Source organism: Oncorhynchus nerka, linkage group LG7 (genome assembly GCF_034236695.1).
Source record: "Oncorhynchus nerka isolate Pitt River linkage group LG7, Oner_Uvic_2.0, whole genome shotgun sequence".
In the NCBI taxonomy this organism is placed as follows: domain Eukaryota; kingdom Metazoa; phylum Chordata; class Actinopteri; order Salmoniformes; family Salmonidae; genus Oncorhynchus; species Oncorhynchus nerka.
The window spans coordinates 33,481,093-33,698,077 of record NC_088402.1 but is presented as its reverse complement, the minus strand read 5'-3'; the positions used below and the strand labels follow the sequence as shown (position 1 = coordinate 33,698,077).

Here is a 216,985-nt window from a genome sequence, read left to right as displayed (position 1 = left end):
CAGGAGACAGGGGTGAAGGAGGAGAGGAGAGCTGAGTCGGCAGGCTCTCCTCTTCCTGGGCTGGTCTAAACCCGGTGCCATATCAAATCAAGTGTAGACCTTACCATGAGATGCTTACTTACAAGCCCTTAATTAACCAACAGTGCAGTTCAAGAAGAGTTTAAAAAATAAACTAAAGTAAAAAAGAATAAAAAGTAACACAATAACAACAATAACGAGGCTATATACAGGAGATACCGGTACCAAGTCAGTGTGCGGGGGTACAGGTTAGAGGTAATTTGTACATGTAGGTAGGTGTGAAGTGACTATGCATAGATGATAAAAAGCGAGTAGCAGCAGTGTACAAAACAAATGGAGGGAGGTCAATGTAATAGTCCAGTGGCCATTTGATTCATTGTTCAGCAGTCTTGTGGCTTGGGGGTAGAAGCTGTTAAGGAGCCTCTTGGTCCTAGACTTGGCGCTCTAGGTACCGCTTGCCATGCGGTAGCAGAGAAAACACTCTATAAGTTGGGTGACTGGAGTCTCTGACAATTTTTTATGGGCTTTCCTCTGACACCGCCTAGTATATAGGTCCTGGATTGCAGGAAGCTTGGCCCCAGTGATGTACAGAGGGCTGTATGTACTACCCTCTGTAGGGCATTACGGTCAGATGCCTAGCAGCTGCCATACCAGGTGGTGATGCAGCCAGTCAGGATGCTCTCGATGGTGCAGCTGTAGAACTTTTTGAGGATCTGGGGACCCGTGCCAAATATTTTCTGTCTCCTGAGGGGGAAAGGTTTAGTCGTGCCCTCTTCACGACTGTCTAGTGTGTTTGGACAATGATAAATCGTTGGTGATGTGGACACCAAGGAACTTGAAACTCTCGACCCGCTCCACTACAGCCCCATTGATGTTAATGGGGGCCTGTTCGGCCCGCTTTTTCCTGTAGTCCATGATCAGCTCCTTTGTCTTGCTCACATTGAGGGAGAGGTTGTTGTCCTGGCACCACGCTGCCAGTTCTCTGACCTCCTCCTCATCGTTGTCGGTGATCAGGCCTACCACTGTTATGTAATCAGCAAACTTAATGATGTTGTTGGAGTTTGGCCACGCAGTCGTGGGTGAACATGGAGTACAGGATGGGATCAGCGTGGCAGATGTGTTGTTACCTACCCTCACCACCTGGGGGCTGCCCGTCAGGAAGTCCAGGATCCAGTTGCAGAGGGAGGTGTTTAGTCCCAGGGTCCTTAGCTTAGTGATGAGCTTTGTGGGCACTATATTGTTGAACGTGGAGCTGTAGTCAATGAACAACATTCTCTCATAGGTGTTCCTTTTGTCCAGGTGGGAAAGGGCAGTGTGGAGTGCGAGTGAGATTGTGTCATCTGTGGATCTGTTGGAGCGGTATGCGAATTGGAGTGGGTCTAGGGTATCAAGGAGGATGCTGTTGATGTGAGCCATGACCAGCCTTTCAAAGCACTTCATGGCTACTGACGTGAGTGCTACGTGGTGGTAATCATTTAGGCAGGTTACCATTGCTTTCTTGGGCACAGGTACTATGGTGGTCTGCTTGAAACATGTAGGTATTTCAGACTCAATCAGGGAGAGGTTGAAAATGTCAGTGAAGACACTTGCCAGTTGGTCCGCGCATGCTTTGAGTACAGGTCCTGGTAATCTATCTGGCCCACAGCCTTGTGAATGTTGACCTGTTTAAACGTCTTGCACACATTGGCTACCGAGAGCAGTACCACACAGTCATCCAGAACAGCTGGTGCTCTCGTGCATGCTTCACTGTTGCTTGCCTCGAAGCGAGCACAGAAGGCATTTAGCTCGTCTGGTAGGCTCGTGTCACTGGGCAGCTCGCGTCTGGGTTTCCCTTTGTAGTCCGTAATAGTTTTCAAAACCTGCCACATCCGACGAGCTTCAGGGCTGGTGTAGTAGCATTCAATATTAATCCTGTATTGACGCTTTGCTTATTTGATGGTTCGTCTGAGGGCATAGCAGGATTTTTATAGGCATCCGGATTAGTTTCTCACAACTTGAAAGTGGCAGCTCTAGCCTTTAGCTCCATGGCTTCTGGTTGGGATATGTACGTAACGTCGTCGATGCACTTATTGATGAAGCCGATGACTGAGGCAGTATACTCCTCAATGCCATTGGATGAATCCCGGGACATATTCCTGTCTGTGCTAACAAAACAGTCTTGTAGCGTAGCATCTGCATCATCTGACCACTGACCACATATGGACATATGGACTGTTACTCCAGTGGACCCAGCGGACTGCTCTCATAGTCCTCCTCCATGCAGATATACTGCAGATGGTTTGAATATATTGATATACCTTTATATCTCGTTGAATGCTTTATGACAAAATTCAAGTCGGATAACACCTAAATTCCTAGCAAAGTTGGGTAACATTTTCAATGAGGTCCTGAAGTGTTAATTCAGGAATAAAAAGAGATTATGTTGTGTTGGAGAGCCCTGTCCCCTGCGGCCCCCTGCCACCAGCTCAGCTCAGCTTTGATGGAGTGTGTGTGTGTGTGTGTGTGTGTGTGTGTGTGTGTGTGTGTGTGTGTGTGTGTGTGTGTGTGTAGGCATGAGTGCATGCATGTGTGCAAGTGTGTGATGGAGTGTGTTTGGGCCTGTATAATGAAAGAAAATCAGCCAGCAGCCTTTTTAAATGAAGGCAGCACTGCACTGAGAGTGAAAGAGAGGAGAGAGAGAGCGAGAGTGAAAGAGAGAGAGAGAGGGCGAGAGAGAGAGAGAGAAAAGGGGATAAGAGAAAGAGAGGGAAGAGTTGGGAGAAAAGCGGCAGAAGAAATGGGGGCATGTTCTCTAGAGGCCTCTGCTCAGTGCCCTTACTTGGTGGGAGTGAGGAGGGATGAGAGGCGGGTGAGGAGGGGTGAGGGGATTTTCAGCTTGTCTCCCCAGGCCTGTTGTGTTCAGCAGGGTTTTCCGTAAAACACATTAAGAGAAGCCAGATCAGTCCCCAGTCAGAGAAAAAAAAACACACTGCACCCTTCTGCCCCCACCAGCCTCCTCCTTTCACCCACTTCTACCCCTAGCCCCCCCCCCCCCTCCTTTACACACACACCCAAAAAACCCTGCCAACGGTGAGGGGAGGGGTAACAAAAAAAGCACGAGAGAAGGAGAAGAAGGAAAACCCACGCTTTACTAAGTCCTGCATTCAGACTCTGTGGTTCTTTCTCTTTTCTCTAGTTTGGAATGAAAGCAGCATTACTTCTCTGAACAGGACCACTCTCTGACCTTGACATCAACAGCACACACACACACACAGGGGTCTGAGAGGACAGAGGGCAGTGAAAGGTTCACTGGCCCTGGGCTGCTGATCACAGATTGATGTTGTTTTGGTTTAATCAGAGAGTCAGAGAGCTCCAGTCTGCAGATAAACACTGACTGCTAGGGTCCTGCTGCAACATACACACAGCACCTCTGTCTGTCTGTCTGTCTCTCTCTCTCTCTCTCTCTCTCTGCCTCTTCCTCCCTGCCTCTCTCTCTCTTTCTCCCTGCCTCTCTCTCTTTCTCCCTGCATCTCCCTGCCTCTCTCTCTCTGCCTCTTTCTCCCTGCCTCTCTCTCTCTGCCTCTTTCTCTTTCTCCCTGCCTCTCCCGCTCTCTCTTTCTCTCTGCCTCTCTCTTTCTCCCTGCCTCTCTCTATCTCCCTGCCTCTCTCTCTCTGCCTCTTTCTCTTTCTCCCTGCCTCTCTCTCTGCCTCTCTCTATCTCCCTGCCTCTCTCTCTGCCTCTTTCTCCCTGCCTCTCTCTCTGCCTCTCTCTCTCTGCCTCTCTCTTTCTCCCTGCCTCTCTCTCTCTCTTTCTCCCTGCCTCTCTCTCTATCTCCCTGCCTCTCTCTCTCTGCCTCTTTCTCCCTGCCTCTCTCTCTGCCTCTCTCTCTCTCTGCCTCTCTCTTTCTCCCTGCCTCTCTCTCTCTCTTTCTCCCTGCCTCTCTCTCTGCCTCTCTCTATCTCCCTGCCTCTCTCTCTCTGCCTCTCTCTCTTTCTCCCTGCCTCTCTCTCTCTCTCTCTCTCTCTCTTTCTCCCTGCCTCTCTCTCTCTGCCTCTTTCTCCCTGCCTCTCTCTCTGCCTCTTTCTCTCTGCCTCTTTCTCGCTCTCTCCATATTTCTCTCTCTCAATTCAATTCAATTTGCTTTATTGGCATAATGTAACAATGTACATATTGCAAAAGCTTACTTTGGAGATTTACAATATTAACATAATTAAAATAATAATAATCACTATTGTCAACGGGACAAAAGTAACAACAAAAATATATGTTTCAAAATAACCATACATTGAACAATAACAATAAGCATAGAGGACATGTGCAGGTCTGTCAGACACTGTCCCTCATTTTATGGCAGCAGCAGGGTAGTGCGCTGCCAACCCACAGCTCTATGTGTCATCCCCCAACAGGACGGGTAGTCTACTCTCATCAGAGAGGACTTTGAAACCTTTAATAAGGGTTTCAAATTTGGGGAAATGACACTCTCTAATTGTTTTATATTTTTGACATTTTGCCAGGAAATGCTGCTCTGTCTCGGGTTCTGCTGTGGTGCAGTGGTTGCACAGCCTTTCCTCTACAGGGAGACATGTTTTCCTGTGTCTAACCTTCTCAATGGCAAGGCTGTGCTCACCGAGCCTGTACTTTGTCAAGGTTTTTCTAAGGTTTTGATCAGTAACCATGGTCAAAGAGTTAGCCACGGTGTACTGCCGATGTAGGGCCAGATAGCACTGCATTTTGCTTTGTGTTTGTGCCTGTGTTTCCCAATAAGTAATGCAGTTTTGTTTTAACTGTGCTGCAATTTGGTTTATTCTGATTGATTGGATGTTCTGGTCGTGAGGCTTCAGTGTGTTAGTAGAACAGGTTTGTGAACTCAGCCCCAGGACAAGCTCAATGAGGGGACTTTTTTCTTTGCTCAGCTCTTGGCATTGCAGCTAACCTAGTGGCTAGAGCATTAGGTCAGTAACCGAAAGGTTGCTGGATCGAATTCCTGAGCCGACAAGGTAAACATCTGTCGTCCTGCCCCTGAGCAAGGCAGTTAACCCACTGTTCCCTGGGCGCCGAAGACATGGATGTTGATTAAGGCAGCCCCCCGCACCTCTCTGATTCAGAAGGGTTGGGTTAAATGTGGAAGACACATTTCAGTTTCACATTTCAGAATATGTCCCGGGATTCATCCAATGGCATTGAGGAATGCATTCAGTTGTACAACTGACTAGGTATCCCCCTTTCCCGTAATGATATGAGAGGTCACTGTATTTTAGATGTTTCCAAAACTTAATTGCTCTTTTTTGAGTTGTTATTATTAGTGGATATTGGCCTAATTCTGTCCTGCATATATTGTTTGTAGTTTTCCTCTGGACATGTAGGACAATCTTACAGAACTCTGCATGTAGGGTTTCAAATGGGTGTTTGTCCCATTGGGTGAAATCTTGTTTTGCAAGTGGACCCCACACCTCGCTGCCATAAAGTGCAATTGGTTCAATGACACATTCAATCAATTTTTGCCAAATTTGAATAGGTATTTCAATTTGAATTGTTTTTTTTAATGGCATAGAATGCCCTGCATGCTTTCTCTCTCAGTTCATTCACTGTCTCATTAAGGTGTCCAGTTGAGCTTATTTTGAAACCTAAGTAATTGTAGTGTGTGCTGTACTCAGTATATTTTGTACCAATTGAGGACTTTGGTCTAATTCCCTGAGATCTGGATCTTCTCTGCCAAGGCCCAGGTCTGGCAGTACTGCTCTAGCAGTTCCAGGCTCTGCTGTAGGCCATGTGCTGTGGGTGACAGCAGGCACAGATCATCTGCAAAGAGTAGGCATTTAACCTCTGAATTATGGAGACGAACACCAGGGGCTGAGGATTCTTCTGGACTTGTGGCCAATTCATTGATGAAAATATTCAAGAGTGCAGGGCTCAGATTGCAACCCTGGTGAAGGGTTATGTTATTTTCTTGCCAATTTTGATGCCGCACGTATTGCCAGTAAACATTGATTTAATTATGTCATGGGTTTAACCCCTTACACCACTTTCAATAACTTTGTAGAACAGTTCTGTATGCCAAATAGAATCAAATGCTTTTTGGAAGTCGATAAAGCAAGCGTACATTTTGGTATTATTTTGGTGGACATGTTTATTTATCAGGGTGTAAATATGGTCGGCTGTGCGATGTTTTGGTATAAATCCAATTTGTTTTTTTACTCAAGACATTGTGCTTACTAAGGAAGTTTAGAACTCTTACATGTATAATACTACAGAAAACCTTCCCCAGGTTACTGTTCACACAAATGCCTCTGTAATTGTTAGGGTCAAATTTGTCACCGTTCTTAAAGATTAGGCTTATGTCCTTTGTTCCAGATGTCATAACCTACACTCGGGATCAAATTAAACAGATTTAAAATAGCCAATTGACATTTTGTACTAGTGAGTTTGAGCATCTCATTTAGGATGCCATCAGGTCCACATGCTTTTTTAAATTTGAGAGCCTGTAGTTTCTTATAGAGCTCCTGGTCAGTAATGGATTTTGATGGTCCTTTATAGTTTTTTCTGATCCATTCAACTTCTCATGAATTTGGCCTTGTTCTGTGTTTGCATCAATTTGAATGGTGTTGTAGATTGTTTTAAAATGGGCTGTCCATATGTCACCATTTTGTATCGCTAATTCCAATTTTGCCAGAAGTTGTTTATGGACTCCTTAATTAGTGTCAGCTGCTTGCTGTTGCCCTGTGCTATTTTTGGTTCGGAGTGTATGTTTATAGAGTTTTAAAGTCTCACAGTAATTAAGGCGTAAGTCACCATTATTTGGGTCTCTGTGCTTTTGGTTTGATAGTGTTCTACATTTTGTCCTTATCATTTTACAATCTGCGTCAAACCAGTGGATGTGGGTGTGGTGGTGGTGGATGTGGTGTCCAGAAGAGTGTTTGGATTTGTTGGTTCCAGGTTGCTTTCTGGTATTCTTCTGTGCTGTTTTGGGCCCATCTGTATGAATTTATGATGTTCTACAGCTTACTGGGCTGTGAATGTGTGTTTTTTGCATGTCTGTTATTTTGAGGAACAAGGTAATTTGGTTGTGATCAGACAAGGGTGTTAGTGGCTTGACGGTGAATGATCTGAGAGAGAAAGGGTTAATGTCTGCAATGTCTCCCTCCCTCTATCTCTCTCTCTCTCTGCCTCTCTCTCTCTCTCTTTGCCTCTTTCTCCCCCCTCTCTCTCCATATATCTCTCTTTCCCTGCCCCTGCCCCTCTCGCTCTCTATCTCTCTCACACACACAAATGTAAACACAGAATGACACAGTGTAACAGTTCCTGGCTGGTTCTCCAGCTAACTTTTCATGCTATAATCAGATATCGGTCTAACCCAAACACTCCAACCCTCTGTGACTCTACCTCTTGGTGCAGTAAGCCTGCTGTGAGGCAGCAGGCATATCTACCCCTAACCATCGTATCTTCCACCTCTAACCAAACTGCTGTCAGTCCCTGTCCAGATGACTGAGCTCTTTGATTGCTTTTCATACACTTTCAGCAAGTCTCTCCACTTAGGGGAGCAGTCTGGTATAGGTCTGGTGTGTGTGTAAAGACGGAGGACATATTTTTTTTTTGCAGTACACTGAGTAGATCAGGGGATCTGTGTCTAGCCCTGGAGATGTTTGTTGTCATGTTTACCATTGTGCTCAGCACTGTTTGCTCTGTGTGCCCACACCACCCTGTAGAGGGCTACTCAGACATCTTCCTCTCATATGTCCCGGCTGTGATGCGCTCAGCAGGATGTGTTTGCTCTGCACTCTGTGTCGGCTCCTCTCGGGCTGCGCTCGCCGCTTTGAATGAGGGAGTCCGTTGAACAAATGAGGCTGTAGCAATAATGACGATGATTATTATGGGACGCAGAGAGAGAGAGGACAAGATAGATAACCGAGTCGAAGCAAGGAGAGAGCGGGTTCCCGGGGTTATAGAGCTGTATAGGGAGAGGCAGGATCCTCCAGTCTGGTAGTAATTTACATGAGAGCAGGTAGACAGACAATTAACCTCACTTCCTGATGATGTCACTTCCTGACAATGTCAGAACCTGCCCTCCGGAGTCCTGAGAAGGAAGAGTAGGAAATGATCAACTTAAAAAAACACACAGGCGAGGATGGACTTCCTCTGTGTTTTTATGTTACAATTTTTCTCCTAACTCTGCTGTGGTTTCAGAGAGGAGAGACAAAGCGACAGACAGACAAACAGACCGACAGATGGTTGACAGAGCTGGCCAGAAACACGGACTCTGTAACTTCAGAGGGTTCCCATCCAGCGGCGCACAGACGATGTCTCACGTCACCATGAGTCTCACGCCACCATGCCTGCTCCCATTTCATCTCCGTCCCGACCAGGACCCGGAAACCACAACACAGCGGTATAAAAGTCGACAGTGAAGCACTAGAAATGTGTTCTCAATCACTGCCGCCTCTGGAGGAGGCCGTAAGAGTATAGCTTTGCTAACATTGAGCAGCTCCACTCTGTCGCTCCCTCTATGAGATCATCCTCATGACTTCCACACAGAGACAGTACGGCAGAAAGCCTTAAATCAGAGAAACAGAGATTCAGAGGGTAGTGGGCGGAGTGTTAGAGGGGTTGATTTGGGAGGTCCCCCCCTCGTTCTCAGCGGAGTCATCTAAATACATACTAACCATTTCCGGATGTTCCTTTGTGATTCAACATAGCTGGATTAGATCTCTTCAGATCAATTTAATCTTCTGGGATCCCGTTTCACCCAGAGGACCAACTGACTCTGACATGTGGGCCAGAAATGGAGAAAATAAAAGTGGCTTTAAGACTCAGGCTGTTGCCTGCCTTCAGGGGCGACGCCTTTGTGTAACCCTGAAACCATTTAGAGGGAAGAAGAAAAACAATGATCCTCTACGAAAAGGGAAAGAGTTACTGTACTGCTGCTTTCAGGGAACTTGGATGCGTTCTTTCCTGCAGTCGGACTGAGCTGGAGCTCCAGTAGCAGTTAATGGTGTGTTTAGTCTTTGGCCAGAACGTTGTTGTTCTCTTTGCCGCTGGAAACAGACAGCTGGATAATGTGGATGATGTGCAACACGTTTGCTGTGTAAAAATGGTCCGTGTTTGTTCTCTATCAGAGCGTCTGCAGAGCAAATAAATTGTGTTTTTTTAAAATAACGCAATCATGTAATAATGCAGGCTGGTCGTGTTAATCTGTTATTGTAAACACCTCAGGGCAATGCTTCGTCTCTCTCTCTCTCCCTCTCTCCATTCATCCCTCACTCCCCCTCTCTCAACATCATTGTTTCTCTGCCTCACTCTGCCTCTCTCCATTCATCCCTCCCTCCCCCTCTCTCAACATCACTTTGTTTCTCTGCCTCACTCTGCCTCTCTCCATTCAGCCCTCCTTCCCCCTCTCTCAACATCACTTTGTTTCTCTGCCTCACTCTGCCTCTCTCCATTCATCCCTCCCTCCCCCTCTCTCAACATCACTTTGTTTCTCTGCCTCACTCTGCCTCTCTCCATTCATCCCTCCCTCCCCCTCTCTCAACATCACTTTGTTTCTCTGCCTCAATCCCATGAATGTAAACATTGTTCGGGCTACTGATTTCTAATGTCAGGGGGAGAGAAGAGAGTTGTTACGCTAATATTGTCCTGTCAGACAGTAGAACGCTCTCAGCAGCTGCTACAGTCACAGTAACCTTCTCAGAACAGAGAGAATAGTATCTTTGAGTGATGACCGTTTGGCCCGGCAGAGACACGCGCCTCCAGACAATCTAAATTAGTCTGACCTCTATTTATGTTTCTTGGCTGGAAAATAGGCTTTTATGAAACAGATGTTAAGTTTTGTTAAACTTTAAACTGAAGTGAACTCTCCGCGTTGGTGTTATTGGAGCCTTATCAGGACTGAGCAAGCGCGCTTCAGGATTAATCAATTAAAAATGGCTGGAGTAATCTGAATAAACTCGGTCTGTTTTCATGCCTCATTATCTGTGGTTATAGGGACCTCTGTTGGCCTTGTGATATATTGTGGTGCTGTATCTTTCAGAAAATATTTTTAGTTTTGAAAACAAGTAGTTTTAGTCCGTTCACCTTATAGTTTTATTTATACATCAGTGAAAACGTGTGGCGCCGTGAGTTTAGCAGGCCAGGTTGGTTGAATCCCTGTCCTGCAACAACAGACTTCCATACAAACATATGAAGTAGGGTACATTTTTGCTCATAAAATGCAATACTGAAATAAAAAAAACGAGTGGACTTAACGGTATGGGTAGTTTTGTAGATCAAACCCCTAGTTGCACCGACAGTGACCACTGCTGCTATTGCCACGAGAGCAGGGGATGTAACGGAGCAAATTGCTGCTTTTCTGGAATCACTAGCGACTGCAACAGACACAAATCATCTGGAGAGAAAAAATGATACTTGATTTAACTTTCCAACATTGTTTCGTTTGAACACTTTCCCTTCATAACCCATCAGTAAACTATCAGACTTCATACAACGGGTGGTTTGGAGTTCCCATTGTTAGAGCCTCTACGACCCATGATATATAAGACAATATACACATTGCCGTGTTCATATAAAGTGACCATGTGGCTATGACCACATCACAGCCATGATATAAATGTCATAACACATGGCCTCTCGTGTATTATTGCTTCAATATTCAGGCAGGCAGACAGACAGAAGGCAGCTAAGTAAAGATTGATGAATAGATAGAACTGACATCAGGCAAAGGCATATGATTCTATTGTCATTGTAAAATAATAATTTCACAGGCAAGAGTAGTCTAATGCAACAGAGATTATGGAACAAATTACACACCCGTCCATTTTTTGTTCAGTTAAGTTTGGTTTTGTGTCTAGATAAGTGTTCTAGGTCAGTGTTTTCCAACCCTGGTCCTCCAGTACCCCCAACAGAACATATTTTTATTGTAAACCTGGACAAACACACCTGATTTAACTTGTCAACTAATCATCAGGACCTCAATGCGTTGAATGAGGTGTGGTTGTCCAGGGTTACAACAGAAATGTGTGCTGTTAGGGGTCCTGGAGGACCAGGGTTGGGAAACATGGTTCTAAGTGACAGCTCTGACAGTGCTCCCTCCTAACAATTGTGTCTAGATCCGTTTGAATTGCTAAACATTTGTCTCAGGTGTGACGCATGAACCTGGCGTTGAACAAAGGTCACAGTGGTGCTACGTGACTTGGGCCCACAGCTGGACTGCTGGGGTTGCTGCGGGGAACAGAAGATTGCAGGTTTGAGGGTAGAAAGGAAGGAAGACACAATCTTCCCTGTTACACACACTTCTAGGAACCTATTCCCGCAAATGTATCTTTATACTATAAATATAATATTGTATTGATACTCTCTGACTTTGACTGTCTGTCCTTGGTGTGATCTGTTTTTTACCATTTAGTAAGGACTCTGTATTTTATTATGTTACCCCTGCTTGCAAACCAAAAATGTTTTGTTTGATTGATTAACGTGATTAGTGTAATGGAATGAAATTGCTACATGATGTCAGCGACGTGATTGTAAACACCTCGGGGCAATGCCACATCTCTAGCTCTCCATCTCTCCCTCAGACTCCCTCTCTCGCTCATAAGATCTGTTTCTCTGCCTCAATCCTTGTTCGGGCTACTGATTTCTAATGTCAGGGGGAGAGAAGAGAGTTGTTACTCTAATCTTGTCCTGTCAGACAGTAGAACGCTCTCAGCAGCTGCTAGTCACAGTAACATTCTCAGAACAGAGAGAATAGTATCTTTGAGTGATGACCGTTTGGCCCGGCAGAGACACGCGCCTCCAGACAATCTAAATTAGTCTGACCTGTTTCTGGAAAACAAGATTTTATAAAACAGATATTTAGTTTTTCTCTTCTTTAACCCTAAGTGAACTCTCCATGGTGGTGTTATTAGAACTTAAATCAGGACTGTTGCTTTGTGTTTAATCAATTAAAGGTTGCTGGACTAAACTGTAACTGGGTATTTCCTTGGCCTGTTGGGTTGAGACCAGCCTTCATCCTTCATCATCTGTGGTTATAGTGACCTCTGCTGGCCATGTGATATACTCTGGTTACAGTGGGGCAAAAAAGTATTTAGTCAGCCACCAATTGTGCATGTTCTCCCACTTAAAAAGATGAGAGAGGCCTGTAATTTTCATCATAGGTACACTTCAACTATGACAGACAAAATTAGAAAAATAAATCCAGAAAATCACATTGTAGGATTTTTTATGAATTTATTTTCAAATTATGGTGGAAAATAAGTATTTGGTCACCTACAAACAAGCAAGATTTCTGGTTCTCACAGACCTGTAACTTCTTCTTTAAGAGGCTTCTCTGTCCTCCACTCGTTACCTGTATTAATGGCACCTGTTTGAACTTGTTATGAGTATAAAAGACACCTGTCCACAACCTCAAACAGTCACACTCCAAACTCCACTATGGCCAAGACCAAAGAGCCGTCGAAGGACACCAGAAACAAAATTGTAGACCTGCACCAGGCTGGGAAGACTGAATCTGCAATAGGTAAGCAGCTTGGTTTGAAGAAATCAACTGTGGAAGCAATTATTAGGAAATGGAAGACATACAAGACCACTGATAATCTCCCTCGATCTGGGGCTCCACGCAAGATCTCACCCCGTGGGGTCAAAATGATCACAAGAACGGTGAGCAAAAACCCCAGAACCACATGGGGGGACCCAGTGAATGACCTGCAGAGAGCTGGGACCAAAGTAGCAAAGCCTACCATCAGTAACACACTACGCCGCCAGGGACTCAAATCCTGCAGTGCCAGACGTGTCCCCCTGCTTAAGCCAGTACATGTCCAGGCCCATCTGAAGTTTGCTAGAGAGCATTTGGATGATCCAGAAGAAGATTGGGAGAATGTCATATGGTCAGATTAAACCAAAATAAAACTTTTTGGTAAAAACTCAACTCGTCGTGTTTGGAGGACAAAGAATGCTGAGTTGCATCCAAAGAACACCATACCTACTGTGAAGCATGGTGGTGGAAACATCATGCTTTGGGGCTGTTTTCTGCAAAGGGACCAGGACGACTGATCCGTGTAAAGGAAAGAATGAATGGGGCCATGTATCGTGAGATTTTGAGTGAAAACCTCCTTCCATCAGCAAGGGCATTGAAGATGAAACGTGGCTGGGTCTTTCAGCATGACAATGATCCCAAACACACCGCCCGGGCAACGAAGGAGTGGCTTCGTAAGAAGCATTTCAAGGTCCTGGAGTGGCATAGCCAGTCTCCAGATCTCAGACTCAGAACATCTTTGGAGGGAGTTGAAAGTCCGTGTTGCCCAGCAACAGCCCCAAAACATAACTGCTCTAGAGGAGATCTGCATGGAGGAATGGGCCAAAATACCAGCAACAGTGTGTGAAAACCTTGTGAAGACTTAAAGAAAACGTTTGACCTCTGTCATTGCCAACAAAGGGTATATAACAAAGTATTGAGATAAACTTTTGTTATTGACCAAATACTTATTTTCCACCATAATTTGCAAATAAATTCATTAAAAATCCTACAATGTGATTTTCTGGATTTTTTCCCCATTTTGTCTGTCATCGCTGAAGGGTACCTATGATGAAAATTACAGGCCTCTCTCATCTTTTTAAGTGGGAGAACCTGCACAATTGGTGGCTGACTAAATACTTTTTTGCCCCACTGTATGTCAAATCAAACGTTTGTTTCGATTGCAGAAATGCATTGTATTTTTAAAAAGGTGCAACAACAATAACCACAAAACATGAAGTACAGCAAAACGCCTAGTTTTAGTCAAATGTCTTTATTTACTTTTGAATGCATCAGGGCAAAAGTGGAGCCTAGAGTTTTGCATGGACTCAAAGGAGAGCTGGAAATGTAATTTCACTTGATCTGGCTTCATCCCTATCAAATCAGTGGTTAGGCTGGTTAAATGCAGGTTAGGCTGGTTAAAATCCCCTTTCTGAAACAACAGAGTTGGATTTATTCATCAGCAATCAATACACATATACAGTGAGCTCCAAAAGTTTTGGGACAGGGAACATTTTTGTTGTTTTGGCTCTGTACTCCAGCACTTTGGATTTGAAATGATACAATGACTGTGAGGTTAAAGTGCAGACTGTCAGCTTTAATTTGAGGGTATTTTAATCCATGTACAAAAAGTCCATGTACCCGATACGGATGAAAATACCCTCAAATGAAGGCTAGCAGTCTGCACTTTAACCTCATAGTGTTGGTGTTTCATACTGGAGAGGGAATGCAAAACAACGACGCTGGACAGAGTGGAATCAGGTGTATCAAAAAGGCTGTTTATTGGTCAAAGATATCTTGTCCTGCCGTTTATCGTGCACGGACCTAAGGAATGTGACTCTTGTGAGGAGTCAGAATAGTTAGGCTGCTCAGCCAGAGTTTACAGCAGAATGTATACACAGAATAATGTAGGTGGAGTCTTGTCGTGTTGATCTTCTGACTGGTCCTGAAGAGTTGGAGGCGGGCCTTGCTCTAGCCAGAGCGGGCCCCCTTGGTGCACAGCAAAGTCCATTGCTCTTGGCACCCGACCAGTAGGGGGGGTAGAGTGTGTGTGTGCAGTGCTTTCATGAAATGTGTGTGTGTCAAGGAAACGTGGATATTGGTAATGTCTGCTTTAGGCTCAGGTGTTTCCTGTCTTTGCAGGAGTGCATGCAGGGTTCAATGCCAGCGAGATAGCTTGGCATTTCTAAGCTCGTTAGTGTTGCAGGATGCTCTTTGTAGTTTTACAGGGGAGTAATATTTGTGTGATGGCAGCTGTGTGTCCTTCGGATAATCATGTTATTGCACACAGGCTCTAGACTTGGCTGAAGACACTGGGCCCAGAGTTATCTGAGTTATCTGAGCTAGTAACGCTTTATATTAGATTATTTATATAACAAATCCCCCTCTTCACGTCTTATTAGACGTGAACAATAGAAATAAAATATGAAGCAACCAAACAATTTGGTAGGAACCAAATTTTGAGTCCCCCTCTAGTATGCAGCGAAGCTAGGCAAATAAGCAAGGACATACATAAAGTGATGCTTCTAACCTTGTCTGGTGTGCGTGGTGGGTCTGTAGGTGTAGTGCTATGTTTGGTGCGTGTGAGATTGAAGGGAGTGGTGCTAGGAATGTATCAGGGATAGGGGTTTGATGCCCCATTACCTGAGTCAGGAATATCTTCATTTGGAATCAAATTTAGGCTGTTCAAATCAGCTCTGACCTCTGTCAGTGTTCTGGAAGGAGTTGGGACTGGGGTGCAATGTGTAAGGTGGTGCCAAGGTGCGCCTGATTTACCTTTGACCTGGACTGAGTGTGAAGTAACCTCCTTCACTTCGTACGGTCCAGTCCACCTGGGTTCCAGCCACTTTCTCTTGTGAACTTTTAACCCTCACCCAGTCACCCAACCTTTACCTTCAGTGGTTGCGTGTCCCCCGGCAGACTCCCCCTCCTGGACCTTGTGAACCTGGGTAGAGAGTGCTGCAGAGAGAACCGTCAGTTTTTTCACATAATTAGACATTACAATTTGTTGTACATCAAGGGCGGGCATATGACCTCCCTCCCTTGGTGGACCAGGCATGACTCTACCAGTCATTATCTCATGAGGAGAGAGATGGGTGCCTGCTCCTGGTGAGGCTCTCCTGGCCATCAACACCAGAGGCAGGACTTCAACCCATGTCAACTTCGTACCTGCACATACTTTAGCTATCTTAGCTTTCAGTTTTTGGTTTAACGTTCCACCAGATTTTGGGACCGGGAGTAGTACACAGAACCAAATCTGTGTGTTATGCCAAATCTTTCTTCCACCTGTCTCAGGTGTTTGTTAAATGTGAGCCATTTGTCAAATTTGATTTGTCTTGGGATGCCATCCCTGGGTATTAGTTTGGTTTGTAGCCACTTAACGACTGATCTAGCATCCTCCTTCGCTGTTGGTATTGCTTCTACCCATTTGGAGAACCTATCTATCATAACTAGGAGATAGCGTTTATCTTTAGAATACATTATCGGGGCCCATGTCGGTGTAGTCTATACTAATATCCTGAAAACATGCATTATGTAATGGGTATGAGCCCATTGGTGTTTGATATGGTTTCTTTAGGTTGTGGCTGCAACATATATTGCATTCGTTACAAAATAAATCATCGTCATAAAATAAGTCAGTCATATTTTTTATGTAAGGTTGCCACCAGATGTGCGAGACCTTTTGGAGGGTCTTTAGTTTGCCTTCGTGTGTGTGGCTATGTGCTTCACATAAAAGTTCTGGGTCCATCAGTGTGGACTGCTCCATGGGCATAGGCTGAGTCTGTATAGATATTCACAGTCTTTCCTTTTCCTCTGATGAGGGCCTGCGTCAATCCGATGATTTCAGCTAATTGGGCAGGTGCTGGTTGAGGGATGATGGCTGATTGAAGGGTGTCATCACGAGGTGAGCTGTTTTTTTTTTTCAATAGCTTTTGCTACTGCAGCAACGTATCTGGAGCATGTTGTCTGTCCTACCTCAATATGGTCAAGTTTGGAAGAGTAGTACATCAAGACCCTTCTCTCCCCCTCTTGTTTCTGGAATAGGATGGATGAGGTGAATCCTTCCTTTTCAGAAACATCCAAATGGAACTTGTTCTTGTAGTCAGGTGCAGTCAGAGCTGCTGCCGCTGATAGATCTGTTTTCAGGAGTGCTATGGCTGTTGATGCTTCAGCCGTCCAGGCCAGGGGTGCATGGAGGTTCCTTGATTGTAGGATGACCGGTGCTGCCACCCCCTCTGGGCCTCACACAATGGTACAACACCTGATAGGTGGGGTCAGGTGCATCATGTCTTCGTCCCAGTCTGCAGTTTAGGGGCAGTCATCAGTTTCTGTTGCATTGAGTGTGCAATGGATCTCAGCTTGGGGAGTCTTGTATGGGTGCAGAGTGTAGATTTGAGCTGTCCGTTGGTTGAACTTAAACTGGATGTGAGGGGTGGTAGGCCCTGTGGGTAGGCATTTTAGCCAGTATACTTCTTGGGTGTCAGACAGCGTGGGCGTCGGCTGGAGTGGCATCATCATAATTCTTGCTGGGCGATCAGGTGTTGAAAAGGGAGGGTTGGTGGATACTTTCACTCCACTTTCAGTAGTATATGAGGGAACTTGATAGTAGAATAGGTGCATCCTGTGTCTACCAGGAACTGATGGGGGACACCCTCAACTTCACACATCATTGTTGGTTCAGTGTGCTGTTGAAAGTGTTGTCTCTCTTCTCCTTCCGTGGGTGGTGGGCATTTTTATGGCCAGGGCATGGTGTTCCCTGCCATACTTTGGAACTGTGGTTGGTTGTAATCTGGCTGCTGCTGAGGTCCTGGGTGGTTGTAGTGAAAAGGGGGTGGTCCTCCTCTTCCTCTCCATTGCAGTTGGTGCGGGGAGAGTGGTTTCGTGCAATATCTTGCATAGTGACCGGGAATTCCGCAGTTATAACACTGGTAGTTTCCCTTTCTGGGTTGTCCAGTGTAGGGACCTCGTTGAGCCCATTGTGGCTGTTGTTGTTGCATGATATACTGCTGTGGGGGAGGGTATTGGGGTGGTTGGGCCCCCATAGTGGCAGTGAGTGGGGCTGGCTGCTGTTGGATCATCTGAGAGACAGTCTGTGCCACTATCTGAGTGATATCTGGCTGTTCCCCTTGGTCTTGAGTTTCTTCTGCAATCATTTGTTTTTTAGGTTTCTCACCTTTCTGTGCCTCTTTTAGTTGAAGCTTCAAGAGTTGAATTTGGAGGGACTGGACCTGGCTCTCAGCTCCCCCTCTTTCCTTGTTGTGTTGGGATACATGGTGGTGCACATGCGTATTGAATTGGGTCAGAGGAAGTGCAATCAACCCCACTGTTCCTCTGAGTTTGGTTTTAACATCTCCAGGACACCCGTTGACCACCATTTCCTTCCACATGCTGAGTGTGGTATCAGTGTGATCGAATGGTTCTTCGTGGACCGATCTCCATGTGGTCTTAGCCCTGTCCAGGTATGCTGCAGGTTGCTCACCTGGGTTGATTGTAAAGGAGGATAAGGTGGCATGATTTCTTTCTGTAGGGTATGCTCTCCGTAGAACTTCCCATAATCTAGTACGGAAGTTGTCTATGGGGAGTGTTGGGGCCCGCCATTCAACGCCAGCTGCTGTCATGAGGGCCTCCATGGTTCCGTGATCAGTGGCTCTTGCTAGTAGTGCTTTCATGTCCCCTAGGCAGAGTTGCAGGCCTGATGTAAGAGTCTGCAGTTGGAGTAGCCATGCGGAGGCCCCTCCATGTAGGCTGGGCATCTGTTCCATCATTGTGGTCAGGTCAGTCATTTTCCAGGGTTGGTACTCTACGTAGCGTGGATCAGCTGCTGTCAATAGAGGATACATGCTGGCTCCACCCCGTTCCAGGTCCCAGTCTTCTCTGGTGGTCACTCCTTGAGATCTTAGTCCAGCCACCCTGGCAGACTTCCGGGTTGCGGTCGTCCCCCTGGGTGTTGGTTACGTCAGTCACCTTTCCCTTCATCATGCCTTCGATGTGGTACTCACCCATCCCTCTGCATTCATTATTCCTCAGGCCCTTGGCTTGGGCTATTGATTCACTTAATTCTCTCCTTAAGTGTTGTAATACACAGTCTATTTCTAAACTGGTGGGTGTCTTTCTGTTGCTTTCCTCATCATCTTCCGTTGCCTGGCTCACGTGGCTGATATAGGACCCTTCTTCAACTTGGAGGCTACGCGGGGAACACTTTAGATGGAAATAGTTGGGGTTTAACCGTTGTGCCTCCAGGGGGAAACGCCCATCTGCAGCTCTATTTCCTGGGCTTGTGAGGGAGCCCACAGCACCTCCGAGATCTATCAGGAGGGGCGCGGCGGAGTTACCAGGGAAAGCTCCTTCCTTGCATTGGTGCTCTCGCTTCTGGGGGGTGTGACCTGTATGTGGAGTGCTGGTGGTGGGGAGTGGCTCACACTCTATCTGTCCTCCTGTTATTCCGAAGCTCATAGCCCCATTCAGCTGGCCCGCCTGTACGCTTAGCACTGGGGCCTGTATTGTGGGCTGGGTCCCGGTGAGGAAAGGGTTACCTTTGAACGGGTTGTGAGAATGCCCACGTTGGTTATGCCCCATTGAGTATGGTGGAGGTTGGGCCACCTCTAATGGTATTTCTGGGTATAGTGAGGGAGGAGCAGACGCCGTGCTGGCGTTGGCCACTTGGGGTACTGTGGGTAAACTCTCGAGTGGAGTTTTTTCTCTGCTAAGGCCACACACAACATGTCCAGTTTGTTTTTGGCAGCACTCTTCTACTTTCTTCTATTGCCCACGTCCCTATTTTTAACTCCGCTTCGGCTCGCTCTCTCTCTTTAGTGCCTTGGTTCTTGAACAAATGAGTCTTGTTCCCCTCTGTCTCACTTGCTTTTGCTCCCTTTACGGCTTCTTCCAGCCCTCTTTGCATAGATTGGAGTTCCTCTTCTACTGGAGGTCCCCCTCTAAGGTAACCCGTCTGTATCCATTTCAGTCTTACCCCCTCCCACACTGTTTTCATTTTTTTATACTGGTCTTTCCCTCCCGCTCTATTAGTCATGCGCTGTTCTAAGTATTCATTGAACTTAAGTTTGGGTGTATTTGAGCCAGACATGTTATCACAAAATAATTACGTGAACTGCTAAGGTAATTATTAACGCGGTTAGGCAAGATATAACTGAGGCAGTGATTATCTGAAAAAGATCTTATATGGCTTCCTAATTCCTGTTCTAGCTCATCTGGTAATGTCTGAAATGTGTCCTTTAGGTTTCAATCATTCCTGTACTATGTCCTGTGTAATATGTGTTTATTTATATCTTTGTATACTTAGCCTGTATTGTGGTGTTAGCTCAGACTCCTCGCATGCGCCCCGCCCCCACCCTCGCACACAAAAGATTTATCAGTGTGTGGTGACAGCTACGTGTGTTTCTCCGGTAGTAATTTGAAAATGTTCAGCGATTTAGTTAAGTATTTTCTAGAAATGATTCGGCGATTTCCTTTTGGAACAATATATCAGTGAATATATGCGGTTCTATAACAATCGTCAGAGTAATTCTAGCTCGTTAGGAAATAGAAAAATAGAAGAATTTTAAAAAAAAAATTTAGCGAATCATTTAAATACTTTCTGTAAATAATTCAGTAACTTCCTTTATGAACTTATATCAGTAAATTTGAGCGATTCTATAGCAATTGTCAGAATAATTCTATCTCTTTAGGAAATATGGATAGAATAGAAAAACCCCAAAATCAGTGTGTAGCTTTTAGCATCTGTCAAACAAAGTCTGTACTAAGCTCGGCGGCTTATTTAAATACTTTCTAGAAACAATTAGTAAATTCCAGCGATTCTATAGCAATTGTCAGAATAATTTTAAACTTTAGGCAATATCAACAGGAATGAAAAAAGCGAAAATCAGTGTTTTAGCCCGGCGGCTGTCAATCAAAGTTGCACGGCCATTCGACTACTAAGGTAGCTTTGTCTATCAGCACGTGTGCATAATAGCCCAGTTACGTATCCCAACCTAGCGGTTTACTCCGCGACAAACGTTTCTCTCAATTTAATTTCCCCGGTCTCAAAATCATGGAACGTCAACTCTGGTTAATATGTTTTCTCAATACTACTGTCATTCATACGAAATTCACATAGAATTTCCAACATTCATAATCGTGTCCTTTACATGTTAAAACACAGCCTCTGCTTTCACTCACCTCTATACACAACCCAATATATATATAATTAGGACAGTTTTCTATGCAGATTTCAGAACAAACAGGGTCCCGAAGGAATTTAACATATTGGTCAATCACAATTCACTCATTCCTATTAAAATAACTCAGTATAGGCCAATTAATAAAAATAAAAAAATAACTTTTTTTTTTTTTTTTTGTCTTTATACAAAACAAGATATCCTTAATCAATGCCTTGGGTTCTTATGTAAAAAATAATTTGGCAACGATTCATACTCACGCTCAGTACTTTCTGATCAAAATTTGGTTTAGACTATAATACAATATGCAGATTTCGATTTAACAGGCTCTTGCTCACCTTTCAAGTAGAGCACTCCGATCAGATTTCCTGAGGCAAGACGAATGGCTGATTGTCTCTTGGACAGGTCACACTTCCGTCTGATTTTGAGCCGTCATCAGTTTCGTCCTCTCACACCAATTATCATAGATCGAATCCAGGAATAACCATCCTCTGCTACCATTTTGTTGGTGTTTCATACTGGAGAGGGAATGCAAAACAACGACGCTGGACAGAGTGGAATCAGGTGTATCAAAAAGGCTGTTTATTGGTCAAAGATATCTTGTCCTGCCGTTTATCGTGCACGGACCTAAGGAATGTGACTCTTGTGAGGAGTCAGAATAGTTAGGCTGCTCAGCTCAGGTGCTCTTGGCACCCGACCAGTAGGGGGGGTAGAGTGTGTGTGTGCAGTGCTTTCATGAAATGTGTGTGTGTCAAGGAAACGTGGATATTGGTAATGTCTGCTTTAGGCTCAGGTGTTTCCTGTCTTTGCAGGAGTGCATGCAGGGTTCAATGCCAGCGAGATAGCTTGGCACTTCTAAGCTCGTTAGTGTTGCAGGATGCTCTTTGTAGTTTTACAGAGGAGTAATATTTGCGTGATGGCAGCTGTGTGTCCTTCGGATAATCATGTTATTGCACACAGGCTCTAGACTTGGCTGAAGACACTGGGCCCAGAGTTATCTGAGGGCATCCGGTTTAACCAGAGCTTTGGTCTGCTAGTAACGCTTTATATTAGATTATTTATATAACAATAGTCATCATATCATTTCAAATCCAAAGTTCTGGAGTACAGAGCCAAAACAACAACAGACACGGTCACTGTCCAAATACATTTGGAGCTCACTGTAAGTACTGTCTATTTCCCCTCCTAACATGTTCAGTTATCCACTGCCTCCGGTGCATTGACAAAAGTATCTTGCAGGACATCCTGAAATAATGTCATTTAAATGTTGTCCAGTAGGCTGCATCGTGTACTGTATACGCTAACTAGTTCCATGCTTAATACGCTAACTAGTTCCATGCTTAATACGTAACTTGCATCAGTATGCTTCAGTTCTGCTGGCGCCAAACCGAACTCGGCTAGCGAACCGAACGAGTGTGTTCGCATACTCCCTTAAAATAATTGTACATTTAACTAAGATTTTTGGTGCAGCATTTCTCAAGTGATAGAAACTGCATGAGGACAAGTCATCTTCACTCGTTCGTCTTCTATGACATAATGGCCGTCCACAAACAAACGTTAAAGGGTCATGCCGCCACCTACTGTGCTGGAGTGTATGATCAATCACGGTTTACAACATGTCTAAATCCTCCTACCTAACTCAGTACTCCTGAGAAAATTAAAAAAGAGCCCTACTAACTTCTAATAGACCCTCCCCCACCGCTAAAATCCCTTCCAAACCCGTCCAACCTCAATGACCCTACACTTCAATCTTTCCCTCTCTTCAACATACAACACACACTCCATTGTTTCATCGACCTTACACTCCAGACAAACCATTCACATGCTGCCAACCAGATGGAATGACGAGTTCAATGTACAATGTCCTAAGCGCAATCGGGTAAACACCACCTCTTCCTTCCTAAGCTGACATTTGAATCTTGGTCCACTGACCTTTCTTTGGAGGGCATATAAATGTCGGTCCTTGGGCTCAGAGTCCCATCTCTTCTGCCACATATCTATCAAAATGGATTTCATTTCTACATAATAACATTAATACCTCCAATAGGAAGTCACTCCTATCAGATTTACCAGATGATAAACTATTCAATGCAGACAGAGAATCTGAGCCCACTATAATTCTAACAGGTTGTACATCCTCCACCCACTGGAGGGCAACTACTATCACCAACAGTTCAACAGAGTATACTGACAGTTCATCTGTTAGTCTTTTACATATCTTCACATCAAATTCAGGAACGTAAACGCCTGTTCCTGTGCGCCCACTATCTGGGTGCTTGGATCCATCTGTGAAAAGTGGTAAAAAATGAATAAAAACTTAAACCAATGTAATTGTCAACCAGTTTCCCTATACCAAACTTCTGACCGATCTTTCCTTTTTTCATACCAAGGTTAGATCAACATCCGGATCTAGGAGTAACCATGGAGGAACATTCCCTATCATCACAGAAGGGCCAACCTCCAACTCCCTCAAACCCCTCTCATCAGCAAGCTTTCCAACTGTCCAGCCAAAACCACTGCCTTGTTTACTAGTATATTCAACCAGTCCTCTAGAACAGTAGCAGTGAGATGCTCAACCTCACAGCCTTTCAACCCAATAAGCTAATGACAATTGTTTACACCATATAGGCATCTCACCTGCCTCCACTAGTAAGGCACATAAAGATGTTGATTTAAATGCACCAATACATATCCTTAAAGCTATATACTGGATGCTGTCCAGCCTCTGAAGCCAAGCCTTTACCTCTGTTCCATAAACTATACACCCGTAATCAATTGTTGTCCTGATCAGAGCTCTATAAATATCCATCAACGATGGTCTGTCAGCCCCCCATTCACATCCAGAGACCGAGCGCATAAGATTCACCACCTTCTTACACTTTGTTTCAACATTGATGACATGATCTTTCCATGCACAGTACCAGTCAGATGTTAATACACACCTACTCATTTAAGAGTTTTTCTTTATTTTTGCTATTTTCTACAGGGTAGAATAATAGTGAAGACATCAAAACTATGAAATAACACATATGGAATCATGTAGTGACCAAAAAAAAGTGTTAAACAAATCTTAAAATATTTTTGATTATTCAAAGTAGCCACCCTTTGCCTTGATGACAGCTTTGCGCTCTCTTTTAATTCTCTCAACCAGTTTAATGCTTTTCCGACAGTCTTGAAGGAGTTCACACATATTCTGAGCACTTGTTGGCTGCTTTTCCTTCACTCTGCGGTCCAACTCATCCCAAACCATCTCAAATGAGTTGAGGTCATGTGATTGTGGAGGCCAGGTCATCTGATGCAGCACTCCATCACTCTCCTTGGTCAAATCGCCCTTACACAGCTTGGAGGTGTGTTTTGAGTCATTGTCCTGTTGAAAAACAAATGACAGTCCCACTAAGGAAAAACCAGATGAAATGGTGTATCACTGCAGAATGCTGTGGTAGCCATGCTGGGTAAGTGTGCCTTGAATTCTAAATAAATCATAGACAGTGTCACCAGCAAAGCACCCCTACACCACCTCCTCCATGCTTCAAGGTGGGAACCACACATGCAGAGATAATCCGTTCACCTACTCTGCGTCTCACGAAGACACAGTGGTTGGAACCAAAAATCTCAAATTTGGACTCATCAGAACAAAGTACAGATTTCCACTGGTCTAATGTCCATTGCTCGTGTTTCTTGGCCCAAGCAAGTGTCTTCTTATTATTATTGGTGTCCTTTAGTAGTGGTTTCTTTTCAGCAAGTCGACCTGATTCACACAGTCTCCTCTGAACAGTTGATGTTGAGATGTATATGTTACTTGAACTCTGTGAGGTGCAATCTGAGGTGCAGTTAACTGGCTGGTAACTCTAATGAACTTATCCTCTGCAGCTGAGGTAACTCTGGGTCTTAAATTCCTGTGGCGGTCCTCATGAGAGTCAGTTTCATCATAGCGATTGATGGTTTTTGCAACTGCACTTGAAGAAACTTTCAAAGTTCTTGAAATGTTCCGTATTGACTGACCTTCATGTTTTAAAGTAATGATGGACTGTTGTTTCTCTTTGCTTATTTGCCATAATATGGACTTGGTCATTTACCAAATAGAAGATAGCCCTATATACCACCTCTACCTTGTCACAACATTGGTTCAACATTGGTTCAAATGCATTAAGGAAAGAAAATCCACAAATGAACTTTTAACATCAGTTAATTTAAATGCATTTCCAGGTGAATACCTCATGAAGCTGGTTAAGAGAATGCCAAAAGTGTGCAAAGCTCAAATCAAATCCAATTTTATTTGTCACATACACATGGTTAGCAGATGTTAATGCGAGTATAGCGAAATGCTTGTGCTTCTAGTTCCGACAATGCAGTAATAACCAACAAGTAATCTAACTAACAATTCCAAAACTACTGTCTTATACACAGTGTAAGGGGATAAAGAATATGTACATAAAGATATATGAATGAGTGATGGTACAGAGCAGCATAGGCAAGATACAGTAGATTGTATCGAGTACAGTATATACATATGAGATGAGTATGTAAACAAAGTGGCATAGTTAAAGTGGCTAGTGATACATATATTACATAAGGATGCAGTAGATGATATAGAGTACAGTATATACGTATACATATGAGATGACTAATGTAGGGTATGTAAACATTATATTAGGTAGCATTGTTTAAAGTGGCTAGTGATATATTTTACATCATTTCCCATCAATTCCCATTATTAAAGTGGCTGGAGTTGAGTCAGTGTGTTGGCAGCAGCCACTCAATGTTAGTGGTGGCTGTTTAACAGTCTGATGGCCTTGAGATAGAAGCTGTTTTTCAGTCTCTCGGTCCCAGCTTTGATGCACCTGTACTGACCTCGCCTTCTGGATGATAGCGGGGTGAACAGGCAGTGGCTCGGGTGGTTGTTGTCCTTGATGATCTTTATGGCCTTCCTGTAACATCGGGTGGTGTAGGTGTCCTGGAGGGCAGGTAGTTTGCCCCCGGTGATGCGTTGTGCAGACCTCACTACCCTCTGGAGAGCCTTACGGTTGTGGGCGGAGCGGTTGCCGTACCAGGCGGTGATACAGCCCGCCAGGATGCTCTCGATTGTGCATCTGTAGAAGTTTGTGAGTGCTTTTGGTGACAAGCCGAATTTCTTCAGCCTCCTGAGGTTGAAGAGGCGCTGCTGCGCCTTCTTCACGATGCTGTCTGTGTGAGTGGACCAATTCAGTTTGTCTGTGATGTATATGCCGAGGAACTTAAAACTTACTACCCTCTCCACTACTGTTCCATCGATGTGGATAGGGGGGTGTTCCCTCTGCTGTTTCCTGAAGTCCACAATCATCTCCTTAGTTTTGTTGACGTTGAGTGTGAGGTTATTTTCCTGACACCACACTCCGAGGGCCCTCACCTCCTCCCTGTAGGCCGTCTCGTCGTTGTTGGTAATCAAGCCTACCACTGTTGTGTCGTCCGCAAACTTGATGATTGAGTTGGAGGCGTGCGTGGCCACGCAGTCGTGGGTGAACAGGGAGTACAGGAGAGGGCTCAGAACGCACCCTTGTGGGGCCCCCGTGTTGAGGATTAGCGGGGAGGAGATGTTGTTGCCTACCCTCACCACCTGGGGGCGGCCCGTCAGGTAGTTCAGGATCCAATTGCAGAGGGAGGTGTTTAGTCCCAGGGTCCTTAGCTTAGTGATGAGCTTCGTGGGCACTATGGTGTTGAACGCTGAGCTGTATTCAATGAATAGCATTCTCACGTAGGTGTGCCTTTTCTCCAGGTGGGAAAGGGCCGTGTGGAGTGCAATAGAGATTGCATCATCTGTGGATCTGTTAGGGCAGTAGGCAAATTGGAGTGGGTCTAGGGTTTCTGAGATGATTGTGTTGATTACATAGCATAACTGATCATGACCCGGGGCTATATATCCACAGCCTTTTAAGACTGAACACATCTCATGTATGGTAAAAACAGCATCCAACGAAGAGTCAGCAATATCCCTTTTCTTATGCACATTAACATGAGCATTTACAATCTCACACCTGCGTTGCTTATATACTTCATCCAAAGTAGCGCCACCATGTACCCTAACAAATGTCTTCCCTCCCAACAAGTCAGCTTTTTCTTGATCAGTTACGGACATTTTATTGACAATCCAAAACTTGAATTCGAGTGGACTTGCTTATTCCAATCATCTTCTTCAACATAGACCGTACATCGCCCAGCTCAGTAGCGCTGCCTATTGTAGAGCAGAAGTGTCTCCATGCGTTTCTCTTGACAGACTTAATGACCCTGCGTACTGACGCTCTTTTCCCTTGGAAATCAACTAGATCCTCCGGAGTCATATTCCTACACTCTGTGAGCCCGATTTCTTTCTCCAATAGTGCACTTTTCATTCCCATTAAGGAACCACTTTCCTCTTGTCACTCACTAGTACATAGAAATTCACAGCACTCAAAATCAGAGAGGTCACAAGAGGCAGCACGTACATCAACCTGGCCTCTCGAAAAGACAACTCTCCAACGGACTTTAAGCAATGATCCCCAAACAGTTCCCAGTCTGCTTTATGACAGACCCCTCTGCTGAACGGTACCCTATCTGGAATAGTGACATCATATCTTCCACAATAGTACCATTGGCATCTGTATGTGTGCTTCCCCATAAACGGTAATGTGTATGATTAAAGTTGCCCTACCATACCTCTCTAGAGCCCATTTCTCCTGATATTTCATCAAACGTCGCGACAGGTAGTTGACGACAAGGGTTGTACAGATGCTGTAACTTAATGTTACTACCCGCGCCGTATATATCTACCATCACACATTCATATTAAGATGGGACAGGTTTTTGACGATGTACACCAGATCTTCCCTTATGAACGTAGCACCACCACCCTGTCCAATTGATCTGACAGATCTGATTGAGCAATAACCAGGAATAATCAAATCAAGATGTGGTCTAAGCCATGTTACTTAAAACACATATCACATATCAGGTTTGATCTCTAAATCAATGACATATTTCTTAAACTCCTGGCCGTTAGCAATAAGGCTTCTGGCATTCCACTGAAGGATAACAAGAACCATAAGTCGAATTGTCATCATACTGATACATTCCATCATTAGTATTATTAGGAGTCAACATATCAACAATCATGGCGACAGTCACATCTGTTACTCTTAAAAACTCTGTTGCTGCTTCCACAATGATCATCAACTTGGCAGTTTGCACAAACGCAGTCAGGTTGATAACCTTTCCAATGAAGGCCAAAAAGTCAATCTGATGAACTATTAAGGTGTCCTTTGAAATTACATTTGTGTGAGCATGATTTCTGAGCAGGTCTCGTATCCATGTCTGGACCCTATTATCTCCATCGCTCTGCCTAATAGTTCCACCAATCTGCCTTGCAGCCTCTGCATAAGAGACATTATGAGTGATTTTATATCTTTGGGCCTCTCTAGCTTCTTTCTGCACCTGGCATCCACCAAATGCTTCACTGTGTCTCCCCCACCCACCACAATTACAACCGCTAACCTTGACATTGTGGGACAAACTCTCAAACAGTGAAAGCCAGGAAGCCCATCTGTACTTTCTTAGGTAAAACCTTCTCAAACATTAATAGTTGGCTACTTACGGCCTTATACTTCTATGCCCCTCTTTCATCATCCCCACCCATACCATCAGTACTATCATCCATGTCGGCCACAGTCCAGCTGTTGCTATACCGCCAACTATAGATTCTATTTCGCTTCTCCCTATAGCATGGGTGTCAAACTCTGGCCCGTGGGCCAAATTTGGCCCGCGGGGTAATTATATTTGGCCCGCGAGACAATACCAAATTACTACTAGAGCTGGCCCGCCGGTATTATACAGCGCATTCACCACTAATACTACGAATCCCATAATGCTCTGCTGTTTTCGCGCGCCAATCAGGACAGGACCCAGAAACGCTCTCTCCTCTGTGACAGTAGTCATAGCAACATAGACGCTACAACTGTCAATGAGCTAACCCTTCCCAAAAATGGCGAAAAGAAAGGCAGAAAACAGGAGCTTTCTGGACAAGTGGGAGGCAGAATATCTGTTTACATATGTAAAAGACAAACCTGTTTGTCTTGTTTGTGGAGTCAACGTGGCTGTAAGTAAGGAGTACAACATTAGACGACACTATGAAACGAAACACCATGACAAATACAAGGACCTGGACATGACTCAAAGGAGCCAGAAAGTAGAGGAGATGAAAAGAAGTTTGGTTTCACAACAGAATATGTTTAAAAAAGCCACCAAAGCGAGGCTGCTGTAAAGGCTAGTTATATAGTGGCAGCAGAGATCGCAAAATCAGCCCGGCCCTTTAATGAGGGAGAGTTCATGAAAAAGTGCATGATGAAGGTTTGTGACCTCGTATGCCCAGAGAAAAAACAAGCATTTTCAAACGTGAGCCTGAGCAGGAACACAGTAGCTGATCGCACATGTGATCTTGCCACCAATCTGTATGACCAGCTGATGGAAAAGGGAAAAGATTTTGTTGCGTTCTCCCTCGCTGTGGATGAGAGCTGCGACGCATCTGATACTGCTCAGCTGTCAGTCTTCATCCGTGGAGTGGACTCAAATCTGTGTGTTACGGAGGAGCTATTAGGATTCAAATCAATGCATGGCACAACCACAGGAAAGGAAATCTTTGAGGAGGTTTCCAAATGTGTAACTGAAATAAAGCTGCCGTGGGATAAACTCGTTGGATTAACGACAGATGGTGCGCCAGCGATGTGCGGTAAAAAGAGTGGACTGGTGGGCATGGTTCGGGAGAAGATGCGGGAAGAGAACTGTGCAGGTGAGCTAACTGTTTACCACTGCATCATACATCAGGAAGCACTGTGTGCCAAAGCCCTAAAGATGGAACATGTTATGACCACAGTAACACAGGTAGTTAACTTTATAAGAGCCAAAGGTCTAAATCACCGCCAGTTTAAATCTTTTCTGGAGGAGTGTGGTTCGAATACGCAGACGTGCCGTATCACACAGAGGTGAGATGGCTAAGCAGAGGAAAAGTACTGAACAGATGTTTCGAGCTGCGTGAGGAAATATGTCAATTCCTGGAAACCAAAGGGAAGGATACAGCAGAGCTCCGGGAGCAAAAGTTCCTGTGTGAGCTGGCCTTTCTCTGTGACATCTCGAGCCATGTCGATGCGCTGAACCTGCAGCTTCAGGGGCGGGGGCGCATCATCACAGACATGTACGCTGCAGTGAGGGCCTTCAAAACTAAACTGTGCCTGTGGGAGAATCAGATGCTGCAAGGAAACCCTTGCCATTTTCCCTGCTGCCAATCCATAAAAGCGCAGATCTCTACCGCCGTGTTCCCATGCGCACAGTTTGCTGAAAAACTCAGTGTTCTCGCCTCGATGCCCAGAAATGCAAGTTTGAACTGCTTAGTAATCCCTTCGCAGTTGATGTGGAAAATGCACCAACCAACATCCAAATGGAGCTGATTGAACTCCAGTGCAACGACACGCTGAAGTCAAAGTATGATGCTGTGGGCGCCGCACAGTTTCCACGGTTCATCCCTGACACAATGCCTCAGCTCTGCACCCAAGCTGCTCAGATGCTCTCCATGTTCGGCAGCACTTATCTATGCGAGCAACTTTTCTCCTCGATGAAGATGACCAAAACAACTCACAGGAGACGTCTGACTGATGAACATCTTCGCTCGATACTGAGGATTTCTTCAGCTCAGAGCTTGAGCCCAGACATTGATGAACTAGCATCCAAGAAGAGATGCCAGGTATCTGGCTTGGGCACATCAGATTAGACCAGTGTGCAATAATTAAGGTTTTCTTTATGCACTTTTTCTTGCTACAAGGCATGGGCTTGAATGGTTGATTGATTTATTATCATTTTATTTGTAAAATTATTAGCCAGTGGAAAACGTTTATTTTGGTATTTAAATCAGAAGGCTGCAAATAGAAAAGAGGCATACAATTTTTATTTAAATTTTATTTATTTAATAAATGAATGCCATTGATGTGTTTTTTCATTTGAAATTCGATTTTGCATGTCTCCACTATTAAATTATATATTGTATGGTAATAAGCGATGCTTGTTCCATATTCAATGTTAAAGCAAAACTTGTTTGGGTCCATATTAAAAGGTTAATTTGTTCAATGTTGGCCCGTGACTTTGTTCAGGTTTTACATTTTGGCCCACTGGGTATTTGAGTTTGACACCCCTGCCCTATAGCTTCCTTCTCGTGCTCGTCGTCGCTTGTGCTACACGTTTGAAACGAAACTTTTCCCCCCGAAACGTCTTCTGTCGTTGAAACACAACAGGTACTTGGGTGGAAGAATTCCTACTGTCGACCAATCGCCGAATAGGGGGCGTAGACTTCGGCAACTGACTTCGGTTCCCTTGGGAAAAATGTTTGTGTGCCAGGTCAGCCGAAAAAAACCTTACCGAAGTCCAAACCCCCAAAACACGTCATAAAATGTCTTCATGTACGTACTGTCCCGAACTGTTTCACCTGGGAAGCATACGTCGAGGGCTAGGGGCAGGTGTGCTGACGTAATATAGCCCAACAGCCTGGTGTCATAGACTACACGTAATATAACAAACGTAAATCCGGCACACTTACTTTAGCTTAATACAGTATGTTATGTAGTGTATTGTTACATAAGACAAATGGTCATTTAAGGCAATAACACAAACATCTAGCAATCCAAAGGTTGCGATTTTAGCAACTTTTCCACTACTTCCTACTTTGCAACTACTTGGCATGTAACCTACCCTAACCCTTCCCTAACCTTAACCCTTTTAGCTAACCCTTCCCCTAACCCTAACCTTGAGCATTTTAGCTAACCCTTCCCTAACCTTAACCCTTTAACCTAACTCCTAAACTTAACCCATAACCCTAACCCCTAGCCAGCTAGTTAACGTTAGTCACCTAGCTAGAATTCATAACATATTATTAACTTTTTTTTTGCAATATCAGAACATATAGTACGCTTACCAAATTCCTAACATATAATATGAATTGTAATTCATAACATATGATACAAAATGGATGAATCAAAATCAAATCAAATTGATTTATATACCCCTTCTTACATCAGCTGATATATCAAAGTGCTGTACAGAAACCCCGACTAAAACCCCAAACAGCAAGCAATGCAGGTGTAGAAGCACGGTAGCTAGGAAAAACTCCCTAGAAAGGAAAAAAACTAGGAAGAAATCTAGAGAGGAACCAGGCTATGTGGGGTGGCCAGTCCTCTTCTGGCTGTGCCGGGTGGAGATTATAACAGAACATGGCCAAGATGTTCAAATGTTCATAAATGACCAGCATGGTCAAATAATAGTAATCACAGTGAACAGGTCAGGGTTCCATAGCCGCAGGCAGAACAGTTTAAACTGGAGCAGCAGCACAGCCAGGTGGACTAGGGACAACAAGAAGTCATCATGCCAGGTAGTCCTGAGGCATAGTCCTAGGGCTCAGGTCCTCCGAAAGAGAGAAAGAGAGAATTAGAGAGAGCATACATAAATTCACACAGGACACCGGATAAGACAGGAGAAATACTCTAGATATAACAGACTCTCCCTAGCACCCCGACACATAAAATACTGCAGCATAAATCATGGAGGCTGAGACAGGAGGGTCAGGAGACACTGTGGCCCCATCCAATGATGCCCCCGGACAGGGCCAAACAGGCCCACCCACTTTGCCAAGGCACAGCCCCCACACCACTAGAGGGATATCTTCAACCACCAACTTACCATCCTGAGACAAGGCCGAGTATAGCCACTGAAGACCCAATGAATACATTGACAAATTGATACATACCATACGAAACGTAACATATCATACTAAATAGAGCGTCTCTGATTTACATACATAATAATACGAAATGCTCTGAGACTAGGTTGCAGCCAGTCCAATTTCACCGAGAGCAGACTTTGTGACATATTGTACTACCGTAAAAACAATACTTTAGAGTCCAGTGGTGAGAGCAACTTTGTTGCCTTTTCTGGTGAGAAAGAATACTTGATTGAACTTTTCAACATTGATTTAGTTGAGCACTCTACCTTGGTAAACAGATACACAGACAGACAAGCAATTACTCAGATTGTTTGTTTGATTGATAAATAGATAAACTGGAGAGGAGAGTTCAGTAAGAAGAGAACATAAAGCAGAAGCAGAAGTAGAAGTGAAGGGAAATAGAATACAGACCAAGAGATAAAGAGACAAACACTACCAGTTTAGATGATTACAGGTCTGGTCCTCCATTTTGAATTTCTTTGTATTTCTTTAGAAGTAACAAGAAAAGTGCTGGTCCTGACCGACAAGGTTATACCATAACAGTGTCACTTTAAAATAATACGTTCATATTCAAAGTAGACTAATGCAGCGGAAATGATGCAACTAAATACTCAAGTTTCCATCATTAGTTTAGTTAAGTCTTATCTAGATACCTGCTCCTAATAGTGTAGTGTCTGTTTCACTTTCCTTTAGATACAGTTATAAAGGTGTGGCACGTAGTTGAACAGACAGCGTTATTAATAATCATTGGACTCTACCGACTGCATGGGGTTGCTGCGGGGACCAGAAGATTGCTAGTTGGAGCCTAGTCAAACACGGACAGAATCTACTCTGTTACAAAACACTTACAAGAAAAGTCATCAAATATTCCTGCAAATTAATCTTTATACTAAACTGAGCAAAAAAAGAAACGTCCCTTTCTCAGGACACTGTCTTTCAAAGATCATCCGTAAAAATCACAATAACTTCACAGATCTTCATTGTAAAGGGTTTAATCACTGTTTCCCATGCTTGTTCAATGAACCATAACAATTAATGAACATGCATCTGTGGAATGGTCGTTAAGACACTAACAGCTTACAGAAGGTAGGCATTTAAGGTCACAGTTATGAAAACTTAGGACACTAAAGAGGCCTTTCTAATGACTCAGGGTCCCTGCTCATCTGCGTGAACGTGCCTTAGGAATGCTGCAAGGAGGCATGCGGACTGCAGATGTGGCCAGGTCAATAAATTGCAATGTCTGTACTGTGAGACACCTAAGACAGCTCTACAGGGAGACAAGACAGACAGCTGATCATCCTCGCAGTGGCAGACCACGTGTAACAACACCTGCACAGGATCGGTACATCCGAACATCACACCTGCGGCACAGGTGCAAGATGGCAACAACAACTACCCGAGTTACACCAGGAACACACAATCCCTCCATCAGTGCTCAGACTGTCCACAATAGGCTGAGAGAGGGTGGACTGAGGGCTTGTAGGCCTGTTGTAAGGCAGGTCCTCACCAGACATCACAGGCAACAGCGTCACCTATGGGCACAAACCCACTGTCGCTGGACCAGACAGGACTGGCAAAAAGTGCTCTTCACTAACGAGTCGCGGCTTTTCTCACCGGGGGTGATGGTCGGATTTGCATATATCGTCAAAGGAATGAGCGTTACACCGAGGCCTGTACTCTGGAGCGGGATTGATTTGGAGGTGGAGGGTCCGTCATGGTCTGGGGCGGTGTGTCACACCATCATCGGACTGAGCTTGTTGTCATTGCAGGCAATCTCAACGCTGTGCGTTACAGGGAAGACATCCTCCTCCCTCATGTGGTACCCTTCCTGCAGGCTCATCCTGACATGACCCTCCAGCATGACAATGCCACCAGCCATACTGCTCGTTCTGTGTGTGATTTCCTGCAAGACAGGAATGTCAGTGTTCTGCCATGACCAGCGAAGAGCCCGGATCTCAATCCCATTGAGCACGTCTGAGACCTGTTTGATCGGAGGGTGAGGGCTAGTGCCATTCCCCCCAGAAATGTCCAGAAACTTGCAGGTGCCTTGGTGGAAGAGTGGGGTAACATCTCATATCAAGAACTGGCTAATCTGGTGCAGTCCACGAGGAGGAGATGCACTGCAGTACTTAATGCAGCTGGTGGCCACACCAGATACTGACTGTTACTTTTGATTTTGACCCCTCCTTTGTTCAGGGACACATTATTCAATTTCTGTTAGTCACATGTCTGTGGAACTTGTTCAGTTTATGTCTCAGTTGTTGAATCTTGTTATGTTCATACAAATATTTACACATGTTAGGTTTGCTGAAAATAAATGCAGTTGACAGTGAGAGGACGTTTCTTTTTTTGCTGAGTTTATATAGAATATCATACTGATACCGTCTGTAGTGTATAGGTTATTTGATCAATGTCTATGTGCGTCCTCATGCCAACAGTGCCAACGTTAAAAAAAACTCTATGGGCACATGTGCAATGACATCCACAGGCCACTGGAGGGCAGTCTAAGCTGGGTACACGTAGTTCTTGATTACATCGTCGAGTAGTAATGTAAATTGGTTCAATACGAGACAGATATGAACTACATTACATAATATCTGATTTATTTATTTCTGATCAGTCCATAACACTGCATTTATTTTTAAAAAACTGTTATGATCTCAAATAATAAAATAGTATAGATTCTACATAACATAGCAATATAAAAGTTATGGATATTTTTCAGATGTAACTTCAGGCCTAACTTTCACATTCTGTTGAGGCCTCAATCAAATAAGTGATATTCACTTTTGGTCTAGAGTAGGCCTAGAGTAGGTCTAGAGTAGGCCTAGAGTAGGTCTATAGTAGGCCTAGAGTAGACAAATATTGTGTTTAGAGTAATGTTAACAGTGTGAGGGTAGGAGGTAGTGTCATACGCAGAGAGTCAACAGACACCCAGCAGGTCAAAAGATGCTCCCGTTGCCTCGCAGCTTGGACCAGAGGGCTGGGCTGCAGCTGTTTTGTTCTGCAGGCGTCTCCATGCCGCTAGAATGCAGACAGTAAACCTGCAGACACAGCTACACACACACGCACACACACACACACACACATACACACAGCTACACACACACACACACAGCCACACACACACATACACACACACACACACACACACACCAGTGTGGCGCAGTGGTCTAGGGCACAGCATCTCAGTGCTAGAGATGTCACTACAGACCCTGATTCGATTCCAGGCTGTATCACAACCGCCTGTGTTTGGGAGTCCCATAGGGTGGCGCACAATTGTCCCAGTGTCGTTAGGGTTTGACCGGGGTAGGCCATCATTTGAAATAAGAATTCGTTTTTAACGGACTTGCCTAGTTAAATAAATAAAATAAAATGAACCCACAAACCCCATGACCATATTGCTTCTCAATCCTCATGGCCCTGAACAACTTGGTGTCTTTCTTGGCTTATTGTATGGATCTCTACTAACTTTACATCTATAAATAATTTCTAGCGAGGAAACAGAACAAAGGGATGTAAACCAGCTTGTATTATTCAGTGAGTGAATGCTGCATGATTTATAAACTAGGTTATTGTCAGAGATTTCTCTCAGTCAGATTGACTCGTTACAAAATACTAGGCCTGACGCAAAAGTGCCTGTACACAGCCCTTAGTCATGGTATATTGTCCATATACCACAAACCCACAATGCGCCTTATTGCTATTATAAACTGATTACCAACATAAATGGAACAGTAAAACTAGCATTTTTACATCATAGCCCTGGTATATTTAAGCTATAAGGCCTGGGGGGTATATGGCCATTGTATGAAGGCTGAGAGGTGTTCTTAGGGATGATGCAACTCGTCCCTGAATGCTGATTGGCTGAAAGCCATGGAATATCAGTCCATGTACCATGGGTATGACAAACCATTACTTTTTACTGTTCTTACTGTTCTAATTACGTTGGTAACCAGTTTATATTAGCAATATGGTACCTCAAGGGTTTGCGGTATATGGCCAATATTCCACTGCTAATGGCGCACTCCACATTGCATCCTGCTAAGAACATATTGGCCATTTACCACAAACACCTGAGGTGCCTTATTGCTATTATAAAGTGGTTTCTAACGTTTGCCACACCTCCTCAGGCATTATTGCATAATAATAATGAGATGTTTTTTTTTCCCTCATTGACAGTATTTTTATGGATTTCTATACACTGTGATGGCCTCGCGTCCCTGGCGTCTCGGAGGGTTGGTGTTTTGGGAGGGTTGAACGCTGAAAACATTCACGGAGGAGCTCGATGATGTCATCTGAAACTCACTCCCCCAAGTCAAAGGCGCCGATTTGTTCTCTTCTTTCTTATTTTCACCCTAGAGTTTCTCCAATGCGTCGCGGACCACAGCACAAAAGGTAGTCAAATAACGAGGTAGTCAAGTAACTCAAGTAAACTGTAGATAAGCTTTGCTGTCTAAACGACGCGGGACTAAGGGGGTTTGGCGACTGGACATAGAACCAAACAGCCCCTTTTCTGTGGGCGAGCGGGTCAACTTGTATTCGAACCCCAAAAATGAATCGGAGTTTCATTAAATCCCAAGCTTCCCTGCAATACTTGGACTGCATCGCGGTTGAAGTGAAAAGCAAGGTAAGCAGACTACCCTATCGATGGCACCCATTTAGGCATTACATTTTTTTTTTTTTTGGCTAAATCAGCCTAAACTACTTCACATACTCTGGAATGGGGTTTGTGGCAAACGGGACTCGGGGGTGGTGGAGACTGCAGACCATACAACTACTGGTCTAGATTTGACCTGGAACATGCTATGGGAAAACTTGCACTCTCAACAATTAAGCCAGTTGTCTAAATGAAGTATTGGTTGTAAACTGTTTTCACAAGGCAACTTCTAGGGAAAACCCGCTGAAGACTAATCATGTCAATCCTTATGCCATGGCAGCATGTTTTTTCACTACTGTCACGATTTTCTAGAAAAACTGGTTTTGCAATGAGGAAAGTCATTTTTAAACGTGTTAATTATTAGAACGAAAGACTCCTGTTAATTTGCAAGACAGTAAGTAGAGTCAAGACATGGATACTTTCTGAAACGACACTTTTTTGTTGTTGTTGCTGCTACTAAGTAACCTAGTTGACACTGACAGCGTGTGGATTTCAATAGCACCACGGCAATACACAGACCGACCTTCCAATATATATCATAGCTGTGCTTTCTCAAACAAATAACATTCCAATACAAGTCCTAACATCAATTAATTCAGTTATTTTAACAAATCTGTTCTCATTGTTGCAAAACAACAATCTAGTTGATTTGGGCCAGAAACAAGTGTATGTGAAGAATACACAAAGGTAGTGTAATGGGCTTTAATAGTCTTGTATTAGTGGACCGACTATAGCCATCTGCAGCTCCAGCCCCATACTACTTCCTGCAGCAATGTCAGAAATCCCAGACATTGAGTGTTTTAGTTATTAGGACAAGCATCTCTTGACCTGCTGGGGATCTGACTCTGTGTGAAGCTACCTCTTCCCCTCACACTGTAAACATCACTCTAAGTCTAGAGTCTGTGCCAGCTGCCTGCCTACCTACCTGCCTACCAACCAACCAACAGACAGACTGGTGATAAGATGAAAAGGTGCTGTTGAAAGTATAATAGATAAGTTCAGATACCTGATCTCTAAACTACTGGCCCATGTCTTGCCTTTCCTCCATCCTGACATGTCAAGATATTCTACTGATAGTGTGTTCTTTTACTGCTATGGTATGTTGCTCCGGTTCCTCCATCATTCCTCTCTGTCCTCCTCTCGTAGAAAGCAAGGTTTAAGATGGAACTGGAGTCTAGTGCATTTGCAGGTGTCTTTCACAGCCTGTCCACTTAGGCAGGTTGTCTAATTTTTGTTGTGTGGTATTGGAATGTGTGGCTGGCTGTGTTTTGATGAAGGCTCAAGGCTCTCGTTGGTGAAGTGCATCATGGCACCATGCCCACTGCAGAGCCAAGCCCCTCCATTGTCTCAGAGGGCTGAGTGAGTATTCAGCCTAATTCAGAGTTCGTATTCAGCCTCACTCTAATTCATACCAGGGCTGGAATGCTGCTGACCCACTGTCTCTCTGTCTGTGGTGAAAGGAGGCCCTGTTTCAGGAGCCCTGGGAGAGAGTTAGCCCCCCCCCCCCTTCTGGGCTCTCTCTCCTGGGAACCCCTTCAGGATCAAGCAGTTTAAAGTTTTGTTTTTGAGTGTTGTGTGTTTAAAACACAACCTCGGACAGGTTGAGGGGGAAACTTTAGGAGAAATGTGTCACCGAGAGCCATAGTGGGATGGGCTAGGTTGGGCAGGACTAAACGTGTCATCACAGAACTGTCTGTCGTAGTGATAGTGAGTCAACCAGTGTCCTCTAGTGACGCAACATCCATACTCACCGTCACCACTCTATTCAGGCCTGTTGGAGTGTTACATCAGCCAGGCACCATCTCTCACCACTATCGCTATCTGATGGAGTGAGTCGGTATCAGTCTCCTGGTGATGTCACAAAAGGTTTTACTTCCTGCTTCTCACTGACCCAGGATGAGAACCTGTTCTCAGGGGAATTGTTCTGTTTCTGATAAACCCGGACTAGAACAGACTAGAACAACAGGGCTTCTCAAAGGCGGGCTGGTTTGTCTCTGCAGCAGGTGTTATCTGCCGAGGTGTGAGATGATACTGTTAGCATGTCTTTTCTCAACCGACAGTATCTACCTCACCCTCTTCCCTCCCTCCCTCCCTCACCCATCATGGTTCATCTCTCAACCACTGGTGTTTTCATCTCCATGCAAAACTGTCCATAGGTCAGCCGAGCAGTTTAGACTGACTGTCACAGGGGAGAAACGTGATAAGACCGAAGCCGTTGGCGAGCTTAGTCTAGCCTCCATGCCAGTCAGTGTGTTGGGCTGAGCAGTGCAGTCTGTACCTGTCTGGACCCGTTGACATTCTCCTGTGTGTGTGTGTGTGTGTGTGTGTGTGTGTGGTGGTGGGGGGGGGGGGTTCTTTGTCAGTGTGTTGTATTACTTTCAGGTTTTGATTCAAATTTAGCTCATGGCCTTGTCTAGACTTGTCTAGGCTGATACCCTTTAGGGCCTGTTCTGCTTTAATACACAGGCTGTTCCAACAGCTCAGTCACCTGGATGACACAGTAACCTACAAAAAGAGCATTGACCACCTACTTTTCAACGACTAACACATTCTAACACTTCTAGATTTCTGATTGACATTTTTCATAACCGTGGAGTCATGTGAGGTTTTTGTTCCCCACAAGACCTCATTAGCCCAGAAGCTGAGAGAGAACAGTCACAAACTCATCACTTATTGCTTAATGGAAGGATCCATTTCTGATTTATTGTAGTGTGTTTGCTCATATGCAACTTTGCCTGTGTGTGTGTGTTTATCTGTGTTTGGCCTCGGTATGAGTTGGATGGCACACCTGGCATTGCACTGCCTCACCAACATGCTCCGATGATGTTTCACATAGTAATGGCAGCCTTCATGACAGGCCCAGTCTAACAAAGGTCTCCCAGCAGTCTAACCCAGGCCTCTCTCTAGGACAAACTGCCATTCAGACCTTCGTCTCTGAGCAAATAATTGCCGGGCCACAGCAGAGTGCAGCACATCGCGCCACCGTTCACAAATGACTGAGGTTGTAATGGGACAGTGCTATGTTGTAACGTGACAGTGCTATTGTCAGAGACAAAGCCTAGCTTGTGTTATACAGGCCCAGTGCCCACGCATACAGTGCTAGAGTTTCTACTGGCCGTGTCAGTCACATGACCACAGCTGTGACCCCTAGGTCAACCCAGCTGCTCTTCGTGGTGGTCCAGTCACACACACACAATGACAGGCCAGTGTAGACAATCATGCCTCTAGGCATCCTGTCTGAGCAAATATTGTGTGTGTGTGTGTGTGCAGTCAGTTTGTCCATATAATATTGCCCAGACAGAAGACGGTGTAAACGTCAGAACAAAATTGAACTGTGTTTGCGTCTTCTCATCCAGATAGGCCGGTTTACTTCTGACTCATTCACCTGCATTGTTCCTTTGTCGAAGTCTGTTCCCTGCTCCCCTATATAGTGCAAGTGCACTACATTTGACCTGGGACCTTGGTCAACAGTAGTGGACTATATAGGGGAAAGGGTGCATTTGGGACAAGCCTAAACCTCCACTTCCCTCTGTTGCTTCAGTGGGATAAATCAAAGACCTCACAGTCACATTGTAACAATCTGGCTCTGGTTTTTCCCCGTGTCATCACTTGTGTTACAATGTGTAGACAGTTTGATATTGGTTAGACTGTCTGTGAAGGTCAGAATCATCATGTTGTTTAGACGTCCTGAATGAATATTGTGTCTGTCTGACAAAACAGAATTGGCAGTCTGCCAGTTCAATTCTGAACGTCATAACCTTGGTGGTAGTAGATTGTTCTCCAACGTTGTAAATCACTCCTCTTCATACCCGCAGTATGTTAAGTGTGCCCCCGGAAGTCTATTCCACCCAGGTTTATTTCTGTCTTACTGTAAGTTTATAGGCCAGATCGATGCGATTGAGCCCACCTTATATTTGAGTCTCAAACGGGGTTCAGTGCTGTGCTCTGTCACCCATAGCAACTCTTGCTAAGTCATCCCTGTGTGTTGTCCCTGTGTGTTGTCCCTGCAGTATGGAGCAGAGTTCCGGCGGTTCTCCGTGGACCGTTTCAAACCGGGGAAGTTCGAGGACTTCTATAAGCTCGTCATGCACGTTCACCGCATCTCCAACATGGAGGTCATGATTGGCTACGCTGACATCCACGGAGACCTGCTGCCAATCAACAACGACGACAACTTCTGCAAGGCGGTGTCTACGGCCCACCCACTGCTCCGGGTCTTCATACAGAGACAAGGTGAGGAGCAGCTCCACTAGACCTGTATGGTGTTGCACTTTTCTCGATCAGCAACAATCCTTTTTCTTTTACGTCGTCAGTGGTTATGTAATGAATTGGGTCTGTTTTCTCACCACCAGCTTTCGGAATCCTTTTGTTTGCCTCACACTGGAGGGGTGGCTGTCCTGTACTGCTGGCCCTCTGTGTGTGTGTGTGGGGTGGTTTAGTCCTGTTTGTGTGTGTGGGGGGTTCAGTCCTGTGCGTGGGGAGGGGTGGTTCAGTCCTGTGTGTGTGGGGTGGTTCAGTCCTGTGTGCGTTGGGGGAGGAGGGGGTTCAGTCCTGTGTGCGTTGGGGGGGGTTCAGTCCTGTGTGTGTGGGGGGTTCAGTCCTGTGTGTGTGGGGGGGGTTCAGTCCTGTGTGTGTGTGTGTGTGGGGTGGTTCAGTCCTGTGTGTTATTGTAAAGGGAAATTCTTGCAGGCGAATGCAGCCAATAGAAAGAAGTCGATGGGAGCCAGTGTGCTGACATACCAGACATTACTGAGAACAAAAGCCCCGCTTGAATGAGAGGTTTCTCACTGTGTAGGGCTGAGCGGAGCCAAATGCAACACTCCTAAACACTGAATGGGAGCCCACCCCCCCCCATATACACAAGGCATGTGGAGGCCGCTTCCCCCTGTATACCAGGCATGGGGAGCCCACTGCAGCGGGCCCCAGCATACAAGTGACTCCATCATTCATGTTTCATGTGAAATCCTCAGTGGAATGTTCACGTCATTGGCTGTGTCGTGTTTCCTGGTGTGCTGTCTCACGACATACTGCTACGGTCCGTGTTATGACAATACTCCCACTGATTGTAATACAAGAGGCTGAACAAAGCGGGGTGTTATCATAGCACATTGCCGACACAAAGGATTTGTCTGTTGAAATGATGCCTCTCCAGTAGTCTATCATTTTATACAGAATGAAGAAACCACAGGAAGGTTATACCCAGCCTCTCCTAATAAAGAATGAAGGTCTAATCAGGTGGTTTGAAGAGTTAAGAAAAGATGGTAAAGTATTTATGTGCGGCAGGGAAAGGTGAACTTATTGCATTAGAACTCATGGTGTAAGCATGAGTACTATTTAGGGGATTTTTGCTCTGTAGTTTCTTCGGGGATGAGTTCACATTCAGGAGCTATGTATTGAGGCCATTGTTCTACTAACTTCTAGTCATACTGAGGTGTATTCCTGCCTGTGTATCTGTGAGTAAATGGTCCCTGGGTCGTACCAGCAGTGCAACAGGGGCACCGTGTTAACCAGCACCACAGGTTTCCCGTCAGTCACGCTGTCCAAGCGTCTCCGGACCACCCGGAGAACAATCCAGGCCTTTGTCAGAGACGGTCAGTAGTTGGAACAGGCCTCTCACCGAGACATGACTCCGTCACTCTGATCCTATTCTAATGCAGTATGGGTCATCTGGACCCGCACACTGACTGAACAAACATTTAACTTGACCGTAACCTCTGAGACGACGATGCTGCTCACAACAGCAACAGTCTTAAACATTCTTCTTCACTCGGTTTTGCGTGACCTCACACTTGGAGAAAGCTGGGAAGGAAATGATTTATGCAAAACACCCCTCCTGAGTGAAACTCTGGAATCGGTTTATAAGACTGAACAGAGCAGGTTAATGTCCCTGACAATGGAGTTCCACAGCCCAGAACCCTTCACTGCCTGTCAGTTTATAGAGACTTCTCTCTCACCACATGAAATCTGACCCAGCCAATCAGAGTAGACAAAGTTAGACAAGGCCCCAAGGGCCAGGTTAGGGGGGGATAACTAGATCGCCTCCATGGTCCACTGCCATGAGAAGGACCCATTGATGTGCTACAGGTGCACATCACCCCTCCTGGGATCCCCGAAGACCCTCAGATCTCTGGGTAGTGACTAGTCCAGGGGGGAACTGAACCTGGAAGAGCCCCGCAGAGGTTCCACTTCCTCTTGGTTTACATTAGATTAACTTTTACCCCTTTTTCTCCCCAATTTCGTGGTATTTAATTGGTAGTTAGTCTTGTCCTATCGCTGAAACTCCCGTGCGGACTCGGAAGAGGCGAAGGTCGAGAGCAATGCGTCCTCCGAAACACAAGCCGCACTGCTTCTTGACACACTGCTCGCTTAACCCGGAAACCAATGTGTCGGATGAAACGGTGCAACTTGCGACCGGCCCGCCGCTAGAGTGCGATGGGACAAGGACATCCCGGTCGGCAAAACCCTCACCTTACCCGGACGACGCTGGACCAATTGTGCGCCACCTCATGGGTTTTTCAGTCCCAGCCAGCTGTGAGACAGCCTGGGATCAAACACGGGTCTGTAGTGATGCCTCCAGCACTGCGATGCAGAGCCTTAGACCGCTGCACCACTCGGGAGGCCCCTCCTGGTTTAATTCAAACTCTCCCCCAACTACCTTTCCCGACCCCCCCTGTGTGAGTGTGGGGACCTTGCTGCTTTTACAAGGGTGTCTCTCTCTCTGACCGGTAACAAGGCCTGTTGTTGGTGTAGAGGGATCAGTCGGTGCAGCTGGCTTTCACCCGTCCTGCCTGTGCTGTCTATTGTTCAGTGAGTTATGAGGCTGTAGGATGATCAACTCAGACTGAGGGGGAGAGGTTTCAGGATCTTTCTGCACCTGCTGTTATACAATATTTTCCTGTAAAATGGGGAGATCCAGGAAGTTGGAATAATTCCCTAATGTCATTTCCTAGCTCATGTTGTTACTGGAGCCACGTCTGTTTTGCAAACTAATGATCAATAAACTGCCGAGATGCTGAAGCTGTGGCCTCGACTGGTCACGGAAGAACAACAGTATTAGGACTGTCCTGTAGACGTATAGAGCAGAGACCGTGGGGAACTCTGGAACAGTCTATTCTAGTGTATGACTGTTACAGTTCGGGAGCTGGGAAAGATACAAGCGGAGTATAGGGACAGAGGAAAAAAGAGTTTGTGCAAAGGAGTAGTGGAAAGCAGGCCTGTATTCAGGCTCCCTGCCTGAGACAATGTGTAGCTGTCCAGTCATGGGGCCCTGCTGGTCACTCACATTAGCTGTGGGTCAAAGAGCTGTAGTGGGCGAGCTTTGTGTGGCCTCCATGGCACTGCAGTGGTGGAGCTTTAGTTTGGGTCTGAAATGTCACCCTTTTCACTATATAGTGCACTGCTTTTGAAGAGGGTCATATAGTCACAGGCTTTAGTCTTTGGACCAGCTCTGGCCTGACAACTTCTAATGTAAACCAAGCTGATGGTAATGGCTGCATAGGGTTAAGGTTCAACTTGTGAATTGTAACTTTTCATTGAAATTGATTCTAATTGCATTATAAATACAGAATGAAATAGCTGGCACACATGGTTTTTGTCAGGGGTAGGCAATAGAATCAGCCGCAGGCCGATTTTATTTTATTTTTTAAAATTTATTTTATTTTATTTAAAAAAAAATATATATATATATATATATATATATATATATATATATATATATATATTTTTTCAGAGGGAGTTGTCTGGGGGCCAGAACATAATTAGAATAATTTGTACACTGCGAATTGACCAGATCTAAGGCCAAAATCAAATGTTACTTGAAAATAACAATTTCATACAGTTTCTTCAGAAAATATTCACACTCCTTGACCTTTTCCACATTTTGTTGTTGGAAAGTGGGATTAAAATGGATTTAATTGTCACTTTTTGTCAATGATCTACACAAAATACTCTTAATGTCCAAGTGGAAGAGACATTAAAACAGAACACTATCTTCATTAGATAAGTATTCAACCTCCTCAGTCAATACATGTTAGATTATTTTTTGACAGTGATTACAGCTGTGAGTCTTTCTGGGTAAATCTAAGAACGTTTCACACCTGCATTGTGCAACATTTGCCCATTTTATTATTTTCAAAATTCGTCAAGTGTTGTCAATTTGGTTGATCGTTGCTAGATAACCATTTTCAGGTTTTGCCATAGATTTTCAAGCAGATTCTCAAACGGATTTGTAACTCGGCCACTCAAATATTCACTGTCTTCTTGGTAAGCTCCAGTGTAGATTTAGCCTTGTGTTTTAGGTTGTTGTCCTGCTGAAAATTGAATTAATCTCCCGGTGTCTGGTGGAAAGCAGACTGAACCAGGTTTTCCTCTAGGATTTTGCCTGTGCTTAGCTCCATTCTGTTTTATCCTGGAAAAACTCCCCAGTCATTAACGATTACAAGCATACCCATAACATGATGCAGTCACCACAGTTGATGAAAATATGGAGAGTGGTACTCAGTAATGTGTTGTATTGAATTTGACCCAAACATAACATGATGTATGCAGAACAAAACCTTAATTGCTTTGCCATATTTTTTTGCAGCATTACTTTTGATGCCTTGTTGCAAACAGAATGCATGTTTTGTAGTATTTATATTCAGTACAGGCTTCCTTTTCAATGTCATTTAGTATTGTGAAGTAACTACAATGTTGTTGATCCATCCTCTTATCACAGCCATTAAACTATGTAACTGTTTTAAAGTCAGGAAGGACGCCTGTATCTTTGTAGTGACTGGGTGTATTGATACACCATCCAATGTGTAATTAATAACTTCACCTTCCTCAAAGGGATATTCAATGTCTGTTTTTACCCATCTACCAATAGATGCCCTTCTTTCTTTGCGAGCCATTGGAAAAGCTCCCTAGTCTTAGTGGTTGAATCTCTGTTTGAAGTTCACTACTCAACTGAAGGACCTTACACTTATCTGTGAAGTACAAAATTCATGTTAAATCACTATTGTTGCACACACTGTCCATGCAACTAATGTGGCTTGTTATGGCAATGTTTATTTCAGCTTGCCATAACAAAGGGTTTAGTACAGTTATATTCAAAGATATTTCAGATTTTCATGTTCTATTCATTTGTAAAATTTTGGATAAACATATTCCTCTTTGACATTATGGGTTATTTTGTGTGTGTGTGTGTAGGCCAGTGACGCAACCTCAATCCATTTTTATATTCAAACAAAATGATGAAAAAGACCAGGGATATGAATACTTTCTGAAGGCACTTTACCTTGATTACATATAGACACGATCACGTCTAGTTTTTTTAATTTATGTGAATACTTGAACAGATCTCCTGAATTTAAACTGTTGATATTTTTGGGGGATCAAAATAAAGATCACCTGTGGGCCGTTTTTGGCACATGGCCCACCTGTTGCCAACCACTGGTATACATGCAAAGCATAGATGGGTTTTTATTGTTTTGTGTTGGGACAATTCCACGGTGACGGAATTACGCATGGACTCAGTTCTTTCACTTAAATGTATGCCAAACAAAAACCCTTGATTTCAAGGTTTAACAAACCATACAACTCTATGCACAAGGACTACTTGTTACAATTTCCACAAACATTTCTAAAAACACATTTTAATGGAAGAACTGTGCAGATAACTTTGGTCACAGAATTACGGTAAAGTCTCCCTCAGGTTTTTGTTTGGCATAGTCTCGGCCCAAGTCCCATACCTTTTTTTAAGACTATTTTTTTCTGGTAGATGTTTTCTAAGAGCCCTTATGCATCTGATCCAGGAATCAAAGCCTTTACTAATGCAACATTTTTTAAAGATGGAAAATGCTTGAAAAATGTATTTGTGCCTTAATTTCCCCAAACGATAGACTTTGCTCCTATGAACTTCTCATGTTGGTCCTTTCAGATGGAAATGCCCATAGGCAGAAATTAGGAACGTATTTCACTTAAGATGTTACTGGGGTGCCACACAGTCAACATAAGTTTACCTTAGGGGTCTCGTTAACCTCAATTTTCAGGTACAGCCAAATTTTCTGGTTGAAAGCACTGCTTGTTTGTTTTACCTGAACCCCCCCCACCCCCCCAGTGCACATACTTAATTAAAACAGTCATATAGAGTTAAAAAATGTCATGTTGAATGTGCTCCATCAGAATCCTTCCTTCAACTACACTAATGTAGCAGACTTCCTGCCTTTAACCAAGCAAAATACATTACTTATTATTTTTTCACGTATTGGGAGGAAATTTTGTTTTTGAAGACAATGCCAGCGCCGAACACCGACTAATCTTTAAACAGACGACGACAGCCCCTCTTTCGCAAAACCCCCAGTTGAAATAAATACTGGGAAGTTGGGAACGAGGAGGTGGGTGATTTAGGCCAAGGTCGTCGCAGTGTGGCCCGTTTTTAACATGGTGTTGTGTACATAACCTTCTGTACACTCACCTGTGACCACTAGAGACAGGTAACGGCGTTAGCCAAAACAGTGGCTCTGTTACTTCGTACAAACCCACAGGACTGGCTGTCGGAAGGAAACAGCTTTGTCCAAGTTTGTCTCTTAGTTTATCACTTAATTTGGCAAGGACCATAGTGAACAAATTGGTATTATTGTTTTTACTCCTTTGACTTGGAATCGAGTTTTCACAACAGACGTTCAGGGGAAGTGTAATTGTAATTGTAGACTCTATTTGAAGTATACATCTGTTGAGGAATAAAACTTGGCATGGTTTGAATAGAGGGATGTCATTCACACTAACAGAACCCTGCCGTGGGGCACTGTCTGGACTGGACTGATTATATAGTAAACCGGCTGCTTTGTTATATTTCTGTCGTTACTAAACAAAGTGGGGTGGTGCTTTTACTAAGCATTGAAACAAACAACCCTCTCCAGTAAGTAGAAGTTAATTCCCCAGAGAGGATGTGACTCCAGACCAGAGTATTGAAGAGAGCCAGTCAGTCAATTCTGAAGTCCCTACAGAAAGCTGAGCCCAGACTGCGGACTGTATAGAGACGTAGAGAAGGCCCAGGCTGACTCGATTAGATCTCATCTGAAAGACTGAGTCGAAGTCATAACGAGCTAGAACTTTCATCAGTATTGCCATTTTTAGATTGGAGTTGTATCCAAAGTTAATCTTCTGTGAAATGTTTTTAGATCCATAACGTTTGCCCTCTCATCATGCTGATGGGTTGTTGGAGGAGAGACCATTTAGCATGTCTGTTAACAAGTGTCTCTTTTGGCAACATGCACCTCCTTTCCCCCAGGTGTAGCCCCCCCCCCCCTCCAGGTATGTGACTAATGGTCATTGGCTGCAACTTACAAAACATCCCAACCAACTCCTTAAGACTTGCCTGTAGCTTCTCTGCACTATTAGTCGGTCATTGCATCCCTCCTGTGTATACTGGGTGTTTGTTTGTCTACCACAGCAGCATGAGGTACTGAGCCACGGGGTACTGTCTAAACCTCTGGTCCACCCAGACCCCTCATTACCACAGGGCTTCTGAGAACTCCCCCCTGGAACAGGAACACGTTGTGTTACCACTCATTGCACTGCAGACTCTTCCTGAAGAGAGGCCCACATGACAGATGTTTCACATCTCCACCAGTGTTGTGTAAAAAGCTGTGTCCCCTGAGCATTTTAAACCGGGGTGTAGAGTCATTTTATCCCTTTATCCCCTCCAGTCAGAACAGTGACAGCAGAGCAGGCTTAGGGATGTCACTCTCGTGCTGCGATCGGATTAGATGTCTGATTTTAGTTTAATGTAATATTTATTCATGTGAGAATTTGGCCTTTCTCCTCCTGGCCTTATGTAAGTATACAACCTTGCTTGGTCAGAGGAGAGGACTGCAGCATCCCTTGTATTATCGGCCATGGGAATGCATTAACTGTGCAGTTGACTTGTCTTATTGTCCATCTCTTGCTCAGATTTCAGGGATAAATGCCTGGTTCTGTTTGGGATAGTGGTTATGAAACGGGACATGTATTTGCTGGTCCACATGTTGCTCTGGACAAACAGACAGGCTCTTGAAATGGGAGGAAGAGAACCAGCTGTCAGTAACCCCTCTGCCCCTCTACTTCCACCCAGTCCAACGGAAGGTTGCAAGTTCAAACCCCCGAGCTGACAAGGTACAAATTTATCGTTCTTCCCCTGAACAGGCAGTTAACCCACTGTTCCTAGGCCGTCATTGAAAATAGGAATTTGTTATTAACTGACTTGCCTAGTTAAAGGTAAAATAAAAATATATATAACATCTGAAAGAGGGAGAACCGAAAGGGAGAGAAAGGCGTCTGCAGGTTTAGGCTAGTCCAGTCTGCTGTGGTTCTGTTATTCAGACATCAGACAGCCCTGTCTGGGTCATTGGTAATCCCAGTCATATCAAGTGGGGAGACAGTGCTGTGCTGCTCAGGCGATGCTGGACCATTACCTCCCAGAGAGGGGGGACACTGGCGGGCTGTTCATAGAAATAGCTTCTGCCTTCCTGTAGGTTGTTATAGCAGTTGTTTTGAAGGGCCTGGCTGGCTGGCTGGTCTGTGTTTGGCTTCCCTCTGCAGTTTATTTGGTTATCCTGCCTGCTTCCCGTAGTAGGCTGTCCTGTGTGTGTTCCTGGACCATGCGAAGTGTATCTACACTACGGTGGTATGCTGGCCTGACCAGAGCAGTTAAAAGTGGTGTGTGTGTGTGGTCGTTTCCTCCCTTGGTCCTCAGAGAGTGCAGTAGTTGGAGTGTGATGGAGCTGTGGCTGCCTGCTAGGAGCAGCATGAAAGGTTAGCACCATGCCTGATTGGGGCTGGCCCTCTGTCTGCCTCAGGCTGCCTGTTCTCTTGAAGCAGGACTATTATGAACAGTTTTTAGATGGGCCCTAAATGAAGCCACTTGTTTGGGTGTCAGTAATGCCACACCACCCCCTCCTCCACCCACGCTCTTCCCATTAACAGGGCCAGATACAGTAGTTTAGTTTACCCAAGCAAGCTTTTCCCATGACTTCCCCTGTTTGTGTCTTGGTGTTTGGTGCTTTTAATTTCGTGGTTGTTTGTGGAGTCAGTATACGGTCATGGCAATAACACAGCAGCTTGTGGTTTTAGGTGCTTCACAGGAGCAGAGGATGGTTGGGAGGAGAGCAGAGGATGGTTGGGAGGAGGAGAGTAATCTGCACTCTTTCCTTTTATTAATCTCCCCCTCCTTGGATCCCTCCTTCCTGGTCTCCTCTGTCTGCTCTAGAGATCACACACACCTCTTTCCATCCTCTCTCTAAACTAGTGGAGGAGTCGTCTGTTCCCTTTAATTAAACTCTAAACGTCAGTTTTTTTTCCTCCCTCGCCTTGCTTCATTTTGCTTTACGACCTGCTTTGAAAAGGCCTGGGCTGAGTCGGCCCCCACAACCTAAGTTTCCAGACACACTGCCATGATTCCTGTGTGAGTTTCTCTCCGACATGATCTGAGGCTGTGTCTGTACCACTGCATGTTAGCTTACATGACCTGTTGTGATTCTGATAGCTGTAGTTCTCCAGAGACTTAACAACCAGCTCCTCACAAAAACAACTTGCAAGTACATCTGTTTGCCCAGCCCATTCCTGCAGCAGCCTGAACCTTCAGTGTGTTTTTAGACCAGGTAAAGGAGGAGAGGTTTAGCCTAGTGCAAGGCTATCGTTATTTATAGTCCCAGCCAGGCTGTGTTTTAGTGAATTTTGGACCCAACCCAGTCACATGGTTTTGGAGAGAACTATCCCTGTGCTGGGCGGGACCCTGGAAGAGGTTAATTGTGGGTGCTGGTCGGGGAGGGAAGCATTTAGCCTACTTTATGTCCGCAGGCTGTTTGAGGAGAGGTTAGGGTTGGGAGCAGGCAATGCAAACCAGAAACCATCTCTCTCCAGTTCCTCTAAATACTGATCTAATGTAGGACAAGGCCAGACATGTGGGGTGTGTGTGTGTCACAGCGGTGAACACCAGTGCATGTTTGTGTTGGGAATTATGATGCCCTTTGAGAAGGAAATAGGTGACCTTGTTTTAAAGCCTCGCTGCTTGCTGCATTCACTGTAAATTGGGCGGGACATGCCTCGTCTCCTGTCGAGTGCTGAAACGGCATCCTTTATTCTACACTGAACAAAAATATAAATGCAACATTTTACTGAGTTACAGTTCATATAAGGAAATCAGTCAATTGAAATAAATAAATTAGGCCCTAATCTGGATTTCACATGACTGGGACTACAGATATGCAGTCAGAGACCTTTAAAAAAAAAAAAATTGGTGTGGATCAGAAAACCAGTCAGTATCTGGTGTGATCCCCATTTGCCTCATGCGCAGCGCAAGACATCTCCTTTAGAGTTGATCAGGCTGTTGCTTGTGGCCTGTGGAATGTTGTCCCACTCCTCTTCAATGGCTGTGTGAAGTTGCTGGATATTGGCGTGAACTGGAACATGTTGTCGTACACATCCATCCAGAGTAGAGGTCGACCGATTAATCGGAATGGCCGATTAATTAGGGACGATTTTTATTTATTTTCATAACAATCGGAAATCGGTATTTTTGGACACCGATTTGGCCGATTTTGTATTTTTTTTTTTTTACACCTTTTATTTAACTAGGCAAGTCAGTTAAGAACACATTCTTATTTCCAATGACGGCCTAGGAACGGTGGGTTAACTGCCTTGTTCAGGGGCAGAACGACAGATCTTTACCTTGTCAGCTCGGGGATTCAATCTTGCAACCTTACGGTTAACTAGTTCAACGCTCTAACCACCTGATTACATTGCACTCCACAAGGAGACTGCCTGTTACGTAAATGCAGTAAGAAGCCAGGGTAAGTTGCTAGCTAGCATTAAACTTATCTTATAAAAAACAATCAATCATAATCACTAGTTAACTACACATGGTTGATGATATTACTAGTTTATCTAGCGTGTCCTGCGTTGTGGATTCGTGAAAAAGGACTGTTGTTGCTCCAACATGTACCTAACCATAAACATCAATGCCTTTCTTAAAATCAGTACACAGAAGTATATATTTTTAAACCTGCATATTTAGCTAAAAGAAATCCAGGTTAGCAGGCAATATTAACCAAGTGAAATTGTGTCACTTGCGTTCATTGCACGCAGAGTCAGGATATATGCAGCAGTTTGGGCCGCCTGGCTCGTTGCGAACTAATTTGCCAGACATATGTAATTATGACATAACATTGAAGGTTGTGCAATGTAACAGGAATATTTAGACTTATGGATGCCACCCGTTAGATAAAATACGGAACAGTTCTGTATTTCACTGAAAGAATAAACTTTTTGTTTTTGAGATGATAGTTTCCGGATCCGACCATATTAATGACCTAAGGCTCGTATTTCTGTGTATTATTATGTTATAATTAAGTCTATGATTTGATAGAGCAGTCTGACTGAGTGATGATAGGCACCAGCAGGCTCGTAAGCATTCATTCAAACAGCACTTTTGTGCGTTTTGCCAGCAACTCTTCGCTGTTTATAACTTCAAGCCTATCAACTCCCGAGATTAAGTTGGTGTAACCTATGTGAAATGGCTAGCTAGTTAGCGGGGTGCGCTCTGAGACTTGGAGTAGTTGTTCCCTGTGGCTTTTGTGGAGCGATGGGTAAACGATGCTTCGAGGGTGGCTGTTGTTGATGTGTTCCTGGTTCGAGCCCAGGTAGGAGCAAGGAGAGGGACGGAAGCTATACTGTTACACTGGCAATACTAAAGTGCCTATAAGAACATCCAATAGTCAAAGGTATATGAAATACAAATCATATAGAGAGAAATAGTCCTATAAGTCCTATAATATTTACAACCTAAAACTTCTTACCTGGGAATATTGAAGACTCATGTTAAAAGGAACCACCAGCTTTCTCATGTTCTGAGCAAGGAACTTAAACGTTAGCTTTTTTACATGGCACATATTGCACTTTTACTTTCTTCTCCAACACTTTGTTTTTGCATTATTTAAACCAAATTGAACATGTTTCATTATCTATTTGGGGCTAAATAGATTTTATTGATGTATTAAGTGAAAATAAGTGTTCATTCACTATTGTTGTAATTGTCATTATTACAAATAAATTTAAAAAATTGTCCGATTTAATTGGTATCGGCTTTTTTTGGTCCTCCAATAATCGGTATCGGCGTTGAAAAATTATAACCGCTCGACCTCCAATCCAGAGCATCCCAAACATGCTCAAAGGGTGAGTATGTAGGTCGTAGAAGAACATTTTCAGCTTCCAGGAATTGTGTACAGATCCTTGCTACATGGGGCCGTGCATTATCATGCTGAAACATGAGGTGATGGCTGCGGGTATATGGCACAACAATGGACCTCAGGATCTTGTCACAGTATCTGTGCATTCAAATTGCCATCGATAAAATGCAGGTGTGTTCGTTGTCTGTAGCCTATGTCTACCCATACCATAACCCCACTGCCACCATGGGGCACTCTGTTCACAAGGTTGACATCAGCAAAATGCTCGCCCACATTAGGGCATATATTTAGTCTGCAGTTGTTAGGCCGGTGGGACGTACTGACAAATTCTCTAAAAAGATGGCGGCAGCTTATGGTAGAGAAATGAACAGTCAATTCTCAGGTAACAGCTCTGGTGGACATTCCTGCAGTCAGAATGCCAATTGCATGAGCCCTCAACTTGAGACATGTGGCATTGTGTTGTGGGACAACTGCACATTTTAGTGGCCTTTTTATTGTCCCCAGCATGAAGTGTGTGCACCTGTGTAATGAGCATGCTCTTTAATCAGCTTCTTGATATGTCACATCTGCCAGGTATATGGATTGTCTTGGCAAAGGAGAATTGCTCACTAACAGGGACGTAAACAAATTTGTGCACAACATTTGAGAGAAATAAGCTTTGTGTGTATGGAACATTTTCTAGAGTCTTATTTCAGCTCATGAAACATGGGATCAACCAACACATGTTGTGTTTATATTTTTTGGTCTATTTTTGCTCCGTGTAGTTCACTCACATAAAAATAATTGTTTATTTATTTGAGAGTTTTACTCTCATACATTGTGGTAAGGTTAACTTTTAGCAGTTTCTTGTCTTTCACATAATACAATTGTTTGTATCTCTAAACAATTCTGGAATACCATAAACATTCAAAACTCTGCGCCCTGTAGAATCCTGTAGCGTTGTGGTGATTGATGATCAGAGAATATAGTTTCTGTAGCAGTCCTAATCAGCCCCATCTCTCCCTCTCAGTGTGGCACATGTTGCCGCGTTGCCTATCTGGGCCCTTTTAATAGTCCCGGCCGCTTGTGAGCACAAGGGGTTGAGCCGCGAGGAAAGAGCAGTGAGAGAGTGAATGGAGCGGTGCAGGGAACGATGTGTTCTGAACATCTCCACTGCCGCCTCTGCCAGACTTTTATTTCTGGACTCCATAATTACTGAGGAGGGCCTCTCATCCTCAGCTACTCACCACCTTTACACACTGGTCTATCTGGGAAGCCATGTTACAAACAGGTCCAAAGCAGAAATGTCTTTGTCCACGTAGTCCTAACTGTAAACACCCCCGATGAAGTACGGACCGTGACGCAAGTATTTAGAAGAACCGTAATTGCTCTAGGAACGTTTTTGTTTTGTTTTTTGTACTTGGTTCTCTCCTATTTCGGGATATCCACATGTATTGGTTGCAGTATTGCCCACTACCTAGCATGTAGGGATCCACAAATCCTGTCGCCTGAAGGCCATCGGATCTTAATCCACGAGATCAGCCACCCTGCAGAAATGTTGGCGGCAGTCATTATCTAGTCCATGACCTTTTGACCTCTGTCATAAGTTCATCATCATTGAAGCAAAAAAACTCTCTCTGCATGGTCCCAAATTCACTTTGCCTGATAAAGCCCTGCCAGCTGGTGTGTGTGTGTGTGTGTGTCTGTCTCTGTCTGTCGGTCTTGTGGAAGCCAACCAAGAGACAGGCTCTCTGCTCTGGCCAAACTCTCGCTACTCCTCCCCCTCTCAGTGAACTAACACAATTAGCCCCGATGCAGCGGTTCGGTGGGCACACAAGGGCATCACTCAATGTCTGTGTTTTTATACTTGCACAACGTTGACATGTTTTTCCTAGAAAGGCTCAGTTGTGACTCGTGTTCTGCAGGGTGTTTCACTATTGTTTAAGTACTCTGTCAATCCCCCTGTGAAAGAACAGCACTGAATATGACATTATTTTGTGGCTTTTATGTTTAGGGTGGGAATGTTCATCTGCTTTATTCACATCACCATGGCGACAGCATGTTAAATTCTGATTCTCTGATCTCCAAATGGTGCTTTGTGTGGATAAAATATGAACAGGCTAAAACGCAACACTCTTGTGACTAGTAGGACTTCCAGTCCACAGTTGGTGTTTGGGGGTGGTGGTTGGGGTGTGCTGAATCTGCTGAAGGGGATTAGAGGAACAATTCATCTGAGTTGAGAATGTGTTCAGAGAAGAGGCAGATATAGGTCATCATGTAAAACAGTGAGACCGCCTGCCGTGCCCCACCTCTTAAATCTAACATCCACTACCCCACTAGGACCAGGGAAGCGCTTGGTCAATGTTAACTGACAGTTGAGTGTTTGATTGGCTGCAGAGGATCAGGAGAGCTGTCAATCACAAAATTATATTGGCTGAGCTGGGATATGCAGGCAGGCTACAGACCTGAGCATGAACTTATTATTATATATTTTTTTTAAACTATGATGCCCCACCTCATTGCAGAAATGTTTTTTTTTGAGGAAAGCAATTTCAATAGGTTAAGCCTAATCCCGTTTCTTGTTTACCTAATATAAGCATCCCCCATGCCTCTCTGTGGTCCTTTGCTCATAGAGGGTATGTGGTCTGATTGTAGTTCTCTCTTATTGGCTTTGTAACTGCAGTGCAATAACTGACAGCAGACAGACACAGGGAGGGAGAAAGAGATGATGGAGGAGACAGGCCCCTCAACAAACATGTGGGCTGTCGGCCAATCAGGCCAGCTCAGCAGTTCAACAGTTCAGGGCGGTGGGATGGGAGGAGGAGCAAAGGAGTTCCAACTCTTCTCAGATGACTAGTGGAGACTAGACTATAAATAGTTTAGTTTTGTAGACTATAGATACTGACAGCTAGAGTGGAAGCACTTCAGTTCACCAGACACAAGTTTGGCTCAGCGGTCAATCTATAGTATAATACTGCAATTTATTGAAAACGGTTTGTGTTCCTACCTTATCACTGTTGTAAGCAGTCCTGACTTTAAAGTATTTGTGCATTTATCTCAGGGGGCCCATTGTAATGAAATAGTTTTATTTCACTTTGATTTTTTGCTTTGTTTGAGAAATTGAGTTGTGGGCAGGGTATGAGCTACTCGTTATGTGTCACCGTCTGAAAACGGAGTCCGTGGAGAACCTGACACGCATGTCAGCAACACACAGGAAGCAGTTTGTTTGTGTGGATGGTTCAGGTGTAGCAGCAGAGCTTCAGACCAGGCCTTTTATTGTTTCAGGTGTAGTTCCAGCCCGGGCCTGTCCCAGCCTGCCTAACAGTTACCCAACAACACCCAAGGACAGAGGTTCTACTTGGGGAGGAGAGGGGCTGACACTGCCCCGTGTGGACAGAACCAGCCTCTCGCTGGCTCTTACACAATGTGAAAACGGAATTTCACAATGTGAAATAATATTATGGCTAAGGCACATTATAAAATATGTGCCCTGCACATTGATGTAACATGTGCCCTGCACATTGATGTAACATGTGCAGGATATTATCAAATTATCTCACATTGTTATGTAGATCTGATTTATGTACAGTAAGCAAAAATTCACATTATTCTTGCCAACCACAAAATAAGATATGTCTCTCTCTGAGAGGGAACCACAGTGAAGACAGTTTTTACTGTGGTTGAGTGAAACCCTCCAAAACATTAGCTTACTGTGAGACTCTCTCGGCCTCTCTCTCTGTTTTGTCTTTCTCTAATGGTGGATGAAACCATGACGCTTTGTCCCCATTAGTCTGCAGCTACCTGTCCTAATCCCTTCTTTCCCATTCCACCTCCCCAACCATCATTTAATGATGTGTAGCTTGCTCACTTCTCCCTGTGCCTGACAGGAAAACCTCAAGGCTGCAATCCCAACTCCACTTGGCCACTGGTGTAATTCTCACTAGTACGGGAGTTTGTTTGCCGGTGTGAGTCGTGTGTAGAACCCCCAAGTAGAACCCCTACAACTCATCCAGAACGCCGCAGCCCGTCTGGTGTTCAACCTTCCCAAGTTCTCTCACGTCACCCCGCTCCTCCGCTCTCTCCACTGGCTTCCAGTTGAAGCTCGCATCCGCTACAAGACCATGGTGCTTGCCTACGGAGCTGTGAGGGGAACGGCACCTCAGTACCTCCAGGCTCTGATCAGGCCCTACACCCAAACAAGGGCACTGCGTTCATCCACCTCTGGCCTGCTCGCCTCCCTACCACTGAGGAAGTACAGTTCCCGCTCAGCCCAGTCAAAACTGTTCGCTGCTCTGGCCCCCCCAATGGTGGAACAAACTCCCTCACGACGCCAGGACAGCGGAGTCAATCACCACCTTCCGGAGACACCTGAAACCCCACCTCTTTAAGGAATACCTAGGATAGGATAAAGTAATCCTTCTCACCCCCCCTTAAAAGACCTAGATGCACTATTGTAAAGTGGCTGTTCCACTGGATGTCATAAGGTGAAAGCACCAATTTGTAAGTCGCTCTGGATAAGAGCGTCTGCTAAATGACTTAAATGTAATGTTAAATGTGTGTGTGTGTAAGTTGTGAGGGCTGGTGTGTGAATGTCAACCTGGACTGTTGTGATTGGACAGGCTGGGTATTAGGGGTAACTGGGCTCCTGGGACAAGACCTGAGAAATTAGAAACATTTTCCCCAATGTCGCACTAATGAAATTCCACACAAATAAACATGTGTAGCAGCAGACTTGCAAAAAATAAAATGGCACATTTATCCAAACAGGTTGTAGCATAGAAGCCACAACGTAGCATATTTGCCATAAATTCAAAGCACAATGGACACTGCCGTAGGGCACACGTATGCAGTTAATAAACCCTACAGGAAACCCCTACAGTATAGCCTATAAAATAACACGTGACTCTTCAAACGCTCACAAATTTGATAGCCATATGCACAATTCACTACATGGGCATCTGTTAGACCATGAAGTCTGTTAACAATTCAGAGGCATGATAGAATTGTCCATCTTCTCCTATCTTAGAGCCTAGGCTATTTTCATATCCAGTCCCAATCCCACTGACACCCAAAATCCTGACTCCTGTCTCGCATGAAAGTTCCTACCTTTTATTCTGTACTCCATAGGTAGCATTATCAAAGCACGTCTCTCGTTTATGCTGGTCAAAATACCACTACAAACATTTCCCCTGCTTCTCTGCACTGTCTCGTATTTGCTGCCCATATGGGCATTTCAGTAGAGAATGTGTGATCAACAAACTTTGTGTGTGTATATATTATTCATGCATACATACATACAGTATGTATGGAAGTTTACATACACTTAGGTTGGAGTCATTAAAACTTGTTTTTCAACCACTCCACACATTTCTTGTTAACAAACTAGAGTTTTGGCAAGTCGGTTAGGACATCTACTTTGTGCATGACATAAGTAATTTTTCCAATAATTGTTTACAGACAGATTATTTCACTTATAATTCACTGTATCACAATTCCAGTGGGTCAGAAGTTTACATACACTAAGTTGACTTGTGCCTTCAAACAGCTTGGAAAATTCCCGAAAATGATGTCATGGCTTTAGAAGCTTCTGATAGGCTAATTGACATCATTTAAGTCAATTGGAGGTGTACCTGTGGATGTATTCCAAGGATTACATTCAAACTCAGTGCCTCTTTGCTTGACGTCATGAAATCAGCCAAGACCTCAGGAAAAAAAATGGTAGACCTCCACAAGTCTGGTTCATCATTGGGAGCAATTTCCAAATGTCTGAAGGTACCACATTCATTTGTACAAACAATAGTACGCAAGTATAAACACCACGGGACGACGCGCCACGCGCCCGATATGGATATACATCTTGTCACCGTTAAGACGCCTTGAGATTTGTACTAATTCCACTCATCTCCCCGTTATTCATGAGCTGATCTGCTATCTGTATAATCATCAACTTATAGGAGATATTCTGTCATTCATTAACGGAGGTTATCTAGCAAGCTTTAACAACTTTGGTCACTTGAATTTTGTTTGGCTGCTATTACAAAGTGTGTGATTTTAAAAATAAATACAAATAAAGAATTGTGGAGAACTCTGGCATAGTGACCATATCTTGGTTTTTAAATGCTTTAAATGAGCACTTCTGATTTTTGTGGTATTTCCTGGGACTCTCGGGATAAATATGAATTATTCGCGGTATAGAGCGCCATGTGATCTGGTAGTCAGACTCCCCGGATCCTCTCTAATGAGGAGAAGTGAGGTCAGGAGATGTGGGATGGGGATAAAGAGATATGGAGTGTCTGTCGGTGAAGGTACAGTCCTTTATCCTTCTCTCAGGGCCTGTTCGTTGTCACCCAGAACCTGGGGAGATTAGAGCGAGGGTTAGGAGGAGGAGGTTATGTTTAGGAGGTCTGGCTCTGCTCACTGACAGGCAGGCTGGTGAGGGGGTGGAGAGATACCCGGCTAGACCAGGCCAGGGAGAGGCTGTATCTAGTGTCCAGGCAGGGATGGGTACACCCTCATTCACCACGACACAGTTTATCAGCAAACCCCCCCTCTGCTGCCAATGTAGATGTCTTGTCTATATTGGTCTCACTGGGACAGTGGTGGATAGTCTTCTCTCTAGAGTTCAGAAACTCTTGGGCTTTAATCAAATGTCACCCTCACCACCACCACCCCCCAGCACTAATAAAGCCTTCTGATATTTCACCATTACTGGAACATCCAATGATGCACTTGGTTTACAGCCTGAGACTGTCTGACTCCTATAGCTCTGACTCCTCCAGGCTTTGTGAGTGTAATGTATTAGGCCAGGGGTTCCCAAACATTTTCACTCAGGGACCCCCTGTCCAGCGCACGTCATGTCTATTTCTATGTGCACAAGAACTGCTCATGAGACAAACTGTTCACACCCCTCTTGGTGGTGGAGAGAATTTCAGGTTTAAAGCATATTTCCTGCAATTCTACACATTTTGTCATATCTAAATCGAATCAAATTTGATTGGTCTCACACACACTACCGGTCAAAAGTTTTAGAACACCTACTCATTCAAGGATTTTGACTATTTTCTACATTGTAGAATAATAGTTAAGACATCTAAACTATGAAATAGCACACATGGAATTATGGAGTAACCAAAAAGTGTTAAACAAAACAACATATACTTGAGATTCTTCAAATACCCACAATTTGTCTTTATGACAACTTTGCACAATCTTGGCAAAAATAAAGAAAAACCCTTGAATGAGTAGGTGCTCTAAAACTTTTGACCCGGGAGTGTACATATGTTTAGCAAATATTATTGAGAGTGTAGCGAAATGCTTGTGCTTCTAGTTCCGACCGTGCAGCAATATCTAACAAGTAATATCTAACAATTTCACACCTAATACACACACATCTAAGTAAAGGAATTGAATAAGAATATAAAAATATATGGATGAGCAATTTCAGAGCGGTATAGGCTAAGATGCAATGTATGAAATACGATTTGTATTTCATATACCTTTTGACTATTGGTTCTTATAGGCACTTTAGTATTGCCAGTGTAACAGTATAGCTTCCGTCCCTCTCCTCGCCCCTACCGGGGCTCGAATCAGGAACACATCGACAACAGCCACCCTCGAAGCAGCGTTACCCATGCAGAGCAAGGGGAACAACTACTCCAAGTCTCAGAGTGAGTGACGTTTAAAACGCTATTAGCGCGCACCCCGCTAGCCATTTCACATCGGTTACACCAGCCTAATCTCAGGAGTTGATAGGCTTGAAGTCATAAACCGCTCAATGCTTGAAGCATTGAGAAGAGCTGCTGTCAAAACGCACAAAAGTGCTGTTTGAATGAATGCTTACAAGCCTGCTGGTGCCTACCATCACTGTCAGACTGCTCTATCAAATCATAGACTTAATTATAACATAATAATACACAGAAATACGAGCCTTAGGTCATTAATATGGTCGAATCCGGAAACTATCATCTCAAAAACAAAATGTTTATTCTTTCAGTGAAATACGGAACCGTTCCGTATTTTATCTAACGGGTGGCATCCATAAGTCTAAATATTCCTGTTACAATGCACAACCATCAATGTTATGTCATAATTGCATAAAATTCTGTCATATTCGTTCGCAAAGAGCCAGGCGGCCCAAACTGTTGCATATATCCTGACTCTGCGTACAATGAACGCAAGAGAAGTGACACAATTTCACCTGGTTAATATTGCCTGCTAAACTGGATTTCTTTTAGCTGAATATGAAGGTTTAAAAATATATACTTCTGTGTACTGATTTTAAGAAAGGCATTGATGTTTATGGTTAGGTACATGTTGGAGCAACGACAGTCCTTTTTTGCAAATGCGCACCGCATCGATTATATGCAACGCAGGACACGCTAGATAAGCTAGTAATATCATCAACCATGTGTAGTTAACTAGTCATTATGATTGATTGTTTTTTATAAGATAAGTTTAAGTTTAATGCTAGCTAGCAACTTACATTGACTTCTTACATTCGTGTCACAGGCAGGCTCCTCGTGAAGGCAGGTGGTTAGAGCGCTGGACTAGTTAACCGTAAGGTTGCAAGATTGAATCCCCGAGCTGACAAGGTGAAAATCTGTCGTTCTGCCCCTGAACAAGGCAGTTAACCCACCGTTCCTAGGCTGTCATTACAAATAAGAATGTGTTCTTAACTGACTTGCCTAGTTAAATAAAGGTGTAAAAAAAAAATGCTGTCCAAAAATACCGATTTCCGATTGTTATGAAAACTTGAAATCGGCCCTAATTAATTGGTCGACCTCTAGTCTCCACACATCAGATAGTGCCCGTGACATTTTCCTGTAAAGATTTGGGGGACGAAATGGACTCCTTTTGTAAGATAAATGTTTTAAAATGAAACATGTATGGAAACAGGTGCAAGCTAAGCAAAGACTAACCAGCAGAAATTAACAAGTTAGAAATGATTTAAACACACTTGGCTATAGGCTACTATTTACTAGTTAACAAAAAATTCTGTATATCATATATATTCACCCCATCCAGTATTGTAATCTAAACTTACCAGAAAGTATGTAGTCCTTGGCTCAGACAGTGTAGTAGTGTGGGCTCAATAGCATCTCATTAGTGTGCAAGATCTTGAGAATCAGCTGTACATGTGATGGAAGAATGCGCTGTGCATGCAGAGGGTTGCAATTCCATTGAATTGGGGATAGTTTAACCAAAATATGCCACAAGAATTGCCTTATGTGTATCCCCCAAAAAAGGTTCACTGTTAAAAGCTGATGAATTTAAGCAAAATTCCCGGGCTTAACTTCCCATGGAAAATTTCCCGGAAAAAATCCAGTAATTTCCCGGAAAGTTCCCGACCCTTTGCAACCCTAATGACGAGATAAACTGATGATGCACTACCCAATTTCGAAATTTCACCTTGTGCATTCTACTAATACAACATTCAAGAGTAAGTTGAAAGCTGGACTGAACCACTTGTATTCAGCTACTCCTCCTGTAAATTAATTCTAATGTATCTGCTAAGGACTCCTACTGTACATTTTCTCTCCAAATGAACAGTGTACCAGATCCAGTCTTTCAACCTGGAGCTGGTTAGACGTTCATTGAAAAACGAAAGAGTCTGAAGCTCTTTCACCTCTGTCTTCTGTCATTGTGCTATGTCTGTGTCCTCCTACTCTGTAGTGCAGTCTAGTCTCTTCCTAAAGCTAAAAGCTGTATTGTCGCAGGCGGTATCAGGCTAAAAACGGCAGCAGTCTCCTGCTGTTGTGGTTGAAATAACATCTGTCCCTAATCCACCATGTCTCCCATAACTCCTACTTTCTAGTGGACTACAATGGCAATGGGCTCTAAATAAGGCTGCTTTTTTTTCAGACTATTTGGGCCACGCTTTTTGGACGCTATTAGAAATCACTTTTCTCCCATTTTGGAAAGTAGGGGGTCGGTTGAGTGAGCCATTTGACATGAAGTGGCCTTCAGATAAATTCCCTCCCTGGAGAGGTTCAGACTGAGGGATGTCTATTAGGAGAGATGTATTCCTGTGTTTTCTCTGTGTCCCCCTCTCTCTCTCTCTCTCTCTCCTTCCAGTCTCTCACTCCCTATCCCTCTTTCCTATTTCTCTTTCTCTCTCTCTCCATCCTCTTCCTCTTATTTGTTAAGACAGGTGGCCTGTGGCCCTGACTCCCCAGCATACCGCTGTGATTTACGCCACCCTGCTCCGATACGCTGCCACAATCCGCGCTGTCGCACAATCCCCTCTGTTTCTACAAATCTGCTGTGTCTGGCTGCTGCTGTAAATGTGAGGTGGACAAAACAGGAAAGCTCTGGCCTCTATTCACAGAGCGCCTCAGATCTAGGATCAGTCCCCCCCCCCCCCTTATTCATTATGATCTAAAAGGCAAATTGAGAACCTTTATAAATATGGGGCCCTGAACCTCCAATTTACTGCTGAAAGACTTTCCTTCCGTACTTTTGGGACATATGGATGTCGGTGTTCTGAGGGTGACCATTTATCAGAGCGGTTGGAAGATGGCTGAATTACAAACCGTAGTAGTATGTAGTACTCAGTCTACTCATCTCTTTCTTGTGATGTGTCTGAAGAGGAGGAGGAGAGAAGGCTAATCCTCTGTCGTAGTGTTCCTGTTCTCCACCCCGATCTCTTCAGCAGCAGCCCCCTAACTGGTCCCAGATGTCTGGTGGTAACAGGCAGGGGGGAGGAGGGCCGTGCTGCTGAGTGTGCACTCTCAGGGAGCTAGAGCTCCTCCTCTCTTCCTTGCCCCGTCTCACTTTTATGAGAGTATTTGAATATAGTCACATCTCCAGAGGCTTTCCTCTGTCTTCCCCTGCCTCTAGCTCTGCTCCCTGTTATAGAGGAGCAGTGGTTGTAAGGGCTCAGACTAATAGTTCTCTGGCACTTTTTTTGTGTGAGGAGACGGGATATTTGTGTGTGTTTATTGGGGTTGGGGGGTGGGGGTGAAACTTAAAGGGTTTCTTTCCCCCACCAGCCATTGACTATGTATGTTCTTAGGCCCCTAAACATTCCTCCCTGACCCTGCTACCCTGGCAATGACAACTGTTTTTAAAAATAAATAAAAACAACTTAAATGCTCCTTTTATTCAAGGTGATTCCCTTGTTCCATGTTGGTGTTAGAGGAATCAGGCATGTCCTCTGCTGCAACCCAGACCTTCCTGATGCGGTACGGACAGATGTGATCACACAGGTTTTAAAACCTCTAACTGGCCCTCTCCCTGCAGGTGATGCACAACCTCTGGTGGCTGGTGTTGAGCTTTCTGGAGATGTGGATGGGGGATTTCTCCAGTAATCTCTGACCAGGGCCAGGCTAACCACAGCAGCCAGGGACATAACGGGAAAGGCAGCTGTGTGCCGTGCCCTCTATACCCTCTATACATGCTCTGTGGTGTTTCTGGTCTGTACTGGCAGTAAGTGCAGTTAGTCACTGCGTAGTCACTTTGTTCCTGTGGTGTTGGAAGAAAGACCCCTTGTATTGTCTCTCTGGCAGATCGATAGCCTAGCTGTGTTTTGCGTGAGCAGTCTTTGCAGTAGCGGGAGTACAGACGGAGTAGTGGTTACCCATGCTGTTTTTAGAGGAGGCTCTTGATGTTTGGGGTCATGTGTTCCTTAGTGAGCTGGTTGTTCAGGCCTAGCAGGGGTCTGTAGCAAGGTCCTATCTAAATACTAACATTTCTTCCAGGGATCACACCCAGTTGCCAACCCTAACCCAAGCCTGGCCTGGAGGAAGAATGTTCTCACCCTCTCTCTGTGAACTCTAACCTCTGATCTCCCACACCAGCCTGACGGTCTGTTCTGTTCTTGTGTGGCTGCTGCTGGCTGACCAACATGGTTCTGACAAGTCTCTGTTAAGTATTTAACTCAAACTGAAGGAACATTCAGGGTCTGGATCCCGTAGGCTACACATGGTGAACAGAGGAGATCCTAGAGGACTACAGTATACCTGGGGAACAGAGATCCTAGAGGACTACAGTATACCTGGGGAACAGAGATCCTAGAGGACTACAGTATACCTGGGGAGTAGAGATCCTAGAGGACTACAGTATACCTGGGGAGTAGAGATCCTAGAGGACTACAGTATACCTGGTGAACAGAGGACATCCTAGAGGACTACAGTATACCTGGTGAACAGAGGACATCCTAGAGGACTACAGTATACCTGGGGAACAGAGGACATCCTAGAGGACTACAGTATACCTGGTGAACAGAGGAGATCCTAGAGGACTACAGTATACCTGGTGAACAGAGGAGATCCTAGAGGACTACAGTATACCTGGTGAACAGAGGAGATCCTAGAGGACTACAGTATACCTGGGGAACAGAGGAGATCCTAGAGGACTACAGTATACCTGGGGAACAGAGGAGATCCTAGAGAACTACAGTATACCTGGGGAACAGAGGACATACTAGAGAACTACAGTATACCTGGTGAACAGAGGAGATCCTAGAGGACTACAGTATACCTGGTGAACAGAGGAGATCCTAGAGGACTACAGTATACCTGGGGAACAGAGGTGCTGAATCCCAAAAATCTCTGCATCATAACTTTTGCATAATGTAGGTGTGACATGCCACATGTTGTTGTCTATCACAAATACCAACTAACCCCCAGCTCAGATCATTAGTCTTACGTCAGACTAATTACTAAACAGATTACGCAACAGAACTAGTCAACATGTGATTTATGTTGCAGCAAAGGTGTTTCTTATTAATGTTCTGTAAAGCTAGTGTTTGGTGTTTATTAATGCTCTGTAAAGCTAGTGTTTGGTGTTAATGCTCTGTAAAGCTAGTGTTTGGTGTTTATTAATGCTCTGTAAAGCTAGTGTTTGGTGTTAATGCTCTGTAAAGCTAGTGTTTGGTGTTTGTTAATGCTCTGTAAAGCTAGTGTTTGGTGTTTGTTAATGCTCTGTAAAGCTAGTGTTTGGTGTTAATGCTCTGTAAAGCTAGTGTTTGGTGTTTGTTAATGCTCTGTAAAGCTAGTGTTTGGTCTTAATGCTCTGTAAAGCTAGTGTTTGGTGTTAATGCTCTGTAAAGCTAGTGTTTGGTGTTTGTTAATGCTCTGTAAAGCTAGTGTTTGGTGTTAATGCTCTGTAAAGCTAGTGTTTGGTGTTAATGCTCTGTAAAGCTAGTGTTTGGTGTTAATGCTCTGTAAAGCTAGTGTTTGGTGTTTGTTAATGCTCTGTAAAGCTAGTGTTTGGTCTTAATGCTCTGTAAAGCTAGTGTTTGGTCTTAATGCTCTGTAAAGCTAGTGTTTGGTGTTAATGTTCTGTAAAGCTAGTGTTTGGTGTTTGTTAATGCTCTGTAAAGCTAGTGTTTGGTGTTTGTTAATGCTCTGTAAAGCTAGTGTTTGGTGTTAATGCTCTGTAAAGCTAGTGTTTGGTGTTTATTAATGCTCTGTAAAGCTAGTGTTTGGTGTTTATTAATGCTCTGTAAAGCTAGTGTTTGGTGTTAATGCTCTGTAAAGCTAGTGTTTGGTGTTTATTAATGCTCTGTAAAGCCAGGCTAATGATTGGTTTGTCAGAGGTGTAGAATGTTCCCATTTATAAACCAGTCGTTGTGTCATCTGTACTAGTCTGTACCAGTCTTTGTTATCACATGTCAACAACACTGCATCACACAATAAGCACTGTTCCTAGATTCGAACTGAAAAAAAAACTGGCTTAAAAATAGTGGCTCAAATGGAGACTGTTTTCTACTTTGTGTTTTTCATTGTGCTCTGTGCTGCCCAGTAGGCTACATTCACCTTTCTGGTGAAAACATACATTCAGTACTAAACTTACTACAAGATGTTTGAGATCAAAGCACATGGGGAGGCCTAAGGACTGATCATAAAACTCTTTAGATTCCTGCTTTTATTGGACTTAGTAAAAACCCAGTAGGACTTGAAAGGAGGCTCTTTTTCACAGGTCCAGTTAACAAGAGGAGAGAAATCTAGGGAATAGGGTGCCATTTTGGATTCAGCCCACCCTATAGAGAGGATGGAGGATTAGGACTAGCTGACAGACAGTCAAGGCTAGAGTAGCTACAGACACTGAGTTAAGTTAAACCTGTCCAGAGATATCTCCATATCCATCAGGCACCACATTCCTGACTGGTGAAACTCAACAGAGCCAGCCTGCAGTCTGACCGGACCGTGGGTGGAGGGCCTTCTCGGCCCTCTTACACACGGAGGAATGTAGGCACTTTACTTTTCACCCCTAACCCCTGACCTGTACTGGGATGGGAGAGCCACGTCAGGTGACTGGCCAGCATCGCATGGCTTCATTGAGGCTGTTCTTTTTTTTTTGTACCTTAGCACTTCATTCACTGTGACTCCATCTGAAATGGCACCCTATTCCCTACATAGTTCACTACTTTTGAGCAGTGCCTATGGGGATGCCAATTCAGATGCCTCCCAGTTTGTTTTCAGACTAGTTCTCATGAGGAAGATGTTCACGTTTATTGGGTTCGTGTCATTGTTTTCAGTTCCATGCCCAACTATTCAGCTGTGTTCTCTTCACTCAGCATTAGTACCATTATTACATGTTTTGTGGTGCATCAGTCAACATCGAGCTGAAGTTAATTGACTCTAGAAGCATTCAGACTTTTTCTAAATTCCTTTGATCCCGACGCTCTAGAAGCCACATCATCATGCTCTGATCATTCGATTTCATCCAACAGGGCTGCAGCTCTCACATTACTGGGCTAATTCTCCTTCCATCTTACCCTCCCAAGTATTTGGGTTTGAATGAATTGTCTTTCCATTCTAGTCAGCAGTCTGTTCATCCGCCCTGGAACTTGGTGAGACGCCACCCTTTTCTTCTCTCGCTCTCTCGTGTGTTTCTTAGAATGTTCATAAACTCTTTCTTGACCCTCAACGTTCTGTTAGTTCGGAAAGGACATTGGGAGTCGGTTAGTTCTGATGTCTGGTAACGACCGGCGAGCCTTTGATCAATGAGTTCACGTTTGCTTTCCCATCATGCCTCAGTGCAGCGGGATTATTCTTGTCAGGAGTTGTTACGGCAGCCTGCGTGACTGGGCACGTTGGGCAGATGAAACACAGACTGAGACCACAAGCCCAGCATCCTCTGCCTGTCTCTCTCCATGCCAGTCAGACAGTACTGGGCCTAGTCAAGGGGAAAGAATTCTGTTTTGATCCACTCTTGGCACAACAGGCAGTCCCTGGTCTGGTCAGGTGTTGTCTGGTCCAAACTGGCCTCTACCACGGCATGCAGTCCTGGGATGGAAACTCCAGCCGGCTGGTTGTGGGGCCAGCCAACCAGGAGGCAAGCTGACAGAATAACGTCCTCCGATAAATCCTGGTTCTAGTGCCAGGACTCGGATCCCAATAGATCTGCTGCCAACTTCTCTTGTTATTAGGAATTAGGTCTCTCTTTTTAGGAATATTGGATCCTGGGGCGGTCTGGGTCAAGGGGTTTCCTTACCGGGGGAATGTAGTTCCATCAGAGCGTGTCGCATGAGGTATGCCTGGGACACAGGCCTGCCCAGGGGCGAGGTGTGCCAATAATTTTGGGACGGAAGGGACATGTTGGTAGACCAGTCCACCATGGTAATGAGATGGCTCAGTACAGCCTCAATGTGTTTCCCATTAGCAGACTTGCACTTGTGGCATACATTCCTCCCCATAATAAAATCCTGTCTGGCTTCAATCTAAATGATCAAGCTCCCTGCTACCTCCATCCACAACTAAGAATAACTTCTGCCCCATACTTTGATATTCAGAAGCTTTGGGAAGCATTCATAAATACAACCGTTGAAAGCAGCAGTGAAACAGGAACCGGTGTCTACAGGTATTTGTCAGTCTCTCTCTGACTGGTTGTGCAGGGCTGGGGCTGGCAGTGTGGGTTCTATGTGAAAATCAACATTAGAGCTGGCCAGACTGGCTTCTGTGGTTCCGTACCTTCGATAGCTGTGGCCATCTGTATCTGTAGCAAGCAGTGCAGCAGTTTGCTTTCAGAACAGCCTTATTAAAAACGGTGTGTTGTGTCCTGTCATTAGATTCCTTCATTAGTGGGGAAAGTCATTAGTCAACAGTCTGCATGGGAGTTATGGTTCAGTACAGTAGTGCATAAAACACTCCCACTGCGGTGCTGCTACACATTCCCACTGAAACTATTAGCACAGAGAGAATTGGCCCCAAAAATACTTTAGCAAAGGAAGTGGCACACTTTTCCAGCAGATGGAACACATCCATACCATGTGACTATATGGTTATCCCACATCCATATGCTATATTGTTACACGCACACGCTCTCACACACCCATACACCGAGTTCCCAGGCAGGTGTCCACCCCAGTAGGAACTATGACTCGTGGCCCATTGTGCCATGGAAGTGGCAAGTGTGTGTGTCGTCCCATTCCCCCTAGTAGGACCTCTTGTTCCTGTAGCACGGTGCTTCACACTGTACAGGCAAACTTCATCCCTGGCTGTGGCTCAACACACAACAGACATGGATGAGTTTATTATGCCTGAGCAGTCCTCTCACTATCATACTGTATCCATCTCTCTCTCTCTTTGTCTCTTCCTGTCTTTGTGAATGCATGGTCTGAGAAAAGTGGTGACCTATTTCGGCTTGGGCGGTATCCAGATTTTCATACAGTTTTTCTGCCATACTGGGATTTCTGGTATTACCGTTTAGCCCACAAGGGGCGCTAAAATGCAACAGCAAAAAACATTGGCCCTATATTACCAGAATGCTAACAAAATGTAGTTTTGTAATAGCGAAATCACAATTCGCTATATGCTAACGAGCGAAAACGAACAAACTAAATGGAAATCCAGCTCGTTAAGTTATTGAAGTATAGCTTATAGCTAACCAAATGTAATTTTCGGTGGGTGTGGACATTTTAAAAGCTAAAGTGAATGAGAGATTGTGCAAATGAACAAAGTTGTGACGCATGCTTTTCTGAAGGAAGGAGCAGAGGGGAGAACGGAGGAAAGGGGAAAAAATGCTAGTAGGAAGTACAAGGAAAATATGGCAGCTGTACAGAACTCATCCAGAGCTCTTTGACTGCTCCAACATGTCAGAAGGTCATTTATAAGATGTATCATACCAAACCTTAAGTAGTGAATTGCTTACAAGTGTAAATTCATCACCTCGTGCGCTGCGCAACAGCGCACACTTTCTCCCGTTGTGCTATTTACAAACAAACACGTGACTGGCGCAACTGTTCTTGAACTACTGTAAGCTTCCTAATGTAAGACAATGTGACGGGTGAAATGATCTCTGAATGTATTGCACAAGTTGACTGCAGGTATTAACTTAAAAAAGCCTCGTGAATATTCACATGTATTGAAAAACTTCAAATAGTTTTGACGGTATTGAAAAACCAAATAGCCCGGTATACAGCCTTGACATATTGGGTTGGTTTAAATATATGTTTATTTAAAAAATCATTTTGCATTATCACACTTGCTTGCAGACTGTGTTGTGTACAACTGAAGATCAGAATGATTTGGTATTCCAGCTGTAATCACATCCTGGTGTTTGGTTTGTTTACAATTGTTCCTCCTATGGCTCTGTGTTCCACCCCACTGACTACAGAGCCACACCAGACCAGCACCAATCAGGCTTTCTCTATTGCGCAGAGTGCAACAGGTTCAGCTACAAGTTCAGCCCAGTTAAATCTTTGTTCTGGAGTGGAAGGAAAGGATCTCACCGTAAACAAACTGAAGGGTTTTAATGAGAAACTTCCCATTGTACTCAACTCCTTGTGTGGGTGTTTCTTTAGAGTGGGACTGGTAAACTTGTTTTACCCAGGGGTAGAGTTAGAGGAGTTTGAACTAAGGCCTGTTTATGTGTATGGTAATGAGAGCTGCATAAATGTCTTGCTGCAAATAAAATCTTATGTATGATGTGTTCTTTCAAAGGCAACATCTGCTCACCATTTGAGGCTCATATGCTTCCAGTTAAATGTAGTGTTCCTGAGAGCTAAGCAGTTCTGTTCAGTGTTTCGGACAAGGTTCTGAGCAGTTTTCTCCTGTTTTCCAGGGGAGGTCTTAATGGGTTCTATATTTTCTGTGTTTTTAGAGGAGATTCTAAGCAGTTCTGTTTCTCCTGTTCTGTGTTTCAGTTTTTAGCAGTTCTGTTCTGTGTTTCAGAAAAGGTTCTAACCAGTTCTATTTCTCATGTTATGTGTTTCAGAGGAGGTCGACTACAGCAGCTACGGGACCCACTCTCTGACCCGGAAGAAGAAGGCTGTGGTGGCGCTGAGGAACGACGTCAACAGGAAGCGACCTCACATCCGCATCGGAATGCCGCAGGACTTCCGGCCAGTCTCCTCCATCATCGATGTGGACATCTTGCCGGAGTCCCACCGCCGCGTTCGTCTCTACCGTCACGGCTCCGACAAACCCCTGGGGTTCTACATCCGGGACGGGACCAGCGTACGGGTGACGCCCCATGGCCTGGAGAAGGTTCCTGGGATCTTCATCTCCCGCATGGTGCCTGGCGGCCTGGCTGAGAGCACAGGCCTGCTAGCTGTTAACGACGAGGTCCTGGAGGTCAACGGCATCGAGGTTACTGGGAAGACACTGGACCAGGTGACTGACATGATGATCGCCAACAGCCACAACCTCATTGTCACAGTGAAGCCAGTGAACCAGCGGAACAACGTGGTGCGAGCCAGCCGGATCTCCGGCAGCTCCGGTCAGTCATCAGACAGCAGCGGTTCCACTGGCTACCCCAGCCTGTCCACCACAGCCATGGTGACCGGTGCCCACGGCTACGCCGACGAGCTGGAGAGCGACGAGGAGTCAGACATCGTCATCGAGAGCAGCCTGAAGCGGCCGTCGCGGCGCTCCAACACATCAGTGGTGTCTGTGGCATCAACATCACGCTCCCACACCCAAGCCCCTCCCCCGGCACCCGTGGAACACCCCAGCCCCCTACCCAACCTCTCTCTGTGGTTTCCACCGCCTCCTTCCACTCCCAGCCCAGCCTCAATGGCCTCTCCCACATGCTGCACAGGGACCTGAACCTCCAGCACCCCCAGTACCAGCCCCACACCCTCCAGCACCACCATTCCCAGCACCACAACAGCAACCCAGCCCTCCGGGAGAGCAACGGCAGCCTGCACAAAATCCTCAGCACCATGAGGACGGACCCTCGACACAGCCTGGCCCTGCCCCGGGGAGGGGTGGAAGAGGACGGCACCGTCATCACCCTATAATACACACACCTTCACTTTTATAACGCAGACACACACACTTGGATGTGAGCTGGAGCATCCCCTGTCCAGTATATCCACCATGAGAATGAACGTTGTTCCTCAAACCTTCTACTAATTTTGTTACAGTTTTTCTAAGACAAATAATCCAGGAAACAAGGAGAGTTTATTCTATATTGTTTGTTTGAACGTTTTCTATGTCTTGTAAATGTCATGATGGGATTCACCTGCTATTCTTTAGTGACCACTTTTAATCTGAACCGCCATCATTTTGGGACCAACCCTGAGCTTTTGTTTTTAAGAACAATTATATGTCTGTAAAATGCTGCCTGTCTACTGATTCTCTATCTGTATTTTAACTGGAGATTCTCATCAATCATCTGTATCTATTCCAATAAATTATTCTAAGCTTTAATGAGAAGTGTTGGATCATCACATGTACTAAAACTCTTACTTCCATTACCAGCAGTCATTTATACCTGGTACGTTTTAAACCGCTATCAATGAATACTTCCTACACTGAATATGGGCCTAGTCTATATCCTGTTTCCTCTTCTCCACCAGTTCTGTTTGTGAAGCTCCTAAAATGGACTCCAGGAATGCAACGTGCTCTTTGGAAATAATACTCTTAGTTACAGCAGGCAGGGTGATGTGAACCCTGTTACAACAGGGAGGGGGATGTGAACCCTGTTACACCATGCAGGACTGCTGGAGTGTGAAGATAACACCTGAATTTGCGTCTGCTTAACCTCACTCATTCACTTTCCTACACTATTGGGCACACACATTCAGATCCATATTAGGATCCTGTGGTAGTTTCGTTTACAAGCACAATCTATCCATCCATCCATGATATGGTAAACTTTGAAGTATATGGATTATGTGGGACACTAAACCATCCCATCTGTGGTTTGATATTTGTATGGGATTCTTCTCACCATTATTCACATTGTAGTTCAAAGCTTTTAAGCTGTCAAGGTTTGCACATCTTTTGTTGTTAAACAGTCTTGTTGTTTCAACTCTTTAAATCTCCATGTTAGTACTCCCAGGTTTAACATAGGATTATAACCCTATTTTGGTTCACAAACATGTCATTTTTGTTGCTCTTTCCTTTTCCTCTCACCAAAGGCTGCTCCGGTTACCTTGACAATGTGGTGTTCTGACCATATTGAGGTTATTCCCTGCATTTCTTCACTGTGGACAGTCCGTTTAACCCTGTTGAGTAGTGCTATAATGTATTGGTCACTGCCTCCTCCTGGTAGTACCATCGACTCAGTGTGGGCCCACATATTCACACCTAAGAAATATTACAGGTTTTATATTTATTACAGAAACGTCTAGATTTTTTTCTGGAATAATGTCTATTGTTTTTTTACTATCTTTTTAATGTACATAAGGATTTTATAATAGATTTTTACAAGGGAAAACAATGACCTATGAACAAGTGATTCCATTAGATATAATGGTACGAGGATAATTATGATTGGGAATATTTCTGCATATCATGTAAACTGGACTGTTTTTATTCTATGTTATGATGATGTACCGATATTTCAATACATTCTCCACACATACATTGGAGAAAAGGTTTGTAAAACACTTGGTGCCTTTTTAAAAATTCATTTTAGCCCAGATACGTACTGAGCACTCAAATGTAAACAATAGTTGAATGGATATTAGGGCTTGATCTGTAATTGCTCAATCAATATTTAGTAGGCCTAGTTGCTCTTTCAATGTAGTAAACTGTAAGTGTAACTTCAACTAATTCCCACAATTGAAATTCAAACCCTTTATGCAATTCATTTGAAATGTATTGTGAATATTGTGTTCATATTATTTTCTTACTGTTTTTACATTTTTTGGGGAGAGAATTTTTGGAAATAAAGGTTTTAACTGCACTTGCTTTCCTGTTATTCATATTGTAGAACATTGTTGCAGTTGACTGATATAGAAAGAAAATGAATGTTTCCTGTGTGATTAAATGTTTCTAATGGAGATTTTGAGTTATCAGACTGAGTTCAGCGTTCAATTTGAGGGAGAAACGGCCCTGATTTTAAAATTGCGCCTTTTCGCGTAGTTCTACTTGACCCTTGTAAGCCGCCATCCACAGTTTCAACTACGTGATTTAATCATCTGACTATCATAACACTAGCAGAAAGCGACATCAGGAAACTGGGCAGAGATGGAGCCTAGGATGGAAAATAGGGTAGGTTTTCTCTCCCCGCTGGAGGAGTCCAGTGCCGAGGTGAGCCGGGACAGTGGCTTCGTGTCGCAGAGTGCGAGCAGTTTATCCATGTTGAGCGAGGCCCTAAGCAGTGGCACCGTGTCGCAAAGCCCCAGCTTCGGCGCAGCAGTCTCGCAGAGTGCGAGCTTCAACTCCGCGGAGCCCGACCCAGACCACGACCAGGAGGATGAGATCCTGAGACACACTGCTCACAGTTACTCCTCTTACATCAGAGCTACTGCTGGAGATGAGGTTAGAATTGATCAACCTTTCCGATCGCGGTGAAATACAGCATCCTATCTATGCTGAGGTGCAATATAGCAACATGCTAGCTATAACTGGATACGCGTGAACCAAGTTAAATGTCACTTGACTGTGGTTATAACCATGTCCTTTCCATACCCCAGATCCTGTGTTTGGAGAAAAGTCTGGAGGAAATGCTGACTAGGGTGGATGAATTTGTAGGAATGCTTGACATGGTACGTGTTAAGAGATGTGCAGTATTTCTGTTAAATGTATTTGAAATATGCATTTCAATTCATTCTGTGCATTTTGTCATTTGTATTACACTGGGCTGAACTACATGCCAATGGATTTTTTAAGAAGATACTTTCGAGAGCTGTAATTTGTATTTTCAAAATACAATAATACTTTTCTAGGTATCCATTTTTTTTGATATAGCGGTTCACAATTGTGTGGCTCCTTCTCACCCTGCATTGGTGTCTGACGGCACTATGGTGTGATAAGAGCATCTGCTAAATTAACGAAATATAATTGTAGATATAAAAATGTACAATTGCAAAGCATGCTGATTATTATTCTAATGAGCCAATAGTATCCAGTGTGCTTTGCAGTTCATTTTGGTATGTTCATTTTCATATTTACCTTTATAATTTAGCAGGCACTCTTATCCAGAGTGACTTAGTCAGTGCGTTCAACTAAGGGAGATAAATAACATCATATCACAGTTATAGTAAGTAAAAAGTTACAGGCATTTCGCTACACTTGCAATAACATCTAACCATATGTATGTGACCAATTAAAATGTATTGAATGTTTCTGTAACCTTTACTGGGAATGTTGTTGCTGTTCAGGCCAGCTACTTGCAAATGTATGTCTGTATTTTAAAATACAAAATATATGCATTTGAATTAAATGCATTTCAAATTACAAGTATTTTGTAGTTTATTTTGACACGTTGATCTTTATGGTATTTCGTAATTGTATTTGGTCATTTTTGCCTAACTCTCTATGTGCTGTTCATGTCCTCGTCTGTGAAAGTGGGTGAGAAATTAATAACTTTTCTTCCTCTGGTTATAGATCCGCAACGACACATCACAGATTGTCAACGAGAACTTACCTCAAATGCATAGAAAATCAGAAGAGATGAGACAAATATACAGAAAGATTGACAAGTTGGATGTAAGTGTGATTTAATTCATGTAATTGATAATGACCAGGATGTTTTCATTGACATGACATGAGCTGTGTGCCAAATGGCACCCTATGTACTATGTTTGGGACACTGATATGGTAGTACTGTATCTGACCCTATTCCCTGGTGTTGTGTCTAGGCATTTGTGAAGATTGTAGGTGCCAACGTGAATGTCATGGAGGAACAGGTCACTCAGGCAGAGAGGGAACAAGGAACCCTGCCGGGCGCCTTCAGAAAGATGTTCCGCACCATGAATGTCCCAGGCTTTCTAAATGTGAGGATTTAATCAACCAACCAATCAATCTGCATCTCAGTCAACAATTAAGGCATTTTCTATTTGAAGTGTGAAATCTGTATTCCTATACTTAATCACCATCTCCCCTGAACACAGGAGGCTGCTGAGGGGAGGGCGGCTCATAATAATGTCTGAAACTGAGTGAATGGAATGGCATCAAACACATGGAAACCAAGTATTTGATACCATTCCACTATTCCGTTCCAGCCATTATTACGAACCCGTTCTCCCAAATTAAGGTGCTACCAACCTCCTTTGCCCCTGAACCAGTATCTGTGCGTTAGAGACCTCTCTAACGCCCAGAAAGCTCAGATTCAAACTCTCATTTACCAGCTCTGCAAGTGTTATGTCAAAATACATTTGTTGATCAGCAAAAATTGAGTTTCGCTGAGCAACTACTATTTTAATTTGCTCCATACGGCAGGTATGTACATCCAAGAAAAGGTCTAAATAAAAATGTACAAGCAACTGAAAAAATGCCTATTCGGGCACATCCAACCACTCATTACTGCCACACACAGGTTGGAAATATACAACAGCTCAACCGGCTGTAACTTGAGTAAATTAAGATTTTCTTCAAAAAGCAGGACGCACAGGATGTACTTCAGACACCCGACAAGGCCAAAATCCCTGTCATTGGCAAGAGAAGGAGACGCAGGTACAGAGGACACAGAGCGGGGTGCCTTGTAAGGATCCGCCGACTGCCTTTACCGTCAGTATTACTTTCCAACGTACAATCATTGGACAATAAATTAGACGAGGTACGATCACGAATATCCTACCAACTAATTTTTCACCGAATCGTGGCTGAATGGATATTCAGCTTGCGGGATATACGCTGCACCAGCTAGATAGAACAGCACACTAAGACGAGGGGGGGAAGTCTGTGCATATTTGTAAACACCAGCTGGTGAACGATATCTAAGGAAGTCTCTAGATTTTGCTCGCCTGAAGAAGAGTATCTCATGATAAGCTGTAGACCACACTATTTGCCAAGAGAGTTTTCATCTATATTTGTCGTGGCTGTTTATTTACCACCACAGACGGATACTGGCACTAAGACTGCACTCAGTCAGCTATATAAGGAAATAAGCAAACCACTCACCCAGAGGCGGTGCGTCTAGTGGCCGGGGACTTTAATGCAGGGAAACATAAATCAGCTTTACCTAATTTCTATCAGCATGTTAAATGCGCAACCAGAAGGGAAACGAATCTAGATCACCTGTACTCCATACACAGAGACGCATACAAAGCTCTCCCTCACCCTCCATTCGGCAAATCTGACCACAATTATATCCTCCTGATTCCTGCTTACAAGCACAAAATAAAACAGGAAGCACCAGTGACTCGGTCTATAAAAAAAAGTGGTCAGATGAAGCAGATGCTAAACTACAGGACTGTTTTGCTAGCACAGACTGGATTATGTGCCGGGATTCTGCCGATGGCATTGAGGAGTACACCACATCAGTCACTGGCTTTATCAATAAGAGCATCAAGGACGTCGTCCCCACAGTGACTGTACATACATACCCCAACCAGAAACCATGGATTGCAGGCAACATTCGCACTGAGCTAAAGGGTAGAGCCTCCGCTTTCAGGGTGCGGGACTCTAACCCGGAAGCTTATAAGAAATCCTGCTATGCCCTCCGACAAACCATCAAACAGGCAAAGCGCCAATACAGGACTAAGATTGAATCGTACTACACCGGCTCCGACACTCGTCTTGTGTGGCAGGGCCTGCAAACTATTCCATACTACAAAGTGAAGCACAGCCGCGAGCTGCCCAGTGACACGAGCTTACCAGACGAGCTAAATCACTTCTATGCTCACTTCGAGGCAAGCAACACTGAGGCATGCATGAGAGCATTAGCTGTTCCGGACAACTGTGTGATCACGCTCTCCGTAGCCGATGTTAGTGAAAACCTTTACACAGGTCAACATTCACAAGGCCGGGGGGCCAGACGGATTACCAGGGCGTGTGCTCCGTGCATGTGCTGACCAACTGGCAGGTGTCTTCACTGATATTTTCAACATGTTCCTGATTGAGTCTGTACTACCAACATGTTTCAAGCAGACCACCATATTCCCTGTGCCCAAATATACTAAGGTAATCTGCCTTCACGTCCGTAGTCATGAAGTGCTTTGAAAGGCTGGTAATGGCTCACATTAACACCATTATCCCAGAAACCCTAGACCCACTCCAATTTGCATACCACCCAAACAGATCCACAGATGATGCAATCTCTATTGCACTCCACACTGCCCTTTCCCATCTGAACAAAAGAAACACCTACGTGAGAATGCTATTCATTGACTACAGCTCAGCGTTCAACACCATAGTGCCCTTAAAGCTCATCACTAAGCTAAGGATTCTGGGACTAAACACCTCCCTCTGCAACTGGATCCTGGACTTCCTGACGGGCCACACCCAGGTGGTGAGGGTAGGTAGCAACACATCAGCCACGCTGATCCTCAACACTGGAGCCCTTCAGGGGTGCGTGCTCAGTCCCCTCCTGTACTCCCTGTTCACCCACGACTGCGTGGCCAGGCACGACTCCAACACCGTCATTAAATCAATTGACACAACAGATGACACAACCGTGGTAGGCCTGATCACCGACAACGACGAGACAACCTATATGGAAGCTTTTTTTACAGTCATGTCTGGTCCACCTACGGTGGGTTTGTGCCCATAGGTGTCGTTGTTGCCGGTGATGTCTGGGCAAGACCTGCCTGACAACAGGCCTACAAGCCCTCAGTCCAGCCTCTCTCAGACAGTCTGAGCACTGATGGAGGGATTGTGTGTTCCTGGTGTAACTCGGGTAGTTGTTGTTGCCATCCTGTACCTGTCCCGCAAGTGTGATGTTCGGATGTACCGATCCTGTGCAGGTGTTGTTACGTGTGGTCTGCCACTGTGAGGACGATCAGCTGTCTGTCTTGTCTCCCTGTAGAGCTGTCTTAGGCGTCTCACAGTACAGACATTGCAATTTATTGCCCTGGCCACATCTGCAGTCCTCGTGCCTCCTTGCAGCATGCCTAAGGCACGTTCACAAAGATGAGCAGGGACCCTGGGCATCTTTCTTTTGGTGTTTTTCAGAGTCAGCTGAAAGGCCTCTTTAGTGTCCTTAATTTTCATAACTGTGACCTTAATTGCCTACTGTCTGTAAGCTGTCAGTGTCTTAACGTCCATTCCACAGGTGCATGTTCATTAATTGTTTATGGTTCATTGAACAAGCATGGGAAACAGTGTTTAAACACTTTTCAATGAAGATCTGTGAAGTTATTTGGATTTTTACAGATTATCTTTGAAAGACAGGGTCCTGAAAAAGTGACGTTTTCTTTTTTTGCTGAGCACATTGGCTACCCCGGACTATCTGCATTGTGTCCCTCCACCCGCCAATTTCTCTTTTACACTGTTGCTACTCTGTTTTTCATATATGCATAGTCACTTTAACTATACCTATATGAGCGTATTGCCTCTATTAGCCCGACTAACCGGTGCCTGTATATAGCCTCGCTACTGTATATAGCCCCACTACTGTACATAGCCTAGCTACTGTTAATTTGTCTTTTTACGTTTTTTATTTCTTTACTTATCTATTGTTCACCTAATACTTTGGTTAGGCACTATTGGTTAGGGCCTCTATTGGTTAGGGCCTGTAAGTAAGCATTTCACTAAGGTCTACACCTGTTGTTATCGTCGCACGTGACAAATCTAATTTGATTTGAAGGTGCCGAAGAGGCATTTTTTTCCGATTGCTTGTCATTTAAAAAAAAATACCGACCGTAACTTTAGTACATGGAATTGGTTGCTCAGCTAATCTCCATATATGGTGATCAACGAACGTATTTTGACATTATAATGCTTGCAGAGCTTGTGAATGTGAGTTTGTAATGCCCAGAAGGCTCTGGTTCAGAGGTCTCTAACACACAGATACTGGTTCATATCTCCCTATTATCATCTGCTATTCATGATTTATTTTATAACTTTTTTTGTATTAAATGGTAGGTCTCCTGGCCTATACATTGCTCTCAGTGGATATACATTTTTAACCATATTATTTATCTCTGCAGAAACCAGCCAGCCCCAGAAGGCATCAGCAGCATGATCAGGAGCTTCCCCCAGTGTTCAAAACAGATGATTATTTCACCCAACACCCGGGACACTGAAAGTTTGTCTAAAATTACACCCTATTCCTTTATAGTATTGACCAGGTCCCACAGGGCTCTTGTCAACAAGGGTGCCATTTAGAAGGTAACTTGAAACAGGCCTGCAGCTCCCACACATCACACATGCAATGGTCAGCCTAACTCCTTCTCTAGGCCAGGGGACTTCAGTCTTCATGGCTGTCTGAACTGGACCAGAGCCATAGATTGAGATGGATATGGCTCTGGACCTGACTATCGGGACAATAATTCTAATGTGCTCTGGACTGGAGGATCTGAGGTGCAACAATTTCAACTAGCAATATAGTGTTGGCTCTGTCTCTTTCTCTCTCACAAGTGGCTGTGAAGATGCTGAAGAAATCAGACTCTTATTGGACACGTGAAATAGGAAAATTATGTTATTGATCTAAATACTTATTTTTTAAGACAGTTTTTCAAGTTCCTCCAAGTGTTTCCCCTTTTCTGATCTTGTGGTCACATGTTGAATTGAATTGCTGTCAGAAAAATTATATTAATCATCACACTTGTACTCTCACCAACAGTATGATTTGGAGTATATGATGTTCAAGCTTGGCTAAACATTAACATGATATGGTAGTTTTAGTGACATTCTGTCTGTAGACATCTTTTAGAATGCTATTGTTTCCTGTTTGTATGGCCTAATGCTGGAGTGGAATTGGCTATTTGTAATTCTCCACACTGCACCAAGCAACATTTATTTGTTTAACATACTCTTTTGTGATAATTGTATATTATTTTTTACTTTTGTCACTAATGATCATCATACCAAATAATTACAAATAAAGTGGTTTCTTTCTTCTTGATTGACTTTCAGTAAACCCTCATCTGGAAAGATGTCATTGAGTGTCACTACAGATATCAAAATATATAAGAGGTAATAGTTATACTAGATGCTAGATGTAACATAAAGCACAATTCTGTCACTTTACCTTTCTTGGCTCCAAAAATCTTTGAAAAATAACTTCAAATTATTGTTTTTCAAAAGTATACATTGTCATATCCATTAACTCACAATTGTCCACATTTACTGACATAATATTGAACACAACTAATTGAATATTGATATACATTTTATTATCAATGGGCTGAAAATAATTGACTACCAAGGTTGGTTGCACTGAAGTAAAACGCCCTTTCGGGGGGCATTCACGCTCTTAGGTACCCGTCAATCGAACCAAGGCGCAAACACTATTGGTCGTTTAGTCCAGTATATGACAACACAACCTGAATTCCGGAAGAAGCGGGAAAGGCGTGCATCCACACTGGATTGCTAGCTAGTTGCATATTAAGGTAAGTTTCATATGAAGTTTTAAACAACCATTAAGGAATAATCGCGTTTACCTTATAAAGGGAAATGATTCATTGCAAAGCAAAGTGAAAGTTTATCTGTCATTTTCTGAGTGGAATGATGTACTGACTTTAAATGAGTTTAGCGAGCTAGCTATTTAGCTACGTTAACTTGCCAGCTAAGTAGCTAGCGTTTCCATTTTAGTAATTTAGCAGACGCTTTTATCCAGAGATACGTATATGTGCCATTAGGGTTAAGTGCCTTGCTCAAGGGGCACTTCGACAGATTATTCACCCAGTCGGCTCGGGGATTTGAACCAGCAACCTTTTGGTTCCTGGTCCAATGCGCTTTTCATATATATTTTCAAGATATAGGAAGCCATTATCGTGCTGATGTTCTCTTGATAAGTGCCTAACTTCCATTGATTGATTCTAATTCCAATAATTCAGAGTGATTCTGAAACACGTGGGGTGTGCTCATCACCAGGTATATCAGGGATAAAAATAAATAAATAAAGGATGTGCTGCTGGCTACCTCCTATTCATGGCGCGTTTTCCTCTCCAGATTCCAACCTGCACTTTGAACCATGGCAAGCAAACCGGTGTGGGAGCAGATAGGTGCAGGCTTTGTGCAACATTATTACCAACAGTTTGATTCTGATAGAACCAAACTTGCTGACCTCTATGTGAGTATTTTAATTTCAACACATTTAGAGATGTTCAATGGTTTTTCATGGACCAACTTTGTCATCAGGAAACCTTTGGGTGAATCTCAAGTCTCTATTCTTTGGCTCCTCCCCTTGGACTCTTCTCCAAAGAGCTCTTAAACTCTAGAAGGCATTCAGCTTTCTCCCTACAGTTTTCAGCCATTAGCTTCGCCCACGACTGGCTCATGTGAACTACTATCCGACGCCGTTTTAACGTCTAGAAATGTCAATCATCGCCTGTGATACATTTTTTGAAACATATGAACATAGGGCCCTTATCTTTAATCAAGAGAGCATCCTTCAAATAAAAAAGATACACTTACTGTAGCATTTTTTTTTCTCGCAGATCCATACAACTACAGTTCTGCTACACTTACACACAGGTGTTTGTGGCATGCTAGGTAGCACAGGTGGTCACCTCTTGTCATCTGTCTATTTTCTGTAAACAAGCACAGTAACATGGAGATAACCCTATCAAGGTGTACATTTTAGTTTTTTGAAAATGATACGGTACTTATGCTTGCAAAACTGTACTGCAAGCGATGCGTTTTAATGTTCAGATTAATCGTCTGGACTCTTAACAAAATTCCCCCGTATAGAAGACTACTTCGTCCAATGACTCTTGTGTAATGTAATGGAACTGAGAGATGATCAAGGTCTATCCTTCAAACGGCTTTGATAAAGTGGCATGGATGAAGAGGACACAAGGACTCAAGAAAATACTTTTGAGGTGGACGCCTGGGGTGTATTCATTAGTCAGATTCCGTTGTAAAAGTTTTCCAATAGTAACCATTTCTTCCAAACAGAAAATGTTTTGCAACGAAAACAAGAGTTTCTATTGGACAAATTTAGGTAGGTTCAGTTCCTAGAGTAAATGCTAAATGGTTTCTGTTGCAAAACTAATGGATACACACCTGCTCATGTTGTTCAGTGTGTAACTGATGAGTTCAGTGAGAGCTCACTGTCTTAATAAATGACTGTGCGTGTTTCCAGACTGATGCCTCATGTTTAACATGGGAAGGAGTTGGTTTCCAGGGGCACAAAGCCATTATGGAGAAGATCACTGTAAGTGACATCTTCATTTAAGCTTCACTTCATCAAACTAATTATAATGCATAACTTAATTATTTCACATGGTACAGACATATAGACCTTATTGTCTCCCTTACTGCAGAGTTTACCGTTCCAGTCGATCCAGCACAGCATCACCGCACAGGACCACCAGCCCACACCAGACAGCTGTGTGATGAGCATGGTGATGGGACAGCTCAAGGTGGGTTGTTTCAAAAGTAGTGGACGCACGTCCAGTGACTTGCTGGCGTAACATAGTTCATACCAGAATCTCACCCACAGCTTGAGATGGCCCCAGTGATTTTTGCATCATTTTCCGTGACACAACTGGGGTATACGTTTTAGAGTTGGCGGTCACGTGTGTTAACTGTTTTTGCGAGGCAGAGGACCGTAGTTCAAACGAAGTCGTTGGCAAGTTGAGGGAAGTAATGAAGCTGCTAAGCTAGCACAGTGATACCGGTTCCACTGGGTATTTCTATCTGCACGCTGGGGCTGAAACGGTGCACGTTGAATTGTGGGAGCTTTTCATGGAAGGAGCTGCTCCTGTTTTAATTTCAATAGCACCTGAAGACGCTTGAGTTTAAAGGGATACTTTGTGATTTTGGCAATGAGGCTATTTACTTCCGTAGAGTCAGATGAATTCGTGGATACCACTTTTGTCTGTGTGCACTATGAAGTTGCTAACTAGCGTTAGTAAAATGACTGGAAGTCTGGTATCTGCTAGCAGAAAGATAAAAATGGTATCCACAAGTTAATCTGACTCTGGGGAAATAAAGGGCCTCATTGCTATATTCCCGAAATATCCCTTTTAACTATAATAAACTTGAAAGTAATCAAATCGATGGGGCCTATTATGGCTAATTTCTACTGTATGTAATGTAGTTGAGTGAACTATTTATAGAGGATGATGATCATCTGTTCTCTTTTCTTTAAAAGGCTGACACGGACCAGGTGATGGGATTTCAACAAACTTTCCTGCTGAAGAACGTGGACAACAAATGGATCTGCACCAACGACATGTTCAGATTGGCACTACATAACTTTGGAGCGTAGGAGGAAATGGAAGGATCACGTACATTCCACAGAGAGAGTTAGCTTTTTATATTACATTTCAACTTTACATGTATGTGTTTTGTTAGAGAATGCTTGTCAGATTCTTTTGTCTTCAATAAACTCATGTTAACCAATTTTAAGACTGTTCTGGGCAGTTCACTGCAAACTGTTACAGCGGTGGTGAATGATGCACAGGAACACATCAGAATAAATTCATTCCCAAATACGTTTGGTACAATTTGCCTTATTGTTATTCAAACTATCCTTATTCGTTCCCAATATTGGCCAACATTTCATCCATACATGCCTTGTTATTAGGACCATAATGTTGATGTTTCTAAAGGGAATGGATGATCCTCTTAGTGATGCTTTTGGCATAATGCTACCATTCTGTGAACAATAAATTGCATATCTGAAATGGCACCTTATTCCCTGTATACTTTGTGTATAGTGTACATTTGACCAGAGCTAATGCATCCAAAATGGCACCCTATTCCCTATAAAAGAGTGCCATTTCAGGCGCAGGCTAAACTAGGGACTTGCTCAATTGCATACTCCTTGTGTCCTCGTCTCCTCAAAACCCATTGGATGAGAAAGCCAGAGGTCCTTCTGACCTCTAATGGGAAGAAGGGGAAAGCGGACGTGAGGCTTGTGCAATTGAGATTTTCCCATAGGGAAGTCTCCAGCCAGGTACAGACTCAAAAATGGCTGCTTTCTCATAGCGGTTTAATGCTGATCCAGGAGGCACATGTTCAAATGAAGGCCAGCCTGCTTCATCCTTGCTGTTTTCAGTTTACTTTTTGTATTATGAAGAGCCCTTGACCCTTACACACTAGTATAGTAAGGTATGTCATTCATCATGTAAACTCCTATATTTACCAGGCTGTGTTTCTGTTATCCTGCAACACAAAATGTCTGCTTATGAAATGGCAGCCTATATACCTCTATATAGTGCATGACTTTTGACTAGGGCTAGTGCCCTATAATAGGGAATAGGGTGTCACATGCAGACAAGCAAATGACAGCAGGCCCTCTAGCTTGAGAGCAAGTCTAAAAACCCAGATGACCTATTGACCCTGATAGAAAATGCAACCCAAACACCAAATCCTCTCACAGAAAGATGTGCAAAGCTTTGTGATCGCATTCTGCTACAGTACTTAGTTTCTCTTCTGAAACAATGTACACTGTATTCTCGCTATCTTCACTGGCACCTCGTTCACATAAGGTGCATATCGAGTAATTTCACGCTCAAGGCCATTGTTCTGTGTGTTGCTCTTGAAAATATATTTCCATCATGAGGAATATAATATTGAGTAAAGAATACTGACCGTTTTTATTTGAGAGGATAACAAGCCTGTAACAGTTTTAGGATAGGTCTGCATTATTACTGTTGGCCTCCAGGGGGCGATCACAGTTTGGCGACAATTCGTCAGAAATTATTTATTTTCACCTGAAGGTGGTGATTTGAAGAGACAATGTCTGTGTCCGAATACTCATACTAGCGTACTAAATAGTACGTGAAAAAAACTTTTTATAGCATGTGAAAATAGTACTCCGAATGCGTTATCTAATGCGTGATTGCGTTGACTACCACCATTCATATTTTGGTACAGTGACAATTTATCTGATTATCAGCTGTTGTCAAATGTCATTCATTAAAGACGAGTGAATTGTAAATAGATCAAACGCCGAAATGAGTATGCAATTTAAGTATGTAGTACGCTAGTATGGGTATTCGGACACGGCTACTGTCAAGATGCAACTGTTGACAATGCAAACCTGACTATAGGAGTGAAAGTTGAGGAAAGTTCAGCTTTAATAAGAAATGTATCGGCAATGGGCTTTCAAGAGATGGTCACTAGCCAGCCACTAGTAGACCATGGCGTTAGGGCACCAATCAATACATTGACAACCATATATGATAACCCAATTAACAATGTGTAAATCTGTGTTCATGTCTCGTTCCTGAAAATAGTTTATAGTTTTACAGAATGGAGTTGATTGAATAGCTTTAGCTGGCGAGCCAAATTTCGCTGTGGCTACACCTTTGGCCACAATTAGTAGATGTATTTGTTTTTGCGTAACATATAAAATATAAAAATAATAAGAAATATTGTTATTCTTGATTTGTACCTTTCAAATTCCATTGCAATTTCATTTTAGACATTTCTAACACACTAATGTATTGTAATAAAAGGTAGCATGTACTTAAATTCTTATGTTTTTTCCATCAAATAATGGACTGGAAGGGTAGTCTACCATTGGCTGATGAACAGTGGCATGATATGAGGTCACCATAAAATCTTTTTGGCCCTCCCCTTTGCCTCAATTTCCTGACAGCCTATTGGTTGTTTTGAATTGTACCATGTGACTAGCTAGCTTTTTCCAGAGCCTTTATTCTGTCTGCAGCCACACCCACACCTCTTTTGTGCTCTTATGTAAGGTTTATTCGCCCAATTAACTCATCAATTAAAGATTGAAATGGAAGGAAATCACTACGAAACTTCAATTATGTTTGGAAAGTTCCCCAATTTAGTCCACAGCTAACTTCAATCTCATTGGTCATCCTCCATATATGCTAATTAGGACCCAAACGTCATGTCCTGAACACAAGCGCCATTTTTTACTTCAGGAGGAGGGTGAAACAGCACAATACATCAATTATTTCACTTTAATGTGAATAATTATTTCCTGAATTAACTTTGGCGGTTGCATCTTGTCCGGGGAGGTGAGTGGCAGAGTATCGTCCAGGTGGATTGATTGCACACTTCCGTGACACCGAGACTGAAGCGCTGGCGGATTGGTGAAACTATCCATACACGGTAAAAAAAAAAAAAAAAAGACGCGACAGCCATCCTTTTATAACCGGAGAAGCAAAAGCAAAGGTAATTGTATGTAGCCCGGTCAGTCAACATCTTCAACAGTTCATCACAAATCTACACCTATTGTAGCCATTGTCGACATTTGCGCAGATCCACTTTCATAAATCAGCCAACCAGACATGTTTGTATGCAGTTCAACCAATGATTGATCATTGAGTTCAACACAGCTAGCTAGCTAGCATTTTAGCTTATATTTTTCATTCCCGCCAATGCATACAATTAGATGGTTTTAGCTATATTTTTGCTCTCGGGTCCACCGGCCGCTTTTGGTGACCCTTCGTGGCATAGGCGTCCCATTCGAATGACTGCCCTTTCAACTTCGATTGTAATTTCTGTGCCTACCATGGGGCATTGTGACCACGGGTGAGGGGGGGGATTCAGGATTTGTTTCCGGAGAGGGAATCTGTGAAACGGCTGCCACATCCAAGGAAGGCACGCAAATGTTCAACTCCTGTGTCGGGGATCTACTTAGCTAGCCAGCTAACGTTAGCTAGCTCGTGACGAAAAAGAACAATACAGGACTCTTTCGAGTGCCTGTAATTTGAACGAGTACACTCCGGGCTGGCAACTTTTTAAGAAAGTTTAGAGTGAGATTTGCTATGCGAATTTCATTTTTCCCTGGCACAACCCCTAGACATTAAAACAGTAAAATGTCCCGAAAGTTAATTTCCTGCCATTCTACGTATTTTGACATGGCTTGGGGTTATGACCAGGGTGGAAAATAAAACAATATAAACCACAGGTCCGGTTTATTAAGGATACTTTGAACATGAAATTAACTCAATTTGTCGACTTTAACATTTCACCCTTCCAAATCTCAAAGTATGCCTATTTTTGTGAAACCTTATTTAGGTGGATTGACACTTTATTCAGACAGTAAATAAATAAGATGGTGGAAAAACAGTATAAAGGATGGAAAGTATGTGACACATGCAAGATAGTGTTACCACTACACCAAGGCTCTGCGCAGGAAATACTAACACTTTAGTGGTTGATAGCAGTAGGTCACCAAATCATAGATTGCAGTCTCCTTGTCCATAGACTGCTTTTAAGGTAAATACAAACATTTTGTAATTTGGGTGAACTCTTTAAAATAAGGCTTGAAAAAAATCCTGCTTGTTCACCACCCCTGATCTATGTTTCACAAGTGCTGGGTGTTTTGAAAATGTTCTTGTTATAACAATTTCCCAATCACCCACAATTGACTGAATATCAATATTCAGGTGGTTTATGTCTACTAGTTGAAGATCCTTGCTATAATCTTACTCTACTGAGATGAAATATGATGCGTTAGATGGTAGGGGGAATCACAACTCAATCTGCCTAGCATGTGCACAATACAATATACAAATAAATGTTTAGGCTTGGAGTGTTTAATATCCAATGCTTATTTGTATGGTTTATGCAAAACTGTCCATGGAATGGCTGCAAAAATACATAGCCTCATAATTCATTTTCAAAGACACGTAGGCATATCGGATTTCAAATATGTGATTACACTGGCAAAATTGGAAAGAAGTGGAATAATAAAAATACGTTTGGGGAATCAGTGTTCTTGCACACAAATTACCCTATATTTTAGCCCATTGTTAAGAATGAGAATTGTTCCACTGATCAGGCTAAATAAAGTCGATAAAATCTCCTGAATACAAGATGCCATAAATCTACCCCTACACCCTAACCAAAAAATATATAAATATTCATTGTCCCCGCTCCAGAATCAAACTTAGACTTTTGGGGTCACAATCTTGACAATTATTTTCATAGTTTCAAATCATGTCGCCCTACCAAACTAGGTCTGTCTGCTGCCTTTTCGTTGTCACAGCCTAATGCAAATCGCCAAATGAGGAGATTTAATGCAAGTGTGGATTAAATTGATTCACATACATGTCAAAAGGCTGCATTCTGCAATGGGGACGGGAGTAACAGCAACCTAGTTTGGGCAAAATTGTACATAAAACTGCTACTGTGCTGCTCTTTTAACAGTTTTATAAACGCAGTGGAGTACATTCTCTATTCAGCTCCACTCTAATCTTGAGGGACGCTAAAAAAAGTTTACACCTGCATCCAATCCCGTTGATCCCTTACATTAGTGATTCCCAAACTGTGTTGTGCCTCCTAGGGAGGGGGGCAGGTTTATAAATACCTTTAAAAAAACACACTTAAGGAGCTCAGTCTGGTTTTAAACTTACTCTTGAAAGTTGTAATGATAGAATGCACAAGGTGCAATTTCGAAAGTGGGTAGTGCACCATCAGTTCCTCTTGTCATGTTAGTCATTGTATACCTTAGAGCTATTTATAACTTGTCAGAAATGTCCAGATCAACTAGCCTATGTCAGCTGGGTTTTATTTGCCCATAGATGTTGTAATATGTCACTCAAATCACATGAATATACATTAGATGTGGCAAAATGTATACAATTGCAAGAAAATTAGCTTTAAAACTGCAAAATGTTCTTTGCACCACATGACAAAATGTGTAGAATTGCAGGTAATAAGCTTTAAACCTGGGGTGTGAACAGTTCTTGTGCCCATAGAAATAGATGTGTGTGCGTGCAGGGGTGGCGTGGAATGTTCCAAAGCTTGGAGGGGGGACCCAGGAATCCCTGCCTTACATAACTAGACCAATCATATGTTTCAATGTGAAAGCGGTTCACAGTGCTGTTGCAAGACAGGTCAGTGATAGAGGTTCTGCTCGTGATAAGTTGCAGGCGCAGATGGTCTGATTTTCAAAAACGATTTGGAGCACAGTTTAAAAGTTAACACACTTACTATACAATGGACTAATTCTACAAATAACAGCAGTACTTTTCAATGCGTGAGATATAAGATCTGGTGTGAGGGTCAAATGCGTGAGTTGGCAGCTCCTGTACACTAATTTTTTACTTTTGTTTTGGCCGTATGGTAACTACCCAAATGTTCTTGTTATCTTGCTGTGTGGCACATGGTGCTAGATTTGGAAATAGTAGCAGTATTGGGTGAGGGTAACATGACAATGGCATTTCTATATCTTGTCACTAAATCACATTTTAGTGGTCGCACGCATATATATTGCGGATATAGAAAAATGTTTGTGTTCCTAGCTCCAAAAGTAATATCTAACAATACACACATCTAAAAGTAAAATACTTAGGTTATTGGTTTACATTTATGGCCTATGAGCCATAAACACATAAATCCATAGGCTACATTCATGGATGTCAAAGCATGATCTTTAACCAGAGATCACTATATATACTGTAAAACTATTTTGTGGAATGTGCTTTGTGGCTGCCGGAAGGGACAAGTGAAATTGTCCTGTAAAAAATGAAGACCACGTTCATTTGCTTTGACTCTAGTGCTCCATTTCTACATGTGCATTTGCGGGGCACAGCAAAAAAGAAACCAAACCAAGCATCACACAGTTCTTCTCCTTAAATTCCCTTTTCCCTCTGTGTATCACTCACTCAATTGCGTTCCGACTGCCTCCTCTACACACGCTAACGGGGCACACAAACTCCTGTTAGGCCTACAGAAATAAATGCCTATAAAAACGTCTAAATGATGGGATACACAAGCCACATTCTTGGCAAAATGACAATTTTGTCACATTTCAAAATGGACTGGTTGATTAAAGTAGGAAATGTGTTCCAACAGAGAGCTGCAGTTTTGGAATAAAAATATTCCAGTCTATTTTACATTTACATTTACATTTAAGTCATTTAGCAGACGCTCTTATCCAGAGCGACTTACAAATTGGTGCATTCACCTTATGACATCCAGTGGAGCAGCCACTTTACAATAGTGCATCTAAATCTTTTAGGGGGGGGTGAGAAGGATTACTTTATCCTATCCTAGGTATTCCTTAAAGAGGTGGGGTTTCAGGTTTCTCCGGAAGGTGGTGATTGACTCCGCTGTCCTGGCGTCGTGAGGGAGTTTGTTCCACCATTGGGGGGGCCAGAGCAGCGAACAGTTTTGACTGGGCTGAGCGGGAACTGTACTTCCTCAGTGGTAGGGAGGCGAGCAGGCCAGAGGTGGATGAACGCAGTGCCCTTGTTTGGGTGTAGGGCCTGATCAGAGCCTGGAGGTACTGAGGTGCCGTTCCCCTCACAGCTCCGTAGGCAAGCACCATGGTCTTGTAGCGGATGCGAGCTTCAACTGGAAGCTACTTTGTGGACTGCTAGTGCCCCCGCCCTTAAACATAGACCGGTTCCACACTGAAAATACACAAAAACATTAGTTTGATAAAGACGGAGCGTATTTTCATCCGAATAAATCCTAGGCCTCACCAAACAGATGTTGTGGCTGTAATTATTTTGTAATCCTGAAAAATTGCCAAATAGAGTCACGTTTGAAACATTCACTCTAAATAACAGTTCCATATGCAAAATGCGCTTTACTTCGCAGTAACTATTTTTTTTTCATTTGGAAAAATATTCTGTTTTATTATATGACGTGTTTTTACTAGGAAATGGGTGTCTTGAATGCCCTTAAGGGCTCGGGAAATAAGACCGTCATGTCGGCTAAATTAACAAAGCAAGGCTATACCATTGCACAGCGATAGGCTTCTACAAGCAAGTGCAGTTACTGCCTTTATTTCTAGAGATTGTATTCCACCATATAATATAACACATTTATTGAAACTGTAATAAACTGATCTTAAATGGCACAAATTAGACTGAATATACACTACATGACCAAATGTATGTGGACACCTGCTCATCGAACATCTCATTCCAAAATCATGGGCATTAATATGAAATTGGTACCCCCACTTGCTGCTATAACAGCCTCCACTCTTCTGGGGAAGGCTTTCCGCTAGATGTTGGAACATTGCTGTGGGACTTGCTCCATTCAGCTACGAGCATTACTGAGGTCAGGCACTGATGTTGGGCGATTCGGCCTTGTTCGCCATCAGCGTTCTAATTAATCCCAAAGGTGTTCAATGGGGTTGAGGTCAGGGCTCTTGTGCAGGCCAGTCAAGTTCTTCCACACTGATCTCGACAAACCAGTTCTGTATGGACCTCGCTTTGTGCATGGGGGCATTGTTATGCTGAAACAGGAAAGGGCCTTCCACAAAGTTGGAAGCACAGGATCGCCTATAATGTCATAGCGTTAAAATTGGAACTAAGGGGCCTATCCCAAACCATGAAAAACAGCCCCACACCATTATTTCTCCACCAAACTTTACAGTTGGCACTCTGCATTGGGGCAGGTAGCGTTCTCCTGGCATCCACCAAACCCAGATTCGTCCGTCGGACTGCCAGATGGTGAAGCATGATTCATCACTCCAGAGGTCAATGACGGTGAGCTTTACACTGCTCCAGGCGACACTTGGCATTGCACATGGTGAGATTAGGCATCTGTGCAGCTGCTTGGCCATGGAAACCCATTACATGAAGCTCCTGACAAACCGTTATTGTGCTGACATTGCTTACGGAGGCAGTTTGGAACTCTGTAGTGAGTGTTGCGACCGTTCTGTGAGCTTGTGTGGCCTACCACTTTGCGGCTGGGCCGTTGTTTCTCCTAGATGTTTCCACTTCACAATAACAGCACTTACAGATGACCAAGGGCAGCTCTAGCATGGCAGACATTTGACTAACTGACTTGTTGGAAAGATGGCATCCTATGACTGTGCCGCGTTGAAAGTCACTGAGCTCTTTAGTAAAGCCATTCCACTGCCAATGTTTGTCTATGGAGATTGCATGGCTGCTTGATTTTATACACGAGTCCGCAACGGGTGTGGCTGAAATGGACGAATCCACCAATTTGAAGGGGTATCCACATACACTTTATATACACACAAGTATCTCGTGCAAACTCTTGTATATTTTAAGTTTACATTTCACTCCTTGACAAGAGTCACTAGAGACTCAAAGCCATGAGAGTAGAACACATTTCAAACTTTGCTTGTTAGGGGTAGCTAGTTGCAGAACAATGGAAGGGTTTAGTCGACAGTGCATTTGGGAAGTATTCAGACTAGAGGTTGACCGATTATGATTTTAACGCCAATACCGATTATTGGAGGACCAAAAAGGCAGATGCCGATTAATCAGACAATTTTTATTTTTTTTGTAATAATGACAATTACAACAATACTGAATGAACACTTATTTTAACTTAATATAATGCATCAATAAAAATCAATTCAGCCTCAAATAAATAATGAAACATGTTCAATTTGGTTTAAAAAATGCTGGAGAAGTAAAAGTGCAATATGTGCCATGTAAAAAAGCTAACGTTTAAGTTCCTTGCTCAGAACATGAGAACATATTGGTGGTTCCTTTTTAACATGAGACTTCAATATTCCAAGATAAGAGGTTTTAGGTTGTAGTTAATCGTTTTTATAGGACTATTTCTCTCTATACCATTTGTATTTCATAATACTTTGACTATTGGATGTTCTTTTAGGCACTATAGTATTGCCAGTGTAACAGTATAGCTTCTGTCCCTCTCCTTGCCCCTACCTGGGCTCGAACCAGGAACACATCGACAACAGCCACACTCGAAGCAGCGTTACCCATCGCTCCACAAAAGCCGCGGCCCTTGCAGGGCAAGGGGAACAACTACTCCAAGTCTCAGAGCGAGTGACGTTTGAAACGCTATTTTTATTTTATTTTTATTTTATTTTATTTCACCTTTATTTAACCAGGTAGAACACAGTAGAAAAAAAAATGGGCAGTCTATATACAATGTGTGCAAAAGGCATGAGGAGGTAGGCGAATAATACAATTTTGCAGATTAACACTGGGGTGATAAATGATCAGATGGTCATGTACAGGTAGAGATATTGGTGTGCAAAAGAGCAGAAAAGTAAATAAATAAATAAAATAAAAAAAACAGTATAAAAACAGTATGGGGATGAGGTAGGTGAAAATGGGTGGGCTATTTACCAATAGACTATGTACAGCTGCAGCGATCGGTTAGCTGCTCGGATAGCTGATGTTTGAAGTTGGTGAGGGAGATAAAAGTCTCCAACTTCAGCGATTTTTGCAGTTCATTCCAGTCACAGCGCACATTAGCGCACACCCAGCTAACTAGCTAGCCATTTCACATCGGTTACACCAGCCATTAGGCTGATAGGCTTGAAGTCATAAACGGCGCTGTGCTTGCGAAGAGCTGCTGGCAAAACGCACGAAAGTGCTGTTTGAATGAATGCTTACGAGCCTGCTGCTGCCTACCATCGCTCAGACTGCTCTATCAAATCATAGACTTAATTATAACATAACACAGAAATCAAGCCGTTGGTCATTAATATGGTGGAATCCGGAAACTATCATTTCGAAAACAAAACGTTTTATTTCAGTGAAATACAGAACCGTTAGCTAAATATTCTTGTTACATTGCACAACCTTCAAAGTTATGTCATAATTACATAAAATTCTGTCATATTAGTTCGCAAAGAGCCAGGCGGCCCAAACTGTTGCATATTCCCTGACTCTGCGTGCAATGAACTTAAGAGAAGTGACACAATTTCACCTGGTTAATATTGCCTGCTAACCTGAATTTCTTTTAGCTAAATATGCAGGTTTAAAAATATATACTTCTGTGTATTGATTTTAAGAAAGGCATTGGTGTTTGTGGTTAGGTACAGTCGTCCAACGATTGTGCTTTTTTCGCAAATGCGCTTTTGTTAAATCATCCCCCAACGTTGCATCGATTATGTGCAAGCAGGACACGCTAGATAAACTAGTAATATCATCAACCATGTGTAGTTATAACTAGTGGTTATGATTGATTGTTTTTTATAAGATAAGTTTAATGCTAGCTAGCAACTTACCTTGGCTTCTACTGCATTCGCGTAACAGGCAGGCTCCTCGTGGAGTGCAATGAGAGGCAGGTGGTTAGAGCGTTGGACTAGTTTGGATTGGATCCCCCCGAGCCGACAAGGTAAAGATCTGTCGTTCTGCCCCTGAACAAGGCAGTTAACCCACCGTTCCTAGGCCGTCATTGAAAATAAGAATGTGTTCTTAACTGACTTGCCTAGTTAAATAAAGGTCTAAAAAAATATGCGCCCAAAAATACAGATTTCCGATTGTTATGAAAACTTAATCGGCCCTAATCAATCGCCCATTCCGATTAATCGGTCGACCTCAAATTTAGACCCCTTTCTCCACATTTTGTTACATTACAGCCTTATTCTAAAAAAAAAATCTACACACTACCCCATAATGACAAAGCAAAAACAGATTTGAATACATATGTATTCAGACCCTTTTCTATGAGACTTGAGCTCAGGTGCATCCTGTTTTCATTGATCATTCTTCAGATCTTTCTACAATTTGATTGGAGTGAATATTTCCATTGATTGGACCTTATTTGGAAAAGCACACACCTGGTTATGTAAGGTCCCACAGTTGACAGTGCTGGCATACTTTTTACTCAGTACTTTGTTGAATGTTTATCAAGGATCTCTCTGTACTTTGCTCTGTTCATATTTGCCTCGATCCTGACTAGTCTCCCAGTCCCTGCTGCTGAAGAACATCCCCACTACATGATTCTTCCACCACCATGCTTCATCATAGGGATGGTGCCAGGTTTCCACCAGATGTGACGCTTGGCATTCAGGCCAAAGAGTTCAATCTTGGTTTCATCAGACCAGAGAATCTTGTTTTTCATGGTCAGAGTAATTTAAGTGGGTTTTCGCAAACTCCAAGTGGGCTTTCATGTGCCGTTTACTGGGGAGTGGCTTCCGTCTGGCCACTCTACCATAAAGGCCTGATTGGTGGAGTGCTGCAGAGATGGTTGTCCTTCTGGGAGGTTCTCCCATCTGCACAGAGGAACTCTTGTGCTCTGCCAGAATGATCATCGGGTTCTTGGTCACCTCCCTGACAAGGCCCATCTCCCCCAATTGCTCTGCTTGGCTGGGCGGCCAGCTCTAGGAAGAGTCTTGGTGGTTCCAAACTTCTTCCATTTAAGAATAATGGAGGCCAACTGTGTTCTTGGGAAACTTCAATGCTGCAGACATTTTTTTGGTACCCTTCCCCAGATCTGTGCCTCAACACAGACCTGTCTCAGAGCTCTACAGACTATTCCTTCATCCTCTTGGCCTGGTTTTTGCCTGACTTGCACTGTCAACTGTGGGACCTTATATTGACAGGTGTGTGCCTTTCCAAATCATATCCAATGAATTGAATTTACCCCAGGTGGACTCCAATCAAGTTGTAGAAACATCTTATGATGATCAATGGAAACAGGATGCACCTGAGGTCAATTTCAAGTCTCGTAGCAAAGGGTATGAATACTTGTATAAATTAGGAGTGGCAGGTCGCCTAGTGGTTAGAGCGTTGGGCCAGTAACCGAAAGGTTGCTGGATTGAATCACCGCGCTGACTAGGTAAAAACCTGTCGTTCGGCCCCTGAGCTAGTTATAACCCACTGTTCCCTGGGCGCCAAAGACATGGGATGTCGATTATGGCAGCCCTCCACACCTCTGATTTAGAGTGGTTGGGTTAAATGAGGAAGACTCATTCAGTTGTTCAACTGACAGTTGTACCCCCCCAAACAAATGCAAAATGTCCGACCAGTTTTTGCTTTGTCATTATTATGTCAAGTGTGTCGATGGCTTAAGAATGGTTTATATTTAGTCCATTTTAGAATAACGTAACAAAATGTGGGAAAGGTCAAGGGGTCTCAATACTTTCTGAAGGCACTATATTTATTAGGTCAAATTAGGATTTGTTATATGTAATGGATATGATAAATTGGTCATCGTTACTCTTGACATAGACATATGTGCACATAGGCCTATTTCTTTGTTTTTAAATTTTTTGAGTACTAGGAAAAATAATCATGCAAGTACTCAGTCAAATCCCATCCCTAGTTTGGATGTGTATAATATTACCTGGCCTAACATGGCTCTCTCTTTCAGGAAGCTGAGGAACAATGTATCAGGTCCCGGTTGGAAACTTGGAGAACATCCGAAAAACAAGGAGAAGAGTGAAACACATTTTGAGTGATTTTGGACTGGAGGATTGCAAAAACCTTCTGGAAGTATGTTTTTGTTGTGCAATTTTTATGTTTTAAAATGATCTGTTTTATAGGTATCAGAGCATTGTAGGAACTTTTGTTTGGGGGCTAGATGAGCCCTAATTATTGCCATCTTACCTGTTGTTTATAGGCATGGATAGTACTTTTCCCATAACTCTGTACCAAATGGCACCCTATTCCCGATGGTCAAGGGTAGTGCACTGTAAAGGGAATAAGGTGCCATTTGGTACACAGGATAGTGAATGTTCAGAGATCATTGATCAGTGTTTTCTTCCCATGATACTTAGCTGTTTGTTGTCCTTAACGGTATGTTGTTGTCTGTCACCAACTTCCAGGAGCTGCAAAAGAAGGAGAAGAACTCTGATGAAGAGTCTGATTCTGATGAGGCATTCCAGGAGACTGAGTGGGTGGATCTCAGTGAGCCCTTCCAAGGGAAGAGGAAGAAAAAGGTAAAATGGCACCTGGAAAGACGCACTAGTCTGATAGGGATGTCAACAAACCAACAGTGTTTGAAATAAAGTGATTGCTTAAATGTGCCAATATTTCTGGGCTCTGTGGAAATGCATAGCCACTGATGAATATGCATCAGTTAATTCAATTCACACATAATCAGCATCTGAAATGGCTATGTAGGGACACTGTACAAAAGAATATAACATGCATTCCTTAGTGAAGTGACAGATCAATTTAAAATGGTCTTATTTTGCTAATCACGCTTGTTATCGATGTGTCTCCTTCCCCCAGTGGCCGTACCGCACGCGGCTGTTGTGCTGCTCCCTCTGTAAGTACTCCACCCGGAACTGGTACTCCTACACGAGTCATCTACAGCGGAGCCATGAGTATGAGAGGAAACTGTGTGTCCTGGCTCCCTGCCAGATCTGCTCCTTCGTCGCCCACCCCCGACTCCTCAAGAAGCACCTTCTCCTCTTTCATGGCTCTCCAAATGTGGACCAAGATGCAGCATCTCTGCATTCAACTACCAAGAAAGGAGACAGGTTTAAGTGTCGTAAGTGCCGATATGTGGACTCAAACCTGTTCTCAATGAAGAAGCACGTCCTGCTGAACCACCTGGAGAAACTGTGGCACCACTTCTCAGGACGGATACCAGACACTAAGTTCCCCCATACAGCCTCTAGGCAGTTCTGTAAGGTGTGTAAGATGGCTATTGAAAGCACGGAGCACATGCTGCACCACATCCTGGCCTCTCCCACTCACCAGTGGGCCTGCGCTCAGATCAGGACCTGGATCTTGGAGAACACTCAGTACACCAAGCCCACAAATTACCAAACACTGGCCCCTAAAAAACAGATGCCACAGGTGTCCAGTCCTGAGCAGCTGGCAGGGCCCAACCAGAGCTTCCTCCCCCCTCAGGCCCTGGTTCAGCTGGCTGGTGCTGAGGCAAAGGGCCTCGTCCAGCCTGGTGCTACTGTCAAGCTGCAGAGTGCTCTGCCACAGGGGGCCATCTCAGCCACCATGCCCATCGGCCAGACCATGGTCAGACTGCCCTCTGGCGCCTCACTACCTGGTGCTCCTCACAACCAGGTGCCTTTCACCATAGGGGTCCAAGGTCAGCAGCAGCAGCCCCAGCAGGTCTTCCTGCCCCCGAGGGTGCAGATCAGCATTCCAGGGATGTCCCAGGCCCTCATGGTGACTCAGCGCCTCCCCTTGAACCAGGGGACCCCCCAGGGTACAATGCTCCAGAGCAACCCCCAGGGCACCATGCTGACCTCCCAGTCCCTCCTCAGCCACCTCTTCCCCACTGGCAACAAGGTCAACGGCATGCCCACCTACACCTTCGCCACGCCGGTAGGCATGCCCAGCCAGACGAGTAACATCCAGCTGATCAGCAAGGCTCCTCAACCAATCAAACCAGCAGGTAATCCTGCTCTCAACTCCAAAGCCAAGAAGTGGATCACCTGTCCCATCTGTAATGAACTGCTCCCTTCCAATGTCTATGAGGCTCATCAACAGGCTGCCCACAAGGCCCAGCCCAGAACAGCTAAGCAGCAGGGCCTGGCTGCCCGTGCTCCCTTCCTCAGGAAGATGCCTGACAAGACAGTCAAGTGTTTGAAGTGTAAGATCCTGCTGTCTGAAAAGGGCCTCTTTGAACACCTACTGCACGGGCTTAACTGCCTCTACTGTCCTGGGATGTTCTACTCCATCCAACAACTGGTTGAACACACAAACACACAACACAACCCCACACAGAAGGCCAACTGTGACTTCATGAGGCGAGAGTATAGACTGTACACAGATGACAGCGGTAACCTTCTGTTCCCCTACTTTGACATCAACACCATGGCCCCCAAAGAGATCCTGGGAGACGCAGAGCTGAAACTGGCTCTGGTCACGAACTCCCTAGACCTGATCTTCCTCAAGATGCAGCCTGGTGGAAAACAGGAAGTGTGTCGGAACCCCAGTAAAACGATGCGGACCGACTGCCCCTTCTGTGAAGAGAAGTGTGTCACAGTGGAGAACTACCAGGCCCATCTGAGTGGGAAGCACTGCATCGCACCCACCGTCCACGCCATCCTCAAGACTGCAGCATTCAAATGCATCTACTGCAACGGCGTCTACACAGGAAAGACCACGCAGAGAGCTATAGTAATCCATCTACAGCGCTGCCGCCGTGCCCCCAAGACCCCTAAAGATGCAGACAGACTCCAGCCTTCCCCCACCAACGGACGCCAACAACAAGTCATGGCCTTTAAGCAGATGGTCCAGGTGCCAGGTCTGTACTCTGCCCAGCTCCCTCCAGTCCCCATGGCAGCGCAGGCCTCCGTCCCTGTCCCCCAGCCCTCTGAGTCCCCTGCTGAGCTACAGAGCAAGCTGAGGCTGGAGGCGGCCTTCAGGGAGGCCATGGAGGCCAACAAGAAAGAGAGGGATGCGCGGGCAGCTTTCCGTAAGCAACGAGAGAAGGAAAAACGCGAGCAGGTACCCAAGATGGACCCCTATATTCAGCTGGCCCTGGACCCCAGTGGGATGGAGAAACGACCCTCTGAGGAGCGGAAAGACTTCCTCACCAGATACTTCCACACCAAGCCGTACCCCACCAAGAAGGAGTCTGAAGAGCTCTCCAAGAGGCTGTGGCTGACCCGGACTGAGGTGTCCACCCTGTTTGGAATGAAGCGCACAAAGTGCATGAAGGCCATTCAGAAGAACAGCCCTACTATCTTCATGGGCTTCAACATGACAGAGCTGAAAAAACTTAAGCACGACCTCCTCATCCCAGAGGTGGAACCTGCAGAACCAGAAAAGATGGCTGACCAGGAAGTGGAACCTGATGAACCAGAACAGACGGATTTGCCAGAAGGAGAGAAACCAGAAATTTCTGTTCCAAAAGAAGATCCTTTAGAACCACGTCAGATGGATGTTCCAGAGATGGATCCTTTAGAACCACAGGCAATGGCTGTCTAAGTTGTCACTTCAGAGTGCATGTACAGTCTGTATAGATACTTTTACCTGGATGACTGCAACAGACTGCAGTGCCCTGAAATGTATACTTTTATATTGATGTTAGTCTCCCTGCTAGTAATTGTCAACAAAATTTTAGATGTTGACTTATTATTCTCCTTTTCATAGAACTGTAAATCAAATGTTGACATTCTCATAGGCTACATGTTAAAACAAACCTCTGTATACACGTGTAAAAAAAATTGTAAAGCCAAGTGAGGACTGTATTAGTATTAGACACTGTTTTCAGGGGTTTGTTTCATACAACCACATACAAGCACGGTTAAATCCACAATTTCCACCTAGGCGGCACCTTTAAGATGTGTTTTCAGCCTAACGACCATGATTCAGTTTGAATAATATTTTGAAATGCTGTCAAATGTTAAAGCTATATAAAGACACCTGTATTTGGAATTGTGTAAGTATTCAAACTGGGATCATTGACTGACTTTAAAACAACTACAGCATTTAATTCTCATGTTCAGAATGTTAATGAACAGTATTTGTCAATTTTGTGTTTCTGTATCATAAAACTTATTTTCTGTATGTCTGTATAATAGTTATTGTCCTATGTTCTCAATAGTAACTCAAATCTATTATGTGATTATATGAATCCATTGACCAGATGAGACTGAGTATATTCATAACTGTAAGACATTGTCCATCTTTTTCTTTTCAGAATGTGTATCGAGTGCTATTCATCCCTTATTGGAACTATGTAGTGGATTGTTCAGAGTTTGTTAAAAAAAAATACTGATTTTTGCCGTAGCCTACATCACTTTCACCCTTGTTGCTTTTTTATGTTGGTCCACTAATTTTGTTGTAAGTTATTTGGTGAAAACAGACAACCTCTCCTGGTGGTTTTACCATTATTTTCATATGCTAATTCCCCTGTGGGTTTTTCTTCCTTGTTTCAACTTCTTCCTGTGTCACTTGCAATTGATTGTCAGGTTTTTATGTACTATATACCTATTGGGTTTTAGATGGGTTCGGTCCTTCAGAAGCTAAAATGTGTATAGATTCGGAAGGTTTGAGCCTTCTGATGCATTGTGGCAGAACTGTGCAGAATAAACTTTTTCCAATAAATATTTCACTGCTGGAACTTGCTCATTAATGGGTGTCTGTCTGAGAAGGCTTGTCTAACCAAAGTGGGCTACTGTAAAAGAAAGCCATTCCCTGTATTTCTATCTATAAAGATCATAATTATGTTTCTGTGTAGCCAGTGCATTGAGCCAGTGGCAGACATACTGACGCGATTGGTATGCGCCGTCCGTTTTTATTGTCGCTTTATAAGTGACAGTGCGCGACCGTAAACACGACGTTTTCCTGGTCTTCGTCTTTTCACTACAGACCAAGGCTTCCCGTTTGCTTCAGTTTAAGGCTTTGGAGTTTGAGTATTTCATACGGTAAGTGTGTTTTGAAACCAAATCACATTTTATATTCTTTATTATAGTTCATCCAGTATTTCAACTTTGACTTTCTGTAAATGTCCAAACCAGATAGGCTAGCTAGTTAGTAGCTGGGCTTCTAATTTATATCTATAAAGAAACGGGGTTTCTGCTGTTCGAGATAGTAACAACATGTAGCTCAGAAAAACATTTGTAACAAGTCGTAAACAAACGTGACTCCCAACATTTAATCTTACTATACTTAACCAAGATACGTGTTGACACTGCAGCGTCAAGATGTCGTACATGCTACCGCATCTCCACAACGGCTGGCAGGTCGACCAAGCCATTCTATCCGAGGAGGACAGAGCCCTGGTCATTAGGTTTGGACACGATTGGGACCCAACATGTATGAAAATGGACGAAGTATTGTACAGTATAGCTGAAAAGGTAAGATGTATGTTATATCATTGTTGCTATTTGTATTTCAGATTTGTGAATAGGGCTGTTGCGTGACCGTATTATCGCGACACAGGCAATCAAATTTCACGTGACCATTTAGTCGCGGTAATCAGGCTTTCCAAGATCTGATGCTGCTGATGGTCATTAGTAGCCTTGCAAACTTGCTAACTGCTTGCTATTCAGTACTATTGTCCCTCTAATCACTCTGACAATGTAATTGAAAATCTAATCAAGTAAGTAATGAGAGCCATGATGCACAACATTTCTATAGGCTATGCAATTGCACGAGAACGTCTGATGGCCTTCTAAAAAGAGGCGCACATCAGCTTTCTATAGGCTAGGCCTCCTATATTTATTTCTCAACTGTCCTAATATTAAGCACATTGCTTATATTTACAACAGGAGTATAGCCTACCTGGCTGGCATGAAAATAAACCACGGGAAAAGCGTCCTCCATGTGCTATTTAAGTGCATAGATGTTTTGAGACAGGTACATGATAATGGTCCATTCTAAATTAAAACACATTTCACACATTATTTAGTATATGTAAAGACCAGATTAAATCAAGAATAGTTTGATGTGTGATTTAGGCTATCACTTGTGAATTATATATTTTCACTTGTGAATGATGCCCAGCGTAAGGCAACAAACAATGCCTTTTTTGGGGTCACTTTTTCGAATCAGTCGCACACCTCATGTAGCCTAGCCCATAGGGCTATATGTTTTGGTAAGGTTTGTACAAAACTAAAGTGGCCAAATCACTTCTTAAAATTAAGCACATGAACCCGCTTTACAAGGGGTGTAGAGCCTAACTGCCATAAATAAGCGCCGCGTGAGTTTCCAGTTTGGGGAAGATAATTTTCACCATAGAAATGCACCTTTTATAATAAAAGAATTACATGCATAATCATGTTTTTTTTTTTTTTTTCCGCTAATGGAACATTTGCGCTTATAGCCTATAGCCTTATAGTCGTGTGTGAATTGTTGAGCTTATAATGTGAAGAAATAGCCTATTAGTTTATTAGCATTTTAGGCTAAACGTTCTGATCTGTTGCATCAGCCACATAAAAAATATTTTATGCTAGTGGTTGTATTAATTTGGGATCTATCGCATCCCACAACTGTCCCAGACTATGTTTGGAATATTTATTTTTAGCATAGAGTAGGTCTATTTATGTACTCTTGGGGTTAGTAGATTGACATAGGCTTGTGCTTTTGGTGTTTGTTAGGCCTACTCATCTTGTTGGCTGACAAACTAAATGTGAACAGTTCATCCAATATTTTCAATATGCACTTCAGAACTGGATAAGGACACGCACAGTTGCGTTACCGATGTGTTACTGTGAGAAATACCCATGTGATGGAGAGTCATGAGTGAGGGGTGCATTGGAAATGTGAGGCATTATCAAGTGCTTGTCAAATTGTGAATGAAACTGAAGTGTGTACAGCCTACGCAAAAAAAAAACAAAGCAGAGCTCATGCCTTTTCAAGTGACTTTTTTTTCCAAATCATTATTAGTCACATCATGCAGCCTTACAATGTATAAAAACATATAGCCCAACATTTGTAGAACAACTAAAGTTACATTAATAACTAAATTAAGCGTATAGGAGTACCTATTTTGTTAACCGCTCAACACAGAATAGCTGCTTGTGGCACTCCCTCAAATCATTTGGCGAAAATATCCTTTCTATTTTATTCAGCTTTGTTCAATTGTATTCTTCATACTATAAAATAATGGTACGGTATTATAAGTAAATCTTGTCTGTTAAATTAACTAGTGTAGCCCACAGCCATTTGGCATAGCCAGATCAGGACCTAACATAAAGACAACTCAGAGTATTCTATTCTGTTCTTCTGAAATAGACTACATTTCCTTCATATCATGTTTCTTTAGACCTGTCTAAAATAAATTATGGATTTATTGTGAAGGTGTAGGCTATATTACACAGATGTATTATACATTTTCAGTTGTAGATGTTCCAAAGGTCTGCATCAGTTGCTTGTGGAAACCAGGAGATGCTAAATGTTTGTTAATTAATGGTCAATTACCGTGAGACTGACAGGTAGTTGCTTGACAATCACCAGCTGACAATTTCGTGACTGCCACAGTTCTATTTGTGGAGACATTTCATTGAAAGTTGTGATTTTTACAGTACAAACATCACTATCCCATCCTACAGGTGAAGAACTTTGCAGTCATCTATTTGGTGGACATCACAGAGGTACCGGACTTCAACAAGATGTACGAGTTGTATGATCCTTGCACCGTCATGTTCTTCTTCAGGTGAGTTTCAAGTTGTCATCATGTCTGACCTAGCCCTGTAAACCAATCTATTTTTGACTTGCTAAATTGTTGCAAATGTTCAACAAAAATGGGTGTAGCAGATACAGGCTCTCATACCATATAGGCTAGCTGTGAAAACAGATGCTTAGCCCTACGAAGCTTGGCGTCATGTAGACAGGAAGTACAGTTTAACAGCACAGTAACGTGTTCCGCCTTATGGCGTACCATAGGAGAAGCATGTGAGATTAGTATTCGGCCAATGACTACTTGTTTTAGCAGTATTTGTCCTGTGTTGGACGGTATTTTTAATCAGTAGACATTTCTGATGGAAAGCTTATTGTTTGCATCGCCAAGCAGTGCCCAAGAGGGTATTAAATCAATCTATTTTCAGAAGCATTCCACAACTGTGCCAAATATTTTTTTTGAACTAACCCAAGATAGACCACAGCCTGTCATTTCCAATGGGAACAAATGAGTCATAGTGGGCAGAAGAGGGGCAGAGCCAAGCACCAGCTAGCGAGATCCTATTGGCACGTTCTAGCATGTATTTGCACATTTCCGGTAGGGAACACCTACCCTGAAGTGCACGTGTGCAATAAATCAATTTGCCCTTGCACTCCTGAACAAAAACAAAAAATGTAACTTTGGCAATTGGTAAAGTTTACCAAATGTAGTCCACTCTGTTTCTAACATTCTAGTTTTGGGAACCAAAAACTGTTTGCGCTCAAATGTTTCATCAATTAAAGAATTTGCAGAATGTCTGCCAAAATCCATCTCATTCCATATTTTCCTATTGCCAGTCAGTGCCGCCTCTCATTGCCGTATTTGGTACTGAATGGAAATGCCAAGCAGATGCTTTTATATATGTGTATATATATATATTACTGCTCAAAAAAATAAAGGGAACACTAAAATAACACATCCTAGATCTGAATTAATGAAATATTCTTATTAATTACTTTTTTCTTTACATAGTTGAATGTGCTGACTTCAAAATCACACTAATTATCAATGTAAATCAAATTTATCAACCCATGGAGGTCTGGATTTGGAGTCACACTCAAAATTAAAGTTGAAAACCACACTACAGGCTGATCCAACTTTGATGTAATGTCCTTAAAACAAGTCAAAATGAGGCTCAGTGGTGTTTGTGTGGCCTCCACGTGCCTGTATGACCTCCCTACAACGCCTGGGCATGCTCCTGATGAGGTGGCAGATTGTCTTCTGAGGGATCTCCTCCCAGACCTGGACTAAAGCATCCGCCAACTCCTGGACAGTCTGTGGTGCAACGTGGCGTTGGTGGATGGAGCGAGACATGATGTCCCAGATGTGCTCAATTGGATTCAGGTCTGGGGAACGGGCGGGCCAGTCCATAGCATCAATGCCTTCCTTTTGCAGGAACTGCTGACACACTCCAGCCACATGAGGTCTAGCATTGTCTTGCATTAGGAGGAACCCAGGGCCAACCGCACCAGCATATGGTCTCACAAGGGGTCTGAGGATCTCATCTCGGTACCTAATGGCAGTCAGGTTACCTCTGGTGAGCACATGGAGGGATGTGCGGCCCCCCAAAGAAATGCCACCCCACACCATGAGTGACCCACCGCCAAACCGGTCATGCTGGAGGATGTTGCAGGCAGCAGAACGTTCTCTACGGCGTCTCCAGACTCTGTCACGTCTGTCACATGTGCTCAGTGTGAACCTGCTTTCATCTGTGAAGAGCACAGGGCGCCAGTGGCGAATTTGCCAATCTTGGTGTTCTCTGGCAAATGCCAAACGTCCTGCATGGTGTTGGGCTGTAAGCACAACCCCCACCTGTGGACGTCGGGTCCTCATACCACCCTCATGAAGTCTGTTTCTGACCGTTTGAGCAGACACATGCACATTTGTGGCCTGCTGGAGGTCATTTTGCAGGGCTCTGGCAGTGCTCCTCCTGCTCCTCCTTGCACAAAGGCGGAAGTAGTGGTCCTGCTGCTGGGTTGTTGCCCTCCTCCGGCCTCCTCCACGTCTCCTGATGTACTGTCCTGTCTCCTCGTAGCGCCTCCATGCTCTGGACACTACGCTGACAGACACAGCAAACCTTCTTGCCACAGCTCGCATTGATGTGCCATCCTGGATGAGCTGCACTACCTGAGCCACTTGTGTGGGTTGTAGACTCCGTCTCATGCTACCACTAGAGTGAAAGCACCGCCAGCATTCAAAAGTGACCAAAACATCAGCCAGGAAGCATAGGAACTGAGAAGTGGTCTGTGGTCACCACCTGCAGAACCACTCCTTTATTGGGGGTGTCTTGCTAATTGCCTATAATTTCCACCTGTTGTCTATTCCATTTGCACAACAGCATGTGAAATTTATTGTCAATCAGTGTTGCTTCCTAAATGGACAGTTTGATTTCACAGAAGTGTGATTGACTTGGAGTTACATTGTGTTGTTTAAGTGTTCCCTTTATTTTTTTGAGCATATATATATATATATATATATATATATATATATATATATATATATATATATATATATATATATATATATATACACACACACATCTGGCTCATTGTTCCATCTGTGACTGCACACGGATGGCATGCTTTCGCCTTTAGACAAGTAAACAGACTGTTCGCAGTCATGCCACTTCCTGTCTGTGGTTCACATGCAGAAGCCACACAAAATGGGCACAGTGCTGCCACGTACTGGTCAACAAAATAACATCAATGTATATTGCAGCTAGATTTGAGTGGGTGGTGGTAGCATCAAACAATTGGATTTAATACTTTCTTGGGCACTGCTTGGCAATACAAACAATTGCGTTTCCATCAAAACCATCTACCAATTATGAATACCATCCAACACTGGACACATGCTGCTCAACAGGTACAGCAAAGGGTCGGGTGAAATCTCGCAAGCTGTTGGTATGGATTGCCCTTAGACCCGGCTTATTAATAAATTAAATGATTAATGAAGTTGTCTAAGGGATGCGAAAACAACTGCCCCATGCTACTTCAGTTGACTGAGAACTCCCCTCTTTTAGTCCTGCATGACTCTGTGAAACATATCCCTTTTCCTCTGCACTGTTCAAGGAACAAGCACATCATGATAGATCTGGGGACTGGTAACAACAACAAGATCAACTGGACCATGGAGGACAAGCAGGAGATGATTGACATTGTTGAGACCGTTTACAGAGGGGCGAGAAAAGGACGAGGTCTGGTCGTATCTCCTAAGGACTACTCCACAAAATACAGATACTGATTGGTTCTTCCCTTTCCATTGCTTTGTGTGAAGCCCAATGGGAGAAAATCTGTCCTTTCATTATGAGACTTTCTGGACAGCTGGACTACAAAAAGGCCCAGATTGAGACCCAAAAAAATCATGTTACAGCCATGTCATATTTTTTCAACAGCAGTTATGAAAATCACAATTTAGTTATTTGATTTAATAAATGTCATGTTCATATTTTAACTGTTTAACTATTAAAACTGGATGTTTTACCTGATATGAGGCATGTCTTGCATTGCTTAAAAGTAGCCGTGCCAAAACCCGACCATTGGAATTATTTTATAAAGTCTTACTCATTGAAACCAGCATTTCTATCCTGTTTTTGTTTTCCATATTAACTTTATTTCGTTGTCCACAAACTAAAACCACAATCCTAGTCATATTAGCAACCCTTATCCTAGTTGTTGCAGCTTCATATTTCCCCTCTTTCTAAATTTCTAACAGGGATTTTCATCTGTCACATAAACCGCTTGCATCAGGTTCGCTTTTAGAACGGTGTTTTCCCGCAAATTGCGTTTTGGCAAATGTGAAATGATTGTGCTGCGTTATTACAGTAGCTGTATGTTCAGTAATATAGCCTATTGGCTGTGAGACGATAGGCTTCCTATTGTTGCTAGACCTGTGACAGTCATAGAATTTTAGATCATGGTAATTGGCCAGCCAAATGACCACGGTCATCGTAATAACCGTTTGAATAACAAAACAATATATTGATGTACATTTTCTCCTCCCCGCCGCTCCTGACTGCATGTGCTGCCAATACAATATAATGAATATAACTGCCCTCCGCATTCATGTCTATAGGCAGGTTTCCATTGACTCGGGTTTATTCAACAAAAGCAATGCTGCAGAAACACAAATTGTTACGTGTAATGGGAACAGCCGATAAAGGATACAATTTCGAAAGATGGACAACAAAAAATGTATCCGTTCGACAGGTGGATTCTTCTGTCGCACTTTCCTTATTGTGACAAATTATGATGGAAACCAGTGGGGTTTTTTCTTCTTTAGAATAAATGATTGCAGGATAATGTTGAAGGTACGCGAGGCACTTAATGTCATGGCCCCAGTTGCATTTGCAAACACTTTTTCTGTAAGAAATCCATAACTTATATGTTAACAGGGTGACTGAGCTAAATAACCAGATGGAAGTAAAAACATGATTTGGGCATAAATAAATCAAATGTATGGTTGCAGTCCTCAGAATCGGATCCAATGATTTTACCTCCCGTGGGGTGCCGCCATGTCCATTCTAAATGCCTACTGCTTGTGAAGTTATTTATTTTTGCAGTTCAGGTATTCCTGAATTGCTTTTCTGCTTGAGTGGATGCAATTTTCAACATCCAATTATTTCAGATCTACAGGAGTGCAGATTTCACCGTTGCGATTCGTTCGCACATGATAATTATGGCAAATTGGCATATGGATCGATTCTGGCTTTCACTGGATACCGGAGACATGAAAAAGATACTGTATGTGGGAGGGCATACAGGCTGTAGCTAATTTATTAATGCAGAATTAGCCTAAAAGGGTATAAAAAAAATGGACAATTAGGTTTTTGCAACAACGTTTTATTTGTTGGTGTGATGTCATTGAGTCCAGCTGTTTTTATCGACACAAGATCGTTCAATGGAAACTCACCGCAGTAGGCAATTGTATCTATTTTCTATGGTAACTTTTAAAATGTCTACAAATCACTGGAAAAAATCATTTAAACGTAGCTAGTGATGGCATAATGGTTGGACTAGTAAAAGCAGGAAGTGTATCCATCTGATTTATTTTAACTCCACTGACAGTTCAAAAAATACATTCCATGAGGCACATCAGTTAACATAATTTGAATGAACATTTTACACTACAATGGAAATGATTGCATCACAAAACCAAGTAGCCATTGCGAGGGTACCCAAAAGTTTACCAGTCGAATTGCCACACGACTGCCCCGCTGTCCCGTCTTAAATCAGCTGTTGGTCCCAACTTTTATTTTTACTTTTTTTTTTACGGTTACAATGATTTGATTTTGATTGTATTTATTCATAACCGTTGGTTACACAGTTATACGGTAATTGTGCCAGCCATAATTGTTGCACTCAATTAAGGTCTAAATGAAATGTTGCATGAATAGTATTTACAGAGTTCATATGGTCAAGAAAATCATTGTTTTCCAGACCTGGAAAAGTAATGGAGGATGCTCAATCAGTGTCGAGGTGCAACCTAAAAATGTTAGAAGTCATTGGAAAGGAAAAGGCGCAACTCTCTCTACATTAAAAATGTGTTTTATTAAGCCAGTTTAAAAGATTGATGTTTCGGCCTTCAATACCCTTCTTCAGAATAATTTCATTAAAGGACACCTGTGCTTCACTATGGAACTTGATGAGGGAGGACTAGACTTCCTGGATGTCTGCATCACCAAAACAGGTACCTTCCTCTCATCTGATCTATTCAGAAAGAACACTGACAGAAACAATTTCCTCCACACTCAGAACTGATGTTCCTAGAGCACAACTACTGAGTAAGCACTAGAGATAAACATTCCATCCAACTGGTCACTACCTACACCCTATAAAGTCCAGAACTACTAGGCATCACAAAAAAACATTGGCATATTTTACACTCAAATTCGGCACTAGCTAGTTCATTTCAACAGCCTCCTGCGGCCGCTTACCATAGAGCTAAAGACAAAGCTGGCTGATCCGCCGTCAGCCAAAGCGCAAACAAGACCAGTCTCCTCGTTATTCCCCCTGGCAACTACATGTGGCAATTGTATGCAATGCCAGTACACCAAACGTATAAAAGTTTACCGTACCCCAGATTGGGTCGAGACAAAAATCAGAAGTACCATCAATTTCAATTCTTGCAATGTGATCTATGCGATTCGTTGTCCGTGTGAGCAATCGAAGTGTCGGCCATTCGATGTGCTGACCCCAACAGCCCAGCGGCCCTCCATTTCAAAGACCGAGGACACTTGCTTTGTGAGTTATTTTATTTTGGAAAGTCACAGAGAGACGTTCTGGATCCATTTCTTAGATATTTTAGTTCCCAGAGGTTTTAACCTAGAGAAGGACTATAGTATGCTTTTGTGAAGGGCCCCATCTGTTTGTTGTTCCAGTGCCACACATGGAGGAAGCTTACTCGTGCACTAACTAAACCAGTTAGACCTATTTGCCTAATCTTTTGATATTTGTTGCTATCTCTAGTTTTGCTTAGCACTGTTTATTTTTTCAATACCCAACATATTCAAGATGTATTATATAGTAATGGTTGTATATACATTACACCTTCTGTATTTAAAAAAAGCTTGCCCAGTTTTCAAATGGCTTTTTACTGGTTCCACTTCTGTATTTCATCACTAGGTGGAGACATTGACCATAGTACCCCACACCCTGAGTACCAACGTGTATGGTCTACCACACCGTCTCTCAGCACCACCAGCTGAAGAGTTTTCTCCCTAATTGTCTTCCGCATGCCCATTCCCTCTATGATTATTCTGAAGGCCGAAACGTCAATGTTTTTAAACTTGCTTAATAAAACTAAGAATGTTAAATGGTGAGCGAACATTGTGCCTTTTCCAATGATAATTTCTGTTAATGCAATTTATTGAGACAGTTATTTATTTTGATCAACCAATCAGCATATCATCCAGGATCGGTATGACACTTAGTGTTTGCAAGCATCACCTGCGTGTGTGCGAGATGAGTGGGCCGTCGCTCAAGGAGAGAGAGACAGTCGGACTTTGCAGTGGCAGGTAGGCCTAGTTTATACAATATGAAAGAGAATAGACTAACTAGGTAGCCAATTCAAAACATATGTTGTACCCTCTAGTTTGTTTAGCGATTGATAGCATGAATTCATGTTTTCGCCATGTCCCAAAAAACGTTCCACCGACACTCGCGAATAAGGCCATACAAATTTGATTAAATGAATCATATGATTCCTTCAAAAAAAGTTCAACGATACGAATGATTCACTTTGCCATTATTTTAGTTGGGATCCAGATCAATCGTGGTGAATCGAATCATGTGAATCATTAACATTTTAATTTTAGGAAAAACGATTAGATGTAGCCTTTCTTTTGGATAATGTGGCTTCAGCACTTGATTTGTAGATACCTCCAATGTATTTGGGCATTCAATGTATGGGACATTGCTACTCAATAGATGTTAGTCAGGCTCCAAAGTAAACACTTCTAAGGTAGCTAAAATAAATAATTGAAAAAGGAGAGCCGCACACTAGGAGCTCAGATGCAATTTAACGTTTTGACAGCCAAACTGTCTTCATCAGGATAAATATGACTAAACTAGAAAAAGGTACATTTCCCGAAGAAATAGTAACATTCACCTTTGCTTTTCTCACCCATGTTATGTTGCGTTTTGTTTCTTTCTTTTGTCGAGTCATTTTGTGAAATATTATTTTTTGGGGAAAAAACAACCTCCCCTGGTGTTTTTAACTTGATTTTAATATGCTAATTTCTCTCTGGATTTGTTTATTTCTGTTCTTTTTTTCACCTTCTTCCTGTGTCACTTGATTGTCTGTTTTCGTATGTACTATACCTGTTGGGTTTTATTTGGGTTCAGTCCTTGCGAAACAAAACATTTATTTAGACTTGAAGGTTTGAGCCTTCTAATGCGTTGTTGCTGAATTGTGCAGAATAATTTATTTCTTATGAATGAATATTTCCCTGCTGTAACTTATATTTAAGAAAATTATCTGTGAGTTAGGTGGTCTCTAACCAAAGTGTGCTATTGTAAAAAAGACTGATGCATACTTATTTGTATCTGTTTAGCCAGCTAGCGTCTGTTCGTTTTGTCGCTTTTTAGTGACGCAAGCGTAAACAACAGAAGTGGTTTTTATTTCGTTAATCTTTTCACACACAACGGATCAAAGATCAAAGATCCGTTGTGTGGCCCAGCGTCGTCCGGGTTTGGTCGGCGTAAGCCGTCATTGTAAATAAGAATTCGTTATTTGACTTGCCTAGTTAAATAAAAAATGTAACTCTCACTTTCTAGCAAATACCAAGACAGGCATGCTAGCTAGTTAAGCGATGTTTCTAGTTAGCCAGGCTTCAAATAACTTTTAATTATCAATATCTTAGTTAATACCTAAAGAAAGTGGTCTTCTGTTAGCGGCATTTGTTACTTTTTGTTGAGAACGTTGTACACAGTATATGTAGCTTACGTCAGTAAACATTGTTGACAAGATCCAGCCCAGATATCAAGTATTTCGCTATAACGTTAGCTAGCTAGCTAACCAAACGTGTTACTTCCCAACATTTACTCTCCCAGGATACATGTTAACACTGCAGCATCAAGATGTCGTACATGCTGCCGCATCTCCACAACGGCTGGCAGGTCGACCAAGCCATTCTATCTGAGGAGGATAGAGTCCTGGTTATTAGGTTTGGCCACGAATTGGGACCCAACGTGTATGAAAATGGACGAGGTGTTGTACAGCGTAGCTGAAAAGGTAATATGCATTTTACTGTACCATTGTTGATGTTTGGATTTCACATTTGTGAAGACATTTAACTGAACGTTGCTATTTTTACTGTACAAACATCACTATTCTTCCCTACAGGTGAAAAACTTTGCAGTCATCTATTTGGTGGACATCACAGCGGTGCCGGACTTCAACAAGATGTACGAGTTGTATGATCCTTGCACCGTCATGTTCTTCTTCGGGTGAGTTTCACGTTGTCATCAGGTTGCACCTCCATTTCAAACCAATCTCTAGTTTTGATGCAAACATTTACCAGGTTCCAAAAATGGGTTTAGTAAACACAGACCCTGTTGGCCGTGACCGGGAGACCAATGAGGCGGCGCACAATTGGGTTAGGGAGCTTTGTCCCGTTACTACGTCGCGTATATGCACTGTCATTGCTCTGCTGTGTGCATCTTGTTAGCTGTCACTCAAATGACGAGGAACTGAAGCTCATTGGCTAGGACTCAAATTGCTAGGGGGCTGGCCCACGTGGGGTAAAATGTAGGTGGAAATGGCACAGCACAACGTTGCTTTCAAACTAGGGATTTCGTAGCTAATTGAGGTAAAAACAGTCATTCTGCTCCTAGATTATACAGTATGGGAAAAGTACACAAACATATCCACTCACTACTGTAAGTCACTCAGGATGAGAGTGTCTGCTAAATTATTAAAATGTAAAAATCTATTGCATGTATGAGCTACACATTGACACATCCAACCCAAATTGTGAGGTTTAAAAAATACTAGTCGCCCAGGTCCCTGATCATGTCTTTAATACAACCAGCTCCAAGCTGCTTCAGTGGACAGCCTGCTCCCATCTTTAGCTGCCCTCTTTGTGAAAACTGAAATATTCTTTCTGTACTCTTCCAGGAACAAGCACATCATGATAGATCTGGGGACTGGTAACAACAACAAGATCAACTGGACCATGGAGGACAAGCAGGAGATGATTGACATTGTTGAGACCGTTTACAGAGGGGCGAGAAAAGGACGAGGTCTGGTCGTATCTCCTAAGGACTACTCCACAAAATACAGATACTGATTGGTTCTTCCCTTTCCATTGCTTTGTGTGAAGCCCAATGGGAGAAAATCTGTCCTTTCATTATGAGACTTTCTAGACAGCTGGACTACAAAAAGGCCCAGATCGAGGTGTCCTGCTCACTTTTATGTTATAGCCAAGTCATCTTTTTTCAACAGTAGTTATAAAAACCATCATTTGGTGTCTTTGATTTAATAAATGTTATGCTCATATTTTATATTGCTATTTAGTTATAACTTCACAGCCTGTATTCTTGGACCCAGATTGATTATTAAGTCAAGGACTAGCTTCTTTCTCAATAAGGAATCTCCATTGAAAGTGTGTTTTTAGTGTAGGACTAGGCTTAATCTGGGTCTGGAAAATTGGCCCATATGTTTAATCTGTATGTATATGTGACTTGTTTCTTCTGAAATGCTATGGGTAGTGCTGCGATGACAGGAAGATCGAGGAAAGACTTGGAATTCTTCAACCCGGATCGTATTGTTTATGAACAGTTGAATAAACATTGTGTTGTATTATAGAAAAAACAATGTATTGTTTTTACATGGTAAAATCCCCCACAAATGACATCCTGTTAAATGAGAAAGCAAATGCCATAGGCTGTTACATAACAATAGATCAGTAATAACCTGCCTATGTGTGGCCTTTTGTCATGCCACATCTTGTCTTTAGTGGAACCTCAGAATTCAAGTGAAGTTAGCTGATCTGATATGTGTTAACCTGATGGCTTGGTCACTTAGGAGTCTGCTGCTCATCCATACCAGCCTGGGTCATGAGGTCGGCAACATTCTTCTCCAGGTCATCAATTCGAGTCCCCATGTCATCCAGTGGGTTGGTTAAGGGCAGTCTTGCAATATATGTAGTTATTATACACTGTGTCTAGGTTGTACATTAAACATTTATTTATAGAGAAAATAAATTAAATTCATATTTTATTCTCAAATCGACTAGATTAGGCCTTTCATATAAAGCCTTTTTTTAATCTGATTTAAAAAATAGCTGCAATTTTGAGATTTGGTCTTGCTTGAATAGGTGATTTCTGTTTATAATCTCAACTGGTAGCTATTAGATACCGTTCTTCAATAGCAGCTTCAATTCAATAAGACGGTTGCTAGTAGTAGGGTGTGATAAAGGATATTTTTTGAAACAATCTGGTCAGACATGCTTTGAAATTTACTGTGAAGATTCTGCATAGTCGCTTCCATCTGTGGGAGAGACGACACAAACGATTATTTCTCAGATAAAAATGTTACCATCAGCGTAAGAAAAAAGCTATACAGAAAATAAACGTACAATTTCTGTCAATTCTTTTGCAGCTTTTGAGTTGGATTCCGTCATCCTGATTCAGCTGTCGTTACAAAATCAATGGGATTTGTCTTTGAAGCTGTGCGTCCCTGACGCTGCGGGTCGTTCTTGGCAACAGTTTCAACTGAAATGCACAAGTGGGTGTGAAACAATACTTTCGGAAAACTTTACTAAAGAGTGTGTGTAGCCTCCATAAAAACTATAGTGTATACCTTTTTCATAAATCATTAAGTAGGCTAACAATCAGATGTTTTTAGACGAAAGACATGTATCATTTAGAAACTTTAAGGCATTGTGTAATCCTAATAGGCGTGGTTAAATAGCACAGAATGGTAGTCAAACTTAAACTAAGTTTTATGAGAATGGACTACAGAACGGTAGGCTGAACTTACTGTTTCACGACATGCCTGCTACTGTTTGTATAGTTTAAAACTCCAATTAGTTTCTGTTGCTGAATTTTCTGACTTTTCCCGAGATGTTCTAGCTTTGAGCTGTAGGCGTTTCCCTCATTGACACCTAGTTAACCCATGATGCACCTCTCTGTGTTGAACTGAGCTCAATGGGTATCAGATCCTTTGGGACTCTCCATGCCATTTCTTTATGTAAGATACCATCCATTTGGAACGTTGTTTTCTGACAAACAGATTACAGTCATCACGATTATGTAACCTCGGCAAAATGTTTTAATCCGGACTCACTGCAATCATCCCTTATTCTCAGAATGTCAACTGTTCTTCATGATAATGATGGAAGAAAATAAAAATACAAAAACACATATATAGGCCTTTGTTCAATGTCTCAAAATAGAACAAGTACAATAGGATATACATAAATACACTAAGTGGTTGATGACCCCTTTAAACCTGATTCTGTCTAGGACCATGCAGCCAAACTCAGATGTTGCCAAAGCAGGGAGCGACGATTTTGACGTAGAAGGAAGTGCTGCTCTAGCTTTCTGTTTGTGTGGCGGGGAGAGAGCAGTGGACGTAGGCTTTTTTTGCACTTTCCGGTAAATTCACGATCTTTCGATTTTTGCTGGAATTATATTTTTCAGACAAACGGGATTTGTTTTGTAAATGACAATCATGTGACGCACAGATTTATGCTGCTGTCCAGTTGTAACTACAAACCCATCCGGAAGACTGGGGATTTGAGTCGCTTCGATTAGACTGGGGACAACTGGAAAGCAAATGTCGAGGGTTGACTATTTTAGTTTTCTTTACAAATCGCGAAAAATTCAGTCAATTGAAACTGTTATTGAATAATATTGCATTAATTTGATTGGTCGACCGACGAGCTAGATTTATCTGGCGGACTGTTGATGTTCTCAATTGTAGCCTAACATTCAACTTGTTACATTGTACATCTCATATAGTTACAGTAGTATGAAACAGAGGCGCCGCAACTCGGGATTTCTGCTAAGGTAGAACCTCTGGAGTCTACTGTAAACAGTTCAATAGAACATCATTGATGGACATAGTTATTTCTGCTTTACATCCGGTTTGAAAGAAGGAACTTTTTTTCTATGGCAGGAACACATAATTCTGTCCCCTTCATTGGTTATTGATCCAATAGTTGACTGTCAATAAGCATACGAAGGCACTGGTCTATTCACATTCTCTGACTAGGCTGCACCACATTATTGAAAGGCAAGTGCAGCTCACTAGAACTTTGCGCAGCCCCTTTGGGACTTCCCATGATTTGCTGTGTGCCCTGGTAGACTAGATAACCGATAGAGAACATGGAAGATGAGATGTTTGAGCAGCTCATGTATGTCCTGAACCAACTGGTGACATGGATCGCTGCGGGGGCTATGGTGTTTGGTGGAGTGGTGCCTTACATCCCCCAGTACAGGGACATCAGACGGACACAGAATGCAGAGGGATTCTCCACCTATGTCTGCCTCGTCCTACTGGTGGCCAACATTCTACGTATACTGTTCAGGTAAGTTTTGCCATAGGTGCAGTAATCTTGAGGTTTCAGGTTATTCAAATGTGCATTGATGCATGTGAAGGCTGTAGCCTAAGTGCATTTGAAGAACAGACAGACTTAAACTATTTGGCCCTTCAGATTTTACAGTGTTTGAAAATGATACTGCCTCTCACGGGAATCCTTGTATTGGTTTGCATAGCACCGTTTTTGTTTGGTTCCAACAGAAGCCTATTGTCTCCATGCAGAATAGTATTGCCACCCTGGAGCCTGTGCCCTGACTACTCCCTGTCTCCTCTTTCCAGGTTTGGGCGCTACTTTGAGACGCCACTCCTGTGGCAGAGCATTGTCATGATAGCCACCATGTTGATCATGCTCAACCTGTGTACCAACGTCCGCGTAGCCACCGAACTCCAGACTAAGCGACGTTCATTCACAGGTCGGTATCCTCCTCCCTGGCCTGTCCCTACTCTTTATAGCTTTATAATCAGTTTATAACCTCTTGTTCACATCATGGTGTGAACTACTGATAGTGCTTGGTTGTATCACCAACCTCTGGAGTGTGTGTGTGTTACACATTCCTTAGTTGCCCAATTGTCCTTCCTCACAAAGGAACTCCTTCATCTTCATGATCTACTTTACAGCTTAAACACACAACTCAAATCTGACTGCACACCCACTCACAGAGATACACACCCAGCTAACCTCAAGGTGGTGCACAAATCTCCAAATCATTGTTTGACAATCTACACCAACCCAGTGCTATGGGGTTCATTCAGCAGGGCATAATGTTGTGGAACGGTCAGATAGAAATGGGTTATGTCGATCAAACATGCCTCTCTGACATGTAGAATAATGAATCATGTTGGCTCTTCATGACATTTATGAGCTTCTGAGTGGCACAGCGGTCTAAGGCACTGCATCTCAGTGGAAGAGGCCTCACTACAGACCCTGGTTCGATTCCAGGCTGTATCACAACCGGCCGTGATTGGGTGACCCATAGGGCGTCGTCCGGGTTTGGCCGGGGTAGGCTGTCATTGTAAATAAGAATTTGTTATTAACTTACTTGCCTAGTTAAATAAAGGTTAAATAAGTAAAAAATTTGTATCTGCAACATTTGCCTACTGAATGTGGCCCTGTACTGTACAACTCTAGTTTGTCTTTGTAATTTCCATGCGAATAAAAGAGTCTGCAAAAAGGAGAACAATATCCCACACAGGAGCAGAGAGAATGGCTAACTGCCCTTATTAATATACTTATCAGACAGCACTGACCACATGTTCTGTAATCACCAGCCCGAGAGGCTTGTAGGAAAACATAGAGCCAGTGACTTTGTCAGCGCCTACATAATCACACAGTGTCACAGAATACAGTAATAATCAGTGTGTCCTCGGTCCTTGCGCCTCCAGTCTGGCGTCAAACACGATCAACAGATATGAGAACAATCCATAACATTCACACTGATGGGAAATTAAAGTGTTTTGACCACTAGTTGTGGTCAATGTGTAAATGTATGTATATAAACTCTAGTGCTTTGTGTTTTAAGTTATCAATGTGTCTGCAACTTTGTGTGCTGCTATTTTGGCCAGGTCTCTCTTGTAAAAGAGATTATTAATCTCTAATTCAACCCACACCTTGCACAAACAGAACACTGGCAGAATCACGTGTATTAAACAAAGTGAAACATGTAGCATGCTAAACATGAACTTTATTCATCCTAAATATTCCCATTGCAGTCATAACAGGATGTTGATAATCTGTTAACGGAACTAGAGTGGGCTGGCTGCTGAATCTGGTTCATAACTCCCTTCCTCAGCCTGTTGATTGACTGACCGACACCCAGTTTCCTTGCCAACAGAATACTAGAACATTGAATGCTCAGTGCTGCCATCATGTGGCCTCAATTTAGAGTTTGGTAGCCAATCAAATTGACAGGATCAAGGTAGGCGGGTCGGATGATTTGAGAAAACAGGCTGTTTATGATTAGTCAAGCGTTGAGATTTCAACCCTGTCTGACCTAAAGCAAACGTTGAAGTTTCAACTCTGGCCAAACGTTGAGGTCTCTACTCTGTACAACAGTTTAGGTTTCAACTCTGTCCGACCCAAACGTTGATGTTTCAACTCTAACTTAAAACAAACGTTGAGGTTTCAACTATGTTAATTCCCACAGGGTAGTTATTGGGTTGTCCATTTGAAATCACTAACCTTATGTCAAAAATAAACTTCTTTTGACTTCAAACTGTGGGTCAGTTCTGGTCTGTAGCACAAGAGAAACCAAGCTCTCTTTCTCTGTTCCCTCTTCTTATTTTGTGTCTGTAGCAACAGACAGTAAGGACGAGGAGATCAAAGTCCCTAAGAAGTTCTTTCTGGGTAGGTACTGTCTCTCTCGCTCTCTGCCTTCCTCCCTTCATCTCTCTCTTTCCTTACCGCATGGTCTTGTGTGGCTCTCCCTCTCGTATTGCTCCATTCACAGTGCTAACTGCCACTAACTCATCAGCATCATCATGCCTTAACCTGGCATGCCTTAACCTGGCATGCCTTAACCTGGCATGGATCCTCCTGCATCGCATGTGATCCTTCCTCGTTACATCTCCATTTGTGATTCCTAAAGAACCAGTATAGTTGTTATAGTGTTCGCATGGAAGTTCACAATGCGTCTTAGCTATAGTCAATAGCTTGAATTGTTTCAGTTTGTAAAAGGCTTTTTTTTCTTTATCTACTGATATTAGTTTACTGTAGCATGCATCTACTGTATTGCAGTGATTGTGCATGGATATTTAATTTTGCTTCAGTTCTTTGAGTTGTCTGATTGTGATGACTATCAGATTCTTACTCAGAAAATGAAAGTGCATGTATTCTAGACTCTTATCTATTGATTAACCTTTGCATTAAGACTTTTGATTTGTTGCGATTTACTTGCTATGTTATTGACCTTGATAGACTTATCGCTCGGCTATGTTTTTTTTTGGTTTGAAATGAACTATGCTCAGTGTTATTTTGTTAGCGCTACAGCAACAATTCTATTAAATGCTGCACGTGAAATCTAATGTGCACTGCTCTGTGGTCCTAACTGGTAAAACAACGATGATGGCTTGGATTCACACCAGCTTGCTAAAGATGCACAGACACCTCACAGATGTGACAGTGTGTGAGACTGTAGTCTTCCTAACTCTGTCCTGGCTTTTCAACCTCTATCTTTTCCCTTTTGTTTCAACTCCCTCTTCTTGTTACTGTACGGAGCCCCTCACCCAGCCAGTTGACAGAGGCTGATGACCAGCAATCAATTGTACCTGTTTCATTGTGCTGAGAACTTTGTTTTTGTGAATCGCGTGTGATGCCCATTATAAGTATGCATTTACTAACAATGGATCTCAATGCTGTGGTTAGTTCTGGTTAACACTGCTGCTTTGTAGATGTGAAGGAGTTGCTCTCCTCCGTGTGGACAGTAGGTGGTGCTGGGAAATAACAAAGGCCTACAGTACCTCTAATGCTCTGTGTTGTATATTGTCCAGAGTCCTCACTGGCAGTGATGTAGTTTACCTTCTCAGAACTGCCGTCCATCACACACTTTATTGGGTTCAATCGTCTTCTCTCTTAAAAATCCATGCTTCATTCTGAGTAACATAATTCCAAAATGCCCATCAAAATCTGTTTGTTTAATTTGATTGTGCATTGTAGAATCCAATTCTAGTTGTAGAGAAAGGCACAGACTGTTGAAGATGTTCATTTCAGCAATCAAAGTGATTTTTTTTTTTTTGCCACCCTTTTATTCAGCCGCTGTGTTTGGAATTGAGTGTTGTGTGTTTGTGTCATTGGGAACTGGGAGTTGACTGGTGGAGTTGCTGCCAACTTCTTACAACTTATCAAATTGTTTCCACCCAGCGTGATGTTCTACAGCACAACTCCAGTGGTATGGTAAGCTGGCTTTCTTCTCATCACAGTAGAAAAAGCTTAATTCTGTCTTCAACTTACCTCATCAAAAGCTGGCATTTTGTGTCCCACATGTACGTTCACTGTTCTGGCCTGTACATGAAACAGTTGGTACTTGGCAGCGGAACCAGAGTTCAGTTGTAATGTTTCTTGGCATTCGAGCTGGAACCAGAGCCAGGGTGTGTTCTCCTTAGCCTCTTCCTAGCTTTGGGCAGCACAGGTCTGGATCTGGAGCTCTGCCTCCCTGGCTCTCTGGTTCTTTGTCTCCCAGACCCTATTCCTCTCCTCCCTAGCTCCGTCTCCCTCAGCCTCACTATTTGCCCCTGCCTGTTCCATAGCCATACTTTTATATATATATAGTGTATGTGGACACCCCTTCAAATGAGTTGATTTGGCTATTTCAGCCACACCCGTTGCTGACAGGTGTATAAAGTCAAGCACACAGCCATGCAGTCTACATAGACAAACATTGGCAGTAGAATGACCTTACTGAAGAGCTCAGTAACTTTTTCAACGTGGCACCGTCATAGGATGCCATCTTTCCATCAAGTCAGTCAGAAGTCTGCCCTACTAGAGCTGCCCTTGGTCATCTGTAAGTGCTGTTATGGTGAAGTGGAAACATCTAGGAGCAACAACGACTCAGCAGAGAAGTGGTAGGCCACACAAGCTCACCGAACGGGAACCTCGAATGCAACAGTTTGGAGAAGGCCCTTCCCTGTTTCAGCATGACAATATGTCCCTGTGCGCAAAGCGAGGTTCATACAGAAATGGTTTGTTGAGATTGGTGTGAAAGAACTTGACTGGCCTGCACAGAACCCCGACCTCAACCCCGTTGAACACCTTTGGAATGAATTGGAACGCCGACTGCGAGCCAGGCCTAATCGCCCAGTATCAGTACCCGGCCTCACTAATGCTCTTGTGGCTCAATGGAAGCAAGTCCCCGCAGCAATGTTCCAACATCTAGTGGGAAGCCTTCCCAGAAGAGTGGAGGCTGTTATAGCAGCAAAGGGGGAACCAGCTCCATATTAATTCCCATGATTTTGGAATGAGATGTTCGACAAACACTTTTGGCCATGTAGTGTATGTGTCTGTTGCTCGTCTGTCTGTTGCATAGACATGGGTCTGTTCCTCTACTGATTCATCCAGGAGGGGATCAGAAGGAGAGGCATGTTGTAATCCACTATTGTTGGAAGGATGAAAGAGTACAGCTGGAGGTAAAGAAATTAAACAGGGAAGGAAAGTGTATGTATGGGATGTAAAAGAAGGAATTCATCAACAAACGACTCTTTGGCGAACTCCCTAAAGGGCAGTTTGTCTAAATGTAGTTTGGGAGTAACAAATAGTTCTGACGTCTCCTTATCTTTGTTGGGGTTTCAGGCTTTGATGAGGTTGGTTACAATGGATTATTTCAAAAATAATTTCACCTGCTTCCACTGAAGTTGTAAACATGAGTGTGAAAGTGAGACAGACGAAACAACCGTATTCTGACACGTTATCATCGGACTGTCACACGGACCTGTTGAACCAGTAGATTTCTGTATATTCCTGAGACTGTTGTGTGTGTGTGTGTCCTGTGCTTGTACCGAACAGTTTAATGTTCTGTGATGTTCAGAGCTGGCTTCCCTCCCTGGCTTCCTTCTCTCTATGGCACCTCATCCTGGATCCATTATGACAGCAGGTTCCCAATCACTCTGGAGAAATAACCACGGAGTGCAGGTGCGTTAAAGCTCCCTCCCTGTGAGTTCAAACAAAGAACGTGGAGCAGTATTTAGCAGTACCAGATATGTGAGGGGGGTTGGTTGTTAGGCCTGTGTACTGTTAAAGGGACAATCAGGGAGGACAGGGGAACACTGGGCATTGGGAATAGTCTATATTCTTCTTTCGATGCTTATTAGTCATCACAGTCTCTCCTGTATGGCGTGAATCTGACCGGTTCCAATGAATCACCTCCCACTCACATTTCTAGCTTTGAATTTAGCCCCAAAAAGCAGGTTATTTTTTCTGGACCATTTTTTATTTTAGGTGTCTTTTGTTTTCCCTGCATGATTATGGACTATGAATGACAACATGTAACTGTGGGAAGTGTAGACCTGACAGGCTAAATGACAGCTTCTAAACTAATGTTCTGAGGAGACCAACACATGCAAAGCAATATGACATGATTCCAGCTCTCTCTCTCTCTCACACACACTCACTCACTCACACACACACACACACAGTGGCCCCATGTCAGATTTAACAGAGAGATGAACTAGGAGAGGGGACGAGGGAAGCGATGGAACGAGAGCGCCCCAGAGTAGATGAATGGCACAGAGGTGGCGAGGCATGTAAAGGTGCTGCTGTAAACACCCTGTAACAACACTCTTCTACCATTACAATAAGCCGTGTGTGTGTGTGCGCCTCTTTGAGATATCCTCACCCCCCTCAAGGCATTGCTGTTATCAGTGAGGGCAAGACGGACTCACCCCACTCCGTGATTTAGCTGCAGACCGTAGACATGATAATACATCTTGCACACTCTGACTTCCACACATACTCTCACATACACACATACACCCGTCTGCCATGCGTATTAGAAATGCCATCTAAATCTCAGATCCGGTGAACATCAATATTTCAGTCAAATACATTCCATTGTAATTTAGAATGCACTTCAGAATTCAATCTCAGTAAGTCAGCTGGACACGTCAGGTAATGTGTTAAACCTCTTCTTGTGGTTTCTCAAAAGGAAATGTGATTATGGAGAATGCTAGGAAACCAAACCAACCATGTTATTCTAGATGAGATGTATGAGTTTGCGCCCTCTTTTTATTTGATTCAGTTTGTGTGTTTGAGTCGCGAGGTTCACCAGTAGCTCCTGAAACGGTTCTTCTCCATAATCCTTCTGACGCTCTCGTCCCATACTCTGTTCCACAGGCCTCATCAGAGGAGCTTGATGTTCCAATGTGTCTTTTTAGATGAGTAGAATCTCATTTCAACGTGACCCTGTACAACGTAGAGGTTTGTGTAAAATCCTATTGAAGATGCTGCACAGTGTGTTTCCCCTCCACCTCTTCTCCCCCTCCTTTCAGTGGTGATTTAATTTCCTCCATTTCTTCTTCTCTCCCCTAACGTCATTTAGAGCGGGGTCAGGCTCCGTGTATTGTTGTCTCAGTGAAGTTTTAAAACGCATTACGTGCAGCTCAGTGGTGACTTCATTGATTTACCACAGGGAAAGGGAATTAATCTATAAGACTAACATTTTGACAGTTTAACGTAACATAATCGTCAACATGCCAAAGAAGGAGGCATCCTCATCACTAACCTTCTTATTCATACACTGATCGCGTTACGGTTGTCTTAGCTACTCCTATAGGTTAGAGATGACAGGCAGTAGCAGCACAATGTATTGTGGAGGTGCCAGTCTCCTAGCTGAGATGTTGTCAGATCACTAGAGATTGTATTGCAGGCCTGTAGTTGTCATGATTTCATTTGGCTCCTACTGCACTTGTTTTTGTTTATTTCCCTGATGAAAAAAACATTCAACATTTTAGGAAACATTTGGGAAGTCAGTGAGGCAGGAGCATTAGAGTAAATCATTCTGCATTTTCCAAATTAATTTTCCATGCAGCTATGCCTCCTTGTTTCACGTCACATGCAATGCTTTTCATTGCAGCCTTCTCGAGCCAACGTATCATGATGGAGAAAGATCGACCTCGAAAAGGTAAGAACCGTCAGTCTGTCGGTGTTAGTATTGTGTCTTACTTTCTCTCCGCATGTCTGTCTGCCTCAGACTTTGACTGGAGCCACTTCTGGTCGTGGAGTCGTTTCGTGGACTACCTGCAGTGTGTGGTGGCGTTCACCCTGCTGGCGGCCTCACGTCACCTACCTGCTGCTGGACTCGTCTGTGTTCGTAGAGAGCCTGGGCTTCCTGGCTGTCTTCACGGAGGCCATGCTGGGTACGCCGCAGCTCTACTGTAACTACCAGAACAAGAGTACTGAGGGGATGAGGTGAGGGCGTCACACATACACACTGAAGTCACCACGGTGGCCATTCAATTGTCTCCCCTTTCTCTCACTTGACATTCGCTGTCGTTCATCCCATCTCTTGCTTCCATACTACTCATAGCCCAGCTGCTGACCTTCAGTGGTTTATTATGAGACCTATGACTTCAAACTGTTTTTTTTCATTTGCACACCTGTGTATAAATTCATTCTAATTTATGGAACACTTAAATACTTGGGTATGTAATTCAGACGCCTAACTGGTACTGACTTAAGTTCATTCAGTGAAAGGATTTTCTACTAGAAGTGAACATGTTCTTTAGTTTATACACTACATGACCAAAACTATGTGGACACATGTTCGTCGATCAACTCATTCCAAAATCATGGGCATTAATATGGAGTTGGTTCCCCCCTTTGCTGCTATAACAGCCTCCACTCTTCTGGGAAGGCTTTCCACTAGATGTTGGAACATTGCTGCTATAACAGCCTCCACTCTTCTGAGAAGGCTTTCCACTAGATGTTGGAACATTGCTGCTATAACAGCCTCCACTCTTCTGGGAAGGCTTTCCACTAGATGTTGGAACATTGCTGCTATAACAGCCTCCACTCTTCTGGGAAGGCTTTCCACTAGATGTTGGAACATTGCTGCTATAACAGCCTCCACCCTTCTGGGAAGGCTTTCCACTAGATGTTGGAACATTGCTGCGGCGCTTGATTCCATTCATCCACGAACATTAGTGAGGTTGGGCACTGGTGTTGGGCGATTAGGCCTGGCTCGCAGTCGGTGTTCTCTTTTCATCCCAAAAGCGTTCAGTGGGGTTGAGGTCAGGGCTCTGTGCAGGCCAGTCAAGTTCTTCCACAAAGATCTCGACAAACCATTTCTGTATGTTCCTCGCTTTGTGCACAGGGGCATATTGTCATGCTGAAACAGGAAAAGGCCTTCCCCAAACGGTTGCCACAAAGTTGGAAGCACAGAATCGTCTAGGATGTCATTGTATGCAGTAGCGTTACAATTTCCCTTCACTGGAACTAAGGGGCCTAGCCCGGACCATGAAAAACATCCCCAGACCATTATTCCTCCCCTGCCTAACTTTACAGTTGGCACTATGCATTTGGTCAGGTAGTATTCTCCTGGCATCCGCCAAACCCAGATTCGTCCGTCGGACTACCAGATGGTGAAGTGTGATTCATCACTCCGGAGAACCTGTTTCCACTGCTCCAGAGTCCAATAGCAGCGAGCTTTACACCACTTCAGTCGACGCTTGGCATTGCGCATGGTGATCTTAGGCTTGTGTGGCTGCTCAGCCATGGAAAACCATTTCATAAAGCTCCCAACGAACAGTTGTTGTGCTGACATTGCTTCCAGAGGCAGTTTGGAGCTCGGTAGTGAGTGTTGCAAACAAGGACAGAAGATTTTTACATGCTTCAGCACTCGGCGGTCCCATTCTGTGAGCTTGTGTGGCCTACCACTTCGCGGCTGAGCCCTTGTTGCTCCTAGACATTTCCAGTTCGTGATAACAGCACTTACAGTTGACCAGGGCAGCTCTAGGGCAGCTCTTAGTCAATTTGATTAATTGACTTGTTGGAAAAGTGGCATCCTATGACAGTGCCACGTTGAAAGTCACTGAGCTCTTCAGTAAGGCCATTCTACTCACAATGTTTGTCTGTAGAGATTGCATGGCTGCGTGCTCAATTTTATACACCTGTCAGCAACGGGTGTGGCTGAAATTGACAAATCGACTAATTTGATGAAGGGGTGCCCACATATCTTTGTGAATATATATATAGTGTATTATTTAAACTGAGACCTTATTTTGAACAGGATGCCTCCTTAGATTGTCTTTTAATTTAACTTCTTGGCTTTTTACTGCGTTCTCACTAGCGATTAAATCCTTAGGCAGGATTCGCACAGACAATTAAATGTATATAGAACATGACGCTTCATTGTTAACACTCCATTCTAATGCTGTTATTCTGATGATGATTATATTATACCCATTTAGTGCCGTTGTTGTCATCGTCATGGAGTTTTAATTGAGGATCTTCAGTAGTGTTCCGAGTTCCTACTATTAGTCACGCAGTTGTGACCGAGTCATGAGCAAACCACACACGCGTGTACACACACACACACACACAGTGCCTTCAGAAACGGTTCACTTCCCTTTACTTGTTCGACATTTTGTGTTACAGCCTGAATTGAAAATGTGTTACATATATTTTCTTTCTCACCCTTCTACACACAACCCCCATAATGACAAAGTGAAAACATGTGTTTTGACATTTTTCCAAATGTATTGAAAATGAAGTCACATTTGCATTAGAGCTCACGCCCCTGAGTCAATAGATGTTAGAATCACCTTTGGTAGGGATTACAGCTGTGTCTTTTTGGGTATGTCTCGAAGAGCTTTACACACCTGAATATAAATAGTCAAGTAAAGTACAGATACCCCCAAAAAAACACTTAAGTAGTACTCTAAAGTATTACTCTACTTTACACCACCGCTTTCCACTCTGTCATTTAGGTTAATATTGTGGAGGAACTACAATGTTTTAAAGTCACCGTTGGCCTCATGGTGAAATCCCTGAGCTGTTTCCTTCCTCTCTGGCAACTGAGTTAGGAGGGACGCCTGCGTCTTTGTGGTGACTGAGTTTATTAATACACCATCCAAAGTGTAATTAATAACTTCACCATGCTCAAAGGGATATTTTTTAACCATCTACCAGTAGGTGCCCTTCTTTGCGAAACATTGGAAAACCTCCCTGGTATTTGGTTGAGTCTGTTTTGAAATTCACTTCGAATGCGGGATCTTACAGATTATTGTATGTGTGGGGTACAGATATAAAGTAGTAGTAAAAATGATGTTAAACACTTATTGGGGACAGTCCATGCAACTTATTATGTAACTTGTTAAAAACCTATTAGGCTGCAATCCCGTTACCGGGATCGATATGACAACAACCAGTGAAAGTGCAGAGCGCCAAATTTAAACAACAGAAATCTTATAATTAAAATTCCTCAAACATACATGTATCTCATACCATTTTAAAGGTAATCTTGTTGTTAATCCCACCAAAGTGTCCGATTTCAAATAGGCTTTACAGCGAAAGCACAACAAACGATTGTTAGGTCACCACCAAGTCACAGAAAAATTCAGCCATTTTTCCAGCCAAAGAGAGGAGTCACAAAAAGCACAAATAGAGATCAAATTAATCACTAACCTTTGATGATCTTCATCAGATGACACTCATAGGACTTCATGTTACACAATGCATATATATTTTGTTCAATAAAGTGCATATTTATATAAAAAAATCTCAGTATACATTGGCTCGTTACGTTCACTAGTTTCAAAAACATGAGGTGATATTGCAGAGAGCCACATCATTTTACAGAAATACTCATTATAAATGTCGATGAAAATACAATTGTTAGACATGGAAATATAGATACACTTCTCCTTAATTCAACCGCTGTGTCAGATTTTTTAAAAACTTTACGGAAAAAGTAAACCATGCAATAATCTGAGTACAGCTTTCAGACAACAAAGCAGCCAAAAAGATATCCGCCATATTGGGTAGTCAACATTATTCATAAATAGCATTATCAATATTCCCTTACCTTTGATCTTCATCAGAATGCACTCCCAGGAATCCCAGTTCCACATTAAATGTTTGATTTAGTTCGATAATGTCCATCATTTATGTCCAAAGAGCTACTTTTGTTAGCACGTTTGGTAAACAAATCTAAAGTCATGAAGCGCATTCCCTAGTTGCAGACGAAATGTTTTAAAAAATCCGTTCCTGTCCATAGGAACATGTCAAACGATGTATGGAATCAATCTTTAGGATGTTTTTAACATAGAACGTCAATAATGTTCCAACCGGAGAATTCCATTGTCTTCAGAAGTGCGATGGAACAGAGCTCCCTCTCATGTGAACGCGCATGGTCAGAGCATGGTCAGCTCATGGCAGACCTTACTCATTCCCTTCTCATTCGGTCCCACTTCACAGTAGAATCCTCAAACAAGTTTCTAAAGATGGTTGACATCTAGTGGAAGCCTTAGGAAGTGCAACAACCAATATCCCACTGTGTATTCAATAGGGGCTGGGTTGAAAATCGACCAACTTCAGATTTCCCACTTCCTGTTTGGATTTCTTCTCGGGTTTTGCCTGCCATATGAGTTCTGTTATACTCACAGACATCATTCAAACAGTTTTAGAAACTTCAGAGTGTTAATAATATGCATATAATAATATGCACATATTAGCAACTGGGACTGAGGAGCAGGCCGTTTACTCTGGGCACATCTGGGCACCTTTCATCCAAGCTACTCAATACTGCCCCTGCAGCCATAAGAAGTTAAGGACATTTTTACTTCTGAACTTATTTAGGCTTGCCATAACAAAGGGGTTAAATACTTATTGACTTAAGACATTTCATCTTTTCATTTTTAATTAATTAGTTAAAGTTTCCAAAAACATAATTCCACTTATTTGACACTATGGGGTATTGTGTGTAGGCCCGTAACACAACATCTCAATTTAATTAATTTTAAATTCAGGCTGTAATAAAACAAAATATGGAAAATGTCAAGGGGTGTGAATACTTTCTGTACACACACACACACACACACAACACAATACAATCTAAGTAGTCTCTGAATGATCATGCAACAGACTAAAAATAGAAGGATTGAGAAGCTCATTATCATATTGATTATCAAAGACTCATAATAAAAAAATATGCCTTCATAAAATAATGAATGTGTTAAGCCAAACCCCAGAACATGCCATTGCCATGCCAGTCAGGTCCAGAGATGGTTAATGGCAACAGAGCTGCATCCCAAATTGCACCCTATTCCCTATATTCAGTGCATTCGGAAAGTATTCAGACCCTTTGACTTTGTCCACATTTTGTTACGTTACAGACTTATTCTAAAATGGATTAAATAAAATATAAAATCTTCATCAATCTATGCATACTACCCCATGATGACAAAACAAAAATAGTTTTTTTAGAAAAACAGAGATACCTTATTTACATAAGTATTCAGACCCTTTGCTATGAAACTCGAATTTGAACTCAGGTGCATCCTGTTTCCATTGATCATTGAGATGTTTCTACAACTTGATTGGAGTCCACCTGTGAGAGGATTGTGTTGAGGCACAGATCTAGGGAAGGGTACCAAAAAATGTCTGTAGCATTGAAGGTCCCCAAGAACACAGTAGCCTCCATTCTTAAATGGAAGAAGTTTGAAACCACCAAGACTCTTCCTAGAGCTGGCTGCCTAGCCAAACTCAGCAATCGGGGGAGAAGGGCCTTGGCCAGGGAGGTCACCAAGAACCCGATGGTCGCTCTGACAGAGTTCCAGAATTCCTCTGTGGAGATGGAAGAACCTTCCAGAAAGACAACCATCTCTGCAGCACTCCACCAATCAGGCCTTTATGGTAGAGTGGCTAGACTGAAGCCATTCCTCAGTAAAAGGCACATGACAGCCCACTTGGAGTTTGCCAAAAGGCACCTAAAGGACTCTTAGACCATGAGAAACAAGATTATCTGGTCTGATGAAACCAAGATTGAACTCTTTGGCATGAATGCCAAGCGTCACATCTGGAGGAAACCTGGCACCATCTCTACGGTGAAGCATGGTGGTGGAAGCATCATGCTATGGGGATATTTTTCAGCGGCAGGGACTGGGAGACTAGTCAGGATCAAGGGAAATATGAATGTAGCAAAGTACAGAGAGATCCTTGATGAAAACCTGCTCTAGAGTCCTTCCAACAGGACAACGACCCTAAGCACAGCCAAGACAATGCAGGAGTGGCTTCGGGACAAGTCTCTGAATGCCCTTGAGTGGCCCAGCCAGAGCCCGGACTTGAACCCCATCTTACATCTCTGGAGAGAACTGAAAATAGCTGTGCAGCAACGATCCCCATCCAACGTGACAGAGCTTGAAAGAATCTGCAGAGAAAATTGGGAGACACTCCCCAAATACAGGTGTGCCAAGCTTGTAGCGTCATACCCAAGAAGACTCAAGGCTGTAATCACTGCCAAATGTGCTTCAACAAAGTACTGAGTAAAGGGTCTGAATACTTATGTAAATGTAATATTTCCTTTTATTTTTAACACATTTGCTAAAATTCCTAAAAACCTGTTTTTGCTTTGTGTGTGTAGATTATTACATTTTTTGACGTTTTTGAATAAGGCTGTAATGTAACAAAATGTGGAATAAGTCAAGGGGTCTGAATACTTTCCGAATGCACTATAGTGCATTACTTTTGATCAGGGCCTATTAGGGAAAGGGTGCCATTTGGGACACTTGATGCTAATTTTTTATTTGATTTATTTAACCTTTATTTAACCAGGTAGGCCAGTTGAGAACAAGTTCTCATTTACCACTGCGACCTGGCCAAGACCAAGCAAAGCAGTGCAACCAAAAACAACACAGAGTTACACATGTGATAAACAAAAGTACAGTCAATAACACACAGAAAAATCTATATACAGTGTGTGCAAATGGAGTAAGGAGGTAAGGCAATAAATTGGCCATAGTACCGAAGTAATTACAATTTAGCATTAACACTGGAGGGATGGATGTGCAGATGATGATGTAGAAGTACTGGTGTGCAAAAAAGCTAATCATAACAATATGGGGATGAGGCAGGTAGTTGGATGGGCTATTTACAGATGGACTATGTACAGCTGCAGCGATCGGTAAGCTGCTCAGATGGCTGATGCTTAAATTTAGTAAGTCTCCAACTTCAGCAATTTTTGCAATTCGTTCCAGTCATTGGCAGCAGAGAACTGGGAGGAAAAGCGGCCAAATGGGGTGTTGGCTTTGGGAATGACCAGTGAGAGATACCTGCTGGAGCGCGTGCTACGGGTGGGTGCTGAGATAAGTAGGAGCTTTACCTAGCAAAGACTTATAGATGACCTGGAGCCAGTGGGTCTGGCGACGAATAAGTTGCGAGGGCCAGCCGACAAGAGCATACAGGTCACAGTGGTGGGTGGTATATGGGGCTTTGGTGACAAAACAGATGGCACTGTGATAGACTGCATCCAGTTTGCTGTGTAGAGTGTTGGAGGCTATTTTGTAAATGACATCGCCGAAGTCAAGGATCGGTAAGATAGTCAGTTTTACAAGGGTATGTCATCAGCCTGCTAATGACAGGCTGAAGGCATGCGTTTGCTTTTCCATCACTTCCTGTTTATATTGACCTGTCAGAGCCAGGCACAAGACCCCTCTAGTAGACAGTTACCAAACAGAACATTACTACAACACAAAGAGGAGTGTGACTGGGGGCTGTGGGTGACACAAGATGTTTACTCTAATGTTTGATGGGGGAAGCTTGTATACAGGAAGTGTATTCTGATCTGTCTTGTCATGGTTTGATGGGAAATGATTTCCAAAGTGGATGTAAATGTAGTCCTCCTGTTCTATAGTTACAGTACAGCTCCAAATCACGTATTTTCTTCAAGGATGTCAAGTCAACCTCAGTAAAGAACAGATCTCTCTCTGTCTCTCTCTAATGTAGCTCCATGGTCAAAACAAGATACATTGTCAAACATAGCTCTATGGGTCAAAGACAATTCATTTGAATTTGAGGCTTAATTTCTAGGGCTGTTTGAAGTTGAGAGCTTACGAAACACACATTATGTAATCCTGCTGAATTTATCCCCTGTGGTCACCTTGGATGAGATGTATTATATTGTGAATATTTCCTGGTGTGGTGATTTTGCGTGGGGTTGGTTTGCCCAGTGGTTTTGGAGATGGATGTACTTAGTTATTGTGGTCTTCCCTCCTATCCTTTCTGTGTGTGGCTTCCCCCCCTATTAGCCTCTCTGTGTGTAGAATTAATGGCACTTTGGTCTAGGTGTGCTGGCATGATGTCAGGTCTCCAGCCGTGTGTGGGCGTGCGTCTGTGTGTGTAGCAGGGCAGCAATGAACATAAACCGACAGGAGCAGTCAAACTAATGACTGGGGTGGGAGGCGGGGGAGGGTAGCTAGGCCGGGGGATACCTGGGGTGCTGGCGTTGATGTCTGGGCCCCTGGCCTGAGATAAAGGTAATGGAACATGGAGAGACAGGCTCTGCAGACCGCCTACTGACTGACTGTCCTTATAAGTCCTCTCTGTGTGAGCTGTTTCCCATGGACAGATAACACGCTCAGAGGGAGTGCCTTATTTAGCCTGCCATCTAACTGTTGTTTGACCATTAAATTCAGTCAGTATACAAGTCTGTCTCTGCATTCACAACACTGCATCACTACCTTGTCAGACAAGTCTACGACAACTTGCCCACCCACCTGGGCTGTGGAGCTGCTGATTACCTGATGAAATGCAGAGGGTCTTCCATCCTCCACCACCACCGATGCATACAGGCTTTTTTTACCTCTCAGTTAGTCTTCTGTAAGTGGCTGGGGACTTTTAGAATCATCTCCCAGGCATGTTCTGACCCCATCCCTGACCTCCCAGCATTCTCTCTGAGGCTGTGTCCCAAATGGCACCCTATTCCCTATAGAGATGGGCCTTGGTCAAAAGTAGTGCAGTACATAGGGGGCCATTGGAGACACAGACCGAGTTCTCAGGAGGGCTGATCAAATCCTCAATCCTGCTCTCACGTCATTACACACAGAGCTGGCCCAAACTCTACGTCAGCACTCAGAGAGAAAGAAAGAAATGTTTCTCATCTTCTCCAGAATTAACAAGCTTCCTATCTTGGATGGATTTGGAGGGAGAGGGGGAGGATGGAGGGAGAGAAAGATGCAAGGAGGGAGGTAGTATGAGTAGATGCATGGGAAGGTTATTAAAAAGAGTGGTACAAATGAAATGAGTAAAGGGGCGTGAAGGTGGAGACATGAATAATATAGAAGGTTTGACAGGTCTCACCCCTTCCTCTTTCCTCCCCTCATCCTGTGGGTGCTACAGTTGAAGTCGGAAGTTTACATACACTTAAGTTGGAGTCATTAAAACTTGTTTTTCAACCACTCCACACATTTCTTGTTAACAAACTATAGTTTGGGCAAGTCGGTTAGGACATCTACTTTGTGCATGTCACAAGTAATTTTTCCAACAATTGTTTACAGACAGATTAGTTCACTCATAATTAAATTCCAGTGGGTCAGAAGTTTACATACACTAAGTTTACTGTGCCTTTAAACCGCTTGGAAAATTCCAGAAAATGATGTCATGTCTTTAGAAGATTCTGATAGGTTAATTGACATCATTTCAGTCAATTGGAGGTGTGCCTATGGCTGTATTTCAGGGCCTACCTTCAAACTCAGTGCCTCTTGGCTTAACATCATGGTAAACTCCAAAACAATCAGCCAAGACCACAGAAAAAAATTGTAGACCCCCACAAGTCTGGTTCATCCTTGGGAGCAATTTCCAAATGCCTGAAGCTACCACGTTCATCTGTACAAACACCACGCAGCCATCATACCGCTCAGGAAGGAGCCTCGTTCTGTCTCCTAGAAATGAACGTACTTTGGTGGGAAAAGTGCAAATCAATCCCAGAACAACAGCAAAGGTCCTTGTGAAGATGCTGGAGGAAACAGGTACAAAAGTATCTATATCCACAGTAAAACAAGTCCTATATCAACATAACCTGAAAGGCCGCTCAGCAAGGAAGAAGCCACTGCTCCAAAGCCACCATAAAAAAGCCAGACTAAGGTTTGCAACTGCACATGGGGACAAAGATCGTACTTTATGGAGAAATGCCCTCTGGTCTGATGAAACAAAAATAGAACTGTTTGGCCATAATGACCAATGTGTTTGGAGTAAAAATGGGGAGGCTTGCAAGCCGAAGAACACCATCCCAAAGGACAACAAAGTCAAGGTACCATCACAAAGCCATGACCTCCATCCCATAGAAAATTTGTGGGCAGAACTGAAAAAGCGTGGGTTAGCCAGGAGGCCTACAAACCTGACTCTGTTACACCAGCTCTGTCAGGAGGAATGGGCGGAATCAGGAGGAATCACCCAACCTATTGTGGGAAGCTTGTGGAAGGCTACCCGAAACGTTAATCCCAAGTTAAACAATTTAAAGGCAATGCTACCAAATACTAATTGAGTGTATGTAAACTTCTGACCCACTGGGAATGTGATGAAAGAATTAAAAGCTGAAATAAATCATTCTCTCTACTATTATTCTGACATTTCACATTCTTAAAATAAAGTGGTGATCCTAACTGACCTTAGATAGGAAATTTATACGAGGATTAAATGACAGGAATTGTGAAAAACTGAGTTTAAATGTATTTGGCTAAGGTGTATGTAAACTTCCAACTTCAACTGGACCTAGCAGACAGCCTGAGACGAGGTGAACCTGTACCCTGTAATCAGCCTGAAGACAATTACCTCTGCCTAGTGGCTTCAGCTAGACAATAGTCTTCATACTTTGAAGCCACCATTTGTAGCCTCAATGCAGCAAATCTTCATCAGTTCACTTGTATGGATCATTGAACATGTTGCCTTGCCAATAACATTGATACTGGGTCAGACAAATGACATAGGGAGAGTGGTACCATATTAGAGGTATTGGCAGTGTAGTCAATACTTGACAGTACTGTGTGGGTATGAACCAGTCGTAACGTCACGGATGCAGTATAATATTCATAGGATGTGTGTTGTATTTATTATGGATTTGTTTATTGGGCCTACTACTGCATACCATATGGCATCAGTGTATTTGCTTAGTGCAAAAACCCATTCCCTGAAACACCTAGAAAATGTTGTCTGAATAATTATTTGGAATTTTCAACGTACACCGCAACCCTACAAAACCCTATACAGGGACTACATAGGGAAAGTCAGCCACGAGCTGCCCAGTGACGTGAGCCTAGCAGGCGAGTTATATGCCATTTTATGCCTGCTTCGAGGCAAGCAACATTGAAGCATGCGTGAGAGCACCAGCTGTTCCGGATGACTGTGTGATCACGCTCTCCGTAACCGATGTGAGCAAGACCTTTTTAAACAGGTCAACATTCACAAAGATTACCAGGATGTGAACTCAGAGCATGCGTGGACCAACTGGTGTCTTCACTGACATTTTTAACCTCTCCCTGGCCGAGTCTGTAATACATGTACAAATTACCACGACTAACCTGTACCCCCACACATTCGCTAGGTACTGGTACCCCCTGTATATAGCCTCGTTATTGTTATTTTATAGTGTTACTTTTTATTTTATTTTAAACTTTTATTTTATTTAGTGAATATTTTCTTTACTTTATTTCTTGAACCACATTGTCGGTTAAGGGCTTATAAGTAAGCATTTCACAATAAGGTCTGCATCTGTTGTATTCGGCGCATGTGACAAATAAAATGTGAATGATTTGACAGGTCTTCCCTTGACACCAATTAGATGAGGCATCTCCCCCACCCTCACCCTTTAAATGTGTTTATATTCAGATTAGCATTCTGTCCTTTGACTAACCTGTGTTGTGTACACGTGAGTGGAAAGTGCTGACATGTCAGGATTGGCTCTGGCACTCTGAGCAGGGGTCCCTACTCCAAAATGTCACGACACGAGGCAGGTAGTGTGAAGAACAGCAGATAGAGGATGCCTCTCTTCGTTCAGAAGGGAGTGTTGTTGTGGGAATGTTGTTGTGGTAGGCGGTTTATTGTAAACACTTCTGAATGCGGTTTGCTAACTTTGTTTGTGCCTCAGTCCTTCCTTTGTCAGCGTTTACCTTCCGTCCTTGGCTTCAGTACAAAGCCTGGGGAGAAAAACAAAGAGTCCCAAAGACGAGAGGGAGGTTGGAGGAGAGGGATAGCAGTAGCTGGGGAGACTGTTTGTCTGTTGTGATTTATCCATAATCGCCAACACTGTCAAGACTTTTCTCATTATAAAAACTAACTTGGATGTTTTAGAAACATGGAGCAGAGATCCTGGGAGCCCAGCATGCCAAGAAACCTTGCATATACCCGTTTATAATAAGCAATGCTGTTTTCTCCATCTAAAAAGTAGAGGGCTTTCAAAGCTCGGTCTTTGTACAGTAGACAACATACCTAGAGACCTCCTGCTGTACTGCCCTTCTACTGTTACTGTTAGTGGGTTACTTCCCACTTGCCTCATTATAGTTCACAATGCTGCAGAGTAACACAGAGAGGGGCCACTGCCTAAACTAGGGCTCTCCAAAACTGTTCCTCGAGAGCCACTGTCCTGTAGGTTTTCGCTCCAACCCTAATCTAGCACACCGGATTCTAACCACAGAGTTGTTCTAAAAGCTACTGCTGAACAACAGAACTATAGTTGTTTATTTGCTCTGACTTCCTGAGAAGTCGGCCTAAGCAGCTCCCTGAGAGAGAGGAGGGAAAAGAGCGGCTGCAGAGAGCAGGCGGATGAACTCACCGCGCGTGTGAATTTATCAACCTCCCTGAGAGAGGAGAAAGGAGGGAGAAGATCTGCTGCAGAGAGCAGACGGGTGAACTCCAATTTGTAAGTCGCTCTGGATAAGAGCGTCTGCTAAATGACTTAAATGTAAATGTAACTCACTGCACCGTGCGTCTGAATTTTATTAACCTCCCTGAGAGGAGTTCTAAACTCCAGAAGAGTTGTGGCAAAATTGAATTAATTGCATTTCTTTCCTTTTAATAGTTTGTTTTGGAAATAGTGGGTCAGTATCCCCACCTCTAACGATGTATTTGGTCTGTTATTGTGTTTCATGATTTCCTAATGTCTCTTTTCTATCATGACTTAAGGTAGTGTTCATGTGTGTCACCGGCCTAAATACCTGTACTTGCATTCTAAATAGTAGGCTTTTTGGCAATGCAAAAATATAACTTTTTATAGTGTGAAATTTGTTGTATCCTTTTAAATGCCAGAATATCATACTTGTTTAGACTTTTCATCTAGTATTTACTGCACTCTATGGAGGAAGAGAAACATATTTTCAGACCCACGTGTGTTTTGACAACAGCTGATAATCGGCTGATAAGAGGACAGGCTGTAACAAAAGGAACAGATGGCGGGAAACGACGCAATTGTGCATTAGGTGACGCATTCTTAGTATGGGTGAGCCTAGTATATTGATTTGTTGCTTACTGCATGCATTTCTACTAAACAGTACAGAATACATAGTACGTAGTATGATTTAGTACACAGAATGTCGTTTTAGTAAGTAGTAGGCAAGACAGATTTTGGGCATAACCACTGTCTCTAGCTCTGCTAACATTGAAGTGTTTATCCCCCCCCCCCCCCATCTCCCCTCTCTTCTTTCTACTCCCTTTCTCCCTGCAGTATAAAAATGGTGATGATGTGGTCGAGTGGGGACACCTTTAAGACGGGTTACTTCCTGCTGACCGAGGCTCCTGTCCAGTTCTGGACCTGTGGTCTGCTGCAGGTGGGAGTGGACATTGCCATTCTATTCCAGGTCTACTACTACAGCCGCTACCCGCAGAAACCCGTCTCACACACCGTGTCACACACAACCAGCACCAAGGCACTCTGAGACCCCCTAACACACACACACACACGCACACACACACACACATCGTTACCATTCGGTCATGAGCACACAAACTAGTTAGTTACTTTGCCTGAAGAATTTTGCTGAATGACACTTGTTACATTTCTTTTCAAAACGGATAGGACCTCCAGTAATATGTATGTATTTGTATGTTGTGCAAATGGTAATACAAGTATATTCCTAAGAATATATCCCTATATATGAATATACCTGAGCATACACACAGAATTTTATGCACATGCATCAATCTTCATTACCAGTCATATGCACTGTGTATGGACGGACACTGGAGGAAGTGTGGATCAGCTTTCCTGTCCATAGATCTGATGATTGTTGCATGGAAAAACCCTAGAAGACTTTCACAAAGGGCTGGTTACTCAGCCAGTGGTCACAATGTACAACCGATCATCAGAGTAACTAACAGAAACCTTACTGAATGTACAATAGAATGATTATTTTGGGGGGAAATGAGATAGCTCTCCACGGGTCTGGTCTGTCTGATCACTTAGGCCTCTTCTGGTCTGGTTGGAAGACCTCCGACTGCTGCTGCTGCTTGTTGGAAAAGTCACAAGATTAATTCAACTGGAAGCAACAGCAGTTTTACCAAAAATGAAAAAGGCTATCTGGGCCAGAGGCCTGGTTCCTGGGAGCCCAACACGTGTCCTTCAGATGACTCTGAGGTAAAGCTTAAGGACTCAGTGGTTCAGTGGACCACTGTGTTGCTGGTATTACGGACAGTAAGGGAGTCAGTGGAGAGGGGGAGGTAGGACATTGTGTGAAACAAATATTATGTTTATGTTACTGTTTTCATTTAAAGGAGTAGCAGCCATGTTTGTAGGCCAGGGAACTGGAAGGACTTTTATGTTCTGTGGTTTTTATGGTTAATGAAAACGACAACAACGCATCGGGAAGGACATCGAGTACAACGCTCCTGTCTTTAGCACTGTTTATACCTGATTCTAACATCCTTTCTCCTGTCCACATTCTGATGGTGCCCGCATTTTCAGACAGGTGTAGACAATTTAAAGACACATATGTACCATGTGTAGACATATTTCTGGAAATATGGGCACAATCAGAATGTGGACAAGATCAGGACAAAGGTTACATGTTAGCTCCAGGTATAAACAAGGCTTCTGAGGACCTAGTGACCGTCTGTTTGCTGGTCTATGAACAACTCAACTCATTTCCCTGCTCCTCTCAGCCTCAAGCACCCATAGAAACATTTTATTTGTTTAAATAGGACCTTTAGAGTTTTATATTAATATTTCTTTATTCAGCTTTCTTCAAATGTTTTAGATGTGTGCTTTTGGTGGAGACAAATCTTATCCTGCCGAGGGCTGGTGTGGGTGCAGGGTTTTGTTCTTGCCAAGTAGTAGGCATGTCCAGACTCAACCTCTTGGAGTGTTTGACCACATGGTAAGTTGAATCTCTCTGGGTGTAACCAAGACGATACCAGCACTACAGCTGTTATATTCACTTGTGAACTGCTTGCTAAAACGTAGTTGGTTGCGTCCAAAATGGCGTCCTATTCCCTGTTTATTACACTACTTTTGACCAAGTAGTGCACTCTATAGGGAATAGGGTGCCATTTCAGACGCATAATATATTTTTTTACGCTGGATACTCTGGGAAACGTTATTTTAATCACTGGCGATGCGGAATATTTGTTTTGTTATGCTATCCATCTTTTTCTAATCCTGAAACGCTTGTATAATCACAAACCTTGTTCACTTGCCCTTTATCAAGCTCTTTTTTTACAATGATGAGGAGGACGGTGACGCATGTCAAATGGTGACCGTTGTTGTCATTGTAGGAAGAAGTTGTGCACCTAGTAAACTCTGGTTGTGTAGCATCAACCGGGCCAAAATTACACACTGTTTCTGATGTGAAGTTGTATTCTTTTGGTGGTGGTTCAGCTTTAGTTGTTCATGGGTAAAACTGCAAAACTATTCCTCTGTTCATGTAGATGCTGATCAAACAATGCCAATCCTTGTGATTTTTTTGAATATTTTTTTTTTTTTACATAGATTGAATCCTGACCTAAAACTAAGTTGCGTTATCGAACACTGGACTGGACTGGCGACAATGCCCCTTTTTAAAGGCAATTTACACCTAAACCGGCTTTCGCAGTGTCCATACCATGAATTCTGTCTCCGCGAACTCGGGGGAAATTGACTTTAAAAAGTGCATTGTCGGCTGTCCAGTGCACTGCTCTGTAAGGCGTCTTGGACTGAATCACAGCCTCAGTTTATGTACCCCCAATTTTCTTTTATAGTTATCATTTGTGTTATACATTTTTTGGCCATTTTTATATTTGATGACCTTTTTATTACCACATTGTGTCTTTTGTTGTGTTTCTACACAGTACATCACCACATTTCTTTCCATGGAATGGCCAGTTCTTTCTATAGAATTGCCAGTTCATCGTCAATAGACTATTTAAATCAACCTCTGTCTGATATGCTGTTACTTGTTGCCAGTATTCATGAAAGCTCTGTGGCGCTGTCATTAAAGGCCAAAATGAGAACTTGTATTCTACTGTGCTTTGTGTAAATTCATTATGCTAGTGATGTTTGTGTGAAGGGTGTAAGTTACACCAGAACACCCAGGGTGCATCTGAAATAGCACCCTATTCCCTAAATGGTACACTCATTTGGACTAGAGCCCTGGAGAAAGGTAGTGTGCAATATAGGGTAGCATTTCTGACGCAGGCCTGTTAGCACCTGTCCTGATAACACTATTCCATCAGCAGTGAAGACCTGGTTAGCATCATCTGTCAGAGGAACCACTGGATCACCAACCACAGTCCATGTTTGGGCTCCAGGCATTTGGCCTCAACGGCTATCAACAACACTTACATGGTAATGCACCTTCGCTGTGTCTTCACAACAAGCACTGTGACCACGCAATACCAACATTAGTCAAAAGGGTTTATGTAAAGCGTATTCTAAACAAACAGGAATGTGGCGGCCAGCCTCAGCAGAACTAGTCCAGGGGAAATTATACTGGTGTCTGTTCCAAATGGTACCCTATTCCCTACATGGTGCACTTCTTTTCACCAAATTCCTATGGGCCCTGGTCAAACGTAGTGCACCGTATAGTATATAGTGTTCCCTTTTGGAAAACAACTAGGAGGAACAAAATAACTGCTTCTTCCTCCTATGATGAGATTGGACTAATGCTGCGATCACATCTTGTAATTTTGTAAATACTCGCATACTACTGGGAAAATTTCACTTGAACGCCCCTCCAACTGGTAATTACTAGTGGGTCACTCCTATCATCCATGTGCTCAGTTTCCCACTTGCAGAGGGGAAGCATGGCACCATCTTTCCTACTTGCAGAACAAACATAACAGCATCTTCAGCAGTTGTTTATGGTAAGAACAAAATACAAATTGTTGATACAAAAAGTATTCTGTTCATCTGCCTTTTTAATTTAGAAAGTGAACAGTTCTGGATATACTTTTTATGGGCAAAAAAAAGAGCAACACAATCACAAGCCTTCTAATGACCTCTATGTATGATGGAATTTCCCAGTACAGAACGTGAATGCACCCAACTCGTATTTACGACTTCACAACTGGCAATTACCACCTACCCACTTGGTTCTGAATACAGCATCATACTGCACAGCCCTAATAAATTATATTGAACGTGCAAGTTAAATTACATTTATTTTGGGAGATGGATGATTTCAATTAGTGTACAGAACCCACTGGGCACACTACGTCATTTCAACGTAGATAATTGGGTAATATTTGATTGCGTTGTTGATAAATGGGATTACGACCTATATTCACCCACTCAAAGAGAGCCAAAAGTTAGTTGAATTTCCAATTTTTTAATCACGATGCTTTCCGCCATCTGAAAGCACAACTAAATTCCAATGGAAAAACAATGTCTGATTTTTGGTTTAGTTGTCACCCAAATGTATAGGACTGCGCTTTCAACCATTTAAAAGGTTGAAAGCAGCTAAATTAACATGGGAATACGTAGTATTTATTCATACAACATATTAATGTTATTTCACTGTGCTTCATCTAATAGCAGAAACAAATGACCTGGATTGCATTTTGAGATTACATTAAAAGTACATGGTGCAAGTGATCAGTGCCAAAATGCTGTGCAGATTATTACAGAAATTGTGAAGATCTCCACAGATGTGAAGACATACCGATGTCTGATCTTAATTTGATCACCCTGTTTCAGGAGAACTTTCAATGCAGGACATTTTTAAACTTTGAGGTTATAAAAATCCTTCTGAATTTAGTCATTTTCACTTGCGTCTCTATTCAATCAGATCCGCTTTAGCCGACATTCCGCATAGCAGTGTCAAGAGGTGGAACTGAGAGCTGTAAAATCCACGAGCGGCTCCTGGCATTCTACCTGAAGCGACATTGCCATTGGCTGCATGGAGTCACATTAACAGAAATCCCATGCAGCATTGTTTCCAAATTTGAACACTGGAATGTGAGATGTAATCTACATGATAGAAACCTTCATTATTTTTTTATTTTTTTTCAATTGAGCAACATTAGGGGCGGCAGGTAGCCTCGTGGTTAGAGCGTTGGGACAGTAACCGAAAGGAATCCCCGAGCTGCCAAGGTAAAAATCTGTCGTTCTGTCGCTGAACAAGGCAGTTAACCCACTGTTCCTAGGTCGTCATTGTAAATAAGAATTTGTTCTTAACTGACTTGCCTAGTTAAATAAAATAAAATAACATTTATTTCTATATGACCTACACTTTCTTGTTCTGAACTTCTAACACGTGCGGCTTTGTGACAATGATCGCAAGAGCAGCTGCTCACCGATTTGAGGGCTCCAACGCAGTTCCACCTCCAACACTGCCAAAACATCTGCTATGCGGGTGTCTTCTATCACCGGTTAACACTTGATCTGATGGAATCTAGGCCTTGATTTTCCCTTACGAAAAACCCACCAACCCCTACAAAAATGTCTATTAATTATAATCCACATCAATCCATTTCCTGTTGCTGCAGGATTATTTTCCTGCTGTAGCAAACTGGCTCAAATTAAGATCCTACATCTGTATCTACTGCTTGGATCGTTCCACCTGAGCCACTGGCTTAATCCCATTCTTGAATTCAAGATATGAATCCAACATATCATTTTTAAATTGTCGTCACGTTAATAGGCTATTTGTTGTATTTCAAAAGTGCTATTTGTTGTATTTCAAAAGTGATGTTGAATTGTGTTTGATTGTCAACTCAACCAAATATCAACATTTGAAAGAGATTTATCTTCTGCTTGGATAGTTCCATCTGTCTCACTTGACGAAATATCTGAGCATTTGGATTGACAAGGATCGTGTTTAAAAAGCCTATGGATGAGCTAGTTAAAAAGCTAAGATTTAAAGCTTATTTGTTAGGAATAGATATTGCGTCTCCCTAGTGGTAGGAAGCAGATTGTACAGTCAACTTTCTTGCCAGTTCATGACTATGGTGACACCATTTACCAGATTGCAGCAGCCACTACTCTTAAGCCTTTGGATGCCATCTACCATGGAGCCAAAAATACAAAATACATTAGAATTGGATGTTCTGGTGCTGCTCAGGTCATTTAAAATATTGATTGGGAATCTTCTTACTGAGGAATGTATCTGTTTTTCTTGAATATTTGTGTTGTATTTGTTTTACATTTTGACTTCATTTTGTCTCCTGAATTGTATATGCAGGGCTCCCTTGTGAAAGAGACCCTGGTCTCAATGGTGACTCCCTGTTTTAAAAAAAAAAATGAATTTAAAAAATCTGTCTTTAATTTCAGTTGGTCTACAAATGAATAATATATCTTGGATTTAAGTCTCCATCTTAATAAAAAATCTAAGTTATCGAATAGGACTAAATTGAATCAAACATTAAATGCACTTTAAATATAGTTTGATTTGGTCCTATTCTTAAACATTTTTGGTTGAGATGGGGACTTGAATCCAACATGTAATTTTGTTTTATTTGAAGACAAACTGGAATTAAGTGAATGGCACAGATGGAACTGACCAAGCAGAATATACATCTACTTCAAATGGTAATATTTTGTTGTGTTGACAACCAAACACAATTCAATATCATTACAATTTAATATCATTACATTTTAAATCAACCAGAGCTTGAAACCCTATTGTCTATTGTATTGTACATTTTGTTGAATTCTGTGTAAAAAACAACAATTGCTTTTGATGAATTTGCAAATGCCTTATAGGCCTAAATAGCGTCATTGATGATCGATAAAGTATGGTTACATTCAATTTGCTCCGTTAAAACTACCCTTTGGAATGACTTCGATAGCACCAGTGAATCTATTTAGTTTAGTGAAGATCTCCCGACAAACAATCATTCTCACAATAGCACATTGGTAAAAAGACAGTGACAAATATCATAGCTAAACAGGGCTGGGCTTGGTTAAAACCCTTGATGGGAGACCAAAGGATAGCTGTAGATCAATTCTCCAGGAGGAGCTGCCCAGCTATGTTATTTATTTACGTAAGGATTCAGATCCTTTGCTATGATACTCGAAAATTGAGCTCAGGTGCATCTTGTTTCCATTGATCATCCTTGAGATGTTTCTACAACTTGATTGGAGTCCACCTGGGGTAAATTCAATTGATTGGACATGATTTGGAAAGGCACACACCCGTCTATATAAGGCACCGCAGTTGACAGTGCATGTCAGAGCAAAAACCAAGCCATGAAGTCAAAGGAATTGTCCATAGAGCTCCGAGACAGGATTGTGTCGAGTCACAGATCTGGGGAAGGGTACCAAAAAATGTCTGCAGTATTGAAGGTCCCCAAGAACACGTGGGCCTCCATCATTCTTAAAATGGAAGAAGTTTGGAACCACCAAGACTCTATGGTCACTCTGACAGACCTCCAGAGTTCCTCTGTGGAGATGGAAGAACCTCCCAGAAGGACAACTATCTCTGCAGCACTCCACCAATCAGGTCTTTATGGTTAAGTGGCCAAATGGAAGCCACTCCTCAGTAAAAGGCACATGACAGCCTGCTTGGAGTTTGCCAAAAGGCACCTAAAGACTCTGACCATTAGAAACAAGATTATCTAGTCTGATGAAACTAAGACTGAACTCATTGTCCTGAATGCCAAGCGTCACGTCTGGAGAACACCGTAGGGATGGTACCAGATTAAGCATGGTGGTGTCAGCATCCTGCTGTGGATATGTTTTTCAGCTGCAGGGACTGGGAGACTTGTCAGGATCGAGGGAAAGATGAATGGAGCAAAGTACAGAGATCCTTGATGAACACCTGCTCAGGACCTCAGACTGGGGCGAAGGTTCACCTTCCAACAGGACAACAACCCTAAGCACACAACCAACACAACGCAAGAGTGACTTCGGGGACAAGTCTTTGAATGTCCTTGAGTGGCCCAGACGGAGCCCGGACTTGAACCCAATCGAACATCTCTGGAGAGACCTGAAAATAGCTGTGCAGTGACGCTCCCCATCCAACCTGACATAGCTTGAGAGGAATGGGAGAAACTCCCCAAATACTGGTGTGCCAAGCTTGTAGAGTCATACCCAAGAAGACTCAAGGCTGTAATTGCTGCCAAAAGTGCTTCAACAAAGTACTGAGTAAAGGGTCTGAATACTTATGTAAATGTGATTTGTATTTTATTTTTAATAAACTTGCAAAAATGTCTAAACCTGTTTTTGCTTTGTCATTATGGGGTATTGTGTGTAAATTGATGAACAAACTATTTAATCAATTTTAGAATATGCCCAATGTGGAAAAAAGGGTCTGTTACATTTCGAATGCACTAACTGAAAATTTGGCTTTGTTTTAAAAGTACTTATTTAAAATGTCTGAAATTTGGTTTCCATGATCCTGTGGTTGAATTGTCACCCTCAAAACAACAGTTTTGTATTTTCCACATTGGGCCAGTAACTGAAAGGTTGCTAGATCGAATCCCAGAGCTGACAAGGTAAAAATCTGTCGTTCTGCCCCTGAACAAACATCAAAATCATGTTGAAACAACGTTGATTCAACCAGCTTGAGCCCAGTGGGAATGTATTGCTTTTTAAATCTTGAGATCTGTGTTACTTAACTGAGCCCTGTTTACTTGTTGTGAACATATGTGTCCATTGTCCTGAACTTGTTCACATTCAGATTCTGCCCACATTTTTAGACGGGTGTAGACGATTATAACTGATTGATCATCTTCCGGACCACTTCTGGAGGTAGTCGGGGACGAATTGATTGGTTTGATGAAAGTTGTGGGAAAACTTAGTGACAGGTCAGTTTGTGGAGTTTGCAGGTGAGAGTCAAATAATGGAATGTCTCGAAGGGAGGCAGGTTGGAGGGCATTAAACACAAGGTTGCCAGTTCGAATCACAATGCACCTTTTGATTTCCAACCTTAGCCAACATACTGAAGGGCAGCTGAACTCGACTAACTTCGCTGGTTGAAAACGGCCTGTTGCATCATTATTAGTCAGACATTGATTCTAGTGTAAAAATGTACTAAACTCAGCAAAGAACGAAACGCCCCTTCACTGTCAACTGCATTTATTTTCAGCAAACTTAACATGTGTAAATATTTGTATGAACATAAGATTGAACAACTGAGACAAACTGAACAAGTTCCACAGACATGTGACTAATAGTAATGGAATAATGTGTCCCTGAACAAACGGGGGGTCAAAATCAAAAGTAAAACCGTTTCTGGTGTGGCCACCAGCTGCATTAACCTGTTGAATCTAGGGGGCACTATTTGCATTTTTGGAAAAATAACGTTCCCAAAGTAAATGAGCTATTTTGTCAGGACAAGATGCTAGAATATGCATATAATTGACAGCTTAGGATAGAAAACACTCTAAAGTTTCCAAAACTGTAAAAATATTGTCTGTGAGTATAACAGAACTGATATTGCAGGCGAAAGCCTGAGAAATATTTAGAAAGCTCTGCGTTCCTATGCCTCCCTATTGAGCAGTGAATGAGATATCAACCAGATTCCCTTTTCTATGGCTTCCCTAATGTGTCTAGTGTCACAATACATAGTTTTAGGCTTTTATTTTGAAAAATGAGCCTGAACGTCAACATTGCGTCAGTGGTCAGCTGGAGTTTCTCAGAGTGTTTTGTGCGTAAGAGACAAATGCGGCCATTGTTTCTCTCTTTCCTACTAAGAAGCCACCTGTCCCGGTTGATATATTATCGAATAGATATTTGAAAAACACCTTGAGGATTGATTATAAACAACGTTTGCCATGTTTCTGTCGATATTATGGAGCTACTTTGGAATATTTTTCGGCGTTGTTGTGACTGTAATTTCCGGTCGAATTCTCAGCCAAACGTGAAGAACTAACAGAGTTATTTCGGCTACAAAAATAATATTTATGGAAAAAGGGAACATTTGCAATCTAACTGGGAGTCTTGTGAGTGAAAACATCCGAAGCTCATCAAAGGTAAACGATTTAATTTGATTGCTTTTCTGATTTTCGTGATCAGGTTGCCTGCTGCTAGCTAGGCATAATGCTATGCTAGGCTATCGATAAACGTACACAAATGCTTGTCTTGCTTTGGCTGTGAAGCATATTTTCAAAATCTGAGATGACAGGGTGATTAACAAAAGGCTAAGCTGTGTTTCAATGTATTTCATTTGTGATTTCATGAATATGAATATTTTCTAGTAATATTTATGTCTGTTGCATTATCCTAATTAGTGTCAGTTGATGACAACGCTCCCAGATCCGGGATGGGAGTTACAAGATTAAGTACTGCAGTGCATCTCCTCCTCATGGACTGCACCAGATTTGCCAAGGCACCTGCAAGCTCCCGGACAATTCTGGGGGGAATGGCCCTAGCCCTCACCCTCCTATCCAACAGGTCCCAGACGTGCTCAATGGGATTGAGATCCGGGCTCTTCGCTGGCCATGGCAGAACACTGACATTCCTGTCTTGCAGGGAATCAAGTACAGAACGGGCAGTATGGCTGTAACGCACAGCGTTGAGATTGCCTGCAATGACAACAAGGTCAGTCCGATGATGCTGTGACACACCGCCCCAGACCATGACGGACGCTCCACCTCCAAATTGATCCCGGTCCAGAGTACAGGCCTCGGTGTAACACTCATTCCTTTGACGATAAACGCGAATCCGACCATCACCACAGGTGAGACAAAACCGCGACTTGTCAGTGAAGAGCACTTTTTGCCAGTCCTGTTTGGTCCAGCGACGGTGGGTTTGTGCCCATAGGTGAAGTTGTTGCCGGTGATGTCTGGTGAGGACCTGCCTTACAACAGGCCAACAAGCCCCCAGTCCAGCCTTTCTCAGCCTATTGCGGACAGTCTGAGCACTGATGGAGGGATTGTGCGTTCCTGGTGTAACTCAGGCAGTTGTTGTTGCCATCCTGTACCTGTCCCGCAGGTGTGATGTTCATATGTACCAATCCTGTGCAGGTGTTGTTACAAGTGGTCTGCCACTGCGAGGACGATCAGCTGTCCGTCCTGTCTCCCTGTAGCGCTGTTTTAGGTGTCTCACAGTACCGACATTGCAATTTATTGCCCTGGCCACATCTGCAGTCCTCATGCCTCCTTGCAGCATGCCTAAGGCACGTTCACGCAGATGAGCAGGGACCCTGGGCATCTTTCTTTTGGTGTTTGTCAGAGTCAGTAGAAAGGCCTCTTTAGTGTGCTAAGTTTTCATAACTGTGACCTTAATTGCCTACCGTCTGTAAGCTGTTAGTGTCTTAAAGACCGTTCCACAGGTGCATGTTCATTAATTGTTTATGGTTCATTGAACAAGTATGGGAAACAGGGTTTAAACCTTTTACAATGAAGATCTGTGAAGTTATTTGGATTTCTATGAATTATCTTTGAAAGACAGGGTCCTGAAAATGGGCCATTTCTTTTTTTGCTGAGTTTATAAAGTGTACATTTTCATAAAGTCAGTATCTTCCAAAACTGAGATTTGAGAGACATGGGGAAGCGGTTACATCCCTAGATCCATTGGCTATTTGAGCGTTGGGTTTTGATTTCACGTTTGCCCACCAACACAGGATGGTAACACCTAGCTCTTAAACTCTAGAAGGCATTCTGCCTTCTCCCTACAGTTTCCAGCCATTAGGTTCGCCCACGCCTGGCTCATGTGAACTACAATTCCGACGCGGTGTTTTAACGTTTAGAAACGTCAATAATCATCGCTTGCGATACAGCTTTCAAAACATATGGCCCTGATCTTTCACCAGCGAGCAAAAATATACATTTACTGTAGCAGTTTTGCACAGATCCATACAGCTATGGGTGCCTCCATCCAATGAAACCACTTCCGCTACACTTCCCAAGTTACGCTTACACACACCGGTGTTTGGCGCATGATAGACAGCTAACAAAACTGCCCTATGCAAAACTGCCCTATCCATCCAATGACTCTTGCGTGTAATGTAACCATGCCTGAAAGCAGAACCATTCAGAGGAGATGTGCAACTGGAGGGAAACGTAACAGAATCATGGGCTGAAATTCATTGAATAAAGTTGAGTAGAAACATACATTACATCAGCCAAGGTCATAGTTTCCTTACATTTATTAAAATATGCAGATCCTGAGTCTAGATAGAAGCAAACTAAGCATTCAGAAATCTGTAAAATGTGTTTATAGTCAATCTTTCTTATTGCACTTATCTTATTGCAATCCTTCTTATCCTAAATATATACCAACATTATAATATTTTAATCAAAGGTGTTTTTCCACTAAAATAATATCTTTACCATACTGAATATTTGTGAGAGAGAAGCTTTCTCCCCATGCTGTGTTGAAGGGCTATACTCCTGTGTTGTAGGGCTATACTCCTGTGTTGTAAGGCTTCTACACTCCTGTGTTGTAGGGCTATACTCCTGTGTTGTAGTAAGGCTTCTATACTCCTGTGTTGTAGGGCTATTCTCCTGTGTTGTAGGGCTTCTATACTCCTATGTTGTAGGGCTACTCTCCTGTGTTGTAGGGCTATATTCCTGTGTTGTAGGGCTATTCTCCTGTGTTGTAGGGCTTCTATACTTCCGTGTTGTAGGGCTTCTATACTCCTGTGTTGTAGGGCTATACTCCTGTGTTGTAGGGCTATATTCCTGTGTTGTAGGGCTTCTATACTCCTGTGTTGTAGGGCTTCTATACTCCTGTGTTGTAGGGCTATACTCCTGTGTTGTATGGCTTCTATACTCCTGTGTTGTGGGGCTATACTCCTGTGTTGTATGGCTATTATCCTGTGTTGTAGGGCTATTATCCTGTGTTGTAGGGCTATTATCCTGTGTTGTAGGGCTATTCGCCTGTGTTGTAGGGCTATTCGCCTGTGTTGTGGGGCTATTATCCTGTGTTGTAGGGCTATTATCCTGTGTTGTAGGGCTATTCGCCTGTGTTGTGGGGCTATTCTCCTGTGTTGTAGGGCTATTCTCCTGTGTTGTAGGGCTTCTATACTTCCGTGTTGTAGGGCTTCTATACTCCTGTGTTGTAGGGCTATACTCCTGTGTTGTAGGGCTATATTCCTGTGTTGTAGGGCTTCTATACTTCCGTGTTGTAGGGCTTCTATACTCCTGTGTTGTAGGGCTATACTCCTGTGTTGTAGGGATATACTCCTGTGTTGTAGGGCTATTCTCCTGTGTTGTAGGGCTTCTATACTTCCGTGTTGTAGGGCTTCTATACTCCTGTGTTGTAGGGCTATACTCCTGTGTTGTAGGGCTATATTCATGTGTTGTAGGGCTTCTATACTTCCGTGTTGTAGGGCTTCTATACTCCTGTGTTGTAGGGCTATATTCCTGTGTTGTAGGGCTTCTATACTTCCGTGTTGTAGGGCTTCTATACTCCTGTGTTGTAGGGCTTCTATACTCCTGTGTTGTAGGGCTATACTCCTGTGTTGTAGGGCTTCTATACTCCTGTGTTGTAGGGCTTCTATACTCCTGTGTTGTAGGGCTATACTCCTGTGTTGTAGGGCTTCTATACTCCTGTGTTGTAGGGCTATTATCCTGTGTTGTAGGGCTATTATCCTGTGTTGTAGGGCTATTCGCCTGTGTTGTGGGGCTATACTCCTGTGTTGTAGGGCTATTCTCCTGTGTTGTAGGGCTATTATCCTGTGTTGTAGGGCTATTATCCTGTGTTGTGGGGCTATTCTCCTGTGTTGTAGGGCTATTCTCCTGTGTTGTAGGGCTATACTCCTGTGTTGTAGGGCTACTCTCCTGTGTTGTAGGGCTACTCTCCTGTGTTGTAGGGCTACTCCCCTGTGTTGTAGGGCTACTCTCCTGTGTTGTAGGGCTACTCTCCTGTGTTGTAGGGCTACTCTCCTGTGTTGTAGGGCTACTCTCCTGTGTTGTAGGGCTACTCTCCTGTGTTGTAGGGCTACTCTCCTGTGTTGTAGGGCTACTCTCCTGTGTTGTAGCGCTATTCTCCTGTGTTGTAGGGCTACTCTCCTGTGTTGTAGCGCTATTCTCCTGTGTTGTAGGGCTATTCTCCTGTGTTGTAGGGCTACTCTCCTGTGTTGTAGGGCTACTCTCCTGTGTTGTAGGGCTACTCTCCTGTGTTGTAGCGCTATTCTCCTGTGTTGTAGGGCTACTCTCCTGTGTTGTAGCGCTATTCTCCTGTGTTGTAGGGCTACTCTCCTGTGTTGTAGGGCTACTCTCCTGTGTTGTAGGGCTACTCTCCTGTGTTGTAGCGCTATTCTCCTGTGTTGTAGGGCTATTCTCCTGTGTTGTAGCGCTATTCTCCTGTGTTGTAGGGCTATTCTCCTGTGTTGTAGCGCTATTCTCTTGGGTGAAATGTCCTTTGACCACAGAGAACTTGTCTTTTTATCTTCTGGTCAGCTCTTCAGCAATAATGTCAGCAAAAATACTTTTGCAGCTGTCTTATAAAATCTTAGAAACTCTATTGAAGTCTGATGGACAGCTATGAGGATCACAAACATCAGAGCTCCTTTTCTTCTTAAGCTCGAGAAAAACGTCCAATCCCTGTTTAGTAGTCCTCTAGCTTTAGTAGAGCACTGCACAACCTCAGGCTCTCACATTGCACACACACACACTCAGTCTTGAGTCTGCATGGCCCTCCTCTGTGACGCAATGGCGATGGACTTCTTGCGTAATGCGGAGGCGGCGGCCTCAGTGATGCCATGATAACTGTCGGTCTCGGCCGAGTCCTCGCTGTTCTGAGACTTGGTGGAGTCCTGGAAGTCTGGTTTCTGTCTCAGCGTTCTGTTCTGCTCCTCCTTCAGCTCCAGGTAGGACCGAGAGAATGTGTGGAAGATGGAGGTGACGGGGAACGCCATCAGGAGGATCCCACTGAGGATGCTGCTGAGCGCCACCACCTGACCCGGGATGCTCCGCGGCACCATATCCCCGTACCCCACCGTTGTCATGGAGATCACCGCCCACCAGTAGGTGCCAGGGATGCTGGTGAAGTCATACTTGGCGCCCATCTCGCTCTCCGCCAGGAACACCAGAGGGGAGAAAAGTGCCATGGCAACACACAGGAAGAGGAGGAGCAGGCCGAACTCACGGGTGCAGCGTCGGACCGTCAGGCCTAAGGTCTGCAGCCCCAGGGAGTGGCGCGCCAGACGCATCACGTAGAAGATCCTCAGGGCCCGGAGTACCCGCAGCACCAGGCCCACCTTCTCCAGGTAGTTATTCCCGCCGCTGGGCTTCTCCCCTCCCTCAGACAGAGAGTCTACGATCAGGGTAATGTAGTAGGGCAGGATGGCCACCACGTCGATGATGTTGAGGGGCGTCTTCAGGAACACACACTTGCTCGGCGTCTGGATGAAACGCAGCAGGAACTCCAGAGAGAACCAGGCCACACACACCGTCTCCAGGACAAAGATATTGTAGCACCTCTGAGAACACTCACCCTGGAAGACAGAGGGAACCGTGTTAAGAAAAACACAGTGGAAGAGAGAGAACAGTGTTAAGGGGTAAAAGTGTGAAGGTGAGCAACAATTATAATGCAAGACATTGTTAGGAAAGGACAATACATTCACTATTATAAAACACTATGGACAACTGTCTCCTAAATCACACAAGTCAGTTGTTCCTATCTGGCTCGAAGGGCCAGTTCAAGAGCCACCAGTGGTGCCAAACTCCTCTACACCAGCGTGGGGGAGCTGGGGAGAAGAGGAGAGAGAGGGTGCCAGACTCCTCTACTACACCAGCGTGGGGGAGCTGGGGAGAAGAGGAGAGAGAGGGTGCCAGACTCCTCTACTACACCAGCGTGGGGGGGGGCTGGGGAGAAGAGGAGAGAGAGGGTGCCAGACTCCTCTACACCAGCATGGGGTGGAGGGTGCCAGAGCAGTGATTGAGGGAGAGCTGGAGAGGGTTTTGTACTCTGATGGAGCAGCACACAAAAAATCTGAATGTTCCTGCTAGTTGATTGGGATCAACAGGAAAAGAGATCCGTTTCTTTGATCAAACAGCCAGAGGGAGATGTCAATTTGTCTTCCTTTGTATTATAAAATAGGCAGGCTGTCTGTCGGCAGTACTTTACATGATTTATAAAGGTAAGAGGAGAGGCTTTGATGATTCATTGAGGTTGAACACTGACTGAGGAAACACTATTCCCTTCCTTTAATAGACAAGACAGTTGGGCTATACAGTACAATGTACAACTCTTTTAGACAAACCACTCTGGTACCAATATCTGGTCATACATACAGAATCTTTGTACCCAATATATAAATTACTGGTGTCCATCCACACCAGTAATCTCTCTCTCTCCATTAAGTGAACATGATTTCCTTCCTGGGATCAGCAGGTAGAAAGCTAAAGCCAACTGTGACTACATTATAAATATATTATAAATACATTTACTTCTGACATGCTGAAACATCCTTACTTCCTGTAGGGTAATACATTTTACGTCTGCTCTAAATTGGTCCATAAATATTATAGAACTGTAATTACATGTGATTATGAAAACAGGCCCAGAAGGAGAACTGTGAGAAAGGGGGAGGGGATGGAGAAGGGGGTGGATGCGTAAAGCCATCTATGATTATTTATTTGTATAAAAGAAATAACCCAAGCTGTTGGTCCTCCTTTCATTGCACTCTTACTCTGGGAAACCTAGCTATGCTTCCTCAACATGTTTAAAGAACAAGTGAGCATAAAATAATGTCTTAATTACTTTTGCCAACTTTTTGTGACTTGCCTTCCATTTCATTATACATTCTACCCAATTACTCCTTAAATGTTAATAGGGAACATGTGTCTTTGTGCAGCTATTGAGCTCTAACCTGTTAGAGAATCATCCCTTGTGAATAAGAGGTGCTTAAAAACCAATCCAGTGTATCCTTGGAAACATACAACATCGCATAGTGAGGAGGGAGAGTAAGAACAGAGCTGGGGGACAATTTAGATTCTCATTATTGTCGTAAATATAATTTAATCAAAGCAAATCTGTGTATCTGAAAGGCTTAGAAGGCAGAACAGAAATAAACATTTCAGAAAACAACCTTTCTTCCATGTTTACTAATTCAGACAACATGCAACCACGTCACTATGCTTGGCTATTCACAGAGCACAACGATAAACCCACTGGCACAGACGTCTGGTTGAGTTATCAACTAACGTGAATTTAACATGAAGCTAACAAAAGATGCCACCATGACATTGGATTTAGGTTAAAAAAAAGAGGAAATTCCCTTGAGTTGATGACTTTTGTAAATCCAATCAGTTTTCCACGTTGATTCAATGTCATCACATAGATTTTTTTTGTTTGTTAAAATGACATGGAAACGATGTTGATTCAATCAGTTTTTTTTGTGTGCACCTGTAAAACATATTTACAATTTGGCCAGTCGTTGTTGTTGTAGTAACGTTGTCCTTTGATGGGAATCTTTCTAGTGGAGTAGGCTACATGCACCGCAGGCCCCCTTCCCCCCTTCCCCATGCCCTACAGTGCTCTGTGATACACAGACACGGCCACAGTGGATCAAATTAAAAACACACAATTATCCGATTCAGCAAACATGCTACTCTGACCGTATCAGAGCTCCAGACAGGCGTGTACCAGCCATGAAGTGTGTTAACCAAACTTTCCCCACTCAGGCCCCCCTGCGCACGCCACGTCTATTTCTATGGCAACAAGCACTGTTCATGAAACAATCTGTTCACACCCCTCTTGTTGGCGGAGAGAAAATGTTGCAGATTTAAAGCGGGGTGAGGACAGGACTGTTAACATAGCAGCTATGAACATGGCGGCCATTTTTGAATTTCAAGACTTCCTCATCTGATAACACACATTTCTTTGGTCTAGATTCTCCAACTTCTGTTTTGACCCCTGGGTTGAATTGAAACAATAGCTGTTGATGACTTTGCAAATGCTTTAAAAGGCCTAACTAGTACAATTGATGATAATGATGTATTAAGTATGGTTACATTTCCTTTGCTGTGTTAAACCTACCCTTTGGAATGACTTTGATAGCAACAGTGAATGTATCTAGTTTTAAGTGGGGATCTCATTCATTATTCTCATGATAGCACAGTGAGTGACAAAATCATATCTATTCAGGGCTGGGTTAAGACCCTGGATGGGAGACCAAAGGTAGATGTAGATACATCAATTCTCCAGTAGGTGGTGCTGCCCAGCCTATTGTTATTTTTTCTGATAGTGGATATAATATTGAAGATCTGATTTTGTTTTAAAGGTATAAGTGCAACAGAGAAACCTTGTATAAAACATGTTGACATTTTAAAATGGGAAAGCTGTTCTGAATGTGGCAGTGGTATCTAGTGGAAATCGCTCTGTCATTTCCCTTATTGCAAAAATGTTACACTGTTCGCTCAATTTCAGACTGTAGACTGACACTTGGTAGTACATGTAGACTGTAGGCTGACACTTGGTAGTACATGTAGACTGTGGGCTGACACTTGGTAGTACATGTAGACTGTGGGCTGACACTTGGTAGTACATGTAGACTGTAGGCTGACACTTGGTAGTACATGTAGACTGGGCTGACACTTGGTAGTACATGTAGACTGGGCTGACACTTGGTAGTACATGTAGACTGTAGGCTGACACTTGGTAGTACATGTAGACTGTGAGCGACACTTGGTAGTACATGTAGACTGTAGGCTGACGCTTGGTAGTACATGTAGACTGGGCTGACACTTGGTAGTACATGTAGACTGGGCTGACACTTGGTAGTACATGTAGACTGGGCTGACACTTGGTAGTACATGTAGACTGTGGGCGACACTTGGTAGTACATGTAGACTGTAGGCTGACACTTGGTAGTACATGTAGACTGTAGGCTGACACTTGGTAGTACATGTAAACTGTGGGCTGACACTTGGTAGTACATGTAGACTGTAGGCTGACGCTTGGTAGTACATGTAGACTGTAGGCTGACACTTGGTAGTACATGTAGACTGGGCTGACACTTGGTAGTACATGTAGACTGAGCTGACACTTGGTAGTACATGTAGACTGTAGGCTGACACTTGGTAGTACATGTAGACTGTGAGCGACACTTGGTAGTACATGTAGACTGTAGGCTGACGCTTGGTAGTACATGTAGACTGGGCTGACACTTGGTAGTACATGTAGACTGGGCTGACACTTGGTAGTACATGTAGACTGGGCTGACACTTGGTAGTACATGTAGACTGGGCTGACACTTGGTAGTACATGTAGACTGTGGGCGACACTTGGTAGTACATGTAGACTGTGGGCGACACTTGGTAGTACATGTAGACTGTGGGCTGACACTTGGTAGTACATGTAGACTGTGGGCTGACACTTGGTAGTACATGTAGACTGTGGGCGACACTTGGTAGTACATGTAGACTGTTGGCTGACACTTGGTAGTACATGTAGACTGGGCTAACACTTGGTAGTACATGTAGACTGGGCTGACACTTGGTAGTACATGTAGACTGTGGGCGACACTTGGTAGTACATGTAGACTGTGGGCTGACACTTGGTAGTACATGTAGACTGGGCTGACACTTGGTAGTACATGTAGATTGTGGGCTGACACTTGGTAGTACATGTAGACTGTGGGCTGACACTTGGTAGAACATGTAGACTGTGGGCGACACTTGGTAGTACATGTAGACTGGGCTGACACTTGGTAGTACATGTAGACTGTGGGCGACACTTGGTAGTACATGTAGACTGGGCTGACACTTGGTAGTACATGTAGACTGTGGGCTAACACTTGGTAGTACATGTAGACTGTGGGCGACACTTGGTAGTACATGTAGACTGTGGGCTGACACTTGGTAGTACATGTAGACTGTGGGCTGACACTTGGTAGTACATGTAGACTGTGGGCGACACTTGGTAGTACATGTAGACTGTGGGCGACACTTGGTAGTACATGTAGACTGTGGGCTGACACTTGGTAGTACATGTAGACTGGGCTGACACTTGGTAATACATGTAAACTGTGGGCTGACACTTGGTAGTACATGTAGACTGTGGGCTGACACTTGGTAGTACATGTAGACTGTGGGCGACACTTGGTAGTACATGTAGACTGTGGGCGACACTTGGTAGTACATGTAGACTGTGGGCTGACACTTGGTAGTACATGTAGACTGGGCTGACACTTGGTAATACATGTAAACTGTGGGCTGACACTTGGTAGTACATGTAGACTGTGGGCTGACACTTGGTAGTACATGTAGACTGGGCTGACACTTGGTAATACATGTAGACTGACACTTGGTAGTACATGTAGACTGTGCGCTGACACTTGGTAGTACATGTAGACTGGGCTGACACTTGGTAGTACATGTAGACTGTGGGCTGACACACCTAGTCGTATACAGTGCCTTCGTATACAGTATTCACATCCCTAGACCTTCCCACACGTGTTACAGCCTGAATTTAAAATGGATTAAATGTATATTTTGTCACTGGCCTACACACAATACTCCATGTTTTTTGTTGTCGACATTTTTACAAAATAATAAATGAAAAGCTGAAATGTCTTGAGTCAGTAAGTTGAATACTCATTTGTTATAACAAGCATAATTAACTTAACAAGTCACATACCTTGCATGGACTCTCTCTGTGTGCAATAATAGGGTTTAACATGATTGAATGACTACTTTGTTTCTGTACCCCACACAATAATCTGTAAGGTAAATAATGACTCAACCACAAAGACCAAGGAGGTTTTGCAATGCCTCACAAAGAAGGGCACCTATTGATAAGATAAACAAACAAAACAATCTTTGGATGGTGTAACAATACACCCAGTCACTACAAAGATACAGGCATCCTTCCTAACTCAGTTGCCTGAGAGGAAGGAAACATCTCAGGGATTTCACCCCAAGGCCAATGGTGACTTTAAAACAGTTACAGTTTAATGGCTGAGGATGGATCAACAACATTGTAGTTACTCCACAATACTAACCTAAATGACAGAGTGAATAGAAGTAAACCTGAATAGAATAAAACTACTCCAAAACATGTATCCTGTTTGCAAAAAGGCACTAAAGTAATACTGCAAAAAATATGGCAAAGCAAATAACTTTTCGTCCTGAATACAAAGTGTTATGTTTGGGGCAAATACAACACATTACTGAGCACCACTTTCCATATTTTCAAGCATAGTGGTGATGGCATCATGTTATGGTTATGCTTGTAATTCGTTAAAGACTGGGGAGTTTTTTTAGAATAACAAAGAAATGGAATGGATGTCACATTCGCCATAATGATGAGACCAAGGCGCAGCGTGAGTAGAGTTCCACATCATTTTAATAAACTGAAACTCACCTAACAAAACAACAAACAACCCAATGAACCGTGATGCTACTGCTGTGCACTAAGGAAACTATACATAAACAAGATCCCACAACACAAATGAGGAAAATGGCTACCTAAATATGATCCCCAATCAGAGACAACGATAAACAGCTGTCTCTGATTGGGAACCATATCAGGCCAACATAGACATACAAAAACCCCTAGACATACAAAAACTAGTGTACCCACCCTAGTCACACCCTGACCTAACCAAAATATATAGAAAAACAGAGATATCTAAGGTCAGGGCGTGACAATGGAGCTCAGCACAGACAAAATCCTAGAGGAAAACCTGGTTCAGTCTGCTCTCCACCAGACACTGGGAGATGAATTCACCTTTCAGCAAGACAATAACCTAAAACACAAGGCAAAATCTACACTGGAGTTGCTTACCAAGATGACAGTGAATGTTGGCAGAGTTACAGTTTTGACTTAAATCTACTTGAAAATCTATGGCCAAGACATGAAATTGGTTGTCTAGCAACGATCAACAACCAATTGGACAGAATTTGAAGAATTTTTTAAAGAATAAAATGGGCAAATGTTTCACAATCCAGGTGTGGAAAACTCTTAGAATTACCAAGAAAGAGTCATAGCTGTAATTGCTGCCAAAAGGGTTTCTACAAAATATTGGCTCGGGGGTGTGAATACTTCATTTAAATATGTTGGTATTTCATTTTCAATACATATGCAAAAAAAAAACATAAAACACATGTTTTCACTTTGTCATTATGGGGTATTGTGTGTAGATGGGTGAGAAAGAAAATGTGTTTAATCAATTTTGAATTCAGGCTGTAACAACAAAATGTGGAATAAGTCAAGGGGTATGAATACTTTCTGAAGGCACTGTATGTTAATACTGATTTTAGATTTAAATAGCAGAGAAGACAAACCTGGTAGTATATGTAGACTGTTGGCTGACACACCTGGTAGCATTTGTACTGTGGACTGACACACCTGGTAGTATTTGTAGACTGTGGGCTGGTATAGGGGCAGCTGCCGAAGGAGAAACAACAGGGGCACTCTGAACTCAGGGAGCTGCTGTCTCTCTAACAGAGGATCAAGGTGCTGCCCTGCTAGCCATGCTGTGTGTGTGTGAGAGAGAATTTGCTTGAGGCTAGATGGCCTCAGGATCCTGTTGTATGATTAGAGCAGAGAGAGATAGTAGCCGTCTCACTGCAGCGTTTGGTTTTCGCCAGACATAAATGGGACCCATCTCGTCCAAAAAATTGACTCAAGTTTGCCAAAAAGCACCTGGATAATCATCAAGACTCTTGGGAGAATGTTCCATGGACAGATGAGTCAAACATATAACTTTTTGGATGACATGGGTCCCATTATGCCTGGCGAAAACCAAACACTGCATTCCATAATATGAACCTTATACGAACGGTCAAGCATGGTGGTGGTAGTGTGATGGTTTGGGGATGTTTTGCTGCCTCAGGACCTGGACGACTTGCCTTAATAGAAGGAACCATTAATTCTGCTCTGTATCAGAGAATTATCCAGGAGAATGTCAGGCCATCTGTCTGAGCTGAAGCTGAAGCGCAGCTGGATCATGCAGCAAGACAATGATACAAAACACACAATCAAGTTTACATGAACATGGCTAAAAAGCAATACATTTGAAGTTTTGGAATGTGGCCTAGTCAAAGTCCAGACCTAATCCCAATTGAGATGTAGGACTTGAAACGAGCAGTTCATGCTTGAAAACCAACAAATGTCGCTGAGTTAAAGCAGTTCTGCATGAAAGTGTGGGCCAGAATTCCTTCACAGTGAAGTAAGAGACTGATCAACAACTACAGGAAGCGTTTGGTTGGAGTCATTGCAGCTACAGGTGGCACAACCAGTTGAGTGTAAGGGGGAATTTTTTTAAATGTAACTACGCAAGTCAGTTAAGAACAAATTATTATTTCAATGATGGCCTAGGAACAGTGGGTTAACTGCCTGTTCAGGGGCAGAACAACAGATTTGTACCTTGTCAGTGTCACGCCTTGGTCATTATATTTTGTGTTTTTGGTATATGTTTGGGTAAGCCAGGGTGTGACATGGTTTATATGTTGTGTTTCGTATTGGGGTTTGTAGTAATTGGGATTGTGTTGATTAGGGGTGTGTCTAGTTAGGCTTGGCTGCCTGAGGCGATTCTCAATTGGAGTCAGCTGCTTATCGTTGTCTCTGATTGGGAACCGTATTTAGGTAGCCTGAGTTCGCGTCGTATTTTGTGGGTGTTTGTCCTGTCTCTGTGTTGTAGTCACCAGATAGGCTGTAATTAGTTTCACGTTCCGTTTGTTGTTTTGCTTTGTATGATATTGAGTTATTTCATGTACGTATTCTTTCATTAAAGTCATGAGTAACCTACACGCGGTCCGACTCTCTGTCTACAACCGAAGAACGGCGTTACAGTCAGCTCGGGGGTTTGAACTTGCAACCTTCCGGTTACTAGTCCAACGCTCTAACCACTAGGCTACCCTGCCGCCCCAATTATTTCATCACACAGGGGCATTCGGTGTTGCATAACTTTTTTAATTAAATAAGTATGTAATTCTTGTGTCATTTGTTCACGCAGGTTCCTTTTATCTAATATTAGGTTTTGGTTTGAAGATCCGATAACATTCAGTATCAAAAATATGCATAAATAGAGAATCTGAAAGGGGGCAAATCATTTTTCATCACGGCACTGTATACTGTATGCAAGAGAGGAGACAGAGTAGCTGAGTGAGGGAACAAGCAAGAATTTGATTAATTCAAGAATAAAGTATCCCAAAGTCTCATGAGGAGGATTCAGAGTAAAGAATATGAGTTATTAGTATTCCATTTCCGAACAGAAAAGCAACAATTCAAGGCAGAACAATTTAAAGATTTAAAGTCATTTCCCCTCTTTCACCTGTAAAGATGGTAACCTGAAAGCTCAGCTCTCCATTAAATCAGCCAGAGATCTCCCCAGTCATTTATCAGAGAGATGAAAACGGATAAAACAAGTCCTACATTTCCACAGACGTTACAGGGGGAGAAATAAGCCATTTTGACATGGATGAAATTGACATCCCAATTCTACTACTCTGAGGAGATAACTCTGAAGACACATTACATAGAGGACACACAGTTCTTAATCCTCTATTCATCCAGATAGAGACAATAAGCAGACCCATAAAACTGTGTGTGTGTGTGTGTGTGTGCATGCATGCAGCTGTTATGTGGCCCCGAATCGCTCTCAGAGCTATATCAGAACAGACAAGCTAAGTGCTTTAAAATCACCATCATCACATTGGATTTGTCCTCTGACACTTTTACACAAACCACAACATTGTTTCTGTTTTAATGGATCCACACCTGCACACAGGCAAAGGGATGTGAAAGTTAGAGCCTAACTGGAGTTAGGAAGACAAGGGTTGTCAGAACATCTCTGAGCAGGTGAGAGAAGCCTGTCCTCTGGACGGAGGAACAAGCTAAATTCCTGAACAGAATGTAAGATTTAACATGGTTGAGGACGCCAGCTCTTAGTGTAAGACTACAAATGTACAGTTGAAGTCAAAAGTTCACATACACCGTAGCCAAATACATTTAAATTCAGGTTCACAACTCCTGGCCACTCCAATACCTTGACTTTGTTGTCCTTAAGCCATTTTGCCACAACTTTGGAAGTATGCTTGGCTTCATTGTCCATTTGGAAGACCCATTTGCATCAAAGCTTTAACTTCCTGATTGATGTCTTGAGATGTTGCTTCAATATATCCACATAATTTTCCTTCCTCATGTTGCCATCTATTTTGTGAAGTGCACCAGTCCCTCCTGCAGCAAAGCACTCCCACAACAATGATGCTGCCACCCCCGTACTTCACAGTTGGGATGATGTTCTTCGGGTTGCAAGCCTACCCATTTTTCCTCCAAACATAACGATGGTCATTATGCCCAAACAGTTCTATTTTTGTTTCATCAGACCAGAGGGCATTTCTCCATAAAGTACGATCTTTGTCCCCATGTGCAGTTGCAAACCTTAGTCTGGCTTTTTTATGGTGGCTTTGGAGCAGTGGCTTCTTCCTTGCTGAGCGGCCTTTCAGGTTATGTTGATATAGGACTTGTTTTACTGTGGATATAGATACTTTTGTACCTGTTTCCTCCAGCATCTTCACAAGGACCTTTGCTGTTGTTCTGGGATTGATTTGCACTTTTCCCACCAAAGTACGTTCATTTCTAGGAGACAGAACGAGGCTCCTTCCTGAGCGGTATGATGGCTGCGTGGTGTTTGTACAGATGAACGTGGTACCTTCAGGCATTTGGAAATTGCTCCCAAGGATGAACCAGACTTGTGGGGGTCTACAATTTTTTTCTGTGGTCTTGGCTGATTGTTTTGGAGTTTACCATGATGTCAAGCCAAGAGGCACTGAGTTTGAAGGTAGGCCCTGAAATACAGCCATAGGCACACCTCCAATTGACTGAAATGATGTCAATTAACCTATCAGAAGCTTCTAAAGACATGACATCATTTTCTGGAATTTTCCAAGTGGTTTAAAGGCACAGTAAACTTAGTGTATGTAAACTTCTGACCCACTGGAATTTAATTATGAGTGAACTAATCTGTCTGTAAACAATTGTTGGAAAAATTACTTGTGACATGCACAAAGTAGATGTCCTAACCGACTTGCCCAAACTATAGTTTGTTAACAAGAAATGTGTGGAGTGGTTGAAAAACAAGTTTTAATGACTCCAACTTAAGTGTATGTAAACTTCCGACTTCAACTGTAGCACCCACAGGATGAGGGGAGGAAAGAGGAAGGGGTGAGACCTGTCAAACCTTCTATATTATTCATGTCTCCACCTTCACGCCCCTTTACTCATTTCATTTCATTTCTCCAAAAAGTATGATCTTTGTCCCCATGTGCAGTTGCAAACCGTAGTCTGGCTTTTTTATGGCGGTTTTGGAGCAGTGGCTTCTTCCTTGCTGAGCGGCCTTTCAGGTTATGGTAATATAGGACTTCTTTTACTGTGGATATAGTGGGGAGAACAAGTATTTGATACACTGCCGATTTTGCAAGTTTTCCTACTTACAAAGCATGTAGAGGTCTGTAATTTTTTATCATAGGTACACTTCAGCTGTGAGAGACGGAATCGAAAACAAAAATCCAGAAAATCACATTGTATGATTTTTAAGTAATTAATTTGCATTTTATTGCATGACATAAGTATTTGATACATCAGAAAAACAGAACTTAATATTTGGTATAGAAACCTTTGTTTGCAATTACAGAGATCATACATTTCCTGTAGTTCTTGACCAGGTTTGCACACCATGCAGCAGGGATTTTGGCCCACTCCTCCATACAGACCTTCTCCAGATCCTTCAGGTTTCGGGGCTGTCGCTGGGCAATACGGACATTCAGCTCCCTCCTTTCTATTGGGTTCAGGTCTGGAGACTGGCTAGGCCACTCCAGGACCTTGAGATGCTTCTTACAGAGCCACTCCTTAGTTGCCCTGGCTGTGTGTTTCGGGTCGTTGTCATGCTGGAAGACCCAGCCACGACCCATCTTCAATGCTCTTACTGAGGGAAGGAGGTTGTTGGCCAAGATGTCGCGATACATGGCCCCATCCATCCTCCCCTCAATATGGTGCAGTCGTCCTGTCCCCTTTGCAGAAAAGCATCCCCAAAGAATGAGGTTTCCACCTCCATGCTTCACGGTTAGGATGGTGTTCTTGGGGTTGTACTCATCCTTCTTCTTCCTCCAAACACGGCGAGTGGAGTTTAGACCAAAAAGCTCTATTTTTGTCTCATCAGACCACATGACCTTCTCCCATTCCTCCTCTGGATCATCCAGATGGTCATTGGCAATCTTCAGATGGGCCTGGACATGCGCTGGCTTGAGCAGGGGGACCTTGCGTGCGCTGCAGGATTTTAATCCATGGCGGCGTAGTGTGTTACTAATGGTTTTCTTTGAGACTGTGGTCACAGCTCTCTTCAGGTCATTGACCAGGTCCTGCCGTGTAGTTCTGGGCTGATCCCTCACCTTCCTCATGATCATTGATGCCCCACGAGGTGAGATCTTGCATGGAGCCCCAGACCGAGGGTGATTGACCGTCATCTTGAACTTCTTCCATTTTCTAATAATTGCGCCAACAGTTGTTGCCTTCTCACCAAGCTGCTTGCCTATTGTCCTGTAGCCCATCCCAGCCGTGTGCAGGTCTACAATTTTATCCCTGATGTCCTTACACCCTCTCTGGTCTTGGCCATTGTGGAGAGTTTGGAGTCTGTTTGATTGAGTGTGGGGACAGGTCTTTTATACAGTTAACGAGTTCAAACAGGTGCAGTTAATACAGGTAATGAGTGTAGAACAGGAGGGCTTCTTAAAGAAAAACTAACAAGTCTGTGAGAGCCGGAATTCTTACTGGTTGGTAGGTGATCAAATACTTATGTCATGCAATAAAATGCAAATTAATTACTTAAAAATCATACAATGTGATTTTCTGGATTTTTGTTTTAGATTCTGTCTCTCACAGTTGAAGTGTACCTAAGATAAAAATTACAGACCTCTACATGCTTTGTAAGTAGGAAAACCTGCAAAATCGGCAGTGTATCAAATACTTGTTCTCCCCACTGTAGATACCTTTGTACCTGTTTCCTCCAGAATCTTCACAAGGTCCTTTGCTGTTGTTCTGGGATTGATTTGCACTTTTAGCACCAAAGTAAGTTCATCTCTAGGAGACAGAACGCGTCTCCTTCCTGAGCGGTATGATGGCTGCGTGGTCCCATGGTGTTTATACTTGCGTGCTATTGTTTGTACAGATGAACGTGGTACCTTCAGGCATTTGGAAATCTTGGCTGATTTCTTTAGATTTTCCCATGATGTCAAGCAAAGAGGCACTGAGTTTGAAGGTAGGCCTTGAAATACATCCACAGGTACACCTCCAATTGACTCAAATGATGTCAATTAGCCTATCAGAAGCTTCTAAAGCCAACACATTATTTTCTGGAATTTTTCAAACTGTTTAAAAAGGCACAGTCAACTTAGTGTATGTAAACATCTGACCCACTGGAATTGTGATACAGTGAATTATAAGTGAAATAATCTGTCTGTAAACAATTGTTGGAATAATTACTTGTATTATGCACAAAGTATATGTCCTAACCGACTTGCCAAAACGATAGTCTGTTAACAAGAAATGTGGTGGTTGAAAAACAAGTTTTAATAACTCCAACCTAAGTGTATGTAAACTTCAGACTTCAACTGTAGTAGATTTTTATCCTGCTGGTCTAGTTGTTCATGCGTTTAGCCTATAGCTGAAACATCACATCATGATAAACTGATTCTGAATCTACATCTCAATAAAGAAGGCGTTCTGGGGATTTAATTTCATTAGTTTCATTTGCAGCCATAGTGGGAAGATCTGTGCCATCAGAAGCCTCCTGTTAATGGATATTAGCTAAATGGAAGAGGATGGTGGGTGGACTCCGTTCAAAAAAGGTTATTAGCTCTGGCTAATGAAGCTAGTTGATCTGGATTTCACTGAAGTGTTTAGTCACAATATTGTTCTGCCTAACATTAACACATGAACATACAGCCCACAGCATAACCTACACACCTACAGCATAACCTACACACCTACAGCATAACCTACACACCTACAGCATGGGGCTACACACCTACAGCATGGGGCTACACACCTACAGCATGGGGCTACACACCTACAGCATGGGGCTACACACCTACAGCATAACCTACACACCTAAAGCATGGGGCTACACAACTACAGCATAACCTACACACCTACAGCATAACCTACACACCTACAGCATAACCTACACACCCACAGCATGGGGCTACACACCTACAGCATAACCTACACACCTACAGCATAACCTACACACCTACAGCATGGGGCTACACACCTACAGCATAACCTACACACCTACAGCATAACCTACACACCTACAGCATAACCTACACACCTACAGCATGGGGCTACACAACTACAGCATAACCTAAACACCTACAGCATAACCTACACACCTACAGCATAACCTACACACCTACAGCAAAACCTACACACCTACAGCATGGGGCTACACACCTACACAACTACAGCATAACCTACACACCTACAGCATAACCTACACACCCACAGCATAACCTACACACCCACAGCATAACCTACACACCCACAGCATAACCTACACACCTACAGTATAACCTACACACCTACAGCATAACCTACACACCTACAGCATAGGTTTTACTGCAGTAATTATGCAGTGTAACTGCAGTACAACTGCTGTACACTGCAGTTATTCTGCAATTACTGCGTCCAAAATACCAGTCGACTGCAGTTACTGCACTTTTACAGCAGTTTCAAAACGGCAATCATTTTTTGTAAGGGTCCAAACATTGAGATGGGAATACACAGAAAACATTCCATAAAACTGCTCCCTATCACCAAATACAGAGTATTCTTGTTTGTTTGTCAAGTCTCTCTCATTGTAACACAGCAGTATATATCCTTGCCTGACCTCGGTCTCCCTCACTCACTTACAGTATTTACTCTTTTAAAGCTCATCCAGTAACCTTCCCTCCACTAATAGGAAATGAGCACTCCAAGAGAAGGTCTTGGTTTGGGGAGTTAGCTCGCTAACGCTATCCCTCTTTGTACTGTAACTAACCCTCCATGTAGGAATTGCAACTAGAGACTACAGACAATCATAGACTACAAAAGGAAAACCAGCCACGTCACCGAGACCGACGTCTTGCTTCCGGACAGGCTAAACACCTTCTTCGCACGCTTTGAGGATAACACAGTGCCACCGACGCAGCCCGCTACCAAGGACTGTGGGCTCTCCTTCTCTGTGGCCGGCGTGAGTAAAACATTTAAACGTGTTAAACCTCGCAAGGCTGCCAGCCCAGACGGCATCCCTAGCCGCGTCATCAGAGCATGTGCAGACCAGCTGGCTGGTGTGTTTACGGACATATTCAATCTTTCCCTATCCCAGTCTGTTGTCCCCACATGCTTCAAAATGGTCACCATTGTTCCTGTACCCAAGAATGCAAAGGTAACTGAACTTAATGACTATCGCCCCCCGTAGCACTCACCTCTGTTATCATGAAGTGCTTTGAGAAACTAGTCACCCTAGACCCACTTAAATTTGCTTACCGCCCCAATAGATCCACAGATGATGCAATCACCATCACTCTGCCCTATCCCATCTGGACAAGAGGAATACCTATGTAAGAATACTGTTTATCGACTATAGCACAGCATTCAACACCATAGTACCGTACCCTCCAAGCTCATCATTAAGCTCAAGGCCCTGGGTCTGAATCCCACCCTGTGCCCATCATCGTCACTCCGCTGATCCTCAACACTGGGGCCCTACAAGGGTACGTGCTCAGCCCCCTCCTGTACTCCCCGTTCAACCACGACAGCATGGCCAAGCACGCCTCCAACGCAATCAAGTTTGCAAATGATACAACAGTAGTAGGCTTGATTACCAACAATGATGAGACAGCCTACACAGGAGGTGAGGGCTCTGGGAGTGTGGTGCCTGGAAAACAACCTCTCACTCAACATCAACAAAACAAAGGAGATGATTGTGGACTTCAGGAAACATCAGAGGGTGCACCCCCCCTATCTACATTGACGGGACTGCAGTGGAGAAGGTGGAAAGCTTCAAGTTCCTTGGCATACACATCACTGACAAACTGAAATGGACCACCCACACAGACAGTGTGAGGTCAGTACAGGTGCATCAAAGCTGGGACCGAGAGACTGAACAACAGCTTCTATCTCAAGGCCAGACTGTTAAACAGTCATCACTAACACAGAGAGGCTGCTGGCTATAGGCATAGACTAGGAATCACTGGCCACTTTAAGGAATGGAACACTAGTCACTTTAATAATGTTTACATATCTTGCATTACTCATCTCTTATGTATATACTGTATCTTAGTCCGTTCTGCTCTGACAACGCTCGTCCATATATGTATGTAGTCTTAATTCATTCCTACTTAGATTTGTGTGTATTGGGTATATGTTGTGTAATTGGTTAGATATTACTTGTTAGATATTGCTGCACTGTCTGCTAGAAGCACAAGCATTTCGCTACACCCGCAATAACATCGGATAAAATTGGATTTGAACTAGCTAACCCTCCTTGTAGTTAGCTCTCTAACCATCCTTGTAGCTACTGTAGCACGTTACCCTTACAAAAAAATGTAGTATTTTTGAAACTGCAGTAATTGCAGCATACTGCAGTTATACTGCACTTTGACTGCAATTTGTTTTGTAAGGGTAACCTTCCTTGTAGCTACTGTAACTAGCTAACCCTCCATGTCGCTAGCTCACTAATCCTCCTTGTAGCTACTGTAGCTTGCAATCCCTCCTTGTAGCTACTGTAACTAGCTAACCCTCCTTGTAGTTAGCTCCCTAACCCTCCTGGTAGCTACTGTAGCGCGATAACCCTCATAGTTACTGTAACTAGCTAACCCTCCTTGTAGTTAGCTCTCTAACCCTCCTGGTAATTACTGTAGTGCGATCACCCTCATAGTTACTGTAGCTCTCTAACCCTCCTGGTAATTACTGTAGCGCGATAACCCTCATAGTTACTGTAGTTCTCTAACCCTCCTGGTAATTACTGTAGCGCGATAACCCTCACAGTTACTGTAGCTCTCTAACCCTCCTGGTAATTACTGTAGCGCGATAACCCTCACAGTTACTGTAGCTCTCTAACTCTCCTGGTAATTACTGTAGCGCGATAACCCTCACAGTTACTGTAGCTCTCTAACCCTCCTGGTAATTACTGTAGCGCGATAACCCTCACAGTTACTGTAGCTCTCTAACCCTCCTGGTAATTACTGTAGCGTGATAACCCTCACAGTTACTGTAGCTCTCTAACCCTCCTGGTAATTACTGTAGCGCGATAACCCTCACAGTTACTGTAGCTCTCTAACCCTCCTGGTAATTACTGTAGCGCGATAACCCTCACAGTTACTGTAGCTCTCTAACCCTCCTGGTAATTACTGTAGCGCGATAACCCTCACAGTTACTGTAGCTCTCTAACCCTCCTGGTAATTACTGTAGCGCGATAACCCTCACAGTTACTGTAGCTCTCTAACCTTCCTGGTAATTACTGTAGCGCGATAACCCTCACAGTTACTGTAGCTCTCTAACCCTCCTGGTAATTACTGTAGCGCGATAACCCTCACAGTTACTGTAGCTCTCTAACCCTCCTGGTAATTACTGTAGCGCGATAACCCTCACAGTTACTGTAGCTCTCTAACCCTCCTTGTACTCAGATTGATTTCCCCTTTGAAGATACAGCACTTCCTCAGTCCCCTCACCCCCCTCTCCATCGTTCTTTCACCCCGACGTGGAGGTCTCTTTGATAGTGGGAGAAGCCTGCAGAGGTTCTCTTTAATCATTTTAAAGCTTTTTTGATGTCATTCAGGAGGTTGTCAGTTTATTCCACCACAAAGACACTCCAGCAGGAAGCCTGAGGTCTCAGAGGCACAACTACTAGTTCTGAAACACCCAGAAAAGATTATGATATAATTACTTCATATAGTTACTTATCCCTCAGGCCGTCAGGGGAATTGATGCAGTAAGTGGCCAATGCCCAATTTCTAACCCCTATGAGACCCCCAAGAGGGCAATATCTTGCTCAATGTGCCTTCAGAAAGTATTCACATCCCTTGGCCTCTCGTCACTGGCCTACACATAATACCCCATAATTTCAAAGTGGAATTAGGTTTTTAGACAGTTTTACAAGTTAATTAAAAATGATAAGATGAAATGTCGAGTCAATAAGTATTCAACCCCTTTGTTATGGAAAACCTAAGTTCAGGAGTAAAAATGTGCTTAACAAGTCACAAATTGCATGGAATTGCAATAATAGTGTTTAACATGATTTTTGAATGACACATACAATTACGAACAGAACCACGAAGACCAGGTTTTCCAAACCCTCGCAAAGAATGGCACCTATTCGCAATAATTATGTGAATTCTGCCATCTACTGTGCAGGTGGACAATAAAGATCCCCAAAATTAAATAATGCAAGGTAAAAAAAAAAGATAGATATACACATTGCAGAATAATAGTGAAGACATCAAAACTATGAAATAACACATATGGAATCATGTAGTAACCAAAAAAAGTGTTAATCAAATCTAAATATATTTGAGATTTGAGATTATTCAAAGTAACCACCCTTTGCCTTGATGACAACGTATTAAAAAATATATATATATAATGGAAATATCACATTTACATAAGTATTCAGACCCTTTGCTCAGTACTTTGTTGAAGCACCTTTGGCAGCAATTACAGCCTCGAGTCTTCTTGAGTATGATGCTACAAGCTTGGCACACCTGTATTTGAGGAGTTTCAAGCTCTGTCAGGTTGGATGGAGAGTGTCGCTGCACAGATATTTTCAGGTCTCTCCAGAGATGTTCAATTGAGTTCAAGTCCGGGCTCTGGCTGGGCCACTCAAGGACATTCAGAGAATTGTCCCGAAGCCACTCCTGAAAAAGAATCCAGCACCTTCTTCACCATCCTCGTGACTTCAAAAGGGTTTCTCAAATCAAATGTTATTTGTCACATGCACCAAATACAATCCTTAACTAAATTTTCTTAACTGCATTGTTGGTTAAGAAAATATTTACTAAAAACTAAAGGAAAACATAACTTTTTTTCAAAGTAAGAATAATAATAATAATAATAATAATAATAATAATGAGGCTACATTATATACAGGGGGTACTGGTACCAAGTCAATGTGCGGGGGTACAGGTTAGTCAAGGTAATTTGTACATGTAGGTAGGGGTAAAGTGTCTATGCATAGATAATAAACAGTGAGTAGCAACAGTGTAAAAACAAAGGGGCACAGTCTGGTTGGCCATTTGATTTATTGTTCAGCAGTTTTATGGCTTGGTGGTAGAAGCTGTTAAGGAGCCTTTTGGTCCTAGACTTGGCACTCCGGTACCGCTTGCCGTGTGGTAGCAGAGAGAACAGTCTATGACTTGGGTGAGTAGAGTCTTTGACAATCTTTTGGGCCTTCCTCTGACACCGCCAAGTATATAGGTCCTGGATGGCAGGAAGCTTGGCCCCAGTGATGTACTGGGCTGTATGCACTACCCTCTGTACCGCCTTATGGTCGGATGCTGAGCAGTTGCCATACCAGGCGGTGATGCAACTGGTCAGGATGCTCTCGATGGTGCAGCTGTAGAACTTTGAGGATATTTTTATTTAACTTGGCAAGTCAGTTAAGAACAAATTCTTATTAAGAATAACGGTCTACCAAAAGACCTCCTGCGGGGACGGGGGATAGGTTTAAAAATATATATATATAGGACGAGACACCACAACACTACATAAGAGACCCAAGACAACATAGCATGACAAAAACACATGACAACACAGCATGGTAGCAACAGAACAGCAACATGGTAGAAACACAACATGGTAGCAGCACAATACATGGTACAAACATTATTGGGCACAGATAACAGCATAAAGGGCAAGAAGGAAGAGACAACAATACATCACACGAAGCAGCCACAACTGTCAGCAAGAGTGTCCATGATTGAGTCTTTGAATGAAGAGATAACACTCAAACTGGACAGTTTGTTTCTGCAGCTCATTTCAGTCGCCAGCTGCAGGGAACTGAAAAGAGGAGTAACCCAGGGATGTATGTGGGATCTGGGGACGCATGCCAAATCTTTTCAGTCTCCTGATGGGGAAAAGGCTTTGTCTTGCCCTCTTCATGACTTTGTTGGTGTGTTTGGACTAGAGGTCGACCGATTAATTAGGGCCGATTTCAAGTTTTCATAACAATCGGAAATTGGTATTTTTGGATACCAATTTGGCAGATTTTTATTTTTATTTTTTTAATATATCTTTTTTTACACCTTTATTTAACTAGGCAACTCAGTTAAGAACACATTCTTATTTTCAATTAAGGCCTAGGAACGGTGGGTTAACTGCCTTGTTCAGGGGCAGAACGACAGATTTTTACCTTGTCAGCTTAGGGATTTGTTTTTGCAACCTTCCAACGCTCCAACCACCTGCCTTACATTGTACTTCACGAGGAGCCTGCATGGCAGGCAAACTACCTGTTACGTGAGGGCAGCAAGAGGCCAAGGTAAGTTGCTAGCTAGCATTAAACTTATCTTATAAAAAACAATCAATCTTAACATAATCACTAGTTAACTACACATGGTTGATATTACTAGTTTATCTAGCATGTCCTGCGTTGCATATAATCGATGCGGTGCCTGTTAATTTCTCATCGAATCACAGCCTACTGGGCCAAACGGGTGATGATTTAGCACTGTCGTTGCACCAAACCTAACCATAAACATCAATGCCTTTCTTTAAAATCAATACACAAGCATATATTTTTAAACCTGCATATTTAGTTGATATTTCCTGCTAACATGAATTTCTTATAATTATGGAAATTGTGTCACTTCTCTTGCGTTCCGTGCAAGCAGTCAGGGTATATGCAGCAGTTTGGGCCGCCTGGCTCGTTGCGAACTGTGTGTAGTCCATTTATACCTAACAAAGACCGTAATTAATTTGCCAGAATTGAACATAATTATGACATAACATTGAAGGTTGTACAATGTAACAGCAATATTTAGACTTAGGGATGCCACCCGTTAGATAAAATACGGAACGGTTCCGTATTTCACTGAAAGAATAAACATTTTGTTTTCTAAATGATAGTTTCCGGATATGACCATATCAATGACCAAAGGCTCATATTTCTGTGTGTTATTATGTTACAATTAAGTCTATGATTTGATATTTGATAGAGCAGTCTGACTGAGCGATGGTAGGCAGCAGCAGGCTTGTAAGCATTCATTCAAACAGCTCTTTGGTGCATTTACCAGCAGCTCTTCGCTGTGCTTCACGCATTGAGCTGTTTATGACTTCAGGCCTATCAACTCCCGAGATTAGGCTGGTGTAACCGATGTCAAATGGCTAGCTAGTTAGCGGAGTGCACGCTAATAGCGTTTCAAGCGTCACTCGCTCGGAGACTTGGAGTAGTTGTTCCCTTTGCTCTGCATGGGTAACGATGCTTCGAGGGTGGCTGTTGTCGATGTGTTCCTGGTTCGAGCCCAGGTAGGGACGAGGAGAGGGACGGAAGCTATACTGTTACACTGGCAATACTAAAGTGCCTATAAGAACATCCAATAGTCAAAGGTATATGAAATACAATTGATATAGAGAGAAATAGTCCTATAATTCCTACAACCTAAAACTTCTTACCTGGGAATATTGAAGACTCATGTTAAAAGGAACCACCAGCTTTCATATGTTCTCATGTTCTGAGCAAGGACCTTAAACGTTAGCTTTTTTACTTTCTTCTCCAACACTTTGTTTTTGCATTATTTAAACCAAATTGAACACGTTTCATTATTTATTCGAGGCTAAATTGATTTTATTTATGTATTATATTAAGCTAAAAGAAAAGTGTTCATTCAGTATTGTTGTAATTGTCATTATTACAAATACAAATAAAACAAAAAAAATATTATTTGAAATCGTCCGATTAATCAGTGTTTTTTTTGGTCCTCCAATAATCGGAATTGGCGTTGAAAAAACATAATCGGTCGACCTCTAGTTTGGACCATGATTGTTTGTTGGTGATGTGGACACCAAGGAACTTGAAACTCTCGACCCGCTCCACTACAGCCCTGTCATTGTAAATGGGGGTGTGTTCGGCCCTCCTTTTCCTGTAGGCAATGATCATCTCCTTTGTCTTGTTTACATTGAGGGAACAAGGTCACTGACAGGTCTCTGATCTCTTCTCTATAGGCTGTCTCATCGTTGTCGGTGATCAGGCCTACCACCGTTGTGTCATCAGCAAACTTAATGATGGTGTTGGAGTCATGCTTGTCCACGCAGTTGTGGGTGAACAGGGAGTACAGAAGTGGACTAAGCACGCACCCCTGAGGGGCCCCCGTGTTGAGAATCAGCGTGGCAGATGTGTTGTTGCCTACCCATACCACCTGGGGGTTGGCCCGTCAGGAAGTCCAGTATCCAGTTGCAGAGGAAGGTGTTAAGTCCCAGGGTCCTTAGCTTAGGGCTTATCCTTATCCAAAAAACGCATTTCAACAAGCAACGAATCATTTAACAACAATTTTTTGCCCTTTTTGTTCAATTCTTGGGCTTCACTGTTATCTACTCATCTTTTTTACTAACTGTGCTTGACTCACTTTCAGCTTCAAACAACACTTCTGCTTCAGCCAGCTCAACCTCTCCTCCATCGAAGATTCATCTCCACAGAGAACGAGCCACCCTGCCCAAACTCATTTCCCCACAGCTGTAATCGCTGCCAAAGGTGATTCTAACATGTATTGACTCAAGGGTGTGAATACTTATGTAAATTAGATTTCTGTATTTCATTTTCAATGCATTTGCTAAATGTTCTAAAAATATGTTTTCACTTTGTCATTATGGGGTATTGTGTGTATATGGGTGAGAAAAGCCCCATCTATATTTCATCCATTTTGAATTCAGGCTGTAACAACAACATTTGGAATAAGTGAAGAGGTATGAATACTTTCTGAAGGCAATGTTAATTACAAAGACCATGTGGGCAAATAAGATTCCTTTAATGCATGAATAAGAGCAAGACCAGAGTGCAGCAGCAGTTACCTGGCAAAGGCAATAAATCTGGTATTCATGTAATTGAAGTTGTAGCGTGTAGTGTAGCAGTCATCCATGACAACATCCCTGAGCCATCACACTACCTCGGTGATGATGAATTACTATCAGAGGGAAGACTCACTATGCGGAGGTTGTCTCTCAAACATCATCCAACTAACAGCAGAATGCAGATATGGATGTACCCAGAGTTTTTCCAGGTCTGTAACTCAGTCAGGTGAAACTCCTGGCCCAATATATAACCCAACTGAGTGTGACCCGGAAGTAAAGCCTGTGAGCAGAGAATAAACAGGAAGTGAACTCACCCTCTCCTCCTCCTCCCTGAGGTCAGGCATGGTACTGATGCAGAGTGTTACCGCGGTGATGGCCACAAACACCACCGACAGAAAGGCAAAGATCTTCCCAGGAAGTCCAGATTGAGGGTTCTCCACCATGTCATGGAGACTGCGCATACACCCCGCCATGCGGCTCTCCTCCTCCTCCCCCCCCGCCCCGGGGGGCCCAAGCCCATCCTCACAGCTCTGGGGGGTCAGGGTGGTGGTGAGCTCTGCTTCCTCCTCCTCCATCCTGAGCTGCTCCTTGAGCTCCTCCTGTCTTATGCGTAGCTTCCTGAGGCAGCACCACTCCAACCTGGTGTCCTCCAGGCCCCAGTAGACAAGCTCCTCCTGGAAGGACAGGGCACACATCTCCCTCAGCAGTCGGAGCCGCCCTGCCGCCAGGAACGTCACAATGGTGCGGAACGCAGATGGGCTGCGGTCGAAGAAGAACTCCTGGCGCCCGTCGTCGTAGTCGTCACACACCTCCATGATCTCGTCCAATGAGCTGCAGCTCCTCAGCCGGCCCAGCCGCGTCAGAGGGAACTCCTCCAGAACGGACCAGGGGATACGGTACCTGGTGGGAGAGGAAAACATATGTTTCTGTGCCCGGTTTATTTGCCTTTTAAACCTTGCACCAGAGGCCTCCCGAGTAGCGCAGCGGTCTAAGGCACTGCATCGCATTGATTATCGAGTTGAACACGCCAACTCCTGATTCTGTGGGTACGGTACCTGATCCCGCCTACATTGATAACGGCTGACAGGTCGTTCTCCTCCTGAGCCTCATTGGGCCTCCGCAGCAGTCGCTGCCGTTTAAAGAACACGCCCTTCTTAGTGACCACCTCCTGCTGGTTCTCCAGGGGGAAGTGGAAGGGTGTGAACTCTTTTTCCGTGCTGCCCGCTAGGAAGGCCACCTCCTGGTACATCCCTGCTGCTCCTCTGGGGGACCCTGGTTGGGAGGAAAGGGGTGGGGTGGGGGGTGTGTTTCACTGGCCGACTGGGTTGGCAGGGACCTCACCCATCCAGGAGCAGGGCTGGTCTCTGTGGAAACAAAGCAGAGGAAAGAAAGTTCTGGGTTTTTTTTCGAGAGGAACTCCACAGGTTTATTGGGACAAATTTGGTCAGAATCTCAAGCTTAAGCCGTTTCTAAAATCACTTCATACTCACTCTCTCTCTCTCATCACACCACAACAAGTCTTACATCAGCAGAAACCCTGATGCAGAGAGAGGAATTGGTTAAGTTGTGGTATTTAACATTGCTGAGGCCCTAAATGAGGTATTGTTTATCAAGGTTCACTAAATTACAATAAATTCAGACCAATTAACTGTGGAATTTCAACAAAGAAAATAACTAACAGGTTGACAATACCAGAGTAAAACTTCCTGTGATTCATCTTTCATGGGCCATTGACTTTGTTTACAACAACAGAAAAAGGGCAATTAATTCTGCAGCATTAATGTCTTGTTTTAATCTTCTTCCAATGTATATTTTTTAGTTAGTGTAACCACAGGTTCAACCAAAGAAACAAACCCCTAAGATGTGGCACTTTCTAATGGCACCTTCCAGTCTTAATACTGACAGAATGCAGCTCCGCTCTGCGTAGTGAGGGCTAAATGATTCATACCAAGCCAAATGATATCACAGTGAACTGCTATCAGCCACAATACTCCTCTTCATGATTCAGCATTACACTCTAAAACGTGTGTCAGTTTCAATTAAGAGTAGTCATTCACGAGAGTGATCCGAACCTCAAAACCCCCGAGTGGCATAGTGGTCTAATGTACTGCATCTTAGTGCAAGAGGCGTCACTACAGTCCCTGGTTCGAATTCAGTATGTATCCCATCCGGCCGTGATTGGGAGACCATAGGGCGGCGCACAAGTGGCCCAGCGTCATCCGGGTTTGGCTGGGGTAGGCCGTCATTGTAAATAAGAATTTGTTCTTAACTGACTTGCCTTGTTAAATATTAATTAAAAACAGGACACTGACTGTTGGTGGATAAGAGGAAAACATTACGAAATCTTTGAGAAATGATAGAATGTATGTCCTTCATCAAACCCTAATCTCTCGTGTCCAATAATACAAGTCCACTCCAAAGTCTCCAGAGACCAGAGTGCTTTGATGAGGTATTGATTTATTGTGATGTATTTTACATTATATTGCTGCAGATGGGTGAAAACATTTCAGTCAGGTCTACTGCAACTAAAGTAGAGCGCTGAAAGATGCTAGCCTAATGACAGAGATGACAGCCTAATGAGCTAGGGAGGAGACTTCAAACAGACGACAATGATTTTACCTACCTGTTACTCGTATGCATGAAAGACAACTGCAGATTTAGGAAACCCCCAAAAAACAGGTTGAGCCAGGAGTATCCATCCCCGCTGATTAAACACAGTGAAATGTGTCAGTGCGCTCCAGTGCCTCTGGTTCGAGGGGAAATAAGCTCCAGATAATATGTCACATCTTCTGCTGAAGCCTTGTGTTCTAATGTATTTACCACTTGGTTTACCACATTCTCTTTGGTTAATTTTACAATGTCCAGGGTCAAGTGCAGATAACTGAGTGTGTTTTTCCTATGGTGCGTATGTCCAGGGTTGGGTAGGTTACTTTCTAAATGTAATCCGATAGGTATAGTAACTAACAAAAATATAAACGTAACATTTTCAATGATTTTACTGAGTTACAGTTCATAAGGAAATCAGTCAATTGAAATAAATAAATTAGGCCCTAATCTATGCATTTCACATGACTGGGCAGGGGCGGAGCCAGGCCCAGCCAATCAGAATGAGTTTTACCACAAAAAGGCTTTATTACAGACAGAAATACTTTTCAGTTTCGTCAGCTGTCCAGGTGGCTGATATCAGACGATCCCGCAGGTGAAGAAGCCGGATGTGGAGGTCCTGGGCAGAAGTGGTTACACATGGTCTGTGGCTGTGAGGGTGGTTGGACGTACTGCCAAATTATCTAAAATGAAGTTTGAAGTGGCTTATGGTAGAGAAATGAACATTAAATTCCCTGGCAACAGCTCTGGTGGACATGCTCTCTCAAAACTTGAGACACTTATGGCATTGTGTTGTGTGACGAACCTGCACATTTTAGAGTGGCCTTTTATTGTCCCCAGTACAACGTGCACCTGTGTAATGATCATGCTGTTTAATCAGCTTCTTGATATTCCACACCTGTCAGGTGGATGGATTATCTTGACAAAGGATAAATGCTCACTAACAGGGATGCAAACAAATGTGTGCACAAAATTTGAGAGAAATAAGCTTTTTGCACGTATGAAACATTTCTGGGATCTTTTATTTCAGATCATAAAACCAACACTTTATTAAAAAGATTGGTGTTTCCAATGACAATCTGTGTGCATTGTGTGATTTTAACCAATTGTGAGTAGGCATTGCCTTTGGAAATGCTTATCTTCATATTTTTTTACTACAAAACATAGAAATGCACCATTTTCACATATGTTCATGATTGGGTGGTGCTGGAGATGATGAATATGAAGTTGAACACTTTGGAAATGTCCCTTTAGAAGAATTAGAAGCGTTAGAAGAAAACAACCCATCAAGCACATTTGGTGTCATAGTGGTCTCCGACTTGTGGTCTGACTCACTCAAGTGGAACAAACACTCATTTACACCTTTTTTCAATGCTGAATTGAATGTCATCGACAAAACAGAAAAGGTGTCAATGTATTTTTTTTCTGAAAACATCCTACACATCAGATGCCATTGGTTAGCATGACATCTGTCTCTGGGGGCTCAGGTCCATAAATGCACAGAAAACCACCCCTGAGAGGAGGAGGTTATGAACTGTGACATAACACCCACAGACCATACAGTGCCATCATTTACAATCACAGGTGTAGGATCTTATATTTGATCACTTTTATTGCTGAGGATTTTCCAGCTCCACAGGAAATGCAGATGAGCTTTGTGATTTACATAAATTCACTGAAAACCCACACAATTATATGAACAGTATTGCACTTTTCATGTAGCCTACTTTTGACCAGCTAATCGTCTAACCACTGATCAAACAACATTATGGACTAAACGTTCAAATGCTGTTGACGCAGGATTATTTTGCTTCGACAATACTGGTCAAATTAAGATCCTACATCTGTATGATGGACCACGTAATCATACATATAGGGCCTTTGACTAGTCGTCAACATAATGAATGCTGAGACAGTAGCCTGGTCCGTTTGTGCCGTCTTGCTGGAAAACGGAGGATAGTACAATGCTTGGTCCTACATACAGGACTGCTGAGAGAGATGACTTTAAACTATAGGTAGCCTCTCTCCAGTTGTGCTCACCAGTGGTGACCGCTGGAGGGACTACACTATCCTTCAACAACAAAATTGGTCCTGTGTAGTCTCTGTAGTAAGATATTGTATCGTAGCATTATGTCTACTCTACATATCCTGCCATACTGGAGTGACGTGGGTTTCCTGCTTAATCTGCGATAATGTCTAACAGTGCACGGATGGTTTGGGGAAGAAGACATTATCCATATTTGAATGAGTAAACTTTTATCGTCTGAGAACAGAGCATGGCTGCTGCGCTGACCACTTTCATAAATACACGTCATTACCATAAACATTCTGAAAGCCCAAAGATGGGTTCATGAAAATCATCCGGGCTTTATTTAACTAATGTCAGTTAAGAACAAATTCTTATTTTCAACGGCTAGGTAATTGTGCCCCATTTATTCAGCCCTTTAATGAAAGCAATTATAAAATACACCAGGGAAAAGTAACAACGAAAAGGCAGATGAAGGTAGCCCTAATCTAGAGCGATTCTAAAATGTAACATGTGCATCAGATTTGAGCCATCTAGTGGACCAATACTCAGAACAGTCCTGACCAACAGTCCTGACCAACAGTCCTGACCCTTGCCAAGGTCCCGCATCTGCTATATCCCATGTGTCAAGCTGCATGTGGAGCTGGAGTACGTGGATGTAAAAAGCATAGGATAGTTCATCCTTACAGTCGTAGGAGATGTACTTTCAAGGTGGAGAGGAGGATGACAACATCAAAATAGGACATTGTAACAGAAAATAGCCATTTTGGGAGGGATTCATACCCCACGTTACCCCACGTGTTTGATGCCTACTGAAATGTACAGTAGAGCACTTGTTTCTGTACAGGCATCGGTATGAGAAGTCCATCCACAATAACACTCTCTATTCTTCCATACATCGTTACACAACCACACAAGGGAGTGGTTGCATTTCTACTGTTAGAACGTGATTTATGCAATGTATGTGGTCTATAGTGGCTGTCTCACATCCTTCATGTAGTTTGGAAATAGTGCAGCTACAATGTCCAAGACACATTTCCCCCTTGAGGGCAATAATGTTTCTATCACCTTTAGAATTTGTCTTGAAGGTAATTTTTTCTCCCTGCATGTACTCAGATATTACATGGACTGTCTGCGTGTGGTTCCAGGACATATAGGAAAAATGGGAGAATACTGTCATGTGTAACAGCAGTAACCTCCCCAACCCCCAGTCCAGTCCACACATCAACAAGTGAATGAAAGGTGGGAGGAATGCATAGACCTATATATAGAGATTCCATACCGGCAGTAAAAGGAGAGCCATTTGAGAGGGTAGGAGCTGTTTTAAAAGGGTGTATAACCCATTGACTTGTATGAAATTCAATCACAGTCCATAATAGGTTCTAGAAAGAGCTTAGCTGAGAGGGTAGAATTCGGTAGATTATAGAAACCTTTTGTTTAAACAATTATAGCCCCATTTGTTTTGGGGTTATACAATTATTGATCATTGTCAATCAGAACGCTTGCACTGAGCCAAGACGGCCAAAAATCCAATATTCAAAGGCCTATATTTGAAATAAATCACCTATAGATTAATCTTATCTAGGAGACAACTTTAAACCTGGCTCTGTCAGATTTTGCACATCTTGCAAAAAAGAACCCGCTGCCATAGCCTACGGTGCTTTGGGATATGAGAGAGACACACCGTTGGACAGGTCGTTCATAGTAAGGAAAGGTTTCAAATGCATCCCAATTTCTTCCACACTGCATACATCGTGAATCAACATTCGCCTAGCCAGTTAATATGGATGGACATTAGATCATAGACACATTTGTGATCATAGCCCTCTAACCGAAGTGCGCCGCGCACTCCAACATTTAGAAAAATGTTATGGCTACAATGTAATAGATGCTGAATAAATATTTTTCAAAGTGTCTGTACAAACATTGAAATACCATTTATGATTACCACACCTACCCGCTGTGTTCGGTTTGTGTCCATCAGCAGAGAACTTCCCCACATTTCGATATCAATTATGAAAGCGCATATTGGTCAACATGAAATACATGCTCCAGTCGACTCCGTCCTCCGTATAAATGATCCTAACATGGTAATTGACTTTATACCAGGTGCACTCAATCCCAGGTAACGTCACGTGCTTTACTTCCGAATCATATGGACCAAGTTTGAAGGTTCGGTAAACTTGCTGCACACCCGCGTTAGCAAGATCAAGGGGAGAATAAACAATACTGAAAACTACTTTGATTGTTTTAAGTCGAATGAACTACAATAATTGCAAAAGAATCCGTCCAAATTCAACAAAATCACGAGAGAACAGTTGGAAAAGACACCGTGGATTTGAGAAGAGCCCAGCGTGAATGATTGGGTGTTGCCGCTCTGTGATAACTCCAATTTGAGGGCTCTGCTCTGACTGTCTAGGATGCCGACAGAGACTACTCCGCTCACGCGCAAAATCGCGCCGCGCGGTTTGTGCCATGCTCTGCTTCTTCCCCGAATTGAATCCTGCTTCCAACAGCCATTTCAAGAAGCTCACACTGTGATTGCAGAAGAAAAAAATCACGAGGCATACACATGTTTAAATGTGCACAAATGAATGTATGCGCAGAAATAAAAAATATAGGTTAAACATAATTTGAGTTTGGAATCTACTTTGTGTTATAAAAGATCGACGGGATAAACACAGCTAGGACTACTACAATGACGCTACTGTATTATTACATGGTTATAGGCTCCTCTCGTTTTCCTATAATGGTGTAGGGCCTACCATAGGCTGTGGTGCAGGCCTATGAAATAAATGATTTCAGAGTGATTGTGCATACAATTTATGGAAAGTGAAAGATGAGGGGAAGTGAAGGAAGACTAGGCAGTTGGTCCTTCTTGATTGACTGGTGTGATGATAGATGTCTCATTTACAAAGCAGGTAGCAGCCAGGCACAGCAATGCATCATTTGTCTGTTCATTTCAGTGCTAGTGTCTGTCACAACATATATCAGTACCATAGGACCCATCTGCGTCACACGGCTGTAATTGCTTCATGTGTTTGAATGAAGAAACAATGCAAACGTGGTAATGATAACATCACTAATGAAGGTCTGATGGATGGACCTCTATAGATGAACAGCCTAGTAACAGATGAGGGTCGACACAGGGCAGGTGATGACACTGGCTTACATTAAGGCCTACTACAATTCTAATGTTTACATTGATACTGTTATTCACCAGCACATCATTGGCTGGGATGAACAATTGCCACAGTCAGTTGGTGACTGGATTGAGTTTGCCTCTCAAGTAATATTACGGTAAATACAAAATATAGAAACAGAGAGTTGGGGCCAGGAGTTTTCCTAACCAGGTGACCCAGGTAAAAACTCTGGACCCTAGTTATGATGAGCTCTAACTATGAGAGCCTGAGCATTGGTACCATTCACTGTAAAGTCACCAGTCAGCAGCTGACAGGTCCTAGACCCTCACCTCTAGAGGAGGAGTCTGTCCTACCATTCAGTGATGATTAAAAGGGCCAACTAGCTGTCATCGCTATGCCATATCAATGACACAAAAGCCTTTTGTGAGTGAAGGATGCCTCAGGTTACGATGTGATTCAGCTTCACCAGAGGATCTGAGCCCCAGTGGAATAATTTGTTGTGGAAAAAGTGAATTAGATGTTCTACATTGTGAGGGACATCTCAAAGTCTCATCCCAAAGAAAACACGCCTCAGATGTCTCCAGCAAGAGATCATATGTATTTAGAAAAGATCTGGAGCAAATTACTCCTGTTGTCTAGGCTAAAGGTCATTCATCTCCATTCATTCTCTCATAATGTCCCTCAGACATTAAAATGTAACTTTAACTTCATGGTGATAGAGAAAGAAAGTTCCAGAGATTGTTCCCTAAAATAAGTTTGTTCGGTTTTACCTTGGCTCGAATTGCTGAGAGAGAGCTGACTGGTGGTTGAGATTAGCCTTGAACTATATGAAGTGGGAAGAGTGGAAGTTGTGTTAAAAAGAGCTATAGTCTATTGATTGATTGTCAATCACTTCTAAATGCTTTTATGTCCTCAGGAGGTTTTCTGAGTGCACATTACAGGTTTACCTCTTCCTACCACACTGTACGAGAAAGCAACAAATCAGCAGAAACTAGATTACACTGTCTAAGATGAGTAAACGTGAATTACATTACAGCGCTATTAAACGGCCGGTATGGTTTGTGACATTGATGAATTACCGTGTTCAGAATGTCCAACATCAACTGATTCCACTGTCTCTGTCTCCAGTCCTCCTATACAACCAACCCCTCGGAGGGAGAATCTACTGACTCCATCAGGGTCGTGAGTAATGAGTTTATAAACCCATGATTATGTTTACACACTCTCCGGGTTGTGCCGTAGGTTTAGGATAGAGTGATGGAGGAGGATGAAGAGGGAAACCCATAGATAGACAGTATAGAAGAGAGGAAAACTGTCGGAACTCTGACAAACAGGACCTGTGAGTCTGTTGTGAGTCCCAAATGGCACCCTATTCCCTATGCAGTGTACTACCAGAGGGCCGGTCAAAAGAAGTGCACGATTGGGAATAGGGTGCCATTTAAACCAGTGTGTTTTCACTGAGGTTAAAAATGCAGCTCTGTTTGCTCTGAGCTAATGATTCATAGTGATGCCGCTGTCTGTATCAGGTATTGATTAAGCAGACTAGGATGCTCCCAGCCATTAGGGATCAGTGATACACAGGAGGAGGGTGGTTTAAACCTTTAGAATGGGACTACCTTCTCCTACAATGGCATGCTTGCCAACCACACTAGACATATCACCAGATTAGGAATAATAAAGGAAAATACTAAAGCCAAATCATTAAATTGGGTAGATAATGTCAGTATTCAGGTCACGGGAAAGGTTGAGCAGCATAAAAGCTTTGTCCACTGAACCACCACACTCACTTGCTGTTTGGACTAACCTCGGTTAACCCAGAACTAAAATCTTGCGTAATTTCATCAGACGTTTACAAAGTCTGTCCACAAGATATTACGTTTGGAGAAACCATTCCTACTAAGTAGACAAAACATTATGAACACCTGCTCTTTCAATGACAGACTGACAAGGTGAATCCAGGCGAAAGCTATGACCCCTTATTGATGTCACCTGTTAAAATCCACTTCAATCAGTGTAGATGAAAGGGAGGAGACAGGTCAAAGAAGGATTTTGAAGCCGTGGGATATGGATTGTGTATGTGTGCCATCCAGAGGGTGAATGGGTAAGACAACATATTTAAGTGCCTTTGAACAGGGTATGGTAGTAGGTGTCAGGCACACCGGTCAAGAACTGCAATGCTCAACAGTTTCCCGTGTGTATCAAGAATGGTCCACCACTCAAAGGACATCCAGCCAATTTGACACAACTGTGGGAAGCATTGGAGCCAACATGGGCCAGCATCCCTGTGGAATGCTTTCGACACCATGTAGAGTCCATGTCCTGACGAATTGAGACTGTTCAGAGGGCAAGGGGGGGGGGGGTTCCTAATGTTTGGTATACTCAGTGTACGTTCCCTCATTAGTAGGGCACGTACTTCTTCAGTTCTGTTCTGTGGAAGTAAAGAGAGAGACATAAACACTATGAGCACATATCAGTGTAATTATGGTGCTCTTGACCCATATTAAAATGGCCACAATCACAATTATCTCCTAAGCTTTTACAAGCCTTTCGCTACATCAGCAATAACATCTGCTAAACATGTGGATGTGACAAATAAAATTAGATTTGATTTCACAGTGAACCAGACGCCATATTAATCAAAACACTTTATTGTCTACGTACACATGTTGTACACACGCTTACACACACACACACACACACACACACACACACACACACACACACACACACACATACATGCACGCACGCACACACACATAGTCTATCTTTCACAAATGCATTTCATGGTCACACATAATAATAATAATAATAATACATATTCATACATATAAACCAACACCCACACAAACATAAAAAGTACAAATCTCTACTCTAAATACCATTTATTCCCAAATCAGCCTTTTATTCTGGCTAAGCTTTCAAGCTTATTGCCTTCTCCCTTCATTAAAATAATAATATTTCCTCTGGAGAAGCATGGAGAGAAACTATCACTTAAATGCAGCATTCAACTTAATCATTACAAGATAATTACCCATAATAGTCACATCCATTTGAACAAAGTGCCCATTTGGATAATGGAAGTCGGAATCATAAAACATTTCTCCTTTTCAATCGTTCTCCTTTGAAATGTTGCCTCTGTGATGACTTGGAGCTGGGAGTGGATTCAGCAGGGATCATTCATAGACAGGCCTTGGAGGAGAGAGCTGAGTGGAGCGGAGCAGAGGCGAGAAATGTTCATCCCTGCTCTTTACTCAAGGTCTCTGTCCATCAGAGAAGAATGTAAGGGTGCTGAAAGAACAAGTCATGTGATTGACAGGCTCTGAGTCAGCTGTATTAGTCATATTAACCTTCTCCTCTCCATAGCAGAGAAGAGAAGAGAGAAGAGAGAGATGTATACATGAAAGTATGTCTTTCCTTCCATTGCCTGCTGTGAGGTTGTAGCTCAACTAGGATCTAATCCAAAGACATACTGTAGGTCTACAGATGAAGCAGGGTTGTCACTCCTTGTACTCTGTCACATGACACGGAGTACAAGCAGTGGAATGTTAGCTAAACAGAGACTGGCAACCAGGCTACTAAATATCTCACTTCGCCTCTTCCTCTCTGGTTATATTGATAAAGACCCAACAGGGACCAACCACTAACAGAGACCAGCTTTGCATATAGATCCCACGACCGTCGTAAAAATGAACTCCATCCAATTCCATGAAATTTTACTTGATCCGATTAAATTAGATTAGTAGGTGAACTCGTTCAAAAACACTTTCACTAACATGGCACCATGTATAGATTCCATATGGTCAAACCTGAGAATAGACGAGCGAATGTATAGTAGAAATGACTAGTGAGACGCTACGGAGTGTGTGTTTGTTTTACTGTGTGAGGCTCAGCATTATGGGTTGGAGAGCAAGAGAAGAGAAGACGAGAGAAAGAGAGAGATGAGAAGGGGAGTACGGCATGTCTCAGGGAGGTGTGCGTGTGTGTAGTTTTGTAGCACATCTCAGAGAGAAGTGTGTGTGTAGTTTATAAAGTAAACATGAAGGTGCAAGAGAAATTCAATAAGGCAGCATCTGACAGAGTATCTGTGTGATGTCAGAACACTTTATCTCCTGATTGGTCCTGTCTGACAGGGAGACGTGTTGTGTAATACTGAAGAGCATTGTCTACACTGAGGGACGACTGTCACGTAGGAGTGATGCCATCTGAAGTAAGACCATGACTGAAAAGAGGAGAGAGAAGGTAGGCCTATATGGGAAGGACCAAGAGACTGAAAAACAGCTTCTATCTCAAGGCCATCAGACTGTTAAATAGCCATCACTAGCCGGCTTCCACCCAGTTATGCAACCCTGCACCTTAGAGGCTGCTGCCCTATATACATAGACTTGGAATGAATGGCCACTTTAATAATGGAACACTAGTCACTATAATAATGTTTATATACTGCATTACTCATCTCACATGTATTCTATTCTACTGTATTTTAGTCAATGCCACTCCGACATTGCTCGATCTAATATTTATATATTTCTTAATTCCATTCTTTTACTATTAGATTTGTGTGTATTGTTGTGAATTATTGGATACTACTGCACTGTTGGAGCTAGGACACAAGTGTCACGACTTTCGGCAATGTCTGTCCCTCTCCTTGTTCGGGCGGTGTTCGGCGGTCGACGTCACCGACCTTCTAGCGATCACTGATCCATTTTTTATTTTCCATTGGTTTTGTCTTGTCTTCCTTCACACCTGGTTCCAATCCCATCAATTAAATGTTGTGTATTTAACCCTCTGTTTCCCCTCATGTCCTTGTCGGAGATTGTTTGATTGTATGTGATGTGCAAGTTATGTTTTGGTGTGCGATGGGTTTTGTACCCACTTTTGTTATTTTGTATATTTTGGTTTTTGGAGTTTTGTCAGATCTTATTAAACGACTCCGTTTATACTGACTTCCCTGCCACCAACGCGCACCCTTTACAACAAGCATTTCGTCACACCTGCAATAACATGCGTATGTGACCGATAACATGTGACCGATATACCCAAGAAGACTCAAGTCTGTAATTGTAATCGCTGCCAAAGGTGCTTCAACAAAGTTCTGAGTAAAAGGGTCTGAATACTTATGTAAATGTCATATTTCCTTTTTTTTGTATATATTTGCACCAATTTCTAAAAACCTGTTTTTGCTTTGTCTTTATGAGGTATTGTGTGTAGATTGATGAGACACTTTAATTAAATTTTTTAAATGATAGAATAAGACTGTAACGTAACAAAATGTGGAAAAAAGTCAAGGGGTCTGAATACTTTCCAAATGCACTGTGCTGTCTGGCTATCATTATAGTAGATCCTTTGATGGACTTTGACATCGCATCAAGATATTTCTGTGGCTGGCAAATCAATCATATTGCTGAGCGGAATCATAACTCACTTCCAGCTAAAAAAGGAAAGATAGTAATTCACTCACCCAACTTTATTTACAGTTAAGTATTTACAATGAAATAAATCCACTATTTACTCATGACTGCTGCTTAGAGGGAGTTTTGACGAGAGGCAGTTTTGACACTCCACCTTCTACAAAAAGACAAAGTCACAGGAAAGGTCCCAGCCTGTTTGGTAGGCTGCTGCTGTGGGCGACTTCCTCCTCCTCCTCCTCCTCCCATGTCCTTAACCATCATAATGGTTAATGTGCCCCACATTCAATTGCAAATCATTGAACATCAATGGGGAAAACAGCCATAAAATAGAGAGTTGCATGTGGGGGCGATAGGTAGCCTAGCGGTTAGACTGTTGAGCCAGTGACCGAAAGGTTGCTGGATTGAATCCCCTAGCTGACAAGGTAAAAATCTGTTGTTCTGAACAAGGCAGTTAACCCACTGTTCCCCGGTAGGCTGTCATGGTAAATAAGAATTTGTTCTTAACTGACTTGCAACTGGTTTTAAATGTGCTGCATGGCTGAGGCGTCTGTCCATAGATGAACTGTATACAACACCTTCCGCCATGATTATTATGACACGTCTTATAAACAGAGCAGGCTGCAGATGTTAGAGAAGTCTGTCTTTCTTTCTCTTTTCATGTTTTTCTTTCTCTTCCGCTTGACTTCCTGTCAGCAGCCCATCCGCCATAAGGTTCTGTACTGTATGGCGTGTTGTTGTTATGAAGTGTCAAAGTGTCACAGCAGCAGCGTCCTAGACGTCAGCACTGCGAACTGCTAGTTTTTCAGTGAGGCTCAAGAATGAAAAACATACACTTTGTGAGTTTCCAAGAAGTTGGGGAAGCCAACATTAATTAAGAGGCTGCAGCACATGAAAAGGAACATCTTAAGTCATGATGATCTGTATGTCCAAACATTAAAGCCTCGCAGTTTCTTAAAATATCTCCAGGCGCAATACTACCCAAGGAGCTGCTCTGCGATTGAGCCTGTCTGGAGTGGTTTTCACTTTGGGGACTATCACGTTGGTTCCATTTCACCAGGAAAGCTAATACAAGCCCAGCTAAAGAATTTGAAAGAAAACCAAATACTTTTTTAACACAGTTCTGCAAAAATGATATCTACCCACTGACTTCCACTTGAGTAGTGCAGTGGCAGTTAAATGTTATCATGTCCTATAGCAGTTAAATGTTATCATGTCCTATAGTAGTTAAATGTTATCATGTCCTATAGTAGTTAAATGTTATCATGTCCTATAGTAGTTAAATGTTATCATGTCCTATAGTAGTTAAATGTTATCATGTCCTATAGCAGTTAAATGTTATCATGTCCTATAGTAGTTAAATGTTATCATGTCCTATAGTAGTTAAATGTTATCATGTCCTATAGCAGTTAAATGTTATCATGTCCTATAGTAGTTAAATGTTATCATGTCCTATAGTAGTTAAATGTTATCATGTCCTATAGCAGTTAAATGTTATCATGTCCTATAGTAGTTAAATGTTATCATGTCCTATAGTAGTTAAATGTTATCATGTCCTATAGCAGTTAAATGTTATCATGTCCTATAGTAGTTAAATGTTATCATGTCCTATAGCAGTTAAATGTTATCATGTCCTATATTAGCTAAATGTTATCATGTCCTATAGTAGTTAAATGTTATCATGTCCTATATTAGCTAAATGTTATCATGTCCTATAGTAGTTAAATGTTATAATGTCCTATATTAGCTAAATGTTATCATGTCCTATAGTAGTTAAATGTTATCATGTCCTATATTAGCTAAATGTTATCATGTCCTATAGTAGTTAAATGTTATCATGTCCTATAGCAGTTAAATGTTATCATGTCCTATAGCAGTTAAATGTTATCATGTCCTATAGCAGTTAAATGTTATCATGTCCTATAGCAGTTAAATGTTATCATGTCCTATAGCAGTTAAATGTTATCATGTCCTATAGCAGTTAAATGTTATCATGTCCTATAGCAGTTAAATGTTATCATGTCCTATAGTAGTTAAATGTTATCATGTCCTATAGTAGTTAAATGTTATCATGTCCTATAGCAGTTAAATGTTACCATGTCCTATAGTAGTTAAATGTTATCATGTCCTATAGTAGTTAAATGTTATCATGTCCTATAGTAGTTAAATGTTATCATGTCCTATAGTAGTTAAATGTTATCATGTCCTATAGCAGTTAAATGTTATCATGTCCTATAGTAGTTAAATGTTATCATGTCCTATATTAGCTAAATGTTATCATGTCCTATAGTAGTTAAATGTTATCATGTCCTATATTAGCTAAATGTTATCATGTCCTATAGTAGTTAAATGTTATCATGTCCTATATTAGCTAAATGTTATCATGTCCTATAGTAGTTAAATGTTATCATGTCCTATAGCAGTTAAATGTTATCATGTCCTATAGTAGTTAAATGTTATCATGTCCTATAGCAGTTAAATGTTATCATGTCCTATATTAGCTAAATGTTATCATGTCCTATAGTAGTTAAATGTTATCATGTCCTATATTAGCTAAATGTTATCATGTCCTATAGTAGTTAAATGTTATCATGTCCTATATTAGCTAAATGTTATCATGTCCTATAGTAGTTAAATGTTATCATGTCCTATATTAGCTAAATGTTATCATGTCCTATAGTAGTTAAATGTTATCATGTCCTATAGCAGTTAAATGTTATCATGTCCTATATTAGCTAAATGTTATCATGTCCTATAGTAGTTAAATGTTATCATGTCCTATAGCAGTTAAATGTTATCATGTCCTATAGCAGTTAAATGTTATCATGTCCTATAGCAATTAAATGTTATCATGTCCTATAGCAGTTAAATGTTATCATGTCCTATAGCAGTTAAATGTTATCATGTCCTATAGCAGTTAAATGTTATCATGTCCTATAGCAGTTAAATGTTATCATGTCCTATAGCAGTTAAATGTTATCATGTCCTATAGTAGTTAAATGTTATCATGTCCTATAGTAGTTAAATGTTATCATGTCCTATAGCAGTTAAATGTTACCATGTCCTATAGTAGTTAAATGTTATCATGTCCTATAGTAGTTAAATGTTATCATGTCCTATAGTAGTTAAATGTTATCATGTCCTATAGTAGTTAAATGTTATCATGTCCTATAGCAGTTAAATGTTATCATGTCCTATAGTAGTTAAATGTTATCATGTCCTATAGCAGTTAAATGTTATCATGTCCTATAGCAGTTAAATGTTATCATGTCCTATAGCAGTTAAATGTTATCATGTCCTATAGTAGTTAAATGTTATCATGTCCTATAGTAGTTAAATGTTATCATGTCCTATAGCAGTTAAATGTTATCATGTCCTATAGTAGTTAAATGTTATCATGTCCTATAGTAGTTAAATGTTATCATGTCCTATAGTAGTTAAATGTTATCATGTCCTATAGTAGTTAAATGTTATCATGTCCTATAGCAGTTAAATGTTATCATGTCCTATAGTAGTTAAATGTTATCATGTCCTATATTAGCTAAATGTTATCATGTCCTATAGTAGTTAAATGTTATCATGTCCTATATTAGCTAAATGTTATCATGTCCTATAGTAGTTAAATGTTATCATGTCCTATATTAGCTAAATGTTATCATGTCCTATAGTAGTTAAATGTTATCATGTCCTATAGCAGTTAAATGTTATCATGTCCTATAGCAGTTAAATGTTATCATGTCCTATAGCAGTTAAATGTTATCATGTCCTATATTAGCTAAATGTTATCATGTCCTATAGTAGTTAAATGTTATCATGTCCTATATTAGCTAAATGTTATCATGTCCTATAGTAGTTAAATGTTATCATGTCCTATATTAGCTAAATGTTATCATGTCCTATAGTAGTTAAATGTTATCATGTCCTATATTAGCTAAATGTTATCATGTCCTATAGTAGTTAAATGTTATCATGTCCTATAGCAGTTAAATGTTATCATGTCCTATATTAGCTAAATGTTATCATGTCCTATAGTAGTTAAATGTTATCATGTCCTATAGCAGTTAAATGTTATCATGTCCTATAGCAGTTAAATGTTATCATGTCCTATAGCAGTTAAATGTTATCATGTCCTATAGCAGTTAAATGTTATCATGTCCTATAGCAGTTAAATGTTATCATGTCCTATAGCAGTTAAATGTTATCATGTCCTATAGTAGTTAAATGTTATCATGTCCTATAGTAGTTAAATGTTATCATGTCCTATAGTAGTTAAATGTTATCATGTCCTATAGCAGTTAAATGTTATCATGTCCTATATTAGCTAAATGTTATCATGTCCTATAGTAGTTAAATGTTATCATGTCCTATATTAGTTAAATGTTATCATGTCCTATAGCAGTTAAATGTTATCATGTCCAGTTAAATGTTATATGCAGTTAAATGTTATCATGTCCTATAGTAGTTAAATGTTATCATGTCCTATAGCAGTTAAATGTTATCATGTCCTATAGCAGTTAAATGTTATCATGTCCTATAGCAGTTAAATGTTATCATGTCCTATAGCAGTTAAATGTTATCATGTCCTATAGCAGTTAAATGTTATCATGTCCTATAGCAGTTAAATGTTATCATGTCCTATAGCAGTTAAATGTCATGTCCTATAGCAGTTAAATGTTATCATGTCCTATAGCAGTTAAATGTTATCATGTCCTATAGCAGTTAAATGTTATAATTTCCTATAGTAGCTAAATGTTATCATGTCCTATAGTAGTTAAATGTTATCATGTCCTATAGCAGTTAAATGTTATCATGTCCTATAGCAGTTAAATGTTATCATGTCCTATAGCAGTTAAATGTTATCATGTCCTATAGCAGTTCAATGTTATCATGTCCTATAGCAGTTAAATGTTATCATGTCCTATAGCAGTTAAATGTTATCATGTCCTATAGCAGTTAAATGTTATCATGTCCTATAGCAGTTAAATGTTATCATGTCCTATAGCAGTTAAATGTTATCATGTCCTATAGCAGTTAAATGTTATCATGTCCTATAGCAGTTAAATGTTATCATGTCCTATAGCAGTTAAATGTTATAATTTCCTATAGTAGCTAAATGTTATCATGTCCTATAGCAGTTAAATGTTATCATGTCCTATAGCAGTTAAATGTTATCATGTCCTATAGCAGTTAAATGTTATCATGTCCTATAGCAGTTAAATGTTATCATGTCCTATAGCAGTTAAATGTTATCATGTCCTATAGCAGTTCAATGTTATCATGTCCTATAGCAGTTAAATGTTATCATGTCCTATAGCAGTTAAATGTTATCATGTCCTATAGCAGTTAAATGTTATCATGTCCTATATTAGCTAAATGTTATCATGTCCTATAGTAGTTAAATGTTATCATGTCCTATATTAGCTAAATGTTATCATGTCCTATAGCAGTTCAATGTTATCATGTCCTATAGTAGTTAAATGTTATCATGTCCTATATTAGCTAAATGTTATCATGTCCTATAGTAGTTCAATGTTATCATGTCCTATATTAGCTAAATGTTATCATGTCCTATATTAGCTAAATGTTATCATGTCCTATATTAGCTAAATGTTATCATGTCCTATAGTAGTTAAATGTTATCATGTCCTATATTAGCTAAATGTTATCATGTCCTATATTTGCTAAATGTTATCATGTCCTATATTAGCTAAATGTTATCATGCCCTATAGTAGTTAAATGTTATCATGTCCTATAGTAGTTAAATGTTATCATGTCCTATATTAGCTAAATGTTATCATGTCCTATAGTAGTTCAATGTTATCATGTCCTATATTAGCTAAATGTTATCATGTCCTATAGTAGTTAAATGTTATCATGTCCTATATTAGCTAAATGTTATCATGTCCTATAGCAGTTAAATGTTATCATGTCCTATATTAGCTAAATGTTATCATGTCCTATATTAGCTAAATGTTATCATGTCCTATAGTAGCTAAATGTTATCATGTCCTATAGTAGTTAAATGTTATCATGTCCTATATTAGCTAAATGTTATCATGTCCTATAGTAGTTAAATGTTATCATGTCCTATAGTAGTTAAATGTTATCATGTCCTATATTAGCTAAATGTTATCATGTCCTATAGTAGTTAAATGTTATCATGTCCTATAGTAGTTAAATGTTATCATGTCCTATAGTAGTTAAATGTTATCATGTCCTATAGCAGTTAAATGTTATCATGTCCTATAGCAGTTAAATGTTATCATGTCCTATAGCAGTTAAATGTTATCATGTCCTATAGCAGTTAAATGTTATCATGTCCTATAGCAGTTAAATGTTATCATGTCCTATAGCAGTTAAATGTTATAATTTCCTATAGTAGCTAAATGTTATCATGTCCTATAGTAGTTAAATGTTATCATGTCCTATAGCAGTTAAATGTTATCATGTCCTATAGCAGTTAAATGTTATCATGTCCTATAGCAGTTCAATGTTATCATGTCCTATAGCAGTTAAATGTTATCATGTCCTATAGCAGTTAAATGTTATCATGTCCTATATTAGCTAAATGTTATCATGTCCTATAGTAGTTAAATGTTATCATGTCCTATAGTAGTTAAATGTTATCATGTCCTATATTAGCTAAATGTTATCATGTCCTATAGTAGTTAAATGTTATCATGTCCTATAGTAGTTAAATGTTATCATGTCCTATAGTAGTTAAATGTTATCATGTCCTATAGCAGTTAAATGTTATCATGTCCTATAGCAGTTAAATGTTATCATGTCCTATAGTAGTTAAATGTTATCATGTCCTATAGTAGTTAAATGTTATCATGTCCTATAGCAGTTAAATGTTATCATGTCCTATAGCAGTTAAATGTTATCATGTCCTATAGCAGTTAAATGTTATCATGTCCTATAGCAGTTAAATGTTATCATGTCCTATAGCAGTTAAATGTTATCATGTCCTATAGCAGTTAAATGTTATCATGTCCTATAGCAGTTAAATGTTATCATGTCCTATAGTAGTTAAATGTTATCATGTCCTATAGCAGTTAAATGTTATCATGTCCTATAGCAGTTAAATGTTATCATGTCCTATAGCAGTTAAATGTTATCATGTCCTATAGCAGTTAAATGTTATCATGTCCTATAGCAGTTAAATGTTATCATGTCCTATAGCAGTTAAATGTTATCATGTCCTATAGTAGTTAAATGTTATCATGTCCTATAGTAGTTAAATGTTATCATGTCCTATAGCAGTTAAATGTTATCATGTCCTATAGCAGTTAAATGTTATCATGTCCTATAGCAGTTAAATGTTATCATGTCCTATAGTAGTTAAATGTTATCATGTCCTATAGCAGTTAAATGTTATCATGTCCTATAGCAGTTAAATGTTATCATGTCCTATAGCAGTTAAATGTTATCATGTCCTATAGCAGTTAAATGTTATCATGTCCTATAGCAGTTAAATGTTATCATGTCCTATAGTAGTTAAATGTTATCATGTCCTATAGTAGTTAAATGTTATCATGTCCTAAAGCAGTTAAATGTTATCATGTCCTATAGCAGTTAAATGTTATCATGTCCTATAGCAGTTAAATGTTATCATGTCCTATAGCAGTTAAATGTTATCATGTCCTATAGCAGTTAAATGTTATCATGTCCTATAGCAGTTAAATGTTATCATGTCCTATAGCAGTTAAATGTTATCATGTCCTATAGCAGTTAAATGTTATCATGTCCTATAGCAGTTAAATGTTATAATTTCCTATAGTAGCTAAATGTTATCATGTCCTATAGTAGTTAAATGTTATCATGTCCTATAGCAGTTAAATGTTATCATGTCCTATAGCAGTTAAATGTTATCATGTCCTATAGCAGTTAAATGTTATCATGTCCTATAGCAGTTCAATGTTATCATGTCCTATAGCAGTTAAATGTTATCATGTCCTATAGCAGTTAAATGTTATCATGTCCTATAGCAGTTAAATGTTATCATGTCCTATAGCAGTTAAATGTTATCATGTCCTATAGCAGTTAAATGTTATCATGTCCTATAGCAGTTAAATGTTATCATGTCCTATAGCAGTTAAATGTTATCATTTCCTATAGTAGCTAAATGTTATCATGTCCTATAGCAGTTAAATGTTATCATGTCCTATAGCAGTTAAATGTTATCATGTCCTATAGCAGTTAAATGTTATCATGTCCTATAGCAGTTAAATGTTATCATGTCCTATAGCAGTTAAATGTTATCATGTCCTATAGCAGTTAAATGTTATCATGTCCTATAGCAGTTAAATGTTATCATGTCCTATATTAGCTAAATGTTATCATGTCCTATAGTAGTTAAATGTTATCATGTCCTATATTAGCTAAATGTTATCATGTCCTATAGCAGTTAAATGTTATCATGTCCTATAGCAGTTAAATGTTATCATGTCCTATAGCAGTTAAATGTTATCATGTCCTATAGCAGTTCAATGTTATCATGTCCTATAGCAGTTAAATGTTATCATGTCCTATAGCAGTTCAATGTTATCATGTCCTATAGCAGTTAAATGTTATCATGTCCTATAGCAGTTAAATGTTATCATGTCCTATAGCAGTTAAATGTTATCATGTCCTATAGCAGTTAAATGTTATCATGTCCTATAGCAGTTAAATGTTATAATTTCCTATAGTAGCTAAATGTTATCATGTCCTATAGCAGTTAAATGTTATCATGTCCTATAGCAGTTAAATGTTATCATGTCCTATAGCAGTTAAATGTTATCATGTCCTATAGCAGTTAAATGTTATCATGTCCTATAGCAGTTAAATGTTATCATGTCCTATAGCAGTTCAATGTTATCATGTCCTATAGCAGTTAAATGTTATCATGTCCTATAGCAGTTAAATGTTATCATGTCCTATAGCAGTTAAATGTTATCATGTCCTATATTAGCTAAATGTTATCATGTCCTATAGTAGTTAAATGTTATCATGTCCTATATTAGCTAAATGTTATCATGTCCTATAGCAGTTCAATGTTATCATGTCCTATAGTAGTTAAATGTTATCATGTCCTATATTAGCTAAATGTTATCATGTCCTATAGTAGTTCAATGTTATCATGTCCTATATTAGCTAAATGTTATCATGTCCTATATTAGCTAAATGTTATCATGTCCTATATTAGCTAAATGTTATCATGTCCTATATTAGCTAAATGTTATCATGTCCTATAGTAGTTAAATGTTATCATGTCCTATATTAGCTAAATGTTATCATGTCCTATATTTGCTAAATGTTATCATGTCCTATATTAGCTAAATGTTATCATGCCCTATAGTAGTTAAATGTTATCATGTCCTATAGTAGTTAAATGTTATCATGTCCTATATTAGCTAAATGTTATCATGTCCTATAGTAGTTCAATGTTATCATGTCCTATATTAGCTAAATGTTATCATGTCCTATAGTAGTTAAATGTTATCATGTCCTATATTAGCTAAATGTTATCATGTCCTATAGCAGTTAAATGTTATCATGTCCTATATTAGCTAAATGTTATCATGTCCTATATTAGCTAAATGTTATCATGTCCTATAGTAGCTAAATGTTATCATGTCCTATAGTAGTTAAATGTTATCATGTCCTATATTAGCTAAATGTTATCATGTCCTATAGTAGTTAAATGTTATCATGTCCTATAGTAGTTAAATGTTATCATGTCCTATATTAGCTAAATGTTATCATGTCCTATAGTAGTTAAATGTTATCATGTCCTATAGTAGTTAAATGTTATCATGTCCTATAGTAGTTAAATGTTAAATGTTAAATGTTATCATGTCCTATAGCAGTTAAATGTTATCATGTCCTATAGCAGTTAAATGTTATCATGTCCTATAGCAGTTAAATGTTATCATGTCCTATAGCAGTTAAATGTTATCATGTCCTATAGCAGTTAAATGTTATCATGTCCTATAGCAGTTAAATGTTATAATGTCCTATAGTAGTTAAATGTTATCATGTCCTATAGTAGTTAAATGTTATCATGTCCTATAGCAGTTAAATGTTATCATGTCCTATAGCAGTTAAATGTTATCATGTCCTATAGCAGTTAAATGTTATCATGTCCTATAGCAGTTAAATGTTATCATGTCCTATATTAGCTAAATGTTATCATGTCCTATAGTAGTTAAATGTTATCATGTCCTATAGTAGTTAAATGTTATCATGTCCTATATTAGCTAAATGTTATCATGTCCTATAGTAGTTAAATGTTATCATGTCCTATAGTAGTTAAATGTTATCATGTCCTATAGTAGTTAAATGTTATCATGTCCTATAGCAGTTAAATGTTATCATGTCCTATAGCAGTTAAATGTTATCATGTCCTATAGTAGTTAAATGTTATCATGTCCTATAGTAGTTAAATGTTATCATGTCCTATAGCAGTTAAATGTTATCATGTCCTATAGCAGTTAAATGTTATCATGTCCTATAGCAGTTAAATGTTATCATGTCCTATAGCAGTTAAATGTTATCATGTCCTATAGCAGTTAAATGTTATCATGTCCTATAGCAGTTAAATGTTATCATGTCCTATAGCAGTTAAATGTTATCATGTCCTATAGTAGTTAAATGTTATCATGTCCTATAGTAGTTAAATGTTATCATGTCCTATAGCAGTTAAATGTTATCATGTCCTATAGCAGTTAAATGTTATCATGTCCTATAGCAGTTAAATGTTATCATGTCCTATAGCAGTTAAATGTTATCATGTCCTATAGCAGTTAAATGTTATCATGTCCTATAGCAGTTAAATGTTATCATGTCCTATAGCAGTTAAATGTTATCATGTCCTATAGTAGTTAAATGTTATCATGTCCTATAGCAGTTAAATGTTATCATGTCCTATAGCAGTTAAATGTTATCATGTCCTATAGCAGTTAAATGTTATCATGTCCTATAGCAGTTAAATGTTATCTAGTCCTATAGCAGTTAAATGTTATCATGTCCTATAGTAGTTAAATGTTATCATGTCCTATAGTAGTTAAATGTTATCATGTCCTAAAGCAGTTAAATGTTATCATGTCCTATAGCAGTTAAATGTTATCATGTCCTATAGCAGTTAAATGTTATCATGTCCTATAGCAGTTAAATGTTATCATGTCCTATAGCAGTTAAATGTTATCATGTCCTATAGCAGTTAAATGTTATCATGTCCTATAGCAGTTAAATGTTATAATTTCCTATAGTAGCTAAATGTTATCATGTCCTATAGTAGTTAAATGTTATCATGTCCTATAGCAGTTAAATGTTATCATGTCCTATAGCAGTTAAATGTTATCATGTCCTATAGCAGTTAAATGTTATCATGTCCTATAGCAGTTAAATGTTATCATGTCCTATAGCAGTTAAATGTTATCATGTCCTATAGCAGTTAAATGTTATCATGTCCTATAGCAGTTAAATGTTATCATGTCCTATAGCAGTTAAATGTTATCATGTCCTATAGCAGTTAAATGTTATCATGTCCTATAGCAGTTAAATGTTATCATGTCCTATAGCAGTTAAATGTTATCATGTCCTATAGCAGTTAAATGTTTATATAGCAGTTAAATGTCCTATAGTAGTTAAATGTTATCATGTCCTATAGCAGTTAAATGTTATCATGTCCTATAGCAGTTAAATGTTATCATGTCCTATAGCAGTTAAATGTTATCATGTCCTATAGCAGTTAAATGTTATCATGTCCTATAGCAGTTAAATGTTATCATGTCCTATAGCAGTTAAATGTTATCATGTCCTATAGCAGTTAAATGTTATCATGTCCTATATTAGTTAAATGTTATCATGTCCTATAGCAGTTAAATGTTATCATGTCCTATAGCAGTTAAATGTTATAATTGTCCTATAGTAGTTAAATGTTATCATGTCCTATAGTAGTTAAATGTTATCATGTCCTATAGCAGTTAAATGTTATCATGTCCTATAGCAGTTAAATGTTATCATGTCCTATAGCAGTTAAATGTTATCATGTCCTATAGCAGTTAAATGTTATCATGTCCTATAGCAGTTAAATGTTATCATGTCCTATAGCAGTTAAATGTTATCATGTCCTATAGCAGTTAAATGTTATCATGTCCTATAGCAGTTAAATGTTATCATGTCCTATAGCAGTTAAATGTTATAATTTCCTATAGTAGCTAAATGTTATCATGTCCTATAGCAGTTAAATGTTATCATGTCCTATAGCAGTTAAATGTTATCATGTCCTATAGCAGTTAAATGTTATCATGTCCTATAGCAGTTAAATGTTATCATGTCCTATAGCAGTTAAATGTTATCATGTCCTATAGCAGTTAAATGTTATCATGTCCTATAGCAGTTAAATGTTATCATGTCCTATATTAGCTAAATGTCATCATGTCCTATAGTAGTTAAATGTTATCATGTCCTATATTAGCTAAATGTTATCATGTCCTATAGCAGTTAAATGTTATCATGTCCTATATTAGCTAAATGTTATCATGTCCTATAGCAGTTAAATGTTATCATGTCCTATAGCAGTTAAATGTTATCATGTCCTATAGCAGTTAAATGTTATAATTTCCTATAGTAGCTAAATGTTATCATGTCCTATAGCAGTTAAATGTTATAATTTCCTATAGTAGCTAAATGTTATCATGTCCTATAGCAGTTAAATGTTATCATGTCCTATAGCAGTTAAATGTTATCATGTCCTATAGCAGTTAAATGTTATCATGTCCTATAGCAGTTAAATGTTATCATGTCCTATAGCAGTTAAATGTTATCATGTCCTATAGCAGTTAAATGTTATCATGTCCTATAGTAGTTAAATGTTATCATGTCCTATAGTAGTTAAATGTTATCATGTCCTATAGCAGTTAAATGTTATCATGTCCTATAGCAGTTAAATGTTATCATGTCCTATAGCAGTTAAATGTTATCATGTCCTATAGCAGTTCAATGTTATCATGTCCTATAGCAGTTAAATGTTATCATGTCCTATAGCAGTTAAATGTTATCATGTCCTATAGCAGTTAAATGTTATCATGTCCTATAGCAGTTAAATGTTATCATGTCCTATAGCAGTTAAATGTTATCATGTCCTATAGCAGTTAAATGTTATCATGTCCTATAGCAGTTAAATGTTATCATGTCCTATAGCAGTTAAATGTTATCATGTCCTATAGCAGTTAAATGTTATCATGTCCTATAGCAGTTAAATGTTATCATGTCCTATAGCAGTTAAATGTTATCATGTCCTATAGCAGTTAAATGTTATCATGTCCTATAGTAGTTAAATGTTATCATGTCCTATAGTAGTTAAATGTTATCATGTCCTATAGCAGTTAAATGTTATCATGTCCTATAGCAGTTAAATGTTATCATGTCCTATAGCAGTTAAATGTTATCATGTCCTATAGCAGTTAAATGTTATCATGTCCTATAGCAGTTAAATGTTATCATGTCCTATAGCAGTTAAATGTTATCATGTCCTATAGCAGTTAAATGTTATCATGTCCTATAGCAGTTAAATGTTATCATGTCCTATAGCAGTTAAATGTTATCATGTCCTATAGCAGTTAAATGTTATCATGTCCTATAGTAGTTAAATGTTATCATGTCCTATAGTAGTTAAATGTTATCATGTCCTATAGCAGTTAAATGTTATCATGTCCTATAGCAGTTAAATGTTATCATGTCCTATAGCAGTTAAATGTTATCATGTCCTATAGCAGTTAAATGTTATCATGTCCTATAGCAGTTAAATGTTATCATGTCCTATAGTAGTTAAATGTTATCATGTCCTATAGTAGTTAAATGTTATCATGTCCTATAGCAGTTAAATGTTATCATGTCCTATAGCAGTTAAATGTTATCATGTCCTATAGTAGTTAAATGTTATCATGTCCTATAGCAGTTAAATGTTATCATGTCCTATAGCAGTTAAATGTTATCATGTCCTATAGCAGTTAAATGTTATCATGTCCTATAGCAGTTAAATGTTATCATGTCCTATAGCAGTTAAATGTTATCATGTCCTATAGTAGTTAAATGTTATCATGTCCTATAGTAGTTAAATGTTATCATGTCCTATAGCAGTTAAATGTTATCATGTCCTATAGCAGTTAAATGTTATCATGTCCTATAGCAGTTAAATGTTATCATGTCCTATAGCAGTTAAATGTTATCATGTCCTATAGCAGTTAAATGTTATCATGTCCTATAGCAGTTAAATGTTATCATGTCCTATATTAGCTAAATGTCATCATGTCCTATAGTAGTTAAATGTTATCATGTCCTATATTAGCTAAATGTTATCATGTCCTATAGCAGTTAAATGTTATCATGTCCTATAGCAGTTAAATGTTATCATGTCCTATAGCAGTTAAATGTTATCATGTCCTATAGCAGTTAAATGTTATCATGTCCTATAGCAGTTAAATGTTATCATGTCCTATAGCAGTTAAATGTTATCATGTCCTATAGCAGTTAAATGTTATCATGTCCTATAGCAGTTAAATGTTATCATGTCCTATAGCAGTTAAATGTTATCATGTCCTATAGCAGTTAAATGTTATCATGTCCTATAGCAGTTAAATGTTATCATGTCCTATAGCAGTTAAATGTTATCATGTCCTATAGCAGTTAAATGTTATCATGTCCTATAGCAGTTAAATGTTATCATGTCCTATAGTAGTTAAATGTTATCATGTCCTATAGTAGTTAAATGTTATCATGTCCTATAGCAGTTAAATGTTATCATGTCCTATAGCAGTTAAATGTTATCATGTCCTATAGCAGTTAAATGTTATCATGTCCTATAGCAGTTAAATGTTATCATGTCCTATAGCAGTTAAATGTTATCATGTCCTATAGTAGTTAAATGTTATCATGTCCTATAGTAGTTAAATGTTATCATGTCCTATAGCAGTTAAATGTTATCATGTCCTATAGCAGTTAAATGTTATCATGTCCTATAGCAGTTAAATGTTATCATGTCCTATAGCAGTTAAATGTTATCATGTCATATAGCAGTTAAATGTTATCATGTCCTATAGCAGTTAAATGTTATCATGTCCTATAGCAGTTAAATGTTATCATGTCCTATAGCAGTTAAATGTTATCATGTCCTATAGTAGTTAAATGTTATCATGTCCTATAGTAGTTAAATGTTATCATGTCCTATAGCAGTTAAATGTTATCATGTCCTATAGCAGTTAAATGTTATCATGTCCTATAGCAGTTAAATGTTATCATGTCCTATAGCAGTTAAATGTTATCATGTCCTATATTAGCTAAATGTCATCATGTCCTATAGTAGTTAAATGTTATCATGTCCTATATTAGCTAAATGTTATCATGTCCTATAGCAGTTAAATGTTATCATGTCCTATAGCAGTTAAATGTTATCATGTCCTATAGCAGTTAAATGTTATAATTTCCTATAGTAGCTAAATGTTATCATGTCCTATAGCAGTTAAATGTTATAATTTCCTATAGTAGCTAAATGTTATCATGTCCTATAGCAGTTAAATGTTATCATGTCCTATAGCAGTTAAATGTTATCATGTCCTATAGTAGTTAAATGTTATCATGTCCTATATTAGCTAAATGTTATCATGTCCTATATTAGCTAAATGTTATCATGTCCTAAATTAGCTAAATGTTATCATGTCCTATATTTGCTAAATGTTATCATGTCCTATATTAGCTAAATGTTATCATGTCCTATATTAGCTAAATGTTATCATGTCCTATAGTAGTTAAATGTTATCATGTCCTATATTAGCTAAATGTTATCATGTCCTATAGTAGTTAAATGTTATCATGTCCTCTCAACACTGGAAACAAAGAGAAAACAAAGACAAACCGGCCGCAGTAAGGCTTGTGGCCATGTGAGAGGTCTTATGACTGTAATAAATCATACAACCACAGATAGATGGGCTAGAGTTGGAATCTTTAGGAAGTCCACAAATTCTCTTCATGAAATTGACATAACCTTAGTTCACATTGCAATGAGGGGAAGACAGATAGAGAGAAGGAAAGAGGAAGACAGATATAGAGAAGGAAAGAGGGGAGGACAGATAGAGAGAAGGAAAGAGAGGAAGACAGACAGAGAGGAAGAAGTTTCACCTTACAACAGGACAGCGACCCTAAGCACACAGCCAAGACAACGCAGAGTGGCTTCGGGACAAGTCTCTGAATGTCCTTCCGTGGCCCAGCCAGAGGCCAGAACTTGAACCTGATTGAACATTTCTGGAGAGACCTGAAAATAGCTGTGCAGCAACGCTCCCTCTACAACCTGACCGAGCTTGAGAGGATCTGCAGAGAAGAATGGGAGAAACTCCCCAAATACAGGTGTGCCAAGCTTGTAGCAGCATACCCAAGAAGACTTGAGGCTGTAATCACTGCCAAAGGTGATTCAACAAATTACTATTTACGAGTAAAGGGTCTGAATATTTCTGTAATACATATTTTTCATAATCATTATCTTTATTCTTTAATCTTTATTAAATCTTTAATCTTTATTAAAAAATGTTTTGCGTTGTCATTATGCTTTGTCATACTTTCCGAAGGCACTGTAGGTAAAATTGCGCTTACCTCGATGTATAATATCTCACCATCAATGAAAATATGATTATTCCCACTATTAATTTATAATACAGGGAATCTTGAAATATAAGCCAGCTACTATATACACTATGAAATGAAATGGTCTTCTTTGACTGTCTGTGTGTGATGAGCTAGCCTCATAACAGCTAGCGGCTAAAAACACTGTAACCATCTGAGAGAGAGGGGCTTTAAAGGGAAGGTTGTTGTATAGCTTGTTAGCTCTGTCAGAATCCTTAGCCCTTGTGAAGCAGCCAAGGGAAGCATGGCGAGAGAGGTGATTGGCTACTTGTTGTTGTGTTGTGGAAGGAACATAAATATCAGAGGCTGGTGGGAGGAACAATAGGACTCAATAGGACTGGAATGGAATTGTATCAGACACATCAAACATATGGAAACCACATGTTTGACTCCGTTCCATTGATTCCGTGCCAGCCGTTACAATGAGCCCGTCCTCCTATAGCTCCTCCGGCCAGCCTCCTCTGATGGATATGGACATCAGGACATGTACAGGACCCCTCAGACCTCTGGTTCTGCTTTGAAATAAACATCATGATTCTAAAGCTGACGTTCAGAAGGGGCATCAAATACATGTTTCTTGGTATTTTGTTTCAAGGCTAGAAAATAATCTCTCATTTTAAAAGGCATAGTGCACAGTACAAATAAAGACCAGAGGCACTTTTTAACAGATTTTCAAGCAACCAAATGTATTTATAAAGCCCTTCTTACATCAGCTGATGTCACAAAGTGCCCAGCCTAAAACCCCAAACAGCAAGCAATGCAGATGTAGAAGCACAGTGGCTAGGAAAAACTCCCTAGAAAGGCTGGAACCGAGGAAGAAACTTAGAGAGGAACCAGGCTATGAGGGGTGACCAGTCCTCTTCTGGCGGTGCTGGGTGGAGATTATAACAGTACATGGCCAAGATGTTCAAGCATTCATAGATGACCAGCAGGGTCTTTCCACCTCTTCGTGAGCTCTGCTGGCATTATTTTATTTTAAAACTCCATTACACTGTAGATTCACATTGGTGGATTTATAAAGTCACATACGTAGGTGCATGGTGCCATAATGTACTCTCAGCAAAAACCGCTGAGTAGTTCCACTTTAATATTTCAAATAAGCAGCAGCCTAAACTCTATTGTACCCGTGGACAAAAATACCCACGGCATTAACAACCGACCGCTATATGACTGGAGGAGTGGGTAATTGGCTGCTGAGGTCTGGGATTCTGAACCGTATGGCCCGTCACTACGGGTGACACAAGGGACAGAGTCACGGCTTAACAGACAAAGGGGGATATGTTATAAGCATGTGAGAGGGACATGATTGAGTTACAGAGTATTTTTTCACTTTGACAGTAGCACCACTGGCACCCAATAGTAATAATTCCTGAACTAGCACTTTAAAATGAGTGTTGAGAAGCGTACAAATTCAACATGGCACCTAAAGATACCAGAATTATAAGGAAGGCATGCAGGCGCGCGCACACACACACACACACACACACACACACACACACACACACACACACACACACACACACACACACACACACACACACACACACACACACACACACACACACACACACACACACACACACGAGGAGGAGCTGTCTTGTCTTGTTGAACTGACCCAGATATTACCAGCAGCATTAAACACATGATCAGATTTACACTGCAGCTATTGAAATACAAACACGAGCTATTTTCGGAACCTAAGACTGGAATGCGCTCAATAGCTTCAAAACCCTTATTTTTAAAGTTGGCTTTACTATGTCTGTAAACAAAACAACCAGGACACAGGCTATATCTCCAATGGCACCACCTCTACTGTTGACCAGGTCCCATAGGGGTGCCAGAGGGGATGGCGCCGGAGGTAAACCGGCAGGACAGAACAGCTACGTCCGGTAACACGAGGGGTGGGGGTGTGTGTCTATTTGTCATTAACAGCTGGTGCGCGATGTCTAATATTAAGGTAGTCTCGAGGTATTGCCCACCTGAGGTAGAATACCTCATGATAAGCTGTACACCACACTATTTATTTAAGAGAGTTTTCATCTATATTTTTTGTAGGTGTCTATTTACCCCCACAAACCGATGCTGGCACTAAGACTGCACACAACAAGCTGTATAAGACCATAAGCAAACAAGAACATGCTCATCCAGAAGTGGAGATCTAGTGGCCAGGGATTTTAATGCAGGCAAACTTAAATCTGTTTTACCTAATTTCTACCAGCATGTCACATGTGCAACCAGAGGGGAAAAAAATCTAGACCACCTTTACTCCACACACAGAGACGCGTACAAAGCTCTCCCTCCATTTGGCAAATCTGACCATAATTATATCCTCCTGATTCCTGCTTACAAGCAAAAATTAAAGCAGGAAGTACCAGTGAGTCCTTCCATACGGAAGTGGTCAGATGACGTGGATGCTATGCTATAGGACTGTTTTGTTAGCACAGACTGGAATATGTTCCGGGATTCATCAAATGGCATTGAGGAGTTTACCACCTCAGTCCCCGGCTTCATCAACGACGTCATCCACACAGTTACCGTACGTACATATCCCAACCGGAAGCCATGGATTACAGGCAACATCCGCACTGAGCTGAAGGAAAGAGCTGTCACTTTCAAGGAGCGGGACACTAATCTGGACGCTTATAAGAGATCCTGCTGTGCCGTTAGATGAACCATCTAACAGGCAAAGTGTCAATGCAGGACTAAGATTGAATCCTACTACACTGGCTCTGACACTCGTCGCATGTGGCAGGGCTTGCAAACTATTATGGACAACAAAGGGAAACCCAGCCACGAGCTGTCCAGTGACGCGGGCCTACCAGACGGGTTAAATACCTTTTATGCTTGCTTCGAGGCAAGCAACACTTAAGCATGCATGAGAGCACCAGCTGTTCCAGACTACCGTGTGATCACACTCTCCATAGCCGATGTGAACAAGACCTTTAAACAGGTCAACATTCACAAGGCCGCGGTTCCAGACGGATTACCAGGATGTGTACTCAGAACTTTCCCCGGACCAACTGGCAAGTGTCTTCACTGACATTTTCAACCTTTCCCTGACCGAGTCTGTAATGCCTACATGTTTCAAGCAGACCACCATAGTCCCTGTGCCCAATAAAGTGAAGGTAACCTGCCTAAATGACTACCGCCCTGTAGCTCTCACATTGGTAGCTATGAAGTGCTTTGAAAGGCTGGTCATGCCTCACATCAACACCATCATCCCAGAAACCCTGGACCCACTCCTATTCGCATACCGCCCCAACAGATCCACAGATGACGCAATCTCAATCGCACTACACACTGCCCTTTCCCACTTGGACAAAAGGACACCTATGTGAGAATGCGGTCCATTGACTACAGCTTAGCTTTCAACACCATAGTGCCCACAAAGCTCATCACTAAGCTAAGGACCCTGGGACAAAGCACCTCCCTCTGCAACTTTATCCTGGACTTCCTGTCCACATCATCAACAAACTATCATGGACCAAACACATCAAGAAAATCTTGAAGAGGACATGACAACGCCTTTTCCCCCTCAGGAGACTGAAAGGATTTGGTATGGGTCCCCGGATCCTCAAAAAGTTCTACAATACTGGGGCCAAGCTTCCTGCCATCCAGGACCTATATCCTATGTGGTGTCAGAGGAAGGCCCAAAAAAGTGTCAAAGACTCCAGTCGCCCAAGTCATAGACTGTCCTCTCTGCTACCACACGGCAAACCGTACAGGAGTGCCATGTCTAGGTCCAAAAGGCTCCTTAACAGCTTCTACCCCCAAACCATAAGACTGATGAACAATTAATCAAAAGGCCACCTGGACTATTTACATTAACCCCCCTTTGTTTTTACACCGCTGCTACTCGCTGTTTATTATCTATGCATAGTCACTTTACCCTTACCTACATGCACAAATGACCTCGACTAACTTGTATCCCCGCACATTGACTTGGTACCGGTACCCTTGTATTTAGCCTCATTCTTGTTATTTTATTGTTACTCTTTTTAACTTGAGTTTATTTAGTAAATATTTTCTTAACTCTATTTGATTAAAACTGCGTTGTTGGTCAAGGGCTTGTAACCTGTTGTATTTGGCACATGTGACAAATACAATTTGATTAGACTATATAGGGAATAGGGTTCCATTTGGGACACACAGACAGTCCCCTGGGAGGCAGCTGGAGGTTCACTCAGAAACCAGTCTAATCCTGAAGTTAACTTGAGAAAACAATCAGAATTTGAGAAACTTGCATTATATTACTGATCTATGACAGTAAAGCCGGGCAGTTTGAACAATATCGCATGATGATTGAATGTGTTCTGTCATGCGTTTGAACAGCATCCCACCATCATCTGCTGTGTTAAGGGAACAACACTCATAGTTGATTTACGGTAGGTCCCTCACTTACCCCTGCCAATCCCCTGCTGACGCCCGCACTGGGAATGGATCCTGAAGACGCTGCAAATATTCCAAACTCAAACTTTCTACAGACACACTTTAGGATCGAACGAATGGTTGACATAGAGAGTTACTGAAGTGAGTATCTGAAGACATGGTTGAGTTCCTCTCTGTCTCAGGAAGTGATCGCACCGTGAAGCGAAACGCCTGTTTCTTCTCACTGGGTCATCAATTCCACGTAAATTCGTGCACTTTTTGATCATTGACAGTAAAGAAGAATGATGCTTCAATCAAAAGTATATGTCACACAAGCCACATTGATTTGAATGGATTCAAGCAATAACTTTGATGCTCCTGCTGCTACATTGGTGAACTCAGGATGATTTGTCTTCCTCAATTTCCCGTTAACAGAAACTTTCTGTTTGAAGACCTTTCCGCTAACAGCCAGTTCAGCCTCCTCTTGCTGGCCTACATACAGAAGAGCAAAGCCTGACATTCTAACATCCCTGTGTCAGGGTGGTCAAACGTTTTGGGTAGCCTTCCACAAGCTTACCCCAATAAGAATTTTGGCCCATTCCTCCTGACAGAGCTGGTGTATCTGAGTCAGGTTTGTAGGCTCCTTGCTTGCACACGCTTTTTCAGTTCTGCCCACAAATGTTTTATAGGATTGAGGTCAGTACTTTGTGATGGCCACTCCAATACCTTGACTTTGTTGTCCTTAAGCCATTTTGCCACAACTTTGAAAGTATGGTTGGGGTCATTGTCCATTTGGAAGACCCATTTGCGACCAAGTTTTAACTTCCTGACTGATGTCTTGAGATGTTGCTTCAATATATCCACATACATTTCCTGCCTCATGATGCCATCTATTTTGTAAAGTGCACCAGTCCCTCCTGCAGCAAAGCACCCCCACAACATGATGCTGCCACCCCTGTGCTTCACGGTTGGGATGGTGTTCTTCGGCTTGCAGGCCTCCCCCTTTTTCCTCCAATCATAACGATGGTCACACAACGTGCCATTGGAACACAGGAGTGATGGTTGCTGATAAGGGCCTCTGTAGACCTATATAGATATTACCATAAAAAATCTGCTGTTTCCAGCTTCAATAGTCATTTACAACATTAACAATGTCTACACTGCATTTCTGATCAATTTGATGTTATTTTTTATTTTACGCCTTTTTCGTGGTATCCAATTGTTAGTAGCTACTATCTTGTCTCATTGCTACAACTCCCGTACGGGCTCGGGAGAGACGAAGGTTTAAAGTCATGCGTCCTCCGATACACAACCCAACCAAGCCGCACTGCTTCTTAACACAGCGCGCATCCAACCCGGAAGCCGCACCAATGTGTCGGAGGAAACACCGTGCACCCGGCAACCATGGCTAGCGTGCACTGCGCCCGGCCTGCCACAGGAGTTGCTGGTGCGCGATAAGACAAGGATATCCCTACCGGCCAAACCCTCCCTAACCCGGATGACGCTAGGCCAATTGTGCGTCGCCCCACGGACCTCCCGGTCGCGGCCGGTTACGACAGAGCCTGGGCACGAACCCAGGGTCTCTGGTGGCACAGCTGGCTCTGTAGTACAGCGCCCTTAACCACTGCGCCACCCGGGAGGCTATTTGATGTTATTGTAATGGCCAAAAAATGGTATTTTCTTTAAAAAACAAGGACATTTCTAAGTGACCCCAAACTTTTGAAAGGTAGTGTATATAAGGAATAGGGTGCCATTGGGGACGCACACGATACAATACACTTCATTCGTTACACATTATTACAATTATAAGTTCTGTGAGAGGGTTGTCTGGCACAGGGCCTAAAGGTGGCCGGGATTGGGTTTCTTCAGTCACAATACATTTTCCATTGATCAATGTCATAGGTGCTATTAAAATCGTGTGACTATAGTTCTACTAGTGAGTAAGCATCTCGGAGACTGATGGAAGTATATTACTCATGAAAAATGTCCCAAATCAATTCTTATAGTCAGCCGAACCAGAATAATGGAGGAAAAGTTGTTTTCTGTCTAGGCATTTTTCAGTACAATGGATAGGTAGATAGACGTCTGTCTAATGGAAATGTTACTTTACAGAGCTTTAGTAGACATACTGACAGTGAAGCTAGGGAGAATTCATTCACATCCCAAGAAGCCACAGCAACAAAGTCTCAGCTCATATCCAATCATCTTATCGTAAAGTCACGTGGCTCACTGCCAGTTTATCAACTCACTCTTATGTAATCATTTATGGGGAAATTAGGTCCAGAGATGTGTGTGTGTGATGAATATAGTGTGTATGGTGTGTGATGAATATAGTGTGTATGTGATGAGTGTGATGAATATAGTGTGTATGTGATGAATATAGTGTGTATGTGTGTGATGAATATAGTGTGCATGGTGTGTGTGTGTGATGAATATAGTGTGTGTGTGTGATGAATATAGTGTGTATGGTGTGTGTGTGTGATGAATATAGTGTGTATGGTGTGTGATGAATATAGTGTGTATGGTGTGTGATGAATATAGTGTGTATGGTGTGTGTGTGATGAATATAGTGTGTATGGTGTGTTTGTGATGAATATAGTGTGTGATGAATATAGTGTGTATGGTGTGTGTGTGATGAATATAGTGTGTGATGAATATAGTGTGTATGGTGTGTGTGTGATGAATATAGTGTGTATGGTGTGTTTGTGATGAATATAGTGTGTATGGTGTGTGATGAATATAGTGTGTATGGTGTGTGTGTGATGAATATAGTGTGTATGGTGTGTTTGTGATGAATATAGTGTGTGATGAATATAGTGTGTATGGTGTGTTTGTGATGAATATAGTGTGTGATGAATATAGTGTGTATGGTGTGTGTGTGATGAATATAGTGTGTATGGTGTGTTTGTGATGAATATAGTGTGTATGGTGTGTGTGTGATGAATATAGTGTGTATGGTGTGTGTGTGATGAATATAGTGTGTGATGAATATAGTGTGTATGGTGTGTGTGATGAATATAGTGTGTATGGTGTGTGTGATGAATATAGTGTGTATGGTGTGTGTGTGATGAATATAGTGTGTATTGTGTGTGTGTGTGTGATGAATATAGTGTGTATGGTGTGTGTGTGATGAATATAGTGTGTATGGTGTGTGTGTGATGAATATAGTGTGTATGGTGTGTGTGATGAATATAGTGTGTATGGTGTGTGTGATGAATATAGTGTGTATGGTGTGTGTGTGATGAATATAGTGTGTATTGTGTGTGTGTGTGTGCGCACACTCCATGTCTGGGCCAGCAGCAGTTCATCCAGAGGTAACGGACGGTCGGCTGTCCCTCCAACAGAGACATTGTTTGTAAATTTGTTGTTCGCCTGACTGGCTGAACAAATCTCTATCGACTGCTGCTAAATGCCACCACTGAGCTGGAGAGCAACCAGCTTTTCTTCTGGGAACTCGTTACTTGTTCTTCTTCTCAACACACAGACACACCGAGAGAGAAAGAGAGACAGTCATTTCAAAGACAAATTAATAAACAAATCTTTATTCAATGAAAAGTATTTTCTGTCAGGTCAAGTATGAAATAGAATATATAAATACTTTACATAGTCTTTTCATTGAAAATAAAAACACAGCAAACAAAAATTTGAATAGAGAAAACCAAGGTGAGTAATGTGACAGAGTCTAAAGAGACACTGTACAGTGGCAGTTCATGTTCTGGGTGAGGACCCAGCATCACAGTGGCACAGCATTTTAACTCCTGACCCATGACCTCTCACCCCTGACCAATCGCATCCCTGGATTCCGACACTACCTAAGAGTAGGCGGGGAAAACCCGTTTGGTGATTTCTGGTATATCATCAAAATAAATCAATCACAGCACGTTTTTGGACTCATTCAGCAGTTTTTACCTTAAGTGCAATTGAAAATGATGCTGTCACTGCTTTCTCTTGACAAGACATTTGAATAAATAGCCCAATGTCAAAACAGAGTTTTAAAGTGCCCAAATCAATAACCAATATACACAGTTTGTGATATATTGAAAACCAAAGCATCTACACATGCATGTGCAGCAATAGTGATCATATTTTTTTTAACTACACCGAAAAAACAGGGGTGGGGGGGAGAAATGTTTCGATCACTGACAACCAGAATACAGTCGGCTACAGAGACGCAACAATGTTTTATCAATCACTCATATTATCATGTTGAAAACAATCGCGTGAGATGAAATAACCATTTACATAAGTATTCACACCCCTGAGTCAATACTTCGTAGAAGCACCAATTACATCTGTGAGTCTTTCTGGGTAAGTCTAATAGCTTTCCACACCTGGATTGTGCTACATTTGCCCATTATTATTTTCAAAATACTTCAACCTCTGTCAAATTGGTTGTTGATCAACCATTTTCAGATCTTGCCATACATTTTCCAGTAGATTGACTCAAAACTGTAATTCAACCACTCAGGAACATTCACTGTCTTCTTGGAAAGCAACTTTAGTGTAGATTTGGCCTTGTGTTTTAGATTATAGTCCTGCTGAAAGGTGAATTTACCTCGCAGTGTCTGATGTAAAGCAGAATGAACCAGATTTTCCTCTAGGATTTTGCCTGTGCTTAGCTCAATTCTTTTTTATCCTGAAAAACTCCCTAGTCCTTAATGATTACAAGCATACTCATAACATGATGCAGCCACCACTATGCTTGAAAATAAGGAGTGGTACTTACCTGCTAGATTTGGCCAAAAAAATACACTTTGTATTCATTGCTTTGTCTTATTTTTGCAGTATTACTTTAGTGCCTTTTTGCAAACAGGATGAATGTTTTGTAATATTTTTTATCTGGTACAGGCTTCCTTCTATTCACTCTTTCATTTAGGTTAGTATTGTGGAGTCACTACAATGTTGTTGAGCCAACCTCAGTTCTCTTTCTTTTCTCTCTGGCAGCGGAGTTAGGAAGGACGCCTGCATCTTTGTAATGACTGGGTGTATTGATAGACCATCCAAAGTGTAATTAATAACTTCACCATGCTCAAAGGGATATTCAATGTCTGTTTTTTTACTGATCTACCAATAGGTGCCCTTCTTTGTGAGTTATTGGAAAACCTCTCTGGTCTTTGTGATTGAATCTGTGTTTGAAATTCACTGCTCGACTGAGGGACCTTACAGATAATTGTATGTGTGAGGTACAGAGATGAGGTAGTCATTCAAAAATCATGTTATACACTATTATTGTAACTTATGTGCAACTTATGTGACTTGTTAAGCACATTTTTACTCCTGAACTTTAGGCTTGCCATAACAAAGAACTTGAACTCTTATTGACACGAGACATTTCAGCTTTTCATTTTCAATACATTTCCACTTTGACATGATGGGGTACTGTGTGTAGACCAGTGACAAAAACAATCTCAATTGAATCCATTTTAAATTCAGGCTGAAACACAACGTGCGGAACAAGTCCAGAGGTGTGGATATTTTCTCAAGGACCTGTACATATTTGGTAAACATGAAAACTTGCAGAAGGCTTACATCTATACCTTGGAATATAGGGTGTTCATTTCAGGAGGCGGCCATCAAGGAAAAGGCAGAAAACCACTTTTTGCTGATTCACGACGTGTTATAGGAAATATCAACAGTGACAACGGTTGGATGCGATTTAAGTGATAGTTTGACTGTCAAATCCATGTATTGGTGTGTGGCCAGCTACTTTTATAGAGAGACTGACCCAATTTCTGGCATTTTAGAATTTGAAAATGAACTCTGCATTCTAAGTCCTGCACTCGGCAGTGCGTGTGATAAAATC

The 216,985-nt window shown here is 42.1% G+C and overlaps 8 protein-coding genes and 1 pseudogene across 10 annotated transcripts; 7 read left to right on the top strand and 2 right to left on the bottom strand.

Moving 5' to 3' along the window:
- Positions 1-36,654: 36,654 nt before the first annotated feature.
- On the top strand, positions 36,655-74,363 carry LOC115131495 (partitioning defective 6 homolog gamma-like). Its single transcript, XM_029663259.2, is given in 4 exon segments — positions 36,655-37,065; positions 41,106-41,328; positions 71,442-72,152; positions 72,155-74,363. Coding segments are annotated over 4 exon segments (1,323 nt in total). The 5' UTR covers positions 36,655-36,990; the 3' UTR covers positions 72,469-74,363.
- A 212-nt stretch (positions 74,364-74,575) lies between these two features.
- On the top strand, positions 74,576-80,733 carry bloc1s4 (biogenesis of lysosomal organelles complex-1, subunit 4, cappuccino). Its single transcript, XM_029663258.2, has 5 exons — positions 74,576-74,941; positions 75,097-75,168; positions 76,010-76,111; positions 76,264-76,398; positions 80,494-80,733. The coding sequence occupies exons 1-5, from the start codon at positions 74,648-74,650 to the stop codon at positions 80,587-80,589; spliced, it is 699 nt and encodes a 232-aa protein (XP_029519118.1). The 5' UTR covers positions 74,576-74,647; the 3' UTR covers positions 80,590-80,733.
- Positions 80,734-81,791: 1,058 nt separating this feature from the next.
- On the top strand, positions 81,792-84,951 carry LOC115131493 (nuclear transport factor 2-like). The gene is made up of 5 exons (XM_029663257.2): positions 81,792-81,897; positions 82,460-82,580; positions 83,595-83,666; positions 83,776-83,874; positions 84,609-84,951. The coding sequence occupies exons 2-5, from the start codon at positions 82,482-82,484 to the stop codon at positions 84,723-84,725; spliced, it is 387 nt and encodes a 128-aa protein (XP_029519117.1). The 5' UTR covers positions 81,792-81,897; positions 82,460-82,481; the 3' UTR covers positions 84,726-84,951.
- A 2,362-nt stretch (positions 84,952-87,313) lies between these two features.
- LOC115131491 (activity-dependent neuroprotective protein 2a-like) lies at positions 87,314-102,116 on the top strand. The gene is made up of 4 exons (XM_029663256.2): positions 87,314-87,610; positions 97,457-97,578; positions 97,911-98,024; positions 98,320-102,116. The coding sequence occupies exons 2-4, from the start codon at positions 97,471-97,473 to the stop codon at positions 100,990-100,992; spliced, it is 2,895 nt and encodes a 964-aa protein (XP_029519116.1). The 5' UTR covers positions 87,314-87,610; positions 97,457-97,470; the 3' UTR covers positions 100,993-102,116.
- A 207-nt stretch (positions 102,117-102,323) lies between these two features.
- LOC115131488 (thioredoxin-like protein 4A) lies at positions 102,324-108,745 on the top strand. Of its 2 annotated transcripts, none has more exons than XM_029663253.1 (4): positions 102,324-102,434; positions 102,707-102,866; positions 105,063-105,166; positions 108,241-108,745. In XM_029663253.1, exons 2-4 carry the CDS (start codon positions 102,714-102,716, stop codon positions 108,410-108,412), a joined length of 429 nt encoding a protein of 142 aa, XP_029519113.1. In that variant the 5' UTR covers positions 102,324-102,434; positions 102,707-102,713; the 3' UTR covers positions 108,413-108,745. The 2 variants fall into 2 exon arrangements, with proteins under 2 accessions (XP_029519113.1, XP_029519114.1); XM_029663254.2 differs by having other exon boundaries at positions 102,326-102,434; positions 102,688-102,866.
- Positions 108,746-113,264: 4,519 nt separating this feature from the next.
- LOC115131489 (thioredoxin-like protein 4A) lies at positions 113,265-115,039 on the top strand (annotated as a pseudogene).
- A 378-nt stretch (positions 115,040-115,417) lies between these two features.
- On the bottom strand, positions 115,418-116,782 carry LOC115131490 (heat shock factor-binding protein 1). Its single transcript, XM_029663255.2, has 4 exons — positions 116,654-116,782; positions 116,250-116,385; positions 116,095-116,161; positions 115,418-115,783 (listed from the first exon to the last, which is right to left on the bottom strand). The coding sequence occupies exons 2-4, from the start codon at positions 116,292-116,294 to the stop codon at positions 115,689-115,691; spliced, it is 207 nt and encodes a 68-aa protein (XP_029519115.1). The 5' UTR covers positions 116,295-116,385; positions 116,654-116,782; the 3' UTR covers positions 115,418-115,688.
- A 379-nt stretch (positions 116,783-117,161) lies between these two features.
- LOC115131487 (solute carrier family 66 member 2) lies at positions 117,162-142,109 on the top strand. The gene is given in 6 exon segments (XM_029663251.2): positions 117,162-118,205; positions 118,496-118,629; positions 120,510-120,560; positions 125,893-125,975; positions 125,977-126,110; positions 139,351-142,109. Coding segments are annotated over 6 exon segments (816 nt in total). The 5' UTR covers positions 117,162-118,002; the 3' UTR covers positions 139,562-142,109.
- Positions 142,110-153,265: 11,156 nt separating this feature from the next.
- On the bottom strand, positions 153,266-184,005 carry LOC115131486 (potassium voltage-gated channel subfamily G member 2-like). Of its 2 annotated transcripts, none has more exons than XM_029663250.2 (4): positions 183,561-184,005; positions 178,029-178,337; positions 177,288-177,873; positions 153,266-154,423 (listed from the first exon to the last, which is right to left on the bottom strand). In XM_029663250.2, the coding sequence occupies exons 2-4, from the start codon at positions 178,220-178,222 to the stop codon at positions 153,602-153,604; spliced, it is 1,602 nt and encodes a 533-aa protein (XP_029519110.1). In that variant the 5' UTR covers positions 178,223-178,337; positions 183,561-184,005; the 3' UTR covers positions 153,266-153,601. The 2 variants fall into 2 exon arrangements, with proteins under 2 accessions (XP_029519110.1, XP_064876518.1); XM_065020446.1 differs by lacking the exon at positions 183,561-184,005 and adding an exon at positions 178,464-178,516.
- Positions 184,006-216,985: the final 32,980 nt, after the last annotated feature.

Excerpts from the sequence above, each read along its gene's own strand:
- LOC115131488 (XM_029663253.1), top strand. The coding sequence starts at position 102,714 with ATGTCGTACATGCTACCGCATCTCCACAACGGCTGGCAGGTCGACCAA. Across the intron at positions 102,867-105,062 it reads TGTACAGTATAGCTGAAAAG|GTGAAGAACTTTGCAGTCAT; the intron begins GTAAGATGTATG and ends CCCATCCTACAG. Across the intron at positions 105,167-108,240 it reads ACCGTCATGTTCTTCTTCAG|GAACAAGCACATCATGATAG; the intron begins GTGAGTTTCAAG and ends GCACTGTTCAAG.
- LOC115131490 (XM_029663255.2), bottom strand. The coding sequence starts at position 116,294 with ATGACGGAATCCAACTCAAAAGCTGCAAAAGAATTGACAGAAATT. Across the intron at positions 116,162-116,249 it reads CAAAAGAATTGACAGAAATT|ATGGAAGCGACTATGCAGAA; the intron begins GTACGTTTATTT and ends TCTCTCCCACAG. Across the intron at positions 115,784-116,094 it reads TGACCAGATTGTTTCAAAAA|TGGATGACATGGGGACTCGA; the intron begins ATATCCTTTATC and ends TAACCAACCCAC.
- bloc1s4 (XM_029663258.2), top strand. The coding sequence starts at position 74,648 with ATGGAGCCTAGGATGGAAAATAGGGTAGGTTTTCTCTCCCCGCTGGAG. Across the intron at positions 75,169-76,009 it reads TTGTAGGAATGCTTGACATG|ATCCGCAACGACACATCACA; the intron begins GTACGTGTTAAG and ends CTCTGGTTATAG. Across the intron at positions 76,399-80,493 it reads ATGTCCCAGGCTTTCTAAAT|AAACCAGCCAGCCCCAGAAG; the intron begins GTGAGGATTTAA and ends TTATCTCTGCAG.
- LOC115131491 (XM_029663256.2), top strand. The coding sequence starts at position 97,471 with ATGTATCAGGTCCCGGTTGGAAACTTGGAGAACATCCGAAAAACAAGG. Across the intron at positions 97,579-97,910 it reads ATTGCAAAAACCTTCTGGAA|GAGCTGCAAAAGAAGGAGAA; the intron begins GTATGTTTTTGT and ends ACCAACTTCCAG. Across the intron at positions 98,025-98,319 it reads AAGGGAAGAGGAAGAAAAAG|TGGCCGTACCGCACGCGGCT; the intron begins GTAAAATGGCAC and ends TCCTTCCCCCAG.
- LOC115131486 (XM_029663250.2), bottom strand. The coding sequence starts at position 178,222 with ATGTACCAGGAGGTGGCCTTCCTAGCGGGCAGCACGGAAAAAGAGTTC. Across the intron at positions 177,874-178,028 it reads ATCAATGTAGGCGGGATCAG|GTACCGTATCCCCTGGTCCG; the intron begins GTACCGTACCCA and ends CTCTCCCACCAG. Across the intron at positions 154,424-177,287 it reads TCAGGGAGGAGGAGGAGAGG|GGTGAGTGTTCTCAGAGGTG; the intron begins GTGAGTTCACTT and ends TCTGTCTTCCAG.
- LOC115131493 (XM_029663257.2), top strand. The coding sequence starts at position 82,482 with ATGGCAAGCAAACCGGTGTGGGAGCAGATAGGTGCAGGCTTTGTGCAA. Across the intron at positions 82,581-83,594 it reads CCAAACTTGCTGACCTCTAT|ACTGATGCCTCATGTTTAAC; the intron begins GTGAGTATTTTA and ends GCGTGTTTCCAG. Across the intron at positions 83,875-84,608 it reads TGGTGATGGGACAGCTCAAG|GCTGACACGGACCAGGTGAT; the intron begins GTGGGTTGTTTC and ends TTTCTTTAAAAG.